Raw genomic sequence first — 288,358 nt, forward strand, 5'->3', positions numbered from 1 at the left:
CGGAAGAAAAGAACCTTGATCCTTACCAACATCATCCACAAAAATTAACTATATCACAGATCTAAATATTAATGTGAACTTCTTAAAGAAAACACAGAGAAAATCTTAACTTTTTTTTTTTTTGAGGAAGATTGGCCCTGAGCTAACATCTGTTGCCAATCTGTTTCCTTTTTTCTCCCCAAAGCCCCAGCAGATAGTTATACGTCATAGCTGTACATCCTTCTAGTTTCTCTACATGGGACGCTGCCTCAGTATGGCTTAATAGTGGTGCATAGGTCCGTGCCCAGGATCCGAACCAGCGAACTCTGGGCTGCTGAAGCAGAGTACTTGAACTTAACTGCTACGCCACAGGGCTGGCTCATAAAAACTTAACTTTTAATTAGGCAAAGATTTCTTAGGTAGAATACCAAAAGTCTGATCTATAAAAGGAAAAGGTTGATAAATTGAACTTCATGTAAATTAAATTCTTGTTTTCTCTGAAAGATGCTATCAAAGAAATGTAACACAAGGTCATAGACTGGGAGAAAATATTCATATTACATATATCTGACAAAGGATTTGTATCCAGAATATATAAAGAATTGTTACATAATTAAAAAAAGGCTAAGAATGCAATTTAAAAATGGGAAAAATCTTATTTATTAAAAAAAGATATGAGTGGCCAAAACGCAAATAATACTTACTTACATACTTACACATTACCAGGCAAATGCAAATTAAAACCATTATACACCCACTAGGGGTGGGGCAGCTGCAAGTCTCATGTATTGTTGGTGAAATGTAAATTCCTTCAATTACTTTGGTAAATATTTTGGCATTTCCTAAAACAGCTAAACATACACTTACCATGTGATTCAGCCATTCCACTCTTAGGTATTTACCCAAGAGAAATTAAACCATACGTCCATACAAAGACCTGTACCTGACTTTTTATTTATAATAGCCCAAACTAGAAAGGTCCATCAACAGATGAATGGATAAACAAATTGTGGAATAGCCATACAATGGGATACCACTCAGCAGTAAAAATAAACAAACGATGGATCTGCAACAATATGGATAGATGTCAGAAACATTACTCTGAAGGAAAGAAGCCAGACATAAAATAACATATCCTGCATAATTCCACTTACAAGAAGTGCTAGAACAGGTAAAAACAAAATCTATAACGACAGAACTTTGATCAGTGCTTGTCTGGAACTGAGAATGGTTTGCAGGTTAAAGGGTTGAGAGAGAATTTGGGGGCTGATGAAAATGTATACTGGTTTATACATTTGTCAAGACTCGTCTAACTATACATTTGACATTTTATTTCATATGTTATACCTCAAATTGATTGAGTTATTTTTTAAAGAGCCTTAAAATATATTGTCAGAAAGTTTGATATTTAAAAAGACAAGTTGGTTCTCTAGAATCTAAGAGGCAACTATGACTGAACAAAAAGCAGTTTGGTGAAAGGCATCTGGGTCAGCCAAAGTGCGCAAACATGGACTAGGTAAAGCGATCATGTGATGCTCTTCACCTATCTCCTTCCCTTTCTTCGTCCTACCCTAATGACCCCCAGATATTATTCTAGCCTGTTTAAAACCTCTCTAATATGAACAAAATGAAATTCATCTCCTTTTTCTACTGACATGAAAATTTACCCATTGTGGGACTCCTAGAACATTTTTCTCTTTCAGTAGAAAATAAGTAAAGGTAAGAATTGAATCAACAATTTCCTGCTGATTTGGCTAATACATTAGCATCACCTAGTAAAAGTATGGAAATATCCTTGGTTTCAGGAGTCCTGACCAGAGAGTGGAAGGATGGGGATGCTTGGGATTCAGTGCTTATCCAAGTCTCTGAGATGGCTGTCTGTGTGGGAGGGAGCTGAGACAGAAGGGTGGGTGAGGGGTGGCATATCAAGCCTTTGTTGCTCTTGTAGGTGCAAGTTAGGCAGTGACTCTAATGAGCCTTATAGCCCCATGTGCCTTGATTACACGTGTACACTTACTGTGACGTTTCTCTTTGATTTTGCCTTCATATTACAAAAACTTTGCATTTTAGGTGACAATTTTAATGATTTGCCAGTGGGTTGATGACTTAGCTTGGGTTCCCCAGAAAACATATCCTGAGGTAAAATTTAAATGCTACCGTTTTACTATGGTGTGTAATTCCAATGAAAACAGGAGGGAAGAAAAAGAGGATTGAGGCATGGAACGAGAGGGAACAGATAGGAACATCTGCTGCATCTCAGAACCTTAGGGGGGCAATAAAGCGAGAACCATTTATCTACTGGCTCTCATCTTCCATTCGTCAAAGGTCCACCCGTGGATGGCTAACTCTGCCGCAATTTCAGATTGCCCATATGTGGGTACCAAGCAGGTCTTGTGGCATCTTGGACCTCGTTGTCACCTGAGAAGCCTGAAGGTGGGAGGTGAGAGACAGCAATGTAGACATGAGGTGAGGGGTGTGGGCTTGCTCCCATGTAAAGTTGATTAGAGCTCTTGTGGAACTGTGTGCTGAGGCACCAAGTAGGATGAAAAATAAGGCCAAGAACCTCAGAAACTGTTGAAGTCAAGATCTGAGGTGGTACACAGTCGGGTAATAATAACATTTGTAATGTGGTTTTGCAAGTTTTAGAACATACAAAATAGTAGGAAGGGGGATAATTCTTGCTATGGTATTAGCTTTACTCAAATGCCTTATTCTCAGTGTTTACTTTCTATAGCCATGATCCCCAGCAGGGCATTTCTCTAAAAGAGGTACATGCAAATAAGAGAAATAGACTGAAACATGAATGTGGAGGGGAAGATATGATAATACAAGATCTCATTTTCCTGATAATTCCATTGCTTATTAACAAGGCACAGAATACAAAGTAGTTGTGAATATCCAGAAAATAATTAGCGAGCTATATTTATCTCTTAACCTATCTTAATATCAACTTTTCAGGTTCTGCAGTCACATCTTCTGTTCCAAAAATAAAACTGCTGACTTTTTAAGGCAATGATATTTAAAATTAACGCACAGAAACATGCCAACCTCAGAATAAGGGTCTAGATTTAGATATTTACCTATATAAAGTCTAGACAATAGATAAGAAAACCTTAAGCTTTACAGAAAAAAAAAAAAAGTCAATACAGAGAAGCAGTTATCTATTATTAACCATTCATTAAGTCCTGGAATGGCCCAAGGAAATCTATTGAGCACAGAAGTGAACCTGATTTGTAGGTTTTGTTGGTTGACCACAAGTGGGATTGTGTAGCCATCATTCTCAATATTAGAAGTCTGAGGCACAGAGAAACTTTATTGAGGATCATTCACTAAAGAAAAATATACACCTATGGCCATGGGTGAGCAGACATCCCTTAGGTACACAGTGGTGACACACAGGGCATGGTGTACTGTGGTGGACATAGGTCTGTTTCTTGGCCAAGGTGCCAGCGGTTTTCTAACGAGAACCAAAGGATGGGGGCTTGTCACAGGTAAAAGGAGGTTCCTTGCCTTATTTTAAGAACCACGGACAGCTCCAGGCTGCTCCAGAAAAAGCACGTTCTTTTCCCATCCAGGAACGACAGTTCAGGGTCTCCTCGTCTGATTCGGACTCCAGCTTACAGATAATAAAGGGCGCATATTCAGTCCTTTCTTTGTAATTCATTATAAATGTATTTATGTGGGCAGAGAGGGTCCCGTGCTCACGTGAAATGTTCAGGGGTGAGGGTGAGAGGAATAGTTTAAGGAACCGATTTTTAAAAATGGTCTTATCTGTATAAATAATTAATCGGGCCGCCATGCAAGGGGCTGGATGATGGGTCAGGCGGGAAAGCCCGTGGGTGGGGGTAGGGGCGGGGATCCCCGTGTAGCTGTTTGAATACTCGGTGACTGTGGGGGAGAGCGGATCCCACCCCGCTTAGGTCGGAGGAGCAGCGCCATGTGCTTCGGGCTCTCAGCTCTCCTGCTGCCCATCTGGCTCTCCTGGACCCTAGGGACTCGAGGTTCTGAGCCCCGCAGGTGAGGTAGGGGTTTCCCCAGGGCCCCGCAGCCTCCTTCCTGACGATGCAGCGCGCAGTCCCGCGGGCAGAGGCACTGAACTGCACCCAGTGGCTCTCGGCCTGCGCCGCAGCTGCGAGGGGGGTCGTAGTGAGAGGTCGGGCCCGGGGAGGGGGCAGGGGGAAGCGAATAGCGTTTCCCTCGCCGCCACTGCCGGTGTCGCGGTAGCTGCCCGTCCTCTCCCTCCCCGGTGGCAGGGAGCCCAGAGAAGCTGGCTTCGCGGCCGACCCCCGGCTCTGCCCTGCGCCACGCAGCCGCGGCTCCTGCCTGGCGTCCCCGGCCGGGCTCCAGGTCCCGCTCCGCAGCCACTGGGGCGGGAGGGAGGGCCGAGGGCCGGGGCCACCGGCCGCGGCAAGCGCGGGGGAGGGCAGGGTGCGCGGCGCAGCCGGCTCCGCCTCCAGCTCGCCCTGCCTCCTCCCGCTCCTCCGCTCCCGCGCCGGCTGCTCCTCCTCTCCCCGCGCCCGCTCCTCCTCCTCCTCTCCTTCCCCTCCCCCTCCGCCCTCCTCCGCTCCGGGCCAGCGCGGCGGCGGCGGCGGCGGCGGCGGCAGCAGCAGGAGCAGCCCCGGCTGCGGGTCGCGACGGCGGCGGGGCGCCCCCTCCCCCGTGCCGGGGCGCGGCGGAGGGATGTGGGGCTTTGCGGGAGGAAGGCTTTTCGGCATCTTCTCGGCCCCAGTGCTGGTGGCGGTGGTGTGCTGCGCCCAGAGGTAGGGTCGCGGATGGGTTGACAGGAAGCGGGCCGGGCGGCGGGCAGGGCGCGCGGGTGTGCGCGCCGGTCGCTGGGGAGTGAGCCGCCGCCTGACCCTGTTCTCTGTGCCCCTCGCCCTCTCCCCCAGCGTAAACGATCCTGGGAACATGTCCTTTGTGAAGGAGACGGTGGACAAGCTGTTGAAAGGCTACGACATTCGCCTAAGACCCGACTTCGGGGGTAAGTGGGGTGTGCGCGGCCGCTGCGGGAAGCGCGACCCACCGCGCTGGCGGCCTGGGTGTTGGAGGGAGGCGGGGGCCGCTTCCGCCGAGCTGCGGTTACTTCACCAGTGCCCCCTCCTTGGATAGCACCCCCATCCTCAGAGCCACCCGCACCCCATGCCCGAGCCTGGCTGATCACTGTGTCGTGCGCTTCCCGCAGGTCCCCCGGTCTGCGTGGGGATGAACATCGACATCGCCAGCATAGACATGGTTTCCGAAGTCAACATGGTGAGTGCCCGCCCTCCCCAGGGCTGTCTCTGAGCCCCTGCCCCGCTGTCTGGGCCCACAGGCGTCCACAGTACTGGGCCAGAGGCCCTCTCTGTCCGGGCCGAGCTTCCCCGGCCCACGGAGGGAGCCGTGCTCCTGGGCGCCGGCCCCCTGCTCTCGCTGCTCCCTCCACCCGTCCGGTGTGCGCAGGGGGCGTCGTTGGCGTCGCAGCCGTGCGGAGGGCGCATCCCTCCTGCGGAAGGAAGGGGTCCTGGGCTGGCCTAGCGCTTGGCTTTCACCGCCGCCCTCGTGCTCGCAGCTCCTCCAGCGGTCTGTCACCTGGTCCCGAGGCTTCCCAAGTGCGATGTCGCCTCCTTAGCAACAGGCGCTGGAAACGGGGCAAAAGAGGCGAGTGTGGGGGTGGCTCATGCTCTAGGTAAGAGGTACTTAAGGTTTCCTTTGTTATCTTTTGGAAAGAGATGCTGGCAGCTGGAGAGAACGAGGGGCGACGGTCTGTGTATTCCGGGGTGTCTCGGGTCGGTTTCCGTGGTCTCAGCGGCTTTTCTAGAGAACAGGCTCCTGGGCAGTGAAACCCGGAACCCCGCTCCACCAGTCGCTGTCTGAGGTGCTGACGGGGCCCGGGCGACTCTGAGAACTGGAGGGCTTGGGCAGCAGGCGGGTTCTGGGAAGGGGCTGCTCCGCCGGGAGAGTCGAAGGCTAGTGAGCCGAGTGTTGCTTAGGGTTGTGTTAATGCTGACGGGATTCAATATTCTGATCGGTGGAAAGCGGAGGTCCGAGGCCCGAGGTGCGAAGTGGGTGTCAAGGGCTTTTGCTCAGGACACTTTAGGACAACAGGGGATAGGGAGAAAAATGACCACTTTCATATGTTAATTGAGCTGAAATACCATGCGATTTGGAAACAGGTTTAATTTTATGTTAAATGATACTTTAGAAATTGTAAGAAGGAGCGTTTGAAAACAGTAATTTTTGGAAGAAATCGTTAGGCAACATTTCCTTCGAATGGATAGCACTGAGAATATAGTGAGGCATGGTTTCAGATAGACTCCATAGGTTTCTCAAGTCTGGCGGACATCAGAATCATGTGGGCAAACTTGTTTTAAATGGAGACTCCCAGTTTCCACAGTCGGTGAGATTCTGATCCAACTAGTGTGGATTGGAATCTTGGGGCATTTGCATTTAAAACTAGTGCTTCATATTATTTTGAAGCAGGTATTTTGTGGGCAGTGTTTTGAGAACTATTACAATGAGTTATAAAAATGCAGACATTTACAAATAAACTAAAACTATTGTTTTAAATAGACTGTTCAGCAAGATATATTTAAATGTACTGTGGATTTTGTAGGAAGAAATGTTTGACCACGCAAAACTATTTCCATCAATTTTTCACTCTTAACCTAAAGATTTTAAAATTATCATGTGTGATTTAAAAAAAAAATATAAACCTTTCTTTCAATGTATATCACTTAGGACGTTTATATACAAGGCATTATAATAATAAAAGTGTTAACAAGAAATACAGAAGGAATATGACTTTACATACATTACATTAAAAATTAACTTTATGTATATTTTACTTTTTTGTAATTTTTGTAAAATCTGTCCAAAAGGTATGCTTTATGACCTTATGGGAACAAGTTCATATATTTAAGATCTACTGTCAGTAATCTGTGATTTTCACGATTGGGAACTTCACATTCTTTAGAGAAGACAATTTTGTACAGAAGTTAATTGAATATTTAGTGGATTATTATGTCAAAAATTATTATAGTGAATGTCAAATGAAAGAGAAAATATATTGTTGTTGCCCTTTAAGAACTCTGTATAATATTGAAACAACCAAGGAAATAAGGAGAATGGGTTGGTGCAGACCACGGCACGTTTTCTTTGAGTTACTTTTTTAATTTAGTCATCTAGTTGTTTTGGCATCATGCTGATACTTGGTACCTTTAAAAACTTCATCAATAGTTGCCTAATTCATGCACTATGAATTGAATTGTCCCAATTCTCTCTGGACTCAATAATAGACAACTTGATGGTGCAAGCCATTATGTTGCATAATCTTTAAGTGCATATCCCAAAGCTAATAATTATGCATAACACAGCCATAGTATACTTGTATGCTTTTTTTTGCATTCTCATGATGGTACTTTTTGTGGCTCTCTAGACATATAATTTATTATAAACAAAAATTAGGGATTGATAGGATTGGAGATTGAAGGCCATTGGACAGATGTGACTGACTGGCATTTGAAATATCTTCCACAAGTGGATTGGTTAACATCATACACTAGAAAAAATCTAATTTCCCTTAACATTTTTGCTCATGATCATAGCTAGGGTATTTGACCTATTATTAAAGGAATGTCTAATATAGCAATGGTTAAGTATCATTTTGGAGGTCATATTTTGCAGGGAAAGAACAGAGAATATGTGAGCATAAGATTAAAGCCATCACTCAATTATGTTTCTTAAAAACAATAAATTCTATTTATGTGCTTCCTTAATCAACTTACTAGTCACACAAAACTAAGCCTTGTTAGGTTATGAAACTAAATAAGAAATAGTCTCCCATTAAGGGTGTTGTAGCTATTAGAAGAGATATGTCAAATGTTTGTAACAGAAAGTAGGATATGTAAGTCCCATTAGAGGAAAAAAAGAAAGGAGCACAGGAAGAGAGAGGGAAGGAAGGAGGGAGGGAAGGAGGAGGGGAGAGAGAGAGAGTGGGGGACAGAAGGAGAGAGATTGAGATTACTTCTGACATGGAAACCTTCCTGAAAGAAATTATATTTAAGTTGGGTGAGTGGGGGGAATAGAACTGTGACTGGCATAGATGGAGCAGGATGTTCTGGGTTAGGGAACAAAATGGCAACGATATGGTTGGATAGATGAGCAGGGTAGGAGATTGGATGAAAGATGAAATTGGAAAAGTAGGACATACCCCTCTTCAGCTAGGTCCTTCTCTGCTGTGTCGAGGATTTCAGATGCTAATTTTCAAGAAATAAGGAGCCCATAAATGTTTTTAAGCAGGTGATGTACATGATTTGAGATGTGGTTTAAGATGAATAGTTTGGCCAAAATGTAAATTTAGATAGAGGAGTGAGGATGTTGAGGAAGAAGAGCGAAATTTACAAGAAGATTAAGGATAGATGATCATGGAATGTCGTTCCTGGAAATTTTATTCTCAGGTTTTCATAGATATATTTATGAAAACATATATTTATTGAAATAAATAAATATTCGCTAAGGTTGGAAATAAGGATGGGTGACACACATGATATATGTGTATCTCAAGATGAGACACACATGTGCTTGTTTGTGAGCTTTTTTGGGGTGACTGAAAAGAATAATACAGATATTGCACAGCAGTAATGCTGTTACTTTTCTCTGTAAACAATTGTGAAGCACAATCTTTATCTACTGATAGTGCATGTAGATGATGCCTCCAAAGAATGCTGCTGACTTCAAATAAACAGATACATTATGCATATACGTGTATACCTCATCATGCATTTTGGTGTTTTTTTAGAAACAATCTAAGAATGAATTTGAGTACTTTAATATTTAATATTATTTTTCTATAACTTGTTTCATGGATAATGGAGATATTCTATGTTTCTATCTTTTCTGATCTTCCAGTTTTTCTTTTCACGCACTTCTTTTTAACTAGCTGACTTGATAGCAGTCAAACAAAGACCATTTTGCTTTACATAACTTCCCTTGTTTCTCTTAGCTCTTGTTTTAAAATTTCAGATGATCTTTTAAAATTATCCATGGTTAAGTAATTATTGAGACAGACTCTGTATTTCTTTAAGTGAGATTGTATATGTGAAAGAAGACTGCCTACTGAAAATTTTTATTTGCATTTGTTATAATTCTGGTGCTTAGCGTTGATTCTGTGTATAATAAACATTTTGAATAGATAGATGGAGAGATGAATAAATGGAGGAAAATTATTGAAAATATAGGAAACCTTAAAAATATAAAACAATCAGAAAATTTTAACTTAAAAGCAGTATTTTTACTGAGAGAGAATGAAGTAATTCTTTAACTGACTAAAAAATAAATAAATAAATATTTTTAAGTAGTCATATGAATTCTTTTTTATTTGAATTATTAGAATAAGCCATTGTTTGATTTGTTAATTTAGAGCAGAAACTACACATACTTAATTTTTGCCTAACTAATTATGACGTATTGAGGATATAAAACTAGATTCAAGCTCTAGTAATATTAATACTAATTACTGTAATTAAACTTGCACTTTGTTATTACTTTATTCTTAAGTAGTCCATTAAAATTAAATCAGTTCTAATGAAAGTGTAACTACAGGATTATTTTTTTCTGATTTCATGCATATAAATCATAAATTATTGTCTTTTTTTAAATTACAATTTCCTTTTAGGTAACATATAATGTGTATTCTTAGTTATTATGAGATGTATATTCCTTTATTATGCTAGTTCTATTGTATTCCTTTCTCATTTGTTGCATTTTCTTCTTATAAAATCCAGTTTTTTGTCTAACATCTAGATGTAAAATAAGTACGGTACGTAAGAACATAGTTTTAGCGTATCTTGAGCAGCAGCTATGGAGCTGCGTCCCTGTAAAATGGATACAGTCTTACTCATGTACAAAACCGTGCACACACACACACACAAACATGTGCCCTGTCACTTTGTCTTTCTTCTTTTCAGAAGAGTCGGAAAGAGGAGAAGGTGTTCTTGGCTAGAGTGAGGTTTGGAGAATTCAGCTTCAGCTTTTAGGCATTTTTTGATCAAACTTATGGTAATGAACACCTTCTCCGCGTTTCAGAGTCTAGAGGTGGCTTTGCCAGTAGTGAATGGTGCAGGAGCCTGGTGTCCAGCACCTTGCTAGATTCTCAGGCCGAGGAGCTGACCTCAGAAGTCCAGGTCGTGCTGAAAAGAGCCTAATGGGATGGGCAATTTGGGGTCCTATTTCCCTGTCTATGGAAACATCTAGCCTTAGGCAAGTCACTTAACACACAGTAATTCAGTTGTGGGCTTCCCAGATGTCTGTGGCATGCCCACAGAATTGATTCCAAAGTGATGGCACGAAGGGTTTAGCGCTGCAGTGAGACACCCACACCAACACAGGCTGGAAAGCTGTCCTTTCCTGATTTCTTCTAGAGAGGCAGGGGCCGTATTCAGAGTTTGCATATGAATTGTTATTAGCATTTTAAAAGTTGGAAGTGTGTTAATGCTCTTATTACAAAGTAAGCTCCAGGATGACTCAGCAGAAAGGAAAAAATGTTTTTCTGACCCAGTTGGGGTTGGAAAACTGCTTACATGGAAGGCACTCCAGGGGTGAGGTCCACAGAGTGTGGGCATTTGGTTCCAGGTTGCTGCGTTTCGGAGGTAAGGCTGTTTATTGAGGACATTACTTTTCACTGGCGTATGTTTCATGCATAAGTTATGATTGTACATCAATGCTGGGGCACTGATAAGAAAGCATATAATGAACTTCAGAGATGGATGGGAATAATACCTTACATAATGTGCTCTCTATGAAGGGAGGTTTGTATTTAATGTTAGAAGGACCGGTATGGAGAGCGCAAAGAGAATACTTTTTGTCTTTGCCCTCAGGGAAGTTGTAAAGCTTATGTTGCTACATCTCTTAAAAGATGGATCTTACACGCATCGCCCTGTTGTGAACGACCTCTTGCTTGAGCCTGTGCGGGGCTCAGGGATCCTGTGGTGTGTTGCACATAGAAGTAAATCTTTGGTTTGAATTGATGATGCAAATCTGCTTATTTACATATAAAAAACTTTCTGAATTTTACAGGTAAAGCGATTTGGGTTGAACATTTGATTTTGCACAGTCTGGTAGCTGTGATCGTTCTTCTTTTCTTCCCCTGGTAGCAGAATCCTTTTTTCTCATATGGGTTCTGTATCCTATCATGCCCATTGTCATTACATTTTGAAACCTGCTGAACATTTAGTGTAAATAAGCAAAGCCTACTGACCATTTGGAATCTGTAACATTACTTTGTGATACACATTGAGGTGTAACTGAGGGATATGATACCCAACAGTGTGCCATTTTTCAGTTTATGACATGCTTCAGGCATTTTGTCATATTTGATCATCAAACCTGATGATCAGTCTGGTGAGGTAGGTAATAAGGTGTTAACCTCATCTCAATTTTTCAGATGAGAAAACAGCCTCAGGAATAGCACTGACTTACTACATGGCAAAGCTGGAACTTGGTCCTGTTTCCTTGTTCTTTCTACTTCATTATGCTACAGAGTAGCAGAAAATGCTCTGTCAGGGGCTCGCAGGATTCTACCTTCTTCCGTGACCTTCACTGCTGTCTATAGTAGATTCTCCCAATCTACTTTTCCATGAAATCTTAGTCTTTCCTTATAATACCTATCACAGTGTAAAATATGATTAGGGTGTGCTTAAAGTCTTTCCTCTCCATTTCTCTCCCCATCAGACTATAAGCTCTACAAGGGAGAACTGTGTCTATGAGCAGTCCTGTGCCTGACACTTGATAGGTATCTAGTAGATATTTGTTGAAAGAAAATATATGAATGAAGAATGAATGAATGAATGAATGAATGAATAAGTATATGAGTAAATAGATATGTAGCTTTCCAATGAAATATTTTTATAAGCCAGATTTTGGGCTTATGACCAAGAAGAATTTTTTACAGGCTAAATGTGATGTATACAGTTTTTACTTTAGGGGACTTAATTTGATCAGAATTTGTATAACTGTGCACAATATAATACCGTCAGCCATCAAGTATTCTATAAATGTTACCCTCTCACTTGAGAGCTCCTCTGATTTCAAAGCAGAAAGGAGAGTAAGGATTGCAAAGTTCAGCCTGTGTGTTAGTGCGGATATTCTAAACACCAATCACTGGTGCCTTTTACACTCAAAGTTTTGTGTCTGCTTGTAAGTTATATGTGCGTTGAGCTTTTCTATATGCTAGGGAAGTTCTGATTACTCTTCTTATACAGGCATTCATTGGGCTCTGCCTTCCTTTTCCCATGGCCACTCAGCAGTGCAGTGAACATGTGGTGGTTCTCATTTGTTTTCCAGCTTTCCAGCACAATTTACTTCTGGGCCATTGATGCCAGCCGTTAAGAAGGTTCTCTAGCTGCAAAGTTTGGAAAACTAGGACTAAGATACGTCTCATCTCTTGGCAACTTGTTCAGTACCATCAATTCAAGACAGAGTGCTAACCTCCCATCTCTGATTGGGGTTGTAGAGTTCCCTTATTCCTCGGTTACCAGGAGACCACATGGAGAAATAGAAGCCGTTGTAAGCATTAACTCATGTATCCCTCTTTGCATTTTTCCATAGAACTTAAGCATCACATGGAAGCGTTAATATAATTAACAAAAACTTTAGCATGCATGGAACTAACATTTCAGATGAATAATAATTAAATTAAGATATGAGAATGTCAGAGCTCTTTAAATGCCCTAATTTGTGTTTCTTCATTCAATCTGAAAGAGGATATGGATTCTATTGATTACATCATCATATTTTACTCATTATACAATGAAAGAATTCCTTTTATGTAAAATGTTTGCTAAATCCGCATGCTATGATTCATGATGTGAAATACTTTTTTGCTTTGTTTTGAACTGACTTTAAAGGATAACAAAATCTATTGGTTTAAAGCTATATAACTCTGATTGTGTTTGATACATATGTATATAACATTTGTTACTTAGTTCAACATCACATCACTATTCTTTTAAAATTTAATTTTGTGAATAAGACTTTAAAATTGGTAACTTTAGTGAGTAAAAGGAACAAGTTTTCTGGGTCACCTGTCATTACATGTTCTGTGTGTGTGTGTGTGTGTGTGTGTGTGTGTGTGTGAATCTATTAAACCAAAAATTGTTTTAAAAGACACAATTAATTTGGGTAATTTATTGTAATATCATTGATTTTTTCCAGTCATTCTGACTCTAAGTATCTATCTGAGAGATGAGTCCATACATCAGGTCGAAAGTAGACTCGAATGGTCACTGAGAGCCGTGCCTGTCGTGTAGAATATGCCTGGTAAATATTTGTTACATGTATCTGGGTAGCAAATGACCTTTGCGGTAAAGCTGTACCTTCGATTTGTTTTATTGTCAAGATTCCCTTATTTGGGTGTTTGTCTAGTGCATAAAATTAACCATAGCTTTACACATGAGGATTCCCGTGAACTTGTCACAGGAAAAACAAATGCATTGTAGAAAACAGTGCCATTCCTATGGTCTAAACCAGTGGTTCCAAAACTATAGACCAAGAACCCTTATGAGGTGTTGGAGTTACTGCAGGGATCAACATAGCTAAGTGCACTCCAGGCAAAATTTCTCACATTGGTGTATTCTGTGCTTTGCCTTTCCAAAGCAGTGTATGTACTAGAGAAAGTTTAGGAGTAACTGAGCGTATGAGGACCAGACTGATTGTGCTATATTCCTTTTTATGCTGTTAAACATTCTGTGGATAACTCATTGTATGAGAGGGTATTTGAATGTGCCATTGAAAGAGTTTTCTTTTCTGAATCTTTCCTTTGTTTTGTCCGTGAGCACCAAAATTCCCTGTGAGAATGTCATTTCTTGTGTATGGGCTAAAACAGTGGTAGCTTAAGAGAACATTGTTCTATAGAATGTACATGTGTGCCCCATAATCAAAGTGTTTGTGCTCAAATAATATTGCAAATTATACTAAACATATAAAATAGGTTTCTTTGCTGCAGGAATTGTCAGGCCTTTTAATATGTTAATGATTTTGTAAATTTCATGAGAGAGGTGAAGAATTCAATATTTAAAAAATATGTTTGGGGATTTTTTTCTTTGTGCGGGGATGGAGGACCTTATTAACACTTGTTCATGAAGTTTTCTATAGAACACAGTTTAGGAAATGTGGGTCTAATCCATTGAATCAGAAGATCTTCAATATGGCCAGTGCCTGTAAATGATGATAACTGAGAAGATTACTGCATTAATAAAGCCTCTTTTCGTGACCGTGTCCACAGCACGGAAGGCACAATTTTGACAAAAAAATCTACCAGTTCATATGGGGTTGGGGAATATTTTCTAGAACTGAAGATTAAGCATCTGTTATAATTAGGTTGATAAAAAAACACAAAGATTTTCTTCTACAGTAATACTCTGTCACGCTGAGGGGAGGTCTGTGTGTTTTAAGCCTCCTTGTTTTCTTGTAAGTATTACAAGAGTAAATTATGCAGAGGCAGAGATATGTGTGTTGAAGAGGAGGGGTTGTAAAGGGCTCCTGGGCCAACTACAGTAGATTAATTTTGAGAACAAAATATGGCTCCTCGAGGCTGTTGGGATTGACCAGTGGTTTCTAGATGGTGGTCCTGGAAGCCTGGAGATTCCTTCTTGGGGCTGTAGCAGGGGGAGAAGGCGGCACTCGGATACTGCATCCCACTAGGGAGGGTTGACGTCTATCTTTGAGTATATTACGTTGCATACGCAGACATTTATTATAATTTGCAGTGTATTTTATGTATGATGAGATTATATATTATGCTATATGTAATATTTAATTTATATGTTATTTATATTTATGTGTAAAAATCAGATTCTCTTAGGATGAAAGTTTTTAGTGATAAACATATTTAACACCCCCTGGAGTAAGTCATCTCTAAAATTCCCCTTATGACTAATTATCATTCTGTGAAGAGTTTATACATGTTCATAAATAGTCAGTGACAATGGCCCAAAGGGCAGATGCATTTTGTGGACTGTCCCATAAACCACAGTAGTATCATAAGAGGGCAATGTTGCTCAAGCGCCACTGCGGAGGCCCCGCTGGGGATCTGTGTTTGGCTGAGGGATTGTAAAAGGCTGGTAATGATGGGCGAGTAAATTAAAGTAGATCCAGCATTGTAAAGAGATTCAAAAGTGTTAATTGATTGTAAGGGTAATGGGTTTTGTTTGTTTGTTTTTGGCATGTAGAAGCACGGAAAGCTGGTCGAGAAAAGGAGAGGTCTTGTTTTGGAAATATTATATATATCTACATATCCTTTTCTCTCACGCCACACTTTATTTGCCATTACACTATATTGCTTCAAAGCTTATCTTTATTTTGCGATTGAAAAACTACTCTCCAAGCTTCAGATTTTACTTTTTCTTGTAAACTCTTTGGAATTTTAATTATCTAGGTAATTTCCTCAATACTGCAGGCTATTTTGCCTTTAGAGACCATAGGGTGTCTAACTTGCAAGATTGCCCTCTGCGTGGAGAGAGCTCGTTGTCGGAATACTTAGATCCCAGGGAAGGGTTTGTGCGAACTTGGGTAAGTCATTCAAACTCAATGGTCCTCAATTTGGTCATCTTTTTAACCAGTGTGTTAAAATGGATTCTCTAAGTTGTCTTCCAGTTCTGATTTCTGTGTTTCTTAGAGCCTGTGAGCAGATAGAAACATAAGGGGCCCTTCTATTTCCCTTACACAAACCACTACTTCTTGTCATTTGATACTGCTTGTGGTTTAATTGGTTATCCATGTGGTGGTCATCTGGCAGCTGCAACCTTATACTCATGGCCAGTGTGAAACCTAGGAACCATTTTTTTCAGGATACCTGTGCTGTGTGCTATGAGCCTCAGACATTTTGTACATAAACAGCTGGGATTTAAAATCTGCATCCATGCGCATTAATTTTCAGGTCTCAAACTTAGTAGTGTTCGCTTTTCTGGTCTGAATTTAGCATGATTAATTTATGAGTGAAAAGTGAGGTGGACTGTTGAAATGCTTCTGTTGTATCCAAAGTGTAACCTTTCCATTATCACTTAAGAAAAATGACTCAGTCTAGAAATGCCAGTTAATGCTATTGGGTACCAAATTGTCCATATTCCGATTTTTAAAAAATTTTACATAAATTTAAGTTGTGCACCATTTTTGCATCTTCTGTGGTATTTCAGTAAAGAATTTTAGAATTGTTTGAGTTCATAATCCAGTTGAAAGGAAGAGGGCAAAGACTTAGTCGAAGTCATCTGCACTGTTGCATTCAGCCAATTTGGGATTATTAGCCAGCATTTAATGAAGATAATTGTAAGCTTAGACCTCAAAGGTAGAATTTGCATAGTGTGGCATCTCTACTTACGTTTTACCATGTTCTCTTTCTTTCTTGATTTCTAGTCTCATTTAAAATGAATTTCTTATACATAAAATTCGAGCAAGTAAACCTGTGTGGATATAGGGATGAAGACTTGGGCTTGCCTGTACTAGAGATTGGAAAATGAGATATGTGAAATTATTCAGTTTTATCCTGGAAGAGGAAAAATGTGGATGTGCAAATTCTTAAGTAATTAGGAAACTGCCTATTTAGGTTTATATAGAGGAAAACATATAGTGTGACTAAAACTTGGATGTAACAATGACTAAAAATAAAATATTAATAATTTTCAGAGTGTTTAGCTCTTCCATTGTAGATGAAATCCTCCTAGTGCACTGCAGTATCTGGTTAGGGGAAATTGTAGCACAGTCTGAAGAGAGTAAATATGTGAATTCCTAATTTAGCTCTTTGAAATAATTTGTCTATAATGGTAGCCCCACATATATGTTCCTCAAAGTTTTTTTTTCCTCTCTCTCTCCCAGAGGCAAGGAAAGTATGGCAGCTTCTAGCAAAATTCAGACGTTAAAAAAGGGAGACACTTTGTTCTAAACGTAACTGAGTTAGTGCGCCTAGAGTGGAGCCAATTCTGAGCATCAGTGGGCGGGCACAGATCCTAGGCATTGGCTGGTTTACTGAGATTAAGGAGAAAAGGTCAAAAAAGGGGTAGATACCCTTCATTGTCTCTCAGCTGCCTACCTGAGTGACATTTATCTCCCCTTACAAGATAAGAAATGAGGGTTTTACCTGCTGGTTTCTCTCTCCATTTATCCTTCTGGGACTTGGAATTCAAAATTTGGACACCTCAGGCGTCAATTTGGCTCAGTAATTTTTCTCCTTTTATCCTATCTCTCAGTTTCTAAAACAATTAGGGAAAATCCTCTTTTCTTCTCCAACATTCTTCAGAGGAAGGCAGAATGAAATTTGTTAAACAAAGGCAGACACAAAAACAAGCATCTATTAATTGTCATCCAATTTCCTGATATGCCAACCTTTGCCCAAGACTGTACTTGATTATGCAATAATGTGCAACAGAAAAATGGGAGTCCGCTCATGCTGCGGTATTAATAGAAACTGTCAGTTAACCAGAGGAAGGACTCACAAATCAGTCTCACATATTGCTGAACTATTTTCTGTGTCTATTAGCAGATAAGTGTGAGTGTTTAAATAGATCACACTTCTGTGGAGATTTTTGTGTGACTACCTACATTATAATGGAAATTGTGAAAAAAAGAATCATAACAAAACTTTGAAATATAAAAGGAAACATGGTAGGGGCCGGCCCCGTGGCTTAGCGGTTAAGTGCACTCGCTCCGCTACTGGCTGCCCTGGTTCAAATTCAGGTGCGCACCGACGCACCGCTTCTCCGGCCATGCTGAGGCCTCGTCCCACATACAGCAACTAGAAGGATGTGCAGCTATGACATAGCTTTGGGGAAGAAAAAGGGGGAAAAAAAAGGAGGAGGATTGGCAATAGATGTTAGCTTAGGGCCAGTCTTCCTCAGCAAAAAGAGGAGGATTAGCATGGATGTTAGCTCAGGGCTGATCTTCCTCACACACACACACAAAAGAAAACATGGTATAAATCCATTACACTGATGTAGAGCCTGTTGAGATGGTCGAGAAGAGGAGTGTAAGGGACTGATTTTGTGAATATGTATGGCAGAACTATTTTTGATGCTTCAGAGTGCTGTACCTACTTCACACTTATTCTAACAGATTTCTCCAGAATAGGCTATATCTATAGACTTTTAAAGTTCCAGCCTTATCAAAGCAACTTGCACTTGTAGATCAATACTGGAACTAGTTGGAAAGAGGCAAAGCAATGAACTTTTCATTTTTTAATTCTCAAAATAACTAATATCACTTAATAATTACTCTTGTATTGTCTTCATGACTTGATTTTGAGTTCATCTGCTCTGTATGGGCTAGCATATTCTTGTTCTGTCGCCTTCATTCTAAATACATTAGGTTTAAGAGGTGGCTTAAATAGTATATAACTGCTCTCATAACCAATTGAAGTGCCCAGCATCATAAATCCAAATGATGGCAGTTTGGGCTTTTCCACATTTCTCCAATTTAGCACACCTGTTCAAACTTTGCCTACATCACTTTAGACTTGAAACACGGCACGCCCTCAGGGCCGTGTAAAGTTATTGCAGAAACTCATAAAGAGAGGGGGCTTGATTTGAGCCCAGGAGTGAGTGAGCAAATGAGTGAGTTATTCAACAAATGTGTGAAGAGTGAAGAATTATCATCTTGTGGCATACGTAGATGGGCTGGTTACAGCGATGGTAGGAACGAAGAAAGGGGAGAAGATGACAGACAGTTGGGCCTCAGAATCTGAGAGATGTACTGTTGGCCGGTACTGATGGTGTTCTGAAAAGCAATTTGGGAGGAAAATGAATAGAACTAGAAGGCCTGGGAAAGTCTTAAGGGAGCTATGGGTGGGATTAAAATAGCAAAAAATTGGTGCAAGAAACAGGATTTTTCATTCTTTAAATACTTGAGTTACTGAGATGTTTTGCCACTTTTAATTTAAAAAGTAGATATATACCAGTTTGTGCTATGCAAATAAATTAAACTGTTTACTTCTGCTCTTCTTATATTTATCCTTGATAAAAGTAGAGCCACTGAGGGTGTCTGACTCACTGAAATGGAGCCCATCATCCCCTGGTGGCACCCACCTCAGACACCTAGTCTCTAAGAGGGTCAACGGCCTGCAAGGAACCTGTGCTGAAATCCCCAGGTGTTTTCAGAGCTACAAAACTTACCGAATGCTTTGATACATGTTCTTTCCAGGTGTGGTGGGAGGGAGGCAAGCGGAAAGGAGAATGGTTAAGTGAAAAGGAAGGCAGAAATTCTCCCGTACCCAGCTGTAGACTCTGTAAATGATCAGCACACCCGTGGATTTTTGTACATAGCACATGTGACTGTAGGTTAGATTTCCGTGTTCGTTAACATTGTGTCAGGTGCAGGATTTTTTTCCCTGTGAGCAGTGTTCTGTGCATTCATACTGTGAAAGGAAGAAAGACCCTTATGGCTGGAGATGAGACCATGACTGTCTGTTGGGAACTTTGGTCCTCATTACACCTTTATTGCTTTCACAAAATAGTGTCTATTATTTTCCAAAATTAAGAAAAATATATTTGCCCACTAAGAAAATTTAGAGTATGTAGAAAAATACATTTGGATATGTTTTTTTTTGTTTTTTGTTATGCACATATACTATGTATGTACTATTTTTTACACACTGTATGCATGTTACTATCATGCTTTTCCATGTAACTTTATGTTATAGACACTTCCATACTATTGAACATATTTTATAGATATTTTAAGAGCTGTATGATATTTCCTCACATGGCTGAATAATATATTTTACTTAATATTTTTATATTGGATATTTAGGTTATTTTCTCTGATTTGCTAGACTAAATAGTGTTTTGATGAATATCTTTGTGCATAAATTATTATGTATTATGTATTATTTCCTTGAGAAATATTTCATTAAGGAGGATTACTGACTCAAATAGTATGAATATTTTTAAGGTATTCGATACATGTAACCAGGTAGCTTTCAAGAAAGGATCTCCTGATTTGGGCTTCCACTGAATTTTTGCCTAAAAACATTCTGTATCTATATTCTAGAATAATTTTCTTTTTTTCTTTGTGAGGAAGTTCGGCCCTGAGCTAACATCTGCCAATCCTCCTCTTTTTGCTGAAGAAGACTGGCCCTAGGCTAACATCCATGCCTATCTTCCTCCACTTTATATGGGAGGCTGCCACAGCATGGCCTGACAAGTGGTGCGTATCCCCGGCATGCCAGTTCGGACTGGCGAACCCCGGGCTGCTGCAGTGGAGCGCACACACTTAACCGCTGGTGCCACTGGGCCGGCCACTAGAATAAATTTCTTTTGGTGAGTGGAAAGAGAACTGTAGCCCACAAAATATTAAGATTTAAAGCTAAAATTGAATTAAACCTCAGAAACTATTCTTTTTTTTTTTTTTTTGTGAGGAAGGTCAGCCCTGAGCTAACATCCATGCTAATCCTCCTGTTTTTTTTTTTTTTTTTTTTTTCGCTGAGGAAGACTGGCTCTGAGCTAATATCTATTGCCAATCCTTCTCCTTTTTTTTCCCCCAAAGCCCCAGTAGATAGTTGTATGTCATAGTTGCACATCCTTCTAGTTGCTGTATGTGGGACGTGGCCTCAGCATGGCCAGAGAAGCAGAGCGTTGGTGTGTACCCGGATCCAAACCCGGGCCGCCAGTAGCGTAGCGCGCGCACTTAACTGCTAAGCCACGGGGCTGGCCCTCAAAAACTATTCTTAACTTTACCATTATTCCAACACAATCTCATCTAACAAAAAAATGAAATAAAATAATTTGGCTTTATATTAAAATTGACTTAATCTTATATTTGGTATTCTGATATACGTAAGAAACAAAACACAAGTTCCAGCCATTTTTTTGAATGAATTAGAATTAATTCTAATTCCACAAATAAATTTTACTCTAGAAAATTGGAATTTTCTGAGATCAGACCTAAGAATGTGGGGAAAAATTGTATTTTTAGGGGTCCTGAGGTCACAGTTGACCATTTTTATCTGGAGGCCCACATTATCAGATTCTACCAAGACATTGTAATCTCAGTTTAATCCCATATTTAGTCTCAATAACTGAGCAAAGCCTTGATCCTTCAGGTGTTTGAGTGTGTGGGACAGCTGGCTGGTGAAGTAATGTAGGGGACTCTCAGGAGCTGGCCTGGCACTGGGAGGAGCTCATCATCACTCTTGGGAGGAGGGGTCTCATGTGTGTCACTGCCTTGACCATTTTCAGGAGTGCAGTGAGGCTGATAAGAAGACGTCCCTGATTCATCTGAGGTACTGTTTAATGAAGTATTAACTTACTTTGTCTGCATGAGTAACATTTTAGGGGACTATTTTACATAGAGTTAATGAGACAATAATCAGATATCGTTTAATACGATCCAAAGTTTGGTCTACTGATGCAGGGAAAAAAAATGTTAAGTGGTCATTAACATTTAATTGAAAAGGGAATTTGGATGAATTTGGATTTTTCCACATTGATTATGAGATGAATGGGTAACCATTTTTCCTCACTACCCTGATTTTTAATCATTCCATCATGCCAGAAATAGCACCTCGGTGAAAGCCATTCAGAAACGACCTCATATTTCCTCAAGTTTTTCAGCGACCCCTGAGCTCTATTTTTTAATCTTTTTTACATCAAGGTCTCACATTTGACCAGAGGTGCCGTTCTGCTTTTGAGAAGACCCTTTTTACTGGTCCACTTGTCTTTCTCTCTCCCATCCTTCTGCCCTGTCAGAAATCTTAGTTTGACTCCTCAAGTACCTAGTTCTGCTTCTCATCTTAGAAACCAAAGAACTCTATTTCAAGTTTCTTTAACCCTTAAACATCATGGTGTATTTAGCTTTTGCTCAGCCTTCAAAAAGATGTTCGTCAAAGTGCCATAAGCAAGCCTACCCCATAGGAGAAAATGGTCTCCTACTACAGAAAGTCTCCCAGAAAATAACTTTATTATCTAATCTTCATTGTCTTCACCACCCAGAACATTCTCTCTCTTTAAGGCCGCCATTCTCACTTCCCATCTTTCCTGATAGTTGTTGAGCTCAAATCTTGTTTCCCTCGAAAGATTAAGAGCATGGGGTTACTTCGCCCTGTGTTGGCAGAATGCAGGGCCCCTGCCCTCATGTCTTTCTCAGAGGAAGATGTTTCTCCTCCTGTCTGAAATTAATCTTGCTAGCTGTGCTCCATATTTTGGCTTTTCTTGTACCCACATTCACTGTCTCCTTTGCAACATATCTTCCTCTCCATTAGGTTCTTTCCTTAGTCTTCCTATGGGAAAAAGAAAGTATTTGCATATAAAAGAGACACAGTAACTGCCCCAGTTATTGAATTCTCTTTTACAACCCTCTTCCTTGACACACATTTCTGGACAGTATTTCTAGGATGACTATCAAACTATAGCCCTTGCCCATACCCCTACTGGAGGGTGCTGGAGTGTGTGTGTGTAAAAAGTTGTGATCAGGGATCACTCTCCTGCATATCATTGTTGGCTGGGCCTCCTGAATTGTGCTTCTCCACCTTGTCATTCAGTCCTGAAGATAATTTTCATCTCTTTCCTTGTTCCCCAATATCTGATTATGCACCAAGTCTTGCCCAATAATTTTGGTGATATGTTGAAGACTCACTCCTTTTTCCCCATGACCCTGGTTTGGAGCTCTCAAATGCAGTGATCTATGATCTATCTTAAATCTATGATTCTCCTGTGTTCTGGTTTCACTTGCACAATATTACCACTCTATTCTTCCTGCCATTTGTGGGATGGGAACCCCTAATGGCTCCAGGGTGCCTGCTGGATGTGTGGTAAAATGGGGTGATTGGAGCTAATGCCCACAGCGACAGGAACGCTAAGATTAAGAAGCAGCTCCAAGATCTTGGGAAAAGTGCCTGTGGGCCAAATCAGTGGGCATCTGGTCAGCCCCGAAAGAAGAGAATGGAGCAGGAAGCTTTGAGGTTCTCAGCAAATATCAGAGTTATCACCATTTGGTTGGTACAAGGGGCAACATTTAGAGTTCTTCCTGAGAAAATGAAAGAACAAAAGAAGTGATGGTGTTGAGGAGGGTGTTGAGTATACACATTGGGTTGGGAGGGAGGACTCAGATGCTGGAGACCTAGCAGAATCTAAGAGCTGGGTTCATAGCAAAGCTTTACCTTGGTATGGCCAACTAGCCCGGTGATTGCCCAACTTCAGTTTATTATAATCCCCAGTACAATGTTAACATATTTGTTTTTCTGTTACTTTTTTATTGGTCTCAAGTTGTTTCACTTGTAATTTCCTCCCTTTGTCATGTTATGTATCCCTTTATTTCCATATATTCCATACTATCAGCAATAGATAGACGCTTTGACAATGAGCATTGATAGTGATTCTGTTTTGATTGTGGAGATCGCCGGAGGCAGAAAAGGACCTGTCCTTCAAGGAAACCATCACCATAATGAATGCAGTGGGGCAAGCATAGAACCATTAAAAACACTCGTTAAAGAGAGCAAATGATGAATGGTGAGGAAGTAATTGTGGAATTGTGAGAGTCGGCAGGTCGGTGCCGTGGATGCCTCTTCCCCATCATGGCCTTTACCCTGGGTAACCACAGAGTTAAAAAGGACAGTCAGAAAGAAGAGATGGAAAGGAAGCAGATGTGAGAAAAGAGGCTCCTGATCTGCTAGTTCAGTAACATTATGTTGTTGAATTTTTAAAAATATTTTAAAGCATTTTTCTTTATATAGAAAGACATATTTCTTGGGAGAGGCAGGGGTGCTGTCTCAGCTAAGGCCTATATTTAATGTGTACCCTCCCTCCTTGCCAGGTACCCACTGGAAGTCAGGTTACATAATGTATCAGAAGATTAAGGATGGGGGTAAGGTTTACTGAGTGTGGTGCAAGAGCATAGCTTTTATTCCTAAAAAAATAAAAATCTGAAATTAGTTAGAAAAGGAACAAACTTGACAAATATGATACCTAGAGAAGTGGTGGTGAGATTAGTGCTCTGACCGAATTCCATTTACTGGGATGCTGAATCAATAGCAACACTGGACACCCAAGAAAAGTGATAATGAGTTAGATATATCATTGATTTTTTTTTTCCAAGGTGCTTTGAGCATATTGGGATATGATGAAAATTAGGAACCAAACATCAAATTCCAAATTAGGAGGAAGAGGTGGACAAGTGGTTAGTCTAAGTTCCTTTATCTCATGACCTATGTCTAGAGAGCTCTTTTCAACTGAAGGAAGTCTCATCACTGCACTGTTATTACTGTTGGGCCGTGTTCCAGGAGCTGGAAATCACAGACTTTGGAACAACGCAGCTTTCCATCTGCAACTGTTCTGGACACGTTCTGGTGCATTTCTGGTTTGGATTTCCGCAGTGAAATTGTTGCCAGTTGAGATTTAAAAGGTTATTATTATATTTTAAGTATTTTATTAACATGAATTGTAAAATGTGCTCTGTTAAGGAAAGAAAGGAAGGAATTCCATGAATTCTACATAGCTTTATCAACAAATGCTGTTTTTTTTTTTTTTTTCAAATTTACTAAAATGAAAACCAGAAATACTTAGATTTTAGAGAACTCTTATAAAAATGCATTATATAAGTTTCAACATTAGTAGCTCATGGATCTTCCATAATCTAGAAAGGTTTTGAAAATCTGGAGATTTCACTATTCCTGGATGCTAATTGCATTTTATAATACATAATTTTAGAGGAAAAAAAGAGCCAAATGCTGTGTTGTTATGTGAGGAACTTAAGAAAAAAAATTGCATCCATCATAATGAAATCTGAAAAGAGATAAACTTTAGAAAACTTTTATAATTCATGATATTTCTGAGTTTCAATAAATTATTAGCAAAAAACATACTTTTTTTATTCACCTAATCTAAACATTACTTTTGACCTCTTCACCTTTCTAGCCTACCTCACAGCCTACCTCATAGGTTGTCATATTGCTGGCAGTTTTCTACCATACATGAGTTAAGCAGTTCGTGAAATTCTATTTCTTCAACCTAATAGAGCCGTTTTACTACAAAACAACTCCTTGTGCTAACTTTTCTCTTCATAATCAACAGTCGCTTATTTAAGTCTAATGTAAATCCCATATTTTAGTCAGTCTTGGTTCACTTGTCTCTGTGTATTCAGCCTGCCTCTTGTTATTTAATTGAGCATGCCGCAAAGAAAGATGCTGTGCTAGCTGGTCCCTTCACTTGGTACAAAGCAAAGCAATTTTTTTTAAAGCATTTTTTTTAACTGATGTCTTAATAGTTTATAACATTGTGAAATTTTGGTTGTACATTATTGTTTGTCAATCACCATATACATGTCTCCCTTCACCCCTTGTGCCCACCCCCCAACCTTCTTCCCCTGTGGTAACCACTAAATTGTTCTCGCTGTCCATGTGTTGGTTTATATTCCACATATGAATGAGATCATGCAGTGTTTGTCTTTCTCTTTCTGGCTTATTTCACTTAACATAATACCCTCCAGGTCCATCCAGGTTGTTGCAAATGGGACGATTTTGTGTTTTTTTATGGCTGAGTAGTATTCCATTGTGTATATATACCACATCTTCTTTATCCAATCATCCGACGAGGGACATTTGAGTTGCTTCCATTTCTTGGCTATAGTGAATAATGCTGCAGTGAACATAGAGGTGCATAAGCCTCTTTGGATTGTTGATTTCAGGTTCGTTGGATAGATTCCCAGTAGTGGGATGGCTGGATCATAGGGCATCTCTATTTTTAATTCTTTGAGGTATCTCCATACCGTTTTCCATAGAGGCTGCACCAGTTTGCATTACCACCAGCTGTGTATGAGGATTCCTGTTTCTCCACATCCTCACCAACATGTGTTGATTTTTTCTTGGTGACTATAGCCATTCTAACAGGTGTGAGGTGATATCTTAGTGTAGTTTTGGTTTGCATTTCCCTGATGATTAGTGACGTTGAACATCTTTTCATATGGCTATTGGCCATCTGTATATCTTCTTTGGAGAAGTGTCTGTTCATTTCCTCTACTCAATTTTTAATCAGGTTGTTTGTTTTTTTGTTGTTCAGTTGTGTGAGTTCTTTATATATTGTGGAAATTAACCCCTTGTCGGATGTATGTTTTGCAAATATTTTCTCCCAGCTGGTGGGTTGTCTGTTCATTTTGATCCTGGTTTCATTTGCCTTGTAGAAGCTCTTTAATCTGATGAAGTGCCACTTAAAGCAAAGCAATTTTTAAAAGCATAATTTGTATTTTCATAACGAAAAAGTTAACATTCCCATTTTGCCATGTAGTTTCCCAGTCTGACTGGAAGTACCTTGTCCTTCTCTGAGCAGTTCCTTCTAGAAAGCATTTGAAGGGCAGTATGTAGGCAGCGAATGGCATCTAAGCCTTAGCATTCCACTACTGCTGATTGAGGGCTTGGGTTGAATGGATAATTAAGACCCTCAGATTATTGAAAACCTCATTTTAGTAAGTAGTTTCACCTTCCTTCACTGAACCTCTTCCAGAGTTGCCAATGAGTAGCAAAGAGGACTGATTTTGAATTCTAGCTCCTTTTATTTCCTGCCTTCTTTCTGACAGAGGTGCTAATAATGATAAGCAAGAATACAATCAAAAGGCGAGAAGATAGAAGGGAAGAATTAAATGAAACTGCTTTTTAAAAACTGCTAAACAGATTTCTGATTCTAGCCAAGATGGAGTAGCCTCATTCCTCCTTGTCTTACCTCTTAGAACTAAACCACCCTGGACATTACATGACATGTAAATAGGAAGATTCTGAAGGATGAAAGAAGAAGGTCGATTGCCTAAGGACCTCAGGACATGAGGAATGACTTGGTGTTGGGTTCCCTAGGTTTTCTTTTGCTTTTTTTATGTTCCAGACAGTGTACTGGAAAGCCTACAGCCTAGAACTGCCAACAAACACAGGCAAAGAAAATAAACTTAAACAGTCCCCCTGCCAGATGATCAGGAAGAGGATGGCCTAACAGAACAGAAACTTTTGATAATACCTACCTTACTTCAGCCGAACACCATTCAAAAACTACATACTCTCCCTCCCTATGGTTTCAGCAGGGCAAATGGGGAGCTAATCTTCCACCCACTGCCCAGTGGAAATGGTGGATGTGTTCAAGACATCAAAGAACTGAACAACACCTCATTCAACAGGATCTGATTGACATTTAAGGAACCCAATAGCAGTAGAGTGCACATTTTTTTCAAGTGCCCACAAAGCATACCCCAAGATAAATCATGTTCTGAGTCATCAGACAAACCTCAACGTACTTAAAATAATTCACATCACGCAGTTTATGTTTTCTAACCATAATGGAGTCAAACTAGAAATCAATGCAGAAAGACAACAGGAAAACCTCCAAATACTTTAAACAATAAACTTTCAAGTAATCCATGAGTCGAAGAGGATGTCTCAAGGGAGATAAAAAGATATGTAACACTGAATGAAAATGAAAATATAGCATATCAAAATTTGTGAGACAGTTAAAGCAGTGCTGAGAGCGAAAATTATAGCACTAAATGCTTAAATTAAAGCAAGGAGAGCTCTCAAATCTAAATCCTTAAAACCAAGAAAAGGAAGATCAAGATAAACCCAGACTACAGGAAACAACAAGTGTTGGAAAGGATGTTGAGAGAAGGGAACTCTCATACACTGCTGGTGGGAGTGCAAGCTGGTGCAGCCACTATGGAAAACAGTATGGAGATTCCTCAAAAAATCAAGGATAGAACTACCACATGATCCAACTATTCCACTCCTGAGTATTAATCCAAAGAACTTGAAAACACCAATGTGTAAAGATACATGCAGCCCTGTGTTCATTGCAGTGTTATTCACAATAGCCAAGACTTGGAAGCAACCTAAGTGCCCATCAAGGGACGAATGGGTAAAGAAGATGTGGTATATATACACAATGGAATACTACTCAGCCATAGGAAATGATGAAATCCAGCCATTTGTGACAACGTGAATGGACATTGAGGGTATTATGCAAAGTGAAATAAGTCAGAGGGAGAAGGTCAAATACCATATGATCTCACTCATTAAGTAGTAGATAATAACAACAACAAACAAACATATAGAGACAGAGATTGGATTGGTGGTTACCAGAGGGGAAGGGGGCAGGGAGGAGGGTGAAAGGGATAATTCGGCACATGTGTGTGGTGATGGGTTGTAATTAGTATTTGGGTGGTGAACATGATGTAATCTATGCAGAAATAGAAGTATAATAATGTACACCTGAAATTTATACAATGTTATAAACCAATGTTACTGCAATAAACAAAAAATTAAAAAAAAAGATTACTAGATGGATAGAGGGATGAATAGTTGGATAGATATGTAATAGAGCAAGTAGAGTAAACAGTTAATTGTAAAAAAAAAAAAAAAAGATAAACCCAGACTAAGCAGATGTTAAGGGCATTATAAAGATAAAAGCAGAAAAAAAATAAAATTGAAAACAAGGAAACAGTAGAGAAAAATCAAGCAAATAAAAAGTTGGATCTTCAAAAAAAAATTGGTAAACCTTGGGCAAAAATGAAAAGAGAAAAGACACAAACCACCAATGTAAGCAATGAAATGGGAACTATGACTACACATCCTGCACTCATTTAAAGGAAAATAAAGGAACAACTTTACACGTATAAATTCAACAACTTAGGGAAAAAAAGACCAATTCTTTAAAACTCATAAATTACTAAAACACACCCCAGATGAATTAGGTAATCTGAATATTCCATTAATGACTAAAGAAATTGAATTTGTAACTAGAAGTTCCCAAACAAGAAAGCTCCAGGCCCACATAATTTCTCCGGAGAATTCTATAGTACATTTAAAGAAGAATTAACACCAGTAGTACACAATCTTCTCTAGAAAATAGAAGAGGAGGGAACAGGTCCTGATTTGTTTTATGAAGCCAGTATTGCCCTGATACCGAACCAGAGAAAGACAGCACATAAAAGGAAACTAAAGAATAAAATCTCTCAAGAAGATTGGCACAAAAATCTTAAACAAAATATTTGCAAATCAAATCTAGCAACATAGGAAGCAGCCCAGTGGCGTAGTGGTTAAGTTTGTGCATTCCGCTTCGGCAGCCCGGGGTCCGCCGGTTCGGATCCTGGGCGCAGACCTATTCACTGCTCATCAAGCCATGCTGAGGCGGCGTCCCACAGAGAAGAGCTACAACTCTACAACTATGATACACAACTATGTGCTGGGGCTTTGGGGAGAAAAAAGAAAAAAAAAAGAGAAAGATTGGAACAGATTTTAGCACAGGGCCAATCTTCCTCAAAAACAAAACAAAGCAAAAAAACAAATCCAGCAATGTATAGAAAGAATTCTACACCATGACCAAGTGTCATTTATTCTAGGAATGCAAGACTGGTTTAGTAATGGAAAATCCATTGGTATCTACCATATCAATAGGCTAAAGAAGAGAAAAGTCATATGATATATCAATAGACATATAAAAGGCATTTGAAAAATACAATACCCATTCATGATAAAAATTCTCAGCAAACTAAGAATAGAGAATTTCCTTAACTCATAAAGAGAGTTCCCAAACAACCTATAGCTTTCATCGTGCTTAAAAGTGAATGACTGAATGATTCCCCCTAAAATTAGGAATGAGGCAAAGATGTCCATTCTCACTTCTTTCCTTCTAGCCACTTCAGTAAAGCAAGAAAGATATAGAAGAGGCATACAGATGGGAAAGGAAGAAATAAAAATTCCCCTATTGCCAGATGACACTGTTATGTATGTAGAAAATCCCAAGGAATCTACATAAAAAGTCCTACATAATAAGTGAATTCAGCAAGGTTGCAGGATATGAGATCAACACAAAAATCAGTCACATATCTATGTACTAACAGCAAACATGTGGAAACTGAGATTAAAATAAAAACTATTGTAATATCATTCACAATGACTCTAGGAAAATGAAATACACAGGCATAAACTTAATAAAACGGTAAAGAACCTGTATGTTGAAAGTTTCAAAATGCTGAAGAAAGAAATAAAAGATCTAAATAAATAGAGAAATCTACTGTTTCATGAATTGGAAAACTTGCCTTAGTAAGATATCAATTAAAATCGATGTATAGGTTTTATGCAATTCCTATCAAAATTCCAGCAAGATTTTTTGTAGACGTAGACAAACTTATTCTAAACCATATATGGAAAGGCACACGTGCAAGGAGAGCTAAAATAGTCTTCAAAAAGAAGAAAACAGTGGTATGAAACACACTAGATGATGTTTATGCTTACAATATAACTACAGTAATCAAGTTATTGGGATACTGGTGGAGGGATAGACATATAGATCACTGGGACAGAATAGTGAATCCAGAAATAGACCCACATGAATATGCCCAATTGACTTTTAACAAAAGTTCAAAAGCGATTCAGTGGAGGAAAGATAGTCTTTTCAACAATAGTGATGGAGCAAATGAACTTTGACTTAAACCTCAGACTTATACAAGAGACTTTAACATAAAATGTAAAACTTCAGAAGAAAACATGGGAGAACATCCTTATGACCTGGAGTTAGGGGAAGAGTTTGTGAACTTGATACCAAAAGCACGATTCATAAAAGGAAAAACTCATAAATTGGACCTCACCAAAATTAAAACATTTGCTCTGCAAAAGACCCTGTGAAGAAGATGAAAAGACAAATTATATATTCATAGAAAATATCTGCAAACCATGTATTTGACAAAGGACTTGGATCTAGAATATATAGAGAATTCTCAAAATTCAACAGTAACAAAATGAACAATCCAATTAGAAAATGGGCAAAAGATATGAGCAGACATTTCACTAAAAGTATATACAGATGGCAAATAAGCACATGAAAAGGTGTTCAGTGTCTAAATACCTGTCAGGATGATTGTAATAAAAACGAAAATAGTGACAACATCCAATACCAGCTAGAATTTGTGGAGAAACTGTACCACTCATACATTGCTGGTGGGACTACATAATGGTACAACCACTCTGGAAAATAAGTGGACATTTTATTATAAAGTTAAATATGCAGTTACTGTACAACCCAGCAATTATACTCTTTGGCCTTTATCCCAGAGGAATGAAAACCTACAGTCACACAAAAACCTGTAAATGAATATTCATAGCAGCTTTATTTTTAGTACTCCAAAACCTAAAGCAAAACAGATGTACTGCAATGGATGAATGGTTAAACCGGCTATGGTACATCCATACCATGGAATACTACTCAGCAATAGAAAGGAATGAACTATTGATACATGCAACAACTTGGATGGATCTCATGGAATTATGCTTTTGAAAAAGCCTAATCTCAAAATGTTACACACTGTATGATTTCACTTACATAATGTTTTTGAAACAATGGAATTATAGAGAAAGAGAACAGATTAGTGGTTGCCTGTGGTTAGAGATGGAGGGGGAAGGGTGGTGGTGGATGTAGTTATAAAAGGGTAGCAGGAGGGAGCCTTGTGATGATAGAACACGTGTATCTTGATTGTGTTTACACAAATCTATATATGTGATAAAACTGCATAGAACTATAACCACCAGGGCCCCTCCCCCCCAATACACACACATGGAAATGAGTGCATGTAAACCTGGTGAAATCTAAATGGGATCTGTGGATTGTACTAATGTCAATTTCCTTTTTTTGATATTGCTTTGTAGTCGTGCCAGATGTTACCATTGGGGGAAGGGTACATGGAACCTTCCTGTACATTTTTTTTTTTCACAATTTCCTATAAATCTAAAATTATTTCAAAATAAAAAGCTTAAAAATTCTGAAGACTTATGTATGTGTCTAAATATAAGTATATATATAAATATACGTACATAAATATATATAATAAATGAAATTTTTCTTGAGAATATAATTTGAGAATTGAAAATATGAGTTTCAATGTCATGAGTTTGATAACTGATTATTCAAGTTTTAATGAAAGTTTCTGTTATTGTTGAATTATGTTGGAAATAATTTCCACTATAGTTGATAACCGTATTTATTTCAGTAAGGAAGCATAGTTTAAATTTAAAAAAAAATTACGAAATGAAAAGAAATGGGAGTTACAAAAGTAGTTAAATGTCCATACAGCCTATCTAATTTTCTAAGTGAAATATCTGAGAATTTTCATGCCTGGTCTTAGTATCAAACGCAATTACTGAATGGTTAGGCACTGATCCGTACTAAATTGCATGGAGAGGGGCACGTAGATTGTGCTATTTTTATATGCCTCATTCAGAAAACCTCATCCTGCGCAGAATCCTTTCTCTTCAGGTGGTCTTGAGCTTTGCTGGTTATTTTGGTGGGAGCCATGGTCTCAAGTACACTGGAAGGGGAATTAAGTACATGGGATTTATTTTTGGTGACTGGCACCATTCTTTTTCCCCAGCTTTCTAATCTATAAATGTAATCTCACTCCTACTTAGTGGGAAGAGTTGAGAAAGGAGTTTGTTACAAAGAAACCTGAAATGTACTTCTTAGAGATGAGCGCTCAATGCATACAAATTGCTGTTGATACTTGTATGCATATTCATTCATCTCTAGTGAGCAATCCCATCGCAACTTTGAATCAGTCGCTTGTTAAGATGGTAGAAATGGAAATGGTACAAGGTAAATGTTCACAAGGAGGAGTGAATTGGCAGATGGGAAAGAGAATCATTATGATGGCAGAAAATTGCCTTTTGCTGTTAAAGCTGTCATATTGCATTTTGCTTAGTAATAAATTAGGAAAACTAATGTGATGTTCACTTTTTCCACAATTTTGGATTTTCTTTGCTCTGGCATAGAATGTCCATTGAACTAATGAAATCTTATGGGAACACTTCATTGTATGCTGCATCATTCTGCATTGAAAAACATTTATAATAATACATACTAATAATTAAGCACCTGCAATTATAACAGGTAAAAGATTATACAGTTAAACATTAACAGCCATCTGCCATAGAAGGAAATGGAAAGAGTTTAATTTCTCTAAGCCACGTAGCTTGCATGGAGCCAGGATTCAGTCTCAACCTGAAGTCTTCCTACTATAGAACTGAATGCCGTTGGGGTTCAGAGCCGTGGGTTAGGGGCTGTGGGAGCACTGAAGATAGGGGGCAAAAGAAAAGATATCATCTATCCTGTGTGTACCATTTTCATGAGGAAGATAAAGTCCAGTGCCAATGTAATGATAGGATGAAAAGGCTTAATGTTGTATAGATGTTAATCATTCCCAAACTAATATGTAGTTAAAATAAAATCCCATTCGTAATCCTATCTTTTGGCAAGAAGTTGATGAATCAATAAAGCTCATATGGCAGAATAAATGGGTGAGAATATCAATAACAGTTTGGGAGAAAAAGATTAATTATGAGAACTTTCCTTACTAGGTATTTAAAAAGCAGTATAAAATGAGAGCAGGTAAATCGCAGCAAGGATGATGTAGTAAATCAATGGAAGTGAAGAGAAAGTCCAATAGCAGATATATTCGTATATGGGACTTTAGACAGTTAACAAAAATGGTGTTTCAAACCAAGGACAAAAGGATAATCTTAAGGTTTTGGGTGAAAATATTAGATCTTGGTTTTCTACTTCATGCTATTAGGTATAATGCCATGTATAAAATATCTTCCTGATAGAGCAAATGCATGCACATTAAAAAAAAAGAGAGAGAGAGAGAAGATAGAAGAATATTTGGACTACATCTTGAATTTAAATTATAATCCTAGGGTAGAAAAGGGTTTTTTTTTAAGCAGTACACCAAGACCAGGCACTGTAAAGAAAACAGAGTTGAAATTAACAACTGGGTAAAGTATGGACAATACCCATGGCAAACTATAAATATCCATTGTAGTAAAAGGACTCCTCGACTTAGAAGACATCAGAGAGCCCAACAGACAAGCTGTAGAAGAAACATGGATGTCAGTAGCGGTAATGGAGAGGCGATCAATATGGGTAACATGCTTAGAGAACCATAAGTGAAACAGTAAGGACAAATCGTTATTTATCCAGCATTAATAAGGCCACAGGGAAGTGTGCTTCTGAAACATGGCTTGAAGGAATGCATGAGCATACAATAGATAAGGGCTGATTTGATACAATATAGTGTATTTTAAAAATCGCATACTTTTAACCCAGAAATTGCATTGTGAGAATTTTCCTTTAGAAACATTTGAGTAATTGTTAGAAAGATAATTACATCTTTGTTTAGATCAGTGAGAAACCGCTAAGTAACTAAATGCTCAAAGTAGTGGAGGTTGGTTAAATAAGGGTGGATACTTCAGACAATTGGATACTGTGAAACCCTGTAAAGAATGAGGTGTGTATATCCACAGGATGTGCTCCATAAGTATTTGCAAAACAGCATGCAGGGTATGAACATGAATTTGGAAAAAATATGTGTACTTTGGACTTGGCTAGGAAAGATATTCACCGTATTTTCTTAACTCTTTTGGAGGGTGTGGGGGAGGTGTGAGTAAAGGGTACTCTCATTTTATCATTTCTTTTAGTTTATGGCTAAGATTAATATTTTTTCTAAGTGGCGATTAGAAGTCCTGGACAGCAGACCCGGTCTCAGTGTTTGGTAATAGCACTCGTGCCCGGGGAACAGCTGCAATATTTCTTCTTCTTCTTCCTTCTCTGTTAAGAACACGTGAAAATCACTGAAAGCAAGTACATATTTATTGTGTTACAGGGAATTCAGTTCAGTTCACCTAAGCCTTATGTACTTTCCACTCTGACCCTGAGCTTGGTGCTACAAGGAATAAAAGAAATAAAAGAAGTAGCAAAAAATGAGGACCATATAGTGCTTGCTCTGTGCCAGATACTCGTATAAAGTACTGGTGCACACACACCCCTCTGTCAGCCCTGTGGGGTAAGTACTGTTGTCATCATGCCATTTTGTGGGTGAAGAAACTGAGACACTCTGTGAGTTTTATGTTGCTTCAGACCTGCAGCCAGCTGGGATTCAGACCTGAAGTCTGTGCTCCTTACCTCGGCTGTTTGCCTCTCCTACTATCTGTACCCTTCAAGGACCTCCAAGAACGTACATATGTGTGTTGGGGAACCTGGGAGCATTCCTTATAGCTTTTCATTCAACTGGGAGATTTTGAGAGTGAAAGAAGGCATTGTTAGTAACCGTTCTGGGACAAGCAGGAGTGAACCAAGGCTGTCCTGGAAAAAGTGGGACCACTTGTCACTGTCATCAAATTAGGTGTGTCTCATATTGTCTAATAGAGTGAAGGAGTTATATAGCACAGATTAGGAAATGTCCTATGAGAGTTCTGAGGAGGGAGTGTGGAGCCCAGTTGTGGGAAAACAAATGGTTTTGTGGGATGCCCCCAGGGCAGCAGCGAGGTTGTCCTGGCAGAGGGCACACAGAGCGGGAGGGGCAGCCCAGGTGCTGCAGAGGAGAGGCGAGAGATGGACCCAGTGAGGGGACATCAGACTCAGGGGGTTCTTCGGCCTTACCTCATGCCCTTTCTCCTGCCAGGAACGTGGTCCCCACTGCTGATCCTCAGGTCCCCACTGCACCGCCTCCGTTATCTGCTTGGAGGTGTTTTGATCCTTGAAGAACCAGCATGCCTTCCCCGTTTATGATAACTCACTCCCCGATTCAGCCAGGGTGAACTGGTCACTTCCGCCCTTGCGGGGCCCCTGAGTCCAGCGTACACTTCAACTGCACTTTCCCCTTTCATGTCAGTGTTGGCTCAGTGGAGTGTGCCTGCGGCTGGAGAACAGAGGCCTTGGTGTAGTGTCTCTGGCCTGCCAGCCTGAGCCCGGGACCTGGCACCCTCGAGGATGGTGAGTGCAAGGGGACACGAGTTATTTGGTTGGTCCCGGGAAGCTCCCAACTGTTGTTTGAGCGAAGGTGTAAAGATACCAAAACTGACCTGTGGGAAGATTATTTTGTTGGTGAGGTGATTAAAAACAGGGGAGCTCTGGAAACAGAGACAAATGAGCAGCCTGTACAAGTGTCGAAGCAGGAGACAGCAAGGTCTGTATTCAGAGCAATACAAGAGCTGGAGGTTAGCTTTTGTGTGTGGCCCCTTCTATTTTCTGAAGATGAAGAATAGATCTTATTTTAACCTCAATTTTCCCCTTTCTAGTTTATAAATTCCTCTCAATCTTTTCCTAATAAATCCCCATATTCCACTTTCCCAAGTTTATGGTCTCAACACACCAAGTATTTATTATTTAGAAATACCTGGTCAGTGAGAAAAGAAACACTCCACCCGGCCTGCTGCCTCGGCTTCTCACTGCCTCCTGACCCTTAGGTCGGTACAGAAAGGTGAATGAACGAGTGCCTTGATGCACTCAGCAAATGGTTATTGAACATCTGCTGGCCCCATCATGGATTTCTGATTTCCCAGCAACAATATCAGACCAACCAAAGTACATGAGTCATTTCTGTTGATAAGGATAAATCTGTCTTAATTTTTCAAAAAGTTAACTCTTCCTTCTGCTTATCATTTCTGACACAGACACACGGGAGAGAATATCATGCACAGAGGTGTACTTATCCAGTCAAGTGCCCTTGTTGTTTGAGAGCAAGCCTGCATGGGTTTCTGTAGGTGCCATTCTTGCTGTGTGACATGCGGTAACTAATGAGATGGCCCAGGTGGGGCACAGACAGTGCTGGGTGAGGCTGGACTGAGGTACCCCTCCGCCTCCCAATGTCGGGTGCACCAGGGCTGATGAAGAAACCAGCGCAGGGCACTGATGAGCTGGGCCACCTGGGGCCACTTTGCCACTTCTCTAAGCCCAAGTTTGAGCTCTTATCTTTGATAATGACCTTTCATGGTTATTGTTAGAATTAAATTAAATAAGACATATCCTTAGGCAAGCCAGCGCTGGTGGTCTAGTAGTTAAGACTCAGTGCTCTCTCTCAGCACTTTCTGGGTTTGTGGTTCCTGTCCCATTCAGGGAACCACACTGCTGTGGTTGTTATACTGTGGTGGCTGTGTATTGCTGTGTTGCTGAAAGCTATGGCACTGGTATTTCAAATACCAGCAGGGTCACCCATGGTGGACAGGCTACAGCAGAGCTTCCAGACTCAGGCAGACTAAGAAGGACCTGGCCACCCACTTCCAATAAAAACTGGCTATGAAAACCCTATGAATAGCAGCAAAGCATTGTCTGATATGGCACCGAAAGGTGAGAGGATGGTGCAGAAAGATCAGGCATGGTTCTGCTCTGTGTACAACAGAGTCACTAGGAATCAAAATTGACTTGATGGCACTAACACAATTATTAGAAAAAAATATTGTGTATGCTCAGTACATCTTAGGTCCTTTTTCCCCCTTCATTCTTCTTCCCCTCACTGTCAAATGTGAAAAGTCACCCCTCTTACTCTATCATTTAATCCTAATCCTTTGTCTTTTATTAAGATATCTGGCTCATCTTTCATGGGTAAACTCATCTAACCCTCAGGATGTGATAACTCAGGGAGTTGGGACACATGGCCAGAGAGAGAATCCTAGGCTCCCTGAAGAGTGAGACTCAGCCTCTTTCTTGATTGGATCTGCACAGTTGCATGTTGTCTGGGAGGGAATTCCAAGGTAAAGATGGGAGCAGAGAGTGTGGAAGGCGTCACAGAGTGAAGATAAATGTGATGAGGGGGGCTAACAGGCCACAGTAGCTGTCAGAGATTCAGTACTCTCTGTTTGTAAACTGAGTGTACATGAGCGTTCACTGCAAGCTTGTTGCTTTTTCCTTACCAATATTGTGTATATGTTTATTGAGGTCCTTTTAAAAAGTTCCAGCCTAAAAAGGAATCATAATTCTCACGAGGATGAGGGGGCAGGGACAAAGGCACAGCTGGTGGAATGACAAATCCATACAATTTGTCAATAAGGATAAGACCCTAAAAAAGTTGATATCTTTGTCTAGTTATTTCTCTTCCAGTGATCTACCACAAAGAAACATTCAGAAACTCAGACTAAGACTCATACTGCATTTCTAGTTTTAACAGCAAAAAAGCAGAAACAACTAAATGTCCAATGAGCAATGGTAAATAAATGATGGTGCAAATTTAAATGGTAGAATGTTATGTAGCAATAAAAATAAATGTTTTCAAAACTATTTCCTGATGGGAGAATGTTCATAAAAAGTTAAGTAAAAAAGTGGGATATGAAATTGTATGAACAGAATGATCCCAATTTTAGGAGATTTTCTGTCTGTCTGTCTATCTATCTATCTATCTATCTATCTATCTATCTATCTATCTATATCTCCTACAATAAATCAAAATAGCAAGTACATGAGAACTGACCAGAAGAATCTCTTCCCATTGGCCTGCAAAAGTCATCTTTGTTTTCAGTTTCCGTCTTGATGAAAATATTTACATTTACCTCGCCAAAGAAATAAAAAATAAAACTTATCTCTGTTTGAAAATATTTAGATGATTGGTTTTGCTATACTCATTTTCTATATCCAGTTCTATAGTGCATAGTGAGTTCTTTTTTTCCTGGGCTATCAAGTCGTCACTACTTTGGAGGTCTCAGCCTTTGGAAGCACACGACAGAGTCACACAGACACGTATTACTTTTATAGTCAAACGTTCTACAAACAAATCAAGAAGGGAGCAAGTGCCACTGGCCTCAGCCGTGTTAGCGGGAGTAAACGCAGAGGGTTTCTCGCCTTGTCTGGGAGTGAGACACTACATTAGAGGGCAGTGATGGCCCCTGGAGGCCTGGTGGTGACACAAGAGGCTAAGTGAGAGAATCAAGAAGGTCAGACCCAAAGGGAAAAGGTGGCATCTTGCCAGTTGTCCTCTGTACTGGAAAATACACTCTCTCCAGACCTAACCTGGAAATGCTGTTTGTGTGTTTAAGGTATTTCCGTGCACCTGGCGGGCGTCTTCAGGCACATTCTCCTGTCTGGGTCAAGACCTGTTGTTATTTTGTTATCCATTCCTTCAGTGAGTATTCACTGAGCACCCGCTACCAGCTAATCCTTACAGGAAGCCCCATTGTGTGATGTTGAAATGGAAACACATACTAACTAGTTAATTACTTTGCATTAGATCACAAAAAGCTGCCCTGTGCTCCTGATCCACAAGCCTGGAGTGTCATCCCCCTACCTCCCCTGAGCCCCGAGAACTCAGCTGTTGGCCTTTCCGTGGAGGAATTGGCCCTCCTCCCTGATGCCTGGGGCTCCCCATGCAGAGGGGTGATCTACAGAGGAAAGCTGGCAACATGTTTTCAACTGACTCTGGATGGAAGATGCCTAATAAGAACATTTAGCTAACAATTTCAGAAGGGGTAGTCCTCAAGATGGAAGTTTCTGTCATGTTTTATTATTTCCTTCCCTATACACTGTTGGTAAAGGAAATTCTATTATACCTCAGTTTAAAACAAAGTGTAAGTTATGCCTTATAATTTTATTGTGTTGCTGAGCAGTATTTTTTTCTTCTGCTTTATACTAATGGGAAAATAACTTTATGTAATTCCACTGAAGATACTGGCTTATGTAAGTAGCTTCTGTTTTTTAAGGATCTTCAAACATGATGGAAGTCTTTGTGCTAATGAATATTTAGATCTATCTATTGACCAATCTATTAGAAGTTGATCTTTCCTTGTAACCTACTAAAATTCCACGTTGACCTTGTTCCCTAGGAAATTAACATCATCAATACACAAATATCATTAATTACCCGTTTTAGCCACATTATCTTTGTAGTGGAGGCAGAAGTTGTTGTCATCTTTCTAAGAACAGTACTAAATGGTGTGCAAGGTCTCCTTTTTCCTGTTGATAGCTCTCCTCATCTTTTCTGTGTTTTTTAGTTTACTGAATTTTGACATAAACTCTTTGCAGTTAATTTTATTGTGTGTGATATTCCATGCAGAAATAGAAATGCAATGTGTCAAGAATACAAGTGTGGGGAGAAAAAGATGTTATGTTATGAGCCCGGTTCTGTTTTAGTTGAATTTCCATAGGAGAGTGCAAAAATAGGGCTCATATTGGCCTGTGTGCCCTTTGCATACAAGTATGGGTTTGTGTTTCACCTGCTTAACGTGTGTGTCCCCAGAAAGAACCCATGAGGTTGAAAGGCCCTGTGTAAACGCCAAAGTGAAGTCTAGGGAGCCAGAAAGCTCAAAAGGGTTTCATTCAACCTGAGAATTCAACCGTGGATATTATTCTGGTAAGAGCTGTATACAATGAAAAATCAATCTCTCACTGGTGGGAAGAAGTCTTGAAGACTTGAGTTGAAATAAAAGGCTTGCTGTAGTAAGCAGTGCTGTTTGTATGTGTCTACTGGTTCATTTTCTTCTTGCTGTTTATTTTTATTTTATTATTGTTGTTTGGTGATTTCCTTCATTATTTTATTTAATAGGTCACATGTCCTACAAATAATTTTATTTTTAAACCAAGTAGAGCTGTGAAATAAGTGTTGATTACAAACATAACTTTTAGGTGAAAATAGTATCATTGATTTGTTAAAAAGATTAAAAAAGAGAGATTGCATCATTCATATTAGTGTTGCTGAAAATGACAGGGATTTTGCAGTCAGAGCTGAAAGGATCCTAGCAATAAGACTAAATGTTGAGCTCACATTTTACTCATGATTGTGTGATGAGTTATTTGCCAGCTTTTATAAGCTATGCATGTATGAATTTATTTCTTGCTTACAGCGGTCGTATGAGGCAAGTATTTTATTATTAACCCTTTTTTATCAGTGAGGATACCAAGTTGCAATTGGATTGAGTAATTTGTGCCATATCATACGGCCAGCAAAAAGTCAATGGAGGATTTAAGCTCAGACATCCTGAGCTCTGAATTTTCGTTCTTACCTTCTGTATCATCCTACTTCTTGTTAAATCGTTCATTAACACACTTACAAAACTCAGAAAAAATTTCAAAAAAATAAAATGTCTTAAAATGTAAAGGAAGAGCAGTGGCCCTAGGTGTCCTATTGATTCTGTGTGAGATAAGGGTGGGCTCAGCCTTGCCCCTGCCCTTTGTGCTCTGGTGGCCTCGGGCCAGTGCTCCAGCCTCTCAGCTCAGTTTCCTTCTCTCTGCAGGGGGATGCGGCCATGTTTGCCCAAGGGCTGTGGCAGAGCTGTGCGCGTGTGTGTGCGTGTGCGTGTGCGTGTGTGTGTGTGTGTGTGTGTGTGTACTGGGAAACTGTAGTTTCATCCTGTAAATCTTACTGTTCTGTATGTTCCTCATCAATGATTAGGTAGGTGTTAGAGTTTCAGAAAATAGGACACAGTCAATAGAAGAAAAATGTATTTTTTCATCTCGGACTGTCAAAGCAGATACTTGCTAGACTTCTCAGGAATTCAGTAGATTTTGAAAGCCAGGCTTTTGCTAAATTCTCTTAGGATATCTTGGTGCTCCTTCTATAACTACAGAGAAGATACTGCTTTTGCTTGATGTAGCCAGGCCACTGATGTGTTCACCATCCATTTTAGAGTATTTAGTGAACACTTCCTCTGCTGCAGACCTTGTTCTAGGGTTACATCAGGGGATAAAGTCAGGTCCCTGCCATACTGGAGCTGACAGCCTGTGGAGAGAGACACACACCAAACAAACAGGCGAGTAAAGACCCACGTGTCAGGTGGTAATGCCCGCTTTGGAGCAGGCAAAGCTGCGCAGATAGGGAGTGCGGGGCCAGCGGCAGCAACAGAGGAGGCCCCGCTTCTTGGGTGAAATTTGAGTGTGCACCTGGAGGAAGTGAGAAACCAAGTCACGCAGATACCCGCAGGAAGGGTGCTTAGGGCATAGGGGACGGAAAGTGTAAAACTTGCCTTGAGAAAGAAAGCTGGAACTGATCCATTTTTGTCACAAGGGGTTGTGGGGAGAAGTGAGACTTTGAGAACATGGAGAGTACCCCATTCATGCACAGGGTACTTTGGGACGTGGAAACTCCCCATTAGCCCGATAGTTTCTTCTGTAGGAACCGTGTGCACAGGCTGCCAGGCTCCAGGACCCCAGCCATTAGCTTAGTGGCTTTGTCCAACATGGCACAAGAAGGAGGTGTAGTGGGGGAAGTTGATGGTGGGTGGATCAATGAGTGCGCCATAGTGCCTCCTGGCCTCCCCAGCTCTGTGTGCCCCAAGGAGGGGATATGGAGGAGGGGGCCTCTGGGCAGAGACTGAGGGCCCCGGGGTTTGTTGCCCACACATCACTCCTGAAGGCCGGTTGGAGGCAGTCATGCTCAGTGGTCTCCAGGCTGGGGAGCAGAGCAATCTGAGCTTTCTGTGCAGTTGAGACTACAGAGAATACAGAGATCCTGTGCTGTCCCGTCACTGCCTCCCTCCCACTGCTGAGTAGACAGCCGCCATCTTGGAGAGGACCTGGAAAGGCAGGTGAGATCTGAAAGACTAGATTTTTAAGAAAAGAATCTAGGTATGTATCTTATAGGTAAATTATTGGATCAGATTTATTTTACTCATGTATATTCACTTTAGGGATGTTTTTGTGATAACCAAAATATGAACCTTCTTGAGGAAAATCACATAGGAAGCTACATTTTCATTGCACATTTCAGTGTTGAGTGAGAAAATTTACATAACCAGATGTATTTAAACTGCTTAGCACAAAACCTGGCCTATATAAAGGGCTAAAATAAAAGTCAGCTGCTGGTGTATGGGCTGATATATCTAGAAAGGATCGGAGATATTTTGAAAAATGGCACACAAATGGAAATATAGCAGTCTTTTGAATTTGAAAGATTGGGAACAGTCCAAAAGCAAATACGTGATGAGATCTGAAATAAATTAATGATGACTCTTCTAGAATACTACTGTCAGAGCCTTTTTGAAAACTTTTGGTAATGTAAACTTATCCCTGCCTCATGAATATCTTGCATGTGTGTGCAGTGTGGCCAGTGTGGTTATCTGCTTACAAAATCCACAATCTCTTCTCCCTCAGACCTGCATTAGACTACATTTCCCAGCCTCTCATGTATTAAGTGCCTGAGTCCCAGTGGAAGTGAGCCCCTTCTAGTGGTGGCTCATAAAGACCTCATGTGCATGCTGGGTTGGAGACAGTCCCCAGGCTAACCTTGGAAGGCATGTGTTGAAGATGACAGAGTCTCCACATACTTGGGAACCCAAATGAATGGAAGGGACCACTTGTCTCTCTATTTGCCCTGTCCATGCTGTTAGGAAGAATTAAGCTTTGATGGTGTTTGGGTTTTTGGTCTCACTGATACAACTAACCTAATTAATTAGCCTAACCTAATATAAGCAGGGTATGATAAGCCTCAGTTTTTCCCCTGTAAGAATGTTTCTCCTTTCTACTTAAATCTTATCTTTAGATATGGGGTTGAGGGGGTAAGAATCAATCTAGGTAACTTTTGAAAACAGCATGTTGACCATAGACTCTAAGGCAATAACAACGCTACTCAAATATTGTACTCTAGTTTCTCACAGGTGTATGGCTTAGAATTTCTGAAACTATGTGTATTATAATTTTGAACAAGTAAGTAAATATGTTGTAGGTAATGGAAGCCAGGTTTCTCATTGTCAGAGAAAATCATCCTCCAACGAGGATGGAGGAAGGCTGTAATGAACCATGTGATGTATGAGCACACTAATTTTTAATATACATGCAGAGAGAGAGAGACAGAAATCGATGTAGATGTGCAGGATGTGGTTGTGTGTGTGTGTGGACATAAATGTTCCAGCTCTGTCCACTGAGAAGCCAAGAAGCAGTGACGCCTCAGTAGCAATGAGCACACTTAGTTTCCAGATCTTGGTTTCTAAATATTCTCCAATGAAATAAACCAGTGTTTCTTGGAGTAATAGCTGATTTCAGGGCTGAGGCAGGGAAAGTACAAGATGAGTCTAGAATATCTTTCTATACTGGAGAGTAAGAAGGTGCTTAAAAGTGATGGGAACCTATTGAAAAAACACAGGAACCAAGTTGAAGGGTCTCCCAATGGCCAAATCTTGGAAAATTTGAGCAACAAAGAATGACAGTAATAGACTATAACTTATAGAATAAAAGTAACCCATAAATTAAGATATCTATGAGTTCACACTGGTACAAATAAATAATTTAGCAAATAAAAATGTAAATAAGTAAATAAATAAGGGAAGAGGGACAGCCTTTTCTTACTGTAGGGGGAGATGGATTTAGAAAACCACCATTTGGCAGGCATCATAGTAATAACTGGTTCAGGCAAGAATTACTAGTGCATGCCAAAATTTGATTCAGAAAGGGACATTAGTGGGGCTATAGATGAAATTTGTGTAAAGTCTGTAAATGAGTTACTAGTATAGTACCATTGTTGATTTCCTGGTTTTGATCATTTTACTGCAGTTTTGTATGATAACATTGGAGGAAGCTGAGCAAATGGTATATGGAAAATTTTTATACTAGTTTTGCAAAGTTCTTGTAAGTCTCAAATTATTCCAAATAAAGAATTTTAAAAAATAAAGAAATTAGAAATAATTCACGGGTAAACATCATTATCAGTTGCTTGCTATGAGTTAAAGGCTTAGCTCTTTTTCCTTTTTAGGCATGAACTTATCTGAACATCTTGCCTGGTACCTGGAAAGACAGCTGAAGTTGTAGTCACTTACAACTTTCCCAGGAAAATATATGATCAGTTGAAACCCCTTACAAGCCTACAAGAATCCAGACTTATTTGTGGGTGCTCTAGGAAATAAGGCACCTCTTCCTAAGAACCAATTCATTCTACAGATATCTGTTGCATGTTTATACCAGGCAGGCACAGTGAGAAACACTGTAAGGGACAGGGATGAATGAGGAATGGCATCTGTCCTCAAGGAGGTCTCACTTTACCAATGGCATTTAGCAGGTCACGGCCAACTTCAACACAGTGCACTGTGGGCTACCTGTGCTGGGATAGTCCAGGGGCAGAGAAGCCATTGAGACTATCAGATTATTTTGCATGAAGAAGAGAAAGCACTGCAGAACAAGTGACATTTCAGGAAGATGGGCAGAATGTTCCCTAGGAGAAGAGTGTTCTGAGTAAAGAGCTCTACATAAGTAAAGAAAAACAGATACGAAAGCTTGGCTTGTTGGAGAATAGCCAGGAGAGCAGAGTGAGGAACATGTGGGCTGTGGCAGCAGATGAAATGTGAAAAAAAAGGAAAAAAATGATGTTTCCAGATTGTGAGATGCCCTGCTAAGGAATTTGCTCATCCTGTGTGGCCCAAAAGTTTGTTTCTGACATTCTTTCTTATTGAAAAGAAATTCAGGGAACACTGGTACGATTGTTTGATATCGGTTTCTTTGCTCTTTGCGAATAATCAGTGGAGCTTTAGGAATCGTGGGCATTGGTTTGCCTAACGGGCAGGCAGAGAGAGATAGGTAAGCAGTGATATCCTCATTCCCCCAGATTTATGGGAAAAATAGCAATGGCTGAGGCCAGGTGTGTGTCCACATTAACCACTTGCACTTCGCACCAGTGCATGTTTAGCTTTGGTCTGCATGCGCAGGCACATTTATCTCCATACGTGTGCAGATGATTATTTGCTTAAATTAAACCTAAGTAGCTCATTCTTTGCAATATTATAGCTGATGAATGCCAAAATGTGGGATTTCTTAGTGTGAAAACAGCTACACTAGGTGGGGGTTATATTCTGAGGTAGTCCATACTCATCAGGATGTGGAATTAGAAAGAATGTCTACAGCAAAGCAGAATACAACATTCAAAAGACTCAAATTATTTTATCATTGGAAAAGGTAAGCAATGTGTATAAGCCTGTTCAAAGCACACATGATTTTATATTGTGACCTTGTAAAGACCCTAATGATAATATTAGTTTGATAAATTTCTTCTGCCAATTAAGTAGAATTTTCCTAGGAGTTTTCTCTGATTTGTGTCGCTTCAAGTCCCCTTCCTCCCTTTATTAATGTGCTTATCATGGGCAGAGAACTTGAAATGTTCTCAGTGGAAGTACAAAGGCCCTTTTGAGTGACATTTTGGAAGCTACTCTAAAAGTCTTAAGGTTGAGAGCTTTTGTATTATTATTAGAAAGAAGTCACTCTCCTGAGAAATGAATGATAAAATCTAAAATAGTGTGAAGCTGATAGGTCCCTGAGGCAAAGAAGTGGGCATAGAAAGGCTGTAATAATTACGGCTGAGCAGAGAAACCAGCGGGTAGGTGAGGCTGATTTGGACACAAGAGTCAGAGTATCAAAGACAAGCCCTTTGGATCTGGGAGTCACATCTGAATGAATAGAAAGAGTCGGAAATCCTAAGTGCTGCGACTTTCTCTCTACTTTGGCCACCATATTCCTGAACCAATAACTTTGCCTTGGGCCCTAATTTCCTCGTCTATGAAATCAGAAGGGTTGTCAAGACGATGTATAAAGACACTGCCAGCCTTGAAACTCTGTCAGGTATGAGGGCTGAATATGAATGTAAAGTTCAGTGAATCCATTGCCTTAGAATTTTCCCCTTCAATCCAAATCAGATAGTGGAAGTGAAGGTGAGAGGACAGTTTAAATTTTCACAGCTCGTCGTGTGGTTTATTTTCCACCTGAGCACCTCTTTCACCAGCACCCTAAGTGGCCCAGAAGGATAACCAACCAGAAAGCCTCAGTGTCCATGAAACCTTTTATTTCTGCATTCTCAAAGTCTGTCCCTTATAAACTAGTAATCCAAATAGCGACCCAGAGATTTCAGTAAAGTGGCGCTCAAGTCTCCATTTTGTCGGCTAATTCTGCAGTTCCCCAAATTGTCTTAGAACTGATCCCAGCAGCACCCCTCACCCCCTGCCTCCCTGCCCAATTGAGTCAAGTCTCTGGGGTGGGAATTTGGTCTGGTGAAAAGCTGGGGAGGTTACTCTAACAAGCCACTTGTGTTGAGGACTCCTTTCCTAGATGGAGCAAACTGAGCAAAGGGAAAATGAGATTAGATGAAGAAAGGTCTGGAAGATTTGGTGCATGGGGCCTGCATACACTGGAGGCTCACTGAAAAAAAAAGATTACATTCCAGTTTAAAGAGGTCAACACTCTTCTCCTAGTAATATTGAGTAGATGGATCTTGGGGTGGAGCTGGAGTTGGAAGGATCACCTGTGATTACGTCAGGAAGCGCTAATTGAACTGCTACTATGGTCTCAGGTCTTCGTGCAGTGTTCTTAGATATTTCTGCAAAATCCTGCAGGAGCACAGAAGGCGCAGCCGAAAGCTGCCAGTTCTGGTTCTTTTTTGGTGTCTCAGCTGCCTCACAGAAGGGCCTGGAGTAACCAGACTGATGACACCCAGGCAGGGGGACCTTGGGTCTTTGGGGTGTAGGCTTTTGCACCCATTTCGGCAGGGTTAGCTTCTCTGGCCCGACCCACTGAATCCCCGCAGTGCTCCAGGTAGGAAGCCCACACGTTTCCAAAGGGTCTCAGGAGAGCTGGTGGACCACCTCCTGGTGCGTGGAAGGAGAACGAAAGCTTTGCAAAATGAAGTGTTTGCTCACATTTGAAATGTTGGCATGGTATTTTTTGTTTCCTGGTGGGATCTGTTTGCATCCCAATTTTGAGTGCTTTATTTGAGTCGATGATGAAATTGAAATTTCTCTGAACACTGTGATAAAAAAAAGCAAATAGAATCTTTGGAACGTCCACGTGACTCGAGTCACTGAATTTATAGTTTCCATATTGCATCCTTAGGCTCCATCTTTACTCCTCAGCTTTTCCTTCAGCTTCTATTTCAATTTCTGATCAAGAATCTTTCTTCTTTTGAAGTAACTGGAAAATTCTCAGGGACTGTGTACTTAGCTGTCTGTATGTGTGTAAAGAAAGTTTAAAAATAAATAATGTAAAATTTCATGAATCAGAGAACTCTCAGTATTACTAAGGAAAAAATATTTGTGGTTTAAGTAAAATCTGATACCTTTTGAGAGAGGAGGAGGGAGGACGAGATTGGATAGTTGCCTATTTTTAAGAATTCTTTTCTCTGGATCCCTCAAGGCTCTGAAATGAATGCTTGGTTGCCATAGTCTGGTCTCCTGAGTCACAGAACCTTTGTATCTTCATCACACTGTCATTTCAGACCCCAGCTCTACCATGCTGATGAGTGAAGTGAAGATCTGAGAGCCAGGAGATAGGTAATGACTGATGGCAGCTGATACGGGTGACAGGTGATACAGAGTCATGGTCAGTCAGGTTTGGCGATGGCCAGTTCTGGTTGTCGTGTCAACGATTGGGTTGGTTTCTGCTTTTCACCCTTTCCCTTCTCATTCTGACCACCCTCATTTCTTGAGCTGGTTGGTAAAAGTTAGTAATCTGGGCTCAGCTTCCTGAGAATAGCCCTGTCCAGACTGATAATCTGACATATTTGGTGACAGAAACAGCTACCAGGATGGGATAATGAGGCTCAATGTAGGAATCAGTGTGTTCACTCCTTGAGGCAATTGAAAACACTGCGTGTGAATGACAGTAAATATTCATTATGTAATGTGGTCAGTCATTCAAGGCAGAATATTTTAAAACTTAGCTTTAACGCACCAAGGTTGCAAAATTGAATACATTAAAGTGTGAGTAAAATGTGAATATTAACAATTTTAGTAATTATTGACAATTGCTGAATCACTGTGCCATGGATTTTCATATAATGATTTCATGCCCCATTAGAAGTGTGAAATTGGTGGGGCTGGCTCAGTGGCGTAGTGGTTGAGTGCGAGTGCTCGCTGCAGCGGCCTGGGGTTCGCAGGTTTGGATCCTGGGTGCGCATGGACGCACTGCTTGTCAAGCCATGCTGTGGTGGCGTCGCATATAAAATAGAGGAAGATGGGCACGGATGTTAGCCCAGGGCTGAACTTCCTCAGCAAAAAGAGGAGGATTGGCGACAGATGTTAGCTCAGGGCTAATCTTCCTCACACACACACACAAAAATTGAAACCAAGCACATTAAGTTTGTGGGGGGTGCCAACCTGAGTTCCTGGAAAGGTAAACACATGCGTCTGTGTGAGTATGGCATTCTAGAATGTTCCACACTAGACAGGGTGGTTCCTTCCCTCTGTGCTGGGTCCTTCATCTGTGTAGCAAACATTCTCTGAGGCCTGCCATGTGCCCAGCTGTATGCTGCATGCCGGGCACGTAGAACAGAGATCATAAGGTGTTGTGGAGGTGGCAAGAATAACTACAGTCCAGACCAAGGTGAGTGCTAGCCAGAGCAGTATGGTCCACACGGGGAGTGCACAGGAAGGTCTGCTGCCACACCTGGGAGGCGGGTCCTTGAGGAGGTGGAAGGAGGGCTCTGGAGGCACCATGGTCCACGAAAGGGCTGAGTTGGGGGTTCTTGGAGCCTGTGGCTCTCTGTATAAATAGGAGCCGTCACCCACTGCATTGTGGTCATTATCTTACTTGCTTATTGAATGTATTTCCTTTTTATTTCTCAGGGCAGTTTCCACCTCCACTCCTAGCATGCACTCTACACACAACCATATTCAGGGGAGGAGGATCAGCCTGTGGCATCCATTGCTGGAAGCTCTTTTGCAGTTTGTATCCTCTGGTCCCTTAGGAGAAAAATCAATCGCAATCTTATATTTTGAAGATGAGACTTTTCTATTTCCTTCCCGCTGGTCGGGATATTGATCAGCTGGTGTAGCGTGGGCTGGGTGGATGTACTTTAGGAGGCATGGGAATTCCTGCACAGCTCCGTTTCCCCTTCTAACTGAAAAGCAGCTCTGTTTTCACAGTGGTTTGCGTTCTTACCGTGGCTTGTTCCCTCTGCATTTTGTTTTTTGTGTCGGGAAGATGTAGCAAGTCTGGACGTTTTAGAGCAATCTCTGGAATGACAATGACAATGACACATTCTATAGATTATTAATGATTTGCAATAAAGCACATCTGCATGCCAGGCCATGGATGTTTTTAATAGTTTAGTGACAAAGAAACCCCTTTTGCACACAAGGCAACAGATGAGAGACTCGGGCAATGAAGACATCAAAGTAATCTAATCACTGTTAGTATATTACACATTATCACAGAAACAGAATGCACCAACCCGAGCACGTTCACAACATTCTCTAGCATTTCCCTATCTATATTTTTATTTCAAGAACATATTCTCTGTGCTCAGGACTGGTAAGAGAATTAAGTTTATAAATGGTTATTGTTTCACAATTTGTTCTACCTAATTACCAATGCTAAGTCATATCCTCCTGACTTGGCACTTAAGGACTTACTGTCAAAATGGGGCATCTTTCTGAGAGTCTTATTACATCGTGTGGGTTTTCTTGCCTCTGTCTTCTGGGATGCAGCACATCCCACACACAGCTGCAGGGAAAATTCTCTGTAACCATCAGATCTGTTGCCCTGTTCCCTGCTCGGTTTGCGAGAGGTGTCTGAGATTTTCTACACTTGAAGTTGACTTTGCTGCCCGAAGTGGTGGATCAAACAACTGTTCCTTCTGCCCTTCCTCAGACCTTTCTGACCTCCTATCTCTTTATTAACCAACCTGGGTCTATGTCCATCGATGGGATGATTGTCACAGCTGGTCCTAGAGAGTGACCTCTCTCTGTAGGCTGCATCTGCCCCATCCTCAGGCTGGCTTGCATCTGAGAAACTCCCTGTTAGCCCTCCACCCGCTCTTCTTGCTCTCTCGTCTGTACACCCTTAGCTCGTCTATATTTAACCAGCACTCTGTTTTGTACCTAACTGCTGAGTGGCTTTGTACTTTTTCGCATGCTGCCTTTTTTGGATGTGTTTTCTTTCCCTTTGAGGCAGGTGATGGTTCCCTTTCTGTGTTCTTGGTTTGTCCTCTAAGACCTCGTGTTCTATGCGGGGCTCAGATTTGTGTTCGACAGATGTTTATTGAACTTCTGCTGTGAACCAGGGACGGTCCCGGGTGGTTTCAAACACACGTGTTGTCATTACTAACAGCAGTGATAATGACAATAACAGTAGGTAGCTATTGGGGGATGATCCTATATCAGACTCTATACTCAGCAGTTTGCCCGTATCATCTCATTTAATCCTCACAACGAGAGGCATCAGGACTACAGGCAGGGACTCTTCTGAAGCCTGTTTCACGAGTGAAGGAACTGAGGCTTGGAGAGGTTACGAAGCCGCCCAAGGTCATGCATCTAGATGTTCCGCACATCTGCGACTGAGTTCCCATGTGTTTGATGGAATGACAAGTACATCCTCGTGGTACTGTTCACGCTGCTGGCATGTGTTGAACTTTCCTTCTGGGTCAGGGGTCCCTGTCAGCATATTAACCTCAGACCTCACACAGCGAGCCAACCTCCAGATGACACTTTAGATCTTGTCATCACGCGGACACTCGGACTTCTCTGCTGTGCTTATTACGTCTTGTGGTTCTCGCCTTTCTTTGACCAACTCACTTGAGGTTTTTTTGGAGGGATCGCATACCTGCAGTAGAGAGAGTGGAGTGGACGCATCAAGTGTGCAGCTTGATAAATGCTCACTTACACATAAGCTCACGTCACCAGTGCCCAGATCAAAACAGGGAGCCCTCTCACCACCACTCCCCCACCTCTGATGGGAACAGCAGGTTGCATCACCTTCTGTGGAGCCTGCACTCTTTCTTGGGTCAGCACCCCCACCCCAGGACTAGTTCTTCCTCCCTCCAGACCCCCAGGCCAGATCCTGCCTGTGGCCTCCTCCTCCATCCACATCGTGAACCCGAGCACTACATGTCAGTGCCAGCAGAGAGGAGTGGTTTCACACAGTGCATTGGTTGCCAGCATTACTGGCCAGCCTTAGTCTCCTCTGTGACCCACATCCACTCACTCCCTTGTCTGCCCTCCACCTCTGCTTCTCGGAACTTGCACCATTTTCTTCACCCCCTGCATTCTCAGCAGAAACCCACATCATGAAAACATAATGAAAAGATTTTCAAGAGGGAATCCACTTGGCTGTCCTCACAGCACTGCCCCCTGTCCTCGACAAACCCATCTTCACCCCGACACTGTTCCTTCTCTGCCTGCTGCACCCCACCCTCGGCTGCTCTCGGGAACCAAGCCTGAACCCGAGTCCTTCTGGCCCTTTCCTCGCTGCTCCTGCTCTCATGGCCAGTCCACCTTGACAAGCAGAGACTGGCTCTCCGGCTTAGTAAAAAGCTGCCCTTTTCTCTACTCCTCCCCCACCCCGTAGCTCACATGGAATTCCCCGGGGTCTCCTGCGTCTGCCATCTGAGTATAGGGCCCTGGTGACTTCCCTTGTTCCCCAGCCAGCACCTGGAGTACAGCCTGCAGGGCCGGCTTCCTCCCCTACCCCCACCCACCTCTGCGCCTTCACTCCAGCCAGAGTGTCTGCTCTGTGCAGAGAGCTCTCTCTGCCGGTCTCCATGCGTGGAGCCTCCTACCTGACCTTCCCGACCTTCCCAGATCAGGGCCCTGATATTTGCCTTCCCACCTCGGCTTTCCAATGTCATCCACGTTCTGATAACACCACTAAGGATAGCAAGCCCTCACTCCTCCCCAGGACCACAGTCTCATCCTAAACAACCACTTGGAGGTCTGAGGATGGCAAATGTCAAATGTCTGAAACAGAGTTCTGGAATCACTGGCTTCTGCCTTCCCCGTTCTCTCTTCCTCGCTCATCTGAAAATCGCGCCCAGTGCTGCTGCCACATCTGTAGAGGTGGGATCCTCTTGTCACCGTTCCTGCCAATCCTGTCCTCACCACAACTTCATTGTCTCCATCTGAACCCCTTCTCACTGGCCTCCTTGCTTCTCTACTTGTTCCCCCTCCTCACATGGTAGCCAGAGTGACCATTTAAAATCAGGCATTATATTCCCTATTGAAAATCTTCTGATCCTTTATGTCCTCCCTTGCCTGCTCTCTGTCTCCCTCCCTCCCCTCCTACTCTGCCCTCCACCTCCTCAGGCCCTGTCCTCTAACCTCCTGGCCTTCCTGATATTTCACCAACGCGTTAAGCTCCTGTCTGCCTCAGTGCCTTGCACCTGTGCTTCTTACTACCCGCACTGGGCAAGCTCCTTCTCAATATTCAAATTTATATTCAAACGCCTCCTCGTCAGAGAACCATCCTGTATCTAAAACAGCTGCTCCGTTCCATCCTAGTCACTCTCTCTCGCCTTACTTCTCTAATTGACAGTGTCAAGATTGCATTATTTAACCCTTTGTTTATTTCTTTATATTCTCTCTCCATTAGACTATAAGATTCACTAGGGCAGGTACTGTATGTTGCTCGCTGCAGCCGTGAGGAGGGAGAGGTCTTTCTCGAAACTAGCTCTAGCCAGAACAATCCCACACACAGTGTGTGTCTATTCCTCACTCTGCCCCACTGCCTGGCACTCTGCCTGGCACCTGGTAGGTGCCCTTTTCCTGGCACTACCTGGTCTGCCCCTGTGTTGAGCAGGAGTTAGGAAGCAAGTGAGCTTACTGGTAGTTGCTAAATGCTGTCTTGGACCCACTGTCTGTTTCTGCATCATTATTTCTTAGGGAGCCAGCTGGGACATGGCACACCCTTGCTAAGGGTGACCATCATGTAGAACAATCAATTTTACTCTGTTTAGTAAAACACTAGAAGAAGAATGTGAACATTTTTTTTTTCATAGAACATCTCTAGGAAAACTGGTAATTAAAGAATTTTCTTGGGAAGTTCTAATTTGGTCGTACATTGTATCATTTTCCAGGGATATTCTTTCCTTCTCTTCCTCTGCAATCCTCCCATTCACCGTTAACTTCTGCCCCCATCATTAAGCCTTCATGCTAAAATTCCATGAACTACCTATTGCCTAAACTCTTCTTGCTAAAATTGCCTAAAACCACTGAATCTAAGGGACAGTATTCACGCTGTATTGCAGCGTTTGACACCTCAGTCCATGGCAATGAACCCTGACTACCTCTGCAGTGAAGAAATGTGTCTTGCTCCATGTGGCTATGTCTGAAACATCTCAAACTCACTGTTTCCAATAATGAGCGTGTCCTCTGGAATGAATGAAATAATGAATAAAACGATGTGCCTGCCCTTTCCATCACCTAAGACAGAAACTCAGGCTCATGCTTGACCCCATGCTCTCCCTCAGCCTGTACCTACAATTAGTCATTCACTCTGATGGACTCAGCATCCTCGATGCTTCAGTTTCTATCCTCTTTTCCATCCTAAATGCCACTGGTTTCAGCAACGTCTTGCCATTTCTTACCTGGATTCTAGTAGTCCTTTCCCAGCTGATTTTCCGGCTTCTGATCTTGTCATCCATCCTCTATGCTGACAGTGGGATACTCCTTTAAGCAAATCTTGTCACACACTTCCTTACAAAATGTTTGCTAGAAACACCCCTGTCCTGCTCTAAGTAAGCGTCTCATCCACAGTTCTCAGTGCAGAGGTCTTTTTCTACATGAAGCCCCTCTGGCTTCCACAGATACTTTCTCCTGTGATCCCACAGCATGTGGTACTTTCTGTTACAATATTTATCATATGTGTGCCATCATGCATTTCTGTGCTTCTTTCTCCTTGATTTTATGAGTGCCTCTAGGATGGAAACCACATTCCCATCCAACATTGTCTGGCACAGAGTTGTAGCCTAAGCACCGCTTCTCAAATGTGAATCTTTATTCCCATCTGAACTCCCACCCCCACTTCCCCACCTCATGGACTCCCTGAGGGTAAAGCGGTGGATAGGAGGCTGAGAAACCCTTTTATTTTCATGCAGGGATCTGTAGACACAGATTTGGTAAACACTGGCTTAAAGAATCTTTCTTGAATGAACGAATGAACACAACACTCTCTTCCCCCCGGAAAACCCTGGTTGAGGACTCCGCCTCACTCATTCCTCTTCCTTTCAGGTCTCTTTGTGCTTGGTATTTATGTTTCTCTATTCCTGCATTTGCTCTGATTTTCTGCTTGTTTTAATTTGAGTTGTTTAAAAAAAATTAGCACAGATGTTACCAGAAAAGGAAGCAAACTATTTTCTTTCCTAACTGCAGTTAGTACATTTCTTTGTGCTCAGTAGGTGCTGATACTGGCTCGACACAAGGTTGACATGAGGGAAGCCATATTGTAGAAAAGAAACTGTATTGTAACTTTGAATGACTTCTGATTAACTAGCCCAGACGTGTTCTGTGGATTTTACGTCTTCTCTCAGCTGCTATAAGTTGATAACTTTGTTCCCTTGAGTTCCTTAGGGATGTGATGACCCCTGAACAGAGAGTCTATGCTGATAGCGGTCATCAAGGACAACTAAAAGATGGGGTATAGGGCATTGCTCTGGGCTCTGATGCATATCCTGTAAAACCAAAGACTTTCAGGAGCTAAGACCAGATGTCCGCCCCCACCCGGAGACCAGATGCCTCCCCCACCTGGAGACCAGCCCCTATATAACTGGCCTGTAATCTTTGTTCTGGGAGATGATTTATTCGGACATTAGTTGGCTATCTTCCCTCTTGCTAGCAAGCTGTAATAAAAAGTCCTTTTTCTCCTGCCACCTTGCCTCTTGACTACTGGCATGTCTTGCAGTGAGCAGAAGACCTCCCTTGGGAGGTAACAGTGCTAAATGAATGCTTGGAACGCTAAACCATACCATATCATAAAATAAATAAAAAGGAACAGAAAAAAAAAAAAAAGCCCTGGACGCATATTATCTGGCTTCTTGAAAATAAAGCTAAGTATGAATTTCCAAAGAAAATTTGCTAGGCTTTTGTAACACGTCTGTATGAAGAACTCTTTTGTAGGAAGATCTAATGAATAAGTAGATTTGTCCTGTCTGAGTTGCTTCTTCCCACACAGTGGATGTTTCTTCAGGGGCGGTGCCGGGCTCAGTTTTTGAGCTGTGACGCCATGAAGTTTGAAGGCGGGTAGAGCCTGAGTAACATCTGAAGCATTTTTGGATTGAAGTGCACTAACACTGAGTAGCGTGGAGCATGTTTTGTTTAATACTTTTTGCTGTGGGGAAACCGAGTACTTTTTTTTTGTTTTGTGTTTTTAACAGCTCTTCTGAGAATATAATTGACCTACATAAACTGCGCATATTTAAATTATACCACAGAATGAGTTCTGACTTGCGTGTACTCCTGGACCCGTTACCATGATCGAGGAAATGGACATATCTGTCCGCCTCCAAGTTTCCTTTGTAATCTCTTCCTCCCTATGCCCTGTTTGCAGTGATCAGCATTTCTTAGAATCACTGTACTCTTGTTTGTCTGGATTTTATTGCTCAGAGTACTTTTTATTATTATGATTATTATTATTTTTTAAATTTTTATTATTATTTTTTTTTGTGAGGAAGATCAGCCCTAATCTAACATCCGTGCTAATCCTCCTCTTTTTGCTGAGGAAGACTGGCTCTGAGCTAACATCTATTGCCAATCCTCCTCCTTTTTTTATTTTTTTGCCCCCAAAGCCCCAGTAGATAGTTGTATGTCATAGTTGCACATCCTTCTAGTTGCTGCATGTGGGATGCGGCCTCAGCATGGCCAGAGAAGCTGTGCGTCGGTGCGCGCCCGGGATCCGAACCTGGGCCGCCAGTAGCGGAGCGCGCGCTCTTAACCGCCAAGCCATGGGGCCGGCCCTCAGTATACTTTTTGAGATTTATCCATGTTAGAGTGTGTATCAATAGTTCTTTCTGTGTTATTGCTGAGTAGTATTTTATTGTATGGGTATACCTGAGTTTGTTTATCCATTCACCTGTTGATGGCCATTTGGGCTGTTTCCAGGTTTGACTTTTAAATAAAAAAGGCTGCAATGAACTCTTATTCACAAGTCTTTGTATGAACATATATTTTCATTTCTCATGGGCAAATATCTAGGAGCATATTGGCTGGAACCTATGGTAGGTATACATTTAACTTTTTCTGAAATAACCACAGTGGTAGTACTGTTTCATATTCCCATCAGCAATATGAGTGTTTTTTGTTCCTTCTTATTCCTGGCAACATTTGGTGTGGTCAATCATTTTAATATTGACCATTCTGATAGATGTGCAGTGATTCTTAATTTGCATGTCCCCAATGACAAATGATGTTGAGCATCTGTTCATGTGATTATTTGCTGGATAGATATCTCTTTTGGTGAAGCATCTGTTCAGATCTTTTGCCCATTATCTCATTGGGTTGTTTGCTTATTGTTGAGTTTTGAGAGTTCCTTGTGTATTTTGGATATAAATTCTGTATCAAATATATGCTTGCAAATATTTTCTCCCAGCCTGTAGCTTTTCTTTCAATATATCTTTTCATCCTCTTAACAGTGTAAGAGTATCTTTCAAAAAAATTTTCACATTGGTGAAGTCCTATTTGTCATTTTTTCTTTTATGGATTGTGGTTTTATTGTTGAATCTTAAGAAATCTTTCCCTAACCTCAGGTCACAAAGATTTTCTCCTATATTTACTTCCAGACATTTATAGTTTTAGGTTTATGATCAGTTTTAACTTAATTTCTGTGGATACTACAGGTGTGGATTGAAGTTCTTTTTTGCATGTGGATTTGTTGGATGTTTGGATATCCTGTTATTCTAGCACCATTTATTGAAAAGTTCCTTCTCCACTGAATTACCTTTGTACTTTTGTCAAAATCAGTTGTTCATATATGTTTGGGTCTATTTCTGGACACTCTATTCAGTTTCATTGATCTGTTTGTCTATCTTTATGCCAACACCAATTATCTCAGTTACTGTAGCTTCATAATAATTCTTGAAATAAGATAGTTTTAGTCCTATGACTTTGACCTTTTTAAAAGCTGTTTTAGCTATGCTAGGACCTTTGCATTTCCATATGAATTTTAGAATATATCCGTTAGTTTCTACAAAAATGCTGAGATTTTGATTGGAATTGCTTTGAATATATAAATCACTTTGGGGAGAATTGACGTCTTAACAATGTTGAGTTTTCCAACCCATGAACGTACTATATCTATCCATTTATTTAGATCTTTTGAAATTTCTCTCAGCAAAGTTTGGTAGTTTCTGTTGTGCAGATCTTTCACATCTTTTGTTATATTCATTTCTATTTCTTATTTTTGGATGCTATTTTTAGTGGAGGTTTTTAAACTGCAATTTCCAAATGATTGTTGCTAGTATATAGAAATAAAATTGGTTTGTGTATGTTGATCTGGCATCCTACAACCTTGTTAAACTCATTTGTTAGTGCTAATAGCTTTTTTGTAGATCCCATTGGGTTTTCTACATAGACAGTCGTGTCATCTGTGAATAAAGACGGTGTTACCTTATCCTTTCCAAACTGGATGCTTTTTATTTATGTTTCATTGCCTTATTACACTGGCTAGAATATGTTGTTCAACATTGAGTAGAAGTGGTGAGAATAATATTCTTGTCTTTTTATTGATTTTAGAAGGAAAACAGTCAGTCTTTTTACCATTAATTATGATGTTCATTGTAGGTGTTCATAGATATTCTTTGTCAAATTGAAGAAGCTGTCTTCTAGGCTAGTTTGGTGAGTTTTTTTTTTTTTTTTTTTTTTTTTTTTCGGTGAGGAAGATCAGCCCTGAGCTAACATCCTGTGCCAATCCTATTCTTTTTGCTGAGGAAGATTGGCCCTGGGCTAACATCCATGCCCATCTTCCTCTACTTTATATGGGACGCCGCCACAGCATGGCTTGACAAGCAGTGCGTTGGTGTGTGCCTGGGATCCAGACCTGCGAACTGTCCGGGCTGCTGAAGCAGAGCATGTGAACTTAACCACTATACCACCGGGCTGGCCCCAGCTGAGTTTTTTGAAGGAAGAATGGATGTTGAATTTTGTCAAAAAATTTCCCCTAGTATCTATTGGGATGATAATATGTTTTTTCTTTTTTTAATAATGTTGAATTACATTTATTAACTTTTTAAAACAAATTTAAATTTACCTTGCATAGCTTGGACAAAGCCAACTTGATCAAGATATGTTATCCTTTCTATATGTAATTGGATTTGATTTGCTAAAAACTTGTTTAAAATTTTTTCATGAATGTTCAAGAATGGATATTGATCTGTAGTTTTCTTTTTTTGTCATTTTTCTGTCAGATTTGGTTATCAGGGTAATTTTGACTTCATAGAATAAGATGGAAAGTGTTCCCTACGGGTCCATTTTCTGAAAGAGTTTGCATAGAATTGATATTAATCTTTCCTTATATATTTGGTAGAATTCACCATTGAACTTTGTGGAAGGGTTTTTAACTAGAAATTCAATTTATTTAATAGGAAAGGGTTATTCCTTTTATCTATTGCTTTTTGTGTCAGCTGTGGTAGTTTGTGTCTTTGAAGAATTTGTCCATTTCATCTGGGTTGTAGAATGTATCAGCATAAAGTTGTTCATAACATTTCCTTATTTTCCTTTTTCCCATATGTAGACCCTGAAATGATGTCACCTCTCACTCCTGATAGTGATAATCTTTGTTTTCTCTGTTGTTTTTTTTTTCCTTATTAATCTGGTAAATGTTTATCAGTCTTCTTAAAGAACCAGCTTTTGGTTTCATTGCTTTTTCTGATTGTTTTTGTTTTCTATTTCAGTGATTGTTAATCTGATCTTTATTATTTTCTTTCTTCTACTTACTTTGGATTTAATTTGATCTTTGTTCCCAGTTAAGGCAGAAGCTAAGGTTATTGATTGAAAACTTCTTCTCTAAAAATAGACATTCAGTGTTATAAATTTTCTTAAGTACTTCATTAATGGCACCTACAATTCTGATACATTTTCATTTTCATTCAGTTCAGAAAGCTTAGTTATATGCTATTTTTTTCCTTTTCTCTCTGTATTTTATTTTGTGTAGTTTCTGTTGCTATGTCTTCAGATTAATTAATTAATTAATCTTTTCTCCTGCAATGTCTAGTCTGTAGTTATTCCCATCTATATATTTTTCATCTCAAATATTGCAGTTTTAATTTCTAGAAGTTCAATTTTTTTAATATCCTTCATGTCTGTGGTCAACTTTTGGAGTATATACAATAGAGTTGTAATAACTTCTAAAATGTCCTTGTCTGCTAATCCTAACATTTTTCTAAGTTCTAGGTCTGTCCCATTTTGATTCATTGATACATTTCCTCATTATGGGTTGTATTTTCGTGCTTCTTTATGTACCTGGTACTCATTGCTTGGGTGCCCAACATTGTGAATTTGACTCGCTGAGTGCTTGATATTTTTGTGTTCTTCTCAATATTCTTGTGCTTTGTTCTGGGACACAGTTGAGTTCCTGGGAAACAGTTTTATCTTTCTGAGTCCTGCTTTTCATGTAGATTAGGCAGGACTGGAGCATGGCTCAGCCTAGCTCTAATCATTCCCGGTTGGGGCGCAAGACCTTATGAGTACCTCACCTCATGCCCCATGATTCCTGTTTTAGTGGCAGTAGGCACTCTTCATTCCTAGCCCTGGAAGTCTCTTTGTAGACCCTGACAAATGTTCCACTGAATATTTGTATTCCTGCTTCTCAATTGGCTTTTGAGTCTGTTTTTCCTTTTTCTGCTATTTTGATATATTAGCTTAATGTCAACTCAAAAACTCATCACAGGGGTGCATGTACCTTTGCAAATTGGTGTTTTCAAGTTCTTTGGATAAATACCCAACAGTGGAATAGCTGGATCATATGGTAGTTCTATCCTTGATTTTTTGAGGAATCTCCATACTGTTTTCCATAGTGGCTGGACCAGTTTGCACTCCCACCAGCAGTGTATGAGAGTTCCCTTCTCTCCACATCATGCAGAAATAGAAGTACAATGATGTACACCTGAAATTTTTACAATGTTATAAACCAATGTTACTGCAATAAACAAAAAATTAAAAAACAACAACAACAAAAAAACTCTTCACACTGTGTAAAGAATGACATTCTTTTTTTTCCTTAGCTTTATTAAAATTTTGGTTATTTAATATAAATTTGGCAATTATGTTACTATTATAGAGGTTCAATACAGCTCACTCAAAAATAAATGTTATGTTTTTTTATTGTGGTGATGATGGTTGTTGAATCAAATTTACTATATCAGCTTTCTTTTTTTCACAGTCCTCAAAACCGACGTTTTAACAGATGAAGTTTCTGACAGCTGAGTGTAGGGAGAATAAACATGCATCTGTTGAACACAAGCTAAGTGAGAGTCTTTTGGGGGAGATAAAGGGGAGAGGCAGCAATGAGCTTGAGAGGGAGGATTGGCCCCACAAATATCTTTCTCCTTCTATTTCACTTCTTCTCTCTTTGAGATATATTTTCTCATCACTTTTTTCATTTTTCTCTACTTTAATCCTTTTTGACAAGACTGTCCTCTCCTTTTTCTTGTTGTGGGTCCCTTGTCACTATGTTTTATATTCAGAGAACAGTCCCCTATAAATGTGTAATCATTGTGATGCCCTGAGTGTGGTCACACAGCCATCAATTGAATTCTAATAGATTCTACTCTGGCATCCACAGCCAGGTTACAAAAGAAATGGAAGAATATGTATAGAGAATAAATACTTCTTTTATCAAGAAACAAGCCAAAATATTCCCAGCTCTTACCTTTGTGAAGCGTGTGGCTAAATACTCTTGTGTTTTCTCCTTGTTTCTAATTCCCAGAGGCAAATAGGCTAATGACATTAGTCACGTCAATCCATCTGTCCCCTTTTCCTTCTGGGGTATAATCAGTTGACATTTCTTTGGCAGTCAGAGAGGCTACCCTGGCAGCCTGCTTTGCGTCTGTCTTTTCTGCAGATTGCACGGGGGCTGTTTCGTCCCCTTTGCTGGGTGTGACTCATAGAGGCTTAGCTGATGAGCTGGGACTCTGTCAGTTCTAAAGTGATGCGGAAGGTGGGGTGAATTGAAATGCCAAATGAGTTCTAAGTCTTTTCCTAGATTTGTTAATTTAGTGTAAAAATAAAAGTATTTGATGGCATCTACCTTGATCAAGGCTGTGATCCTGATGGGAGAGACAGTGGAAACAGAGATACAAACGTGAGGAGAGCATTGCTGCTTGGTCTTCAGGGAGCTTATGTTTAAGATCAACTTTCTTTAGCTAGGGTTCCTGTGATTTACCAGGTCAGTGACTTGAAAAGTGTTTGCACTTGGAGTGGGGCTAGATATTTCAGTCTCTTTGCAACTCACGGGAGCAGACTGGATTTTTTGCTCACCCCCTCGGCATAGGGGGCGGGGGGGAGTGGAAAGTCTGAGGGTGAAAGTGGGTATAGGCTGACATGTATGCTTCCTGTTTCCTGTTTTATCTGAGGTGTTGCTTCCCTGCAGGATTTGAGAAGTGCCTGGGAGAGTGTGCTAGACAGCTACGTCTGAGTGGAAATGTAGAGGGAGACAGGTCGTTCTCAGCAGGGAAGGGAGACTTACCCAGTCGTCAGGGGTTGAGAAGTTAGTTTGTCACTGAGCAGATCATGCTGTGTAGACTTTTCATCTTTCCAAAGATTTTCATTCTCAGCCCGAAGTCCAGTAGTGTGATTTTTTTTTTTAAAGCATGTGTAAGTAGTGTTTATAGCCAGGAATTCAAAGGAAAATCACGTTGTATTAATAATAATAAAGAAATGCTTACATTTTTAGAATAGACCATTATTTATCCTATTTAAGTAGGATAACATATTTCTTCAGAAGCATTTTTCCCAAGTCTGTGCTTAAAAATAATTAAATTTTTAGAATTATACTTCCCATGCATTTAGCACTCTAAAGAATCTATAGGGATCTGAAAACTGCAAGGCCACCTACTTCCAGAAGAGCCTTATATCTTACAAGGATTCTTAAAAATGTGTGTGGGTTTGGATATAAATGTGTTTTAAGCCCATGTTTTCATGTGTCATCTCTTTTTTTAATTCCCCAAATTTGATTTTATCACTTACGTCAACATTCCCTCAACTTCATTCCATGTTGGCCAGTTTCTGGGGTGCAATATTGCACTGTCAGATTTAGTTTAATAAAACTTCAGCAAAGATCTCCACGGTCAGATACTCCATGTGGGTCCTTTTCTTGAGAGCATTTTGACATCTAAGTCTCCTACCCTTAGTGGTGTTCAGGTCCTCTTGCTTATACTGTGAGCTCCTGGGATCCTCTGCAAGGTTCACACTGAGTGTAATGAAGGGGCCGACTCAGCACAAAGCATGTGGGTCTGCTGGTTGCCAGGGAGATGAGAGTCAGATTGCCTAGAGCCTTGCAAGCACAAGTCCCTGTGTAGAGTCAGGTAATTGTTGATCCAGGGTCATGGTGAGAGTGTGTGCACATGTGCAGCTTTGAAAGTCCATTCTGACTGAGTACAGGGGGTCATACCAGGCATGATACACTTCCATCCCTCCACAGAGAGGCATCATCAATATATGGGAGGTAAGATTGCAGGTCTCAGAGGCTAGAGTGGAATCCTGCATCTTTCTAACCCCACACCCTTGAGCCTCAGTTTACTCATGGCTTAAATGATAATAATGATAATAGCACCTACTTTGAAGGGGTGTGTGAAGATTAGATGGGAAAGTGTATGTAAAATTCTAAACAGATTGCCTAGTACAGTCATGCACTGCATAATGTTTTGGCCAACGATGGACCACATATATGACGGTGGTCTCATAAGATTAGTACCATATAGCCTAGGTGTGTAGTAGGCTATACCATCTAGGTTTGTGTAAGTACACTTTATGATGTTTGCACAACGACGAAATTTCCTAACGATGCATTTCTCAGAACATATCCCCATCATGAAGCGATGCATGACTGTACACGGGAAGCACTAAGTCATTGGCTATTATTAAAATAAAAAAATGAACAAAAATACAACATGAATGAACCCATGCAGAGTGGCAATGGAAGCACCATTTGCTTTATCAACAAAATGGTGCATTGCTTGTATGTGTCTGTGGAAAGGAGTTGACGAGTGAGGGAGGGAGTGATGTCCATAACTTAGACTCCTAAAAGTTTGGTGTGGGAAGAGACCTCAAATAGTATAAAATTTCCACTTCAGGGAGAAATAATATAAACTCAAACACTGTTGCTTTTTGTTTTGTTTTGTGGTTCCTCATGTGGAATTTACTTACTACTTTCTTACTGAAACCCACCATGAATGCAAAGACTATTGAGAGTTTTCATAAGCACCATGAAAAGACAAATGGCCTTCAGTGCTTGAAGATAGATTCCTTGGATTGGCTGTCTTAGTATCAAGCTCTGTGCTCTGTTAGGTTTTGAGGATCCGGGAAGAACATCCAGGACATTTTATTTATTTCGCTTGTCTATAAGCTGTAATCCCCAATTCAGTGGCTGCTATTATTTTGAACAAAAAGTTATCTGTTAGATCAATTAAGAATAAGAAAAAGAAAATATTTTATTTTACCATCACTTATTCTTTCTCTAATTCTTTCTTCCTTTCTTTATGTAGGTCTGAGTTTCTGACCTATATCAATTTTCTCTTCTCTGAAGAGCTTCTAATACTCCTTGCAAAGCAGGTCTACTGGCAACAAATTCCCTCCGTTTATGCTGTCTGAGAAAGTCTGTTTCTCCTTTACTTTTGAAGGATAATTTCACTGGATGGCGAATTCTAGGTTAGTGGTTTTCTTCTTTCAACAATTTAAATATTTCGCTCCACTGTAGTCTTGCTTTCATGGCATCTGAAGAGAAGTCTGATGTAATTCTTATTCTTGTTTGTCTGTAAGTAAGGTGTTTTTTTTTCTCCAGCTTCATTCAAGATCTTCTCTTTGTGTTTGGTTTTCTGCAATTTGAATATGATCTGCCTAAGTGTACATTTTTTTTTTTTTTTTTTTTTGCTATTTATTCTGCTTAGTGGTCTCTGAGCTTCTTATATCTGTGATTTGGTGTCTGTTATTAATTTTGGAAAATTCTCAGCCATTATTACTTTATAGATTTCTTATATTCCTTTCTTTCTTCTCCTCGTATTCCCACTATGTGTATGTTGTGCCTTTTATAATTATCTCACAATCCTTGGATATTCTATTCTGTTTCTTTCATTCTTTTTTCTCTTGGCTTTTCAGTTTGGGATGACTCTATTGCCATCTTTAAGCTCACTGATTCTTTCCTCAGCTATGTCTAGTCTACTGATAAACCCATCAAAGGCATTCTTCCTTCTGTTACTGTGTTATTGGTTTCTAGCATGTCCTTTTGGTTCTTGCTTAGAGTTTCCATCCCTTTACTTATGTTACCCATCTGTTCTTGCATGTTGTCTACTTTTCCCATTAGAGCCCATAGCATATTAATCATAGTTATTTTATTTTATTTATTTATTTTTTGGTGAGGAAGATTGGGCCTGAGCTGACATCTGTTGCCAGTCTTCCTCTCTTATGTATGTGGGATGCCACCACAGCATGGCTTGATCAGCAGTGTGTAGGTCTGCGCCCAGGATCCAAACCCATGAACCCTGGGCCACCGAAGCGGAGCGTGCAAACTTAACCATTATGCCACTGGGCCAGCCCCTAATCATGGTTATTTTAAATTCCCTGTCTGATAATTGCAACATCTCTGCTGTATCTGATATAGTTCTCATACTTGCTTTGTCTCTTCAGACTGTGCTTTTTGCCTTTTAGCATGCCTTGTATTTTTGGTTGAAAGCCAGACAAGATGTATTGGATAAAGAGAACTAAAGTAAATTGGCCCGTGGTGTGAGGTTTTGTGTTTATCTGGTTAGGAGTTAAGCTGTGTTTACTGTACCTGTAGCTTTCTGAGGCTAAAATTTCATCTAATGTCCTTGTTTTTGTCCACCATTGTCTTTGGGTTTCCCTAAGGACTCTTTCTTAAATAGAGCCTGAGCCTTTCAGTTGTAATCTCTCGTTAAACAAGAGTCTTTTGTTGTGGTAGCAAGGTGTGAGGGAGAAGAAGCATTCTATAGTCCTATGATTGGGTCTCAGTCTTTTAGTGAGCCTGTGCCCCTGGGCTGTGACCTTCACAAGTGCTTCTCAGCTTTTTTCTCCCCCTTTCAGTGAGACAGGAAGGCTAGAGGGGGCTGCAGTTGGGTATTTTCCTTCCCTCACATTGGTTAGGATCTGGTAAAATAGTTTTCATTGAGGACAGGCCTTTATTAAGGGGAAGAGCTGCTTCTGGACATGTTTCAAAATGGTTTCCTTTCCCCTCCCCTTGCCAGAAGCACAAGGGGATGTTTCTGCAGTCTTCACCCTGAAAACCTGCTGGGGCTCCTGGTGGTAAATACAAAAGTGTGGGAGCCCTTCAAAGACTGGGCCCCCAGGAGTTTTTCATTCTCATGGTGGGCTGTGCTTAATCTTCAGCAATTAGCCAATTATTCAGTGGCTGGCTGCAACAGCAGTTTCTATTACCAGTGAGCTGAGAGTCTCTGTATCCAGCTGTCTGTCTCTCAAGTTTCTGAGGCAGTAGTTTGCCCTGTGACCACAATTCTCAGATGGATCTAAGAAGAGCTGTTGATTTTCAGTGCGATCAGCTTTTTTCTTGTCGTGAGAATAGAAGTGAAGACTTCCCAGCTCTTTACATGTGAGGCTGGAAACCAGAAGCTCCCTGCAGGTTTTAGAGTCTCCTCATCCCAGGGTGCAAAGCACAGACCTCCTGTTGTAGGAATACTGCTCCAGTGAAGCTCCCCTTCCCTGGCCAGCAAGGGCACCAGAAGTGCCTGTGTATTTAGCAGAGGAGAAATTCACTTCTATTTCCTTTTGTGTGTTTTCTGTTCCTATTTCAGTTTTCTGTGGAACATTTAGAGACAGCACTGGGAACACTAGGCCAGCTTGGGGTTCTAGATCTGGGTCTGCTACTATCCGCTGAGTGAATTGAGGCAACTCAGTAATCAATCTGTGCTTAGGTTTCCTCACCTGTGAAAACAGTTCCTGATACTTGTGCTCTTCTCCTGATGGTCATGAGGGTCAAATAAAACAATGTGCTGATGCTCTTTAAAATGAGAAATCCTGGGCCATATATTTCTCTGTGCTAATTTATTTTAGCCGCCTGGAACCATTATGGCATTAGCTCCTCAACATTTAAAATGCATGTGAGCTTGGGTACAAGCGAGGCCTTCTTGCACAGTCCTGGTCTTCTTGGTGTCCCTTTGTAGTGTATATTCTCCCTCAATTTCTTGTGTGACCTAATAGTTCTTCTTAAAGTTAGGATCTAAATCCTTTGCTGCATAGGGAAAATTTTAACCAGTGAAAGAGAAAAGAACTTTTCTCAAAATTGGAAACATTAGAAATGGATTAAGTAAAATGAGATTTCTTACTTAGATCATGCATAGTTGTGATTCACAAAGTGCCTTAGCATATGTACATTTATACTTTACCATTATCAAAGCAGTGTAAATAATATGGAAAAGATCTTCAAATTTCTTTCTCTGCCTTCATTGAAAAAGCTATTGCCATTATTACACGTAAACCTCGTGACTAAAGTAAATATACGTAATGCTCACCAACTACCCCCAGATAACCATCCACCACGTATGATGTAGAACATAAGTCTTCAACTGCTTCAAGTGCAAGGGAATTAATAATCCTAATTTAATGTCATCTTACTCCAAGCTAGAGTCAAACACTTGCTATTCTGAATTGACTACAGCTTTGGATACAAAACAATGTTTGGATTGTAAGGAATTTTTCTTTCACCAGATACGGTCACCTAAGATTTCACAGAAAGATAAAGGAGAGCTTTGTGATGTTCAAGCATGGGACTATTACACCTGAGAAGATTTTTGCTGTTCTCACTATCACTTGACCGTTTGCTCCAGTCCATCACCTTGATGAGTGGATTTGTCATGGTCGCTGGTTCTTTCAGATGAGGCCATGAGCTTCGGTGATGCACAGTATCTGGACCAAGGGACTTGGTGAACAGAGAAGGATGCTGAGGGACCACATCAGTATCTTTTCATCACACCCTATTGACCAAATTGCGATGTTTTGTCATAAATTGAAAGTGGAATTAAAAATGTAAATAAATCAGGCAGTATATACTTACTTAATATATAATTAATAAAATATGCTTCATCTTATGACATGTTTATTTATTCATTTTTCATAAAAAAAATGCTTGCTCAGAAACAAGTTAATGTGCTTAAGTTTCATTTCCTTGTGGTAAACTTTTGATAGGAACAGAGAATCCTTAGAGATTCATAGCTTCTCAGAATAGAAATCAATGGTAACACTAGCCACCAAAAAAAAGGTATTTATATACCCATTATAACCTTCCTGCTGCACTCCATCCACTCAGCCTCTTATTTCTCTATAACGTTACAGTGTGTCTCAGTTGGATACTCTCTCTTGGCAGAAAGGAGATTATCCCTGAGAGGGGAAAGATCACCTCTAGGAGATTAATTCGTGTTTAGAAGGCGAAAGAGATATTAGGGACTTGAGGCCAGTCAATACTGAGTTGGCCAGTGTAGAAGTTATTCAACAGAGGCTGGAGGTTGGAACAGAATGATCTCATGGGTCATTTCAAACTACATTTTTTTAATAATTATATTCTCTTTTACCGAATTTACTATGGACTGATTTGCAATGAACTGCTGGGAAGAATCGTTAAGTTCTTTTTTTTTTTTGTGAGGAAGATCAGCCCTGAGCTAACATCTGCCAATCCTCCTCTTTTTGCTGAGGGAGATTGGCCCTGGGCTAACATCCGTGCCCATCTTCCTCTACTTTATGTGGGACGCCGCCACAGCATGGCCTGCCAAGCAGTGCATCCATGCGCGCCCGGGATCCGAACCTGCCAACCCAGGGCCGCCGCAGCGGAGCGCGCGCACTTAACTGCTTGCGCCACCAGGCCGGCCCCACGAATCGTTATGTTCTAATCGTAGCCACTTGGACCAACACATGACCCTGGGCAGATAAGTAACCTTATTCCTGTAATTCCTTTTTCACTGAGGTTAGGTCATTAAACAGTCTGTGACTAGATTCTCCTTTCTTCATCCCCTCCCCCTGAAGAACCGTGGTCGTTTACTTCTGCTCTGTCTGCTCCGTTCTGTGAGGCCCCACCCAGCTGAGGTGGCCGCCTGTACGCAGAGTGATGTGGTGAATGAAGTGGCACCTGATAGGGCTGCTTGTGGGCTTGTGCTGTGTGAGTTCCCCTAATCCCTTTCTCTCTCTATTGTTGTGGCTTCTTTCTTCCTTCTCCCTCTCGGCCTTCTTCGTGTGCTCTTTTCTTCCCTATTGGGGGCACATAGAACCAAATCATCACTTTGCCCTGTGTGGTCATAAAACTCATATATAAGACAAAGGGGAAAATAGAGAAAAACAAGTGTATGAAAGAGGAACACAAAGTCTGGATGAGAAAATAGAAAGGAGGGAGAAAGCAGGCAGAGTCGGGCCAAAGTCCTGGGGTCTCAGTGTCTGCTGAGAAGGTGCTTGTCACCTGACTAGTGCTAAAAAAATTCTGGAGAAAGAAGGGAGGGGAGGAGGGGGGATGAAGTGTGGAAGGAGAAAGGAAAGATGCCTGGAGCAAAGGAAGAAGGAGAGGGGAGGGGAGAGGGGAGAACGGGGCTGGATGATGCTGGAGTTTGAGAGTGTTTAAAACAAACACGATTGCATTATTACTGACGGGATCGTGTGTATGATAATAAGAGATTTTGTATCATTCCTCACACCAGAGGTCAAAATGCTCATCCCCTTCATCTATCCCCTTTGCTTGTCTCCCCATGAAAGTTTGCCACCTGGTTGACGTTGTGTCCATTGTTGATGCTGACACCAGTGCCAGGGCCAACGGATGGTTTGTACTTGGCTCAAGACAAAACCTGATTGTTCCTCAAGAAACTGTTTCTTTATTTGCCTAGAAAGAAAACGATTCGTTTTTCTTCCAATTGATTGTCCCCAAGTCTTTGTAACTGCCTTTGTACAGGAATTTCAGTTGACTCTCTTATTTTCCACAAGAATGTTGTGAGAACAAATGTGAGTTGAAATCTCTGTGAACTTTTTTAAAGAAAGAGAATTCTAGGAGTGTGATTTCTGCTTTAGAATTTGCATCAGAAAATGGGGCTTAAATAAACCTGAAAATAAAGCAGCAGCCAAATTTTATTACAGGTTTGTGCTTTAAAGTCTTATCAACAGCCTAGCTAGATCCTAAAGAAGTGGGACTTTGTGTACAATGTGCAAACCTTTTTAGAATTCTTTGAGTATTAAAATGTTAAGCATCAGTGGCCAACCATCACTGGCTAGTTTTACATATTGCCAGAATTTCTTAGCTTTGAAGTGACCCGTGTAATTCGTGACCCATTGAACAAATACAGTGAACGTGGTGCACTATAGATTTTAACTGATATGGCTAAAATCTGGACTGAAGTAAGCAATAACTCGGAAGATCAATCACAGAAACTCTATAAATGACATCAATGATATACCTTATGGTACTCGTAATCTGTTGTTTCCTTTAGAAGAGTCTTCCACTTCTCCGATAGCCTCAGGCCCCTCTCCCAGAGAAACTCCACATGAAAACAAAGAGCGACAATAAAACCAGCATTGCCATGGAGTTGTGGAAGCTTTGTCCACAGAAGGATATCTGTGAGATGCTTCTTTAGCACCTAACATCAGACAAACACGCCTACTGAGGCTTGGAGTGGGACAGGCTGGCTTGGGTTCACAGAGCTACCAAGCAGCAGGGTGGGTACGGAACACATTCTGGCCACTATAGTGCATGTGGCTGGCGTTCCTTCTGTCTAGCTGACTGCGTGGCTGATGTTTGCCTTGTGCCCAGCACAATAGTTTGTCTAACAACCAAGGTTTGCGGGGGAAAAAACATGTAGATACATTTATCTTTGCCTTTAAACTATGCCATATGTCTGTTTGAGTTGATAATTGATTACTGATTTTGAGTTTTTCACTCAAATTACCAGTCTTGTGATCATTATGTAAGAGTGAAAATTTCATTTCCAATTTTAGTCTCTTTCATTTTTTGACTGAAGATGATGTATCATAGAGTCAGCATGTCTTCTTCAGTAGTGGATTGTCCATTGGATGTTCTGAAAGATGAAAGTGATTAAGATTCAGTAACATGTAACCTGCTAAAAATTAAAATGTGTTTATTCTAGGTAATTATTTGGTTTAAAACAGGGCTTCTTTTAAATATACATTCTCTAATGATGTGAAAAGAGCATTCATCATGGAAATACCTATTAAAATTCTCAGTCAGCAGGTGTAATTAAACAGGACCAGACATCCTACAGGGCAGCAGAAGCAATCTGTATGAAAAATGCAAGACCTGCCACAGTTTGCTCTTGTCTGTCAGACTTTTATCAATTAAGTGAAAAACAAACAAAAAAAATTAGGATGTGATGGTTGTAAATATTTAATGGTATATAATTTTCCATCATTCTGAGAAACAACTGGGAAGGAAGGATGGAAGGGTGGTACATAGGAAAGCAAGGAAGGGAGAGAGGAAGAAGACACGGAAGAGAGGGAAGCAGGGAGGCAGGCAGGAGGATGGAGGCAGAGCGAAAGAAAAGGATAAAAGGAAAAATGATGCCAGGGTGTGTCAGGTCGCTCCCATTTGGGGCGTGGCACTTAAAATTTCCCTGGTAGCATTCTCTTTTTTCCTTTTGTAAATGGGGATTTGCTTCTATACGCAGGTAGTTATTAGAATAAGTGAGCTTGTTTAATAAAGCGCTTTGAAATTTCACATCTTCACTGAGTTCTGAATCCCTCATACACATCTATAGTCTTGTTCTTTCAAAAGATGGCATTGATAAATTTCTTGTGAAATACCCTCAAGATAAATGATGAAAGTTAGTCTGGAAGAGAAAGCTAAATATCTAAGTGTATCATCTTAGAGCAGAGCGGAGAGTCAGCAGACAGCAGGATGAAGGAGAAAGGCAAGTGCGCCGACATGGCTGGGATGAGACTCCACCCCGTGGAGGAGAGGCTCATCTCCCTGCACTCAGCCCCGGCTCTGTGAGGGGAATGCCTGCAGGGCCGTGAGCCAGCCCCCTCCTGCTGCGCCTCTCAGGCTCTAGCTGTGTGGTGCCCGTGAGCCTCGGACAGCTGCCTGGTCATCAAGTTTATGCCTCTTTTGCTGAGGTAGTCAGTTCTACCTCAGCACTTTCCCAGATGCAGTTACTATTGATACAAGAACTTTCACTTAGTGGGGAAGTCTAACACTCCAGGCTGAGTTTTTATTAAACATATTCTTTTCAAAGTAGACTCTGTGCGAGTTCGTGATTCACAGCAACTCCTTGATGGTACCCAGGCAAAGCCGCTCTGCGGTCCAGTAGCATAAATGTGTTAGCACCCTAATGATGCTGGAGCTTACGCTGTCTCAGCTCTTTTCCTGGGGCATTGCCAGCGCAATATAAAGCAACACTGCTGACATGTTATCTTAACTTTATGAAAATCTTTTGATCTGTGGTATATTGTCATGAGCAATTCAGCCATTATCAAATTAATTGTGAAAGCCAAAGTGTGACCATCTGAATGTTTTGGAGCTGTCAACATCTATTCTTGCCTTCTAACGGAAGTTGTATGTTTTTTAGAGCTTTAGGTATAGTATTGGATTTCATACTTTGTTATTTTATCAACATAAACTGTTATGCTGGAATATTCTCAACAACAGTATAAAGGTGAGAATGCCCTGAAAACTACAATGACATCCCATCCTTGCTTATTGTTGAAAATCTCCTTCTATTTTTACATCCTGTTCTTTTTCAAAATAGCTGATGATCTTTCTTTTCTGTGGCAGTCATTCATATTTTAGGAACATGAAAACTGCCATACTTACTGAGAAATGGTGGCTCTAATCCAATAGTCTAGCCAGTGGTCTTACATTTGTGGGCCTTTCACAGCAATAACCTTGACAAGTTAGAAGTCTATTCCTGTTGTCTCTATCTTCCTTTAATAATTTATTTTGGACAAGTTATTTCATATACTTATTGTAACTGTTCTTGAGCCTACTTATTTTTTCCATCCCGAATTACTTTTTGAGATAATTTCACCTATTCATTACCTAATACTTTCTATCATTTTTTTCTAAATTATATCTTTTAAATTCATAGTCAATTATATCTTTCAAACTCATAGGGTTACACATAGTCAAGTATTTTCAGGAATATAGGAAACCAATGCAAATTCACTTTTCCCTTGCAAATTTTGCTTTTATAGACTTGGATCGTAACTTTCTATCCTCCACCATTCTATTCAATAATCATTTATATATCTGTTCCTTGATGACTGTTGTTATTTCATGGCAAGATCAGTTAACTTCTTGGGATCTCAAGTTTCCATAATATTATGTCTTGGTTTGGCTCCCCTCGAAACAGACCCTGAGATGAGGATCCAAGTGTACCTGGTTTTGTTTAGGAAGGGCCTTGGATGCTGGCAGAGAAGTGGGGCAGTGATTTAGGATGGGGAAGGCAGCCAAAAAGCCTCATTATTAATCCGTATACCATGGAGACTGACTGGAGCTTACTTGGGAAACGGTGGGAAAAGGTGTAAATCACATCTGTCGGCATTACCCCACACAAGAGAAATGGGCGATGCCTAGTATACAGGTGAGCACTGACAGTTGGCCACGATGAGGTGTTATGAGGAATAAATGCATCACGATGTGGGAAATCTTTGGAATAAACAGAGGCTGGCACATGGTAAAGCTCTTGAGATCTGCTAGCTATTATAATTATTTACTATGAAATTATAGTAGTTATTTCTAGGAGCAGTACATATTTATTGAAAGCCAATTGTAGGCTACGCTCCATTAGATCCTAGGGTTGCCCCAATGGATACATGTGGTCCCAATACTCACTAAACTTGCAGTTGAGTGGAGAGACAACTGTGTGAAGAGACCAGTGTGGACAGTGCTAGGACAGAAGCAGGAAGGGAGCACAACACGCTGTTTGAGTGAGGAGTGAGGGCCTTGTTTAGACCTGGGCTGCAGAAGAAGGAGTGTTTAAGGCTCCCCAAAGAAGGCTGACCACTGAGCCTGACAGGGCTGAGGAAGAGCATATTGGGCTGAGAAGACTTCAGAACAAGTATGGAAGCGTGGGCAAGAGCATGTGAAAATGCCCACAAAGCTTTTGTCATAGTCAGAGCAGTGAATTTGGAAGACTGAAGAAAAGAGCCACCTTCAAGGGCAGGCAGCCTGTGCAGTCACCAGAACCCCATGTTTGCAAGGGCTCCACACTTCCTTTAATGCTCTGCTCTCACCGTCTTGAAATTCTTTATAATTTTTGAACAAGAGATCTTACATTTCCGTTTTCACTAGGCCCCTGTGAGTTGTGTAGCTGGTCCTGCAGAAGAGCATTAAGTTTGGGGCAGATTATAAGAGATCTTATAAACCCTGCTGTGATGGTTAATTTTGTGTGTTATCCTGCTTAGGCCACAAAGTGCCCAGATATTTGGTCAAACATTATTCTGAGTATGTCTGTGAAGGTGTTTTTGGATGAGATTAACATTTGAATTTATAAACTGAGTAAAGCAGATTGCCTTCCTCCTGCCTGTGGGCCTGATTCAATCAGGTGAAGACTTGAATAGAGGAAAAAGGCTGATCCTCCCGTGAGTAAGAAGAAATTTCTCCTGCCTGACTGTTGAGCTGGGACATTGGTCTTTTCTTGACTTTGGACTTGAACTGAAACAAGCATTGACTCTTCTTCGGTCTTGATCCTATTGGCCTTCAGACTGGAACTACACTGTCAGCTCTCTTAGGTTGCCAAATGCATAATCACATGAGCCAATTCTTTATAATAAGTCTCTATCTATCTGTCTATCTATCCATCTATGTATCTATGTATCCATGTATCCATGTATCTATGTATCTATGTATCTATTTATCTATCTATCTATCTATCTGTCTATCTATCTATCTATCTTTATATCTTTATATCTATATATCTATATCTATCTCCTGTTGTTTCTCCAGAGAAACCTGAGTAATACCCCTGCAAAGGTGTTTGTAGTTTTCTCTAGGAAATGTAGAACCACTTAAGTTTTTTAATATAGGAAAGTGACGTGTGCCCTGGATAAAAGTCCAAAGCACAGAGAGGATGGATTAAACGGGAGAGGCTTGTGCAGTCGTCCAGAAGGGAGATAATGAGGGTCGGAATTTAAGCAGAGTGGTGGTAAAGGAAAGGAAAGTAGTTGGTAAACCTTTTGGTTTGCAAACTTAATAAAATTGGGTTGGCTAAGAAAGAGGGGAATTGAAGACAACTCTACAATGAAGATTAGGATACCAGCATCCTAGTACTTTTGTCTTCCCACACTTGAAAAGTCCCCTTATGACCCCAATCATTTTTTTTCTCCTCACCTGCACTGCCTTCAGTGACATTTTCCCCTTGCTACCATGTGGCCGCCAGACTTTCACGCAGCATCCAGATGTGGGCGTGTCCAGCTTGTCTGTTGGTCCCATTTTCCATCCTGGTGGATGGATTGAGGCTTGTGTGTCTGTTTCTGACTGCAGAAAAGATTAGGGTGCTCAGAAAGGATCCTGAGATTATTTCTAGCTCCCTTTCCTGGGTTGCAAAATGAAAACTTGGAGCCATTCCTTTAGTAAAAAACTACATTAACTGAAACATGCATACACTGAAGAGTCACCTACTGCATCTTTTTTCCTAAATCTCACTCTCAAAAGTTCTGCTGTGGTTATTCCCACTAATTGGGCATTTTTCTCTCCACAATAACTCAGTAGCATCTGAAAACTTGGAGATGGATTTGTGCCCTCCTCCTTCTAGGTCAGTTATGATAATGTCAGCAACAATCTCCATGCCTCTCTAGAGAGTTCTTCTCATTTACGTGTCTCTATTCAGAGGCATGCGGCATTATTTCTACCTGTCTTTTCTTTTCCATCAGCCAATTCACTACTCCTGAGTGTTTAATTTTATATGGTTTTATAGTGGCTCGCATTTGCTTTCGTCAGGAGCATTTGGTGGAGAAAACTGTAAAGGTTTTTTTTCAAGTCTAAATATATTACATGTTTGGGTTTCCTCCTTTTTTCAGACTCCAGGAGACAAGGGTGGCACAGTGTCTTCTCACATGGATTGGGTTTGCTTAGGGCTTCTCTCCTATGACAATTGCATTTCCATCTAGAGGTCAATGGAAAGTTGTCCATCTCATTCATTTATTCATTCTGCAAACACTATAAAGCATTTACCATATGCCAAGAACTGGGCAAGGGGCTGGTGACAGAAAGGAGCAGGCCGCCGTGAAACCCTGCACCATCCCCTGTGTTCTCCACTGCATCCAGCAATGAGCTATTTCCTACCAGAAAATACAATGACATGGGGGCTCTGAAACTCAAGGTGGGAACTTGATCTTGGATTGAAATTGACCGTCGGCTATCTAGAGGAAGTTCTAGCTCACATACGCTGTTCATGTTTTTATTATTTCGTAATAGAGGGCATCTTGACAGAAGGGGCCTTAGAAACCATGTCCTGCAACCATCCAGTGTTAGTGGCCAGCAGCCACGTTGCCCCAGCAGTGTTTTTTGAGCAGCTCTCACTACCACTGGTCTAAGGAGCCTCTTTTGAAGCTGAGGCAGAAGTCTGGATCCTTGATACCCAAACTTTTCCTGAATTTGTCCCTAGAATCTCGGGAGCCTGCTGCCAGGGGTGGGAAGGGGGTTGGGGCAGGTGAAGGGACAGTACTCTTTGGTGGCTGACCAAGTTGTTCAGGCCACAGTGGTGCATGCTGCTGCCGCCATGAGATGAGCTGCTCACCAGAGCTACGGACTGGCTTGCCATGTCCCTGGCTCTCTGGGGGTTCCCTGGGAAGCTGACCGGCACAGCCACAGGGCGATGATGGGCCTGAACTGAAGGGTGCCACCCCCTTCCAGGGGAATGTCCTCTCAGTGCTTCGTCCTCCTCCGTCATGGTCTAACAGTCTATCATTATGTCACATACACTATGGTACAGGGATGTGACCTGCCCCAAGTTACCCTGCTAGTTGGAGGCAAAGCTGGGACCTAGACCTCACAACCTCCTTGCAGCTTCAGGCTCCCCTGAGCAGAAGACTGAGTTCTCTAGAACAAGGAGTTTACCCTCCTTCATTCAGGTAGGAGTTGGGAGTCATCTGGTGAGGCACTCAGCGTCGGCAGGTCAGCTGTTAGGTTAGGTCAGTCCTAATCTTTTTATAGGCCTTGCCCATATTTTATCTTGCTCCATTATAAGACTTTATCTGCTTTCTGCCAGCAAATGATGGGGAAGCTTATGGAAACCTGCCTAGGCATTTTTCTCCAAAATAACAGGAAATAAGATCAATTGCCCTGGGAGTGAAAAGGGGTAGAAAGGTTTGGAAACACTCATTCCAGGATTTCATACAGACTTCGTCAAGAGCGTTGTGAACATGAAGGTGAAGGTAGGCTTTCATATGCTACAAATGAGTCATTACTGCCCAAGCAACATAGGAGAGAAATACAAGAAACCAAAGATTAAATGTTAGCATCATATATTATAAGGACAAACCTAAAGGTAAAATCTTTGAGTCAATGATTTAGTAAGCCTCCTCAGGAATAGTGCAAGCACTTAAAGTGTTCCGGGAAAACAGAAGCAAGGTAGCAAGTAATTTTGATGTTATTTCTCCAGATGCTGTGATGATTTTATAATAAACATTCTTTTACTTTGCCAGAAATATGTTTCCCAAGTTGCAAAGCCTGGGAATATCTGACGTTAATTAGAACTGACGTAAACTTATGGTCTCTGTTTTGTAATGTGGAACATTATCTGTGTTCTGACACTTAAAAACGTAAACATGGGTAATAATCCATTCTCTGGGAGAGTGGAGGCAAAAGGACTTTCTTAGATGTTCTGACTTCACATATGCTTAGCGTGGACACAGAGTAAAAAGGAATCACAGTGGTCAGACGTAGCAACCCGGATCTGACAGTATGCTTACATTTCCCATACGGGGATCAGATATCAGTTGGGATATTATTTATGTTTTTACTAATCTGATTTTGAGGGGAAATAGGCATTTAGAAACTCATATTGATTTTCTCCCTGAAGAGGGAAATGGAAGGCAAATATATCATCCTTTTACCTTAATCCATTTTTGGTGCATGAATCTTAAAATTCTAAGTTGTGAACAAAGCGAGAATCCAGGGTGATTAGATCAAGTGAGGCTAATGTTAGAAATGCCAGTGGTTGGCTGGTTGGTTCATTTCAGTTGCCTCCAAAAGATTTAAGGTTTTAAGATTTTAAGCTTACAAAAATACATAATGAGCAAAAATACATAACGAGCAAATCTCTTAAAAGTAAGAGATTTGAAATCGGGCCTAAAGGAAAGCAAGGGTAAGAAAAGTCATATGAAGCCATGGGGAAGGTTAATTTAAAAAAATGCATGCATTCATGGCTGCTACAATTGCAAGAGGAGGGAACATATTTGGCTCTATCCTTTCTAGCAAGCAGCACAAAGATGAAGATGGGACAGTTATTCAGTAAGAGTGTGGTGTTCCTGGACCTGTCAGAGGAAAACCCCTCCATGGGGTCCATGAAGAGGACAGTGTGCTGCACTGCCACCAGGGTTCTAGAGCAGTGAATCCCGCCATGGCGATGCTGATGATGGTAATCATCGCCACCACTTCTTGACTATTTTCCTGTCCAATTAGAGGGAAAATTTGAGTCAGTAGCTAACAAAGGTCAGCTGGCTAGTAAATAGTTTGTTCTCAACTCAGTCTAACCACTAAGGCCTTGCTTTTAACCACCATGCTCTAAGTGAGGGAAGGAACAAATTTGGGACATTTTGGTCTGAAAAACAAGCATCCTCTATGCCAGAAGACACGTTGAACAGTGAGGTTAAATTGACCTAGGTGTAACTTTTTGTCTGAAATAGAATTGGACTCTCACATAGAGCAGGTGGATCACATGACAAGGTTGCTATAATGCTGTAAAGCAATCATAGCACGGGTTCTAGGTGTGCATGGGGGTGGCCCTAGGCTGACATTTCTTCCCCAGGGAGGATTCAGCTCCACTGAAGTGTTAAGAAGTAGTCGGAATGATAAAGTGCCTGAAAACCATGTTGCAGAGCTTTCTCCAGAGAAACAGAACCAATAGCATGTATACATATATAGAGAGAGATTTATTTTAAGCAATTGGCTCACGTGATTTTGGAGGCTGGCAAGTCTGAAATCTGCAGGGTGCACTGGCACACTGAAGACCCAGAGAGAGTTGATGTTGCAGCTCAAGTCCAAAGGCAGTCTATAGGCAGAATTCCATCCTCTTCGGAGGACCTCAGTCTTTGCTCTTAAGGCCTTCAACTGATTGGATGAGGCCCACCCACATTATGGAGGGTAATCTGCTTTACTTAGAAGCTACTGATTTAACCGTTCGTCACATTTTAAAAATACCTTCATGGCAACATCTAGACTATTTTACCAAACATCTGGCCTCATAGGTAGCCAAGTTGACACAAAATTAACCACCACACCATGTTATTATGAAAGGAACGTAGGGAAGAGGCTAAGAAAGTTTATCTGTAGACTAAAGACAACCTGGCTATGGATCAGGGCTCGTTTTCTCTACTAGCCCTAAGATGTTTGAGGGGCATCTTAGGGAGCAAGGAGTTCGATTTGTGCTGTGGGGTTCTGCAGTGAAAAACCAGGCCCAGTGGGTGCCAACTACAGGGGGCATATGTTAGTCTGAGGTAGGGAAGGGCTGACTGCCCTGGGCACTGGGACTGGCTACCTTCCTCATCTCTGGAAGCTTTTTGGAAGCAGTGACTGGCTCTGAGCTTTTGTGGGGGGGACTGTGTGTGGCTCTGCATAGTCCTAGATCCAGTTCTACTGTTTGAGAAGATTTAGCTTAAGATTTTATGATCATCAAAAATTCAATTATGGCTTTCCAAAACAAACTTGAGTAAGCATACCAAAAATGCAAATAAGATGAATAGGTCAAACCTGAATTTGAAAATGGCAAGGTGAGGTGAGATGGGGGCAAACAGGGTGACATCATATGGCCATGTGCTTAACCAGATCAGAGTGAGACTCTAATAGGTCTGTGTGAATTCCCCAGAGCAGGTGAGTGCGAGTCTCACTGTTATTTTGAGAGTTCAGAACGGGTATTTTAGAAACGTGATGTCAGCCAGTGCTTATCCTAATGAGGTCAGAAAACAAGATTTCAGTGGACAGTGTAGCCACACTGGTCAATGAGTGAGGGGCTTAGAAACAATGACCAGAAGGCAGGGGAACTTGCCCATGTAAAAGAGTTTATGTTTTCGTTTTTGTTCTTTAAACCAGATAATAAGACCAGCAGTCCACACCCTATGTCCTGTAAGATTGGATCAGAGTGTTGGTTTCATTGCCAAGGATACAGAAGGTTTCATTGCCTGGCAGGGGTGGATGCTGGAAGTCTCCACGCAGATCCCTCAGACCTTCACAGCCTCCGGGGGAGACCCTGTACTCTGGGTAGGGTCCCACTGCAGCGGAGAAAACCTCCTCAGTGGGGCTACCCCATTCTGCTTTCCAAGTTTCCAGGCTGTGTCACTCTTCATAGGAACTCACACTCACTTTCATGAGTCTCCACTTAAGGATATTTTACAAACACTGGGCTTTTCTGGTTCTTGATCTGATCCTGGCCTCAGTGAGGCACAATTCCATTTGCGATGGAGAGTGACATGAGTGCCCAACTGCCCTGGAATTGCCCCTGTGCTTCCAGCAACCAGGGCTCTGGAAGAGCAGTTTCCCCAGAGTGTATGCCCTGGCAGTCCTTCAGGATCTGCCTGCGTGGGGGATTTGAGGGCCATGGTCGCCTCAAGGTGAATATGGTTCATGATATTTCCCTTAGACTCTCTCTCTCTCTCTCCTCCACCTACTACCCTGCTGTCTCTGTCTGTCTGTCTTTCCCTCTCCCTCTCAAAGAAAATAAGGGTCTGGAGAACCAGGGAAGGGCTTGTGTGTTGCCAAGATCTCTCCTCTCTGCAGTCAGGTTCATTGTCAATACACTGAGAGCTTAATTCTGGAAAAATAACATTCCTGGGAGCCTGAAGGAGGTACCAGACTGTGAACCGATTGATTTAAAATAAGAAATTGTCAGCAGGCTAAGCTAGAAGTCCGCATGGCCAGCTCCTTCTCTCCCTGTAATCAACCTCCTGAGAAGCCAGAAGCCAAATCATAATGAGAGTGTTGCTTTGGTGGGAGAAGATACAAAGGAATTGAGTAAGTCTTCTGAAAATGTCTTAAGAGAGTTTGAGGGACAGTCTCATTCTAGGGGTAGCTTTGCCAGCCCCCGCATAACCCCTGCTCTCACTTTTATTTTGGTCTCTCCTTTCATTGGTGCTACACCTCTTTCATTTTTTCTTGAGGTATGTTAATAGCACTCGCTAATCAAATTGCTAGGATGCTCACACAGCCGGATTTTGCATAGAGCTACCCCCTAGTGCTTCACTGGAAAGTAAATTCTTGACCTATCCATTTACAGATGGTAGTTTAGGCTGGTAGGTACTTTCTCTGATGCCCTAGCCACACTCCTGTGGGCTGATATCTGGGTGAAATTCGGAGGACAACATTGTTTCCCTAATTTACAAATTTTTCTGAGAACCTCATTACAGCCCTCAAATACTGACAAAAAAGGAACACAAACTATTAATTATTCAAGCAGTTCCATGAGTCAACTTCAAAGCAAATAAGCAAGGATTTAGAGCAAAGAGCTCAGAAAAAATACGATATTCCATATTAATGTGAAGTTACCATTTTGGTTCACTTTACTGCAAACTGTCTTTCTTTTCCCTTCATTGCGATGAAGAAAGAACACTGTTCTACCTTTTCTTCCTTCTTCTGGGTTCCGAGAAATTGGGTGGGTGTATTCACTTCCAGTTTGAGCCTTCGGATTCAGTTAAGTGCATAAGTGGTCTCTCGAAAGTTCTGGGGAGAAAGCCCCTCTCCCTGGGCTGAGGAATGGTCAGGAGGAGGTCAGAGCACTTGGCACCTGGTCTGGGGTATTTTCTCTTTCCCCAAAGCCACTTTTAGGAAAGGCTCTGATAAACTCACTGTCACTAAGATGTCTGAATGAGAAGACTTAAAATGTCAATTGTAAATAAGTGAGCAATATTTGTGTTGTCTGCTTTATGGATGTTTGCATTTGAATGGTCCATATTTGAAATAAGCTAAAGGAATGAGGTTCTAACCAGGGAATTGAGGCATCTTCTAGCTAGGTAAAGGGATATTTGGGGGACAGAGTGGCCTTTCTATCCCTGAAATCACAACTGTTTCCTACCCAGCCCTTTGAAGAAAAAGACTTCACTTTTAGATGTTTTAGGGGAAGCTGAAGGAAAAAGTAATCTAGAAGTCGAAGAGGCATCTGTGGTAAAGCTAATGAATAATATTCCGTCAGAGCTGACCCAGTTAGGGGAGAGTCCTTCCCTGCACTGGGCCCGGACCTGTAACACCAAGTGTGCTCAAGGAGGCAAGCCTGAAATTAATGGGCAAGAGCCAGCTCTTTAATTAATGTTATTTACTAAAATATATCTTTAACCAAAGTTATTATATAAATTAAAAAATATTTCTAAGAGAGAAAAACAATCCATTAAAAGAAAAATATTTAAATATAATATTTGGAAAAATGTAGAAATTTTAATCATTTATTTCATCTTGAAATTATTATTATTTGATTAATACTAGTCATGCCTACGTCTATTAGTAGATGATGTGAAATGTAAATGATAGTATTAACAAGTTTTATTTACTTTAAGTTGGTTGGAGATGTTCAACCATGGAGAATTTGGGAGAGTATGCCTAAGAAGTTGAAACTTAAGATACCAAGATAGAATAGTTCACCAAGTCTAAGTTCTTTTATTTTAATTTTAATAGATTGAGTTTAAGACCCATTTCTGGTAATGCGTTGAGCACTTCCAAAGGAATGGCAGGTGTGTGTGTGTGTGCATGTGTGTGCATGTGTGTGAATGCATGTGCACACAAACGCCGTGCCTTGAGTCTCTTGGGTCTTCCAAATAGTAGTTTGAGTTCACCAGGTTCTGCTTGGTTGCAGGGCCACCTCTGCCAGTTCTAGGCAGGTGAGCTCTGCAGGGAGGCTGTCCACTCTGATCTCATCAGATAGACGGACAATGGCCATGAGTCAGCCATCACTACGGGCTTGCCAGGACCCGAGTCAGAAATGAGAGAACAGTAAAACCTGAGGGTATCTTTAGAAATTGGATTTCGTGTAACTCAGTCAGGTACTAGTCATAAATAGAACTAAAGGTTTGTTTAAACAGAAGAGTTGGGAGAAGATGCTAAAGAATTCATTGCTTACCAGTTAGGATGCTTTGAAAGATGTACTCTGTGTTTATGTAAGCAAAGCTATAAGGTCTAACAGTGACTCCATAAGTGGTGTAATTAATTGTCTTGATTCTTTTCTTAAAGATTCTTTCAATACCATCTCTGCTTACGCTGACCCCTCTTAAAACATGCAAACACACACACAGGCACACGCACGCACAGGGGGAAGGGGTATTCAGAATCTTCTGATCTTTCAGCTGCTTCCTGACTGAGTTACGTCGTTTTGGAAGGGGCCCAAGGATGAAGGTGAAATGAAGAGAACGTGGTACAGCTTGCTCTTTTGAACCAATGTTCTACTCTTGCATAGGGCAGGGCACGGTCAGAAACAAAGCTTTGGTTTTATAAGCTGCAAAGGATCTTTAACGTTTTGTTGGTTGTCGTCGTTCAGAAAATTGGGAAAAAGAAATCAACTCCATAATCTCAACTGGACCCAGGACTCTCGAGTGTAATTTAATATTCAGTGCCTCATTAAGAGACCCAGGGACTCCTGAGATTTCTGAAACCACAAGTAATTATTTCGCAGGAAGTCTTGCTGGCTTGATAAGTCTGATCCTACCTATCCCAGTGAGAAGGATAGCAGAAGCTTCGATTACACTTAACTCTTTGTGGCAACTTGGTCCCTTTTTGTTGGTTTAAGGAGAAACTATTGCATGGTCTAAAAGTGAGCCCTTGCTTCCTCTTGTGCAGTACTGTAATATTGGTCTGTAAGGCTTGCCCTTCTCAAATCTGGTGATCTTCTGGTGAAATCTTTGCCATAATTTTGCAGCTATGCTCTGGCTCTAATTTTACTATTTTAGGTCCTTGCTTGAGCACATTTCGTCAGTTCTGTGCTCAAAGTCATCTCCCCGGAGAGGCCTTGCCACATCACTCTGTGTCCCTTCCTGGGTTCCCGTTTTCGTCACCACACTTACCAGTCTCCATCATCACATTTTATGTGTATGTATTTATTAATTCTTTATCTTTTTCTAGAATTTCAGTGCCACAAGAGCAGGAGCTTATTATTTCCTCTCTGCCATGCCCACAGGGTCTCACACAGTATCTCAGGAAATATTAAGAAACAAAAAATACTAAACTGAATGAGTGATTGAGTGAATCAGTATATTAATGTATCCACTCCTGGAACTTGATTTGTCTTTTTCTGCCAGATAACATATTTTATAGATTAACAGTATTATGAATATGTATCTTTAAGAGAGGACTTACATAAAACTACTGTAAGGTGAAAGATAAAAATAGAAAAAGAAATCTGCTTTAATGTGGAGTTTTCCTTTTAATGAGTCATTAATTAACTTGTCACATTCTAACTGTCTTCTATTCCAAGAAGTAAAGCTTTGGACAAAGTTTTTAACACTATGGTGCATTTCTAGATTTATTTGTATGTGCTGGGCATCTGTTAGGAGGAGTGACTGCGTGGGGCTAACCCCTCTCTGCTGCCTGGAACCGTAGTCTTGGTGTGATGCACAAAGCTGCCTGATTTGCTCTGAATGAGGATGCTTTCCATGACTTTCATAGTCATTGCTGGCGTGGGCATCCTGAGTGGGGTTTTTGCTGCTGCTTTCCTTAAGGATCGAAGAGTAATTCCCTTCTCTACTGATGTGTAAGACCGATGGTGGCCCTGGACACCGTTCAGATCAGATCAGTGTTTGAAGGCACTGTTAAATCTCACAACTCCAAGTGCCTTAGGGGACAAAGCTGAATTTTAGATGAACAGGTAAGACTGTAGGTAATAGAGATAGATGAGGTAGCTACAAGAACTCACTTCCCTAAGAGAGAATCTGCAGAGAATAAATACACTGATGACTGAACTCGGCTGCTCACTCCTCTAATGGTTTAAAAGAAACTTGTCACCAATTTGCCTGCACCCACCCTACAAAAAAGAAAAGAAAAGAAACAGTTATAATTTGAACTTTTTCCTGGTAATATTATGGATGTTGGCTTTCAGAAGTTACTTGAATGTAAATGCCCCAATTCTGTGCCTAGCTTGTTTTTTTCAAAATGAGTCGGAATGAGTCTCAGGGAGAGCTGCCCCAGGAAAACACCATAGGAGGTCAATTTGCAGCGCAATTATAACATACCCTGGGTTTTGCTTAAAATGCAAATTCTACCATTTTGTATATTTTTAGACATGTAAGTATGACAAGCACTTCTTATGTTTTTTGTAGAACAGAGGTTAAGACACCATGAAATAATTGCTTATTGAATCCTAAGAGGACCTACTTTTCTTTCTCCCTCTGTTTTCCTTGAATATTCTCTTCTCTTCTTTAATCCCATTTTATCATTTCTCCTCCCATCATATATTTTTCATCTATCTTTGTAAACATTACATCTCCATTCCGATCTAGGGATTTTTTCCCACTGTGAAAACTTCGCATGTGTAAAATGGAGAGTTACGCCAAGAAAAAAATTAAATGGTATTGGACAGCCTATAAGGTCCTCAGCATCCAAAGAAAAGGAGGGAGCAAAAAGAAAACTACAGAGAAGGGGAAAAAAAAGTTAGTTATAAGCAGGATGCAGGGTAATTATTCCAAATTTTTCTTGGTATTGACCCTCCTTCCCACAATGAAACCATTTGTTGATATGTATCAATGTGAATTAACCAATTCATACGTGTGAAAATGAAAAATAACATGTTCCCTTAGATGAGTCAAGATCAAACTCTTCTAGAAAGTGGCTGTGAAAGAAAACAGTTTCTGGCGAGTGATCTGCTCAGCATCTTCTCCACCTGTCTCTGTGGCATTAAGGAGGGGAGGCAAGAACTGAGCATCTCCTTCCAAAAACTCATTTCAATTTTTTAATAGTAAAAAGTAAATTGAAAATATGTCAACCATAAAATTGATGAAACACAATAAAGACATTCTGAGATTCTAGCTGTAAAACCAACCCAAATTAATCAAATAAGAAATTTATAATTCTTTAATACAAGTCATCCATAAAGCACCCCCAGCATGTATAAAGCACACAACTCTATTGCAAATTCTGTTGTTCTCTTGATGAATGTCTAAAGCACTCTAAAGACAGCCAAGAAAAGGTTCAGCCCTCACCGAGAGATTCTTTTTTAGCAGTATTGTTTCAGTCTCTGAACTTGGAGGAATGTGTCCCTGACTCAACGTTAATCCACCTTCTTCCTGCCCTCCCAGATACATCACAAAGATGGCCTCTGGAGCATCTTGATGTGGCACTTTTTCTTAGATTTATTTGAAAAATGAATTTGGGGGCCGGCCGGGTGGCGCAAGCGGTTAGGTGTGCGTGCTCCGCTGCGGCTGCCCGGGGTTCGCCGGTTCGGATACTGGGCGCGCACCGACGCACTGCTTGGCAAGCCAGGCTGTGGCGACGTCCCATATAAAGTGGAGGAAGATGGGCACAGATGTTAGCCCAGGGCCAGTCTTACTCAGCAAAAAAGAGGAGTATTGGCAGATGTTAGCATAGGGCTGATTTCCTCACAAAAAAAAAAAAAAGAAAAATGAATTTGGATTTTAGCATGACTTTGTGAGATACTTGTATAGCATAATGAAATTTGTTTATTTCAAACCACTAAGTGATGGAATTTTTTTCTAATTTATTTTGTTATGGGAAAAATTTAAGAGATATCAAGAACCTGAAAGGAAAATGATTGGTTGTTTGCATTTTGTTCTGGGGACGTTTTTGGAAATAAGGGCCCTTATTTTCTTGATGGACATGATGTTGGGGAGTTTTTACTGTCTTTTCTTCATACATCATGCCATTTCTTCCTTCATGATGTGGCCCTGGCATCATCACTCAGTAGTCAGATTTCTCAGAGTAACTGCCTGATGAGGGATCTTAGTAATGAATGGTCTTTGGAGAAAAAAGCAAAGGCTTAAAAGTGAGAATGGAAGCAACATAGGAAAAGCAAGTATAAAACAAAAATTTTGAACTTATGTTGTGTCTTGAGTATACATGGATTGATTTCATCAGATTTCTGAAAATATAGTTACTCTTCATAATTTTTCAGTATCAATATTATCATCCTTTTAAATCTCAGAATTTTACTTTTCTCATGTTAATATTTATTGGAAAAGCGAGAGCTGGGAATGTAGTCACACAGCCAGAGACTCAGTCCTTATTGCTGCACAGTTTGGGGAGCTGGTGTATTTGCTGGAGTTCCTGCTATTACCATGAGCACAGGGCTTTCCTCAGCCCTCTGCCCTCTGCCCTTCTCACTTCCTACCAGTGACATCTTCCGAACCCGCTCCACCTGAGCATCTTGGAGGGGGACTCGCGGTATGGGGCAAGATGCCCCCAACCAGTTCATCCTCCTCACCCTGACCTGCCCCTTCTGCTGCGGGCTCGGTCCAGGGCGGCCTCACCTCTCTCCAGCCTGCCTACCTCTCCCTCACCTCCACTTCCAACTGCAGATTCTGTCATTCACCTCCTGGACATCTCTGCCTCGTCTCCTTCCTACTGTCCCCACCCCACTCCCCTCCCAGCTGGGCTTCTGCCCTCTGCTTGCTCTGGGTCTAATCTCCACTCTCAGCCAAGTGGGTGCCGCTTCATCTGAACGCTTCATGTGCGGCTTACCAGATGTGGCCATGTCCCTCCGCGGGGACCCCGAGCCCCTGAGCTTTCCTTTCCTGCTGGTGCCAGACACACTGAGGGAATGACTGGAGTTCAGTAGTCTCTTCGTCATGAAAAAAACAAAAGTGGGGAAAAAATGATCGTTCTTGACTGAGACTTTTTCGAATATTTCTTCGTGCAAGTGTTGCCCATATTTACTGAGCACTGGCTGTGTGTAAGGCACATGCTAAATAATATGAAATGAGGCTAAAGAGATTTTCACTTCCCTCCTCAGGGTGCTTAGAATCAGCCGAGATCTTCCTCAATATGTCCCAAAACATACGGGAAAGTTTTACTTGAGTTTTTCTTTTATTTGTTATTATCAGTAAAGACTCCAAACCATGTACGTTCAGGGATTCATTGGCAGATGACAATTGTTGGAGTATCATTTGTTTGTATTTGTATAATTAACTTACTTTGCTTTTTCTATGCTTTGTAATAAGTTTTCACAGTCAACCTAGAAGTTGAGGTAGGTTATCTCAAATCTTTGTTTGGAAAATCAACACAAATTTGATCTTTCTGTCCCAAGTAAAATCTTTTCAGAAAGATTAAGTATTTAAGAATAAGCTTATTTAGGTTGGAAGTTTTTAAAATGAGGTTTATGGTTAACTTGCAGAAGTCTACTTAAGTAGACTCACTTTAGATGGCATTCTGAAGTATTTCCCACTAATGCCATCTCACCTCGGGCCTCCCTGATGAGGGGAGCATTGGGCTGTAGTAATACGGTTTAGGAGAGTCTAACCTTTACCTTGCTTCCAAATGAAACCTAAAAACTCTAATAACATTGATTTGATACTAAACATAAACTTGCTCAGTCCCATGTGTCTTCCTTTGAAGAAAAGACCAGTGCTCTTTCTGTGCCCTGATTAGCCTCCCACTGGCTGTCCTTACGTGAGCGTGGGCAGACCTTTCCTTTGCTCTGTGCTGGTTTCCTCCAGCACAGAAAGAAGAGATAAGCAGAGGCTGGGCAAGACCTCTCCAGAAGCGCCCCTCAAGGATTCAGACATTCATGTGAATGTGCGTTGCGTGGCATCAAGACAGTCTAAGGAGAATGGCACTGGGATCTGAGGAGGGCAGTCACAAGAAAGGTACTTGACCCCAAGGAGAGAGGATCGGGGGGAGGACAGGAAATCTCGGGACAGTCAGAACTCATAGGGACCCAGCAAGGGGTGGTTTTAAGAAAGACGGCGAAGATGGTGTAAAAACAGAAAGGGAGTCTTGGATGAGGATAAGAAGGTAAAAAAATGTCAAAGAGGGAAATTTTCATGTCAGAATGGAAATACTGAGGGAATACAGGTTTGAAGTGAGAGAGAGAGAGAGAGAGATCTAGAAAGAGTCTTGGAAAGAAGCTGTGGTCATGAGAATACCATGGACCACCACCTTCTCCGGGGAGAAACAGTTTTGTGGCACTGACTATCAATAACTAAGGAAGTAATGTGATAATAATTGTTTATTCGACATTTGCCCCATGGCAGACATTTTGCTTTGGATGGTTTATGTGATTTAATGCACATAGCAAATCAACAAGAAGAGGCGATGAGCCCAGTAAACAAATGAGGGAATTGAAGCTTGGGGAGGCCACCCCACTAGCGAACGCGCAGCCAGGGCTTGAACTCATGTTGAGAATCACTGACTTAGACCATAGCACCAAGAATTAAAATAAGACTGCTTCAACTAATGATTAGTGGCGGTTGCATTTTTAATACCAAAGAGAAAATACTGTGAATTTAAGAATTTCGAACAAGCATACTGAAATCATGCCTTTTGTAGAGGAATGATGCAGCTTAAAATAGCCGGTGCTAACACCCTGTCTTGGGAGTTTACACATTCCAAGGGTAGCTATGTCATGCTTCAGGAATTTACCATCCTGAACAGGTCCCTCACCTGGGACTCTGCCCTCCACCCAGTCAAGGCATTAGAGCAGTTATGACAAAAGGAAGCAGGTGAAATGTCCTGGAGTGTGTCACGCCCCAGATCCTCGTAGAGATAGGAGAACCCGGCTGCAGACACTCACGGGTCTCCTGAAGTCTTGGGAGGCTGTCGTGCTTAGCCGTTCACTCCTTGGGCACTAGCATTTGAGACTTTGCCTTGAATCCTGCCTCTGCTGTGACTTGGTGTGAAACCTACAACACTGACAGACCCTCTGTTTTCCTTCATTCTAAAAATTTTCCTTCATTATAAAGTAGGAATAGTAATAGATGATGCTTTAGAGGCTGAAGTAAGGGAATGTTCATAAAACATACAGTGGTGTGCGTTCGGTAAATAATTGTCCTGTTATTTTCACACCAAAAGCATCTAACACCCACATACGGTGTGCATTGGGGAGGGGGACAGAAGCATGCGTTCTTCTCCTGCTAAGGTCATTTTCAAGGAAAAGGATTCTCCCTTTGTGTCTTTGGGAGAGGGCAGAGATGAGTGTTCAAACCTAGAGGTGGTTGTACTGGAAACAGGGAGCCCTGGTCCTCTTGCTCACCGCTTTCTGGGCCGTGAACTGACTGACCCTGCATGTCTTCTTCCTGACAGGTCTTCCCTTTGAGGGCAGCTTCCTCCGCTATCTAAATCTTTCCTGGGACCATGGAATGCAACCTCTGCACAAACGCTTCCTCCTTCAGGGCAGAGGGCACCCTCGTTCTGGAGTCCTGTAGATGTCTCAACCCTGTCGGACTCCAATCCCATAGATATTTTGGGTCATGTAGGTGGTTTTAGGAATCCCAGAGAGGCACTGGATTGCCTTCCTAGTTTACTGCTTCCTGGTACTACCGTTGACATGTAATAATGACCAGTGATATAAACAACACCTGTCAGGCTCTCTATGGCTCACAGATCATTTCACATCCCTTCACTTCACCTGTTGCTTCTGAACTCATGTAGAACAGCACATGGCCTGTGACAAGCCTGTAAGGGTTACTGCATCGCTCAGCCTCCCCCTACTTTGCACATACAAGGGGACCCGGGTGCTGCTGGTGAGTAGAAAAGGCATTACTGCTAACAAATTACTTTTCAGAAAGTCACAGTGAAAATATTCAGTTTTCGCTTCCCATCTGCCAAGTAATAGAAATAAACTACTCGGTGCCTTAAAAATTGTTATTTGACTATAAGTAATATGGTGCTTGGGTAGAGTGGAGGAGTCGTGCTTTTGTCTGAAAAATTCATTTTCTCTTGAAACCTAAAAATAGCATCACATTTGGATAGATTATTGAGGAGTTTCACGGAGGCCATTTTTCAGTACTATTGTCCTTATGTAAGCATGCTTTCTGTTAGGTAGTGGCTTCAGGCTGAAAAGCAGCACTGTGTGTGTGTGCATGCGTGCGTGCTTGATAAAATAAGTCTAAAGTCAGAGAGTTTCAACTTTGAATTATCTGAAATAGAGAGACATTTTATACTTGTAACACACTGTCTCAGGGGTTTAATGTACATGAGATGCTATGCCATTTTAACATACCTTTGTTATCATCCATTGAAAATAGCCAAGTTTATGTTCTTTGTGGTGTACAACTTTATTATTTGTCCTAATGCTATCCATATAAAGTAGCTCATTGGCACTTTCAAAAAAAAAAACCCATATGTCATCAGATGGGGTGTTATCATCTCCATTTTGAAGACAAGGAAACTATGGCGCAGAAAAATAAAGGACCGCCAGGAGGCCCTGGCCCATCCAGCATGGAAGTTGGCATGAGGGTGGGGGGTCCTCTTTGATCTGACGCCCCCACTTGCAACCTCTCATTTCCTAGTCTTCCTCTTGTCATGTGTGGGCGATGGAGGGTCACTTTAGATGAAACATAGGGTAAATATCAAAAAGAAAACATTCATTTACTACTGCCACTACCACTAGTTAAAAGATGCTTTTAGTCCTCTAATGCTGGTTCTTTAATTTTGTATGTACATCCGACCTTCCACTAGCACCTTGACCAACCTATACCGCCTTTACAATTTTGCATTATATTTCTGTTTTACATTTATGAAATGAGAGGACTTGATTCTATGGTCTTTAAGGTTTCCTCCCACACTGAGAAGTACACTACCCAGATTGAAGGAATTCATAAATGAAGACTAGATTTCCAATTCTGGCCAAGATGGAGGACCCATTCCTCCCAGGTCCTCTCTCTAACAATGACACAGCCTGGACATAGCACGAGAAAGCATGGAGAGACTTGAATGGCATAAAAAGAAGGCAGACTGCCTTGGACCTCGTGACTGGTGAACAACGTGTGGTGAGGTCCCTGGGTTTTTCTACTGTCTCTTATAGCTGCAACCTGGAAGCACTGACAGACAAAGGGGTCCAATCAAAGGCTGTTCCCCAGGCAGAGGACCAGAAAAGGGTGGCCTAACAGGACAGAAAATGTTTTTGACAATACTTGCCCTTGCCCAGTCAAGCACCAATGGAGAAACTGCCCTGCCCTCTCACGTTCGTGATTACCCTGGGGCCAAATTGGAAGCTAATAATCCACTCGCCCCAGCGGAGCTGAAGCAGGCAGCACTAGTTAGATTCCCCACCAAGTGGTGTCAATGGGCTGATCAGTGAGCTGACCTTCCATCCCTCCCCTGGCAGAGCGGACCGTAGTGCTCATCATTCCCAGCCAGGGTGGTATTGCTGGGGCTCAGCAGAGATTCGATCTTCCCTCAGATTCCCCCAGTAGGGTAGTGTCAGCAAGGTCCAACAGGGAGCTGAACCTGCACCCTGAGCCGGTAGCAATAAGGTTGAGTGAGGCAGGGTGAGGGGGCTAATCAGCACTCTGCTGCTCCTGGTGACAACCAGCCCCAGTGGGGAGCTGAGCATCCCTCCCCACATAGTAGCAACAAGACTGAATGAGGCGTGGAAAATGGGACTAATTGGCACTCTGCTTTCTCACTCTCGGGTGTTAGCTGAGCCTCCATCCCCACCCGACAACAGTGAGAATGAGTGAGGTGGTATGAGGCAGGACTAGTCAGCATTTCATTTTTTCCACCCCATCCCGGGTGTCAGTGGGGCCCTGCAGGAAGCTGAGCCTCCACCCCTCCCTGCACCAGCAGGGGAACATGGCGGTAGAAGATGGGGCTAGTCTTTCTGCCTCCCTCCCCTTGATCAGTGGGGATTGGCCGGAGGGGATTTTCCACCCCTACCTTCCAGCAATGAAGTGACTCAAGTCAGCCCTCTGTTTCCCCCTCTCTGGAGTCAGTGTGCCGGGCAAGGAGTGGGTGCACTGGTTTTTCTAGGAAGGCATTGGTAGGGTTGAAGAGGAAGCTGAATTGATACTCTACACATCTGCAATGAAGTGTCATGAGTCAGATAATGAGGCTGAGTGGAAACTTTTGTAGGATAGGGTCAGTGGGGCTCACTGCAGAGCTGAACATCCATTTCCACCTGGATATGCATGCTGCCCCTGAACAGGGTGACTGCCTGCTGAAAACGAAGGTAGAATGGAACCCAGAGTTTCACAACATAATATCCGAAATGTCCAGTATATGACTGAAAATCATTTTTCATGCCAAGAACCAGGAAAATCACAGCTTGAAGGAGAAGAGACAGTTAACAGATGCCAATACTAAGAAGAATCAAATGTTGGAATTTTCTGACAATGATTTTAGAGCATCAGTCATAAAAATGCTTCAATGAGCAATTACGAAGAGTCTTGACACAAGAGAAAAAAATAGAGAATCTCAGCAATTAAATAGAAGATAAAAATATTCAAAGGAAAATTATAGAACTAAAAATACAATAAATGAAATTAAAAAAATAAACGTGGAGCCAGCCGGGTGGTGTAGTAGTGGTTAAGTTAGCGTGCTCCGCTTATGGCAGCCCAGCGTTCGCAGGTTTGGGTCCCGGGAGCGGACCTACACACCGCTTGTCAAGCCACGCTGTGGCAGGCATCCCACATAAAGTAGAGGAAGATAGGCACGGATGTTAGCCCAGGGCCAATCTTCCTCAGCAAAAAAGAGGAGGATTGGCAACAGGTGTTAGCTCAGGGCTAATCTTCCTCACAAAAAAACAAAAAAACAACTCACTAGATGGGAGAGTGGAGAAGGCAGAGAGAGGAACTGATGAACTCAAGGACAGATCAATAGATATTGCCCCATCTGATAATAGAAAAAAAATAGACTGGAAAAAAAAAGAATAGAATCATGTGGGTAATCGCGAAAGATCTAACATTTGCCTCACCAGAGTCCCAGAGGAAATGAGAAAGAGTTTGGGGCTGAAAAAAAATTCAAATACAGTAGCTGAAAAATTTTCCAAATTTGGCAAAAGGCATAAACCTATGGATTCAAGAAGCTTAGTGAATCAAAAATAGGATAGACCAAAAGAGATCCATACCTAAAAACATCATAATCAAACTTCTGGAAAGAAAAAAAATTCTTGAAAGCAGCCGGAGAGAAATAAAACTTTACCTACAGGAAAACGACAGTTTGAATGACAATGAATTTCTCATGTGAAACCATGGAAGACCAAGGACATGGCACAACGTTTTTCTGGTGCTGAAAGAAAAGAAATGTCAACTGTGAATTCTACATCCAGCAGAAATATCCTTCAGGAATGAAGAAGAGATAAAGACATTCTAAGACAAAGAAAAATAAGAGAATTTGTCCCCAGGAGACCTACCGGTAAAGAATGCCTAAAAGAAGTTCACTAGACAAAAAGGAATGATAACAGAAGGAGACCGATGCATCATGAAGTAAGATAGAACAATGGAATGAGCAAATTAGCTGTAAATATAATAGACTATCCTTCTCTTCATGAGGTTTTAAAAACTGTGTTTCAAGGTTGAAGCAAAAATTATAACATCATCTGATGTGGTGCTCAATGAATGTAGAGGAAATTCTGAAGATATTTCTGTTTAAAAAGATAGAAGAGTAAAGTGACCTAAATAGGTTCAAAGTGGTAAAATACTGATGCCAGCAGACTGTCATGTTACTTATATATACGATGAAACCTAAAGTAAACACTAAATTACTGTACTGAGAGAAATAATCAAAAGCATGGTAGATAAATCAAAATAGACTTCTAAGAGATGTTCAAACAACTCATGAGAAGGAAGAAAAGGGAAATGGGAATAAAAAATAGAACAAGCAAATAGGAAACAAGAAATAAATTGGCAGATTTTAGCCCCAACCTGTCAATATTTACTAGAAATATGAAAGGTCTAAATATACCAATTAAAAGACAAGGGTTGTCAGAGTGGATAAGAAACATAACCCAAATATGCTACATGCTTTCTACGAGAAGCTCGCTTCAAATATAGCAGCATAGGTAGTTTGAAAGTAAAATGATGGAAAAAATACATCACACAAGCATTAATTTTTAAAAAGCAGGCTTGAGTATATTTATATCAGATAAAGTAGATGAAAGAACAAAGAAAAGAAGAACATTACATAACAATTAAAAGATCACTCTACCAAGGCGACATAGCAATCCCAAATGTGCATGCACCAAGGAACATGAAATATATGAAGCCAAACTAATAGAGCTGGAAGGAGAAATATGCAAATCCACAATTATAGTTGGGAACTTCACACCCTACTCTCAACATGTTGTGGAACTCCTAAACAGAAACTCATATAATGTTCCTAAAAATAACAAAATTACAAAATTGGAGAATGCATTAGTGGTTGCCAGGGGTTATGAATGGAGGAAAGGGAAGTTGGTATAGCTATAAAGTGGTTATGAGGGAGTGCTATGTGTGGATTGTCATGGGGTTACACAAATGTACATTTGTGATCAGATTGTTGGAAATACATGCGCATGTGAGTACGTGAGCACACACACAAACACACACACACTGATGATTACATGTAAAGCTGGTGAAATCTGAAATAAGGTCTGTGGATTGTACCAAGGCCAATTTCCTGGTTTTGATATGGTACTTGAATTATGCAAGATGGTAGCATTTGGGAGAAATGGGTGTAGGGTATGGGGTACCTTTGTGTATTTTTTTTTCAATTTCCTGTGAATCTATAATTATTTTAAAATAACTTTAAAATAAATGAAGAAAACTAACAACATAGTGTGCCAGTGGGTTTGTTGGAGTTGCATCTATACTTGTGGTCATGTCTTTGCCGTCATCACATAAATGTATCCCTCTTTCTTGACCTGATTTGGATTGGGTTGTAATGACTCTGCCCTTGAAATGCACTCATCTGTGCTGTGGATTGAAGGTGAAGGCCCTTCTCTTGTTATTGCAGAGGCAAAGCCGCACGAGTAGGGACCAGGGCTGCGGGGTGTCTGGGTTCTGAGGCTCAGGCTCTGCCTATTCATCTGTGAGAGACACCATGGCAATGGTGCTTGCACGTAGTAATTAGGCCTAATTGTGGTGAGATTTTACTCAAAGCATCAGAAGCTAAAAATAGGGCCATTTATTTCCTGATACAGGTGAAACATCTGGAAATGTGCCTGGCTGTGAACGGGGCAGCACAACCAAGTGACAAAGAACTCGTGGTTGGACACATCTGCTGATGGAAGTGACTATGGCTGAACATCTCCACTTGGATACAGATTCTCATGTGTCCAACCAAATAGAAAGTTAGCCATTTATGTCTGATTAGCTCTCTTTTAGAGCCGTCTTTGAAAGCAGAGAATCTTTGAAAATTGTAGTCTTAGTGCTTTTCTTTGGTAATAGAAATGTCTATTTTCTTTGCTGTGGAATGTAGATGAAAAGTAAACAACATAAGTACATCACCTGGGGAGACATATTTCTGGTAAATATATGTCCTTTTTATGTACTTCACAAGTTCTAAAGCCTCTGCTCATTCAAATGGATTATGTGGTGATGATTATTAAAGATAGCATCTGATTAAAGAAACACCATGGAGATAAGTCCCTACATAGGTTATTGATTTAAAATATCAGTCTTGTCATAAAGGAGACGTGATTTGTGGATATATATATTAGTCAATTTAACCATCTTGGCTGAGTTTTCTTGAATACTCAGCGTCTATTATATAATCAAATGTTTTTCATGTAGTTTGTCGCAGTCAGTGCTACATGTCAGTGTGACAACTATTTTAAGAGCTTAGCAGCAATGTGGCCAAATACTTTCCTAGGCAATACTTTAACATGAGAACCTGGAGGACAGTTTCCAGGCTGCTCTGTGCAGGTCCAGGTTCACACCTCAGCTTCCCTGGCACTCTGCCTGACGAGCAGCACCTTTGCCTTTTGTATTTGCCATCTCTTCCTGGAGTGGCCCTCTCCCATCCCCACCCTCATCTTCTCTGCATCCTGCGTGTATTTCCCTCACCACACCTGAAATGCCTTATCGCTCTTGGGCGTACGAGCGTTTCCTCTTTACTGCTGTGCCTTTCCTGAGAGCACAGACGTGCTCGTTCTTTCTTCCCTGTCCAAGTGCCTTGCAGCGTGCCTGGTCCAGAATGAGTGCTCGATAAACGTTTGCTGACTGACCAGTGAACAGGATGATTGAAAGGGATGCTGTGTGTAGACATCTGGCAAGGCTCTTGCATACAGGTCCTCAGAATTAAAAAGAAACCTGAATTTGGCTTGGATCTTAGGTACCATTTTACTTAGTGCCTTACTTAAAAAAGAATTTACAAATGTGTCAGGGTGATGCAAAGAATGATGTGTGTTTGTGTGTGCCTGTGTATGCGTGTGTGTGTGTGTGTGATAGTTTTCTCCTGAGCATATCACTGCTTGAGAATTCAGCTGATAATCAGGAACCACGAGTTTCCTTAGTTGTGATAATCTCATACTACTCAATTTACCTGCTTGTACCTGCACTAATTGTCAGTGAAGTAATATTCCTTTAAATATTTTCATACTTCCTTTTCATGTCCAAAGTGTGGTCACGCCGCTATTTCATTTTAACATCTAGCACATGTGTGCGGTGGGCGTAGCAGGTTTTATCTCACTTTGCAGGTTATGAAGCTGAGGCCCACGAGAGTGGTGACTTATGTGTTTAGAAAAGGCAGAACTAAATATAGAACCCAAGTGGTCTCAGTCCTGGGTGCTCTCCCCAAAATATCCCACAGAATTTGACTGCTGCCTGGAATTTTGCCAGATTTTAGGAATAGTCCTTACTGTCAAAGCATGTTGGGCAGTTGCCAGTTGATTTTCATTCTAAGTTAGGCAATTATTGAGTCTGATGTATTTATCCTCTGTATAGAAAGAAGTTCAGAGAAGAGAGATGAGGAGATTGACTTGGAATTTCAGAACTCCCTCACCATTGAGATTGGGTGGTTTTAACTACAGTGTAACAAGACTGTTTATTACACATGTTCAGTTGCTATGGACATAATCATATGTCTCATAATCAACTTGATTTTGGGAGGGTCCTGGCTTCGTTCACTTATTCATATGGCCATTTCCCCTAGTGAGAGTCAAGTCTTCTGTCGTTGCTGCTCCCTGAAGTGTACATTTTAAAGGGATTTCTCCATCTTTCCTGACAAGTCTGATTACACGCACTTTCTGTGACCCTATGTGCTGTCTTCCCTGTGGGCCTCCCGAGTGCAGGCTGATGCCCATGGTCGTGGTGCTTTCCTTCAGGGAGTGCCGGGTTATCTTTAGAAGCCTATGGTTCTTTCTTTGATGATGAACTCTTCTTGACAAAGAGGATTTATTCCTTCCTTATTTCCACCTTCCTCTTTCCACTCTTTCTCTATTCAAACTACCAGGTGAACATGTTTTGGAAGATGTGACACTTGAATCCGCTTTGTTAAAAATTAGGTTTATAGATGATCAGCTTTTCATTTTGCCATCATCATGATACTTCGATTGTTTTTAATAAGTTGTCGACATCATTTTTCAAACAGAGATGAACCTTAAACAAGAAGAATAGCTTGTGATTTGAAACATGCAACAGTGGATCCATCACTTTATCTAGCTCCTCTCAGAACTATATCCTCCCAAATTTCAGGCTTTTGAAAGCATAATAACTCCCCCACCCTAAGTCTTAAGAGCAAAGTACAGTGGACATAGACTCTGTGTTCATGTGGCTAAATGGGAAAGTGAAAATATATTTGAGGGGCAGAAATGGAATTGCTTGTAGGAAGAATTTGATCAGTTTATTTTAGCATAGTTATTCTCATCTACCTATTGTCCAAATGAGTATCCTATGACTTTCTCTATTGTTGAATTCTAGTTCTGAGTGTTCCATTTCAGGTGGCAACATAGCAGTCTGGGGATGTTTGAGATCAAAACAGCCAATTTCCATTCAAATGCCAATCAGTATGGGGAGAAAAGTCTTGGCATTGGGTCAAAGATGTGTGAGTACCTACACAGGCAGCATCATGCACTGCAAAGTATATGGGCTTTGGAATGCACAGACATATATTGGTTTGAGCATTTATGATTGCTGTCTTGTAAGTTAATAAAGCCCTTTGAAACTCAGATGTCTATGACCCAGAGTTGATAGCCTCTGTTCCTCCTATGTTTGCTGTGAAAATTTAATGAGATCACTCATATAAAGTAACGTGGTATCTGGGACATATCATATTCTCATTAATATTCCCTTTTCTGGTCATTAGCTCACTATCTTCATTTTTGGGGATTTTACTCACACTTGGATATAGACGTGGCTAGCTTGTTACCTAACATTCATCCCCAGTTTTGTCCAGAAAGGCCTCTATTACTGAACTAGGGCAAGTGGTTAAAAGATTAACATTTCATTGTCAAAATTACTTTGGATTGCATTCAGCAATTGGGATTCAAGTCAGGGAATTATAAACCACTGACTACAAGTTTTCTTTGAAAATTAGTGAGGAAAGAGAGACCACTCACCATTAGATACCAAAACATCAGAGGAGGAGGAATGTTTGGTAAAATAAGGCACTAGATGAGATATGCCTCTCCACACGAAGGAGATGAAAGGTCAACCAGAAGTGAAGTTCCAGCTGCTTGTTTTAAGCCCACCTCCTGCCCACAGCAAGCTCACCATCTCTGGTGTGAGTTAAGATCAAGAAAGAAGAAGTAATTGCTTCCCAAAGACCACAGTGAAAAAGCTTAAGAAAATACTAATGACTATAAATCCCCCAAATAGTGGATTGTGTTTCCCTTCCACCAAAATAGAAAAGGGAGGGTGTTGTTTTCTACTCTGAGATCAGAGGTCCTAGGTAAGGGCATAATTATGGATGTTTGTAATATCACATCATGTGCTGGGACCCAGATCACAAGGATCTCAAAACCTAGACAAGAATTCTTTCTAGAAATGCTGTGCTCTAGGATATTCCAAGTAAAATTAACAAAGGTTAACCATGCTTAAGGTACTTAAAGAAAAATCTGAAATTTACAGCAAACATATATCATGCTTCTGAGGTTTTCTGAGGGATCCGATTCTGAATCATTTAATTCTTGACAGCATTTATTATTTAAATTTGGAAAGATGAACTGAGTTTTGCTTCTTATACTAAAGTCACGACACAATTCATACTTTTGGAAGTGATAGGAGAGGTGGACAGCTTGCTCCCTAGTTTTACAGATGAGGAAGCTGAAGCCCAGGCAGGTGAGGCACTTAGTGCTGGCAGAGCAGAAGCTTCGCCTGATCGAGGCTGTCCCCTGTGCCCTGTTGCCTCAGAGAAGAGGCAAGCATCAACAGGCTGCTGTGTTTGATGTGTTAAAACATGAATGTCAAAAAGTCACAGAGAGAGAAAAGGAAGACACCACAAATGGAAAACTGACTTGCCAAAATATGTCAGTCATTATGTCAATAACTGTAATAGACAAAGAGTGCCGTGGTGAGAATAACCCCAAATCTGAAGAGAAATCTAAGCAAAGGGCACATTTCCTCTACTCACAGAAGAAGAAATACAGGTGATGCAACTTATGTATAATTGATAATCCAGAAAATGCAAATGAAAACAATAATGAGCTTTCTTTTTGGTCTGTCTAATAAACCAACTAAAAATGCAGGTGCGTGAGTGGTGAGGCCAAGCTTTGCAGCACGTCCCTGACAGATACACAGGCACCCATGCCTAGAGGGTTTCTCCATGTAAGCTTAGCTGGAGAACGTACATTCACTTCCAGTGTGCATCCTACAAAACAGTCAATAGTGTGGAAACCTATCTTTATGTGTATGTATTATTTATAACACATAAAAAAGGGGGGCAGGTTAAGTAAATTATGGTACATCCGTATAATAGATTATGCATGTAATAAAGTGATCTTCAGAGAATTTTGAATGTGGAAAGATGTTCAAAATGCAATTTTACATGAAATGAAGCACACAGCACAAAATTCAATATAAGCATAATCCCAGTTATATTAAATTAATCCAAGTGTACAACATAAAAATGTAAGGCAGCTCACCCAAATATTAATAGTTATCTCAAGATAGCAGGGGTTTTATTTTCTTTATTTTTTCAAACATTCTACAATAAACAGGAATTATTTTTATAACTAGAAAAAGGAATACACTTATCTTAAAATAATTTACAAAGTTAAATTAAAATTAAACACATTTTTTAGAGTACCTTGATTTGCCATAAATTAAAACATTTTGGAGTCATCAAGCCCCATGTGTTCACAGTGCGTCTTTTGTAGATCACGTGAACTGGCCCTTACCTCATAAGGATGTTAGTACCCGGTGTTCTCTGCATTCAGGATTTATTGTTTTAACATTCAAGCAGTTTATTAGTCCTAATAAATGTTATAGTCATGATCTGAGTACTTTTCCAAGCTGCTTCCCAAATTTTCCATGAGCCTTGAAAAGAGGAACTTATCTAAATATTCAGATACTGCAGTTTATTCCTTCCAGCTTCTACATACTTCTTATTAAAAAAAAAAAAAGCTAATGACTAACGTTTATTCAATGTACCAATAGCCTTACGCGTGTGGTTTCATCTAGGCCTCTTATTATCCTGTTTTAAAGATGAGGAAAGGCAGGCGTAAGAGGTTTACTTTTCAGGCTGTCTCTTCCTACCTTTCATGCCCTATGCCATTCATTTCCAAGTTTCGGTATCCTGGACGCAGAATAAACAAGTGTAAATAAATATTTTAATTGTTGCTATACAAAGATTGGATTTACTCTCCATTTAGGATCCATCTCAGTGGTCTGGGAAATTGCTAAGTGCATGCCTTGGTTTTTCAACCCATCTATTGGAGATGATTAAGAGTTTTCATCTAAGCTAATGTTCACCTTTCTGTTGACTGTTTCCAAAAATGGCTTATGGCTTCTATTTATAGTTTCATAAATACATTTATATTTTAATTTGGTTATTAGATAGAAATTTATATTTTTATGGGATTATAGAGACATCTATTTCTATGGTGTCACACAGTTAAAATTCTGGTGACTTTCTTTTGGTTGTATGTGTCATTTTATTTGTCTCTGGGAAGTTACCAGTCTTGAAAGCGGTAACCATGTGTAAGAATTATTTCCACTTAATAATCTATTTACCATTATATCCCTCAGCACTTAAGAATTGGTTCTAATCTCTGATATTTCTTCAGCTGGAAACCACCAGTAAGGGGGATTTTTAAGTAAAATTTTGTACAGTTCTGAATATATTTAAATGTTTTCACAAGTCAGTATACCCTCTGATTTTTATCAACAAGCAGCTGAATGCAGAGGGTGTAATGCTAACACTGGTACTAAAGGAACTATTTCCATTTGCTTCTGAAGACAGAGGGACCCTCTGACAATTTGCTTCACCTTCCCTCACATCATCATACAATAGCATTATATTATGTTAGTAAAATTAGATGAAGTTCCAAGTCTTATGTTTTTAATTAAATGCACTGACTGTAGAAAAATATGTTCACGTGACTCCCATGGTTTGGGGCGTGGTGGGGGAGCAATTACCCATAGAACAGCTTCTGGATTCCAAGTCCTGAATCTGCATCTTTATCTTTTCTTTTGTGGCTGCAGCTTCCTTGTCAAATGTCCTAAAAATTGACACGCACCTCCTCACAGAACTGACTTATACGTGTAGATAGAGTTGATGGCTGTAGTGCTAAGAAATGTACTTACTTTCCTTATGCAGGTTAATTGCTTGACCTCTCACTCCTTTGAAATTCACTCCTTTGTGATAAGATCTGGTGCAGTCATTTAAAATGCAAATTCTCATTGCAGGGTAACAGAAAAATGCACTTACAAGGTAAAGCTTCAGAGTGTCCAGGTTGGATGTGGGAAGATCTTCTAGGGCTGGGAGTTGGGAGGGGAAAACTCCTAGAAGACAAGAGGTAGGCGGTGCCTCAGGAAGCAAGCCTAGGTGGGTAGGTCCTGGCCTGTGAACCTAGTGCCTGATCAGGATAAGGACTTCACCAGGGCTGACCACTGCAGGGGAGGAAGGAGGGGGCTGGCTAACACCCTGGCCCTGCAGGTGGGTTTGCTTAGGGCTACACTCGGAATCTGTAGCCTTGGGGGAAGGGCACCTAGGGAGCGCTTGACTGAAACTGATGCTTGACTGAAACTGATACCGAACCTCTTAATCTCAAATTCATGTGCCCGATGCCCAGCAAGCCAAACACTGAGCCATCAGTGCGTGGGGACAGAGATTTATTTGAATTGGCCAAAACGAGTAGGTGGGAGCCTGGGTTCGTTCAAATCCACCTCCCCAAGAACAGAAAGCAGGGTTTTTTTGTTTGTTTGTTTTTTTGTGAGGAAGACTAGCCCTGAGCTAACGTCTATTGCCAATACTCCTCTTTTTGCTGAGGAAGATTGGCCCTGGGCTAACATCCGTGCCCGTCTTCCTCTACTTTATATGGGACGCCGCCACAGCATGGCTGGATAGGCCGTGAGTCAGTGTGCGCCCAGGATCTGAATCTGCGAACCCCGGGCTGCTGAAGCGGAGTGCGTGAACTTAACCGCTACACCACTGGGCTGGCGCCTAGGAGGGGTTATAGGGCTTGGCAGGAGGGGCTTCAGGGAAACAAAGGGGTCACTCCCCATAAGCCTCTGGGCAATCTGACTTCTGGGCTTCAACAGCTGCTGAGGGCCGGCCATCCCGTGATCGCAACCTCCCCGAAGGCATTCTCTTCCTCCTGCAAAACAAGCTCACAAATCCTCTGAAAAATAAGCTCACAAATCCTTGTGACCCATGGGTCACCCCTCAAGTTAAACAGGAAAAACAGCAAATTGATTTAATATCTACAGTACCCCGTCAGGTACCCGGCTTCAAAAGCTGCAGGTTAACAGATGCCTCTAGGATGAGGTGGTGAGGCAATGAGAATGGTGAGGTGATGAAAAAGAAAATAAAAATGACTCTAGAGAAAAGCATGTATGAGGAGCAAGTGACAGTTTTCACACTTGGGTCTGATTTATCAGCTAGAATATATTTGGCTTGTCTCAAGCCCTCTCGGTCTCCGCTGGGATTTTGAAACTCCTTTGCTGGATATCAAGTTGTAAGCAGGTTTGCCTGGCTTTGCTGACAGATTTCTGCATGCTCATTATGATCACCTAAGAAAGGCTTCCTCTGGAATGAATGCCGGTCCTCCAGGAAGGCAGCACGGCTTTTTGGGAGGACCCAGGACTGGAGCCGGAACTGGAGTCTACACAGAAGGTGTTGCCTGGGCCTCAGTTTCCCCAACCTGCAAAATGAGAGCATGGAACCAGATACAGTTCTAATAGTTCTAATGCTGTGGTTGTTGTTACTGAGAAGTAATCAAATCATTTCAAATATTCTGATTTTTGTTGCATGAAGAGTTGTTTGGAAAATACCAGTGTTCACTATGTAGAACAAAGGAAAATGGTTCTCATGCTCTGTTTGTTTGTTTGTTTTTCTTTTAGCCTCTGCAAAGTCCTTTTAAGATTTTGATGTAGGAGCTAGTGCTGGGGAAAGATCCGTCAGGGTATTTTAGAGCCATTTTGCTAAGTTATACTTGCCTGGAGAATGTTAGTTTTTAAGGATATAATTGTTATTTGCTTTTCACCTACATGTTCTAATTGGGCATTCTGAATATGGTTCCTCACTGAGAACTCTGATTCTCAAAGGATTTTGAATGACTCAGTAATTCTCCTATAAGTTGCTGAAGCAAAAGATCCTTTTGTTCTGAAGGTCTTCATCTTTGATAAATATAAAATGTTTACCCATTAAACAGTTGCTCCGTTGAATAAAACTTTGAGAAGGTGTAGTATTGCCTCCCATTGTTGAAGTTGATAAAATTACTATCCCTTGGGGATCAGAAAGACGGGGATAAAATGATTCCTTGCTCTGGTTGGTCTTTGTTACAAGAATACATTAGAAAATACTGTTATGATGACAACACCTCCATATTTTCTTGGTAGGTGAATTTCAAAAGTATTTGGTCCCCCCAACATGGGCTTTTTCACAATATCCCAGGCTCTGGTAAGGAAAATGATATGACCAAGTAATGCTGGAGCGAGAATCTCACGTGTTTGGGAGTTGGAGGCTGCTGGAATGAGGTTACAGTACCCAGTGTGGGGGAGGAAGAAAATTCTTTTTTCTCTACCCGTCTTAGAGTCATTGGCTGGGGCTCTGCAAATTAGATGACAAAAGACAGATTATTTAGAGAAAAAAGAACGGAAGTATGTTAACTCTTGCATGGATCATACCCACGGGAATACTCAGTGATGAGTCAGTCACTTAACGGGTGGTTGGAACTTGGGCTGAGAGAGCATCTAAGGAAAGAAAATGACTTTGTAGAAAAGGGATGAGATAAGGGAAAGGGCTGTAGGGGTGGCCAGTTGTGGGCAAATACATGGGGAAATAAAGTAGATGAGGGCTGGTTAGTAAGGTTTGTTGGGTAGACTCTTGGTCCCCTCTCATCTCTGGTGATAAGGTTGTTATTCCCATCCTGGTACAGAATGAGGGCTGGGGCATCTTCACAGGGGACTTTATATTCTGCTTTCAGGTAAATAGGGGAAGGGCAGGCAGCTCTTGCTGTGTCTGCCTGCTTTGACTTAGTAGCCTTCAGCTCAAAAGAATTCTTATGCCAGAGTGGCACATTTTGGAGTGGCATACCCTGAACCCCTTCACTAGCGCAGTGTGGGTCAGTATAAGGGCAGGACTACCCACACATCCAGGAAGGGCAGCAAGAGCATGCCAAGGGCGCACAGCAGGCAGACAGTGCCCTGGGAAGAAGACTGAAGTTTCATCTCAGCCATGTCCCCTTACTGGGCCTTGGTTTCCTGCAGGAAGGAGGTTGCTCACAAATACTGAGGACGTCCATGCATGGCCTGTGATGAGTCTGCCCTGTCCAGAGTTGTGGGAGAAAATCCGTGGGCAGCATGCACAAGCCTCCAGGCACTGACAGCTCTTGGCAGCGCTGAAGGCATGGCTGTCACTGGATTTTGTGTCTTTGGGGATTTCCCTTACTTCTACTTTTTCTTTGGTTTCTCCTGGCAGCTTTCCTGCCTCGTGTGGAAATTCTGCCTTCAGTCATGCCCTGTACCTTAAGGTTTCAGATCCAGATCCATGAGCCTCTTCTCTCAGTCCTATTGTCCCCCAGCCCTTTACTAGATCTTTACTCTGTTCCTTTGGGATTCCTGTCTCACTCAGAGTAAAATCCAGTATCCTTGCTATGGCTTTCAAAGCTTACGTGATTGGCCCTGGCCTCTGGTGTCTGCCACCCTCTTGCTCTCTCTCCAGCCCCATTGACTCTTGTCTCTTTAATTCATCTGATGCACATAAGTATGTTCCTACCCCAGGGCTTACACCTGTCCTCTCTCCCCACAGAACATTCCCCTCTAGCACCAGCCTGGGAGCCCATCATTACCTCACTCTGTTCTGTGCTTAACTGTCTCCTTTTCAGAGAGTTTTTCTGTCCACTCCGTCAAAAATAGCGTTGTTCTGCACCATTCCTCTCCATTCTTTCAGTCTACTTTGTTTTTCTTTAAAGCACCTGGCACATCTTCTAGTCCTTTATTTGTTTTTAGTTGTCTGTGTGCCCCAGAAGAGGGTCTTCACTGTGTTTGATCTGTTTGTGCAACTCCTACAGCAATGCCTGCTCAAGGGGACTCTGAATAAGCTAGTAGTTGAATGAATTATGATCAGTCTCCTCTACATTATGTGTCATCACTTTTCTTCAAAAACTGCATTTATACCTTGTCCTTAACTCATTTCTATCTGGTTCTCCTGGATGTAAGAAACAAAGTGGTTACTTTTTTGCCATTTTGTTGCCTTTTCCCTGATACTCAGGCTTCACAGAGGTCAGGCAAGTGGCTTGCAGACATGCATTTGGCTCAGCGCCTTCTGTTTCTTTCAAGTTTACACTATCCAGCTGGACCATCTCCCCATTCTTGTTTCTGTTACTGCCAAGCTCTAGAGCACTTTTCCGTGATTCCTCACTGATGCAGGGCCAGTCTCAGTTGTCTACCTCCTTCCTTTCCATCTTGTTAGTAGCTCCCCTCTGGGGCTTCTAAGTGTGCCTGCAATGCCGCTTCACCAGGATTCCTGCTGCACTACAAAACTGTGCAGATATATCTCCATGTTAACCCCTTGGCAGTACTTGTTCCTGTATTCATTCATCAGGAAACAGAGGCCAACCTTGGGCTGGAAGCTGGGGATCAGTCACTGATTGACAGTCATTGTCCTAAGGAGCTCCTAGTCCAGCCGAGAGGAACACAGAAGGATGGGATCATTTGAGATCGAGCTCCGTGGAAGATGCTATCAGAGGAGAAGGAGGGGCCCTGGCTGCGTCTGGGATCTGAGGAGAGTCAAGGAGCTCGGCTAGTCCTAAGGGCATGGGCACAGGGTGTATACTTAGGGACCCCCACAGATCATGTCAAAGTATGGTTTTAGAGACCCCACTCCACAGGTCCTGGTCTGGTGGGTTTATGTCAAGGCACAGGCATTGCGTTTTTATGGTGGAAAAGGACATTGGGCATTACATAGACGTGTGACCCACCAGTAACAGCACCTGGCCCCAGGGACCATGTTAACTCTTCATTCACAAAAGAAAAAATACCCTGAGTCATTTTAGGAGGAAACCCGTTGGGTAGGCTGCTCACCCACAGACTTTTGAACTAGATTTATCAAATCTTGCTTAAAGCAAAGGCAATTTTATAATGTAGGGTCAGAGAGTATAGTCTGCTTTTTGAGAATAGAAGTAGAGAATTATATATGGAATGTATGCTTTCTACGTACAAATAGAGTCATAGCTCTCTATGTATCTAGCCTTGATGAAAAAGCAATTATAGGCCGATTTCAGTATGGGCTAGGTACTTTCCAACGAGTGGCAGTAAAACACCTAATATGGAGGAAACTATAAAATATTTATAGTAACCATGGAGTAACCCCTTGGGCCACCATGAAGTCCCCAGTGCGTTGGGTCTGATGCCGCTGTGTCTGTTCACTCCTATGGGCAGCGCATCTGTGCTTCTTGATGTCGTGGGCGGGGAATCAGGTCCTTCTGGGATGCCGTGGTGTTTGACTGCAAGGCTTCTGTCATTTGTAATGCAGTTCCTTACCCCAAGTCTTATATTAACATAAGTGGTTATAAAACATTTTTTAGAAAATTGCATGAAGTCATAAAACGTGAAGCTTTGGAAAAAATGTTCATATAATAGGGCTTTTATTAGTCACTAAGATTTTAAATGAAAGATTAATGAAAATATTCAGTTTTTCTTTCTGTTCCATCATTCCTTTGTCATACATATGCAAAACCTATTTTATATACGTTATATCTTGCGTACATTACGTAATGTATATATGCTCACTATTTCACACACACTGTGATACGTGTGTGTGTGAGATGGGGAAAAAGCAGTTCCTCTGCTCTCTGCAGCTGCTTATATTAAAGTCGTCTATGGCAGTTCTGATCCAAACACAAATATGTGTTTCTTCCACATAGACTATGTAAAATACAAAATTCATGAAAGTGACATTTTCTCTCCAGATATGCTGATCATACTCTTCTGAGTGCACATCACCAAGTGATGTTGGGCCCACGAGAGAACGTGGTGAGACGGGCACAACTTCGCCTCCCAGTTCACTGATCACAGCAAGTCATTGAGTCCCATGGCGGCCACACCTCACCATCTTAGGGCCGGAAGGGGAAGAGCTAAGAGATCTGGTGGCTGCACAAATGACGCCTGACAAGAGGAGAGTGTTGGACCTTATTTTTGGTTGGAGGGATTTGAGTGTATTTGTAAGTAGAGGGAAAGAAGTCAGCAGAAAGAATACATGAATGCTGCAAGAGGAGAGTGGAGGAAGAGGGTCAAGAGTAGAGGGGAGTGGTTTTCCTGTCTCTGATTCTTCCCTTTCAGTAGGTTCCTACTGCTCACTTGCACTTCGCCTTCATACTAAATGTGAAAGTAGATCGCTTGTGGATTACCCAGTATTTTCTATATTTTTGGTCTCTATGTTTTGTTTACTTTCCTCCTCAGTCTTCATCTGCTGTCCTTCAGGGCTCAGTCTAAATCCCACCTTCAGAAGGCTTCTGATGCATCCCCTTCTAGCTCCCATCATCTACCCATGTTCCTCTCTCTTAGAGCACCTTGCCCTTCCTGCCTTGTTGTATAATTATGTGTGTCCTCCACACAAGGGTGACTTGATGATGGAGCCACTAAATTGGTGTTTACTTCAAAATTCAGCTTGATTTCTGCCTCCTCTCTGGAGCATTCTGAACTACTCATGCCCAGACTGTTATTGTCTTTTCCTGATCTTTCAAAACTCATTAAGAAAATTTTTTTTATCCTCATGACTTGTTTATTTTATAGCTGAAAGTTTATGCCTTTTGACTCCCTTCGCTCATTTCACCCACTCACCACCCCCACCCCTGGCAAGATTTCATTCTTTTTTATGGCTGAAATTATCCGTTCATCTGTTGATGGACATCTAGGTTGTTTCCACGTCCTGGCTATTATGAATAATGCTGCAGTGAACATGGGGGTGCAGATATTTTTTTGAGTTAGGTTTTTCATTTTCTTTGGATAGATACCCACAAGCCATTTCAGCTTGATTCCTGCCTCCTCTCTGGAGCATTCTGAATTACCCATGCCCACATTGTTTTTGTATTTTCCTGACCTTTCAAAACTCGTTTTTTAAAGACATAATGAATTACTCCTCTCTTCAGGCACTAATCCTGGTCTGTCTTAAATATTTCAGAAATTTAAGACTGTCACTCCACAAACTTGTGAGCTCGTGGCTGGGTGGTCAGTAAATGGCGGCTTTCAATACATGCTTATTCAAAGAATATCTTCAAGGATCATTTTGTTCATGGGTGTATGTCTATTGTTCCGGAAAAGAAATTAAGCAACCTCCAGAACCAGATATTTTAGTTCTTAAATATCATTTCAAGAATCCACTATAATGCTAGATTAGTTGGTTAAAAAGTAATCGACTATGGTAGAAACCTTGGAAATGTTAGTTTGTGTGTCTGTTTGTGTTTGTATTACCAATGATATGTATGATGAAAAAGGAAATAGTATGTAAAATGATTTTATATGAAGCAATGCTCTTGTATTTAAGAGAGGCGGGGACACACGTTTGAAGAGGTAAAGGTCTATATGTTTCTGCTCAAATAAGTAGCTATGAGATTTCATAAGGAAGCTAAGAAAACAAATAGTACTGTCCTCTGAGATTTACACAGCCTAAGGGATTCCACAGAGCTCCTGAGTATTGTTTCATTGCCAGACAGAACAATAAGGATTCTATTTGGAACTTTCACTTATAAAGGGAACATGCTTTGGAACAACCATTGCTTGATGAAACACATGTGCCTCTCTTTCCTGATTCTTCCTGTTTTGAAGGGTTTAGACAGGTTGTGTCTATATTGTAGATACTTGCTTTGTTCATTCAGCCCTGTGTCTTAAGTGGCAGAAGACTTGACTTTAAAATCAATGTTTTTATACATTAGCAAGCTCTTTAATCTCCTCTTAGATTCCTCTTAGTAATATCTGAATATCTATTTTAGACTGAAAGCAATGATCTTGAGTCTTCTGAAACATTGTAGTACTGCCTTTATAGTACAAAGATTTTTAAATATCCACAAAAATATTTAATTTATAAAGAGTAGAAGAACAAGATTATATGAAAATCTCTTGAAATATTATGTGCATTGTGACTCAGTTATCTTATTTTGTGCATACAGAAGGAGGGAAACCTATTCCTTAGTATTAAAAAAAACCAAATGATCTTTCATTTGTGTAGAATCAAAAAAATGTATTTGTCATTTCATAAATTCTCTTCTCCTCTCAAAAAAATTTCACCTCTGGGGCTTTGTGTGGCAGATAAGGTATTTAGGGTTCTGACTGATATGGCACTGTGGTTGCCTGTGTTCCAGAAAGCTTGGATGAGAAGCTGACAGAACCTCAAGCTCAGTGGAGCCAAGGCCAAATATTACGTTTTCTCATGAAAAGACATGGCTACAGTTACACAAATGAACAGTTTTACACTTGGCAAAAGCCATGTAATAGAGTCACAGGCAAGGAGCTTGGTGCCTTTATGATGGAAACAGGAGAGACAGATGTTCGCACATGGGAACCACTCACTTGGCGAGATGCCTTCCCTATTCTCCTGAGGAGATACAGGGGCAAAGAAAAGAAGCTAGGGCCCAGCACATTTCTGACCTGGCAGCCTTGCTTACCCAGGCTCTGGGGAGTGAGCATTCTAGGGCCCTGGGACACGGACATCATGGTGTCTTTCTGGTGTTTGCCAGTGGTGTTCTTTCTGCCCAGGTGCTGGGCAGGCTTTACCATTCTCCTGGAGGAGCCTGTGTCTAACTATTAAAATAATTTTCCACAAAAATTCCCTGCTAATTCCATTCACAGTAGTTAAGTGACATTCTATACCCAAACCAGAGAAAGATGTGTCCTGTTGTGTGTGTGGCTGCTCTACCTCAAAAACCTGCACCCCTGGGATATCCCAGCCTATGACGGCGGCTATGGGACGCAGAACAGGCCTGCGGTGGTCTGAGGGCATGAGGCAACTGATGAAGGCCCTGAAGCACCTGGGAGGTGATGAACTGGAAAGGAGGAATTACCGCTGAGCCACGGCTGAGCCCAGATGATATCAGCTGACATGCAGGACCCGAGACCAGCCACTGGAGAAGGTTATGCTCAGCAAGGAACCGCCCAGTGCTCATGAGGCTTCCGAGGTGCCTCCAGGAGCCACTGGAACCCAAATGAGTGAAACCAAGTGGGAGGCATAGGTTTCCAAGGCCCCTCCCTGCCAACTCCAAACACACACTCCTACATATTCACAAGGAAAACAAATACCAGACACATGTGCTTTGCTGATTGACTTTCTAGCTGGGCCCAGCTAAGTGGTTGAGCACAATGTTGCACCAGTCCTTCCGTGACCACTTCAGGCTCACGTCTTTCTCTGGTCCTCAGAGCACTCCTGAGGCCTTCTCGGTGTTTGATTGGTCACTTGCTATCTAGTTGTTCATTGTGTCAATTGTAAAAATATTGATGATGTGAGTCTAGAATACATGGGATACATGCTCCAGGCTGGAGCTACATACAGTGAGATCATGAGAGACGCATCTCCACTGATGTGGTCCCATCACCGAGATACTGAAGGCACCAGGATCTCTACATTCTGCTGCTTCTTACTCTCTCCAGTGTAGTGAGGGAAGAAAATCTCCCAATTGTATGGCGGCAGTTCCAAGTTGGGAAGACTGGAAGAAGATGAGCTTTAAATCTTTTTTGGGACAGGAGACCTCTAACTGAGAATTCCTTCATAAGTTTGTATAGGAAAGTTAAAGAACTAGAAAGATATTTGCCAACATACATAATTCCTGTATGTTGAGGGTGATTGCAAATAAATACAGGTATGTAGTTCCATGGATTGTTTTTATTCACTTCTTTAGGAAGATTATGTAAGAAAGAGAATTTCAATGTAAATATTTTCACGTTAATTATTTTTTATATCAGAATATTTAAAGATTAAAAACAATTATTTCAAAAAGAAGAAAAAGCTGAGAATGCTTGTGTTTACTCAACAACCTAATAAATTGAGTAGTGATTTTCAAAAATTTATGGCCTGGGATGAATATCATATAATTTGAAATTCAGGGGATAATGTAAATATTAGATTAGGCCTTCTATAAATGGGCAGGTAATAAATGTTATGAGTAAATAGGCCAGATGACTTCAGATCATTGATACTGAGCAGAAAATTAAACACTGTGTTCAACTAAGTAAAATAGATGTTTATGGAAATGTGATTATCGCCTTGTCTGTTTATGTGGAGTGTCTGGGAATGGGGTAGACCGGGCAGCCCTCTCCTGACTCTTCTCTTCTAGTGAGGCTTACTTCTCTAGTTTCCTCTAGACAGGGTAATTTCCATACTAGAAATTGAGGACTTTACTGTATAAAGTGCCTTTTTATTGTTCATCTATAGGATATACTTGAAAGATAAAATTAATGTAACGAGTGGTCAGTGTGCCTAGGAGGATAAATTAACGAGTGAGTCATCCAGTGGGAAACTTGGAAATATTAAGAGCCAGGCAGAGGATAGAGGAAAAGCGTAGAACTGTGCCCCTAGTGACTTACATTTTATATACAGTGATCAAACAGTACAGAGACAGCTTTGATGATGACTCTGGTCTGCACAGGAATGTGAAGGCTACCCCCTTAGGACTGTGAGACTGGGGCAAGACACTTCCTCTAACTGTGTGAAGGGTTCGTTTGTAAAACGCTTGCTTAATCAACCTCACAGGCTGATCATGAGAATCACATTGGATGGAAAATATAGGAGTATTTAGAAAAAACACAGAATCTGCTAAAAATAGGAAAAACATAATTATAATGATTCTGATTATAGATAAGATGGAGTAACGAGGTTAGGATTTACTGTTCCACCTGAAACAACCAAATATATTTTTGTGTTTTTTTTTAATGACAAAAAAACGCCAAAAATAAGATACATGAGATGATAGTTTTCAAGACACTGGACTTCAGACCTTAAAAGACCGTGATCCCAGAGAGATGGGAAACAAGTGAGTGACCCTTCGATTGCTCCAGCTCACTGCCTTGAAAGAGTCTCCAGGATGTGGTGCAGGGAGGGAACCCTGGCAGAGCCTGGTGGTCTCTCTGAGTAGATGAGGCAGAGCCAAGATTCTGGGGAGACCAACGTGGCAAGAGTTCACAAGGTGTAGAACCAATGAGGAGAGAGCTGTACGGAGAGAACCCAGAGCTCTGCAGAGGGCCCCCATCAAACATACAACAGAGTATTCATATCAGTGCATGCGTGTAAGGGAACTACCTGAAGCTGGGGGAGGAACAACCCACAAGCAGCCTCCCAGCTCACTCGGGGCTGGGGGCTGCCTGTTCCCACCTGCCAGACGGGAAACCTCATGACTTATGGGGCCTCGGGAACAATACCATCGGATAGGCAAGGGTTTTACTTCAACAGTGGGGAATAATTAGCCACAGACTGAACCCATCTCTGCTCCCACCTAGTAAGTCTTAAAAGCAAGATCCAAAAGGATCAAACTATTTCCAAATAACTAAACAGCATCCCAAAATAAGCTCAAGAATATTTATAGGAAAGCAAAAATTCCCAGTGTCTAGCCAGGTAAAATTCATAATGTCTGGAATCGAATCAGAATTTAGTAGGCAGGCACCAAAGCTTGAAAATAGGAACCATAATAAGGAGAGAAACTCATCCATCAAATTTGACCCAGGATTCACACAAATGTTAGAATTAGCAAACAAAAGTGCGTTAAAAGAGTTATTATGGGACTTCTCATTCTGACCAAGATGGAGCAGCCCTGTTCCTCCCAGGTTTTCCCCCCTCACAACTAAAAATCCCTGGATGTAGTACAACAAACACACATAAGGAAGGCTTTGAAAGGAAGAAGCTAGGCAACCCCAAGACCATCAATGAGGCAGAATTGTATAGTGGAAGTAAAGGCTGGTGGCCACTCTGCTTCTCATTCTTCCTCCCACTGTGTCAGTGGGGCCCCGTGGTGAGCTGAGCTTCTACTCCCACCCTATAGCAGTAAAGTGGAGTGAGTAGCCCTCTGCTTTCCCCCCACCTGGTGTCATTGGGTCCTAGCAGGACTCTGATCTCACACTCCAATGCAGAGGCGATGAGGTCGTGTGAGTCCACCCCCAACTTGGGACCAAGGAGGTGGCTGAACTGCCACCCTGATCTACCCTCAATGAGGCAGTGTAACTCAATGCCTCACTTTTGCTGGGATGCTGTAGTTGGGACCAGTGGGAACCTGAAAATTTGCACCCACCTAGATCTAAAGCTAGACCTGTACATGGGGATTGCCTGCTAAGAAAAAAGATTAAATGGGATCCAGAGTTTCCCAACATAATGCCCCAAATATCCAGGATATAAGAGAAAAATCACTCATCATTCCAAGAACCAGGACAATCACAACTTAAATGAGAAAAGACAATCAACGGATGCCAATACTGAGACGAATTGGATGGTGCAATTATCTGACAGGGATTTTAAAGCAGCTATCATAAAAGTGCCTCGGTGAGCAATGGCAGATACTCTTAAAACAAGTGAGAATAGAAAATCTAACCAAAGAAACAGAAATTATTAAAATATAGAAATTATAGAAATGACAAATATGATAACTGAAATTTTAAAAACTTGCTGGATGGGCTCAATAGTGTAGGGTGGGAATGACAAAGATAGACTCAGTGAACCTGAGGATAATTCAACAGAATTTACCTAGTTTGAGCAACAAAGAGAAACTATACTGGGAAAAAAATGAACAGTCTTTCATGGACCTGTGGGACAACAACAAAGGAATTAACATTCCTGTCATTGGAATCCCAGAAGAGGAGAGGAGAGAGGGCAAGGGGCTGAAGTGTATTTGAAGACATAATGGCTGAAACTTCCCAAATTTGGCAAAAGGTATAAATGTACAGATTCAAGAAGCTAAGCCAACTCCAAATAGAATAATCCATGCCAAGACACATCATAATTAAACTTCTGAAAACTAGAGATAAAGAATAAATCTTGAAGCAGCCAGAGAGAAAAGTCTTCTTATTTACAGGGGAGCACCAATAAGCAATAAATTTGAATGACAGCAAATTTCTCTTGTGAAACCATAGGAAGTGGTACAACAGTTTTTAGGTCCTGAAAGGAAAAAACTGTCATCTGTGAATTTTATGCTCAGTGCAAATATCTTTTAGTAATGAAGGAGAAATAAATACATTCTCAGACAAAGAAAAACTAAGAAAATTTGTTACTAGTGAACCTGACCTTTGAGAATGATTAAATAAAAATAAATAAAAAGGAAATGCTAACAGAGTTCTCGGAAATTCAGAAGGAAAAGAACATAGACTATTCCACTGTCATTACTATCTTAAATCATATTAGATGGCTGAAGCAAAAAATTATAGCATCATTTGATCTGATGCTTAGTGTATATAGAGGAAATGCTTAAGAAAATTATATTTTAAAAGTGGGAGAATAAACGCACCTAAATGAAAGTAAGGTTTCTACACTCCACCTGAGGTGGTAAAATGTTGATACCCGTACACTGTGATAAGTTACGTTTGTATATTGTAATATATAGAACAACTACTAACAAAACAATACAAAGTAATATTTTCAGAAATGCTATAAATAAATCAATATGGAATCCTAAAAAAATTCAAATAACTCACAGAAAAGCAAAAAAAAAAAAAAAGAGAGAAACAGAAAACAAATAATAAAATGGCAGACTTAAGTTCCAACATATCAATAATATCTTTAAATGTAAATTGTCTGAATAAACCAACTAAAAGACAGAAACTGGCAGAATGGGTTTTATAAATACATGGTCCAATAATGTGCTGTATACAGGAAAATCACTTCAAATACAGTTACATAGGTTGAAAGTTAAAGGATGGAAAAAGATATACCATGCAAATATTAATTAAGAAAGAAAGCAGGATTGGCTATACTAATATCACATAAAGTATACTTTAGAGCAAAGAAAACTATTTGAGACAAAGAAGTCTATTACATAATCAATCTACCAGGAAGATGTAACCCTCCTAAATGTGTATGCCTCAAAATACATGAAGCAAAAACTGGCAGAGCTGAAAGGAGAAATAGACAAAGCCACACTTATAGTTGGGGACTTCAACACTCCACTCTTACCAATTGATAGAACTACTAGACAGGAAATCAGCAAGGATATAGAAAAACTGAGTAACACAATCATAGTTGTTGACATATATACAACATTCCACTCAATAAAAGTAGACTGCACACTGTTTTACAAATGCCCACAGAACATTCACCAGGTTAGACCATATTCTGGGCCATAAAACAAACCTCAGCAAAGTTAAAAGATTTGAAATCATACAGAGTAGGTTCTCTGATCGCAGTGGAATCAAACTAGAAACCAATAACAGAATAACAATGGGAAAACCTCCAAATACTTGTAATTTATCAACAGACTTCTAAATAATTCGTGGGTCAAAAATGAAGTCTCGAAGGAAATACAAAATGTATAGAAGTGAATAAAAAATGAAAAATACAACATATCAACATTCGTGGGATGCAGCTAAGGCAGTGCTAAGAATGAAATTTACAGCACTAAACCTTGTATCACAAACGAGGAAGTATCTCCAATCAATAAGTTAAGTTCCTTCTTCAGGAAACTAAAAACAGAGCGAAGTAAACCCAAAACAAGCAGAAGGAGGAACATAATAAAGGTAAGAGCAAAAATCATTGAAATAGAGAACAGGAAATAAATAGAGAAAATCAATGAACTAAAAAGCTATTTCTTTGGAAAAATCTATTAAATTGATAAACATTTAGCACGACTGATCAAGATACAAGGAGAGAAGGCACACATCATCAATGTCATAAATAAAACAGGACGTATCATTGCAGATCCTGCTGCCATTAAAAGAATGATAGGGAATAATACAAGCAACTTTATATTCCGTGAAAACCAGAAACTACCAAAACTCAGCTGAAGTGAAGTGTACAAACTAGTAATCCTGTAACTATGAATAAAATTGAATATGTAGTAAAGAGCACCCTCCCCGCCACATTGTCGGGTCCAGATGCTTTCATTGGAGGATTCTACAAAACTTTAAAGAAAAATTAACATCAATTCTACATAATTTCTTCCAGAAAATAGAAGAGGAGGGAATATATCTAACATGTTGCCAACTCATTTTATGAGACTAGTATTGCCTGGATACCAAAACCAGAAAAGGACAGTACCAGAGAGAGAGAGAGAGAGAGAGAGAGAGAGAGAGAGAAGAAAGAAATTAGAGACCAATATCTCTTATGAACTTACCTGTAAAATCCTCAAGAAAATATTAGCCAACTGAATCTAGCAATATATAAAAAGGATTATATACCATCATGAAGTGGGATTTATTCCTGCTATGTGAGGCTGGTTTAACATTTGAAAATAAATCAGTGTAATCTGCCGTATCAACAGAGTATAGAAGAAAAATCATAACATCATATTATTTGATGTAAAAAATAATTTGACAAAATCCAACACTCATTCATGATAAAATCTCTCAGCAAACTAGGAATTAAGGGGAACTTTCTTTTTTTGTTATTTTTGGGCAGAGGACCAGCCCTGAGCTAACATCCAATGCCAATCCTCTTCTTTTTTGCTGAGGAAGACTGGCCCTGGGCCAACATCCATGCCCATCTTCCTCCACTTTATATGGGACGCCGCCACAGCATGGCTGAACAAGCGGTGCATCGGTGCATGCCTGGGATCCGAACCGGCGAACCCTGGGCCGCCGCAGCAGAGCGCACGCACTTAACTGCTTGCACCACCGGGCCGGCCAAGGGGAACTTTCTTAACTTGATAAAGAACATCTACAAAATACCAACAGCTACCATCGGTAAAAGACTGAATGCTTTCCTGTTAAGAATGGGAACAAGTCAAACATACCTAGTCCCACTATTTTACAACTTACTATTGAGAGTTCTAGCCACTGCAATAAGACAACAAAAGGAAAGAAAAGTCATAGCTATTGGAAAGGAAGAAATAAAACTGTCCCTATTTGAAAATGACATGATAGTTTAGAAAATCCCAAGGAATATATAAAAAAATTCTGCTACAACTAGTAAGTGAGTTTGGCAAGTCACAGGATACAACATCCAAAATCAATCCCATTTCTGTACATTAACAAACATATGGAAACTGAAAACAAAATGAAAATACCATTTGGACTTCATCACTCCAAAAAAAGTGAAATACTTTTGGATAACTTAGTAAAACATGTACGGGATCTCTATGCTGAAAATTCCAAAATGCTGATGAAAGAAATCAAAGACCTAGATAAATGGGAAGGCATACTGTCTTTATGAACTAGATAACTCAACATAGTGAAGATGTAAACTCCATTCAAACTATTCTATGCTGTAATGCAGTTCCTATCAAAATCACAGCAAGGTGTTTTGTGGGCATGGATAAACTTATTATAAAATTTATATGGAAAGGCATAGGCCTGGAATAAGTAAAACAATCTTGCAATAGAGAATAATGTGATACAATTACTTAAACCAATGTTAAGGCATACCATACAGCTACAGTAAATGTGACTGTGTGGTATTGGCAGAGGAACTGACACATAGATCAATGGAACAGAATAGAGAACCCAGAAGTAGACTCATACAAATGTGCTCAACTTTCTTCACAAAGGTACAAAAGCAATTCAATGGAAGACAAATAGCCTTTTCAACAAATGGTGCTGAAGCGATTGAACATCCATAAGCTAAAAACCAAAAATCTCTCCTTAAATATCATACCTTATACAAATATTACTTCACATTTCACATTCACAGACTTAAATGTGAAACTGTACAAATTTTAGAAAAAAAGCATCGGAGAAAATCTTCAGATACAGGGCTAGACAAAAAGTTCTTATACTTGAAACCAAAGTGCAGTCTATAAAAGGAAAAAAATGATAAATTGGACCTCACCAAAATTCAAAATGTTTGCTCTATGAAAGACCTTGTGAAGAGGGTGAAATTACGAATTACAGATCTAGAGAAAAATGTTTGCAATCCAAATATTAACAAAGAATTAGTATGTATGAATGTGTATGTGTTTGTGTTTGCATAAAACAAACAAACAAACAAATAATCCCATTAGAAAATGGGTAAAAGACATGAACAGACATTTCACTGAAGAGGATATACAGGTAGCAAAAAGCACATGAAAAGATGTTCAACATCATTATCCATTAGAGAAAGGCAAATTAAAACCAAAATGAGATATTGTTACGTACCTATCAGAATGGCTAAAATGAAAAACAGTGATAGGGAGAATGCTTGGGAGGATGTGGAGAAACTAAATCACTCATACTTTGCTGGTGGAAATGTAAAATGATATAGCCACTCTGTAAAATAATCTTGAAGTTTCTCATGATAAAAACTAAACATACACTTACCATATGACCCAGCAACTGCATATTTGGGCATTATCCCAGAGAAGTGAAAGCATATGTTCACAAAGAAACCTGTTTATAGCAGCTTTATACATAATAGCTAAAAAAAAAATAGCCATGACCTAAATGTACTTCACTGAGTGTATGGTTAAATGAAGTCTGACATATCCGTACTTTGGAATGCTACTTAGCAATAAAAAGGAGGAAGCTATTGATATATATACAACTTGGGTAGATCTCATGGGAATCATCCTGAGTGAAAAAAATTTATCTCAAAAGATTGTATACTGCATGTTTCTGTTTATATAACTTTCTCAATATGACAAAATTATAGATCTGGAGAACAGATTAGTCATTTCTAGGAGTCATAGACAGGAGGCAGGGGAATTGAGGCGGGGAAATCTATCCTTGTGTGATGAAAGTAAGGTATACTGGAAGTAAAGATAGTAAAGTGTCTTGACTATATAAATGTCACAATTCTGATTGTGAAATTGTGTTATAGTTTTGCCAAATGTAAGCAGAGGAAACTAGATACAGCGTGCAGGGTATCTCTATATTATTTTTTACAATCACATATGAATTTAGAAGTATCTCAAAATAAAAAATTTGATTAGGGGCTGGCCTGGTGGTGCAGTGGTTAAGTGTGTGCACTCTGCTTCCGCGTCCCGGGGTTCACAGGTTCGGATCCCAGGTGCGCACTGACACACCACGTTGTCAAGCCATGCTTTGCCGGCGTCCCATATAAAGTAGAGGAAGATGGGCACGGATATTAGCCCAGGGCCAATCTTCCTCAGCAAAAAAGAGGAGGATTGGCATCGGATGTTAGCTCAGGCTGATCTTCCTCACAAAAGAAAAAAAAATTTAATTAAAAAATAACAATTATCACTGTATTCCATATGTTCAAAAAGTTCAGTAGGGACATGTAAGATACAAAAAAAGACCCAATATCCAATATCTAAGATGAAAAATGCACTGGATGGGATGAATGGGAAATTAGTGCAGAAAAAAAGAAGCCATAACAATAGGATCTATCCAAAATGAAATACAGAAAAGAAAAAGGGCCAGAAGTGTTATAAAGAGTATTGGAAAGGTCAAAAAGGAGAGAGGGAAAGGCAAAGAAAACAAAAAAGAAGGTAAGATATAATGACCCCAAATTTTCCAAATTTGAGGAAAACTATAATCCCAAATATTCAAGAACCTCAACAAACCTCAAATGAAAGAAGCTTGAAGACAACTACACCATAATCAAATTGATCAAAATCAGTAATAAGAAAAAAATCTTAAAAGAAGCCAGAGGATAAAGATAAGTTATGTACAGTGGCACAAGCATAATGATGTCAGTAGATTTCTTGTTAGAAATAACACAAGTGAGAAAACAGCGGATCAATGTTATTAAAGTACTGAAAGAGAAAAAGCAACTATCAATCTAGAATTTATATCCTCTGAACATATCTTTCAAAATCAAAGGCAAAATAAATAATTTTTTGGACATACAAGATTTGAAAGAATGCATTGCTAGCAGAACTGCAGTATAAGAAATGTTAGAAGTAGTCCTCAGACAGAAAAAAATGACAAGAGATGGAAATATGGATCTCCAAGAAAAGGAATAAAGAGCACCAGAAATGGTAACTACATGGGTCAATATGTAAGATCCTTTTCTTTTTTTTTTTTTATTTTAATTTTTTGTTTATTGCAGTAACATTGGTTTATAACATTGTAAAAATTTCAGGTGTACACCATTATACTTCTATTTCTGCATAGATTACATCATGTTCACCACCAAAATACTAATTACAGCCCATCACCACACACATGTGCCGAATTATCCCTTTCACCCTCCTCCCTCCCCCCTTCCCCTCTGGTAACCACCAATCCAATCTCTGTCCCTATGTGTTTGTTTATTGTTGTTATTATCTACTACTTAATGAAGGAAATCATACGGTATTTGACCTTCTCCCTCTGACTTATTTAAGATCCTTTTCTTATTATTTAAATAATTTTAATAGCTAATTTAATTTAAACAAAAGCAACAATAGTGTATATTGGGGTTTATTAAAATATAATAAGTAAAATGTACCATAAAGTACCACTATACCAATGTATCAAATAGTACCATAAAGGCTGACACTGGAGAAATAGAAGTATACAGCTGTAAGATTCTTATACTGGGTGTGAAGTGGTACACTATCACTTAATGTTAGGCTGTGATAAATTAAATAAATATACTATTAATCCTAAAGTAACCACTAAAGTAACACAACAAAGAATTCTGGAAACAAGTGCGAAAGGGTGCTTGAATGAAAAAGGGACTCTATACCATTTCCATCTCCATTTCAACTCTCTTCTACCTGCTTATAATTTCTGCGATGTCCTATAACCCTCTTCCTTGGAGCTACAAGCACTACCTACTCATCATTAGTTCAGATTATCAGTCTCTGGGATTGCTGACTTGATTGAAGCAATCCTTTCATAGCCTTCACACCTTGGGGGCTGTATTGTAACATAGAACTGGGGTGTATCCCCCTGACCTGATCCTTATCTGATGTGACCCCACCTGGGAGGCCTTCGTTCTGGAGAGTATGATGTACCTGCTGCCCTGCCCTTTTTGTTGGGCAGGATGAGTTGTTATTTAGTAGAGGTGAAACTTGTGTGTCAGACAAATTGTGTGCCAGACATCAAGATGACATCTGTGACTTGAAGGCCAAACCTGGAGCTTTTCTGGGGGTATCTGAGGATGTGGGATTCTTTCTGGTTCACTCTGTGACCAGTGACATGCCTGGACTAGAGAGGGGGAACCACCACCAAAATATGACGTGAAACTGAGAAGACTGCTGTCCCTGTACTGTTTATTATAGCTCCCTTTATTATCTGTCTAATCCTTACTTGCCCTTCCTATCTCATATTTCATTATTAGAATTAACATATGGAATACAAATGGCTTATAGTATGAACTTACTTTGTGTGAGCCACTTTTTTAAGCACTTTGCATGTATTATGCTCACAACATCCGTATGAAGATGTCAGCATCCTCCTCTCCTTCTAATTTGCTCATAGAATCCCAATTGTGTTCATTTATTCCCCTCAGACGAAGAAACTCTCTTCCCATCACATATAAATTCTGAAGGTGTGATGCCCCATTGCCCTTGCTGGTGATTTGCTTCGATGGTGACCATGTAATCCAGGTTTGGCCACAGATGTGAGTAGTCTGATGGGCTGTCTGGGAAGTTTGTTTGTCTTTTTTTTTGCTGAGGAAGATTCACCCTGAGCTAACATCTGTTGCCAATCTTCCTCTTTTTTGCTTGAGGAAGTTTCACCCTGAGCTAACATCTGTGTGAATCTTCCTCTATTTTGTATGTGGGTCACCGCCACAGCGTGGCCACTGACAGACAGGTGGTGTAGGTCTGCTCCCGGGCACCAAAACCAGGCCACCAAAGCGGAGGGCGCCTAACTTAATCACTAGGCCATGGGCTGGCCACTTGTCTGTCTTTTTAACCCAAGTCACGTGGAAGACATGGTACTGTGCCAGAAGTTGTGCTGTGTCATATGTGAGGTGATATCTGTTCTCCATGGCCATGTTACAGCCAGGGGATGCTAGCCAGAGGAATAAGACAACTTTTGAGAAAGAAGAAGAAAAAATGATGCCAGGTCTTTGATGACGTCATTGAGCCACTAAATGAAATAACTCTGAACCCATCCTACCTTCAAGACTTTTTATGAAGATGTACCAGTTAGCTATTGCCACAACTGTGCTAAAATAACAATCTGCCTAAAAGGCAGTGGTTTAAAACCGCAGTTATTTTTTCAATTTCACATGTTTGCAGGTTGGCTGGGGTTGACTGATTTAGACTGCGCTCAGGGGGGTTTGGCTTCAAGCTGCAAACTAGGTCCAGATTTGTTGCATCTTTCATCCTCTGGGTGAGTGTACTCACTGGGGCACGTGAAGACAGAAGTGCCAGAGAGTAAGCCCAACCTTGCAAGCACATTGCAAGTCTTTGCTTATGCTACATCTTCTGATGTCACACTGGCCAAAGCAAGCCATGACCAAGACTACCATCAATTGGGAGGTGAGCATCCCTGTTGACAGTCTCGGCAGAGTCCTGTGACAAAGGATATGGATGCAGGGAGGGGTGAAAAATTGGGAACAATAGTGCAATAGCAAAAAAAACCAAATGATATCATTTTCCTTATTATTTAAGCCAGTGGAGACAGGCTCTAATGTGGCTTGCAGCTGGAAGCATCCAGATAGAGGTAGGTGTTTCAAGTTTCCCGACTTACTGTGACATGTAATCTAACCCCAGAGCCTGTGCACTTGGGAGTATGTTGAGTAAATACAGGATTATCATTTCTAGGACAGCTGCCAAGTGGTCTTTAGGATTATGTATTGAGTCCATTTGCATTTGCATAGATTTGCTCCCCAAACTGACTTATTAAATATCACTTTGGGCAATAAGGAGAAACACATATTTTAAGGAAGAGAGGAAATGGAGAAGAGAAAGTAACAGGATAAAAGAAATACACACACACACATTGGGTAATGATGTAAGAAAATGTATGAGCCATGCTAAATTGGTGGTTAGGATATTACTGTGGGATTTAGAGGTCAATAAAACACCCCCTTTTTCCCTCTTGAAACCAATTGAGAAAGAGATAAAGTCAACTGAGTAGAAATAAAAATACCAGGTTTATTACTGGTGAGATCTGGAGTGGAGAATATGTCTTTGCTGTGCAAGGATGCATCATGGTCTCCTCACGCTCCTCCTCCCAGTCACAGCAGCACTGGGAAGCTGCAGGCTTCAAAAGCCACTCAAAGGAGAGAGGGCAAGGGGCCATGCCCAGAGCATCCACCTTTCTTCTGCTTTGATGGACAGATGAGTTACCCCAGTTCCCAAGGAGAAGAGCGATAGCCTAGCATCAGTCTCTCTCCGTGATGGAGAAGCTCTGTCCAGGGCGAGTCCCAAGCAAGAAAAGTCTTGTATAGAAATGCATGAAGAACTGAAGACTCAACTTAAACTTGAGTGTGTCTTAAATAAAAAATGATTTGGGGGGCCGGCCCGGTGGTGTAACAGTTAAGTGAACGCGCTCTGCTTTGGCAGCCTGGGATTCACAGGTTTGGATCCCGGGCGCGCACCAACGCACTGCTTGTCAAGCCATGCTGTGGTGGCATCCCATATAAAGTGGAGGAAGATGGGCACGGATGTTAGCCCAGGGCCAGTCTTTCTCAGCAAAAAGAGAAGAATTGGTACCGGATGTTAGCACAGGGCTGATCTTTCTCACAAAAAAAAAAAAAAAAAATGATTTGCACTTGGTAAACAGTAGAGGTGATTTTAGGAAGTCTTGTAAAAAAAAAGATAGCATTTTAAGAAAACTAAATATAAATATATTACTTAGGCTTGAAATATAGTGTATAGGCTGTATACACTTCGTTTTGCACCATGATAACAATAAAATATGCCAGAAACACATGACCCTGCTCTGAAGTCTTTAATTGGGGATTCCAGCTTCCCTGACTGTGTTCCTTATTCCCTTTCCTCATTCCCTAGATCCCACTGTATCTTCAGGCCTGACCTCTCCCTCCAGTCAGGTTCACCCCTCCCTCCACGTCACTCACACCATCTGGTTTCTGGGACATGAGAACCCCTCCTTCCCTCCTCTGTCTAGTAGGGCTTAAGGGCATGGCCTTGGGGTTGAACCTGCTTGGCTCCACCTTTTAATGGCTGTGGAATCCTAAGCAAGTTCATTAACCCAGACCTCAGTTTCTTGCCTGAGAGTTGGCGTGACAGCAGTGTGAGCCTTGGAAAGTGGCAGAGATGATGCATGTCTGAGAAATGTGAGGTCTTGATGTTGTTATCATTCCAAGTCCATCGTTGTTGGGCTGCTGAGGGAAGCTGAAAAGAGCTGCAGAAACCTGCTGACTGGCTCCACTACACATATACAGTTTTGGTCTCTGTTGGATCCTCCAAACAGCTCAGCATTTTGTTTTGGTTTTGTGCCCAATTATCTCTAAACATAGAATTGGACTGTTTTGTCTGGCTAATAAAATACCCCATTTGTAGAAAATTTGGAAATTATAAAACATTATTAAAAAATCATGATCCCACCCCCCAGAGATAGCTATACTCCAATATTTCCACATTTTAGTACATTTTTAGTGTATTGGCTATCTAACTTCTCTATCCATCCTTTCTATCTATCTATCTATCTATCTATCTATCTATCTATCTATCTATCAATTTTATACATACTCACAGCCTTGTATCTGTCTTTTTTCTTCTAGGTACTCAGCAAATTTTCCTTTCTCCTCATAAGCTCACTTTCCCTATAGTGGCTGTTGGAGAACCTGACTTATTTCTTTCAGCCAACTCCATTCATGCTCCTCGTCTTATCAAGTGGCCATCAAGAAGATACAGAGAGAAGCCAACAGTTCTGCCACTCCGTTGCCCACCAGACCCCTGTGTCTTCTCCTGCCTTTTAGCTCTTTTGCTGTGCTCTGTTTCCATGGCTGATCTCTACTTACTTTCTCCAGGACTCGGCTCCTCTGCCACCCTCTTCCCAGGCTCACTAGCTCCGGTCTCTCCCTGGTCCCCCCCCCATCAATCTTCTTCATTCCACAGCTCCCCTCTTTTCTCCTCCTACCAGCCACTGCCTTTCCCTTCCCCACTGCGAGGAATCATGGCCTCTCTCCTCCTCAGTCTGCCAGTGTCCCTTGTACTTCTGCCTAATGGTTCTGCAGAGCTTGCTTTTTCTAAGGTTGCCCATGTCCTCCAGGCTCCCGTGCCCATGGCCTCTTTCCAGAAGGCCTTGCCTTGCGTTCTTGGCCACTACACAAGCTCTTGACTACTTGCAATTTCCACTCCCTGGTTCTTCTGCTGTTTTCTTACTGCTCCCCCTCAGTATATTTTAATTGACTGATTGTCTTCTGCCCCTTTCTTAGGGATCATAAGATTCTCACTCCTCACCCTCTCCTTGATTATTTCATCCACCTCAAAAATCTCCACCTATTGTAATCTTTAAGTCTTAGACCCTTTGTTCCTCATCACACTAACTGCTTCTCATGGCCTTGCCCCCAGGCACCTCCAGATTTCTGCGAGCAAAACAAATGTCTTTACAATGGATTATTATTCAGCCTTAAAAGGGAAGAAATTCCGACACATACTGAAACATGGATGAGCCTAGAGGGCATTATGCTAAGTGAAATAAGCCAGTCACAAAAGACAAATACTGTATAATTCCACTCATATGAGGTACCTAGAGTAGTCACATTCACAGAGACAGAAAGTAGAGTGGTGGATACCAGGGGCTGGGGGTAGCAGGGAATGAAGAGTTAGTGTTTAATGGGTACAGAGTTCTAGTTTTGCAAGATGAGAAGAGTGATGGAGACGGATGGTGGTGTTGGTTGCACAAGAGTGTCAGTGTACTTAATGCCATTGAACCGTACACTTAAAAATGGTTCAGCTGGTAAAATTTTTTCCCACTTTATTGAGATATCATTGACATATAACATCGTGTAAGTTTAAGGTGTACGATGTGATGGTTTGATACACATCTATATTGTGAAATTAAGCTGGTAAATTTTAATGTGTATTTTACCATAATTGAAAAAAAAACCAACCCAGAACATCTTTTGCTCCACTTTTTTTTTCTACCTCCTGACCAATGTAGCTTCCCTCCATTCTGAATAAGCAGTTGCTTGCTCTCCCTAACCAGGCACGCAGGAGGCAGGTGTGCTCTTGAGTTCCTTCACATCCCCCCAGTGCTGACCTGACAAACACAGCTCTGCAATCCTGCCTTCCTTACAGCCTCACTGCTCCTGCCTTGGTCTGGGTTTCATTTCTTGAGGACGACTGCTTCCTCAGTGTACCCTATAGATTGCATCCCCAAAATTCAAATTGTACTGCTTCTGTAGAATGCCTAGCCTTTGCACCTGCACTTCTTTTTGCCAGGAGTGAGTGCCTTTTCTCCTTTCTTTGACAAATTTATACAAACATGATCTGCCCACAAAAATGGACTCAAAATGGATCCTAGACTCAATGTAAGAGTTAAAACTATAAAACATTTAAACAAACAAACATAGGACTAAATATTCCAGATCTTAGATGCAGTAGAGATTTCTTATATATGCCATCAAAAGTCCAAGTGATAAAAGAAAACATTAAGGCAGCCTACTGAGTGGGAGAAAATATTTGCAAATCGTGTATCTGGTAAGGGGTTAATATCCAAAATAAGGAACTCATACAACTCAACAAAAAATAACAAACAATCCAATTTGAAAATGGGCAGAGGATCTGAGTAGACATTTTTCCACAGAAGACATGCTGTTGGCCAACAGGTATGTGAAAAGATGTTCAGCTTCACTAATCATCAGGGAAATGCAAATCAAAACCACCATGAAATATCACCTCACACCTGTCAGAATGGCTATTATCAAAAAGACAAGAAATAACAAGCGTTGGCGAGGATGTGGACAAAAGGGAACCCTTGTGCACTGTTGGTGGGAATGTAAATCGGTTCAGCCACTATGCAAAACAGTATGGAGGTTCCTCAAAAAATTAAAAATACAGCTACCATATGATCCAGCAATTCCACTTCTGGGTATTTATCTGAAGAAAACGAAAACACTAACTTGGAAAGATATCCGCTCCCCCATGTTCATTGCAGCATTATTTACAACAGCTAAGACATGAAAGTAACTAAGGTCCATCCACAGATGAATGGACAAAGAATATGTGTTACAAATATACAATGGGAGATTATTCAGTCGTAAAAAAGAAGGAAATCTTGCCATTTGCAATAACATGGATGGACCTTGAGGGTGTTAAGCTAAGTGAAATAAGTCAGACAGAGAAAGACAAATACCTTATGGTTTCACTTATATGTATAATCGAAAAAAACAAGAAAACCCCAAAAACCTGCACCTCAAACTCATAGATACAGAGAACAGATTGGTAGTTGCCAGAGGTGAGGGGTAGGGGGGCGGTGGGTGAAATGGGTGAAGGCAGTCAAAAAGTACAAACTTCCAGTTATAAAATAAGTCTTGGGGATGTAATGTACAGCATGGTGACTATAGTTAATAATACTGTATTGTATATTTGACAGTTGCTAAGAGAATATATCTTAAAAGTTATCATCACAAGACAAAAAATTTGTAACTACATGTGGTTATGGGTGTTAACTAGACTTTTTGTGGTGTTTTCATTTCACAATATATACGAATATCGGATCATTATGTTGTACACCTGAAGCTAATACGATGTTATATGTCAATTATATCTCAATAAGAAAAAGAAAAGAAAACATCGATAATTTGGACTTCATCAAAATTTAAAACTTTAGTTCTTTGAAGTAGTGTTAAGAAAAGGAAAGCCCACAGGCAAGGAGAAAATATTTGTAAAGCGTATAACTGACAAAGGACTTTTATCTAGACAAGATAAAGAATTCTTACAACTTAATAATAAGAAGAAAAACAAATTTAAAAAATATTGGCAAGGATTCTGAATAGGACCTTTCTCGAAAGAAGTTATATGATCTATGAAGGGCCAATAAGCAAAAGAGAAGGCAGTCAACATCATTAGGCATTAGGGAAATGAAAATTAAAACCACAATGAGATATCATTTCATACCTAGTAGGATGGCTATAATAAAAAAAGAAAGAAAATAGCAGGCGTTTGCAAGGATGTGGAGGAATTGGAACCCTCATCCCTTGCTGGAGTGACTGTGAACTGATGCAGCTACCTTGGAAAAACAGCTTGGCAGTTTCTTATGTTAGTTGCCATATGACCCAGCAATTCCACTCCTAGGTGTATACCCGAGAGAAATGAAAATGTTTTTGTCCGCAAAAGACTTGTCCATGAATGTTCGTAGCAGCACTACTCATAATATCCCAAAAGTGGAAATAACCCACATGTTCACTAACTGGTAAATGCATGGACAAACTGGTTTATCCATACAAGGTAATAAATATTTGGCACTAAAAAGAAATGAAGCACTGACACATGCTACAGCATAGATGCACCTCAAAAATACTGTGCTAATTAAAAGAAGCCTGGCACAAAATAGTACACATTGTATGGTTTCATTTGTGTGAAATGTCTAAAATAGGCAAATCTATAGAGACAGAAAGTAGATTAGTGGTTGCCTAGGGTGATAGAATGTGAACAGAGAATCACTACAAGTGGGAACATGGTTTATTTGGGGGATAATGCATATATTTTAAAATTAGACTGTGGTGAGCTTTGTAAATTTTACTAAAAAATTGTTTTTGTATCCTTAAAACAAGTGGATTTTTTCGTATATAATTTGTACCTTTACACTAAAGCTGTTAAAACATGGATCTCCTTGTTTGGCAGGGTAATATTGAAACGTGGAAATAAATTTTAAATATATTCTTAACTTAAACATCAGATATGTAAAGGTGGCTCAGTTTCTGTTAACAAGTATTTATCTTTGGCTACATACACGTGGGTGTGTACACACACGCACATCCCCACTCACCCTAGAATAGACGAGCACCTGAAAGGCTATGCATCAGATCAGAAACAAGGGTGACTTTTGATTGATTTTAATTTTCATCTTTTAGCTCATTTTCTAATTTTTTGAGACTCTGTTATATGCTAATGAGGTAGAATTGCTCTCATTATTGGCCTATCTTCTGCCTAGTGTTTCCTTTCCTCCTCCCATGTACAAACCATCATGATGACCCTATCATTTATGTTCACAGCCGTTCTCCCTATGTGGTGTCTGTGTCCAAATTTCCTCTTTTTGTAAGGACACTAATCATATTAGACACTACAGTGTCTTATTTCTCTTTGAATCCCTTCTCCTGTGTATAGGCAATGGCATTTCATAGATCATCAGTAACGTTTGTTGGATAAATATGTGAAAAAGTAACAAAAGATGGGAAAGTTTGCACCTTGCAGTCCAGATTGAGGTCACCCATAGGGCTACTCCCACGTAAGAACCTGTGGGGTGAACCTCCACAACACACGCACACACACACACACACACACACACACACTCAGCCATCACTAAACCTAGGGAATGCGTGTTGAGTTGCATGTTGGTTCTTGCTTCACGTGCCATGCTCAGAGGGAATACAGATGATAACAGCATTGACCTCACTGTACATGAGGGAATCAGAAGACACCACAGGGAGAAAAGTGCTCCTGCTCCAGCTGAAGACCGCCCCTTGGCTGGTGCCCACAGCTTCTGTTTCCAGAGTTGCTCTAATAAGGTACTCTGTTCTTGAGGATTTAGGTGGCTTGGTGCATGTGCTCCGAATGGGCAGTCCATCTCTGATTGCTCCTTGTCCATTTGCATTATTTGCTCTTCTGTTTTCCAGCACCCATGACCCTGTGGCTATATTTCAGCAATTATATATTGACTATCTCCTGTAACCCAGGATGAGTGCATGGGGCGTTCATGAACAAGTAGATCCCAGTTACTTGGTAAACTGTTATATATGGCCTGCAATGTTTCAGAGAATCCTGAAATCTTAGTAGTATTGCTGGTCATCAAGGACAACCTCCTCATTCTAGGTGAGGACCTGACTGCTTCCACAGTGGAGGAGAGAGTTCAAGAAGGCTCATGGTGGACGTGTCACTTGAGGGTTCTTTATAGAGTGTCAGGACAGAGTGGGAAAGCCTTGTAAGATGGAGAAAACATAAGGAGGGCTAACTGTGGAGAGGAGCAGGGCGAGATAGAGGGAATCCGACAGACTGGCCATGTCGGTGCCGTAGAGAAATCAACCAACTACAAAGCTAGCATGAGCCAGCCAGTGTTTATAGTTCATCTGATGGGCAAGGAAAACCCTTTCTTGAGAATAGCCAGTTTTCCACTCAGAAAATGATGTGCCCAGTGTCAGATTATTTGCAGGTATAGAACAGGTCACCCTGGCCGGATCCACCTGTCACAGCCCTGGAATCATAGAGTGAGGGGTGCGGGGAAGTGAGGGCATGAAGGACTGGAGCTGCGGGGTCTGGCTGGGACCAGGGGCACATCGAGGACTCCTCAGGAGAGGGGAGCCTGCGGCTAAGCTCAGACACGCTGAGCTTGTGCTGCCTCGGATGCAAACCCAGAGTGAGGCGGGGCTGACTGGCAAGGACCAGAGATTGTTCTAAGAAGTGGGCGAGGTGAGCTGGCCTGAGGCAGGGGGAGGCGCTATGCTGCACTGCCTGGGGCTGGGGAGACCAGGGCACAGGCAAAGCCGGGGTAGAGGAAACAAAGGAAAACATGGACCTTTGAAAGATTTTGATGGGAGGAAAGATGGGCCTTGGACAGAGGGTCTAAATGAAAGTGTCACATGTCTTATGAACTGAATCCATAACATATGTTTCCTTTATCAGCTTAGTGAGGCAAATATAATAAATAAACGAATAGAAAATGATGAATAAATGAATACAAGGACTGAATGACTGAGTCCATGAATAAATGAATTTGCTTAATAAACGCCTGTCCATTGACTAACTGCTGATCATTCTTGCAAATATTTAAAAATTACATACTGTTACAGCTACATATTACTGTTCTGGTGTGTGTGTGTCGGGGGGGTGGGTGTATACACATATATGCAGATAGATAGGTAGGTAGGTAAATAGATACAGATATAGGATAGATAGCAGCTAGACTATTTTGTAGTGTGAGACAATAATTCCAAGTGTCCTTCATGTTTCTTACTCCTTTGCAGGCTCTCTCAGGAACCACACAGCTAGGATTCAGCCACTGTGCAGTTGATAGATACATTTTCAAATGATAGACATAGCTTATAGACACGTTTTTCCTTCCCATGAGTTTGGAATTGTATATGTGTATGTACACATATACGTGTGTGTGCATGTGTATATTCCCCGTTCTTTATTCTTGATGCCATTTCATTACTGCAGGACACTCTGCAGCTGTGTGCGCGTCTTGCTGTCAGCTGTCCCCTATCAGCCAGGGAAGCTGTATTGCACCTGGCAGTGGCCCAGCCATGAACTAGTTTGGTAGGCTGGTGTGACTGGGAAATGATCGCCCGCCCCTTGTCACGTCGAGTGTGGTTCACAGGCTGTGCTGATGAAACTGACCAGAAGCAGATGTGAGCTTCCTCACCGGTCCAGGGGCTTCAGTCATGGACGGTTGAGAGGCAAAATGTAATTCTCGGAACCTTAGTTCTGACCACGAGTTTGTATTTCACAGGACATGCTGACCCTGTACTCCAGTGTCCTTGTCTTTTGGTGTAATCTTTGAACCTCAGCAGTGCCAGGCACTTCCCTTTCCTCCTTCCTTACTCTTTTACCCTCTCCTGGCCAGTGTCAGAGGGAAGACATCCCTGAGAAGCAAGGTCGCTGGAGTGGCTCTGTCAAGCCTGATCCACAGAACCTCCCAACTTTTGCTTCAGCTCTGGGAAGTCACTGTGTGCACAGACCAAGTTCCAGACATTGTTTCTCTGGCTCCTGTCTTGCACTGGAAGGCCATCAGATTGCCACAAGTAGTTATTCATAAAGGCAAATTCGATAACAGGCTATAGGGGCTGAGAAGTAAGTCTAAGGATCTTTTGTAGATGTCTATGGCTCACAGTACCGTTCTGTTTAACTTTGTGCAAATGGCCTCTTTAGGACATGGGGTTGAATTTTGAGTCAGAGTGTAGCAAGAGACAACCAAAGCAGGATTGTAGCTTCTGTAACATCACACCCTATACATTTTAAGTGATAACAGTTTCACAGTTTTAGAGGTGAGTGTAAAGCAAGTGAATCGTGACTGATTAAATTGCCAGCTGTTAATTATATTGCCGTTTATAAATTATAAACTCTAATTTTGATTAACACAGCAGCTAATTAATTGACATCTTTGGTTATGTCACAACTGAATCTGGCATGCACAATTCCAAACTCATGAGAAGGGAAAAATATATCTATAAGCTATGTAATCGGGGCACAGTGGCCAAATCCTAGCTGTGCGGTTCCTGAGAGAGCCTGCAAAGGAGTGAGAAACATAAAGGACACAGAATTATTCTCACACTAAAAACAGTCTCTGCTTTCCAGCATTAGACAAGTCACATATGGAAAAACTGTATTTTAATATCCAACATTACTCACAAAATCAGGAAGATGTACAATTAACATGATAGTTGATGTTCTAACCAGCGTCTTGGTGAATAGGGACCTTTGCTACTTTAAATCACTTTCTGGATGCTACATAAAAGTTTGCTTTCAGTGGTGAGGGCTGGCTTGGCGGGTCCACAGCTCTGCGTCATGACTGCTTTGAACTCATTTGAATATGAATAGTGTCAGGTATTATGTTAAAGGTTAACAGGACTACAACTGTCAGCCAAGGGAGTGCACTTGCTTTCTTAAAACAATGCTCATCCTTTTGAATACTTCAGTATTTCTTGTTTATTTATCAACTTCCAAAGAAAAATCTGGGCATTTTAACAATCACAATCATCCTTTCACGACTCCTGTTGGCACCATAGTCATTTCACCTTCTCTTCATGAGTCCTAAATCTTCCGTGTGCGTATATGATATTCATGCAGAAGCACTGAAAGGGAATAATTAGAAACATCTGTTTACATTTACCAGAAACAGATATTAGAGGAATTAAAATAAGCGTAACCATCATGCAGTAGCTTAAAGAAACTGAATATATGAGAATATCTGAATACCATGAGAGGGCTGAATTTCTATATAAATACACCAGTATATGAATACACTTTATGATATAAAAAGATCCTTCATGAGATGTTATAAATAGCAAAGCACAGTTAACATATACTGAATAAGTATTCTGAAATATTCATTTCTATTCTTAATTTACTGAACAGCTCGTCAGTTTGGCGTTTGAAGGTAACAGCACATGCTGGGTTGATTGCCACAGTTATTTATAGCATCAGGACCTGGAAGGAGGCAGGACATCCGTGCTCTGAGGCAGTCCGCAGACACCTGTGCTGCAGCGCCCTCTGAAATCTGTGGTACCAGAGCCCTGACCCGTATCTTCCTGTTGTCATGTCAGCTGTTGCTATGGAGTTGATGGCTTTTGTTCAGATCTGCTTGAAGTGGTTTGCAGCAAGACTGTATTGGCATCCATTAGAATCTGAGAAGTGAGCGGGAAGTTTGTGTTCTTGGAACTCGCCCAGCATATACTCTCCTCTCCATAGCAGCGCATGGTGGGAGCTGTCTACATGCCTGGGTTTTGGTACATACATGCATGCTCTCTAAATATAGACCATTGATGCTAGGAAATAGAGCTTCCTGATTTTAACGAAGTTAAAAGGTTCTGTATAATTTCAAGTCAAACTAGTGATCAGAATATGAGCTCCTCGTGTCAAGACTAATTACATGCAAAAATAAGAATCGCAAACGGAGCTTTTAAAAAATACCAGTGCTGGGCCTTACCTCTGGCAATTCCGATCCAGGGCAGCTGGGGTGGGCCCTGGAATTGGACTGGGGAATAAGGAAAGAGAGAATAAAGATGACAAAGGCACTATCAAGCAGAGCTGATAAGAGAGCAGGTGGGCACAGACTGAGTGCTCCAAGGGACACATGGCCTGCAGATAAAAATGGGAAGGCATTGGCTAAGATTCTGTTACACATGTTAAGAATGAATGAGATCACCTGGAAGAGAGGAAGAAGGAGGAAGGGAGCAGAGGCAAGCCTGAAGCAATGGATCATTGAGAAGAGATGGGAGGAGCTAGGAGCCCTGAGCGGAACAGCCAGTGGAGTAGAAAGGCCAGAAGAGTGAGTGTCTCCAGAATGAGCTTTCAGCCGTGCTGCAAGCTGCCTAGATATTGAGCCAGATGAGGACAAAAGAGTGTCCTTTAGAGGTCATCGGGTGACCTTGCTGGGACCAGGCTGGAGATGGAAGCAAGCCTCGGGTGGATTGATGAGGGGATGGGGACTTGTGGCCAGCAATATGGTTGAGTAGAAATTCTAAAGTGCTCTCAGTATAAAACCATTAAAAATGGTGAACAAATCATAATAAGCATCATTTAAATGTATCACTTAATATACAGGAAAATAAGAGAAAACCCCAGGAGCCACAAAGGGTCATTTGCCTGGTGTAACCAAGTGTCTTGGTGTTAATGGCCAGGCAGAAGTCAGAGACTAGACTAAGGAACTCCACAACGCAGAGAGTTAAAATTGAGTCTTCACAGAGTTGGCACACTCAGGGGCTACACAGCCATTGAAAGGATGTTCTAGAAAAAAATCCCCCAGCCATCAAAGGGAGATGATAAGGAAATGTGTCTGTCTTACCTGGGCTTTAGGGGACATGGAAAACTTCTGCCCTGAGAATTTGTATCACGTGCCTGTACTAATCTGGATTTGTGGTTTGACTTTAAACTGCAGAGAAATTTTCATTGGCAATGATCCAAGATTATCAAGGAACCTAGAACACTGGGTGAAAGCACGTGCACAACTTTTATGAAGGGACATGCCGGCAACCCAGGTTACATACAACTTTTGCTCACAGTTCAGCAAATGTTTATAAAACTCCTATTGTGTGCTAGGCACTGTCCTAGCACTGTGCTGGGAAGACATGAGTACAGGCGAAAGTTCCTGTACTCATGCAGCTTGCATTCTAGCATGGGAGAAGGGAATAAACAGAAGAGACAAAGGCAATAAATAAATATATCATCTAGAATATGATCAGGGTTAACAGGATGGAAGGGGGCAGGGGATGAAGGTTGCCATTATTGAGAAAGGCTCATTGAAAAGGTGAATTTGAGTAAAGACGTGACTAAGTTGAGAAAGTCAGCCAGAAGGTTATTTAGGGAAGGAGAGTTCCAGGCAGAAGGAACAGCTAATGCAAAGGGCCCAAGGTAGGAGAATGTCTGGGTTATTTGAGGAACAACAAAGAAGGTGTAATTGCTGAAATGAAGTTAGCAAAGGGGACAGTAGCAGGAGATGAGGTCAGACAGGTGGTAAGTGGGCCGAGCATGTCTACTTGGGCTTTACTTTTTCAATAAAATGAGCCATTGTATGGTTTTGAACACAGGAGCAAATAATCTGACATAAATTGTTAAAATTCTCTCTGGATGCTGTGTTGAGAACAGGACCGTGGGAGAAGACAAGTGCAAGCAATCAGTTAGGAGGCTGCTACAGTACAGAGGGGGAGAAAGGTGGTGTTTGACCGGGTGGTAACCATAGCAGTGATGAGAAGTGGCCGAACCACAGTCTGTTTTTAATGTGGAGTCAACAGAATTTCATATGGATTGACATAGAATGTGAGAGAAGAGAGGAGCAAAAAATGATTGGAGAGTTTGAGTTGAGTAACTGTAAGGATGGCATACCATCAAGTGAATTGGGAAGACTCTAAGTGGATTTGTTTTAAGGGTAAGATTAGCAGTTCAATCTGCATGTGTTTGAGTTGATTCTGGAGTTTGATTTAAAAATTGGGTTGGAGATAAAATTTGGGAATTCTCAGCATATAGATATAATATAAAGCCATGAAGCTAGAAGCGATCACTAAGAAAGTGAGTGCAGATAGAGAAGAGAAGGGACCGAGGTTGGGTTGAGTGAAAGAATAGATGGTGGGACGGAATGAGTCCTGGGGTGCTCTAGCATTAAGAAGAAAAGGAAGAATTGGAGGGAGCAAAGAAGATGGGCCAGTTGGGTAGGAGAAAAAGCAAAAAAATGTGTGTCAAGAACAGTGATGAGTCTGAGATTTTACCCACAGTTTCATGGATGCTGGAAGAAAACACAAATCTCATGGTGGATCAGATACAAAAGATGGTATACTACTCACAGCTAGGGCCAGCTACATAATTTGTGGGCCCCAGTGCATAATGAAAGTACAGGGTCCTTTGTTCAGAAAGCAAGAATGAAGTGTCATTCTTCTCCTATCTAAAGGTTAGCACTTGTGTTTCTCCCTTCTTGGGCACTGTGCTTGATCAAATGTGTGAAAACCTGCATCGTGATTTCTTTCTGGCTACTTAGACTTTGATTACAGTATCCCAGAGGATAGGACTGTTTCATGTAATTCCATACAGAGATTTCCATCCAAATATTTCTGCTGAAAGTTATAACAATTCAGAAAAAAAAACAACTATCAAACCAATATTTTTCGGTTGTATGAGGTGTAATATCGTTAATATTGTGATTTGTCTAATATCAATAACCTAACCAGTTCTGGGTAGAGAGTAGAAATAGACATAATCTCAGAAATGAATGGGCTTGTGTCTAAAAATAGCTTATCTTCTTAGAAACTGAAAATACTTTAAAATGTGTGGCATCACTAATCCACATGATTTGTCTTTGAAAAGAGGAAATCCACTGTTAAATCCTGATATAGAAGCACATGTATAAAATCAAAGAGCATTTGAATTCTCACAGTATAAGTGTATAGGAGGGGTTCTTGGTTTAAAATGGAAATATTCATCCTTTATTTTATGATAAATAAATGTCCTTCTTTCTGTTGAAGCATTTTTTTTGCCTTGTCTGCTCTCTTGAAGGTATACAGAGAGAAGTAATTTTAAGTGATATTCAGGTCAGCATATCTAATAATGTGAACTCTCTGGTAACCCAAGAGATGACCATCACTATTTAAGGACGTAGAATTCTAAATCTCATGGTTGTCTGCAGGCACGATGCTCAAGCAAGGGGAAAGCACAGAGGCTTGATAAATGCCATATGATCAGAATGTGGACAAATCACTCACAAGTATCCAAGTATAACATTCTCCCAGTTGTTCATGTAGTTTTCAAATATAGAGGAATTGAGGGCGCCTTGCACAAGCAATATGGCTGTTTTTCACAGCCAGTTCTTGGAGCATCTTTGGATGGATAACATATTTAGGAGTCTTTGCATCCCATTTTGGAAGCCTATTAATCAACGATAGTTGCTGGAAAATAAAGCTATGTATCTGATTATACATATACACGGAAACACACACATATGTTGCAGATTGTATATACATACATATATATATATATATATATATAAATAATTTCCAGAACAGTCTGGTGTCTTTAGTGAGTGTTATTCAGATAAATAGTCATTAAAAATAAAGGAGAATATACAATGACTCCCCAGTTTACAAGTACATTCCAAAAGCTCATTCATACCGTGATTATGCTGAGTTGGAACATCTGTTCCCATATAAAGTGTGAGACATCTGATCATCTTGTATATTCTTCTATTTAGCTCATAATATATCTGAAGTCTGGTGCTGGATCAGCCTACTCTAGACACCATTGGTAAGTGTTCTTCTAGGATGCAATTTGGGAGTCCAGGAGTTCATCTCTAATCCGTTGTCAGCGGGACATTAGTGGAAACACTCCTAGCCCTCATGCTGGTGCTGCTGACTCATGCTCCAGTTCTAGATATGGAAAGTATATAGGAAACTGGATCAATGGAACCCAGTGACTGGGTTGGATGAATGGATGTTAGATGCAGGATAATAGAGAAGGAAGAGGTTGGTATATAGCCTCTGTTTTTGGTTTGGTTGAGTGAGTGAGTAGATGATGGTACAGAAGGGGGAACAGATTTTGGGTAGAAATGAGTTAATTTTAGACATATTGAGCTTTGGTTGCATGTAGGGCATCTGGATGGAAAGTTTCAGAGGCAGTTGGATCCATCCATGGAAATATCAGGAAAGTACAATGGTCCAGAGACACTGATGGAGGAACAAAGACCTGGAGGCTGGAGTCAGGAATGGGAAAGGAGGGGATACTCCTCTCTCCTGGCTCCTTGGTGCCAGTTTGGGAGCATAAGTGACTTCCGCTAAAAAAAGACTATAGTAGGTCCACCAATTTACAAATAAAGGAGACTGTGGAGGGGACGCTTAGTGAAAATGTTCTTTGTACAGAGAGGTCAATATACTATAAAATGGAGTCTTCCCCATTTTAAAATGGGGAGACATGGGTGAGAGGCAAGCCCTGGAGCACCTGAAGGTCAGGTTAGCCACAGCATGTCATGCCTAGCAGGATGGCTGGTTTTTGTTTTATTTTTCTTATTGCTATCACCATTTTACAAATTTGTATTTAATTTTTTTGTGTGTGTGAGGAAGATCAGCCCTGAGCTAACATCCATGCTAATCCTCCTCTTTTTGCTGAGGAAGACTGGCACTGAGCTAACATCTATTGCCAATCCTCCTCCTTTTTTTCCCTTTTTCTCCCCAAGGCCCCAGTAGATAGTTGTACATCATAGTTGCACATCCTTCTAGTTGCTGTATGTGGGACGCTGCCTCAGCATGGCCAGACAAGCGGTGCATCGGTGCATGCCCGGGATCTGAACCCGGGCCGCCAGCAGTGGAGCGCGCACATTTACCCACTAAGCCACGGGGCCGGCCCCTGTATTTAATTTTAATTTGTAATTTCAAAATATTTCACAGCAGAGGGGCTGGCTGGTGACGTAGTGGTTAAGTTTGCGCGCTCTGCTTTGGCAGCCCAGGGTTCACAGATCCAGATCCCTGGTGTGGACCTATGCACCACTTATCAAGCTATGCTGTGGTGGTGTCCCAGATAAAGTAGAGGAAGATGGGCATGGATGTTAGCCTAGGGTCACTCTTCCTCAGCAAAAAAGAGGAGGGTTGGCAATGGATGTTAGCTCAGGGCTAATCTTCCTCAAAAAAAAAAAATTTCACAGCAAAAAAAATGTTTTACGAAAAATCTAGTGACCTTGTACATTTTAGGGAAAAGGTTGTGCCTGTTGCATTTGGACACTGAGTAGGAGACAGAACTTGGGATTTTAGAGGCAAAGAGTGAAGCCGGGTTCAGAGGGTGCTGAGAATTCTACACTCAAGTATTCGGCTGAGTCTTTTTTACCGGCATCTTAGGATAATAGAGCACACTTTCCTTGCAGTTTGGTGTGTACTTGAGCAATGGTGTGGGGGTCCAACTGTTAACGAGGATCATTTTTTATCGGGTGCTGGGGGGCTTCTTTCAAGGGTGACTGGCCCTGCTCTAGGATGAGAGAAGAGAAGGCAGAGTTTTCTGAATGTTGGTTATGAGTCAAGCACTATGTTAAGTATCGTTACCCCAATTAATTGTTAGAGAACTTTTGTAAAATGGGCATTTTTAGTTTCATTTTTCCACAAGAGCTTGCTGAGTCTTTGAGTGATTAGATAACTTTCTCAGGTAAGGTACAGGGCAAGGAAGCCAACCTGGTGGTCTGAGGCATGCTGCTCCACCACCACGTGCGAACCAGCCTCTGCGGGAGAGTTGACTTAGCCAAGGGCATCTCTCTTACATTTTCCTGGTTCTTGTTGGCTTAGGTTGAAGTCTCCATTTCTTCTGAGACTACATTTTTTTTTTTGTCCTTTGAATGTAGGTCAGTACAATCATTTTGCTTTTCAAACTTATTGGACTCCAGAAAAGTATCTATGGTATCTTTTCATACATGACAAGAAAAACATATTTTCAAAATAATGTATATCTCGTGACAATTTTTTAGATGGCTTTAGAGGACTGAGGAACTTGTAACTATTTTCGTCAGCCCTTCCAGATTTCAGAGGTGACTGGTTCATCTTCTGAATACATTTAGCATTTAGGTGGATGAATAAAAATGCAGACTTCGAGCCTTTCGGCAAGTATAATGGCACTAAGCAGACCAGAAAATCTCAGCAAGCTTCCTCCCCATTCACACACAGCTTCCTCTCCTGCCAGCCCCAGACTTAGCAGATATTCCTTAAGTATACACTTCGTTTTCATTATTGTACACTTCTTGACTCCTCTTGTATGCCCTTCGCCATGCTAAGTACTTCTGAGTCTGTGGCAGGCAGTCTTTCCAGATAGGGTCAGTGGGCTTAGGACTGTGAAATGGCTCACCCACATTTGTCCAGCCAACAGGAGGCAGACCTGAGACTTGGGCATGTTTGATTCCAAAGCTCCTTCTCTTATTCATTGTAATTTTTTTTGGTTCAATTTTATGTTTGCCCCCAAGATTGTCAGCTACTTAAAGGTACAAATGATATCTTCCTTATCTCTGTGTCCCCAGCATCCAGCACGGTTCTTGGCCTATGGTAGACACACAGTGAATGCAAGAAGCAAGAGAGAGGGAGGAAGAGAGGGGAAAAGAGAGAGGTGGGTTGTGCTTTCTTGTGAAAGATCACCATATGGATTCAACAAATGGAAACCTAGATATCTTCGAAGTCTGTTGTGGGAAGAGAGATGGAAGCAATGTTGGATACTCATTTTTAGGCCATTAAAAGGAATGGATTAGAGATGCTAAGATTCTCCCAGCCTAATCTCAGTTGCAGAAACACCTGCAAAGGAAGCCTCCACCACCTAGGGCTTATGTAAGCTCCTCAGAACAATTTTCCATCTTCCCTGACCTGAGAACAACTTACCTATGAGGTTTTGTATCATAAACTTGCTGAACCAGATGCAAATGCAGGTGTCCTGTGGCTTTCACAGCTGCGGTTAAATATTGAAATTTAGTTTGGAGATTGCATGTCTTTCTCAGGGTTAGTAGATTGTTTCTTCATTTCCTGTGCTGAGGAAATACAGTCAATTACTGAATTGCAGAATAATGAGCAGTATTTCCACTTGCAAATATGTATTCCTGTCATTTTAATGTGATAAATGCTGGAGATTTCCACAAGCAGGAAGAAACTTTGTTGTTTATTTCTTATTGCAATTCATTTGAGCTGCTTGACTTATACACCTAACAGATGGGCTGAGGTTTTATTTTGTTATTACTGCTGCTGTTTGTATATTCTCAGGAGATTTTGAAAGGATAGTCACCTATGTATAAATGCTTGCCTGGTGAATGGCTCCTATTCAAGAATGCTTGCTCCCTGGCCCCTGCAGCTGGGGTTTGTCCTAGAGCTGTGAGTGCTGGCAACCTTTCCTAGGCCCCCAGACCACCCAACCACCATTGCATCTTCCTGCCCACCCACTGCTGCCTCAGCCCACTGGCTCCAAACCACGGGACCCTGGACTGGGCTGGTGTCTTAGGAACTCTGGCTTCTGACCTTTGCATGAAATGGAGTTTTGTAATCTGGGGTAAAACCTAACAATCCTGGTGTCATATTTTTTTCAATCAAAAAAATTATTCAAATTCTAAACAGATGACTTTCCACCTTGTGAAACGCCAGCCAATAATATCTGCCCTCATTTTGTGAAGGCAATGTGAAGCATGTGGGAATATGCATCTCAGTGGACTTTAGTGTTTCGTGCTGATTGGTCTAATACACACATAACACAGAGAGAGAGAGTGGAGAGGGCCCATGACTTCATTAGATTATCAGAGGGCTTTGTGATCTCTAAAAGAAACCCAGAGGGCTAAATAGCCTTTTAATTAAGTGGTTTTGTTTGTAAGATTCTTTTTAAGAGAAACTCTTTGCTTTGAATACAATTCTTACTTCAATATTTCTTCATGCCAATCCTAAATTTGTCACAAACCTTTTATAAGACAGAGAGACAGAGAGTCAAGACAATTCAAAATCTAATGATTTTGATAAGCTACCATAGCTCAAACCAACTACAATTAAATAACTTACATTTATGTATTACACCTCAGAGAGTTCCAGTTCTCAGTGGACTGGATAATTCTGGATGAGGATATACTTGGGTTTTCCTCCTCACTGCCTGTCCTCTCTCTACTGAATCCTGTATCCCGGGGCTACAGTGTCCACCAGAATCTGTCACAGTATAACCCAGAGATGCTGGAGGTTTTCCTTGTATGGACAACCATCTCAGATACAGATGATCCTGGGAGAGCAGAGGCCCAGAGAGTCTCAGCAGGTGTCCTGGGTCCAGGTCCGCACACATACCTCAGGCCATTTGTGACTGGAGATGGAACAGCACTGAGTCTCCACTACTGGAAACGTGGCCGGGCTAACCCAGGGGCCCAAGGATAATTGCTCTCCATAGGCTTCCAGCCTCCTTCCCTGGGGAGCACTTAGAGGCGGACTCCTGAGTGAAAGGAGCAGCTGAGGTGGTAGTGGGTGCTGGCAGCTGAGAGGGCTGAGGGCCGGGAAATCAATGCCTTTACTTAGGATCTCTGAAGTACCTAGTGCCAGCCCCATTCCAGGGTTGGATCTGCACCTAAACCAGAAGCCAAACATTCTCCAGGCGCCCAGGGCTGTCGAGATGCCTGCTGACACAATGGATGTGAGTCAGTACTTGTGCACATGCACCCAATGTGTGAATTAATTAATTTGTAGGAGGGATATTTTATAAATCCCCTAAGTACTGCAAACTCTCACTCAAAGCAGTCTTCCACAATCAAGTGATAATGAAATTAGCACCAGAAGGAGCTTTCTGAAGAATTTGGGGCAGTGTTAGGAGTGGAGCTTCTCTCTCTCAATCTGTGGGGGCCCCACCCACAGCAGAGGAGATTCTGCTTTCCTGGACACAGGGGCTGTCACTGCAGCCCCACTGGCGGCTTATTTCTATAGCCCTTGATGTCTAGGCGGGTACCCTCTCCTCCTCCTGCCGACACGTTCTGTCTAGATGTGCTGATAGAGATGGTTGTGCCACAGCCTGGAATCAGTGCCAGGGAGAGCCTGCCTCTGCCTAGTGTGTGCTCATCTGATTAAGCCCACCCTCCAGGGCCAGGTTCCTGCTCCTCCCAGACTCCCGCTCCTCTCCACACTTGATCCTCTCTGAGCCCGGCTACTCCACGATGCCTGGCTGCTCCGTAGGCCTCGCTGCTCCCTGATGTCTGCTTCTCCTTGCACTCAGCTCCTCCCTAGTTCTTGCCCCACCCGCCTCAGCCCCTGTCCTGCCAAATATCTCTCCAGGAGCTTTAGTCTCCCCTGCAAAGGGCAGAGATGGGAAGGGAGGCGACTATCACGACTTTCTCTCACCCTCGTGGAGGCCCTTGGTGTCTTAGAGAATTGTGTGCCTGGTGTATCTGAAAATTCCTCCCTGTACCTAGGTGGATCATGCCCCTGGAGCAGAAAAGATGAAAGTCAGGGTCACAGTGAGCTCAGCAAAGGCCCAAGGAGTGGAGACGCTATTGCTCGCCGTCGCCATCAAACGACTTGCCACTACCGCCGGGTTCTAATCCCCATGACCCTCAGAGCCCCCGAAAGTCCTTCATTTGAGAAGTGCCATTTCAGGGCCTCTGCCATGTCCCCTTTCCCTCCCTCAGATGCACCAGGTTTGGGGGTGACTGCCCCAGGAAGCAGGCAAGGAAGGCCTCTGACAGTCCTGTGGAGCCACCCCCTTCTCTACCTCTTCCTTCCGTGTGCAGTCTGGGGGCTGGCAAAAGAGTGGGGTTCACCAACCACATTGGTGGAGGAGTGGGCTGGTTCTGTGAACAGTATCTGCTATCTGTCTCATTTTGGTGTCTGCTGCCTCCTACCCAGCTCCTTAGCCACCAGCAGGAGCTCCAGCAGCACAGGGAGGCCTGCTGGGCTGTTCTTTGAGAGGCTCCACCCCTCTCAGCCATGTCTTATCTCCCTGCTCTTTTTCATACCGACAAGTTTCCACGCAGACATCACCTGAGCCCACCTGGAGCCTTACTATTAAAGACCAAAAGCTTAATTCTCCTTGTCCAACTCATGTTCCAAGAGGAGTCCAGGGTCCCCTGCTCTCCACTCCTAGTCCACTACTACCAAGATCTCTGTGAATTCCTGGAGCTTTACAGCCTCAGAGGCTCTTCGTTTTCTGAGAACGGGCTCAAAATTCCAACTCCAGCAGACTCTCCATCCCACACAAATTGCCTCTCCTCGTGGCTGTGGTCTTTGGCCACATCATTCCAAATGTGAAAACCAGCAACTTGTCTAGGATCCCCTAAGAAAACAAACTTTCACAAGGCATCTGTCGACACAGTAGCTGTGCTAAATGTCTGCAAGGAGGGGGGTCTTTGGTGGTGCCAGAGTTCTTATTACTTCTCCTCAAAAATTACCTTACCTTACATAACCTGATTCTCCACTCTTCAAGGTGGCTTTGCAGATCATCCCCCCCTTAAGCTCATTTCACTGTGGTATTCAGAACCTCTAGCTCCCTGTCCCTCAGAGCTTGAGGTTGAGAGCCCCGCCCTGGAGGGAGGCAGCTCCAGCTTCAAATCCCACTTCCCACGGTTACTGGTGTTTAATGGAGCGTGTATGTGTGTGTGGGGGGAGGCAAATTACATGAGCTCTCTAAGCTTTTCTTCATGGTTTGGGGATAATAATGAGAATACTAATAATCCCTGCTTTATATTTAAATGAGACGATACTAGCATGAGGCCTGGCACATGCTGAGGGATCAGAACATGCAAACCGCTGCTGCTGTTATTGTGCACGGTGCTCGCCACTGCACATCCCCAGAGTCAGCACCATTGGCTCCCTGAGCAGTGAAATCTTCCATTAGCTGCCCCCCAGCTGCACAAGAGAGCAGAAGAAGGCTCGGGCCTGTCTTCCATCCCCTTCCTTTGTCTGCTGGTCTCTGCAGGGGAAAGAAGTAGATACTGACTAGTGGCCCATTGATGTCATGAAGCTGTTGCTGTAGAAGGCACAGCTGATGCGGCAGGTTTGGATTTAAATTGTACTATTTTTTCTCCCTCTGTTACCTAAGCTCTCTCCCCACCCCAATCTACTTAAGTCACCTCAGCAAACACCCAAGACCAAAATGGAGAGATGCTGATAATAATGTAGAGAGTAGCACAACCCACAACGAGACCCCGTCCAAGCTTTCAGACTGAGTGACAGCTGGGTTCCCAGGGAGAACTGACACATTCCCCCCATTCTCATGGCAACCCATGTGAGTGCCAGTTGGAGGGGAGATGGGAGAAGAGTGCTAGACTTCACGACTCAGGCATGGGATGCGGGCTTGGAAACCAAAGAAAGAAACAAATGAAACTCTGCTATTTCAATAGGAATGTAATTTGGAGGGTGATATTCAAATTGAAAATCCTTAGCTGCTACCGCTGATTTATTTCCATCTTATTATGCCACCAGAACTTTACATGTTTCAGTTAAAATTCATCACCTACATTAACCAAAGTTAATGATAATGCAGGGGGTGTGATTATGGACTTTGCGGAACCATTCACATCCTGAGGTTCTACAACAAACCTAATATCTGTGAACTTTTCAGGACTTCCCTAACCAACACCCCCTTTTCTCCTCTTCTCCCTTATCACCCAGCAGCAAGCACTCTCCACTCATCATCCCTCTTACCCATTGAACTCACCATTGCAAAACTGATCTTCACACACGGCTCTGTGTTTACAGTATAGGTTTTATCATTATTGCGATATGGCAAGGCTAACAAATCAGGACACAGCTGCCATTGAAAAGATGGTTTGTTACTCACAGATCCCAAGAGGAGGGGGCGTGCCATGCCACGTGGAGGGGCGCAAACGCGGAAGCACCAGGGTCTGTCACAGGAAGAGAAAGGACCAACTGTGGGCATGAGATTTTAATGTGGTTTCCATGGGAAGGAATGGTGAGACAGGATAAGCAGACTTAGGATCAGCTGTTTTGAATTATTAGAGTGGACCCTGGGGCCTAGACTGTCCCTAGCTGCTTGGTGCCTGGACATGGGGTGAGGTACTAGCCTGAAGTGTGAGAGCCCAACAAAGAAGGCCACTGGGGTGTGGGCTCTGGATTGGTTGGTTTGCATTTGAAAACCACGATCTAGAACTTGGCAGAGTTGTTTGCTATTTTTAAGAATTGGCTACTCCTGGAGGGAGAGAGGGCAGTCCCTCCAGGGTCAGCCAGGGCCCAGGTGTTAAAGCATGAGAAAACAGAAGATAGAAGACATGGTTGATACATTTGGTTATGTCACTCAATACTTGGAAACCTTCAGTGGCTTTCCTTGGCTGTACAGCTGCCATTCAAGTTTCTCCACCTCTGGTCACTGCACGGGGTCTAATCTTGCCCACCACTCTGTAGTTTTGCCCACTTGCACCCTCAGTTCCAGCAAAACTGCACTCCTCAGGGTTTCCCATCAACATAGTAAAAGCAGCATCCTCCTGTGATGTTTCATGCCCCCGACCTGATATCTAGCTAACCAAGGCCTTTCTTCAATGCCGCCAGCTCTGTGAGAATCTTTAGTGGGTGGTGGTAGGAGGGTGGGTTACACAGGTAATACTAGGCACAGAGCTCTACCCCTGGAAGTACCTGGAAAAAAATTCCTGTGTTTCTTCTCTTCCACTCAAATGCTACCTTTCCTTCAAGTTGCAGATAAAACTTCTGTAAGACTCCCCAGCCCATTTGAATTTTCTTGCTTCCTCCTTTCTTCTGACTTTTTATGGGCTTTACAGCTCAAAACTTATATTGTTTATAGTTGTGTAGTGTGTATTGGTTTTGTCAACTCCTTGCCTGTGAGCAACTGGAAACAAGCATCCAGGTGTGCTGTTTGTCATTGCAGAGGCCTCTGCACCTCAGTGCTCTTGAGAGCAGTAATAAACAGGCATTGTTGGATTAGCAAGCACTGAGAACCGCCCTGTGAGGCAGCAAAGTGAACATCAGTTGGGATGTCAGAAGACCTGTATCTAGGATGGATTCTTCAACTGCTTTGCCGTCCTGCCTCTACTGCCCACAAAGCAAGGGGGTTTGCAGACAGGATCTGCAAGTGTGTGAACTCAGAAGCCCTAGTGTGTAACAGCAGTGAATTTTCCTTCCCTGGTTGGAGAGTTTACCTGCTTGTCTTTGCATTTTCAGCTTGGATCCTTCCATGGTGGGGTTCAGGATGTGCCACGAGTGTTACCACATTTTTAGACTTGATCATTCTAGACTTGAACAGTGATTGCCAAAAAGAATAAAAATTAAAAAAATGGAATTTCCATGCTTAGCCTCTGATTTGTCTTTTTTCCACTTTCTTAGGGTGCTAACTACTTTGCAAACAAAAACAAAATGAAAACCATAGGGTCATCTGCCTAGATATTTGCTTATTTTGTTGGCAAGCCTTTGGGAGCTGCACTATGGCCCATCTCCCTGCTCCCACGTCTGGCTTTAGCTCCAGGCTCCCATTTTCCCCAGAGGAATATGTCATCTCAAGGTGATGATATGGCACTGTTAGTGTAGAAATGGCTGTGGCCATCTGGAAGACAAAGAAGATGTGACAGAGAAGGCATAGAGACTGCATATAGGTCGTTGGGTCTCCAGTGGATGTTTCTGGAAGGTTTGTATTTACAGCCTCATGGAGGGCAGTAGGAGAGGAAAGTGGCTTATGTTGCAGAGAGAAAGTTTGTAGAGAGAGCTCTTCTGTCGTGGGTGGTTAAGGCACATGTCTGCTTGGTGGGTGATGGAGGACCCAGGGGAGAACTCAGGTACCATGCCAGCACCTGATTTTTTAATGATATTTTCTTTTTGCCTTTATTTCTATGTGGTTATATCTTAAATGCTAATTTGTCTAGTCTGGTTCTTACCTAAATAAAACAGGATTTATATACCTGACATACACCTATTAAACCTGGTATTTGCACTTATGAGAAAGCAACCACTACTTCCTACTCTCCCTGAAAATGATATCCATTTCCTGGATTCCAGCCTGAATTTGGCCAGTTGTAGAGGAAATATGCCTGTGGCTGAGCACAAACTAATTTTTTTCTTTTCTTTTTTTCCCTCAGGATTACACCTTAACCATGTATTTTCAACAATATTGGAGAGATAAAAGGCTCGCCTATTCTGGGATCCCTCTCAACCTTACTCTTGACAATCGAGTCGCTGACCAGCTATGGGTGCCTGACACATATTTCTTAAATGACAAAAAGTCATTTGTGCATGGAGTGACAGTGAAAAACCGCATGATCCGCCTTCACCCTGATGGGACAGTGCTGTACGGGCTCAGGTCTGTCTGCCTCTTCAGGACCAATTTTGCAGTTGCATGGCGCATTGGCATTGAATTTCTCACTTGAGATGATTATAGGAAGTGAGGCTATGTCCTTAGATTAATTAGGAGACGTTCATGAAACGCTTTGAGCTTTGCAGGAAAAAAAAATCTAATAAATACAAGATTTGGGGCATTACTGTTGCTATAAATAGTTCTCGAGCAAGTGAAAAACAGCCTCCTTGGATTGATTTTATATAATTGGGTTGCCGTATCTGAGAACACAGATTGCCTAAGAATGGATCTCCCATACCATAGCCACAAAGGCCTGTAATTAATATTGCCCTGATGCTGCAGAGGCTTTCAATGAAGTTTTCCCAAAGCTGTTTGCAGAGTCAGAGGAAACGTCTGTTATGCCAATATAGAGTGTAGTCTCCCTGGAGCTTTATGAGGTGGTGCCACCAATATTTATGGGAATGACTAAATGTGAGGCTTCCTGATGAGACTCATCTGTCATCAGGTCTCATAATGAAATCACTTGAATCAGCAAACCAGGCTGCCGTCTCGAATCCTGGGGAAGCCTTGGGCTTCCCTGGTGCCCCGCAAACCGCCAGAACTTCCCATGATGCTCCACCGCTACTGGTGGTTAATTGTTGTGAATATTACCCTTGCTACATGGTACTCTCAAAAATCTTCTGTCTCTTGCATTGATTTTGCACTGATTTTTGTTTTGTTTTAGAGTGTGTGTGTGTGTTGTGTGTGTGCATCTTTCTTTATCTCCAGTGCCCTTGAGGCCTTCTAGGGTGGGCCCCAGTTTTGAGTGGGACATAGGTGGTTATCTTGGAGAAAAGATTTATCTCAAAATGTTGAGAGCTCATAGCCTTTTAACTAAGACTCCAAAAGATCTAAGTGAAATCATAACAATATATATTGAAATCCACACCACTGTGACTTTTAGTGCTCTAAGATGAGTAAAGGGAGTTATTTAACGTTGACTTAAATAGAAAATGTTGAGTAACTTTCTCTAAACAAGGGTGTATACAATCAGAGTCAGAATTTTAGCAAAATCAGACTTTTTTTAACTATAAGAGAACAAAGGTGGCACGTCTTAACCAAGCCATGATGTTACTAGAAAATGAGTCTAGATTGAAGTTTTAGGGGGGTGTTTTCAGTATTTTATATTTTTGCTGGAAATGAGAGGTGTGGTTGTAAAGTTCTGGAGGTTCTGATGAGTACATATCAGTTGTACAAAAGATTATCTAGAAATCTTGTGAGCTTATAATGAGGAGTCATGTCCTTCATTTACCTGCTCCCCCCTAAAAAAACTGGATAGAAGAAACTGTGTGTGTGTGTGTGTGTGTGTGTGTGTGTGTGTATGTGTGTGTATGTGTGTGTGTGTAGTGGGGAGAGAGCAAAAAGAAGCAAATATCAATAAAAATTAAGCTAGGCATTCTTGGCTTTTTAAACAAAAGTTGCTCTTTGAATTCTATTTTTATTTTTGCATTCTTTATTTTCTTACCAGAGGCAGAGAAGGTTAGTATGTTTCTGTTAAATGCAAAGAGCTTTAACTCTGTTATAATAGTGTCATAGTCTTTTTGGGCTACTATAACAAAATACCACAGCCTGGGTGGTTTATGAACAATAGACATTTATTTGTCACAGTTCTGGAGGCTAGAAGTGCAGGATCAAGGTGCTGGCAGATTCAGTGTCTGATGGGGGCCCACTTCTTGGTTCATAATAGATGCCTTCTTGCTGTGTCCCTACATGGTGAAGGGTGAGGGAGCTCTGTGGGGTCTTTTTTTTTTTTCTTGCTGAGGAAGATTTTCCCTGAGCTAACATTTGTCACCAGTCTTCCTCTTTTTGCTTGAGGAAGATTCACGCTGAGCCAACGTCTGTTGACAGTCTTCCTCTATTTTGTATGTGGGTTGCAGCCACAGCATGGCTGCTGACAACTGGTATAGGTCCATGCCTGGGAACTGAACCTGGGCTGCCAAAGCAGAGCGCACTGAACTTAACCACTAGCCCACTGAGCTGGCCCCCAGTGTGGGGTCTTTTTTATAAGAACACTAATCCCATTCATGAGTGCTCCACCCTCCTGACCTGAGCACCCCCACCTCCTAATACCACCACCTTTGAGGATTAGGATTTTAACATTTGCGTTCTGAGGGGACATAAACATTTAGACTATAGCAGACAGAATGATAGAATATGAATGAAAGAACTATAATAAATTTCCAAACCCCATTTGAAAGTGTTGGATTTAGCACCATAAAACAGGTGAGAGCAAGAAAAACCAAGAAAATCAAACTATATCTTTAGCTAATGCTCTGCCTGTAAATTTATATGTAAAAGTTAAATAATAATGGAATAAAAAGCTACGGGAAACTTTCAATAATAAACTTTTTACAATAGCCTAACAAGAAAATCTCTCTAGCCAGATTTACATCCATTACACATCTCAAACAGCCTCTTAAATCAGTAAATGGATTTCTAAATAAGTAGCTGTTTTTATTCAAATGTAGTCTCAATATACTGCTTAGATCTTTATTTAGAACCTCATATTTTCCAAACAGTTTTTCAGATCTATGTGAACCTGAACAAGCTGTCAAAAGGAAAATCTCCAAAAACAGACCACCACATTCTGCACATGCTTAGCGGCTACACTGTGCCATCTGATTCCTTTCGAAATTGGCTAATCTAGAAATTTCTGTCTTGAGATTTAAAAAACACACATAGCTGTAGAGATTAATCTGAATCTGAATTTGAATTAACTTGAATTTTTGGACAGAAAGCATATTAGTATTTCAAAATACTGATAATTTTATTAAATTCATGCATATACATATTCTGTGCTATTTTATGTGAAGTGTTAATTATATATATTCTACATGATATATATACACACACATATATACACATGTGCACACTTTATGTTTTGTGATTTTTGATAAAAAACAAAGTGTTAGTGCTCACATTGGTGGGCCAGCCACCCTCTATCCTCCCCTGGGCCCCAAGCCCCACCTTTCCTCCCCTCTCTTTTTACTGTTGTGCTCACTGGATCATGTTGGTGACATGGCAAGCCAGGGATGGGCCAATATATGTCACCCCAATGATCCATTGTATCCTTTTGGTAAATATGTACCATGGCATGGACCTGGAGGAGGTATGGTGCAGCTGAGGACTTTAGTGGGTTAAATTCCCCGTGAAGGTTCATGGAGCACTGGGTTTGTTGCTGCGCTCCTGCTTGTAAGGTGCTTCTGATAAAGGTCTAACCCAACAGATTACTTTCCTACTGGCTTTATCCCTGAGATACTAGTTGGCCTGGCTGTATCTCTGAGACCTTAAGATTGGATTTTTCTCACCACTGGGTACTGGGTTTGGCCTTCAACCCACCTGTGCAGCAGTAGCCCACTCTGAGTAGGTCAGTCACCATTTACCTTCTCTGGGCTTCTTTTCCTATTTGTGTCCAGCCATTGAAGTACAGGAGCAATGAGAGCTTTTGCTTTATCAAGGGTAGAGGAAGATCTCTGGCTATGGATGAGCTGTCCATGACGTAGGTTTGTACGTCCTCTCAGTCTTATTCTGGGAAATCGTTACTCCATTACTCTGATGACTTTGCAAAAGTAGTCGACTGCTCACACAGATGCTTGAGAGTGATCATGTTCTCGTAGTGGTAAAAGGTCATTTTAAATCATGAACTATTTTTTCAATGATTCTTATAGCCCCTTGAGCTTGCAGCTTGGGCTAACACTAGCTTGAACTCTACTGAATAAGACAAGGAACTGAGCCTCTTGCACAGGTCCAAGTCACCATGTGACGTGAGAGAATGCTCCGGATAGGGCATGCGTACCATCCTAAAATAAAACTTGGGCTCTCTGAAATTTCCTTTGGGCAGTCAAATCTTTTCAGGATCTAGGAAGATCTTGGCTGACTAAGGGGCTCGCAGGTCTTATTCCTGTCACAGCTTTTCTTTGATGGTGGGCTGAAGTTTTCTGCTGTCTGTGAGAAGGCAGAGTCATTATCCTTCTCCTGTCTTCTCATCTTTCTTTTTCAGGCAACTGGTCACCTGATGTCATTGAAAGTCTCACCTTGCACCCTTGACGATACTTGGTAACATGAGCTTTTCTTCAGGCCATGCATTTTATGTCTTTGGACCTTATCTCTGATGCTAGGAATTGGTAATGGGGTCACAAAATAGTATTTGATTTGCTCCAAAAAGCACCTGGGAGTCTGAGGTTGAGGCATCTTCATCAAAACAACGTAGCCATGTTCTGCCTGAGAAGCTTGTTGGAAAATGTATTGTAAAGTTCCCACTTGCTGTTCAAAATTGCTTAAAATTGTTAAAGTTGCCATTCCTATATTTAAAAGGTTGAATATAATGTTAAAATGAAGCTAGAACTTATTTTAGAAGATTTAAGTCATCTTGAATCTAAGTTGTCTCATTGGTTTGGCTGCCATCTTATTCCAGAGCTGTATTTCATACACTGGGTCAAACACCTTTTTTCCCCAGAAAAGCCATAAGCTCATGGAATTAATGAGACCCACATGATTCAAGTGCAGATATGCTTAACTCCCAAATTCTTATTTTGTTACTATCTCCCCATTAATTTTGTGTAAGTAAATAACATAACTGATAAGTTGCTTTCCAAAAGGGATCTTGCCAATTTTCACTCCTGCCAGCAATAAGTTACATGTTAATTTCAGTGTTGTGACACTTGCTTTGGGCTTTATCATTTTTTAGGCTACTGTAAATAATCTGTCTATTTGCTTCATCTTTCAAGGCTGGAGAAAATCACCTGTGTCACTTTAAATTCAGGCTTGTAAAATTCTCTATCCTTCCCAAGCACATCCATTCTTCCTCTACTTATAAGGAGCTTTTCACACCTTCTCTTTGAACTTCCTTCCTCACTCTCATTTGATGACATTACCTCATACTTTAGTTGAAAACACAGAAACTTCTTCATCTTCCCGTTTACAAAGAGACCATCTGACATGCCTGCTGCTCACTCTTTGTCTCCTCTCTCAAAATGGAGAGGGGGTCCTTGACCATTTCAAGAGTCAGCTTCCCTTTGGCATCCTCTTTCTATTCAAGGATCTGGCTCCTGCCATTCTGACCCCTCTCCTTTTACCACTATTCTCCTCTCTTGTTATGCTTTCACTGTGCAGACCTTCTTTCTGCTCTTCAGAAATATCAAGGACGTCCTTGCCCTAGGGCCTTTACACATGCTCTTTCCTGGATGTAATACTTCGTTTCTAGATATTCATGTTTTCAGCATCATTATGTAATTATATAATTGAGGGCAGTTCAACTGTCACCTGCACAAGGAAAGTCTTGCTCTGATCTTCTACTCCTTTTCTATTACATCATCTTGTTTTATTTTTATCATAGCACTTATCCAGATCTGACATTATCTTTTCATTTTATTGAATTTCTTATTTATTAACTCTTTGCTTCCATCCATGATCGTGGGGAAGTTACCGTGAGAATGTAAATTCTCTGAGAAGAGAACTGTTTCTGTCTTGTGTATTGTTCCACCGGGAAAATCTAGAGTAGTGCTTGATGGAAAAAAGTATTGTATGGAGATTAAGCTTAAATTCTAGTTCTTCTTTCTGTAGTACTTGTATTTTCATATTTTCCATTTAGATTCTCAATCCATCAGAATTTAAATGGGCGTAGAATGTGAGGTAGTTATCCAATTTTTTCTTCTCAAATGATTAGCTATTTGTTCCAATACCTACTAGTTTATTCTTCCACATGAACTCTAGAACCATTTGTTTTATCAAATTCATAAAGATATTGCTTGAGATATTGGTTGGAATTATTCTCATTAAATATTACTTTGAAAGAACAAACGCTATACCCTATTGAGTCTTTCCTACATGGCCATGGCATGTCTGCATTCATGCATGTCTTCATTCATGGCTTTTAGTAGATGTTTGTCTTTTTCTTCATAGACAGCTCACTGATTCCTTGATAAAAGTATTCCTATTTTTTAAAAGTGTGGTACTGTTAGAAATGGGATCATTTCTACATTATTTTTTTAACTGACTTTCTTTGGTATGTAGGAAAGCTATTGATCTATTTGTTTATAGCAATCTGTGTCTATCCATCTATCCAATATCATATTCAGCCAGGCTAATCTCTTATTATTTCCAAGGGTTTAGTTAATAATCTTGAGGGTTTTAGTCTTACAATCAAATTGCTTATAATGATTTTTTAATCTTCACTTTCAATGGTTTTATTGTTATTTCTGTTTCTAGTTTTACTGCATTGATTTCAACTTCCAGAAAATGAAAAACAAGAGGGATAACAGTGTACAATATGTCCTAGTTTTTCCTTATAATAGGAGTGCTTCTTGTGCCCCACTGTGAAAGATGATTTACACTTTTATTTTAATGTAGTTATGACTCATTCTTTTACATTAAATACGTATATATACACACACACACTTTTTTTGGACTGTCAATTAGTTTCTAGAAACTGTGTCATGAGTTGAATAACACAGGTATCACCAATTTATGGAGTTTATATTCAACAACTAATTATAAATCAGACGACTTACCCCAAATTACCTTTTTTTACATATCAGAAATAGAAATAGATTTTATTAATTTAGTATCTTTATATAATCATTTTTTAAATTTAACCTGTAACTGTGATGTGTTAATTTCCTACCTTGATCCATCCTTGAATTCCTGAGGTAAATCCTATTTTATCCTGGTGGGCAGTACTCTTAAAAAATTATTAATTTGTTTTGCCCATGGCTAATTTACAATTGTTCTTTTAAAAATCCTTAGACAACCAGTTTATTGGTAATAAACATACCTTGTGACCTAGTCATAATACAGTTTTGATTGTCGCCCACCATCCTCCTAAACATTGTTCAGTGAGATATGAAATTTCTTTGCCTTGGGTAAAAATTTGGGCAAAGCCCATGGTTTTCTGCCAATATTTTAGTAATAGTCCTTTTCCGTCTTTATGTTATATGGGAATTCTCAGTTCAATGTTTAATATTAAATTCAGATTTAGCTTTAATATTTTCTCTTTCCACAACCCAACCTTATTTCAGGCTGGAAGCCTGTAGTGGCAAAGGGAGAGTAGTTGACTTCTCAGCCTCTCTGCCTCTACTTTTCCTGTATGCCGACAATAATCCAGCTTGGTAGCCTACATATGACTCCTACAGTTTTCAAGTTTATTTTGGGGGGCGGGTGGAGGGAAAATAAGTAAGAAAAGTTTTATTTGAACTGGTACCGTTTTCTGGTGGCTTCCCTGGGCCTAGAAGATATTGAAAATTGACTCTTCTCAGGGCTTCCCACCACTGGGCATGTCTGTCTAGCTGGTCCCTTGACCAGCACTGGGGGTTGGGGAAGTGGGTGCTGGATATGTTTCTATTCCATGGAGTCCTTTGGAACTCTTTCTGAAACTCTAGGAATACATTCTTTGTGGTCATCTTCCATCTCTCTACCCATCTAGGCAGCCCTGTTATAGAGGATCCAAGATAACTCCAGATCCTCCATTTTTTCCACGTAGCTCATGTGTGATCCACAGGAAATATGTCTGCATTCCTAGACTAACGATCCAGTTCCTATTTAGTCTCCCCTACCCTGCCACCTCAAGACTGCTTTAATTTTTACAAGTGTGAAGCAAGCACCATTCCTCCTAGAGTCCCGACTGGAAGGAGTTACTATCCCTTAGGGATGGCTGGAAACTCGCCCAAGAAATCTATTCCCAAGTTAGTTCCCTCTGTCTCATTACTCTGACCTCTATTAACATCCATGACTTGACTGAAGTTTCCAAGAACAATGAGCCAATTCACTGAAATTTCCTAGTAAAATATCCAATAGTGAGGTAATAATGTGAGGCCCTTTCACAGATTTGTGATATATACCACATTGATGTGTCAAATATATTAATAAATTGTATCTATCTTTAGATTTCTTTGTGTGTTTTGACATAATATAAATCAAGAAGATTTCTCTGTTTTTGTATGATCTGTAATAGATTATAATATATCGTAAATATCTATTTCTAAAAGGGTTGATGTATTCAAAGAATTTACCCATAAGTACATATTTTGCATGAAATGTTTTTTATTGATGCGTTGTACTTTGAATAGGTAATTGAATGACATTTTCCACCCTAGCGTACACAGCTTCAGTTTCTGCTGTACTTATAGGTCTCTTTAGGTTTTCTTCTTGTATAAATCTTGAAAGTTTATGTTTTTCAGGAAAATGTCCTTTTTATCTGGATTTTCTAATTCATTAGCAGGCGCATATGCATTACCCTCTTAAACATATTGTTATATTCCCTTCTTCATTATACTTTTATTCAGTCGCATCAAGAAATATTTATCTATTTTATTTATATTTTTAAAGACCTAGGCTTTGATTTTATATCATAATTCTGTTCATTAATTTCTGCTCTATCTCTGTAAACATCCTCCTCCTCTTGCTTTTAAAGATCTCTTTATTGGGAAATGACATCAACAAAATGTCAGACTAAGAAGTTCCAAGCTCTTGTTTCTCTATAGAAACATCACAAAACAAGCAGAAGCTGTCTGAACCAACTTCTTAGGAGCTCTGGAAAATATTCTAAAGTTGATGGCAACCAACCAAATGCCAAATAAAGAAAAATCTATATTCAAACAGTAGGAAAGTCTCATGGCATTTTTACCTGCCATTTCTCCCCTCCCCTCCCTGCTGCACAGTGGTCTTGAGCAGGCGGCAACCCCATTACCAGTCTCCCTGTTGCACTGAGGGAGCAGAGCAGAACTTGTTTATGAATTATTGTGTCACATATGTTCTAAACTGTCTGGAGGATACCTGAAGGACTGAAGCAAGATGCTCATCTCTATTTTGCATAACTCAGAATGCAGGCAGGAAAAGAGGCAGGTACTTCTGATAAAGGCTACAACATGTCTACAAATCCATAGATGTCTAGGGCAAGAGATTCTGGGTGGAAATGTAAAATAGATCATCCAAGGCCTAAAGGAGAATCTGGGGTGAGACTCTGTGGGAAATTTGGTCATTCAAAAGGAGCCACATATACAGGAGAATTTAGAAAGCCATGCATATGGCCAGGCAAGACATATGCTCAGAAAAGTCCTGAGAAGACCTAAGTTTTCACTCTGACTGAACCCTAGGCTCAAAGCCATCCTAACTAAGTGGTAAAGGAATGAGCCAGCACAGAGCCAATCTGCAAAAACTTGAAGAGGTGGATCTTCTCTCGTTTTTGTTTGTTTTTATGGGATTCTTTTGTGTGCTTTAGCTCCTGACATTCAAAGAAATCTCTGTTAAAACATTAGCTGAACATGAACTAATGGGACAGAGACTGCTGATTACACTTGACAAGGAGTAGTCTTTTCAAAAAAAGTTGAGAAATCTCTCAAAACAAATGGACTATGAAATCCTTTCCTCCCCCATGCAAAACAAACCAACAGACAAAAACAGCAAACCCTGGGGAAAGGGGAAACATCTGATTTCTAGAGTAACAACATTATAATAGTCAAATGCCCAATTTTCAAGGAAAAAAAATCACAAGACATACAAAGAAACAGGAAAACATGATCCATTCGAAGGAACAAAATAAGTTGACAGGAAGCGTCCCTGAGTAAACCCAGACATTGGATTTACTAGATGAAGACTTTAAGTCATTTGTCTCAACTATATTCAAAGAGCTAAGGGAAAACATGGACAAAGAACTAACGGAAATAGGGAAAGTGATATATGAATAAAATGAACAAAATAAAGAGAGAGAAATTATAAAAGGGAACCAAACAAATTCTGAAGTTGAAAAATATAATAATTAAAGTAAAGAATTCACTAGAGGTGTTCACCAGCAGATGTGAGCAAGCAGAAGAAAGAATCAGCATAATTGAAGATAGGACATTTAAAATGATTGAGTCTGAGGAACAGAAAGAAAAAAGATTGAAGAAAAGTGAATGAAGCCTAAGGGACTTGTGAGAAACCATCAAGTGCACCAATATATGTATTATGGAAGTCCCAAGAGATGAGAGTGAGAAAGGGGCAGAGAGATTATTTGAAGAAATATTGGCCAGAAACTTCCCAAAGTTGATGAAAACATGAATCTACAAATCCAAGAAGCTCAATGAACTCCAAGTTGGATAAAACTAAAGAGACCCACGCTAGGAAACGTTTAATCAAACTGCGAAAAGCCACAAACACAGAGAATCTTGAAATCATTAAGAGAGAAGGGACTCATCACACATAAGGGAGCCTCAAAAAAAGATTATCAACCAATTTTTCATCAGAACCTTGGAGGCCAGAAGGCAGTGGGATGATTAAATATATAAAATAATGAAAGACAAAATCTATCAAGAGAGAATTCTATATCTGGCAAAATTGTCCTTCAAAAATGAGGATTAAGTAATAAATCTCGGATAAACAAAAGCTGAGGAACTTTATTACTACTGCAACTTCCCCACAAGAAAGGGTAAAGGTAGTCTTTCAGATTGAAATGAAAGGATGCTAGACAGTAACTTGAAAGTGTATGAAGTTGTAAAGATCTCCAGTAAACATAAATAAAGCCAGTATTATTTTAATTTTTGTTTGTCATTCCACTTTTTATTTTCTACATGATTTAAAAGTCTAGTGTATAAAAATAATTATAAATATATGTTATTAAGTACACAATGTATGAAGATGGACTTTGTAACATTAATAACATAGGGATGTGCAAAGCAAATTGAGTAGAGATTTTATATGTGGTTAATGCTGGTATCCATTCAAATTAATTATTATAATTTTAGGATGTTGTATAATCCCCATGGTAACCAAAAAAAAATCTATGGAATATACACAAAGGAAATGAGAAGGGAATCAAAACATGTCACACACACACAAAATAAATTAAACAGAAAAGAAAACTAAGATGGAGAAAATGAAGGAACAAAAGGCTATAGGACATACAGAAAATGAATGGCAAAATGGCAGATTAAGTCTTTCCTTATCAGTAATTACTTTAAATATAAATGGATTAAACTCCTCAAACAAGAGCTAGAGATTGGCAGAATGGATAAAAAATAAGACAGGATTTATCTATATGCTGTCTACAAGAGACTCACTTTAGATCTAAAGACACAAATAAATTTAACGTGAAAGGATGAAAAGATGTATTCCATACAAATAGTAATGAACAGACAGCTGAAGTGGCTATACTAAAATGAGATGAAACAGACTTTAAGCCAGAGACTGTAACAAGAGACAAAGAAGAACACCATTTATTGATAAGAGTAAATTCACCAAGGTGATATGATAGTTATAAACATATATGCACCAAACATCAGAACTACAAAATATATGAAGCAAACATTCGCAGAATTGAAAGGAGAAATAGACAGTTCTACAATAATACTAAAACTTAGGAGATGCTGGCAAACAGTGCTAAGAGGGAAATTTATACCTGTAGACACTTACATTTAAATGAACCCGACTTTACACCTTAAGGAACCAAAAAAAGAAGAGTAAATTAAACCAAAGCTAGCAGAAAGAATAAAATAACAAAGAGTAGAGCAAAGGCAAATAAAATAAAGTGTACTAAAACTATGTAGAAAAGGCAATGAAACCAAAATTTGGTCCTTTGAAAAGATCAACTAAATGGACAAACCTTTAGTTAGAGTGACTGAGAAAACAGAGAGAAGACTCAAATAAGTAAAATCAGAAATGAAAAGGGGAACATCACTACAGTTTTACAGAAATAAAAAAGTCTATAAAAGAATACTATGAAAAATTGTATGCCAGGGGCTGGCCTGGTGGTGTAGTGGTTAAGTTCGCATGCTCCACTTTTGCATGGTAAATGAACTAAGCTAGGTACAAAAGGACAAATATTATACGATTCCACTTATATGAGGTACCTAGAATAAGTGAATTCATATAGAGAGAAAGTAGAATACAGAAGTCCCGGGAGAAGGAGAGAGTGGGGAGTTATTGTTTAATGGGGACAGAGTTTCTGTTTGGGAAGATGAGAAAGTTCTGCATATGGATGGTGGTGATAGTTGCACAGTAATGTGAATGTACTTAATGAAATTGACCTGTACACTTAAAAATGATTAGAGTGGTAAATTTTATGTTACGTATATTTTACTCCAATTTTTAAAAAAATAGTTCTTTATTGTTTCATGTTTAATTCTAATTTATTAACTTGTGTTCTGTTTAATTTTGCTCTGTTTCTCTAGTAAAGCTCAGTTTCATACTCGTTTTCTGTCCTATCCCTATCATATTCTCTCTATTTTCAAAGCTTTGTCTTCTTCCTCTGCCATTAGGAAGGTGTTACAAGTTTGCCCTCTCCTTTCCACTCTAAGAATGGTCCCCAGACCAGCAACAGCAGCAACATCCTCTGGGAAATTCAGAATTATAGACCCACCCCAGGCCTTCTGCTCAGAATCTACCTGCATTTTAACAAGATCCCTCAGTGACTTGTGTGCCCATTGAAGTTTAAGAAGTCATCCACGTCAGTAAATGACCGTGTCAATTCTTTCAGTTTCTGTCTTCAGTCTCTGTCTTCAGTACAAATTTCGATTCAGCACTTGCTGTGGGGAGTCCTTGCATTCTTCTCTCAGTTTTACAGCGTCTGTCCGTCTATGCCTTCATCTCAGCCTATTCTTTCCTTATGTCTCCCTGTTCTTGTTTATTTAAAGAGAGGATATGCATTCATGCCTTTTGACACCAGACACATATCTTCCAAATTTTTCAACTTTCATTTTCTATGCTTCCATACTTTTCATTGAACACCTCTTTGTTTTATTGAGAATGTTTATCCTTCGGTGGGACAGATTTGTGGAGACAGTGATTTTCTAGTGAGACTGTGGATATGGTGACTTTGGCTCCTTTCAGTCTCACTCTCACCTTGGAAGCTTTAGTCCCTAAGGTATAAATCTGAAGATCAGGTTAATTGCTCCATTCGTGATACCTAATTACCATTCATTGAGGGTAGGTCCACCCCTCTGACTGCTGGGTTAACTGATTAGGTCATGAGGGCAGGTGCGATGTATGGTACTTGGAATAGAGTCTTGAATGATGTCTTCCACTCTGGCACCACGGCTTCCCTGCCCTGTGCATATCTGCCTCTAGCGGCGTTGGCTTTTCTTTGAGGTGGTGGGCTGTGGGCATTTGACTAGGTCTCCCCCACTACTTTCAAGCAGGAAGTTGTATACTCTAAAGCTATAGAGGGGGAGAGAGAGAGGAGCTGGGGGTGGGGCAGTTAGAGGGCAGGCCAGGTCGCTCATTCCATCTGGCTCAACAATGTTTTTCTAGCCCTTTCCAGTGGAGCTTACTGTGGTGATGAAGATGTTCTATAATCTGTACTGTCCAATACAGTAGCCACCAGCCATATGTGGCTATTGAGCACTTGAAATGTGGCTAGTGCAACAGAGGAACTGAATTTGTAAATTTATTTAATTTTAATTAACTTAACATTTAAATGTAAATAGTCACATGTGGCTAGTGGCTATCAGTTTGGACAACAGAGTTCTAGAAGTGAAGCCCCGCAAGTGCCATGATTAGATCCAGATGGTTGGGGAGACTCAAAGGACTTTTCTGATTCCTTCAAACTGTTTCCTCCCTTTCTTTTCAGAGGGTTGAGCCTGTGGTGTTATCCTGAGAAATTCCTCGGTCCCCCACCCAACAGTGCTGTTCCTGGCAGGTGCTTGAGGGTCTGGCACACACTTCTCTCTTGGCTTGGGTTCTTAGCAGTGTTGCCAGTTTGGGGCTTTGTGTGGCTTTATCACCATATTCTTTGAAAATCAGGAGGAGGCACATCAGGGCCGGTCTCATTTGCCTGATGTGACTACTCTGTTCACCAAGATTGACATTCCTGAAATTATAGTGGGTATATGCTGAAATAGAGAAACAGATGCTCCTGCTTTAGAAAAATACTAAGGGCTTTGCTGTCTTATGACACTCCTGAATAGAATCTATATCTGTAAGATAATTTATGCTTTTCCATGTATGCAGTTACTTGTGCTGATTGTTGTATCTGTCATCTATTGCCACAACGTTGCTGCATAACAAACAGCTAGAAAGCCTCCACGTCAGATGATGATAAGTGCTCATTGCTAGTGTGTCTGGGTGATTGTTGAGCATCTCTGCTGATCCTGGCCAGCTCACTCACAAGCCCAGGGGTGGGTGATCTCTGCAGAACGAGTGGGCACCCATATCTTTCTCCTATGTCCATTCTCCTCCTACGACCAACAGACTCATCTGGGCATGGTTTTCTCACAGCAAAGGCAGAAGCACAAGAGGAGACCAGAAACACAGGATGCCTCTTGGGGGCTAAGCTTGGGACTGGCACCCTGTCACTTCTACACATTCTGTCAGACAAAGCAAGTCACAAAGTTGGCCCTCATTCAAGAGGTGGGCAGACAGCTCCTCTTTAGTGAGAAAAATTGCAAATGACATGGCAAAGAGAGTAGATACTGGGAAGGAGGGAAGGAGTGGGGCTGCCAACACAGTCAGCTTACCACAACAATTTTCTCAGCAACATCCTCAAAGAGTCTGCATAGCAAAGGACTTTGGACAGTTCTGTGAACATATTTTCTTATGCTTTTTGTAAAACAAAACAAAAATTGGGATAACTTAAATGTTGGCTTATGCCCTGTGCCCTCTTCACATTGAATAAGTACTTGCTTTAGAAGAATACTTGGTTGATCTGAATTATTTGACTTGGTCCTTAATCCCAGCATCTGAGTTCCTGTTCCTGGAAAAATGATAGACACCTCTGCTGCCTGATGCACCTGGCATGTGGGGAACCAGGAATGAAGATGAGTAAGAGTTACTATAGAGTGGGTGCAAAGAGCTAAATGGTTACCAGTAAAGCAATACTCTAGGTGTGCTGCCTATCCCATGGCCACAGATAACAACTGTTGCTCAGAGTTCTCGGATGCTTGGGCACCCCCAGTGCAAGTCACACAGAAAGTGATGCTAACTTGCTCCCGGGTCCAGTTAGTTTAACAAGATTGCGGTCAGAGAGCCAGGATTCCTGCATTGATGGCTGCATTTTCCTGTGATGCTCACTGCAGTGGAAGTAATAAATCTCATAGGCGTGAACATCAGCCTGTTAAGAATTCATTCTGCAGCAGAAGGATTGAGAGACTACTCAGCTATTAATGCAGAGGGTGTCATCCAAGCATCTTGAGCAGTGAGCCCATGGAGGCTCTCAGAGGGTCAGTAATCATGCAAGGTCAGAGCTCCTCCTGGGAGTGCTTGAGAGAGGGCAGGTGTCCACTCGGGCTCTTAAATTTGGGGGATTAAAGCCAAGAAGGGCCAAGCTACCTCTTTCTCTTTCCACATTTTGCTTGAATCCCATGGTGTTGCTTACATCTTGCCTCTGTATCTTCAAAGTCATTTTTTGTTCAGTGAGTATTTATGTGTGCGTATGGGCACTGTTCTAGGCATTGGGGAGATGGCTGTAGACAGGAGAGACAAAGCCCTGCTCTCAGGCTCACCTGAGGAAGGGCGAGGGGCCTGCAAGTCAGCAAATAGATGGACGCTTCCATTGTAGATAGTTCTAAGTGTAATGAGAGATTAAAATGGAAGTAATGAGAGGAGAGAGAGCTGAGGTTGAAATACTTCAGTTCTGGAAGGCCTCCGAGAGAGCTGGTTAAGGATATTTTAATCTCTGCCCTCCCTGGTATTTACCATGAATCTAAAGATTCGTACAAGTGGAGAAAGAGATTGTGTGCCTTGCCCTAATGATTCACTTTAAACATGGATCCCAGAGTCTGCCCGTAGTCCACCTTTCCCAGAAACATTGACAAGGAGTACTTCCGTACCTCAACTGACAAATGGACGTTTCAGGCAAATGTTTGTGCTAGTAAATGTGTTCCTGACCAGCCAACAGTGACATTTGCACAGCAGCCTTTCCAGGTGGTCTGTGGAGAAATCTGTATTTGTGCAATGACATGAAGGATTTGCATCTGCTTTTATTCTTTTTAATTGGTGGAAATTTAAAACTGGAAGTGCTGACACCAAAGTACACCTCATAAGGTTAATAAAATTGAGACAAAGTGAAAACCCTTCAACATGCCGAAAGCCGTAGGTCTCCTTGACTCAGGCTCCTTTACTCAGCTGTGCAGGCAAAGGACACACACGGATTGTTCATAGACAGTGTCCAGAGATGGCAGGTATCTCATAATAGGATTTTAACCTTGCTCCTTAGCATATAATGCTCCCCTTATAAACTTCAAGTTTATTCCTTGAATTTTCATACTTTTGACTGTTAAACATATATTTAGGATTGTTTCACTTATAACAGCAGGACTATCTACTAAACCCTATTCCACAATGGGTTAAATATCACTACTGTTTCTGCAGGTGTACTGTGTAGAATATTTATTTTCTCCCTTTGTATATTTCCAACTTGTCACATATATAATGAGAATATTATGTAGATATATCATCTCTGTGTGTGTATATATGTGTGTGTGAGATATATATGTATATAGCCAATTTCTCTACCCTTTTTGCTCCTCTTTCAAAACAAGAACCTCATTCCCTGAGTAGGCTTTTAAAAGTTGAATATATTTCATACTGTAAGGCAGAAGAGGTGTCAGGGAGGTAGTAGAGTGTAGCATTCAGGTGGCCTAGATCTGAATGCTGCATCAGTCTTCCAGTAGCATTGGAAACGTGGTCAACCTACTTATTCTTTGCAAGCCTGGGTTTGCTCATCTGCAAAATGGAAGTAATAATAAGACCTCTGTGGTGTGGTTGTTGTGAGATTAAATATACAAGTATTCAAGTGCTGAGCACAGAGCTGGGCATAAAGCAAACCCAACCAACGTTATGTGAAGTAAAGGTAGGATTTCATGCTGTCCTGGGCACCGAGGTAGTAAGTCAGCCACCTTTCCTATAGCCTTGTCCTGTCCTCTGTCCCTTGCTTCTCTACTTCTCTATCAATTTTTTTTTTTTTTTTTTTTTTTTTTGCTGAGGAAGATTCACCCTGAGTTAACATCTGCCACCAATCTTCCTCCATTTTTGCTTGTGGAAGATTAGCCCTGAGCTAACATCTGTGCCAATCTTCCTCTATTTTATATGTGGGCTGCCACCATAGTATGGCTGACGAGTAGTGTAGGTCCACACCCGGGATCCGAACCCTCGAACCCAGGCCTCCAAAGTGGAGCATGCCAAACTTAACCACTACGCCATGGTGCTGGCCCCTCCATCATTTTTTTTTTTTTTTTTACTTTCTACTGTAAGCACCCTCAAAGTGTGACTATTTGTAAAGAAAGGACATATTGAATGCAGACATCTTTTCTGTCACTTCGCCACCATCTTTCTCTGCTTTTCTATCAGAAGCATATGTTGCAGCCATAGAGACTCTAAGTATTGCTCTCTCTCAATCAAAAAACAAAAAAGAGTGGCCGGGCCAGTGGCATAGCAGTTAAAATCCTGCATTCCGCTTCAGCGGCCCATGGTTCACAGGTTTGGATCCTGGGTGTGGACTGACACACCACTCGTCAAGACTTGCTGTGGCAGCGTCCCATACAAAGTGGAGGAAGATGGGCATGGGTGTTAGCCCAGGGCCAATCTTCCTCAGCAAAAAAAAAGGAGGATTGGCAATGGATGTTAGCTCAGGGCTGATGTTCCTCACAAAAAAAAAAAAAAAAAAAGAAACAACGACCAAAAAAAGTAAGGAATCTGCTGAAGAGTAATACTGCAGAAACCCTCACCCAGTCATATTTCTCATTGACTTCACCACTATTCCTTAGAAATAGGAGTGGAATTCTCAGATTACAGAGGGCTGTTTAAGTGGAGCTAAATGTTGGTTAAATTCTTCTCTCAGGACAAATAAAATTTATTAGGGAAAAATATGAAAAAGGGTGTATGAGTGTTGGGGATTCTGCAAACGGAGCTCAGATGTCATTGTGGCTTCCCTGCCCTTGGTTGATCTCCATTAACTAGGCTTGTGCTCTCAGTTCTACAGACCGTGAAATTCCCTTGTATGGTTTCTGCAAAGTCCCAGGGCTGCAAAATTTGGTCAATTCACTCAGTCCACTCCCTAAGCCTGTCATAAGTTCAGCCAACTTGATTGAAGGTTTTGTGGCTCAGGCAGGGGTTCTGGCAGGCTGCCCCTTTCTTGATCTCTCTGACCCCCTTCCGTTTTCTTGCTTTTCTGTCCCAAAAGCACGCAGACCCTTTCCTTCTTCCGTTGTGTCATCCCTGTGCTGACCTTTCACAGCAAGAGTAGCCTCTCGTGTCTTACTTTCCACCATGAAAGAGTTTTCCATGCATTTCTTCCATAGGAAGAAGAGTAATGAATACATGTTTTTACCTTCTTCCTCAAGTAAATGGGAAAAGGGCTCCATTTTATGGACAGTATTATACCAGAATGAGAAGACAGGACAACAGCTGTACTGGGGATGCTCTCACCAATTCTTCTAGCTTCATGTTCCCCTTCCAATAATCCCCATATAACACTCTACATAATGTGACAATAAGTGTGAGTCCCCAAACAGTTTGGATATGTTTGTGTTTGTGTGCATGTGTTTCAGGGATGATACTGGGCAATAAATAAGGAAAACAAACAACAAATAGTACCCTCAATTATTGACTCTGTTCAAGTGAATAGGTACCAAATGTGTGGGAAAATTTAAAAATTTGAACATTTCCAGAAGAGATCTTTTCTCTTCCTCATAAAAATTCATAATTTTAGCAGAACTTTTTTCTAATTTTGCCTTGTAGGCATCTTGTATGGATGTTGGGTTGTCAATCTGCCGTAAAACATGCCAGAGTTTAAAAGTGTGAGGCTGGGTCTTCAGTTGGCTAGAAAGTCAGATGCTGTAGAAAAATATAGCAAAGAGCTATGTGTTCACTTTGGATTACAGAATGTAATTCACTCCTTGGAATGATAATCGCAAGTATTATGACATTTGGAAAGAACACACTTTCAGCATTGGTATGGGTCTTATAGCATTTGTCTGTATGACACTTGCATGCTATTTATAGAGAAAAATTCAGCATTGACCCACGATTGCCAAAAATGTTGACATTTTCGCTCTCTGCTCTTCTCAGCCATTGAAATGTAGACCTTTCCTTAATCTGCTGCTTAACCCGATGCTATAGAAGGACATACTTTACTCCATTATTCCCTTAGCCCCTGCATTTAGGTTAAATGAGACAAGCCCAACAGAACTGGCACATGCTTGGTGTTTTAGTGGTGTTTTGTTTAGGATCTGCTGATAGGAGCAGAACTTGCTTATGTTGCCTGAAGTAGTAGAAGGTTTGTTGTGAATATTCAGACAGAAGGCTATCCAGAGAAAGCTGAATACTGGGCTTCAAGAAAGGTGGAACCAGGAGGCCGGCCTGGTGGCTCAGCGGTTAAGTGCGCGTGCTCCGCTTCGAGGGTCCAGGGTTCGCAGGTTCGGATCCCGGGCGCGCACCAATGCACCGCCTATCAAGCCATGCTGTGGCGGCGTCCCATATAAAGTAGAGGAAGGTGGGCACGGATGTTAGCCCAGGGCCAGTCTTCCTCAGCAAAAAGAGGAAGATCAGCATTGGATGTTAGCTCAGGGCTGATCTTCCTCACAAAAAAAAAAAAAAAATTGTGGAACCTGGAAAGTGGTTGGGAATTAAAGTTAACTCCAGGGATCTCAGGAGAAGGCATTCTTACTTCTTCATTCTTATGATCCACCATTGAATGGGCTTGGCCAGGGCTGCCAGTTGCACAACTTCCACATCAGCCATGAGAATGCTGCTCCCTGAGGTGTGTAGTACACAGCCTGCAAGGCCATGTGCTGTGGCCCAGCCACAGCGACCACTGTCTCTTCATCCATCTTCTCTTTGCATTTCTCTACCTCTCTTATGCTTTCTCGTGCCTTACTCTCCAATTTGAAAATGGCATCACATGCCACTATTCATGAACTTGCAAGTTCAGCTCCATTCTTGTCTTTTCTTTAACTAACTTCTATGGAAGAGAATCCCTTCAGCTCCATTCTGCCTTTTAACTTAGGCCACGTCCTAGATTCTTGATCAACTGATGGTTGACTGTCCATGAATTAGGGACCCACCCCAGTGGTGGGGAAGTGGTGGGATTCTAGAAGAAGAGAAAATGTAAAACATAGTGGCCTAATTGTTGCATTTTCAACAGAGGCTTTGGGTAGATTGATTCCCCTAAAATGAGGCTATAGACAGAGTAGGAAATGAACTTGACATTTCTGGAAGTGTTGTCTCTCAATGTACAGTTGGTTTAATCACTGTCTGACAGAGGCTTAACTGTCCTTGGGTCATGATATCAATTCTTTCCATGGCTATGGTTGACGTGAAGGGAAGCTGACCCACTCATTTTGATTCATAATCAATAACATAAAAGCCAAATATTCTCTTTGAAAAGATAGATGATCTCATGGTGAAAAGCTCTGGAGTGTTAGGATGCAGGCCAGTGGATGACTATAATAAAATAAAATCAAGCAGAAGCTTAGCTCAGAGTTCCAGAGTGTAGCCTGTGGATCTGTAGCTACTTGAACACTTCACATGGAAAGTCAGAGAATTCAATCTTAATCTAACCAGTGCTGTCACCACACATAAATTTTCTCTGTGCTCTAAAGGTTAGAGAGCCACTAGACAATGACCCAGAACAAAAATGAAAGATAAGAGCTTCCCGAGAAACCCCTTTCTCTGCCCTTGATTATCCAAAGTGAATGAGACTCCATGAAGAATTTTATAGGATTAAAAGTTTTTGTGTTGCTTTTCTTGATAAAGCCAGCCTACAGTATACTAAAAACCTATTCATTCAGTGTATATCGTGAAATACGTTTAGTCAGGTGTACTTTGGGGAGAGGGTCCTCCGTGACGGTTACTCATCCTCTATCTAGAAGTGGTTTTCCTGCTGCATGTCTCATCCTGTCTTTAATATCTGCCCTCACTCTGTGTGTTTCAGAATCACCACGACCGCAGCGTGCATGATGGACCTGAGGAGGTATCCCTTGGACGAGCAGAACTGCACTCTGGAAATTGAAAGCTGTGTGTATCTGTATTTCTTTTTCATCCACTTTGTGTTTTAGGTCTTCTTGTCATTATTTGGCATCTTTTCCAAGGCATATGTAATTTTCTTAACATACTTTTTAACTATCTTAAAGATTAGAGGTCTAATCCTCCACTCTCCAAATTTCACTGTCATGACAGAGAGAGAGAAAGAAACAGAGAGAGAGAGTGACAGAGATTGAGACTCAGTATAGAGGAATTCTCCATTCTAATCTGATTAAGAGAGTCTGTTTGCTGTGCTGAAATATAAGAAAACAAACGCTCCCATCTCAGTCCATTTGATGAAAAGAGAGCAAACCCTGAGATGCAATTTTCTCACAATGTGCTTCATCATGCGTGAGTGGCTGTACTCCTGGGACCCTGCAGTTGGAGTAAAACTCATTTCCCATCAGGAACTCAGCTTTACAAGCAAGCTATTTCTGCATCTTGGCAATTTTCTTCAATTTGAAGAGTATTCAGATGCCTTATTGATAATTCAGTGTTGAGTACCTCTGTGTGAGGGACGAGAGCTGCATCTATATCATCTAACAAACTAATGTCCCGCCTGCTACCTGAACTACATCTGCTCATGTATCCAGTGCTGTTGTTATTGTTACTTATCCTGGCCTATCATAGACTGGTTTATAATTAGTCTTAATTGGATTTAGGCTTTTCAGTATTTATATTGAAAATTTTTTTGGATGCAAATGACTGACTTTGCAGTGTCCCTTGATGCATTTGTGGTGAGAAGTGAATGTCTTTATGAATAAACATCTTGGAAAGTTGCAATGGTGGTAGGTCAGTGTCCAGGTCCCAGACGGAGCGGGCCCCGCTGTGCCTCTCACTTCCGCACTACATCGCTGTCATGTTTTCTGAGAGCTAAGCTTTCAGAAGGTGAGGGATGTGAGTTCACGTCAAGTGCTACATAATGGAACCCTCTGGGGATATTTAGCATGGAAAACAAAAGGCTCAGGGGAAAGATGATGATTTCCCAGTAGTTGAAGGCCTATCCTAGGAAGTTAAGTGGATTCTGTGTAGCTGGAGGGTGCAACTCCCACTGGGTTGATGAAAGTTTCAGGAAGGCAAATTTGGGATCTAAGTAAGGAAGCAGCTCCTATTCCAACGGTCTGAACACATAGTGAGTGCCTTGGAGAGTGTAGATTCTGTTACCGTGATGTTTGAACCAAAGTGGGGGATGGGCAGGAAGATCTGTTTTAAGATTTCCTCAGAGTGTGTGAGGCCCCTCCCCCTTGGAGAATCTGTAGTTAAAACATTTGCGTGGAAGAAGGGATTCTCCCAATTTTTTGTGCAAAAGGTTTTATTTAAGTCAAGATGCAAACGTGGGGGAAGAGTGAGCCGTGCAAAGTTCTGAAAGTGTATTCCCTCAGAGGGCACACAAGCCCTGGGCACAGCATGCTGGTCTGAGCCACAGTCAGAAGGCCAGTGGGTCTGGGCTGGGTGAGCGAAGGAGAAGGAGTGTACATACTTACAATGTACACAGGGGCCAGTCCTGTAGATTCTTAGGGTCCTTGTAAGGAGTTTGGACTTGTTTTGCTAATTGCGTTGGGAAACATTTGAGGGTTTTAAGCAGAGAAGTGGCGGTGGTAAGATGTGTGTTTTATTAATGATCATCATAGCTGCCAGGTGAAAATGGAATGTAAGGAAGTCAGAGGGAAGGGAGGAGACAGAAGGTGTGACCACCATGATCCAGGGAGGGAGGATAGCAGATGGGACTGGGGAGGTGGCATTAGTCTTGAGGAGCAGTCATCCCCATAGCTTTGGTCTATTTGTCTAATGTCAAATATTGAGTGTCTGCCTTTGGTTGTATTATATGTTCAAATCAAAAAGTCCGTTATATTGATAGGGTATTTTTCTCTAGGTGTGAGTTTTAATTGGCCTTCCTGATAAAGTTGACCTAATCCTTTAGAAGACTCCTTGGTGCTACGAGTAACATCAGACTTGATTGTCCTATTTACTCGTTGTCAAGAAGCATGGAGTGATTACCAAGTGAACATGAACACTGTGCTAAGAGCTGGGCTTGGAGTTAAAATCCAGCTGATGACCATTCCTCTTTCTAATGAGACCACTGCACAAATCTCTAAGGGTCAAGGATGTCCCAGCAAAAGGCATTTCTAAGGATAGCAAACCTCATGGCCAGGAACACCTAATGAAACCATCCAAAAAAGCCGAGAACACTACTTTGCTCTGAGAGTTTCTGATGTTATTAAACATCATTTGGTTAGATTCACCCCCAGTGTTTTAACTTTTCAGTAGCTTTTGAGAGGTGTTGCCATTCTAGAATTCTTCATACTTGAGTACTCATTTTTTCTTACAACCGTCTTATTCAGTGCTATTAATATATGTTTTAAATTCATTTCTGTGCAATGTCCAGGCCAGCTCTACAGTTCGGCTTTGCAAACAGCTCTGGTCAAAGCCCTCAGCCTCCCCAGTTTCCCTACTTTTCAACAGCAGCCTCATTCAAATCAAACAGCAGAGGTAACACAAGAATATTCAAAAGATGGTTCTTTGATGACACTTCTCTCATAGACATGTACATGAAACAAATCTGCAGTTGTGCGTCCCTTAACAACAGGGAAATGTTCTCAGAAATGCGTCATTAGGCGATTTCATCATTGTGCAAACATCACAGGATATACTTACACAAGATGGTATAGCCTACTACACATCTAGGCTATATGATACTAATGCTATGAGACCACCGTCCGTCGTTGACCAAAACGTTGTTATGTGGTGCAAAACTGTGTTTCAAATATGGGCAAGCTGTTACTTATGTTTTATTAGTGACAGTTTCTTTAGCCTTGCATGTAGACAAAATGATAATGTTTCATTTCCACAATGTCCCTGCTTCTCTCTCCTGGCAGATGGCTACACCACAGATGACATTGAATTTTACTGGCGCGGTGGTGATAAGGCTGTCACCGGAGTGGAGAGGATTGAGCTCCCACAATTCTCCATCGTGGAGCATCGTCTGGTCTCGAGGAATGTCGTCTTTGCCACAGGTGGGTCCTGCATCCACTCATGCTCCCTGGAGGGACACTGGCTGCCTGGGCTGTGATGTTCTACTTATGAAATACCCTGCAACTGACTCACAGTGCTGGGTCATTCAAAGAAGTACTGTCATCAATAATTCATAGTCTTAGGTACCCCTTTTCTCTGTATCTAAAGGGGATCAATAAGCTTTGATGGGTAGGAAGGATCACCTGACGAGGAGATGCTTTCTGGGGCTGGTTACTGGGAAGTTAAAAGACTGAGGGTGAATTTAACTAACTGATGTTTGATAACGTAAGCAACTCTCATCGGGGCAGATAAGAGACCACTGATGGCCTTGAGGCAGGAAGGAAGGGGAGAGGAGAAGACCCGAGGAGTAGATGCTGTTCTCTCAGAAGTAAGAGACCGTCTGTCCACTTCTGGGCCAGCAGTCAGCCTTGGTGGTCCAGGAACTTGGGCCACCTACAGTTAGTGATGCCTCTTCAGACACAGTCATCTGTTCCTAACATTATCTGGTTAAGATTGCCCTGGCCTAGGTTTCATTGTCATCTTTGTTTCAACAGTCCAAAGACTGAGATGGTATCTTTTGCTCTCCTGTCTGTCCTTGCTGAGCTTTTATTAAATTACAACCATGTGTATTTTACAATGTGTAGTGCTTTCTCAGTATACTTATTGACTGCTGCATATTGTAATTGAGATAATAAATGAAAGTGCTTTGTAACCTGTAAGGTATGATAAAGTCCACAAACTCTGGGTAGAAAATGCTAAATGAAGGGACCTCCCACCTCAGCTTTTTCCTGATAATAGAGCTGAAACATCAACGAGTGGGTGGGAAATAGCCCCCGTCTTGTGATGGCACTCATGAATCGGGAAGGCCTCCTCTCTCTGCCTGTTGCCTCTGGCTTAAATGCCTGTGACCCACAGCCACCTGCGTCCCTTTACCTGGCGACCTCCTACTCTTCCTTTAACTTAATCTAGATGCTGCTTCCTCTGGGAAGGCTCTTTGACCCTGCTCTGCTCACACGCTGTCTCCCCAGGCTGGGTTAAGTGGCTGTTCTGTGTTCCCACAGCACTGCACTGATTGCCATCTAGCTCTGCTGTGCCTGCATCCTCAAGAATACATCTCCCTTAGGAGGGACCTGTCTCACTCATGGCTTACCCCTCTCCGTCCCCACCTTGTGGACTGCCTAACACATCCCAGGCATGCAGCAGTAGTCACTGAGCAAGTGAACAATGAGTCAAGCACCATATTCCCTCCTCTCCACCCTGGCCTCTAAGAGCCAATGGACAAAAGCCCAAATGTTTAAGGTCCATTTTCATGCAGTGCCACTTTATCCGCTCTTGCAAGGTGCCCTGCAAATGCCCCTGCGGTCTCTAGAGAGGTTGCAGGGTGCTCACCTTGGGTGGGCAGTGAGATCCAGCAGGAACATGGGCTTCTCATTAAGGAATAACTTCCACAACCAAGAAAATTGCCCCGTGAGGCACTAAATAAAATGATTTATTGCTTTTAAAACCGAGATCAAGCTGTTCCACGCTCCAAGTGTTATGAGCAAAAGGTCTGCTCGGAACACAGGGGTAGCATTCCCTCAGTGGAATAATCCTGCCCATGCCTGCCTTTGTCTAGAAAATTGGTTATGGCCAGTGGGGTGCTGCCATGAGGATCTCTTATTGCATTTTCATTCAGCCTCATCAGAAAGCCTAATGAGGTGTTTGTGGAGGGTGCAGTGCTTCCACGGCAAACTGCAACCACTTAGAATGGTCTTCCTGAATCCTCTAGCTCAAAACCACTCAGGGGCACTTTTTTTTTCAGATGTCGTCTTTGTCTTTATTTTAAGTATGTGTATGGTAGAACATATCCTAATCACATCTGGAGAAAATATACACTACAGGTATGGGGGAGAATATTTAAACTATGAGTAGAGCCATCAGGCCATCAGAATGCAATTCATGTCTTCTTTCCAGTGCTACCAAGTTTCTGCATTTGCAGGGGGTAGCCAGGGCTCCATATCCGTCAGTTATGAACCTCCCATCCTTCAAAGATCTTGCACTTTAAAATTATTCTAGTTTACCTATTTATGTAGAAACGTCATAAGCCACATTGTTTAAAATTATTTTAAAATTAAATATTATACTAATTTATTTTTTTTTTCCACAAGTATTCTGAATTAATGAGATTTCAATCAGTAAACTGGGTTGGGGGACTCTCTAGCCTGGGAAAGAATTCTCAGAAAAGAGATTAGGAAAGAACAAACACGCCAGAGGTTTATTTGGACCAGGCAGACAGAATACATGTTGAATATTCCATGTGGTTCCATCCAGCGGGGTGTGAACACAGAGCTGCCACACCGGAGTCTGCAGGACAGTGGGTGGAGGCAGGTCGGGACCCTGGGGAGGTGAACAAAGCATTTAGGATGTAAAAAGGCCCTGGGGTCAGAGGGAAACAGAGAGTGTCTTGTCCCATGAGATTTCTCACTGGGCTTTCACGGTTTCAGCAGTGTTCCCCAGATGACGTCTTGGAGTCTCGTACTTAGAGGGGTGTTTAGCAGGAATTAAGCCACAGTAAGAGACCTCGCTTAGATATGTTCAAGAAACAGTATGTACAGGCTTTAAAAACACAGACTCTGGAGCCAGATCACCAGAACTTAAGTCTTAACTGAAACGTGCTAGTAGTGTGACTCAGGGCAAGTTATTTAACCTCTCTGAAAAACAGGGATATTAATACTATCTATTTGATAGGGTTGTTGAGAGCATTATGTGAGTTAGTGTAAATAAAGAGCCTAGAATAGTGCCTGGCCCATGGTAAGCCCTGATAGCTCTCATTAGTTAAAATGTGTGGGACCAGGAATGAGGCATGTTTTAAGGAGTCTGAGACTAGATACTCTGGTGGTTCACCAGAGCTTTGCATATTAGAAAATCTATGACATTATTCTCCTGGACTGTTGGTCATGACGTGACTGACTCGTCATTGCTTGTCTGAGTGTTTCGTAAGAGTAGGGATTGTTTGGGTTCGTATTTGTCTCCCTAATACATATCCCAGAGCTTAGTTCACCCAATAGTTTGAAAAGCAAATGGTTATTAAATTGAGAGGTGAAATCTGACCATCATTACTACATATGTATTCACCCCTAATCAAATGGATCATTTCTGCAAAAGAGACACTTTATAAATTAATGACATTATATATTCAAATATTTAATGTACTAAAATATTATGTGTTAAAAGAAAAATCCACATAAAACCTCTTTGTACCTGGGGAGGAAATTAGGTATAACTTTGCCCAGAAAGAAGAGCTGTGTCCGTAAGTGTGCTTTAAAGACAACAAAGAAGGACTGTCTTAGTTTAACAAATAATTATTCAGTTCCTACCATGATTCAGCAAATAGATTTTAGAAAAAATATTCAACCTCTTTAAACTCAAAAGAAAATGAAGCAAGATCACATTACTCTAACTTAACTTCCAACCATAATGACATGCTATATTATAGTTTATAGCACCAGGTTTTAAACATTTTTTTTTTTTGTGAGGAAGATCAGCCCTGAGCTAACATCCATGCCAATCCTCCTCCTTTTTTGCTGAGGAAGACCGGCCCTGAGCTAACATCTAATGCCAATCCTCCGCCTTTTTTTCCCTTTTTCTCCCCAAAGCCCCAGTAGATAGTTGTATGTCATAGTTGCACATCCTTCTAGTTGCTGTATGTGGGATGCTGCCTCAGCATGGCCTGACAAGCGGTGCGTCGGTGCACGCCCGGATCCAAATCCTGGGCCGGCCAGTAGTGGAGAGCATGCACTTAACCGCTAAGCCATGGCGCTGTCCCCTAAATATTTTTTACTAATGTTCCTTGGAGACTAGTAGTTGACAAATACATTAGCCCAAGTTACAGTATAGGAAAACTGAAGCTCAAGGATGATAATGATTTGACCAAATTTACATAGTAAAGCTAGAAAGGACAAAGATTAATCCCCAAGGTTCCTGACAAATAGGAACCCCTGATATATTTTTTGACAAAGATTTAAAAGACTAGTTTTTTTAAGCTTTATTTTAGATGATCATTTTCCATGCTTGTGCATGTTAATGTTATAAGGGTTCTTAGAAAATATGTCAATAGTTGGGATGGCAAACAATGTCTCCTGTGCCTGCCTGTTCACTCCCACCTTTACATTCCTCTATTAATGAGTGTTCTTGATGAGCAATGGTTTTATGCAAGTTTCTAAAAACTGACATTGGGATTGGAGGCCTCCAAAAGCCTAATCCAGGGACCTAGAATTGCTTAATCCAACACCCGGAAATCCTCAGTGGCAAGAAATGCGCCTCAGCCTTGCAATCCATGCTGCATTTTGCTGCCAGATTAGTAGCCGTGCAACACTGTTTTCGCTGAGCCGTTACCAGCTCCAAACCCTGTGATGACTTCCCTTTGCCCGCAGCATGGACTTCAGGCTCCTTCAGCTCGCATCCAAATCTAGCTCCTACCTCTCCTCTTCAGTTTAACCCACAAGTGTCCCCAACACAAAGCCTTTGTTTTAGTTGCTGCGTTTAACTCTTTTTCTCTCCTCCAATCTTGCATTCCTGCATTTTGCCTAAAGACTTTTGCTCCTGTTATAGCCTCCGTTTGATATGTTTTTTTCCTCTTTTTTCTATCCAAATCCAGTACATTCATCAACGGACAGTTGAAACACCAGTACCTCTGTTTGGCCTTCCTTGAGCATCTCTGCCAATTATCTTTTCCTTTAGAAAGCTTTGAATCACACAGTGACTCTGTCGTCTTTATCAGCTGTCATATATTATTACTCTCACTCTCATATGTATCGGGCATTCAATAAATATCTTTTGAATTAATTTATTTGTTCATAAGCGTGTGCTCAGGATTCCCACAAAATGCCGAAACCGCAAATACAGATTCTCCTTGAAAGTCAAACAGAGAAGAGAAAAAAGAAAATTTTCATTAGGCTCCTTGTATATCATTCACTATTTAAATCTCTGGATTTCTTGGAAAGTCCTGGATCTATTACCAATACTCCTTCTTGATCCAGAACTATATTTTTTAATGAAAGAGTTTATAAAGTGAATACTCAGATTATTCTTTGACACCTACGATCTATAGGATTAAGCCAAACCTGAAAACATGTGTGAATAAGGCTTTCTCAGAAAAAGACAGGAGGTCAGATTAAAACAGAAACAATGCAACAGGGATTCTCTCCCTCCTCAGCTTGCTGTTACCTATATGTGAGACTACGTGGTCTTTCATTTATGCTTTAACCGTTTAAATAAAGTATATTTTTACTATAGTCAATAGGTTTGCTTAACGGGTGATCTAGTCCTCTAGAATTCACTAGGGATCTATGGTTGAGTTTCAGGAAATACTGAAAATGTATTTTTAAAATAAGTGCAAACTTAGATTAGTCTTTGAAATTCTTTAGATTGAAACCTGAAAAGATATTGGCCATCTGTATAAGCTTTGGGAATAGTGTAAGAAATTTTTACTGAATTTAACTTTTAAACCTGTTTTAGATAGACAATCTGTAATCACTTAAAAGTTGGGGTCTAAAAATTTCTCTCAAAAATATTTAATAAAGCTAATATATCGTTTTCTAATTATTCAAATTAAACCAGTGATTCAAGCAGGAATCTCAGTAAAGATTTTCCTTCTTTTATCTAATTTCTGTTTAATTAAACATAATAAATATACACGCATTACTAAAGTATTTGGAATGTGCCAAAAATACCTAGTTGAATGTCCTTAAAGTGAACAGTTCACAATTCATCAAAAAATATGTGACAATTTTAAGTAAATTGTCAAACCTTAGTTGGTGGACCTTCTAATAGGCTGTAATTAATTAAAGAAGACACTCCTAGGAAAGTTTAGAATTTTTCTCATGCATTATTTCTTTATACAGAGACTTACAGATTTTATGACTTTAATGGTAATTTTATAATGTTTCTGGATGTACACATACAGAAAAATGTTAAAAATATAAATGTAGAGCTAAGTGAATTACCATAAAGTGAATAATCATCTAACTGCCATCAGATTGAAAAGTAGAATGTCTGTGGCACCCCAAAATCCCTGCTATGACCCCTCCTAGTTTCCTCACCTCCCTCCTTCCCAAAGGAAACCACTATCCTATCACACTAAAGTTAATTTTTGCCTATTTTTGAACCTTATTTAATGGGATAATAGAGAATTGTTTTGTTTGTTTGATTGTTTTTAATTGGATTATTTTGCAACTGCCTTCTTTTAACTCAATATTATCTTTATGAAATCTGTGTCATTGTGGTTCATTTCTTTTCATTGTTATACCACTGTGTAAATACATCACAATTTATTTATTCCCTCTACTGCAGGTGGACATTTATGAGTAATGCTACTATGAACATTCTTTTACTTGTTTTTTGTGAATATCTGCACACACAAATGTTGAGTATATATCTAGAAGTGGAATTGTCAATGTTCAAGCTTTATTGATTATGACAGACTTTTCCAAAGAGGTTATACCAATTTGCACTCATACCAATAATGCATGAGGGTTCCTTTTGCCCCACATCCTTGCTAACATTTCACGTGGATGTCACCTGCTGGGTGTTGGATGATATCTCATGGTTTTAACTTCCATTTCTCTGAGTAGTAGTGAGATTGAGCACCTTTCCGTACTAGCTATTTGGAGATCCTCTTTTGTGAATTATCTGTGCAAATCTCTTTTATGAATTGTCTGTCGTTTATTTATTGGAATTTTGTATACATTGTGGATGCAAGCTTATTACAGGTTATAATGTGTTACAAAAATGTCCTTTTTACATTGAGACCTACAATGCCACGTGAAATTGATTTTTTGTGAATGGTGTGAAGTATGGGTCAGGTTTCATTATTTTCCTCAGCACCATTGCTCTGCAGCAACACCTTGTCATAAACTGTTTGTATGTGCACGGGTCTGCTTTTGGACTTTCTATTCTGTGCCTTGGGTTTACTTATTCATCTTTGTACCTTTACCTCATTGGTTAGTTACTGTAGCTTTAAGTAGAGCAGATCCTTCCTCTATTTCTTTTTATTTACTGTTGGCTTGATTATTTTTGGTCTTTTACATTTATATATAAATTTTATATCATTATAGTCATCTCCTGGTCACAAATTTCTTACAGTTTTTTTTTAATCTGTATATAACTTTATATCAAATTTGTTCTTATAGGATATTTTGCTTATTATGGAAATTTAGATTGGCATTTTTTTCCTTTTCTGTTTGAAGATATTATTTCATTGTCTCTGACTTCCATTGTTTCTATTTATTTGTTGGTCTAATTGGTGCTATTTTCAAATTAATCTATTTTTCCTCCCTGTCTGGATGCTTATATGATTTTCCCCTTTGTTTTTGGTTTCACTGGCATTTATGATGTACCAAGATGAAGTTTTCTCTGTAATTATTCTCTTCAAAAAGATCTTCTTGAATCTTTGGCTTGAGATCTTTCAGCCATTTCGAACCGTTGTCAGGCATCATTGCTTTTGCTCCATTCTCTCTCCCCTCTTCCTCTTCTAGGATTCCAATTCCAATTCTAACAATTCCAATATTAGGTCTTCTAACCATATCTTCTATATATCACACCGTCCTTTCTGTATTTTTCATTTTATTTTCTCTTCGTGCTTCACTCTGGAAATTTTCTTCTGCTTTATCTTTCAGTTCAACTGTTCTCTCTTTATCTGTGTCTAATCTGCTATTATTATCCATGGAAATATTGTAGATATTTTCTTTCTTCAAAGAGGATATGTGCTTGCCTCTGGTGGGCAGCTAGAGGCATTAGTAATCCAGGACAAACTTCATCTAATTTCTGGGATTTGGGTAATTCTGGGTTCGGATTCAGATCTTGTTCGTGCTAGAGGCCTTCTGGTTTATCTTTGCATTTTTGGCAGAGCTCTTTAGAATCCTAGCCCTCAGCTATGAGTTTAATAAAGCTTCCCTACTCCGTCTCTGTCTCCAGTTTTTGGCCCCTTAGTCCCATGAGTCTGTCAAATGTTCTGCTTAGCTTCTCTTTCTCTTCTAGAAACTGCAGCTACCTGAAACATGGGGCTCACTTCTCTCAATTTCTTTTTCTCCCAGATCTTGGCCCAGATTTTTACTAGCTTCAGTGCCTTTAAGGAGATGTATTCAAATTTTGTCTGTCTTTCTCTAGTTGTTTCCAGTGGGATGATTACCTATTCCGTAATACCCCCCTCCTGTTTATTTTTCAGAAAAGTTTATGGTTGTTTAAATATTTAATTCTTAGTTAGTTTGGACTACTAATACATGAGAGTAAAAAAGAAGAAAATTTGGAATATATTTTTTTATAATCACATTTTGGAAAATGTAAATCATTTAACTCTGTATTTTTCTGATAATATTATATAGAGGAAGCACTTGTCCAGAATAGTATGCTATTGAGGAGAGTGCTGTAAAGCTTAAGGTCTGGAGATTTAAGTCCTTGGTTGTAACAATAGCAAGCTGTGAAAATGTGAACAAAGCAATTGACTAGCAGATGGGTAAGGAGATAAGGTTAAAAGAAATGCTGAATTAAATTTATTTCAACGAATATATCCAGCTAACATTCAAAGAGTCCCTTAAATATCACCCTGGACAGAAGATCGCCAGATTGGGACTTCAGCTTTTGTATTGGTCTTGAATGTAAATTCTGCTGACCAGCAAAATTTGAGATGTATAGTTTTTGCCAAATCTGAAATTTACTCCTAACTTTTTAGTTTTATTTGAGCTAAAAAACTGAGATTTTTGCTAGCTCCATGGAGAACAGATTATTTAATATGCTGCTTTAATTATATTATGTTTTTATTTCTCTTCCTTTTTTTCTGGAGTACACTTGGACTGATATATTCTAACTTTATTTCAAAATACTTCCACCAAGATTAGATGAAAGAAAGAGAAGGATCCAAAAATGAATGAGGATGAAAGATTTCCATTAAGAAATGTGAATTTTCTGTTGTTCAAAATCACTTTTCAAAATACCATTTTGCTTTTCATTAATGATTACGACAAATTGCAAGTTTTTCAAGTCTGCATGTCTCATTTTTAATACATGACTTAATTTTTTCTAGAGTCTATTTGTGAACTCCAAGCTTTAGTTTTTTCCTACACTAAAGCCCTATGATCAAATTATTGCCCAGTGGGTCTATAAATAACACCTACTATAGGTCTAAAGAAGATATTAAGTGAAATGTTAAAAGAAGGAATTACCATCTGCATCTCATTTATAATTTAACTTAATCTTAAATTCCAGAGACAAATTCCCATTCTTTTTTCCCCCATTGACTCTCTTAGAAGGATTCTTAGAGACAATTAACCTGTGCTTCCTAGCCAAATACAACCCCTAATCCCTCAGTCCAAAATGGCAGGACCAGAGCAAGATTATTCTCAGTGCCAAAGGAGAGCTTAACTAACATAGCTGTTGCTATGAAATCATTTTCCTTTAAGGTCTTCTGATCTATGAAACGTGTCTCACTACAGAAGTCATACTTCTTCAGAAATTCATTGCCCCACAAGTCCTTTGCAAAAATAATTCTTGTCTACCTTCATTTTTGGTAATTGCTTTTAAGACTTCCAATATGATTTTTAAAATATGCAAAATGGTAAAAACTCTTAGATTACAGAATCCTGAGCACAGAGGGCACCACAGAGAAAGAAAATGGAAAGGAATTTATTGAGCATGCCTTTGGGACCATCAGATAGTATGTTTGGTACTTGATATGAATTAAGCCATCTAATTTCCAGTAAAATGTATGTAGTAGGTATTCTTTTTCTTTATAACAGATTTATTGAGATATAATTCACATACCATACAATTCACTCATTTAAAGTGTACAATTCAATGATTTTTAGTATATTTACAGAGTTGTATACTCATGACCACAATCAATTTCAGAATATTTTCATCACCCCATAAAGAAACCCTATACCCATCAGCAGTCATTCCACGTTTCCCCCAACGTGCCTCCCCTAACCCTAGGCAACTACTACTCTAATTTCTGTTTCTATGGATTTGCCTCTTCTGTACGTTTCATATAAATGGAATCATATAATATATGGTTATTTGTGACTGGCTTCTTTCACTTAGCATGATGTTTTTAAGGTTCATCCAAGTTGTGACATGTATCAATACTTTGTTCCTTTTTATTGCTGAATAATATTCCATTGTATGACTATATCACATTTTGTTTATCCATTCATTAGTTGATGGTCATTGGGTTGTTTCCACCTTCTGGCTATTAGGAATAAGGCTAATATGAATATTTGTGTACAAGTTTTCCTGTGGACATATGTTCTCATTTCTCTAAGGTATGTACTTAGGAGTGGAATTGCTGGGTCATATGGTAACTATGTTCAACCTTTTGAGGAACTGCCAAACGGTTTTCCAAAGTGGGGGCACCATTTAACATTCTCACAAGCAGTACATAGTACATGAGTGTTCTAATTTTCCACATCCTCATCAATGCTTGTTATTGTCTGTCTTTTTGATTGTAGCCTTTCTAGTGGGTATGAGGGTAGGAAGGGGTATCTCATTGTGGTTTTGATTTACATTCCCCTATTGAGTACTGATGTTGAGTATCTTTTCATGTGCTCATTATTTGACACTTCTCCTGTCTTCTTTGAAGGAATGCCTATTCAAAGCCTTTGCCAATTTTTAAATTAGGTGGTTTTTGTTTTTTGTAAATGTTCTTTTTATATTCTAAATACAAGTCCCTTATCAGATATATGATTTGCAAACATTTTCTCCCATTCTGTGGGTTGTCTTTTCATTTTCTTAATGGTTTCCTTTGTGGCATAATAATTTTTAATTTTGATGAAGTAGAATTTATCTATTTTTTCTTTTGTCACTTGTGATATTCTTGCCCTGGTAACTGATGGTCTGAGAGGATAGTTTCCCAAAAGAATATCTGAAATAAATGATGAGGCTAAACCTGGATCGTTCAAACACCCCTGCTCTTTGCTCCAGAGTCACGTAATACAACCTTCTGGTTTTACTGTGGAGGATCAGAAAGAGAACAATTGCCTGGTTGAGACAGTCTTTGAAAAAGATTTTTTGAGCTCCAGTCCTGTTTTTCTTCTTCACTCTCCTATTTCTTATATCTCCTTTCTTTCATGGATTTTTTGAACATATAATAATTAAGATGACAAGTAATGGGAGTGAGAAAATTAATAATGCTATTTTGAATTTTAGGTTGTATTATAAAGTAAAAAGTTAGATTATAAATGAATGAAACAGCATGATAAAGACCCCGAAGAGCAGCACTGAGCTCACAGAGCTTCTTAGGCAACGGTGGGAGAGCCCCCCATAGTGGCCATCTTGAAGGGAGAGAGGCACATGTACATAGGTCAGCCCTGCTGTGGTTGCTAAAATTTCAGCTTGTTACTTGATAGATACATTTGAGTGGCTCTTATCACTCCACGAAGGTGACGTGATACTCTCTGTCCACATTTTTTACGAGGTCTCCAACAATATTAATGCCTTAGGGAGCAATATTAATTTAGGCTGGATGAGAGATCCGGAGCCTTGTTTCTGGCCATAACTTTTAGTGCATCTGAGGAGAAAGAGTTGAGATCAGCGTCTTCAATAGATAGTTTTGCCAAGAAAGCCCTGAATTGGAATGAAGCGCTTGTGTTCAGGGACTGTACCTTTGACTCTTGGCTCAGTGTATACTTGGGAACCTGGCCACATCTTCATTGGCACACAGGCTTTAGGGCTTCTGTGCCTTTCTGTTGTAATTTTTAAGCTTCTATTGCTGTTTTGAAGGGTATGTCTTGGTGCAGCTGACTCACTACTTCTCAACTTTAAATTATTAGTCACTAGTTATGATCATTTGTGGAGTTTTCCCCATAGATACAGCATACATCATGGCATTTGTCATGCCAGTGTAAGGACTTTGTCTAACAGAGCTACAAAAAGACTTTTATGCACTCTTTAAGATGCACATCAAATGGCAGAAGCCTTTACCTAGAAGAGCAGTCTTGACATCTCTGAGGATTCTTGTGTTTATTGACATTCTGAGGTCTCTCTCTCACGGCCTCTTGAAAGGCTTTTCTTCATTTGGCCCTGCTGGGTCCTTTACCTTGAAGGCTCTCCTGCTTCCCTGCCTGGAAAGAATCTTATTCAACCAGGAGTATCTCAGTTCAGATACCGTGAAACCTCTCGGGCGTCACTAAATCTCATGTCCTAGAATATTTTTGTATTTCCAGAGTAGCCTTTATTTCTGTTTTACCAAGGCCAGTTCTGTATGCGTCTCTCTGACATGGATTAGGAGCTTGTTGAGAGCATAGACTATCCTCCTATTCATCTTTGTTGTCTGCTCCACTCACCATTCCCACCTCTGGGATTATGAGACTGGGATGGGTGGGACATATGGTGAATGCCTAAAAAATTTGTTGATTTGAGGTGGTATTTCACTTTTAAGAAATAGAATGTGTTTACTAAACAAATACATAAGAAAATGGTATATTTTCTCAATTCTGTATTAATGAGTATCTTGGCAAATTTCCAGAGACTAAGGTAGTTTTAAAATCAGATTAGTCTCCTCTTCCTCAAGGTCTCTAATGATCTTCCAAATGTTTGACTATGCAGTCATGTCATTGGCCCCCACGTTGCAGGGGGCAAGGATTCCCAAGAGAGTGTTAGTTATACTTCATTGCCTGGGTATCAATATTTGCCTCTGTTGGGAACAGTTTTCCTGAAGAAGAGGTACTTTGGAAAATGTTCAGAAAGTTGACTTGGAAAATGGAAAGTTGGAGAATATGGTAGATTGTGTTATCATTCAAAATATATTTGCTGCTCTTCCCTGGGCGAGAACTAACTTTCCTACTCCAGTGACATTAAGATTGACGATAAGACTTGCTCTGGGCAATGAAATGTGAGGGGAAGTGTGTGTCACTTCTACCACAATGTCCAGCAGTGTCTCAGATAGAGGAAGCTAAGTGGCTATGTAGTACAAGAAAGAAAAAAAATCTTTGTTGTAAGCTACTGCGATTTGGAGGGCCTTTTGTTGCCGCAGCATAAGCCAATCTCTCCTAATGGATAGAAACAACATTCCAAGTACAATAGATATAGTGGCAAACATCTGAAGCAAGGAGCAGCAAATGATAAGTGATGAGAAAAGCATAAGATTGTCATTAAATTGCAAACTAAGATCCAATACTGAAGTTACCTCTGTAAAGTTGCCATGGGATTTCAAACTAAGATTCAATAAAGATGTTGAATATTTTGAGTATTTAACTTACTAAAGAGTCACATAAATAGATCAAATATACCTATTTTTATTCTTTCAACATACAGATGTATTTATTGATAACCAAAGATGATTTAGACATTTAGCAGGGCATTACAGTATATGAAAAATACATTACTCCACGAACTCTGCCTTGGGATTTGTACAACTTACTAAGGAAGATCTCACCTTGGTAAATATTAACAATTATAATTTTAATGAGAAAGAAAATAACTCAAGAGGGTAATTATGTACATTTGGAGAGAAGAAGAGGAAAAGATTCCTGGAAGGTGTGGCATTTGACCAAGGCCTTGGGGTATGGATAAGGGAAGACATTTCTTGAGGAAGGAACAGTGGGTGTGAATCAGCAGAGGCAGGAAATATGGACAATTATTTTGAGGCAGTGAGGACACTCTTTGGCTAGAAAATATTAAGCTTAATTCAGGGACATGGTGGAAAATAAAACTGAAGTTAATTTGGGAAAACATTTTTTTTTTCCCAAAATAAAATAAAATTCCCAGATGAGTGTTCTGACCTTTATGGGAAGCAATGAGCCATAGAAGATTTTGAATATAGGATGAGAGTGTAAGTCCATGCTGTGCTTCCGGAATGTGTGGATGGAGCATAGGGCCAGGGACCTGGAGATGTCACGGCCCACAATGAGCCTCTGACCCAGCTCAATGGTGCATCACACTGAATGATCCACATATACATGGAGTGTAAAAAAAACAACAGCGTGTATCAAATCTATGTCCAGGGAAGATTTATTCCATTGATGGTGTTGGGAAAATTGGTTAGCTGTTTGTGGAACAAAAATCAACGTACACATTCATTTCAGATCAAACATTGAAATAATCGCCAACCTTCAATATAGGTTTGTGGTTAGATCTCTCTTGTAAACTTTTCTAAGCCTATAAGCAAGTTTTAAAAATAACAAGGAGAAAATGAGACAGATTCAACTACATACAAAAATTTAAGTATTTTATATGTCCCCACTCAAACCCATAACAAGTTTTAAAACAAACAACTGAGGAAATGTTTGCAGAGAATTCAAGCAAGGATTAGTATCAAAAGAACTTAAATGAATAAGTAAAAATAGCAAAAGGAACAAAAAATGAGAAAAATGAATAAGTAGTGTAATCAGATCATTTATGAGATTAAATACAGAGGAAAAACAGACATTTAGGAAATAATCCATTAAAGAAAGTGATTAAAAGGACAATTTTTTCCCAAGGAAATTAGCAAAAGTTACTGTTAAGAAATATTATGTAATATTGTCATATTTACAAAGTGAGATAGGCACTTCTATAAAGTGCTCATAGTGGCATGTAGGCTGGTATGATTTTTTTGCAAAGTAGTTTGGCAATATGTATCAAAAGCCTTAAACATTGGCCTAGCAATTACTCTTTTGCCATAGTCCTTCTAAGGAAATAAGTCTAAATATAGCAAAAAGACTCTACTCAAAGATATTCTTAAGAATATTATTTATAGTTTTGCATAAATGGAAATAACCTAAATTTGCAGCGTTCAGGAAAATGTATTTATAAACTGTAGAGTACATGTGTATATTTGATAGAAAATGAGGAAAAATTTAAAATTGTGTTTACAAATAATTTGTAATGAGTATGAAAATGTTTATGCTGTGCTGACAGTATGATATATATGCATTTGATCAGAGCCGTGTAAAGGAAACTATACACACACACACACACACACCCGTACACACCCACAAAAACAATGGGAGGAATTTCCCAGATTATCAACCTTTAAGCGTCGGGTCTCCTAGGTCATTTCTTTTCTCATTTATATAATTCTGGCTGAAAATGTGGGTGATGCTAAAGTAGGAGCCTGGAGATAAGTCTTTCGTCTTCTACATAGCAGTAATTGTCATGAGTGAATCGATTGCTAAAGGAAAGAATATGGGGACAAAAACAGAAAGAGACATGGAATAAAGTCTGGAAAATGCACGTTTTGGGGGCAGGAGGAGAATAGGAGCCTGTCAGGCTTGGAATAGAAGGAGATCAAGATAGGCAAGGTCTCCTGAAGCTTAGAGTGCAGCAGTCTCAGGAAGAGAGCACAGTCCATCAGTGAGGGTGGGAGGGGAGGAGGCAAGGAAGCTGATGATTAGAGACGGCCACTCGGTTTTCACTGGTTGACCTTCTATCAGCTTCAATAGAATCCAGAAGATCAGAGGCCGAGAGGTTTGAAACCGATGAAGTGGCCTGTTGAAGTGGATGGGAGAAAATGGTGCATACACTTGCCTGGCTCCAAGAAAAACAAAATAGAACAGAAAAGGCAAATATATAACGAAATGTGGCATAATCAGTGGGCCATTTTCTCACTCTGCAATGGTAGTGGTGGTGGGGTTTCCAGGCTGTGGTGCACGTCAGAAGATTAGCACTGGAATTCACTCGCATACAAGAAACCAGACGAGGTGCTTCTCCGAGGCTCTCCTTAATGCCTTTTCTGTGGTTGGAGCAGAGCATCTCACGGTACACCACTGCCTTCTGTGAGACTGGACCTGCTTCTGTGCCTCTCCAGCTCTCAGGGCACCCTGAGCTATCCCAGTTGCTCGAGGGTCAATGCCTTAAACATCTGTGCTCAGTGTCACTCTAGATGGGCTGATAGGGGACAGCTGGTAAAAAACATTTTGCTCAGTAAAGCCTTGAGCCAAATCTTTCCTATCTATTGTGGAGAAGAAAGAGACGATTAACTGAAAAATAAGATATTTGGCGTTATTCTGTTTTCTAAGCTAAAATCTTTCCCGAAGTTTTCCCAAGGCTAGTTCTCAGCTGAACACTTAGCCTTAAAAGAGTACCTCGTCATTACCGTATAAGTAGACGGAACATCATTTCTTTCCCAGTTCCTCTGTAAATACTATCAGGCAGACAGACGCAAATTGCACCGTTGTGGACCACCTCTCAGTTCATGGGCTTTTCAAGAGCATGCTGTTGATCCCTGGAAGTCAAAGCCAACTCTTTTGCCTGCCGTGTCTTTTCTCCAGTGTAACCCTTGTCTGTTTACCGTAGGTGCCTACCCTCGGCTCTCACTGAGCTTTCGGTTGAAGAGAAACATTGGATACTTCATTCTCCAGACTTACATGCCCTCTATACTAATTACGATTCTCTCCTGGGTGTCCTTCTGGATCAATTATGATGCATCTGCGGCTAGAGTTGCCCTTGGTATGTGCTACTTTAAAATGATATCTAAAATGTAAAGTAACCGTATCATTACAGTATTAAGAGTTCAAAGACTACAGTTCAACTGCAATTTTTTGACATCATGACACCAGTCTTGCCCGTATAGTCACTTTTTATCCTGAAACACTAATTTCATGCACGATTCTCTTGATGTGTTAATTTAATTATAAGGCTCAAATGTGAATTTTCATGCCCATGAAAGGGAAAATATGCTTGCCGAATATTTGCGTGATAAAACTATTTTTGACACTAATTTTAAAGCAAGGATTAACATCTCCTGTTCAAAATTATTCTGTGGCCCAGGAAGAAGACTTGATTAATTGTGCATTCTTCTTTTTTAAGTCAGAAAAATAGTCAAATATTATAGCATATAATTGGAATTACACAATTTAATGAGCATTAAAACATGTGATTAGATTCTGAATGATTCCCAAGAGCTCTATTGATCTTTTCTGGACATTAGTCATTTGACAGCTATATTATTAGCTGATGTACAATATATATTATAGGTTCAAATAATATTTCTAATATTGTTTTATTACTAAGGGAAGGCTTATATTTTCAGAAACATTATTCTCTACTAGGCTAATTATTATAAAACTGCATGGACAAAATAATCATTTAAATACGTTTTAGGTAAGTACAGAGCTGAAGAGCAACTATGCGGTCCATCCCTTCTTTGGGTAGGGTTGAATTTTATTCCTAAAAGTGAAATTATCAATAATACTTTTTAAAATTGATGGAAAAGAATTATTAACACATTTGCTGGTAAATCAGCTTAGAGATAAGCATAAGAATTCAGGGTTAAGATTATCCCTCTTTCTTCCTTTTTCTGTTTACCGTCTTTTCCCAGAACTTGAAATTGATTAACGTTTTTTTCTAGGAGAAGGTGTGTACATGTGTGTATGTGGATGTCTGGTTTAGACCCACAGGTACGTGACTTGCAGAGCTACAGTTAAGATTAGATTTTTTCCCCCAGGAAATAACATATAACAATGGTTTAAGAAAATCAGATGGCTGTTCCTAAAGGTGTTAGGTGAATAAAAAAGCACTTGGAGAGAAGAAAGTATCAAAAAACTAAAAGTGCTGTATTAATTGTCATGTATTTCTAATGAGTATGGTAAGAAAAGAGTCTCTCAAAAATATCTCCGGGATTTGTCTGCAGCCTGCAGAGGTTACCCTATAATGTCAGTCCTTTCTGTAGGTTTTTTTTTTTTTTTTTAATGTTTCTAGATTACTCTTTGTTAAGCTATTTTATCTGCTTCTCACCCGGAAAAGTCAGAGCTAAAACGAATTTGCGGGGGCAGATCCAAATTTTGCAGAGCTGTTAACTTGCACAATTTCAGGAGCTCTCTTTAAGAAAAAGAATATAAAATATGCAAATACAAAATTTCTGGGACCCTCTCCCCAAGGCTGGAAGAGGCCTATGCAAGTGGAGACCTGAGGCTTCAGCTTCGTGAGCTTTCCAGTGAATCGGCCCCAGAGAATTTGTCGTTATTCGGATCATTAGAGAAATATGAATACCAAAGAACTATAATTATCTGGCATCCATAGGAGTGAGCTGTACTGAAAATGTGAATTTCTAAATTTTCTGGATATACAAATTCCATAACTCCTTAATTGTAAGACTGTGTTCCACAATATTAAATAGATAATCTAACTGAAGTGGGTTGTAGTCAACGCAACCTCATTACAGTATATGAAATTAGATTTCACTTTTTCTTAATATTATTACTATAAACCTAAATCATCCTGCTGTGGCTTCTCTGGGACAAACGAGTGGTCTGCTCAGAGTTACTAAGGCTTTGCCACTGGAGAACTGCCAGGTTCTATTGATGTCAGAAGGCTGGGAGGCAGGTGTGAGTGCAGAGGCAGAAGTGAATGGGCATTGATCAGTGTTAGGGTCAACCTGAGGCCTGGAGGTCTACAAGGCAGCTGTGATCTTAGGGCCATAGTGGCTAAGCAGACAGCAGTCCAACAGGTCCAGCTTTCAGAGTGAGACACCAGCACGCTCCTTCCCTCTGTCCCACCTTCTGCCTATGTAAAACATGGTCTCTGAGCCTGGGTCTGCAGAGTTTGGGAAATGTCAGTTGGTTACCTCCAATTGGTTAAGGAAAGTATATCATAGGGTCACCAATGCTCAATAACAACAACACTCATTAAGGCTGAGACTTACCAAATACTCAGGTGGCAGGTTCTCTGTGAGGCCATTAATGCAGTTACCTTATCTATTAGCACAATAGGCGGTGCCCAGTTTATTGTTATTATTCCCATTTTACGGAGCAGAAAAATGAGGTACAGAGAAGCTATGTAACTAGTACAAAGTCATATAATATTAAGTGTCAGAAGAACGATTTTAACCTAGTTAGCTGACCCCAGGGCATGCCCCACTAACCGCTATAGGTGATTTCTATGGTGTCAATAGGGACTTCAAAGAAGAGTTATTTGGTCTATTACATTGTAAAAACCATGGATTAAAAAAAAAGCTAAGCAAGAATTATTTTTAATTATTATTATTGAAGGAGGGATCCCTCAGAACCTTTAAGGTGCTAATGTGCTCTGTGCTCCTTAAGAGGATATGGCCATGGTTTGGAGGGCTTTGATTGGAGAGAACTCCCCCCCGCCCCCGACACGCTTCCATGTCTTGTCCTGTACCACACCCTTTGAAATGCTTAGAGTGCTGTTTGCATTCATCCTGAATGACTGCACCACAATTAATGCACCTGGTTTCTAAATGAGGTCTTAAAGGTGCAGGCCTGCATAGAGGGGTGCTCAGCAAAGACCTCCATGGAGCACTCTCTCTCTGGCTCAGGGCACCGTTGGACCTAGAGTTATCTGAGGTTGCTTCCCAATTGAGAAGAGAAATGTGGTTCTTCACCCAGTGTGCTGCACAGATACTCTGTACACTTCAGGATTTTATGCTTCTGCTGCCCGGGATCTGACCCCTAGGTCCATTGAACTGTTGGTGTTAGAAGCCACTAAACTGCAAAGTTGGGAGTCGTAATTAGACGGTCTTCCTCAAAACCCTGAAGTCCACTTCTCGGTGAATAATATAATTGGTCCTTCTAAAAGTGAAAATTTATACTAAAATAATTTAGGTCACATTATTTTGATCACAAAGAAGAGGAATAAAATACCTTTTGATTAAATGATGCAAGTTATATTTTTATTTCATAGTCATCTTTATAAATGCAGTTTTTAAATTATATTTCATTAACATAATCTACAGGAGAAATAATTTGAGGCTAACAATTAGAAAGCCTTGATAGCTTGGTAAAGGTACAAAGAACACAGAAGGCACCACTCAGCCATCTCCCATACTGCAGTTGGACGGTGTCCCGTTTAAGATTGGAAGTTCAAGGCAAGACTGTCAGGATCTCCTGACAAGAAACTAGAGGCTACTGAAGAATTTGTTTTTCTGTAATGATGACGATAATACAATTATTTGTTGTTAGTGTTAACAATGCCAGTTACCATTTATTAGCTTTCACTATTGCTTTTCAGGCATTGCATTTAGACTTCACAACAGCTTAGACAATGGTTGTGGACCCATCAAGGCTCACGCAGGTCATGCTGCAGGGAAGTGGCAGAGCTGGGCTTTTGGTTTGGGCCGTGTGGTTCTACCACGCAGGCTGCGAACCACTACAGTCCACCACTGTCCACAGTATCTAGATAGGATTTAAAATGTCACAAGGAATTAGTGAATACCTTGGCCTTAATTTTAAGCTAAGAGCTCATGTGAGCCCAAACTAGAAACACCGGAGCACTCACCACAAAATCTTACTGTGAAGGGAGTGCTGATGGGCCTGAAGCCAGGGTCCATGCCCATTTTCCTCGCTGCTGCAGTTACCAGGCTGAGTGCCTGTGACACGTGCTGCTGTCCCTACCCCTGTGTTCTTTTAGCCCGTTTCCTGGGGACATCTACCTGCGTTGTCCATGTCCACCCAAAAAGTCAACTGGAGAGCCAAAGCAATGACTAAAGCAGAGCACTCAAACCCATTTGGAAGGAAAAAAAATAAGTTGTGGAAACAACGTTAGAAAATTTTTGAATGATGGTGAGAACACCTAATTTTGTAGCATCTGCATGGTGATTTCACATTTATTTGTAAACTGTAATTATCCCATTGCCATTTTCAAATTTAAAAAGTCCCCAGGTGCACATGAATTTTACGTTAAAGGGGAAGCTTAAAATATTCTGACATCTTTGATTTCCGTATATTCCATAAGCAGTCGTGGTTTGCAGTTATACCTAAAAATAGTTTCCCCATTCTTCAGTTCCCTCCTCTACTTTTAACAGCAATTCAGAGCTGGGTGGAGGGAGAGCATGTGTTAGTGACAGAAGACTGGGCTCTCTTCCCTGCTCTCCAGGTGATCGTGAGCGGGTGGAGCTCTGTGCTCTGGAGGTCTCTCTGTGGGACACAGTGGATGAGGATGTGTGCCTCCAAGGATGGGGTGGGAATCTGGAGGGCATCAAACTGAGATGCTTGCCAAATCCACACTCTCCACTGGAGAGTTGGGTGGGGGGTCTAGGGGGATCAGAGAAGCGCCTCTGGTGGGATCATGTGTAGGGGTGGTCTAGGCTCTGTCCTATATCCTAGGAGGGCTGACCTCTGGGGCCTGCACCGCTTCCTGCCCTCAGTGACATCATTTGTTTTTCAGGTTACTGTGGCTGAAGGACTATGACTAAGGCTCTCCCCTCCAAAAGTCTCCATTTTCAGGGAAGGCCTGATGTAGCAATGAGGAGGAAACATTTCTCTCCTTTGGGTCCTGGAAGACACAGGAATGATCGCATTCAGAGGCACCAGTTGCATGGGTAGAAAAGAGCTGACCCTTTGGAGTTGCCTTGCTTTCTTGAGACTTCTTAATATTTCATAAGTACTGTCTCCAAGAGAGCAAGTCAGCTGCAGTAGTTACTATCCCACCAAGAAGTGAGCAATCCATGCCTTTCCTGCACGTGTGGCTTCACTCACTTCAACAAGCTCTGGTCATGTCACTAGCCAACGTGTACCCTGCTCTCTATGGCTTCAAATCATCCAATACAGAATCTTTGTACAGCAAGAACCAGGCCCATTGCTATGGGATAATTGCAAAATATGGTCCTTACATGTTTTTAGAGACTAAATTAGCTCCATTAGGGGAAAAAAATGAGATTATTCACACAATACTATCTAAAGAGTTCAACAGAATGACATCAAAAAAAAAAAAAAAAAAAAAGAGGATCTGGTCAGTTGCCCCAGAGTATGGTGAGATTCTATACTTTGAATAAAATCATTAGCCCTTGACTTTAGCAAACATATCCTGAGCAGCTCATGTAGACTCTCTTAGTTGAGGAGGGAAATCACTCTGTGAGATAATCTCCCCTCAGGAGCTTCACTCAACTGTTCCTTCTCTTTGAGCTCAGGACTGGATCACATCCTTAATAGTTTTAAAATTCATTGCCTCGTTCCCCTTGCTTCGTAAAGTACTGTAGTAAGAATTGTGTGCTTCTGACAGGTAGGCTCAGTGAGCCCTCACTAATGGCCTTGCCTCTACAGCCATAGATGACCTTCCTCTTAGATTCTTAGGTTCTTCATAGATTCATTCTTCTTCCCGGAAGCTTCTCATTCAGACACTTAGTGTTTTATGATAAATTCTGGGTTTATTTTCCTTTCTTTCAACTTTCATAAAGAGCACATTCTCCTTTGCCGCCCTTCACATCCCTCCATCCGCTCTCAATTCCGTTCTCTCTGTGGGCCATGGGCAGCAGGGTGGTGTCTGCCCAGGAGTAGAGATGTCAGCTTCCTGACCTGAGGCATGACCTGCTGCCCAAATGACACATTTTATGCTCTATTACATTCCAAATGCTCAATAATATTCTATCTACTGTCTCCAACTATTTCAAGCTGTCTGAGGAAGTGCAAAAGGAAAGTGACAAGTAGGGAGCAGAGCAGCAGAGCTCACCCTTCCGTTTCTTTTGTAGGGATCACGACCGTGCTGACGATGACGACTATCAACACGCACCTTCGGGAGACGTTGCCCAAAATCCCCTACGTCAAAGCCATTGACATGTACCTCATGGGCTGCTTTGTCTTTGTGTTTCTGGCCCTTCTGGAGTATGCCTTTGTCAACTACATTTTCTTTGGAAGAGGCCCTCAAAGGCAGAAGAAGCTTGCGGAAAAGACAGCCAAGGCCAAGAATGACCGTTCAAAGAGCGAAAGTAACCGGGTAGGCCCTCCACCATCTTGACGACCTACTCATGCTTTTCATGGACTCCATCTTGTCCCCTGCAGCTCATCAGTCACTACAGTTACTTGCATGACCTTTGAGTAGGAGTTTTTTGGGCTGGTTGATCAGAACCTGAAACGTTTCCTCGTGCAAGTCACGGAGTTTTATGTGATACCAAAATCAGTGCAGAAGCTGGAGAAGCCAAAAGCTTCCCAGTTTCCTATGGAAAAAGCAGAACACGTAGATACCAGAATGAATGAAACTCTGGGGTGTGGGGCCCAAACTTCACAGGTGAAAGTATTTTTCCAAAATGTTGCAATATTCATTTATTGGTAAAATTACAAATTTGATCATCCAGCATGACGTTGTTCTTTGCAGTGTGGGCACATGCCTCTCTCCTTCACCCTCCAGCCGGTGTAGTCTCCTGGATCAAGGTCCTTAGTGCAAGGCAGGAGCACTGCTCTGGCTTGGGGCTCTTGTAGATTTTCCATGACTCTGGCCCCTGCCAGGTGTGTTCCGCAAAAAGCCAGGGCTGGGCAGACCTGAATAACAGTGGCCAAGGAGGGTGCTGCTTTAAGAAGCCCCCGGGCTGCACACTGGGGGAGAGAGCATAAATTAGGTCCATCCCCTCTAGCCCAACTCGGCATGCTCTTACATACTTCCAATTACAAGGTAACTTTGCAATTAGATGTTATTTCAGCTTATTTTTTAATACAAGCAATATGTTATTGCGATTATAAACAATATTTTGATGAAAGCACATTAGAGTTTCTATATAATTTTTTGTCTTTATCTTTCCACCTCTTGTATCCCATCAGGTTCTCCAAAATATATTTCCACCTGTTTACATGCTGGACTTCTTCCTCCATTTTTTAATTTCTTAATTCTTCTTGCTAAACTTACTTATTTCTCAAGCCCGTGAAATTGTGTTGCTCTTTCCCATGCACCGCGAATCTGTTCCTCACACAGGAATGCAGCAGCTCCTGGGAATATTGTTGTGTCCGTGGCCCACCGGTGGCCCAGAATAGATCTATAAGCGTTCATGAATGAATGGAGGCAGTTAAATGACTGTAAATGGCTCCCATCCTTTCAGCAAAACATAAATAGGTTTGGTCAAAGAAACCCAGGATCTATGAATAAAATCAGGCTTTCATGGGCAAAATTATCCTGAATTTCTTACTTGAAAATATACTTAGTACCATACTGTTATGTTTCCAAATAGGTCTGCATCCTGCTATGAATACACAATGTGCTTTGATCATGCTGTTTCCAAGGAAACTAGAATTCATCACATCATTATTGTTTCCATCACATAGACATACCCAAACACACATACACATACAATGCTGTTTTTCCAAATTCCCTCATAATTTTAAGCCGGTTAGAAATTTGTTTCCTTTCTTCTAAATGAGACTCCTTAGAACAGTCAAATTGTACTACAAAAATACCTAAAAACAAAACCTCAAACCTGTAACAACCACAGAGAAAATCAGCAGAATGTAGAAATAATATATTATAAATAAGATGCAAAGGAATATTCACGTGTTCGTTTTTATTGTTTGTTTTTCTGAAAGTTTGTTTCTGCATTCCCAGCAGTTTTGTTAAAGCCGTTATGTTTGTATTTTTAAAAATCTGTAATTGTAGGTCAGCTCTTTCCGTTTGAAGTCAACATACAAATGCATGTATACTAGTTTTAAATGCATATTTGATGCGCTTAAAGATAGCATTAAAAATTGTTGCTGACTATACCTAAGAATGTAGTGATAATTTTAAAGTTGAAATGAACCTCTCAAAAAGTTCACATCAGGTGATACGGATGAATTAAAGGACAGTGAGGAAAGAATCACAAATTTTATGCAAAACAGTGGCACTATGAACTGGCCAACAGCTTCAAGAGTGCTTTGTAATTATAATTGTTCATTCATTCATTTTCAGTGATATCTCTTGGGATTGTTTAGCAGTGCCGCCAATAATGGCCTCGGGGAGCCCCCTCTTTGTTATAGATGAGCCCTGAGGCTGGAGGGCTGCATGCAGCTTTCCCTGGACTGAGAGACTCTGGGCTGACAGCAAGGAGTGTGCTGTCATTGTCTTTCCTGAGACCACCTTCCTGAGTCCTGTAAGGGATGTCAGGGTGGTGCCCTCAGGGACTCTGCAGGCCACCAAAGAGGGATCTGTGCCACCAGCAACTGCCTTTGGGACTCTGACGTTATTGACCCTACTGCAAAACCATGAGTAGATTTTCCTTATGTTTAGTGATTGTACAGTATTTTAACTTAGTGGTTGATTCATGAGGCTTGAAATGTTCACATAGTCACTTAGTTTTTTGCCAGACAAGTGGTACAGTGCAAAGCTTGACCTTAATTTATTTGTGCTTAACCTCTGTTTGTTCCTGAGTTGTTTCTATACCCAAGAGTTAGTCTTTGGTTGCCATGCAAGGTTTGTATTATGGTTACAAGCCTTGTGATATTTTGCAAGTTTACCAGTTGGTATTTGAATTTGGTGAAATGGCAGAAAGTCATAATTCTTGCCAAGGAATCAGAGCTGCAGGCTTGACATCATTCCTCTTACTAAAGAGCAAGATTTCCTTCCTCACATGACAAATACTTTCTTATTTTTCTAAAGTTAGAATATTTTACTTATTTAGAAGTTTGAAGTTAAGCAGAGAATGAGATATCAACAACGTGCCAATCGGATGACAGATTCTTGGAAAAAACGAAAATCCCTTTGTGATATATTCTGCATAAAATGTTTTTTATCCTTGAATGTTTGTGCCTGTCCAGGTTATAGAGCAGGAAGAAAAACTACTTTGAAATCAGTGATTCTAATTATAGTAGATATGAGACAAACTCCTCAAAATAAGGAGTATTCATGAAACGCTTTAAAAATTGCAAGTCATCATCTGTCATTCTATACAGGGCATTTCAGCCTTGTGTTTCACCCACAGTCACTTCCATCTGTTTTAAGATTTAAATTCTAGATGATAGGAAAAGATAAGCATCTCTTCTGGAAATATTTATTTAAAATATTTGGTTTCTAAGATTTAACACATTTTAATAACCCTTTAATTCTTTTAGGAAAAAATATCTCCTAGTAATTTTGGTGTAAATTTTCTACACATTGTTTCACGTTTAACTGAAAACTACGCAAATGTAAAACTATAAGTCAAAAGCAGCCAAACTAATTTACACTAAGGTCTTACTAATTCAATATATATTCAAGCTGCTTTCAACATCATTCTTTCCATAACAACTGTTACTCAGTCTGAAATAGGAATAGTGGAACATTGTATTTGTCCTGAGACCTATGTCACATGAGCTGTGTTCTAAAACAGCTGCAAGGTAGCCGTAGTGTCCAAAGCACCCAAGAGCACTCCAATTTTGTAAATCTTTGACAATATTGGATTCAGCTTCCCTCAGGGTAGGTTTCCTTCACTAGAGTTCAAGGGACAAACTTAGATCCCCATCCTCCTGAAGTCCTTTCCCAAAAGCACAAAACTGGGCACAAGGGACTGGGGAAGACAAGATATTGATTCATACAAATTTGACATTAAATCTTGAAAAATCAACTCAGTATTCAGTTGACCTTATTTCTTGTGTTTTCTTCACCCTCCCTGGGGGCTTCCCGAAATCACCGTTATACTTTATTATCTCTGCCTTCGATTCTCTCTTCCCAGAATCTCTTTCTTCTTCATCCACATCTTCCCCTCCTTCAAGACCTAAGCCAGATGCTCTTCTCCATGACATTGTTCCTGATTTTTTCTACTACTTGTTTTTGTCCTGCCTCTGTCACTCCCCACTTCAAGCGGTTGGTCTTGTCCCTGTTCTTCCAACTTCCATGGCACATTCTCTGTGCTTGTGAGATGGCATGTCACATTTCAGTGGTCACTGTGCCTTCTTTACTAGACAGCATCTGATTCTTTGCATCTACCAAAATATGCACACCATGGCTCGGACGTGGTAAATGCTCAAGGAATGTGTGTCCGTGAATGAGTGGTATTTGTCATCAGTTTGGTTCCACTGATGTGGTGTGTTTTTTCACTTTCCTAGTGGGAAGAGATTCAAAAATAAATCTTTTTAAAGCCAAGTGAAACTCAGAGTCATTAGAACCATTGAAGATCATCTGAATAAACATGTCACAAAACCCTCCCTTCCTTTAACAAAAGACATTTCTTTATTTGGTATTTTGTTCTACAAAGTTGTTCATCATAATCCCCTAGATTTTGATAAAAGGAGCTTTTCCTATGACATTTTTGATAACTAGAAAAGAAATGGTATTGTCAGCATGTATTTAAAAATGTGTTTTTAAGGGCAGTATGAAGTATTTTTAAAAATTTGCTGATTATTTGAAGCTCTGACCTGCTAGACCCCTTGAGGGCAAGGACCTTCTCTTATTCATCTGTGCGGTCCCGCACCTTGCACAGGGCACGGTGTGGAGCAGGTGTACAGTAGTATTTTGCATGAACAATCCTGGGGAAGGATCCAGATCCTTCGTGTGCATGTTTCCACTGAGGCATCCCACCTTCCTAAGTGGACGACTGGGCTTTTCATATCATGGTTTTGTTGTGTTTGAAACATTACATAGAGTGTAGAGAAAATTTTTTTTGGAGCTAAATGATGTTTTCTGTTTTTTCTACCTTCAGGAAAACAATTTCAGTCTTTTGAGTTTCTAATTAATGTGTAATAAATCACTTATTATTGAAAAGATAAAATCGACATTACTACTTAAAAAAAAAACAAGCGTCTTCCACCTTTGGTTATTTCTCTGACTCAACTTTAAATAAATTTTGTTTTAAACACATTAGCTTACCATTTAAGTAGATCTGTTTAAAATGTTAGACATTTAAATAAAATCTAATTGAGCTAATTTGATAAAGGATCTAATTTATAAAATCTCTTTAAGTGATAACGTAATATGTTTTGTGTCATGATTCAAAATCAGATGTTTGGTGGGGTATCACACATATACATTGCAGTGCTAAAATAAACTGAATTAATGTGATCACCCTGGTTGACTCCCTCCCCAGGGAAGGATGCCTCGTGTGAGCTTTTATGCTTTCCCTGCAGTCCCGTCTATTGGTCGCTCACCAGTCGCTTCACTCCTGTGTGGCATAAAGCATGATGGAAGGTACTGCAGAGAGATAAAGACTAGTAAGAGGGTTCTCTCCTCTATAATCTTACTTTCTTTTTTCCCTTGTGTAAAGGCCAGCTCAGCTGACCCCATCACACTCGCCTCCTTGCTGCCTTAGGAGCTAGCTGCCCACAGCTTCTGAAGTAGGTTCAGATCACCCCCTTTTTAGGGAAAGTGACTACTTCCGGTGGCCCCAGCACTCCCACAGCTACTGGGTCGGCTGCACAGAAGCCATGCTACTGCCCGCTCCTTTGCTGGTCTTTACTTTGCTGTCTCCTCCTGTTTCAGCCACACCTTAATTTAGCTATCGGGCTTCTCCTCTCACATCTTCTTCCTACAGTGAGAGACTCAGTCTCCCAAACCGCTGGCTGCTTCGCTGATCCTGAAGACAGGCAACAGACCTTTTTGTTGTAAGAGTTTTGCTGCTAATCATTGCTGCCAATCATTTCAGGGAAAGATAACAAAAAGAACACCTATAGAACACAAGTTCCAAACTCTTACAAAGGTCTAACATTCCTGGTACTTTCAAGATACAAGCCTCATTAGAATTTTTCCCTCCACTGGATAAAAAAATAACAAAACTCTAATGTTCTTCTGTCAGTGCCCTGCCCCTTTCCCCAAGAACGGGTCTCCATGAAAAGCCTTCTCCCCATTACATATGGTGTTATCTTGGTCCATTTGCATCTCCCTGCACCCCTAAGCTGGCTGTCTTCCATGCTAAGGAGACATAGACCTTCATGGTCTGTCTCCACTGTGGCATTCCTCACTCATCATTTAGGAAAACGGAGCACAACTCAGTGCAGGGCATGCTAGCTGCTGCCGCACACCGTGTCGGCAGTGTATTTCTGCAGGGAGCACAGGAAGGGCCAGGAGGCCAGGTAGGAGCAGGGTGATGAGTAACTCTCTCCACTCCTTTCTCGCCCTCTTAATTGCGGGGATGCAGAGATGATGGGGAGATGGCAAACATCGCTGCTGCAGAAACACACGTCTGGGGAGACCTGGAGGAAATATTGGCACTTGCAACAGTGGCTGGAGGGGAGCAGTTGCTCATAACCTCCTGGCATTTCTCTTCTAGACTGCTCTAAAGGAAACAGAAACCAGTGCAGTGCACTCCCACTAGGGTCCCTCTCTTCACTTTCTCCTCTCAAGTCCATCTTTACTCCTTATCCTGCAGGTTGAGGATACTTCAGAAATATGTCACTTTGCTTCCTAGAAATCACTTTTACTTTTCACTACCTAAAGGGTAAAGTTGAAATTCCTTCACGTGACATACAGAAACTCTTAATGGCTTGACTCTAATCTGCTTTCCCATTCATCACCAGGTATACTTTCTCATAATGATAAGATGATAGGAAGATGATAATGACAGTGATATGAATGAAAGTTGTCTCATCTATCTTGAACTTAGCATGTGCCAAGAACTGTGTGTATGAATCCATTCTCTCCGGGACTTAAGTCGCACTCAACCAGTTTGCCTCTCTCAAAACACCTCAGGACTCTTCAAGGCTTTGCCTGTCATGTTTTTCCTGCTTTTTGCCTGATAAATTTCTACTCTTTCTTTGAGGCCCAACTCAAATACATTTCCTCTCTGAAATCTTTCCTCTTCCCTCCTGTAGTAGTTTTGATTGCTGCCATAACAAATTACCACAATTGCAGCCACTTCAAATAACACCTGATTATTATCTCACAATTGTGTTGGACAGAAGTCTGGGCACAGTGGGGCTCGGCTGGGTTTTCTGCTGGGAGTCTCAGGAGGCTGAAATCCAGGTGTTGCTAGGGCTGTGTTCCCTTCTGGAGGCCTGCCCCCAGACTCATTCAGGTTGTTGAACAAACGTAGTTCCTTGTGGTTGTAGGACTGAGATTCCCCGTTGCCTTGCTGACTGTCAGCCAGACCAGTCTTTGCTCCTTGAGGCTGCCCCATTTCTTCTTATGCTTTCCCTGTGGTCCCCTCTATCAATGGTAAATCCAGTCTTCTCACACTTCAAATCCCTCTGCTTTCACCTTCTGCCAAATCTCTCTGACTTTCTCTTCTGCTTCCAGCTGGAGAAAATTCTCTACTTTTAAGGGCTCATGTGATTAGATTGGGCCCACCCAGATAATCCAGGATAATCTCCCTATTTTAAGGTCCATAACCTTAATTACATTTACAAAGTCCCTTTTGCATGTAAGGTAACATACTCATAGGTCCCGGGAATGAGGGTTGACATCCTAATGACTATACCTGTCCTTCCCCAAGCATAATTGAATGGCATTCCCAAACCAGGGGGTAGGCACCTCAGAATCTTTTTTGGTGCCTTTGTGCAAGAGCCTGAGTAGCCCTTGGTTGTGTGTAGCCCTGGGCCATCCCACCTGTGGTCCTGGCACTGCTCAGAGATTGGCACAGGCCCCTCCTCATAGACAGGAGTCCTCTCTCCCCACCTCCGCTCCTTCACATCTAGCTTAATACCTTTAATGAAATTAAGGAGTATACAGAAGATGGGAAGATGCAAATTAATATATTGATAAATTATTCCTCCACAAAATAACTAATTTTGTGAAAGCCTCATGGAAGAAGCCATAGACAATCTACTTCTGGAAAAGGTGTAGTCTTTCACAGGCAAAAATAGGACAAGGAAGATGGCCCTGCAGGCAAAGGAAAGGAGATAGATGGGGGAATGTAGGGCATGCTGGAGAAAAGTGAGTGCCCAGGGGTCTGTGGAATGGACCCTGAGGCCCTGAGAGGGACTGGTACTGCTCATGGAGGAGAGATTACAGACACATTAGGAAGGACTCCACTGGGGCCCCCTAGCCTCAGGTATGCTCCATCAAAGTTGCGTGGCTGACCAACAAATACACAAATAGACCATTGTCAGCATCATGACAGGTCCAAACATGTATTTAGCACAGAATAAAATGTCATTTTAAAGTTTGGCTCCAATGTGGGAGGGGACTTTAGTCTATCTTAAACACGGCTCTTGAGAAGGAGGCCTCCTGCCGGGACCAGCATCAGGCAAGGAGATCGTACTTAGGCAGGGGTCTGAATCTGCCCCACCAAAGCCATCAGCAGTGTCCATCACAGGAGTATTCGCTTTTTTCTCCATGGTAATTTGGATATTTTGTACCATCAGAAAAAGGGACAAGCTGACTTCCAGAAAAGAATGGGAGGGTATAGTTTCTATCCAGTGCCTAGTTGTGAAAAATGGGTATAATACCTAGTTATTTTACATCTTGAAAGGTATTTGTACTTTAATTTTGTCTTCAGTAAGGACTTGTATCCATAATGTGAAATTTCAATTTGAAAAAGCCCCCCTTATTTTACCTAATCTCCTATGTGAGAATTTTTAAATCAAGGAAATAAAATTTCTAAAGTACGGTTAAGTCTCCAAAATAACATTTTCTGCTAAAACAGAGTGCTGGGTTTGACAGATGTGCAATTTCTCATATGTGATGTGATTGCATGACATAAGTCTGTGCTAGGTTTGCATATGGAAATTAGATTTATTAGTATGCTAGCTGTCTAACGATGTCCATTTTCTTCCGATTAGGTGGATGCTCATGGAAATATTCTGTTAACATCGCTGGAGGTTCACAATGAAATGAATGAGGTCGCAGGCAGTGTTGGTGACACCAGGAATTCAGCAATATCCTTTGACAACTCAGGAATCCAGTACAGGAAACAGAGCATGCCTAGGGAAGGGCATGGGCGACACATGGGGGACAGAAGCATCCCGCACAAGAAGACCCATCTACGGAGGAGGTCTTCGCAGCTCAAAATTAAAATCCCTGATCTAACCGATGTGAATGCCATAGACAGATGGTCCAGGATCGTGTTTCCATTCACTTTTTCTCTTTTCAACTTAGTTTACTGGCTGTATTATGTTAACTGAGTGACTGTACTTGATTTTTCAAAGACTTCATTTAACACTGAGTGAAATATTACTCTGCCTGTCAAGTTTTTATACCTGTACACACACAGACACACACACACAGACACACACATATATACATACGCAATTGTATATATATGTGAACTTTCTCAGCATATATATAAAATACACGTGTATATGAGGATGTATGTGTATATGTTTATACACACAGGTGTAAGGGCCCATGTGTATGTAAAACAAATACACATACATATATACATTTTGCAGCTATGGACAATTTAACACAGGATGCGTATTAAAGAAAGTCATAGTTTTTTCTTTTTAATTGAAAGGGACAAGCATCGTCTAAATATTATGCCTTGAGAATGAGGGTGTGAAACACAATATCATCCCCAAAATGTGTCTTTTATTATCATGAGTTAGATATTTTAGTTTAAAAATCAGAAAGAAACTCTTAGTTAATCTTCAAAAACTCATACAATGGTATTGCTAGTTTAAAACAAGTCATACACTTCATATCCTCTCTTTCAGTTTATTAAGCGAAGGCTTTTCGGCTTTGTGGCGATGGGGTTTGCTTTCATCGAGCATACTTTTTCTGTACTGGTTTAGTGGATGACGTGAGCCACTGGTGCGTGCTCACCTGTTGTCTTAAAAAAAGATAGATCCCACGTTGATGTCTGAACGTCCATCTTTTGAAAACCCATCGGGAATGGATGGCATCTCATTGTAAGTACTCTGATGTACAGTGTATTTTTTGTTCATTTGGAGTGGATCCAGCTTACCTGTCATGTGGGAACACAGTGGCACGTTCTGGCAATGTTTAGTTGACATTTCAATCTCTGAAAATGTGCTCCACATTTCTTATGGATTTCTGGGCCTGATATCTAACAGAAAGCATAGACGTCTCAGGTTATTTGTTACTCTAAGGTAAAACCATCTAAGATGATTTTCCCCCTTGTCTTTATGTTATTAATCACTCTTATAACATTGTATGTTAATATAAAATATATTTGCATAATATGCATATATATGTATATTTACCAAGATTTTGTTTCTTATGCTTGCTCTCATAGCAGCATGCAATGTCATATTTTTCTTTCTGTGATGTGACTACTTTCTGTTATCTAGAATTAAGATTGAAGCTAAAACACTTCTGTTCAATTTCAGAAACCAAGAAACATCCTCATGCCTTTATTTCTGTATCTGACATATTTCATAAGCACATCCAACTACTCCTAGTCTAACTAGGACGCTGCAGGAACATGACCAGTACACACCACGCATCACCCAGTGACCCATGACCGTTCTCTTGTGGCAAAGGAGAGCAACCTGACAACAAACACAGTCACTTTTGGTTCCTTCTGATCCACAGCTTCATCAGTATTTGGACTTTTTAAAGCTCGTAGAAACAAGACAAGGTGCACCGGTTTCATAGACGCAACCTTAACTTACTATTTAGATGAGATCTTTCTAAAGAAAAAAAAAAAGAGATGATATATTTTTTGTAAACAATATTTCTATCACAGGCATCCATAAACTGAAATGACTACAGTTGTGCAAACAGAGTCACAGTGAAGTTAAGCATTTGGAGAAAAAAAGCAAACTATTCAGGAAAGAACTGCTAAATTAATACTTTATCACAAAATGCCACATATGCCTCACCCTCTCTGTTCTATCTGAAACCAATGACCAGAGTCTCATCCAGTACTCTAATGGCTGGCACCAGTTTTCTCCACGTAGACAGAGGCACCACCTTCCCTGAGGATGTGTGTGGTGTGGGCTGTCACCATGAGCTGACCACTACTTGATTTTTCTTTGGCAGCCATAACAACTTTTAATTTGTGGGACTCTGTAACAGTTCAAACCCATCCAAAAAGTCTCACTTTAGAAGCAATGACCAATTTATATGCCCTTTCCGCTCCTTCATTCCTATCTTTTTTCAGTGTCTTCTCCCAACTGCTGCTCTCTGGTTTTATTTTTACCTGGAGACTTGCCAGTGATTTCTTGGCCTTTGGCTTTTCTCTGACAGTTTTCTTCATGGGTAACAATGGGGGATCCTAAAAGTTAAACAGATTGGGAAAAACCTTGTAAGTGGCCTTATCATTGTTAACGTGTTAAAGAAAAAAAGACAATTGTGAAAACCTTATCCCTTTCAATACTTCAGGTATCTTTTTCTGTATCCAGTGATTCAAGGAGTGAGCTCCACATGCAGAAGAGGGACCCCAAAATGCAAATTAACGTGGACAAAAGCAGTCAGTGGTCAATTTAAGTGTACAATTTATACTGTTCAGAAGTGTGACATTAATTCTTTCTGGGAGAAAAGTGATTCGAAAAGTTTTTGAAGCATAGTTGAGGTACCCACCTATCAAAGGCAGAGACCCCATGGGGCTCAGAAGAGCTGCAGTCTACTTCCCAAGGTTTTCTGGATATAAATTTGCATGGTATAGTCATAATAGCTTTTGAGCTTTTTATATGCATTTGGCACCAAGACTGGGATCCACAACTTTGTAGACACTGCGATGAAGTTAACATAATAGCTATACTATAAATAGTGTTTGTAACTACACACACATACACACACACACAAATACATACATATATTGTGTAAAAAAAAAAAAACAAAACTTTTTAAGATCCTTGGGTATGTGTTTGCTTTACACCATTTCAGAAGAAAATTACTTTTCTTCTAATAAAGTTATTTTATAGCTTCTCCATTTTTAAAAGTTGTGAGAAATATTGAGAAGCAGAGCTCTGTGCTGACAGAAGAGAGTTGCATTTGGTTCTCTGTTCCATTACAATAACCTCTCTTACTCCACAGTAGTTACTGGAGCCTGTGAGCGAGCCATATTGATGAATTCCCAACCTGGACCTCTGACATTAAAGTGAGGTGGCTGTTACCACGTCCAGACCTCTTGAGTAAGGAGAGAAAAGTTGAATTTGGAATATAATGATATTTCTTTCACAACAACTGAACATAATAAAAAGTTAATTTTCTATGTAGTCCTGTCTTTGCAAAATGCTTCACAGGGGCTCAAAATGTACAAAAGACTCTTGTTATGACAGTTTGTTATTGCCCATATTCAGATATACTTGAGACAATTCAAGAGCCCTACTACATAAATCCCTACAGAGAGAGACTGATAAGACTTGAGTAATCTTTACAAGTGTTATTCTTGTTCACCAACCTCAGGACTGTAGAGGGGTTTCAGTGTCTATACCACGAAACATTCATTTCCCCCTGAATCTTAAATAAACTCAAAAGTACATCATGATAATATTCCTGTTAGGTTTGAAAACTACGTGTACATCTGCAGTATCACATGTTTTCAATGCCAGCACCCAGAACTTTTGACATGTTACGTCATTCACATCAAAGTTACTTCTACTCTATCCAGCTAGGGAATTAACGTTTTCACCAAGGAGATCGTCTCAGAGGTGATGCCAGGCACGTTTGGGACTGGTTTTAAGGGGACAGGCACATTACAGCTGTAGGTGTTCATTTTCAGCATCTAGTAGGTAATCCCATTGGTGTTTGTCCCACAATGGTGTGTTCTAAAAAAAGAGAAATGTGTCCAACTTTGAATCTCCTGGCGTGGAATTATAAACCATCCCATAACTCTTACTTTAACTCTCCACCTGAAAACCAGTTCATATTTCTGGCCATTTTTATGTAAGCAAAACTGATCAATTGGTGAAATATTTTGTTACTCATGGAGTTGACTCTGGCTCTCATCTTATCTGAAGCATGTGTCAGGGTAACATTGAACCGTGGGGCAAAGAGTTGCTCAGGTGGATTAAATTTTCCCAGGACACTAGCTAGTGTGCCTTGGATCGATTACCTCTTCTACTGCATTGAAAGGTGCCATGTTTTCCTGAAATACTCAATTCCCAGCACCTGGGTAAACAGCGACCTCCCAGAGAGTGGCTCCCATACCATGCCTCTCCCTAGGGTGAGCCCCATAAACATGTTTTGTCATTCTTGTCTCATATTTCTACTTCACAAGTCACTGAGTGTGTTCAAGGTAAGTACAGGATTATTCTAGTAGGAATAGGCGACTGCTATCATGATCAAATCCCATGTTGATTTCATTTCATTGTAAAGATAAATTAAAACCCAATTTTGCTTAAGCACATTGATGTAATTTTTTGGTATTATTTGACATGAAAACAACAGCAAAATTGAGTGATAGATACAATATGAAACTTGTTGATGAATGAATTCAAATTTATTAAAAAAGGACTAACTGACTGAAATGTGAAGGCTGATTTTTTTCTTCCTTGGTTATCTATTGTCGAAATGGTGTGGTTATTTTAATTCCAGGTATTTTTAGTCGCACATGCCCATTTAGGTTGTGCTGAAAGTAAAAAGAAATGAGCTCAAAACTGACTGCGTGTGAGACCAATGGAACCATGACTTTTTTTTTTCTAATAAATTTTTATTCTGAACTTCAAAGGACAACTAGACACACAGAGATCTAACTGTCCCTGTCTTCAAATAAGTGTTTTAAGAGAGAAATATTTTTATATTAAAGGCCTGGGAACCAACCTACCAATAACCTCTGGCACAGGTGGCGTGGTCTTACTCTTCAGTTCTTTAGTACCAAAAGGCAATTTCTCTTGTTTCCTCCCCAGTGAGAGAGGAATGAGAGATGTCTCTTAAGTGAATGAATGAACGGACGAATTCAGATCCTCAGACACCTCAAACTAGATGGAACTTTTATGGAGGAATACATCTCTGGGCTCCCAGAAAGGCTGCTGGCTCACCCATAAACACCTTAAAAGGAAAGTTCCCTGCTATGCTTAGTCTTAGACAAGGCCCTCAGTCAGTTAGTATTTAAGGGAGGTTTACCTTTAGATTTATCTGCTCTAAGCAAATAACACAAATTCTTTACAAGTCCTGTTTTCATTCTTTCTTTTTTTATTTCATCATGTGTTTTTTACATCCTTGGTCTACTTTGGGGCCCTGAGTTGGACATATTTCACACTAATTCTTTGTCTAAGACTAGAACACCACTATGAGGACGTTTCTCACCTACTTCAGTATGCTTTAACACTATTCATTCGGCTGACAAGTTTAAATTACCAATAGCTGCAGAAAAAACAATTTTCAAATTTTGACCAAATTTCTTAAAGTTTCTTTTAAAAGCACCCCACTTTTGATTGACAGAGAAAGCCTCATTGAAGGCAGGTCCAATTACACCCAGAGAGCCTCTGCCCAGAATCGCCTCACTCCCGTGTCCCCATGGCTGCCATGCCCACATACACATTTGGCACCATTTTACAATTTGACCCACCTCCTTTTCACCAGCTTCTAAAGGACAGGGATCGTCAACTGTCCTTTGAGTGGTAAAATTATTCTTCAGAGAAGATCGACTCTTTGGAACCCATGGTAACACTGTTAAGTCCCTTGTAGGACTAAAGGAACAATGGTTATTGATTGAGGCACTCCTGGCATCAGAGGGACTCACACTCTGTGGCCCTTGCTTTTTATAGGTAGGTTCATTTATAGTAGGTTCATGTATAGTAGGTTCATTTAGAATCCACAGGCAAGCATCGCAGAGGGAACTGGTACGCAAAATGCATTTCACTGAAATGACCGACTGTGAAGCACGTCTGGTATGGGTGTGGGTGTGGGTGTGGATGGATGTGTGTGCATCTTGAAACCCAATAGCAGACTAGTTAGTGGCCCTGGTAGCCAGATGATTGTAAGAAAACATCTTCACAATTTAAATCTCCGGTTCTTATTTCACTAGGTTTAGGCAATTGTCTCTTAACTCTCTATTTTTTAGATGAAGATATTAACACCCCTATCTTTCCATGTGTTTCTCTTTCCCTTTCTTACCTCTCATCTGCTGTTACCTGTAACTATACTTCTACATTATCAAGGTCAAAAAATTTATATTCTGCCTACAATCATAAAATTATATTTTAATAGTTAATATTATGTTTTAATGAACAACCCATGATATTGAGCTATACAATGTAAGTATAATTCAAGGTTTAGTATTTCATTTAAATGTATAAAGATAAATGTTAGAAGAAGGAAAAAACAGAAATACTGCAGTCGAGTTTTTCTGCCTGAAAGTGGGCTAAGTTGATGGAGTGTGAGAAAAGAGAGGTCCTGTCAGCTGTCACTGCATTGTCAAAGTTGAGAACTTGTACAGTCAGCACTGTAACTGTACTTCAGCCTTCAGGATTTTACTTATAAATTAATTCTAAAAGTTGGAAATCAATAAACAACTTTGATATCATTAAGAGTATTTGAAATTATTCAAAGCAGAGCTAAGCTATTTGCTCAGACTTCTTTCCCACCTTTAAAAGTCTAGTGTTTCAACCTTGGGCTATTTGGAGAATATTCCTAAGGTCCAGATCAAATGAATTCCTTTTTCTTACACTCCTTCAGTTATGCAAACCACACAACATGTATGTTTGCATTAAGACTTTCCTAGGTTTATTCCCTCCCCATTACCCACATATGCCCATTCGGGGGTTTCTAATTTGCATTCTTTTTCTTTAATGAAGAAAGAATAGTATGCTTTCTTTCTTTTTTTTTTATGTTAAAGTATTTTATTTATTTATTTATTTTAATGAGATATAATTGACATATACCATTACTTTAGTTTTAGGTGTACAACATAATGATTCGATTTTTGTGTATTTTGTGAAATGATCACCACGATAAGTCTAGTTAACATCCATCACCACACATAGTTATAAAATTTTTTTCTTGTGATGAGAACTTCTCAGATCTACTCTCTTAGTAACTTTCAAATATGCAATACAGTATTATTAACTTTAGTCGATATGCTGTACATTACATCCCCAGAACTTGTTTATTTTATACCTGGAAGTTTGTGTCTTTTGACCGTTTTCACCCATTTGGTCCACCTCCCACCTCCACCCCTGGCAACCACCAATCTGTTCTCTATATCTATGAGCTTGGATTTTTTTTTCTTTGTTTAGATTCCACTTATAAGTGAAATCATGCAGTGTTTTTCTTTCTCTGACTTATCTCATTTAGCATAATGCCCTCAAGGTCCATCCATGTTGTTACAAATGGCAAAATTTCCTTCTTTTTAATGGCTGAATAATATTCCACTATATATATGTATATATATATATATATATATTTATCACATTTTCTTTATCCATCTATGGACACTTAGGTTGCTTCCATATCTTGGCTATTATGAATAATTCTGCATTGAACATGGGGATGCAGATATCTTTTTGAGTTAGTGTTTTCATTTCCTGTAGATAAATACCCAGAATTGGAATTGCTGGATCAAGAACGATATGCTTTCTTGGCCATGTACCTAAAATTATCCACTGCCTTAGTTATTAAATTTATTGTTTGTACTGCTTTCCATTTTTCTTCATGAAAATATTCTTGTTGGCATTGAATTACCTCCTGTACAAATTTGGACTGATTGCTTTTTGGACCTGCTGCAAAACTCTATAAATTTCTTTCCATTGGAATCTAGATTAGTGTCACCATTTTTAAAAAATAGCCCAAGTCTTCTCTTTTCCTGATTTTAGTCTTCATTTTGCCGAAGTTCATCCTCAGTTAATGTCTGAGGAAGGGTGTATGGGACAGAAGGTTTCAGAGGCTTTTTGTATCTCACTTCTTTCCTTGGTCCTTTATGTTTCATTGGTAATTAGCTAGGTGTTGATGTGGATTGAAAGTAGCTTCCCTAGAACTTTGAACTCATTATATCGCTGTATTTTGTCATCCAGTGATACTGATAACAAGTTCAATGTCAGCTGATTCTTATTTACTTAAAGGGACTCACCTCCAACTTCTCAAAACCCCCATCCACCCAACCACCCCTGGATTAAGGGAGCTTTCATGACATCTTTCTAGTATTTCATAAAGGTTATTTAATGTGAGTCTTTTTCGTTTATTGTGTTGGATCCTGGGTAAAACTCTCAATCTAAAGATATGTATCTCTTAGCGCTAAACACCTTTCTTATATTATTTTTTAAAAACCTCTCCTCTACCTATTTTCATGTGCTCCTATTAGTCAAATTTTGCATTTAATGGTTTGATTCTTAATATATCATCTTTCTCTCCTGTTCTAGTTTTTTGTCTGCTAACTATGTGTTCTGGGAAATTGACTTTATATTTTAACAATTCTATTTCATTTCATTTTCTAAATATCTTTTTTGAAGTATAAAGGACATACTAATACTGCACATATTTAAAATGTGTAATTTGATAAATTTTGACATATGTGAAACCATCATCACAATCTAAATAGTGAACACATTCATTGCCCCTAAAAAGTTTACTCATGCCACTTTGTAATATCTCCACCCTGCTCTAAGACATCCATTGCTATCCCCAAGCAACAACCAACGTGCTTTCAGCAATTGATACACTAGAGATTAGTTTGTATTTTGTAAAATTTTAATAAATGAAATCAAACAGTATGCACTCTTTTTTCTTTCACTCAGCATAATTATTTTGAGATTCACTCATGTTGTTGCATTGTTGTACTTTTTATTGCTGAGTAGTATTCCATTGTGTGGATATCCGCAATTTGTTTATCCATTCACTTGTTGACAGACATTTGGATTGTTCTTACTTTTGGCTCTTACACATACAGCTGCCATGAACATCCATAGACATGTGCTTTCATTTTTCTTCAGTAAATAACTAACAGTGAAATAGCTGGATCTTATGTAAGTGTATGTTTGACTTTTTAAGAAACTGCCAAACTATTCTCCAAAGTGGTTTTACCATTTTACATTTCACCAGTTGTGTTTGAGAGTTTTGGTTCCTGCACATATTTTCCAACACTTGATATGGTCGGTCTTTTTAATTTTAGCCATTCTAAGAGTTATATAGGGGTCTCTCCTTTTGGCTTTAATTTGCATTTCCCTATTGGCTAATGATGTTGAACATCTTTCCATGTGTTTACTTGCCATCTGTTTGTCTTCATTAATAAAGGGTTTATTTAAATCTTCTGTCCAGTTTTAATTGGTTTGTTTGCTTTTCTTATTGTGTTTTGAGAGTTCTTTATATAGTTATATATTTTGGATATAAAACATATATTGTTTGTAACTTTTACTCCTTGTCCATGACTTGTCTTTTCCTTCCCTTAACAGTTTTACAGAAAGCATGTTTTTAATTTTGATGAAGTCCAATTTATCTATTTTTTTTCTTTTATAGTCATGTATTTGGTATTGTTTCTAAGAAATCTTTGCCTAATCATAGGTCACAAAAATGTTTCCTTATGTTTTCTTCTAGAAGTATCATAGTTTTAGGTGTTACATTTAGACTTATGATACATTTTGAGTTGACTTGTGCATTTGTTGTGAAATATAAATCAAAGCTCATTTTCTACATATGCATATCCAGTTGTTCTACCACTATTTGTTAAAAAGACTATCCTTTTCCCTACTGAATTGCCTTTGCATCCTTGTTGAAATCCACGGTCTGTATATCTGTGGGTCCATGTCTGAACTCTATTTTCTGTTCCTTTGATCTATTTGGCTATGTTGAGTTCAATACCACACTATCTTGACCACTGTGGTTTTATAATAAGGCTCAAAATCAAAAGTGTTCACCAAATTTGTTATTCTTTTTCAAAGTTGTTTTGGCTACTTTAGAACTTTTCCATATGAATTTTAGAATTGGCTTGTTAATATATATCTTTTGGGAATTCAACTGGGACAACGTCGAATCTATACACCAATTTGTGGAGAACTGGAATCAAAGCACCACATACGTTTCTCAACCTTGGCACATTGACATTTTGGACCATGTAATTCTTTGTTGTGGGGAGCTGTTCTAGGAATTTTAGGATGTTCAGCAGTATCCTTGGCCTCTACCCACTAGATTCCAATAGCACAACCTGCCTCCTCAGTTGTGACAACCAAACAAGTCTCTAGACAGTGCCAAATGTCCCCAGGGGTAGAAAATTGGTTGAGAGCCACTGCTTTAAGTCTCTCAGCAATAGTTTTTGGTTTTAAATGTAGAGACTTTGCACATCTTTTGTTGGGCTTATCCCTACCATTTCTTATTTTGGGATGATATTGGAAATGGTATTTTTTATTTCAATTTCTGATTGTTGCTAGTATGTGCAAATACACTTGATTTTTGTGTATGGATCTTTGTTGTCAGTTTGGGCTGCTCTATTTTCTTAAATCTCTCTGAGAATAGTACAGATTTTCCTGGATTCCCAAAGTATTCATTTTTGACGCCAATTTTTCTGTTTTGTTTATTGTGGTTTTTTTTTTTTCATGCCGGTGGTTTTTCTTTCTAAGACTGATGGCCTTTTTTGAGGTCTTTTGTGAGATAGCTTTCTCAGGTTTCCTTTGTTATCACATATCTTGTGTGTGTGTGTGGTTCTCTTTTACAACCACGTTTTTCTATAAATATTAAGACTGAATAAGAAGTCTGGGTATGTTTCTGGGAATTTAACAGGAATGTTTTATTTTAGGGTGAGCAAACAGAGAGCTGACCTAAATGCTGGGGGCCCCCAATGCCAGAATAAAAAGGGCCTGTCTTTTCTGGGCTACTTGTGCCCTCTCTAGGAGGCTAGTTTTTCATAGGTAATTATTCTTCAGTTTTTCTATTAAAGATGTCTGTGGAGACTTTTCTTTGTTGTTGCTCATTTGCTTATTTGTTTTATCCTGGTGATAAAATAGACAGAACATGGGGTTGGAGGGAAGAGGATGGAGTGATGGTGAGTGTGGAGATCCAAATAGACATTTCCCTCAGCTTTTTGGACACTTCTTTCTCATTCTGCGAACATCCTTTATGTTCACTGTATGGCCTATAAAACCAAACTATTTACTTTCTGGCTTTTACAGAAAAAATTGCAGAACCCTGCCATAGATGCTTTAGATGAATCAGAAGCAAAAGTTTTAGAACCTAGCTTTTTAGTTAAAATCACATTCTGGCCTTAGGTTTCAAAAGGCTTTTTTCCCTCAAATAATTATTCTTATCTTCACTGTTATGGACTGAATATAGTAAAATTTTCCGGTACACTTCATTAAATTATCAATGGATTTCATTTTCCATCAAACCTATATCTGTTCATAGCTTTTGCCAACTACTTCACTTATGACTCTTTAGCTTGTTTTTTGGGCAAAGTTTCCTTTAGAAGATAAGTTTAACAGTAAGATTTAGAATAAAAATTCAGATTTTATATTTTTAAATAAACCAAGTAAAATTTATTTAGCATTACTGTTTCAGAATTAAAATGATCTCCCTGACCTAAATTAGCATAAATAATTGCTGGACTCACCAGATTGATAATTCTTCATTCTCAAAAGTATAAACTTCTCAATGGAAGGAGAAGAAAACTATTTCTGTAGGCTCTACTATGTTGGGTTATTTACAAGCTTAATGTACATTATCTTCACAGAAAAATAGTATTATTTCTTCAAATAACAAACAATGTGAGCTAAAGAGAAACAAATTTCAGAGACTTGAGTCTTTGATAGACAATGTCCTTTTTCCATGCCAATCCGTTAAGGACAAAAATGATTAATTGTGGAGATTTATCACAAGACATCAACTTTTACTCTGAATATGTCTCTGGACATTACAAATAATTTAAGTAAAACTGATTATATCTAATAGTAAAAATTAAGTTTGAATACAGAAAAATCAAAGAAATCAAAAGCTGGTTCTTTCATAAGATTGACAAAATTGACAAAGTTTTAGGCAAATTTACCAAGAAAAAAAGAGAGACTAGTTAAATTACTATAATTAAAATTAAATAGAGGACTTTACTATCAACCTTACAGAAGTAAAAAGGATTATAAAGAAAAACTATGAATAATTGTATACCAAAAAAAAAATAGATAACTTAGATGAAATGGACAAATTCATAGAAAGACATAAACTACCAAGACTGACTCAAGAAAAAATAGACATTCTGAATAGACCTATAACAAACGAAGAGATTGAATGAGTAATTTAAAAAATTACCCACAAAGAAAATCGCAGACCCAAATGGCTTCATTGTTGAATTCTACCAAACATTTTTAAACGTACTAAATCTTCACAAACTCTTCCAAAAAGTAGAATAGGAGAGAACACTTCCCAAATCATTTTATGATTCTGGTGTTACCCTTATACCAAAACCAGGCAAACATATAAAGAGAAAAGAAAACTACAGACCAATCTCATGAATATGAATGCAAAAATCCTCAACAAAATTCTAGCAAACTAAACCCAACAACATATAAAAAGAATTATATACCATGGTCAAGTGGAATTTATCCCAGAAATCCAAGGTTGGTTTAGCATCCAAAAATAAATTAATGCAATACATCATATCAATAGAAAAAAAAATAATAATCACATAATCATTTCAATAGATGCAGAAAAAGCATTTGACAAAAACCCAACACCTATTTATGACAAAAGTACTCAAACTGAAAATAGAAGAGAACTGCCTCAACCTGATAAAGGGTATCTACAAAACCCCACAGCTAACATCATATTTAATGGTGAACAGCAGATGTTTTCCCTCTGAGATCAGAAGCAACAATAGGATGTTATGCCACTTCTATCCACAATTGTAATGGAAATTTCAGCCAGGGAAATTAGACAAGAAAAAGAAATAAAAGGCATCCAGATTGGAAAGGAAGAAGTAACACTAACTGTATTTGTAGGTGACATGGTTATATATAGAGAAAATCCTAAGGAGTTCACTAAAACCTTGTTAGAATAAATGAGTTTAGCAAGGTTGCAGGATACAAGATCAAAATACAAAAATCAGTTGCATTTCTATACATGTGCAATGAACAATCCAAAAATGAAATTGAGAAAACAATTCTGTTCCTAATATCATAAAGGATAAAATACTTAGAAATGAATTTAACAAAGAGGGGCAAAATTATATTCTGAAAACTATAAAACATTGTTGAAAGAAATTAAAGAAGTTCTAAATAAATGGAAAAACATCCCATGTTCACAGATCAGAAGACTTTTAATGTTAAGATGGCAATACTCCCCAAACTGATCTACAAATTCAACATAATCCCTATCAGAATCCTAGATGACTACAGAAACTGACAAGATGATTCTAAAATTCGTATGGGATTGCAAGAGACCTAGATGGCCAAATAATCCTGGAAAAGAAAAACAAATCATGAGGATTCATACTTCTTGATTTCAAAATTTACTACAAAACAATGGTAATCAAGACAGTGCAGTATTTGCACAAAGGTAGACATATAGCTCAATGGAATAGAACTGAGAGTCTAGAAATAAATCTGTACATAAATAGTCAACTGATTTTGACAAGGGTACCAAGAGCATTCAATGGGGAAGAGCAGTCTTTTCAACAAATGGTGCTGGGACAATTGGATAGTCACATGCAAAAGAATGAAGTTGGACCCTTACCTTGTACCATATACCAAAATTAACTCAAAAGGGATCAAATATCTAAATGTAGAAGCTAAAACTGTAAAACTCTTAGAACAAAACATAGGGTTAAATCTTCATAACCCTGGATTTGTAAAAGGATTTTTAGATTTGACATCAAAAGCACAAACAACAAAAGAAAAAATAGATAAATTGGACTTTATCAAAATTAAAAACTTTTGTGTCTCAAAGAACATCATCAAGAAAGTGAGTAGACAACCCACAGAATGCAAGAAAATATTTGCAAATCATACATCTAAAAGGACTTGTATCTAAAATATATAAAAAACTCTCACAACTCAGTAATAAAAAGACAAATACCTCAATTTAAAAATAGACAAAGGATCTGAAAAGACATTTCTCCAAGTGGCCAAGAAGCACATTAGTCATCAGGAAAATGCAAACAAAACCACTATGACATACCATTTCCTAACCACTAGGATGACTAGAATCAAAAAGTCAGATAAGTCTTCTGATCCAAGGACATGTGTTGGCAAGGATGTGGAGATATTGGAACCCCCATGCTCTGTTGGTGAGAATGTAAAATGGTGCTTCCACTTTGGAAAACAGTCTGGGCATTCCTCAAATGAATAAACATAGAGTTAAACAATTTGACACAGCAATTCCACTCTAGGTATATGCTCCAGAGAAATGAAAACATGTCCACACAAAACTTCTACATTAATATTTATAGCAGCATTATTCGTAATAGCCAAAAGGTGGAAATAACCTGAATGTCCAACAATGGATGAATGGATAAACAAAATGTAGTATACACATACAGTGGAATATTATTTGGCCGTAAAAGGGAATGAAATACTGATACGTGCTACAACATGGATGAACCTTGAAAACATTATGGTAAGTCAAAGAAGCCAGTGGCAAAAGAGCACATAATACATGATTCCATTCATATGGAGGTCCAGAATAGGAAAATCTACATACAGAGAAAGGAGATTATTGGTTCCTCAGGGCCGGTGTGGGGTGGAGTGGGTGCATAGCAGGGTAATAGCTAAAGGGTATGGAATTTCTTTTTGAGGTCATGAAAATGTTCTAAATTTGACTGTGGTGACTGTTGCACACATCTGTGAATACACTAAAACCCGTTGAATTATACACTTTAAATGCGTGCATTATATGTTAATTATATCTCAATAAAGCTGCTAAAAATTGAGTTTGGTTGGTAGCAAAAAAAATAAAATAGCCACGGTTTGGATAAGATATGTTTAATTTTTGTCATATTCAAAAGATCTGGAAGTAGCCAGGCCAGGCAAATATGTCAGTCCAAAGATTCAGGGACCTAGGCTTCTTCTGTCTTATTGTTCCCAAGGTTATCTCACAGTCCACTGGCTGCTGAGATGCCAGCTATAATATCTGACCTAAACAACAGGAAGGAGGAAAGGGGAAAAAAGGTCAAGCCCCTCCCCTTTCAATAACACTTCTCCATGTTGTACATAGCACAGTTGGCCACAGTCTAGTTAAATGGCCACACCAGTATGAAAGTGGGGCTGGGGAACGTGGTCTTTATTCCAGCAGTAGTATTGTTATCAAAGGGAGGAAGAACAGCTGTAAGTGGACCTCAGCAGTCTCTGTCATGTTAACAAATAAATCTTTGATCAGGGGGGTCATAAAAACTGTAATACTCTACTAAAGTCTAACATGACTTTCTTGCTGAGGTGTGAGGTGGGGAGAAAGAGAGAGAGATTTTCTAATTAAAAATACAAAAATAGCAAAATTCTATATCAGAGACCTGGGTAGCACATATTCATTATAATTAACTATCAAAATAGTTTTATAAGCTACAGAGAACCAAGCGTAAGCTTCAAGAAAGCCGCTGATTGAAGGCAGCTCTGAAGTAATAGGAGGATAGATGATGTTTGGTGTCTCCAAAAAAGACAAGGCAATTAAGATGCTGGAGTATAAACATCAAAAAAATCAAGTGAAAGAAAGCTCATTTAGATTGATTAAAAGTTCACAAAAGATCTGTTCCTTTTTATACCCTGTCTCTGCTGTCATGAAATAGAAATATATCCTAGAGAAAGCGTTTCATGAGTGATGACATTTGGGAATAAAATCTCTTTATTTTATTACAAGATCTTGAGAGCCAAAATAAAGCATGTATTGGCATAGTTAGGAAGGTAATTTTATCTACAGTTCTTATGTTTGCCTGATTTTGAATATTAGCACAGTCAGTGTGTGGGGAAAGTTTAGCATCCAAGAATTCAAGCATACCTTAGCTTGAATTCATACATCACATTGTGGGGTTGATATCGGCATCACTTCTGCCAACTAATGAAAATAAACCATGAAGAATCATTTAATAAGCAGAAAAGGTGTTGATATTTAATATGGTATCATTTTTAGTTGCATACTAAACTAAGTAAAACAATACATATGTATCCTCACCCATAAATTTAAAAATAACTATCATAATGAAAATAATCATAAACATTGTAAATGATAGCTTACAATAATAGAATTCTTGGAAATAGAAGCAACTCATTCATAGAACTTATTTGCAAGTGTGTTGGAAAAGAAGATAAATAATGCATGGATATTAAAAGAAACAATCAAATTTCCCTAGCATTTCTTTAGCTCGAGAAAGATGTTACTAGAATTATATGTCAGAAACTTTGATGTACTCAAAGAGACCTGGACTTGATATCACTTTCTATCTATGTGACTTTGGAGACATTAATTAGCCTCTCTGAGCTTCAGTTGTCTCTGGTACAGAATGGTAATAATCCTCATCTCATAATGAGAGGAGACCATTGAAGTGCTTGCTGTATAGCAGGTACTAGCTTTCCCCACTCCTCCCTCCCTCTTTGTTCCTGTATTGAAATGTATCCAGATCATCAGTAGAATATAAGACTCAAGGCAGAGGAAAAATCAGACAGCCCAATCACGTAGGCCGCAGACATTTATTTTTCCCTGTATTGGTTCCCAAATTGGTATTTGGTTTGACATTTGCTTGAGGACAACAGTTGACGGAAGATGCAGTGATTGAAAGGCTCTCAGCTGACATTGGTCCTATAGTGTCAGCCACACCTAACACAGGATATGTTTGTTTCACAGCTTTTTGTCCCAAGCCTGGGTGTACACAGGTCTCCTAATCGGCTCCAGGAAGCCTTGGAGTTGAGCAGACTGGGTTAGGAGAAGCCAGATTTTCTTCTTCTCCTGCTGGCTGGCTGGGGGCAGCTTCTCCAGGGCCTTTCCAGCCTTTTCTCTACATGGTGCTAACTGCTGCTATGGGACTAATAAGCACATTCAGATGAATGACGAATAATTTCTCTACCATCAGCTCTCATTTATCACAGCCAGATTATTTGAATTTCAAATTATCTCCAGAAAGCCTCCCTTTTGAATATTTATTGACGTTTCAACAACTCTTCTTAATTAAATACTTTATTGGAATGAACAAGATCTTTGTTTACTCTACTCTGGGCAGAAGCTTGGGAAGAGTCAAAACGACACCATTCCTCACTGTAGAAGACATCAAGAAGAACTTTGCCAAGAAATCTTTGTTCTGCTTTAGTTGGTTATTCATTTGTCCAGCTGGCATGAGTGATGTGCAGGACCGCACACTGCTGCTGGATTCTGGGCACACATAAATGAAAAAATACATTTGCTGACCTTAGGAATCTAAGAATCTTCTGGGGAGACAGACGTGAAAACAATGATAATACAGAAAGAAATGTATCTCAGGAAGGTGCAGTGGGGAATAGGAGAAGACGTCCAAATCAGCCTCACAGAATCAAAGATGGGACCGAGTAGATGGTATCTGAGCCCGGCCTTGAGGCAAGGGTGCAAGTTTGGGTGGCTGTGAAATTGGGAGGATGCCTTGTGTAATGGCACAGCAATGTGACAGACAGAGGAAAGATCAGTCCTTTGTTTCTGATGTCAGTTTCCTGAGTGGTAATGTCATCCTTTTCCAACAGAGGATGGGTTACAGAAGCCCTACAGCCATGGTGGTTTCACTCTTTCATGTAACCTGTGAATCCTCAGAATACCAGAGGCTCCTGCTTTCACACTTTGACATTAAATAAGTCAAAATAATTGAATTGTATTCGTATACTTATTATTTCAGGTATTTCATGCTGCTAACAACGGGTGGACTGCATTCACATTGTATCTCATTAGTCTCCATTTGATTGTTATGTTGTGCAATTCTTATTCCAGGGTTAAAGCATATACATTGCTTCTTCACTTGTCATCTGAGCAACCACGAAAATGGATAATGAAGGGCTCCATGTGTTGAATTCTTACATACATTATCTCATTAAACAATATACACTAATAATTTTTGTTATGATTATTTTCAAATCTCTGTAAATCCCATTGCCAGCAAAAGAAAAATATTTAAAATGTAGCTGTTTTTCCTAATGCAAACTTTCATTTTTAAACAAACAGATTTCCTTCTATTCAGGCTTTGTATGATCTATAAATATCATTAACAAAAAATTATTTCCTTGGCATTCATTGACCATCGTATGACGTACCTTATGTGTTTGTTTCGTGTTTTCAATGATTAATGAATGAAATTTTTATTTTTAAAAATCATGTAATGATTAATGAAAACAATTGAAGAATAAATGTGTGTAGAGAGTAAATCATTTCCTGAGGCATGGACATCGTCTAGATACAACCCTGGGAGTCAGAGCTGCTTTGCGTGGTAAGATAATTAATTCCCTGCAACTTTTCAGGGCAAGCCATATATATATATATTTTTTTGTGAGGAAGATCAGCCCTGAGCTAACATCCATGCTAATCCTCCTCTTTTTTGCTGAGGAAGACGAGCTCTGAGCTAACATCTATTGCCAATCCTCCTCCTTTTTTCCCCCAAAGCCCCAGTAGATAGTTGTATGTCATAGTTGCACATCCTTCTAGTTGCTGTATGTGGGACGCGGCCTCAATATGGCCGGAGAAACGGTGCGTCTGTGCACGCCCGGGATCCGAACCCAGGCCGCCAGTGGCGGAGCACACACACTTAACTGCTAAGCCATGGGGCCGGCCCCAAGCTGCATTTTTAAAGCTGTTTTGAACAAAAAGGCAGAGAAAAGCACCTCCCTGGGAAGGAAAAGATGGCAAGGTGGACAGTGTTGTATGGAGTCTATGAATCAGATGGCATCATATGTTGCATATGGATGTTTTCCCTTGACTTTTTCTGATCTCTCTCCTAGTTTCTTCTGTAAACATGGATTATAAATGGGAAGAGGCTGGGTGTGTACCACCATGGCCTGGATATGCAAATGGCTATGCATTCTCATTCCCTTCTTACTAATTGGTGTCAGATTGTTCTCATTGATCTCCCTAACTGGATGGGTGAATTACTTAACACACTTCCTCAGGACAAATATTAACATTGGGACCTTCCACAACAACATGAAATCTTTTAAACCAGAAAACAAAGGCCAAACAATACCGTTTGATTTTGCTGACAATGAATAGCTTGAGGCAGAATTTTTCCCTGGATTTAAATTTTTTAAATGTTATTGCTCTGTAATTATAATGTGATACCTGGATTTCATTTTAATATATCTTGCACATGATTATCTACTGTGGATTCTTTTCTTCAAACAGAAATTCATTAGGTCAGCTCCACATTAACAAGAAGTATTTTAGCTTCTGTTTGTTATCAACGATTGGGAATATAATTTTGAAAAAACGGCACAGCTTTGCTAAAAATCATAGGCTTTATTTTCCAGTTGCCTAAATTTCCGAATTAGTTGATATGAATTAAAATTATGGCCATAGAACAAAATCTCATAACTAATTGGGATTGTTTTCCTTTAAAGATATTCTTGATTTTGTCTAAAGCTGGGTGTTCCTAGAAGCAGAGCCTGAGACAGGCATTCAGATTCAACTGATTTATTGGGGGTGTTCTAAGGTGAAGGGACATGAGGGTGGTATCAGCTCAGACTAGCTTCTGTTTTATCCTACCAGGAGCTGCTTGCAGGACCCCACCAGGGAAGGGGCTGGCTTCTGCACCTGAGTCAGTCACTGGCCCAGGTCTGGGAAGACATGGTTCCTCTTTGGAGGAACCAGAGAATGGACAGTTGTGAGAGATCGTCACCCCTGGTGTGCACCACTACAACCAGCCTTCCAGCAATAGATCAGGCAGGCACTCTGGAGGTAGGGAGCAAACGGAATTCACTTGGAGCTGTGCAGAGCAGTTGTCTTCAAAGATGGCACAGTGTCAGTACTGGGGTATTAGTTGCCCTCCCAGAGGTGACCTCCAGCTGGCCCTGTGGCCTCTATAAATTGTGCTATTGATGCCTTGGGAAGCGGTGACCTCATTGGCATGACACTCTCATAGAAGCTCTGCCTAGAATGCTACCGTTTGGCGGCATTTGGTAAACCATCAACAGTGCCAGAAGTTTTCCATGGCTGAAGTGCACAGGGATTTCAAGCCTTCCAGCTTTTGGTATGACACAGGTGAAAATAGATTAACACTGCTTAGCAAAAGAAGAATGACAAAAAAAGGAGAATTGTTTAACAACAAAAGAGAGAGTAACACTTTGGGTCCCCTGGGTCATAGAAAACTTGCCTTATTTGCTGAGCAAATGTCCCCCAGCCCCTGTGCTGTGACACATCCTGATGCTTAACTGTCTGGAGTGGGGAGGAGGCAGAGGCCCACTGACCGAGAGCCTGTGGTCTGGAGGTCTGGGGGTCGCCTTGGCCTGGAGGTCGCATCATCCCCGGGTGTAGTGACTATTGCATCAGTATCCCCGAGGGCAGGCATTCCACTCTTGCCTCCAATATTTTCAGGATTGAAATGTTTCAATAGGAACTTTACAAAAACATGCTTTACAAATTTGACAAAGTTTTAAACTGGTTAGCTTACACACCAAGCCTCTCTACCCTTCGGAATGTGTGTGCAGTCAAGTATGATTTCCATCAAGTCTTTCCTGGTGACTGACTAGGCCCAGCACCATGCTGCTTTCAGGAGGCATAAACAGGCGAAACTGATTTGAATCCTGGGGACCTCCTTGGTGCAGCAAATGAGTTTCCTACGTGATGGGGAAATACTAAACGGAGGATGTTTCTGTGCACTGTGCAGCTTGGAGCATGAAAGTGCAGTGCGGGAGGCCAGTTAGGAAGTTATTGCAATGGAGCCCTTGAGATGCTTATAGTATGCAGTGGTAGCAGAGAGCAGGAGAAGCCAGATGGACCCCTCCATCTGATGCTGACTTCATTTAGCAGGATTTGGGTCCTTTCCTCCCTGTATCATGTGAGAGGAGCCAACAAGAAGTTCCCAGTCCTTTGATTGGCCACCAGTGCTCCAAGGGAGAACTGGGGTAAGTGCCCCAGCATTCTGAGAACAGCAGGCATTAAATAAAGCTTCGTGTCCTACCATGTAATGCAGCATTGAACATCTTCATGGGATAAATCAGCACTGAAAAGATTAAACATGAGCAGCCCAAGGAGATCCTCTCCTGTTTCCCAGCAATTGGAAAAGAAAAGGAATGTCTTTACAAAGGAGCTACTGTCGGCACTGACCCAGGCAGTCTGGGCCCTTTCCTGGCAATCCCCAACAACGTGAGAAGAGCCAAAAAGCAAAGACCAGATGCTGCCTCTCCAAGAGGTTCCTCCGCTGCCTTCCACCTCCCATTGCCTTACAAACCACAAGAGGGATCCCAGAGCAGGATTTGAGTAACTGCTTCCCAGTGGCTCCTTCTTTATTCTCACTTCCCAATACAGTGGTCCCCACTTGTCCCAGGGGGATACTTGCCAAGACCCTCAGTGGATGCCTGAGAAACCGCGAATAGTACCAACCCTACATATACTATGTTTTTTCCTATACCAAGCACTTATCATGCATTGTGGCCATAACTTTTGCAGTTTGAAGTGTGACAGGAAAACTAGCATGAATTCTTTTTCCTTTTTCTCAATTTCACAGATGGAAGATTCGTCCTTACCGTAGATCTTAGGAATCTCAGCGTACGATATTTTTTCCTAATTAATTCGAAAATTTTCAACTTTTCACTTAAAGGAAGCGTGTTACAGCTTCTCTTTGGCATATCTGAATGGCCAGCATCACTACTCTCACACGTTGGGGCCATTATTAAGTAAAATCAGAGTTACTTGAGCACAAGCACTGAGATACTGACAGTTGATCTGATAACCGAGATGGCTACTAAGTGACTAACAGGCAGGTAGCATCCATAGTGTGGAGACACTGGACAAAGGGATGATTCACATCCTTGGTGGGACAGAGTGGGACTGTGCAAGATTTCATCACACTACTTAGAATGGTATGCAGTTTAAAACTTATGAATTGTTTACCTCTGGAATTTTCCATTTAATATTTTCAGACCATGGTTGACCGGGGGTAACTGAAACCATGGATAGCGAAACTGTGAGTAAGGGGGGACTACTGTACAGCAGAGAACCACTGCTGGGCATCAAATGCAATTCCTGATTCAGTTGCAAAGAAGTCAAAAAGCAATTTAAAAAATAATCTTTGGAGATTCTTCTATCAGCTGGATGCTAGGCCTGGCACTTTCATATGCATTTTTATTGTTTTGTTAAATATTTAAAACAATTATAGGAGAGTAGCATTATTAACTCCACTTGATAAATTAAAAAACTTCAGCCGCTTCACCAAAGTTATATAGTAAGTTGCAGAGCTGAGAGAACTGCTGGTCTAAATTGAGTTAGATGATGCTGGTAGGTTCAAGATGATTGATTTACTAGTTAACTTCACATGTAGTTAGAAAATCAGAGATATCTACTTAGAATGTCAGAGACTATGGGAGCAGAGAAGATGGGGACCTAAACCAGTCTAAAGGAGAGAGGAAGACTTCCTTGTTTGTATTTCTTTATGTATCACTAAAGCCGTATGGAAAGGTTTCTGTTACCTGATGTTTAATGTCTGAATGGGTACCCCTGCCCAACAGTGCCTCATAGTTAAAGGAGTATGATCTGAATTTCATAACAGCATTCAGTTCACAGTTGGTAGTGCCTTGGCTTCAAAGCATCAATGACCCATGTGTCCATCAGTTCCCCTTGCCCCTAAGTCTTGAGGAGTAATGCAGGCAGTCCAGGAGCTTGCTGCAAACACAGTGGATCTGTGTCACAGCTGAGCAACCTTGATCGTAGGAAAGCACAGTCTTATAAGGGGCCCCAAGGAAATCTACTTCATCTTATTACCCTGGTCAGGAGACAAATATGCCCTCTGTCCTGAGAGAGACACCATCTCTGTCTTCCAAGGCTGCCACAAGACATGTAGAAACAAAGCGAAAACTTGCCTCCAACAGGCATTATCCGGATCCTGTTAGACACGTAAACCCCAGCACCCCCCACCCCCTTCTGCCGACCTACTGAATGGGACTGTCTGGGGAGGGTTTAACAAGGCATCAAGTGATTATTTGAGAAGCATGACTCTCCCTCAGCACTCCTTTGTTTCTGATTGATTAAGTCATGTGAAGTTGTGTAGGAGGCCAAGGGCTTTCAGGCCAAGGATTTGGATCCTATATCTGCAAATTGGAGCCATCCTCCAGTTTACTCACATACACTGGATTGCAAGGCCTTTTTCTTCACTACATAGTTTTCGAGATAATTTTATAATGGTGCTCTCATTGATGTGCAATTTCTCCTTTTCTTTTAATCTCACGCAATTATAACATTAAAAATGCAGATGACAGTTTTGACATTCACAAAAATGTAGTTTTAATTAGTATGTTGATTAGTTGGTCTAAAAAGCCAGATGCCTAAATATCATGAAAGGTCACATAGAACAAATCCTCAGTTTTCATCTTTCAATATTCTAATTTTATTGAATTAGAAGTGATTTTATTTAGTTGCATTAGAAGGTGATTTTATTTAGCTCCCCACTCTCCTTTTTTAATTCTTTAAGATAATTACAGAAATTCAAATCACATAAAAAGAAGGTAAAAAGATTACCCAAGCCCTATCTCTATCAGTTTTCTTTCTTTTTTCTTTTCTATTAGCAAACATTTATAATAAAAGCCCAATGACTTCTCTTTTTGAACAGAAAATTTGTAACAATATCAATATAAGACTTCTTTGCTTGATACAAATGATCAAGAAGACAAATTTTAATAAAGCATTATTTAGAAAGTGATTTTAACAAAACTATCACTCTATCTCTACTTTGTTCTCAGTGATTCATAGATTCCAGGTTAGATTTCTAACTAGCTAAGAGCACCACGTCCAGGTAGGTGAACTTTTCACAATCTAACTTGAAATTAAAATATTGACACTCTTTGTACTTCCAATCAAGTAGTTTGGCAATAGAATTAAATTAGATGTGTATTTACCCTTGGGTAAATCTAATCTGAACTATACCAAAACTGGGTTCACTAAACACTTCCTCCCAGTCCTTATCTCTATCATACAGGAAAAAATAAAAACTAGTGGGGAAATTAATTGAGATTCAACTTAAATTCCTACTATAACAATATCCGATTGTGTTGTGTAATGTGACCCTGGTTGTGTTATTAATTAAAGAATGTTTCTTCTCTCTGAATCCTAACAGTTTGGGCATCCTGTACCCTTCTCTTCTACTTACCTATCACTTGCAATGCTTCAGTAGCAAATTATCTTCCTTTCTGTTCCATCTTGAATTAACAAGTGAAATTTAAGTTTCTCTGATTGGATCTTATCTCCTTAGCATAGTATAAGAACACCCAATTGCAAAGAAACTTGGATTTTAGTTATTTAAAGAATTATTATAGCCTTATGTAATGCAAATAATCACCCACATTTTAAAAGTGTCATTGTATACATGTTGATTAATAAGCACAATTATTCCCACCTGCCTTAGTATTCCCACCTCATAGGCTGTGCTCTGCCAAAGCACAAGTGCTTGATGTTATTTGTCCAGAAGCCCACGTTAGCATAGGCAGTGACTGAGCCATAACGTCTCATTCTCAAGCTAGCATTCAATGATGTAGACCATCCTGGGACTTCCAGTTTCATGTAAAGAGCTTGGAAGTTGTCACTCGTATACTTGCAACAAGAAAAAAGCTGACAAAGGGAAAATCAGTGACGTTTCTTGGACCTGTCAGAAAACTGAAGTCACAAGGTAAACCCCAAATCCAAAATCAGGAGAGACATGTGAATATAGAGAGTCACAGTCATGATCTGCTTACCTGAAGCAGAAGCTGGTGGAGCCATAAACTGGTATGGTCACTTAATTGGCAATTTTGAGGAATCGATGAAGGCTGAGTGTGCACTAGCATGAGAGTGAAAAACTCCTTGGGGCTACTGTCTTAGGGGAATCATCACAGGAAACTTGCCAGGTTCTTATTGTGAGGATTTGAGAAAAACCCTGTTATGGCTCTGGCAGGGAAGGGGAAGGAGAATCATTGGGCTATATGACCAGATCCTTCTCCACAACAAACCCCTGCTCGTTTTCAGGGGAAACGATATTGTGAGCCTTATCTCACCTGGGGAAGGACATTTCTCTCCAGCTCCCTCTAGCTTTCCTATTTCCCTGTTAGGGGAGTGGAGAAAGCAGAAAAGTGGAAACATAGTTAACACTTCAAGAACATAGATGCGGAACACTGCAGATAGGAAAGGGAGTAAGGGGTTGGGGGTGGGGGAGCTATAGCACTTGAGAAATACTTGTGATGGTCACAACCCAGAGACACAGATCCACCAAAGTCTGAAATTTAGTCATAAGATTATTCTCTCCCTCCACCAACAACATTTTACCACTATGCCAAATAGGCTCCACTATAATAACAATGGGTTAGAGCAGAAAGAACAGCAAGACACAGACTATGTCTAAGGAGGAGGACTTAAGGAAAAAGGAAATTCAAAGCCAAGAGGACAGACAAAAACAAGGACATTTGAGGAACCTGAAGCTTCTGGAACCTATAGGTGCTGCAAACATTGAACATAGCCCAATTTCTAGCCAGATTAACATAAGTACACTAAAAGCCTATTAACCTCAGTGTCTCGTACCTAATACAACATGTCTGGCTTTCTACAAAAAAATTATAAGGCATGAAAACGGGTAAGAAAACATGTAGTCTGAAGAGACAAAGCAATCATCAGAACTAGACTCAGGTGTGACACCAATGTTGGAATTATCAGGTAGGGATTTAAAATAACTATGATTAATATGTTAAAGGATCTAATGGTAAAGGAAGACACTGTGCAAGAACAGATGGGTAATGTAAACTGAGATAGAAACCCTAAGAAAGAATCAAAAGGAAATGCTGGACAGAATCAGTGAACTTGAAGATAGGTCAATACAAACTTTACAAACTGAAATACAGACAGAAAAAAAAGAATGAAAAAAAAAACAGGCCATCCAAGAACGGTGTGACAATTTCAATAGGTATAACACATATATGATTGGAATCCATACAGAGAACAAGAGAGAATAAAGTAGAAGAAATATTTGAAGTAATAATGACTGAAAACTTTCCAAAATTAATGAAAGAAATGAAATTACAGAACCAAGAAGCTGAGAGGACAACAAGCAGGAAAAAATACCTTTAAAAAAAAAAACACATCAAGGAATATCATCATATTAAAACTGCAGAAAAATATACAAAGAGAAAATCTCAAAAGAAGCCAGAGGGGGGAAATCACTTTACCAATAGAAAAACAAGGATAAGAGTTACAACAGACATATCATCAGAAACCAAGCAAGCAAGAAGATAGTGGAGTGAAATATTTGGTGTTGAAAGAAAAAAAAGACCAACTTGGAATTCTATATCCAGAGAAATAATTCTTCAAATGTGAAGGATAAATAAAGACTTTTTCACACACACAAAAACAGAGAATTCATCACCAGCAACTTCCTCTCAATTAATATTAAAATTTCTTCAAGCAGAAGGAAAATGATATAGGTCAGAAATCTACATCCACATAAATAAAGAAGAATGTCAAAGATGGAATAAATGAAGGATAAATAATCTTTTACTTTTCATACTCTTAATTGATCTAAAGCATAACTGTTTAGTAACAATGCATTGGGAGAGTATAACACATGGATAAGTGAAATGAATGACCTCAATGTCATGAGGGATAGGAGGGAAGAATGGGGACACTCTGTTATAAGGTACTTGCACTACACATGAAGTCACATAGTGTTATTTGAAAGTGGACTTAGATTAGTTAAAATGTATATTGTGAATTCTACAGCAACAACTATTTTTTAAAAGAAGTATAACTAATAGGTTTAAAGAAAATTGAATCATATTAAGTTCTCAGTTAAAACCAGAGAAGGCAGAAAAAGAGGGTAAAAAAGAAACAAAAAAATGGAATGAGTAGAAAACAGTTAGAAATTGGTAGATTTTTAACCCTTCTATATCTATTTAAAACAGAGATTATCAGACTGGATAAAAAAGCCCAGGGCATGGCCCAGTGGTGTAGTGGTTCAGTTCGCACGCTCTGCTTTGGCAGCCTGGGGGTCGTGGGTTCAGATCCTGGGCACAGACCTACACACTGCTCATCAAACCATGCTGTGGTGGAGTGACGTCAGCATCATGGCGGAGTGAGCTTTCCCGTGAATTCTTCCCCCACAAGATACAATAAAAGCAACAGCCACAGACCAACAACGGAATCCTAGACAGTGAAAAGCTAGAGCAGAGGGATCCACACTGCCGCACATCTGAGAGCAGAACGTGCTGGGCCCCCAGAGGAAGTGGGGAGAGGTAAGGAGAACTCCGCTCCCTCCCCATCAGATCAGCGATCCGGTCCACGCGGCTCCCAGAGAGGGGGGAGGGGCGGCCCTCGGCGGGAAACTGTAGCTCTTCGGGCTCTCTCAGCCAGTGGGAAACTCCCGCACAGAGGGCTCAGAGGAGCCACAGGGCTACCATCAACATCTGAGCAACCCAGAGAGCGGATAAAGAGGGGCAAACGAGAAGCCTCCCACGTCAGGGACCCAGAGGGCAAAAGAGAGAGCTCCCCCCTCCCCGCAACCCGGAGTCTGCAGCTCGACCAGATCTAGCGATCCGAGGCAGACCTGATCAAACTGGACTGGACCCGTGGATCGCAGTGGGGAAAAAAAACAAAACAAAACAAAACAAAACTGCGGATCGCAGCAGAAAAACTGGGGCAGAGAGCAGGGGGCTTAGACTACACAGCCCTTTACCACCAGACAGTGGCGGCAGGTGGAAATTGCAACCAGAGACTTCCAAGATGAGGAAAATCAAAACCAACACAGGAACCACAATGCAAAAATATATGAAATCACCAGACCAGAAACAAAATGACAAGCACCCAGAAATCAACCCCGAAGACACAGAAATCCATAAACTAAATGACAGAGATTTAAAAATAGCTATCATAAAAACACTCAACGAAATACGAGACAACACAGACAAACAATTAAATGAGATTAGGAGTTTCTTCACAAAAGAGATTGAAATCATAAAGAAAAACCTATCAGTGCTGATGGAGATGAAGAACACAATGGAGGAGATAAAGGAGAATCTGGAATCTTTAAAGAACAGAGCTGACAATATGGAGGAAAGAATTAGTACTTTAGAGGATAGGAATACAGATATACTCCAGATGGAAGAAGAGAGAGAACTAAGACTAAAAAGAAATGAAGAAAGACTCCGAGAAATATCGGACTCTATTAGAAAATGTAACATAAGAATTATAGGTATTCCTGAGGGAGAGGAGAGGGAAAGAGGAACAGAGAGCCTATTCAAGGAAATAATAGCTGAAAATTTCCCAAATCTGGGGAAGGAGCAGGAAATACCAGTAAGCGAAGCCAACAGGACGCCTATATATATTAACAGACAAAGGCCTTCACCACGACACCTAGTGGTAAGGCTAGCCAGGGTCAACGACAAAGAAACAATATTAAGGGCAGCTAGACAAAAACAAAAAATAACGTACAAAGGAACTCCCATCAGGCTCTCAGCGGATTTCTCAACAGAAACTTTTCAGGCTAGAAGAGACTGGAATGATATATTCAAAATGCTAAAAGACAAAAACTTTCAGCCAAGAATACTCTATCCAGCAAAAATATCCTTCAAATATGATGGAGAAATAGTAACTCTCCCAGATAAACAAAAGCTAAGGGAGTTCATGGCCATGAGACCCCCACTACAAGAAATACTCAAGAAGGCCCTCAGGCCTGAAAACAAGAAGAGAAAGGGAACACAAAGCTTGGAGTAAGGAGAAAAGTAGGTAGACAAAATCAGAGAAATAGCAGATCTTTACCGGAATAGGTTAGCAACCACTTAAAGACTAAACTCAAAGATCAAAGGAAGAAATTCACCAAAAATAAATTTAACCTCATCACTGTAAACACACAGCCACAACACAAGATACAGTAAGGTATAACAAGAGCAACTTAGAAGGGGAAGAGGAAAGTGACTGAATTGACTTAGTATAAGGAAATAGGAGGCTATCAGATAATGGACTATCTTCATACAGAAGATTTTTTGCCCAAACCTCAAGGTAACCACTAAACAAATAATCAAATTAAAACCACATATGATAAACAAAGAGAAAACTAGAAGAATCATAAGACAGAACAACCAAACTGAATTGGCAGTCCAAAACAAATGGGACAAGAAACAAAGGAAATGCAAAAGAACCAGAAAATAAGTGACAAAACAGCAAAATTCAACCCTCATATTTCAATAATTACCCTAAATGTAAATGGATTGAACTCTCCAATCAAAAGATATAGAGTGGCAGGATGGATTAAAAAGCAAGACCCAACAATATGCTGCCTTCAGGAAACACATCTTAGCACTAAAGACAAGCACAGGCTCAGAGTGAAAGGATGGAAGACAATACTCCAAGCTAATGGCAAACAAAAGAAAGCAGGTGTTGCCATACTCATATCAGACAAAGTAGACTTCAAGATAAAACAGGTTAAGAAAGACAAAGAAGGGAAATATATAATGATAAAAGGGACACTCCATCAAGAAGACATATCACTTATAAATATATATGCACCCAACATAGGAGCACCAATGTACATAAAACAACTATTAACAAACCTAAAAGGAGAAATCAACAACAACACAATAATAGTAGGGGATCTTAACACCCCACTTACAGCAATGGATAGATCATCCAGACAAAAAGTTAATAAAGAAATATTAGACTTAAATGAAAAACTGGACGAGATGGACCTAGTAGACATATACAGAGCACTCCACCCAAAAACAGCTGACTACACATTCTTCTCAAGCGCGCATGGAACATTCTCTAGGATAGACCATATGTTGGGAAACAAAGCAAGCCTCAATAAATTTAAGAAGATTGAAATCATAACAAGCATCTTTTCAGACCATAAGGCTATGAAACTGGAAATGAACCAGGAAAAAAAAACTGGGAAAGTGACAAAAATGTGGAGATTAAACAACATGCTACTGAACAACCAATGGATCATTGATGAAATTAAAGGAGAAATCAAAAACTATCTGGAAACAAACGAAAATGATAACATGCCATATCAAACCATATGGGATGCAGCAAAAGCGGTCCTGAGAGGGAAACTCATAGCGATACAAGCCCACCTTAACAAACAAGAAAAAGCCCTAATAGGCAACCTTAAATTACACCTAACAGAACTAGAAAAAGAAGAACAAACAAAGCCCAAAGCCAGCAGAAGGAGAGAAATAATAAAAGTCAGAGCAGAAATAAATGATATTGAAACCAAAAAAACAGTAGAAAGGATTAATGAAACAAAGAGTTGGTTCTTCGAGAAGATAAACAAAATAGACAAACCCTTAGCCAGGCTAACTAAGAAAAAAAGAGAAAAGGCTCAAGTAAATAAAATTAGAAATGAAAGAGGAGAAATTACAACGGACACCATGGAAATACAGAGGATTATAAGAGAATACTATGAGAAATTATATGCCAACAAATTGGACAATCTAGAAGAAATGGATAAATTCTTAGACTTATACAACCTCCCAAAATTGAACCAAGAAGAAATGGAGAATCTGAATAGACCAATCACAAGTAAAGAGATTGAAATAGTAATCAAAAACCTCCCAAAAAATAAAAGTCCAGGACCAGATGGCTTCTCCAGTGAATTTTACCAAACATTCAAAGAAGATTTAATACCCATCCTCCTCAAACTATTCCAAAAAATAGAGGAAGATGGAACACTTCCTGAATCATTCTATGAGGCCAACATCACCCTGATACCAAAACCAGACAAAGACAATACAAAGAAAGAAAATTACAGGCCAATATCGCTGATGAACATTGATGCAAAAATCCTCAACAAAATATTGGCAAACCGAATATAGCAATACATTAAAAAGATCATACACCATGATCAAGTGGGATTTATACCAGAGACGCAGGCATGGTTCAACATCCGCAAATCAATCAACGTGATACATCACATCAACAAAACAAAGAATAAAAACCACATGATCGTCTCAATAGACGCAGAGAAGGCATTTGACAAGATACAACATCCATTTATGATAAAAACTCTCAATAAAATGGGAATAGAAGGAAAGTACCTCAACATAATAAAGGCCATATATGACAAACCCACAGCTAACATCATACTCAACGGGGAAAGACTGAAAGCCATTCCTCTGAGAACAGGAACGAGGCAGGGCTGCCCACTCTCACCACTCCTGTTCAACATAGTACTGGAGGTTTTGGCCAGAGCAATTAGGCAAGAAAAAGGAATAAAAGGAATCCAAATAGGTAACGAAGAAGTGAAACTCTCACTATTTGCAGATGACATGATTGTATATATAGAAAACCCTAAAGAATCTGTTGGAAAACTGTTAGAAACAATCAACAACTACAGCAAAGTTGCAGGGTACAAAATCAATCTACAAAAATCAGTTGCATTTCTATATGCTAATAATGAACTAACAGAAAGAGAGCTCAAAAAGATAATACCATTTACAATTGCATCAAAAAGAATAAAATACCTAGGAATAAATCTTACCAAGGAGGTGAAGGACCTATACAATGAGAACTACAAGACATTATTGAGGGAAATCTACGATGACATAAAGAAATGGAAAGATATCCCATGCACGTGGATTGGAAGAATAAACATAGTTAAAATGTCTATATTACCTAAAGCAATCTACAGATTCAATGCAATCCCAATCAGAATCCCAATGACGTTCTTCACAGAAATAGAAAAAAGAATACTAAAATTTATATGGGGCAACAAAAGACCCCGAATAGCTAAAGAAATCCTAAAGAAAAAGAACAAAGCAGGAGGCATCACAATTCCTGACTTCAAAACATACTACAAAGCAATAGTAATCAAAACAGCATGGTACTGGTACAAAAACAGACACACAGATCAATGGAACAGAATTGAAAGCCCAGAAATAAAACCACACATATACGGACAGCTAATTTTCGACAAAGGTGCTAAGGACATGCAATGGAGAAAGGAAAGTCTCTTCAATAAATGGTGTTGGGAAAACTGGACATCCACATGCAAAAGAATGAAAGTGAACCATGTGCTATCGCCATTCACAAAAATTAGCTCAAAATGGATCAAAGACCTGAAGGTGAGACCTGAAACTATAAAACTCATAGAAGAAAATATAGGCAACACACTATTTGACATTGGGTTTAAAGGAATCTTTTCGGATGACATGCCTACCCAGACTAGGGAAACTAAAGAAAAAATAAACAAGTGGGACTTTATCAGACTAAAGAGCTTTTATAAGACAAATGAAACCAGAATCAAGATGAACAAACAACCAACCAGCTGGGAGAGAATATTTGCAAAACATACATCTGACAAGGGGTTGATCTCCATAATATATAAAGAACTCACACAATTGAACAACAAAAAAACAAACAACCCGATCAAAAAATGGGCAGAGGAAATGAACAGACACTTCTCCAAGGAAGATATACAGATGGCCAATAGGCACATGAAAAGATGCTCAACATCACTAATCATCAGGGAAATGCAAATCAAAACAACACTAAGATACCACCTCACGCCCGTTAGAATGGCTATAATCACCAAGACAAAAAACAACAAATGTTGGAGAGGATGTGGAGAAACAGGAACCCTCATACACAGCTGGTGGGAATGCAAATTGGTGCAGCCTCTATGGAAAACGGTATGGAGATTCCTCAAAGAATTAAAAATAGAGATGCCCTATGATCCAGCCATCCCATTACTGGGAATCTATCCAACGCACCTGAAATCAACAATCCAAAGAGGCTTATGCATCCCTATGTTCATTGCAGCATTATTCACCATAGCCAAGAAGTGGAAGCAACCTAAGTGTCCCTCGACTGACGATTGGATTAAGAAAATGTGGTATATATATACAATGGAATACTACTCAGCCATAAAAAAAGACAAAATCGTCCCATTTGCAACAACGTGGATGGGCCTGGAGCGTATTATGTTAAGTGAAATAAGCCAGAAAGAGAAAGACAAACACTGTATGATCTCACTCATATGTGGAATATAAACCAACACATGGACAGAGAAAACTGGACTGTGGTTACATGGGAAGTGGGGGTGGGGGGTGGGCACAAGGGGTGAAGGGAGTCATATATGGGGTGATGGACAAACAAAAATGTACAACCCAAAATTTCACAATGTTAGAAACCATTAAAACATCAATAAAAAAGCAAAACAAAACAAAAAAAAAACAAAACCATGCTGTGGTGGCATCTCACATACAAAATAGAGGAAGATTGGCAACAGATGTTAGCTCAGGGCCAACCACCTCATCGAAAAAAAAAGAAAGTCCAAGACCCTACTATATATTGTCTACAAGAAACCCACTTCCAATATAACAACTCAGATAGGTTAAAAATAAAAGGATGAGGAAAGTCATACCATATTAATACTAATCAGAAGAAAGTTGGAGTATCTTTATTAATTTCATAAAAGCAGACTTTAGAAAAAGGAAAATTATCAGTAATAAAGAGAGGTATTACAAAACAATTCTAAACGAATATGGATCTGACAACAGAGCATCAAAATACATTAGGCAAAAACTGATAGAACCTAAAGAGGAAACAAATCAACTATTATAGTTGGAGACTTCAACATCACTATGTCAATAATTGATAGACCAGGCAGGAAGAAAATCGGTAAAGATATAGATGACCCGAAAAGCACCATCAAGTTGATCTCATTAACATTTATAGATTATTCCACCCAACAAAAACAGATTACTCATTCTTCTTAAGATCATTCTTTAGCATGAAGCTATCCAATTGTCACAGAAACAGTTGTCAAAAAGACTATTTTCTCCCCTTTGAATTCCTTGGGCCCCTTGTTGAAAATCAATTGTCCATAAATGAAAAAGATTATTTCTGGACTCTCACTTCTGTTCTATTGATCTATTTGACTGTCTATTCTTATGATAATAACACACTGTCTTGATTACCACATTTTTTAGTACATTTTGAAATTGCAAAGTATGAGTCCATAAACTTTATTCTTCTTTTTGAAGACTGTTTTGGCTTTTCTGAAACTCTTGTATTTCTCTCTGAATGTCAGGATCAACTTGTGTATTCATATGGATTTTCTCTGTACAAGATCATTTCATCTGTGAACAAAGATAGATTTACTTCTTCCTTTCCAATCTGAATCCCTTGTAGTTATTTTTCTTATCCAACTGACCTGGTTAGAACCTCCACTACAATGATGAGCAGAAGTGGCAAGAGCTATCCTTGTCATGTTTCCTACATTAAGCAGAAAGTGTTTATTTATGACGTTAGCAGTAGCCTTTTCCTCTTTATCGGGTTTAGATTTCCTTTTATTCCTAGTTTGTGGGGTTTGATGTTGTCAAATACTTTTTATGCATCTATTTAAATAAACATGTATTTTGTCCTTTATTCTATTAATATGGCATAGCACATTGGATATTAAACCAATTTTGCATTGCTGGGATAAATGTCACTTGGCCAAGGTATAGAATTCTTTTTATATATTGCTGGATTTGATTTGCTAGTACTTTATTGAGGATTTTCACCTCCATATTTATATGAGATATTGGTCTATAGATTTTTTTTTTCTTTTCTTGTGATGTCTTTGGTTTTGTTATCAGGGTAATATTGATCTTTTTATTTTCTAGAAGAGTTCATGAAAAAGTTGGTGTTATTTCTTCTTTATGTGTTTAGTAGAATTCACCACTGAAGCCATCTGAGCCAGGGCTTTTTTTGTAAGAAGTTTTTAAGTTACTAATTCTCTCTCTTTACTTGTTCATGGTCTATTTATATTTTATATTTCTTCTTGAGTCAATTTCAGTAATTGTCTAGTAATGTGTCTTTCTCAGATTTTTAAAATTTTATCTCTGTTATCTAATTTACCAGCACACAGTAGTTCATACTATTCCCTTATACTCCTTTATATTTCTGTAAGTTCAGTAGTGATGTCTGCTGTTGACTCAAGCCTCCCGTTGAACCCCTCTAGAGAATTTCTCATTTTGGTTATACTTTTCAACTCCAGAATTTACATTTGTTTATCTTTATAATTTCTGTCTCTTTATTGGCATTCATTATTTGTTCAGTTATTGTTATCATACCTGTATGTAATTCTATAAACATAGTTTTCTTTAGTTCCTTGAACATTTTATAATAGTTTTTCAGTCTTCATTTAAGTCCAACATCCCGGGCCACTTGATGGCAGTTTCTAGGGCCTCTTTTACGACCTGTGTATGGCCCACACTTGCTTATTTCTTTACATGTCTCACCACAATTTTTTGTTGAAAACTGGAAGTTATAGACAACATATTGCAGCAACTCTGGATAACGACACATGTCTCCTTCTTCTGGGATTTGTAATTTTTGGTCATTTTGTAGTTTGGTCATCTTGTTTAGTGATTTGTTGGACCAATTCTGTGAAGTCTATTTTGCCCACACTGTGTGGTTTCTGATGTCTTTTCTCGGAATTTTCCCCTTCTTTTTATCTTTTAGCCTAGCTTTCTAGGTGTCACACCCTCAGACTGCATTAACTATTTTTCTGTCAAAGGTTGTGCGTAAGTCCTCTTAACCAGTTACACTTTCACCCTTTACTATTGGCTGTACTTGTGGCTTGGAGACTCCTTTTACTGTTTGGGGAATCTACAGTCTTGTGCCTTCCCCTTCCCTCGTGTCCCTCCAGAGACTAGTAAAGTAGTTCCAAGTGTATACCTCCAGGTGCTTCTGAGAGAGCTCGGCCTTGGCATGTGCATGGTCTTCCCGATCGCCAGGGATGAGTGCGATTTTATTTTTAAGCCTGGCTTCCTATGAGCTGCCCCAGATCCAAATAGCTTGTTTTTCTGCCAGCGTTTGGTCACAGGTTGTTTTTAAGCCCTGGAGCCTTTAAGGACCAACGCCCTTTACTGATGGATGTGTGTGTGGCTTGGGGAATTTTTTCAAGACTGCATCACATCCTACTTTGATTTTCCTGAGTGGGTGCAGCCTAGTGCCTGTGCACATTCTTAAGTTCCCTCATGAGGATGACCCCAGGATGGCTCTTCTTGGCTATTTCTTTGATTCCTTTTGTTAAACCTCAAACTCAGTGTTTTCCAACAAGGATTTTTGGATTTCCTTAAAACGCTCTTCTTTGTCTGCACTTGTGTACCGGTCAACTCCACTTCAGATTTACCAGGAGTAGGACAAATTAAACAACATCTAGCCTGATTCCCAGAGTTTAGCAAGATTTCTTTTGCTACAGCTATTTTGGACTGCATTATATTGTTCTTAGATATTTTGAATAGAAGGATACCCACATTTGTCTCACCTTCACAACATCTGTAGCCATCATATTTGTGAAGACTATATTTTCCAGGCTATAATGTACTCTCACCTCTCCCCAGTCCTCTGAATAATGAAGGTGGAAGGATGAGACTCTCTGACTATAAAAAAAAAAGAGAGAGAGAGATTTTATGATTAGATGGACTGCCACCTACTTCTCTTACTAATATATGTGTCTTAGACTTATGAGTTGAGTTTTTGGTAGCACATCCAGGAGAATATTTTCTAAATACTTTCAGTTGGGCTTGCAGACAGCATCTTAACAAAAATGGTCTATTTTGCATATTTTTCAATGCCTCCTTCAATATAGTTTGAGTGTTAATTTCTTGGAGACTCTGACACTATGTTGTGAATACTGTTTTTTAATATTGTACTCAGTTTACGCATGTTTCTGAGCATTCATATGGATGTTAGTGATAAGTTAGAAGAGGCTGCGGTCAGAAATTATCAGCCTTATGGCATTCTACCTTGGAATCGCAATACATGCGCTTTGGCATTAAGCATGATGTGTAAACATAGACTGAGGATAAATTAACTAGTTAGATTACTGGTTCTCATAGCAAGTTCTATGTCTGGCAAAAACAGAAATGTTACAGAAGTCTATGACTGTGCCCCCATCATTGATGATAAGCGAAGCACATTATCATATGAAGGCTCTGGGAAGCCCTGCGGCAAGCAGAACTTCCTGAAGTTCATGTCTTTGGCATAACACTTTGGTTGTCACTTAAGTTGACCCACATAAAAAGGGATTGAGAAGACAGAAAAGGCAGTATCACAGAAAACCAAATTTTCCACGCAAGGCTAGAACTGGAAAGTAAAGAACCAAAGCTATTCCCTCCATCCCCGGTGGAGCTGTCTGCTCCTCATTGTAGGTCTGTAATGTTCTCCTGTTTCTCTGTACAGACAGGCTTTTTCTATTAACTCTGCTCATCCCTACTGTGCCTATTATTTTGTTTTGGAAAGGGGTAACTCCATCCCAGGATATATGCTGTTTTTCAGTTCTAACTCCCATCACAGTTTAACTGGCCTAGCCTCTCACTGGCAAAGGCTCAAAGGTCCACTCCTTGTCTGGCCGCAGTTGGCTGATAGGACAGGTGATACATGAGGCTTTTGGGGTTATGAGCAGAACCAGTTTTCAAAGATGAGGGTGTGAGTATCAAGGAGATAATTGTCATATGTGTCTGCTCTATTTCTCATCTTATCATAGCCCAAGCTTATTTGAAAGTAAACATTTCTTTCACATGAATCACACCTATTAACATCCATTACGGACGGCAAACATTTGGAAACACTAGTGCAAACAAGACGGTGGAAGAATATGGAGGAAAATGATCTGTGAAGGTAAAAAAGAGGACAAAACTATTGGAAGTTCTAATGAGAGAGGGTTCTCCTGGACTGGGTTTGTACATGTGTCTTTGTATTTGCCTTTCATTTCATTTTGAGAAAATTGGAAAATGCATCCATGCAGCAGGTATGTTGTATATGTAACGAAAAATCTGTGGTGGGAAATGGTGTGGCTTAAAAGATAGAAATTTGTTTGAGTATAATTTTCCCCTCCTCCTACTGAAAGAGTTTATGTAAAAAGGATGAAAAACTAGATGGAAATCAGGGATTAATTTTATTAAAAACTGGGAAAGTGCTTGATATTCTAATTTGAAATTCTCTAGTAAAAGCTGAATTTGTGTTTATGGTCTTAGTTGGGAGGCCTCAGTGAGATCTCTTGCTTCCTTTTTCTCTGATCACTTGTGCCCCACTCCCCAAGCATATATCATATGATTTCCTAAACATTGCAATTTGAGAAAAGTCAACCACAAGTGTCAGAGAAGGAGTAATGGGCAGACATCAAGGAACTCAGAGTTTCCTCTTGTTCCTCAATGCTTAACACCAGGCTAGCCTAGACCCCTTGGCCTGTGTCCAAGCCTGCACCTGACTGTCATGCGGAAAGAGAGAGATTAGCACTGCAAAGCATTCATTTCAACAGCAGAAGGCAGGGCAAGAGGACACACTCCATGTGAGCATCAAACTTTAATACATAAAGATGTGACCCACCATGACACATGATGCATAACATCTGGCCCAATGACTATCAGATTATAACCAAGCAAATTAACTCCTCCTTCTGTGTGGCAATGTTTTAGTAAAAGATAGAAAGGAGAGCTGGGATTGTTTCCTCCATCCGCTTCCCATTATGGGAGAAGCTTGGGTAGAAGTTCCATCATGCCTATAGCAGAGGCAGATAAATGACTATGGAAGAACTGCTCCCCCTTCCTGAACAGCCTACTCTTCAGGGTAGATATTATGAAAACAGTCAGACATGCTTATTAAGGTCATGGTCTTGTTCAAGTCATGTGACCTCAATGAATTTCAGATTCTTCATCTGTAAAATAAACATGCTTAACACCACCCCCCTAGAATTGCAAGTGAAAGCTCTAAGTGACATAATGCATGTCATGTGTCCCCTGCAGTGCTTGAAGCAATAAAAGAGCTCAATAAATATGCTAATAATTTTTTATTACTTTTACATTATAGTTTACAAAGATTAAGTGCCTTACTGTATGTCAATGTTTATACATTCAATAAAGTGTATATCTTTGTTTCTTCTACCCATAAAATAACTTCAATAGAAAGAAGAATAGAGAATTAAATTATTCAATTATTTTGCAAGATGTGTGAAAATGTTTTAACATCATGTCCAGAAGGATGACTTACATTATCAAAGATAGAAGTAATAAAAATTAACAAGATTAACTGGAGTCTAAGGGAGTCAACAGATATTTTGTCAAGTATTCAGTTTTGGCTGCGTCTATAAAGTATTGCTAAAAATAACTATTGCATCTATCTGTTCTGGGCAAATACTTTTAACTTGATTTACCATATCAGAGAAAACAGTCATTACAATTTACCACTTGGACCCAATGGACCTTTTTGATTTTTAATTTCAATGAAGGTTTTAAGCCAATTTATGAATTATTTACTTCAGAATAAAGTGATAATGAAAAACAACTTTGTTTAAAATTTTAATAAGTTAAATATTGCAAAAAGAAGATTTTTGTTTCATTTTTACTGGTTTGGAAATTATATATACACCAAATGGACAAGGTACGTTGAATGTAACTACCTCCTTATCAACTGTCATGCATGAACCTGTAAATACTGATTACAGATTTTAAATTCATCTCTAACAGTTTCTAGATTATCATTACTTTTGGTCTTTTGTGCTTGTATCATCAAAATGAAATACCTTTAAAACTTTGATGGTTCATAATTTTGTTAAGAAAAAGTAGTTATCTTCTTTACTTTGTAGTGGCAAACTTTTTCACTTTTAGATTCACAGCACCAGTTACAATGATCAACCCAAAAACTCTTTCCATTCCTACATTATTTATTTCCTCCAATCACCTTTGCGCACACAATTGCCTTCAGAATTTTTCCACTTAAGACGCTTGCTAAGTAAATAATGATGCACAACATCATAAAATGTGAAAGGATACTGTCACATATCCTTTAGCAGAATAGGATGGTCCAAGTTATTGTCAAAAAATATTGTGAAGTCCTTCCAATAGAGTAACTAAATGGATGAGAATGCTTATTTCCTTTTTGTCTCGCTCTCTTTTTTTTGTTTTTGGCTGAGGAAGATACACCCTGAGCTAAAATCTGTTGCCTATGTTCCTCTTTTTGCTTGAGGAAGATTTAGTCCTGAGCTAACTTCTGTGCCAGTCTTCCTCTATTTGTATGTGAGACACCACCACAGCATGGCCAACAACGAGTGGCGTAGGTCCACACCCAGGAACTGAATCCAGGCCACCAAAGTGGAGTGTGCCAAACTCAACCACTAGGCCATGGGGCTGGCCCCTCATTTTTGTCTTGATAACATTGTTCACGCATTTATTTGAGAAAATTCATCTAAGATATTGTCATCTAAAGACACTTGGTTTGAGATTTTGTTTATATGGTCAATTTCATCGTTATCAGCAGAATCTAGAGTGTTGCTCTCTGTCTCCTTGCATTCATCTTCTAATCCACCCAATAAATGCAAAATGTTTTCCCCATAACCAATTTCAGTGAAACTCTTTTAAAAAAGTGATTATAGGGGCTGGCTCCCATGGTGTAGCGGTTAAGTGCGCATGCTTCGCTGCTGGAGGCCTGGGCTTGAATCCGAGGCGTGCACCGAGGCACTGCTTATCAGGCCATGCTGTGGCAGCATCCCATACAAAGTAGAGGAAGATGAGCACGGAAGTTAGCCCAGGGCCAGTCTTCCTCAGCAAAAAGAGGAGGATTGGCATGGATGTTAGCTCAGGGCTGGTCTTCCTCACACGCATACAAAAAAAGTGATTACAATGATAATGTCTCCATATTTGTTTTATACCTTCTTAAAAGATGATGTGATACTTTGGGAACCACAATAAGAAAATTAAAAGATCATAATGTAATAGAGATTGTTTATTTCCCCATTGCATCATCCTTAAAGGCAATGATATCTGTATTAGTTTTATATTGCTGCCATAACAAATTACTACAGACATAGAATTTTATTTTATTTTATTTTATTATTTTTTTTTCGGTGAGGAAGATTAGCCCTGAGCTAACATCTGTCGCCAATACTCCTCTCTTTGCTGAGGAAGATAGGCTCTGGGCTAACATTCATGTCCATCTTCCTCTACTTTATATGTTGAATGCTTGCCACAGCATGGCTTGATAAGTGGTATGGAGGTCCATGCCCGGGATCCGAACCTGCAAACCCTGGGCTGCTGAAGCGGATTGCATGAACTTAACCACTACACCACTGGGCTGGCTCCCAGACACAGCATTTTAAAGCAATACACTTATTATCTCACAATTTAGTAGGTCAGAAGTCTGGGTACAGGGGAGCTCACCTAGGTCCTCTGCTTAGAATTTCATGAGACTGAAATCAGACTGTTGACAGGACTACATTCCTTTCTGGAGGCTCTGGGGTGAGTCTACTTCCAAGCTTATTCAAGTAGTTGGCCCAATTCAATTCCTTGTGGTTGTAGGACTGAGGTTGTTGTTTCCCTGTTGGCTGTCAGCCAGGAGCTAATCTTATTCCTAGAGGCTGCTGAATTCCTTCTCATGCTTTCCACGTGGCCCTGTCCAACAGTGTTGGGTTAAGACCCTCTCACACTTCAAATCTTCCAACTTTCCCATCTGCTATATCTCTCTGACTCTAGCCAAAGAAGGTTCTCTGCTTTTAAGGGCTCATGTGATTAGATGGGCCCACCTGGATAATCCAGAATTATCTCCATATGTTAAGGTTCATAACCACTTTAGTTATGCAATGTAACATATTCACAAGATCCAGGGTTTAAGGTATGAATATCTTTGGGGGCCTATTCTACCTGCCACACCATCATTCTTTCACTTTTGTATTATTCTATAAGTTTTGTATCATAGATGAGAATAATTAACAGGCAATGATGAAATAATTCCTAGGGTGATAAAATATAAAAAATGTTTCAAGGTCCAGGAAAAGTAAAATCACTAAGATCCCATATTATATCTTAAGTTTATTAAAGGGTCCAATGGACCCATATGGTAATTATAAAATAGAATACATTTTATTTTATTAAAAATAAGTAGAATTGCTTTTTTTTGAGGAAAGAACTCTAAGAAAGAACAAAAGACTTGTAAACATAAATCCTTATAAATAGTGTGACTTGCTGGGAAAAAAAACTCAAAAACTAAAACTAAGTCCAACGGAACCTGGTTTTCTAAGGGTTAAAACTCAGTGTTGTTCAATACAGGCATCTATACTATGGATTGAATGAAGAGAAAATATTTAAATTTAGCAGTTTTGTTTTAGGTCTACTACAAAAAAGTTTATTAAAATTTTAAAAATACTGAAATAGACTATCAAATAAGGTAATAGTCTTTCTTTTGCTTTGATATCCTTAAGACCACAACTGAAAAGTGGAAAGCATATATTATAATCTGTTAAGGGTCTTTCTGATTCCATCACTTTGGAATTTTGTTTTATTTTTTATTAATGCCCCTTAGCATCCTCCACCACACACATTTACTCATACACGTGTGCACACACACACACACACACACTTTGATTTGTTTGTTTGCTTTTTTATTGAGATTGAGACATGAATGCTGGCAGTAGGGTTGCCTGGTATTATGAAAAGTATCCATAAAAATGAGAAAATTGGCTCCCATTCAGTTTCTCTACTTACTAGCTGTATAATCTTATTAATCATTAAAGTCATGCATATTTCACAAAGTCCTTACGGATCCTAATAAAATAATGGGGCTATCCATGCTTTGTAATGTGGAGTAGTTATTAGATAGTAATATGGCACTGAGAAGTGCTGCCCCACTTATATTCTTGCCCACTGAGACAACATATATATGAAGTCACTTTACTTTCCCTCTTTTGCTACTTGTCAGATATCCTGGCATATAAAATCAGTAAAATCAGTCAAATGCAAGTGCTTTTCACTCAGAATCACAAGGATTGTTATATGTTACCCTGATAGGACAGAATTATGTAACCAAGTCAGAATCTCTGATATAAATACATAGATGGGCATTGTTTTTCTAGTTAATGATTCAAGCTCATATCAAGAAAAACATGAGAAATATGCATACTTTGATGGTTAATTTTGTGTGTCAACTTGACTGGGTCATGAGGTGACCAGATATTTGGCTAATCATTGTTTCTGGGTGTGTCTGTGAGGATATTTCTGGATGACAGTAGCATTTGAATCAGAGGACTCACAGAGGCAAATTGCCCTCCCCATTGTGGGTGGGCATCACCCAATATGTTGAGGGCCTGACTAGAACAAAAGGTGGAGAAAGAGAGAATTTGCCCCTTCTGCCTGATTAGTGAGTTGGATATTTCATCTCATCTTCTCCTGCCTTTGACTGAGACTTATACCATCGGCTCCCCTGGCTCACAGACATTCAGACTTGGACTGAACTATACCACTGGCTTTCCTGGGTCTCCAGCTTACAGACAGCAGATGTTCTCAGCCTTTGTAATTGCATGAGCCAATTCCTCATAATAAATCTCTAGATCTAGATATCTCTCTTCTCTCTCTCTGTCTCATGTATATATGGTTTCTGACTAATACATTACCCGTCTCTTTAACTTCACATCACTATTTTAAAGGAAATACATGTATTATCATATTCCCTTTTACTTTTATTTTCTATGTTCTTACCCTATACTTGTATGATATTTGTGGCAATGATAATGATTTATAAGCCTGGTCTTAGAATTAGTTTACCTCAGTTTGAATGTGAGTTTGCCATGTAGGAGCTGTGCCTCCTTGAGCAGGATACTAAACCTCTCGAACTTCAATTTCCTTATCTGAATGCTGTGAAGATTAAATAGATTGATGCATGTAGAAGATATAGCTCTGTGCAGATAAGTAGTAGATTAAACTATTTTAGAATTATTAATATCGTATGGACCTGCTTGTTAAGTGAAGCCGCAAAACTTGTATTCGTAAAATGAAAAAAAAAGAGTTATATTTAGTTTTATATTGTGAAACATTGTGTGCATTTGTCAAGATTACCTGTTTCAACATTATATAGCCCGAGACGTAAAATTTCAAAAGAATTATTCTTCTTTACTAACTTTAATCACTTGAATGAGGAAGTTCATCTTAAGTTAAACATTGTGGGTAAAGAATAGTCAAGAATTTGAGGATTCAGATGGACTGTGTACAGCCATAGAGGATTTTTGCTGAGGCATCTTAAAGTTATCATTTGGTCTCTCATAACACATTTCTCCATAACTTACTAAGTTTGTGTCTACCAGGTTATAAATCCTAACAAGTGTAAAGTGTTATCCAAATGGAAAGGCCTACCTACAGTGAGTGTGCTAGAGTTTTGTGGAAATTCCAATTAGCAAACATTCTAAGAAACAGTCAAATAGAAATGGGGATTTTAAAGGTTTTAATATTTTAAGTTTAAAAAGGAAACATTTTTAACTTAATGAGATGTTCAACACCACAGCAAAAACAAAAAGTGAAAATTTAGCAGATGTGTTACTGGTAATCTGCAGTATTAAAAAATGCTTGAAGTTTGTCAGAACCAAATGAACCCATATGGTGCCTTCTTCCCAGGCTGGCTCTTGCTGTGTCTGTAAAATGTGGAAGGAACTCTCTTCTCATCCACATCATAATTCAAGTCCAAATCACTGTAACTTGTAGAAGAATACATCCCTTCTTTCCTCTTTCTAACTATATCTAGACCAACTGCAGTCTTTGCAGAGGGAAAACTACGCGTGGCTTTTGTACGATATTTTCTTAAGCAATTAAATATTTCCAGAGCCGTCAAACTGTACAAAGTTTCTAGCTCACGATGATGATATTATTTTCGGCAGGTTCTTATATTCATAATGTATTTTCTCTATTTATCCAAGCATTTATGTAGCTAATCCTTTGGTTAGCCACTGATTTATTCCATTTATTCATCTATTTAGTACCAAAGTATCCGTTCTTCTCAGTCTAATCAATCGGAAATGCTGTCCACTACATAAAATTATTCTGATAAGCTGTCAATTACGGACACTGGTTTAGAGTGACGGTGTTAACAAATTTGCCCCAGGTTTATTCTGCTAAAATTCTTTTGATAAAATAATATATCATCATTTTTTCATTGATTTATTAAAAACTTGAGAGGGATCTGAAATTTAATTAATTTCAACTTCTTAATTTTATACATGAGAAAATTCATTCATTTAACAAATATTTTTTATGCATCTATTTTTAAAACTTATTTTTTTGAAATAATTTTAGACTTTATAGAAAGTTGTGGAGATAGAACAGTGAGTTCCCATATAGATATATACCCTTCACTAGAAGCTTCCCCAGATCTTATTATGACCATGATAAATTTATCAAAACTAAGATAGTATGTCAATAATTTACTAAACTCTATAATTTATTCATATTTCACCAGTTTTTGCACTAATGTCCTTTTTCTGTTCTAGAATCCAGTCTGGGCCTCACATCTGATCTGATTTAGTTGTTCAGTCTGGGACAGTCCTCAGTCTTTCCCCGTCTTGCAAGACCTTGGCAGTTTTAAAGAACACTTGTCCCAGTTGGGGTTTGTTTGATGTTTTCTCATGGTTCGATTGAGGTTGCCCTTTTCTGTTCAGTGCATCATATCAGGTAATATATAATGTTTTATTACATCTTGATCACTTGGTTAAGGTGCTGTCTTCTGAGTTTCTCCACTATAAAATTACCCCCCCAAGCAAGACTGCTATCCTGTCCTTAAAAGTCTTGAAACCTGGCATTAACTTAGCCTCCTTAAGGATGAAAGTCCTTTCAGGCATCCATTTTCAGGTTTTATCTATACTGAATATTTGCTCTGGCAAGTAATTTTCCTCCACAATCAGCTTATCTAGAGTGTCCAAAATTTCTTCAGCGACCTTCACAGCAGCACTCCCAGACTTACCACTCACTTTCACATTATATAATGAATTATGATTCTTGAATCATTTAAACCACCCAGAGCCAGCAGTAAATTCAACATCATAGTTGGTTTCAGCCTTTTCTTTTGACATCGCAAATAAACTTTTTCTTTGGTTGTGATTGTCCTGGTGCTGTGAGGGATATGCTTCTGTATCTGGTCTTCAATCCAAGTCATTAGAAGTTTCTCCATGTCTGATACAGACCCTTCTCAAATTTTTGTTAGTCTTGTAGGCTTCAATAATGCAGATCCTTTAACAGCTTCCATCAATTCATTCTTGTTCTTCAGGATCACAGCTATGGTGGAATGGAACAGGCCTGACTGGTGAGCAATAGTCATGCACTGATTTCCACCTTTGTGGTCCTTAATCAATTTTAATTTCATTTCCATGTCAATAACTCAACATGGCCTCTTATGGCAACATTAGCAGTGATTTTGTATGCTTAGGGGCCATTCTGAACAAAATAACACAAGATTAAATCAAGCATAAGAAAAAATGATGCAATCAAGAGATGCAGTAAACATAAGATGTATAAGGCTACTGCCAGCATAACATGGCATACTGTTTTGCAGTAAACTTTTTTTATAAGTAAGTAGAAAGAATACACTCTAAAATAACAATAAAAAGTATATTATAGTAAATACATAAACCAATAACACATTTGTTTATTATCATTATCAAGTATTATGTACTGTGCTTAATTGTATTGCTATACTTTTATACGATTGGCAGCACAGTAGGTTTGTTTACATTAGCCCACAAACATGTGAGTAATGTGTTATCCTGTGATGTTACAACTGCTGTGAAGTCACTAGGCAATAGAAATTTTTCAACTCCGTTATAATCTTATGGGACCACCCCTGTATATGTGGTCCATCATTGACCAAAATGTCACTATGCAGTGCATAAATTTATATCAGTATTAACTTAAGCATATTTATTTTATTTATTTTATCTTATGGTTTACTACTAGTATTCATCTTCTTGATCAAATTTTTTCAGCTTTGGCTATTGAATATTCCTTCAAGTTGGCTCCTGTATCCTTTCAACATGCTACCATCATTTTTTCGAGCTCTTCCTTACTTTCTGACACTACAAGGTCCTCCAGGCTCATCTTGATTTTTTGCTGCCCCAGCCGTGGAGTCAACCATGCCTTCATGGAGCCTTGGTTCCTTCTATTGGAGAACAGTATTAGAAACCAAGTTATAGATGCTAAGGTTGAGCACCTATTAAGTGCTAGGCTCTGTTCTAGAAACTTGATGTATAATAGTGAACAAACAGATCAGAATCCCTGCCCATCTGAAGCTTACATTCTAGAATGAGGACAGAAGCAGTAATCTTCTGAAAGAAGGTGCTAAGTGCTAGGGGTAAAATTCAGCAGGAAGAAAGGAAACAGAAGTGCTGGAGACAGTGGGGATGTTGGTGGAGATCAGAATGCAATATTAAAGAGAGAGACTAGAATGGGCCTTATCGAAAAGGTGGCATTTGAGCAAAGACTTGAGGAGGTAAGTAAGTTGTCTTAGTCAGTCCGGGCTGCTATAACAAAATACCATAGACTGGATGGCTTAAACAACAGACATTTATTTCTCACAATTCTAGAGGCTAGGAAGTCCAAGATCAAGGTGCAGGTAGATTCACTTCTTGGTGTGGGCCCTCTTCCTGGCTTAGAGACAGTTGCTATCTCACTGTTTGCTCACATGGCCTTTTTTCAATGCATGTGATTGGAGAAAGATCTCTATCTTCTTCTTCTTGTAAGGGCACTGATCCCATCATGAGGGTTCCACCCTTACAATCTATCTAAACCTAGTTACCACCCAAAAGCCTTACCTCCAAATACCATCATATTAGGGGTTGGAGCTTCAATATAGGAATTTTGGGAGGACACTTTCAGTCCACAACAGAAATTGACTGCCAAATATCTGGATAAAGTGCATTTAAGGAAGGGAAAGTCAGTGGAAAGCTTTTTGGCATGAGAAAGACTGTGTGGTCCAAAAACACCAGGAAGTCCAACATGATTGGAGGGAAAGGAGCAGGAGATGAGGCCCAAGAGGTAAGCAAAGAGAAAGGATCACATAGAGCCAAGGAACTTAGGGCCCTATAGGTCCCTGTAACCTCAGAAGTTTTGAGCACAAGAGTGGCCAGATCAGATGTAGGTTTTTTAGGTATCACATTAGTTGCTGCATAGAGAATGGACTGTGTAGTGGTGAGAGTAGAGGTAGGTAAACCAAGGGACTACAGTAATCTAGGTGTAAGACAAGGGCAGCTCAGGTCAAGGCTGTAGCAAAGGAGGTAATCAGAAGTAGCTGGATATTTTTTATATTTTTGGTTTCCTGTTAGGTTAGATGTGGGATATGTGAAAAGCAAGTTGAGATTTTGGTAACTAGAAAGCAACTAGAAAGAAGGAATTGTCATCAACTGAAATGGGGAAGACTTTATGTAGAGCAGGTTTTAGGAAAGGATCATAGTTCTTTACTTCTTAAAAGTATTCACCTCATAATATTGTTCTCATGATTAAATGGCAAAATGTGTCCAAGTGTACACCACAGTGTCTGGCATATAGTAAGAGCTAAATAGATTATTAAAGTTATTTGCATATTTGTTGGTGACATGTTTATCATCACCATCAATATCATCACCTTTGAGATGTCCCAGAGTCTATGAGAGAAGAAGAGAGGTTGATGGAAAGGGCTGAGTGTGTTTGGAAGCCAGTAACTAGTTTAATCTCCTAATTTTGCAAAAGAGAAAATTTTGAACTAAAGTACTGAAAAACTCTTCCATGACTCTCCAGTTTCTCTGTTTCCTTAGAGTAGACTTTGAGAGAAAATTAGATGTTTACGTGTAAAGCCACTGAAATTGTGGGATAATTACCACAGAGTAAACCTAGTCCATCCTAACAAACAAACATAATAAGCCATTGTAGAAGGTGGTGTTCTCCTGATTTCTGGCTCAGAACACTTTCCACTAGTTCATGATATATGATTATACAGTCTAAAATACTCCTTAATAAATCATGGTGAAAATGAATAAGATGATGTATATGAAGGGAGGCAGAAGCTTGGGAAAATGATGATTGGGTCCGTTATGGGGTACATAATTTGTCTGCGACAGACATCAATTCATTAACCATGCAGTGGGTATCCACCCGGGAGTTAGGTTTGGGATGGTGTGAAAGGTAGGGAGGAAAGCACTCACCTAGACTCCAGATGGACTGCTTCTGGGAAAAGCAACTTTATCTTTGCTTTGGACAACTGTGCAATTCCAGAGTGAGGTGACCTTAAACAGGAGCATTATCTAAGAAATGTTGCAAACATATTAGAAGTCTCTCTTTTTATTTTAATTTTTACTTTCATCAGTGTTATGCATCCATATAGTTTAAAAGGACTAATTTTATAAGGCTTATTTTTGAAAAAATATTGTCTAATATACCCCCAATATGCTATTCCACAGAGCCCTTAACATTTTTAAGTATTTCTTTTGGTTTTTATTTTTATAACTCAATATAGCATGCTTATATTGCCACTTCTTAATGTTTCAGTTTTTGACATTGTCTACAAGAAGACAAAGATTTAACTCTTACTTCTGCTGCTGTCAACACACACACACACACACACACACACACGCACACACCATTTCCTCAACTCCAATGCTGTCAATATAATTATAATATATTTTAGTTTAAATCAATATTTGTTGTTTATAACATTACTGCTATGTAAATGCTGTTCATGGATAAACCATCTGGCATAGTACAATTACTTCTTTTTTCATTTATTGTAGTCTCCAAACTTAATTGTCTTGTTTTCATTTGCTTAGTTTTCTATGAACTTACCATTCCATCCCCAAACTCTCTGTCAAATGTCAAAATCTCATTATAATGCATTAATTCCATATTCTTGAAGAAAGCTCTCCAGGAGATTTCAAGCCCCCTCCAGTGCCCTGGGGCCTTCACAGCTGAGCCTGCAGTCCCCCCTCATCGATATTCTGGGGGTGCTCTTTGCCTCTTTCTTGACATGGCTTCACCACGTCCTCGTGACTGGGGCATGCTTCATTGAATTACTCTTTCATTTGGGTACAGCTCCTTTTCAGGTAGCTTCCTGAGAAAAGAGAGGTATGTTTATTCAACTCTCATGCTTAATAGATCATTTTTATGGGTTTAAGGTTGTAAATAATTTTCCTTCTGAATTTTAAAGTTTTGCTGCATTGTTTCCAGCTTTCAGTTTTGCTATTGAGAAATGCAAAGCCATTTTTATTATTAAAATCCTTTGTATCTAAAATATTTTTTTTTCTTTCTCTTAAAACTTAGGATATTTCCCAGAATTGTGATATTTCACATTAGGCTTGATTTTTTTTCCCTAATCTATTGTGTTGGGTACTTTATCAGCCTTTTCAATTTGAAATTCATGTCCTTTAATTTTGGGAAATTTCCTTGAAGATTTTAAAAATAATATTCTACTCTCTTTTGATGCTTTTTGCTCCTTTTATCTGAGTGTTGGACCTCCTCAGCTGATCCTCTAATTTTCTTATCTTTTCTCTCCTATTATCCACGTATTTGACTTTTTGTTCTCCATTCAGGGAAATTTCCTCATCTTATCTCCCAATACATTTATTGAGTTTTCCATATATCTTAATTTTAATTTACAAGAGCTTGTTCTTGCCTTTTAAAAAAATTATATATTTTTAATCAGTATCCTATTTTTGTTCCATGGATGCAATCTCCTCCCTTTTCTTTCTAGGGATACTGTAACAGTATAGTATACGGATACTATGGTAGTAATTTTATTAGTATTAAGGTTTTATTTCCCTGCATGGTTTTTGTTTTCTTCAAGTAGCCTTTTCCCTACTGGTAGGTTTTAATTGTTTTCTTTGATATAAGAGGCTTCATCAGATATCTAGTCATTCTTGCTGTCTGTTTATATTTAAGGATGGGCTACCAAGATAATAATTCGGTTATCTGTGCATGGAATGGCCAACACAGGGCTTTACAAAGTGCAAACGGTTTGGACAACTTCACTGGTGCGTCACTGCTCTCATTGTAAGTTTTTCTTCTCAGGCTGTTCAGAATTTCTGCAGAAGTCTTTCCATCTCCTGCCTGGAGTTAATAGCCTATCTTGCAGATTTCTGAGCATCAAGTGGGGAAGAGTGCTGAAGAAATCAGCATTCAGTATATAAATGTTCACTTAATGTGCCTTTTTTTTAGAACTATAACCCTCTCCGCCTGCTTCAACTGCTCCAGGTGCCCTCTGGCAAGCAACACTTCATGTTACTCTCTTGAGAGGATAAACAGCTGGACTTTTGCTGGAATCATCTAGCTGTGTGGAGTGTGTGTGTGTGTGTGTGTGTATGTGTGTTGTTATAAGAGGGAAAAGGGATATCTATAATATAACATTTTCTTAAACTGGCTTTTTACCAATCCTATTTATTATCTGCCTTTGTTTCCATAGCCATCTGGTTGCTTCTAATTCCTGAGTCTTTACAAAATCCTGAGCTGAAACAAGGTTTACTTCTTGGCTTTTATGACTTCAGGCTTAGGATTTGGTTATCTCAGTTCTCTAAATCAGTTTCCATTTTTTCTTTTGCAGTTTTATTAATATTATTTCCCTTCCTATACCTTTTTTTTTAATTTTATTTATTTCTTTATTTATTTTTCCCCCAAAGCCCCATAGATAGTTGTATGTCATAGCTGCACATCCTTCTGGTTGCTGTATGTGGGACGCGGCCTCAGCATGGCCAGAGAAGCGGTGCATCCGTGTGCGCCCAGGATCCGAACCCGGGCCGCCAGTAGCGGAGCATGCGCACTTAACCGCTAAGCCAGGGGGCCGGCCCCTCCCTTCCTATACCTTTTGTCTTTAAAATATTTCACTCTCTTGTTTCAGTGAGGTTTCTGTGAAGAAATGAAGGTAAATAGATGTATCTAGTCAGTTTGCCAAAAGGAAGTAATATCTTAAAATTTTGTATGGATGTGTTAAAGTTGAGTAATGTGGTGGATCTCCATTGAAAATATTTTTCTTATTTCCAATTACCTATTATAGCATTTTCAAGATAATTTCAGAGTTTGCAATAAAAACTAAAGTAAATTATCTTTTTCTTTCCCAGAATGTCATGCAGTATACTACGTTACTACATTATATTTAGTAATCATATCTCTTTAGCCTGTTGTGGACTTTGACAAACTTTCCTTGTGTTCAGTGACTTTGAAAGTTTTAAGCAGTACGGGGCAGCATTTTGTAGAATGTCCCTCAGTTTGGGGTGTTTGTCCGAAGATTTTCTCATGGGTAGACGGCATTATGTGTTTCGAGATGGAAAACCAAAACGGTGTTAAGAGTTTTATAGTTCTATCTCTGACATTTATATCTTTGACCCATTTTGAGTTAATTTTGGTATATGGTGTGAAGTAAGGATCTAAATTCATTTTTTTCATGTGTGGCTATCCAGTTGTCCCAGCACCATTTGTTGTAAAGACTGCTTTTCCCTGTTGGATGGTCTTGTCACTTTTGTCACAATCAGTTGACTATAGATATGTGGATTTAATTCTGGACTCTCAGTCCTATTACATTGATCTATATGTCTAACCTTGTGCCAGTACCACACTCTCTTGATTGTCATTGCTTTACAGTAAGTTTGGAAAATGGAAAGGGTTAGTCTTCCCACTTTGTTCTCCTTTTCCAAGATTGTTTTAGCTGTTCTGGGTCTCCTGTAGTTCTATATGAATTTTAGAGTTGGTATGTCATTTCTACAAAGAAGTCAGCTGGGATTCTGATAGGGATTGCATTGAATCTGTAGATCAGTTTAAAGAATATTGCCATCTTAATATGAAGTCATTCAATCCATGACCATGAGGTATTTTTTCAATTAATTAGATCTTCCTCAATAAAATTCTGTAGTTTTCAGAGTGTAAGTTTTGCACTTTTTAAATTAAATTTATTCCTAAATATTTAATTCTTTTTAATTCTATTGTAAATGGGATTATTTTTCTCAAATTCATTTTCAGATTGTTCATTTCTTTTGTGTGTGTGAGGAAGATTGGCCCTGAACTAACATCTGCCAATTCTCCTCTTTTTGCTGAGGAAGACTGCCCTGGGGTAACATCTGTGCCCATCTTCCTCTACTTTATATGGGACACCACCACAGCATGGCTTGACAAGTGGTGCGTTGGTGCGTGCCTGGGATCTGAACCGGCAAACCCCGGGCCACCGCAGTGGAGCGCATGCACTTAATCGCTTGTGCCACTGGGCCAGCCCCTCAGGTTGTTCATTTTAGTGTAAAGAAATATAATTGATATTTGTATATTGCTTTTGTATCCTGTAGCCTTGCCGAACTCACTTTTTAGTTCTAATATTTTTTTTGGTGGATTCTTTACAATTTTCCATATAGAAGATCATGTCTTCTGCAAATGGAGATAGTTTTACTTCTTTCTTTCTAATCTGTATAGCTTTTATTTTTTTCCTTGTCTAATTGCCCTGGCTAGAACTACCAGTACAATGTTGAATAGAAGTGGTGAGAGCAGACATCTTTGTCTTCTTCCTGATTTTAAGGAGAAAATATCCAGCTTTTTATGATGTTAGCTGTAAGTATTTCCTAGAACTTCTTTATTAGGTTGAGGAAGTTCCTTTCTGTTCCCAATTTGGAGTGCATTTTTATCATAAAAGGGTATTGGATTTTGTCAAATGCTTTTTCTGCATCTATTGGGATGATCATGTGACTTTCGATTTTCATTCTTTTGATATGGTATATTATATTTACTTACAGATGTTAAACCAACCTTGCATTCCTGAGATAAATTCATCTTGGTCATGGTATAGAATTATTTTTATATACTGCTGGATTCAGTTTGCTATTTTGTTGTAGTTTTTGTTGAGGATTTTATATCCATATTCATAAGAGATATTGGTCTGTAGTTTTCTTTTCTTGTGATGTCTTTGTCTGGTTATGGTATCAGGGTGATACTAGTATCAGAAATTGAGTTGGGAAGAGTTCCATTCTCTTCCTTTATTTGTAAGCATTTGTGAAGAATTGGCATTCTTTAAATACATGGTAGAATTCAGGTTGAAGCCATCTGGACCTGGACTTCTCATTGTGGGTAGTTCTTTCATTTTACTAGTAATACAATCTCTTCAATTGTATATTTCTTCTTGAGTCAATTTTGGCTGTTTATGTCTGTACTAAATTGAATAGTATTCCCCCAAATTTCATGTCCTCCCAGAATCTCAGACTGTGACTTTATTTATAAACAGGGTCTCTGAAGATGTAATTCAGTGTGGTGTTATCTTTGATTAGAAATGGCCTTAATTCAACGTCTGGTGTCCCTCACAAGAAGTGAAAATACAGACACAGACAGCTACACAGGGAGAACACCATGTGACAACAAAGGCACAGATTGGAGTGATGTGTCTATAAGCCAAAGAACTCCAAATATTGCTAACAACCATCAGAAGCTAGAGAAAGGCAGGAAGGATCCTCCTAGGGACTTCAGAGAGAACATGGCCCTGCTGACACCTTTTTTTCTCAATGGCAGTATAGAAGAAAGCACAAAGAAGACCTGCTGTTTGATTGCATCTCCAGGTCATCTGAACTGCACTGCCCTCCTACTCACATACTCTGCTGCAGTCACTCAGAGGATCCATGCCCTCCCCACCCCATGATGGCCCTGCTGCCAGGGACTCTCTTTCTCATTACTCCTACTTGTCATATGTTTCAGCTTAAATGTCATTTCCTCAAAGAGGCTTTCCCCAATTTCAAGTCTAAATTAGGACCTAACAGTTGATCTCTTTTCAAGTAGGCTTCACTTTTTTCTTCAAATCTTCTATAATGATTTTTAACTATATCCCCCACTCAATGTGTGGTCCCTAAAATTAAAAGCAAACTATTCTATTTATCATTATATACCCAGTGCCTGGCACAAGTGCCTGACTCAAAATAAATACCAGATAAATGTATTTTGAACAATGGTTGTGATAATGGATCCTAATTTCTCCACTGTTAGCTGGGTAATTTATTAGTTGGGTGATTCTGAACATACTTCTTTAAGCCTGAGATTCGTTTATTATAAAATGGGCATAATATTTCTAATTTTGTATAAAAGCATCTAGCACAGAGTAAACACATAGTAAATATGCAATAAATGTTGGTTAATTTGGATGTTAGCTTAATACAACATGGTATTCACTGAAATTGCATCCTAATAACCACAAAAATCTATACTAGAGAATATGTATTTTAATTTTCTTTTTTCTTTTGCTAGGGCCTGGATGTCAATAGATTCTCCCTGAGCTTATTAGAGTAGAGAAAAGTGACCTACTCTAGGTATGTTTACATGGAGACTTTCAAGAATGTCCACATTTGAGAAGTGTTCCAATTGTGCAGTGAAGGTTACTGACTGGCCCACCCACCCGTCTCATTGGCACCTACAAGGCAAACTGTTCTAAATGTATTGTTTTCCTTCCTTCATGCCAAGCTTACAAAGATCCTTTGGGGTAGTTATAACACTCCATTGCAATTAGTGCTTAAAAGTAACCTAATCCTGGAATATTTACTCTTCCAATGCCAGTAAATTACTGTGCTCCGAAAGTTACACATAGTTGATGGTTTTTCCCTCATAATCATTAGAATAAATATGGTTATGTGATGAGCATTAAGTAGATGACAAGAATGAGCTTTGAAAAAAGTTGGGGCAAAGGCATTCTTGAGGGGTAGGTAGGAAATGCTGGTGTAATATATCTTAAGTTAATCCCCTGGAAAGTCTCCATACTTTATCTGCAGACTCATTTAACAGTATTTCAACAAACCTACATTGATGGCCTTTCATGTGCCAAACATGGAGTAGTTTGCTGATCTAAAGCAGAAGGTCAGATAAAGATTGTAAAAGTGATTCTAGGCTGTTCAACTTCCCACCATGGCTTGTCCAGTGATAATTCCTAGGGAAGGCAAGCAAATGGACTAAACCACACCCAACCCTCTGCTCCACCTACAAATTTCCCTAAAATTCCACTTCCTAGAAATTGTATAAACCTGCATAAAGAAAGACCATTTAGTCTGTTCTGAAGTTATTACCTGAATCAAAATGGTCCATCCATTGCATTGAGAACTTATTATGTACAGTATAACCCTGATGCGCTGAAGCCCTAAGATGGGGCTCGGGCAGCTTCCCCATTGTGATTCGTGATCCTTTCTTCTAGGGCCCACATGCCCTTCAGGGCCATGCTCATGTCATGCTCAGTCAAACCTTCCCTATAGACACTGTGCACTCCAGCCTCTCCCATTCCTGAATTCTCGCTAGATTTGACTATTTGAATTGCTGTAGATGTAGCATCTATAACTTGTTGGTTTGGCTGGCCTGTGGTCTCAGTGGCACCCTAAATGAGAGGACTGAGAGGGCATCTGCTGTGTGAGATGTCTGAAAGATGATTAACTGACTGATTCACCAAATGAATGAATGACACCATCGGCAAGGACTGTTCTATGTATCTATTTTATATTACCTGGCACAGAATGTACTTTAAAAATTCTTGGCAATGATAATGATGGTCATTGATGTTAGTTTGACCCAAGCCCTAGAGAGATGATTTTACAAGGACTTGGGAGGAAGAAAGTTTCCTTTCCACGAAATGTAGTGGAGAAAAAGCCATTTTCCTTGGGAAGAAATTGTCCTACTGTTTTAATGTCAAATTCTTTATTATTTTATTTTAGCATGTGACTTACCCAAACATAAGACTAAAAAAATGTGTGCCACCCAGAGAAATAAAAAAGAGACTGTACTGGAGGACAGAACTTATTATATGTTTGTATGGACCGCCTTTACTTTCCATGGAAGGACCATGCTTCCTTCCTAGGATCATGAGGCTTGAAGGGGCACTCAGCTCTCTCTGAGTCTATTTTTCTCCTTTCCTAATGGGGACCACAGCATTCACCTACATTATGAACATGTTACTTCTTTTTTCTTTAGAGATCCAAACATTCACCATTATCATTAGTACAAATCAGAGAAGAAGTGATTCTCTTATTGTTTTAGTCCTAAGAAATGATTCTCTTATTGTAGTAGTCCTCAATCTTAGATGAAACTACAAACCAAACATTCCAAGACACATAACCTTCCATGCTATGTGCTGTAGTGGATTTTCAGAAATCTAACTGCAGATTTGAGCAATCAATGACCAAATTTTTCAGACGCATTTAAAAAATGTAAATTGCATATTATGTCAAAATTATATTAACATGCTATTTTTTATTATTTATGATTAATTTAGGGATTTTTTTTCTATTTTGGAGAGTTCCAATAGTTAAGAAAATGAAAGAAAAATTAGTCATCATACATAGATGAAAACAATTAAAGCCATGTTGCTGATCAAAACCTTAAGTCCATGATGAGCATGGCAGTGGGTTTAAACCTCTTGTCAGTGTAGAACATTGCTGGGCAGAGAGGGGCAGGAGGAATGTTGAAAATGTACCTTTCATCTTCTTTCCCACCCCATCTTTAATATGCTCAACCTGCTTCCTTGCAGGACCTCTCTGTCATCAGCACCTTATTCATTTTCAACCTGTTTCTCTTTATAAACTAATTCCTCACTACTTCTTCACAAGGGATAAACTCATGTTCAAGTGAGAAGTACATCAGTCTTGAGCAAGGAGAAACAAAGGAATATGTCCTTGTAATTCTCTCAAGAGCTAAGAAATCAGCCAACTCTATTCAATTGTGTCCAAGGCGAGAGAACAGATCAATGAATGAAAAGTTTAGAAAGATCTCTATTGTAGGTAGGCAAAAACTTTCTCCTTTTAGTCAAATGGCATTAAGCTCCACAAAGTGTGGGCTTGTGGGGACACTGGGGTGTGTGATTCTTGCCAATGCAAATGCAATAGATTAAGAAAAACTTTCACAGGTTTGGAGATTTTCAAAACATCTATCTGAAATTCTGTCGTCAACAATCTTTTTCCATAAGATCACGAATAAAGACAAATGTACAAAGTAGGTCAAATTAGACCAGCAGTAGCGCGTTAGTTCTATATTTCACTTCAGTTTAGCAGCTGGCTCCTTGTTCAGCATCTGTCAAGTCTAGTTACTACCAGTTCCAAGAGGCATCTCTAATTCACTGTCTGTTTTCACATAAGAACAAGAGGTTAGGTAACATAGCTAATTGGAGTGAGATAAAAACATATGTAAAATACTAAGCGGTGAATGTGGTTATACTTCAGTTCAAATCTAGTTCTCTTGTTCACACAGTAAAAATAGCACCTAGTAAATCTCTCTCACTGGAGCTTAGAGGGCTTATAGTTTGGCAGGCCTTGGTGTCTGTATTACCTTTTCAATTTAAAAATATCCTAGTGCGGTTTAGCACATTTTAACAAAAATGCATATTCTTTAACATTTTCCTTTCTTTCCTTCTGCCTCAAAAAAGAGAAAATTGAAGCAATTTTGGCCTTGTCAGTGTCAGAAAATGGAAATCAGGAGCCTAGACAGTTACCATACATTAGTCTCCCTAGAAAATTTATTGGAAATCTCATCATGTCCCTAAATAAGACTTAAGTGCCGAGGCCCAGAAAAATCTCCAAATATTGAGGCTTATTTCAGAACATCATTAGGGATGATTCTCTCACCACTCCCAAGCAGATGAGTGTAACTTTACAGCTGCTTCCATGGAAAAAGAATGGGCAGACAGTGTGCAGGGTGAGAGGTTAGGGCGGTGAGCCACCAGGAGTGTGGTAATACTGACCTCCCTTATATACTGTGGACAAGACAGGCCCCCTTGTCACTGGAGAGCTTCCTTTCTGTCTGCGGAAAAGGGAAGGGAACAAGACGCATATTTACAAGAGCTGAGTTGTGTTGTGCTGGTCTCAGCCTATTGACAATGATGTTATCAATTAGAAATGCCTTGGGGCACTCATTGGGCCCAGCTTCAACTTTCAGAAACAATGTTGTGGCTGGATCAGCCCTTGCAGTTCTTATTATGATTGCAAGAGATCTTCAGCAAAAACCATCAGGAAATTTTAAAAGTGACAAGGTTTATTACTCACAGGTCCTGGAGGGTACATGGCACACCCAGGGCCACACAGCGAGGTTGTGGGTAGAGAGAGAGAGTGCAAGTCGGGGGTTCTGCTGTTATTGGGGTCGAGGATGGGGGACTAGAGTTTCGCAGGTTCACTCTTTATTGTTGAATTTAAAACAGAGGAGCGGGAATTAAAGTGTGGAAAGAAAAGAAAAAAAAAAAGTGGCAAAATGCTCAGTTATCTAAATCAACCAAAGATCTCTAAAACAAAGGAGCCAGGTGTGGGAGAAGAGGGTTGGTTGGGGGAGGTGCTGGGTCTTTATCTTGTCGTGTAGCTGGCAATGTGTTTATTGAGAAAGCAGTCTTCGGAAGTGAATGCCTCAGCAATCCCAGCTTAAGTCAGCCACTTGCATTACACAAAAGAAAAGCCAACTGTCAGGGCTTATACTATATGTGTAGAAAAAAAAGGTAGGGCATTTCATACATATTATCCACCGGCTCTGACATGCTTGGAAAATGAAAGCAACAGAAACAAGTTGTTATGGACTGAATGTTTATGTCCCCTCCAAATTCATATGTTGAAATCTAATCCCCAGTGTGACTGTATTTCAAGGTGGGGAATTTGAAGGTGATTAAACCATGCGGGTAGAGCCCTCATGGACGGGATTAGTGCCCTTATAAAAGAGACCCCAGAAAGCTCTCTTGCCCCTTCCACCATGTGAGGATATATGAGAAGTCAGCAGTCTGCAACCAGAGGAGAGACCTCACCAGAACTCAACCATGCTGGCATTCTGTTCTCAGACTTCCAATATCCAGAACTGGGATAAATAAATTGTTGTTTAAGCCACCCAGTCTATGGTAATATGTTTTACCAACCCAAATGGACTAAGATACAAGTCCAGTGAGAACTTTACTTCCAGGGTAGAATATATTATGCTATTTTTCAAACTTTCTTATACAACCTGGACTTCTAGTTTACAGTTTGGGAGACCTTTTATCTGGGCAGGAAGAGAACAATGTGCATAATGTGAAAAGAGTTTCTAGGAAAAAATTACCTCTTGAAGAGCATCATCTTTGAGGAGAGATGACTAATTTTTCCAGAGAAATATTGAAAGGCATTAAGCTATGGGGACAAAGCAAAATTTCCTCCTGCAGTCTGCCCTTTCTTCACTGCCCAACTGGCCCACGGTATCCCCCGGGCCTTGGGTACTCTGCAGGTCCCCTCAGCCTTCAGTTTTGTCTTTCATTCTAAATATCTATAGGTCAGTGCTCAGGTTGACCAATAAAAACTGGATTTTTAAAGACTTAGGCCTCTTCTCCAATCCCTTCTTGCAGACTTTAAACCCCAGTCTTGGAATTTATTGAAAATAATTCTTCCTCATTGATTTTGGAATCAGGTGATGTAGTGTTCTGCATACTTGAAGGAAGGATAATCCTTCCAGCCTTTTCTCAGCAGTAAGTAGATCCTGTGCCTTTCTTCAACACAAAATGCTAACATGGCCTAAGGAAATTCTAAAACTTCCAAAGCCACCCAAGAAATTTCTATATACAAAAAAGATAAATGAGGCACTAAAACATGTGATCAGAAACTTCTGTAATTCATTTCTTAACACATCTTTACGTGAAGAGATATTTATCAGTTTGTATGTTATTAGATACATTCAATTCAGGAACTGTCACAGTTTGAGTCTTCTCTGTCCAAGATATAAGACAAACATTACCCCTCATGTTTCCTAACACTGAGCCTGGGGCAGTGAAAATGGGTGATATCTAGGCCTCCTCCTGACTCATCTATAAAGATCAGGGTTCACTGCAGAAAACAGAAGTCACTCCAGAGATTTGAATTAGGAAATGGTTTAATACATAAAAGTAGATCCTTTTACAATAGGTAGAATGGTTAAAGGAATGGGGTATAAGCTGGCCCTCTAGGAAAGACTCCATGAATAGCACAGATCTCTTACAGGGAAGTTGCTACCTGTGACACCATTAGAAACTGCCTCTGAGTTGCCTCTACAATTGCAAACTGGTTATCACAAAGCTACATCACCACTGCTGTCTTCTTTCACTCAGGAATCGGGAGAAAGATGCTGGAAGCCAGCTACTGCAGAAAGCCTCCTATTCTCATGACTTTGCTTGCCAACAGGACAGGAGTCCAGCCTCTTTCAAGTCTCTTTTTCAAATCTTATGCAAGTTCATCTAATTGGCTGAGACTAATTAACACTCTGAATCCTAGCTGCAAGGGAGTCTAGGAAACAGAGTTTTTAATTTTCCAACTTTTCCAAATAGAAGTCAGGTGGAGTACAAACTAGTCCATAGCATCTTCTATCAATTTCTCTTCCTGCTTGAGGAATGAAGAAGCAGCAGCAGAAAGGAGTGACATGCATGAAATGCTCACAAGCAAACTGCACGGCTCAAGATGGGCAGGGAGTTGGTCAAAGTGTGGCTATAACAACAAAGCCAAAGGGAAGCCCTTGGGCGCCTTGGTCCAGCACTGCCCTGAAGGTCAGAACTGTGGCCTGAGCACAGCCCTGTGTCAGGGAAGTACAGAGCTGGGACCATTGCCGAGACTCTGCCAAGATGCAAATTGCCGCCCACAGAGCCTCACTGATGAGTCCTCATGCTGAGTGGAGACCCCATCCCACTCAGTGCCTTAGGAAATGTGGGACAGGGAAATTAGAGATGGTAGATTATAGACGAAAAGTACTGCCTGGGGTTTAATTGCTCTTTTAAGGGCTCGAAGACTGATTGACTAAGACATAACTTCATATTTACTAGTAAACAAAGAAAACAGCAACGTTAGCAAATATCTAAAATAACTGAAAGGCAATGTTTTTCTTTCATATACATTTAAACACGTTTTTGCTTTAATATTTGACATTAAATTGTTTTGTCATACCAATTATATCATTTCTTATAGCTAAATATTTTATTTCATATGGTATATTTTAATTGATGGGTGACATGAGAAAGGTTAATTCTATTACCCAAAAATAGAGACGATGGGTGAATAACAAAAATGAGATTTCAACATCTTTGACTAATAGGTTACTGCTTTGCAACTCTTCTTTAAGATGAATGATGCCATTTTCAAAAGAGAAATAAATACACAGAGAACGATTTTCCAAATAGTGTAATTAAATAGGAGCCTTGAAATTCCTGTCGAGCTGAGTTAGAACTAGAAAATTGTTTGATCTCTGTTCTTCCAAAGAATACAGAATGTTACCTTGACAGCCAACAGGTTCATGGGGCAAATATGAGCCTGCATGATGAGGACCCTAAGTTCCAGCAGAGGCTCACCTACATTGGGGATCTATTGCTTTAGTGACAAAGTATGACAGAGTCCTTTCTGAAAGGTTTGCTTCAGAGCTCAGAGTTCCTCCAGACTGAGAACTAAATGTTTCCCCAGAGCCTCGTTTCATTTTGGGAAAGGCAGCATCATTTGTGACCTATGACCTGTATGTGTCTGTCTGCCCATCAATCCCAGGTTATGTGGACTTCTTTCCTTAGTAGTCACAGCTTTCCTTGTTCTGGAGGGAATGTTAGGACTTGGGAAAATGGGGCCCATTTATCAAAATGACTTTTATTCCAATTTGGTCTCCTCCTGCAAACGAGGAGCACAGTGCCTCGCGCCTGTGCAGGAACTCCAATCTGGCCAGATTAGAGGAAATTCAGCAAACAATTGGCTGTGTTCTTCACACACGATGTTTTCCATTCTTTCTTAAAATCCCTCCACTTCCACACGTTCATTACCCCTCTGATTTCCATTGCTTTTATCCACCCCCTCACCCACTGCCTTATTTTTAAACTTGCTTTCTGGAACCAGCCAGCTTACACTGATTGCCTAGCATCTGCACATCCTTCGTATGCATGGGAATTCCCCATATGCAGGTAGGTGGGAAGCAGCACCTGCTCCCATACATTCTGCACAAGTTAGATACGCCTGGTGGTCCATTTCAGCGTTCTTTGCAGCAAGATGCAGGCTCTGGCCATCTCAGACACCCAGACTCTGAATTAGGAGCAGGGAAGCAGGGAAGCAGGGCAAGCAGGAACATCGGTGGTTGGCAAAGGACACAGAAAGATCAAGTTTCTGGGAATATAAGTTGGTTTGGGCTGCCATAACAGAATGCACAGACTGGGTGGCTTAAACAACCTACATTCACTCTCACAGTTCTGGGGGACTTGGAAATTCAAGATCAAGGTGCCAGTAGGGATGGTTCCTTCTGAGATCTCTCTCCTTGACTTGCAGATACCCAGTTTCTCTTGGTGTCGTCACATGGCCTTTCTGAGTGTGCACATATCTGGGTTTCTCCCTCTTCTTACAAGGCCACAGTCCTATTGGATTAGGGACCCACCCTATGACCTCATTTAAACTTTACCTCTCTCCAAATACAGTCACATTGGGGGTCAGAGCTATAACATATGAATTTTGGGGGGACACAATTCAGTCCATAACACTGGGCAACAATGCTGCTGTCCACATCCAGCTCCCAGGCCAACTGGCCACGGGTCAGCACAGCACAGTGTCCACTGGATGGCCAGGTGAGTGGTGTTTCCATCGGGCCAGCTCTGCCCTATGTGGTTTGGGATATAGTCCTGACCAAGCAGCTCCAGATCCAGCTCTCTGGCCCTCCTGGAGAAAATTCTTTTCCCCCCAAGGGTGTCAAAAGGGAGAGTGACCTCTTAACTTCACCCCATTCCAAATTGTATAACTGCAGCCTCACTTTGGAGATCATCTTAACCTTCTCAGTTCCTGGACTTCAACTTAGCCATATATCCTTGTCGCCGAAGTAAAAAACACTAACTGGTTGGAAATCATGATTCTGGACCAAAATACACTTGTTAGAAGTAAAATTCCCAGAATGGACCCCTGGGCAAACAGCAAGACTGTCACATTGGTACCCTTTAGAAATGCAAGTTCTTAGTCCACTCCAGACCCCAGGAACTCTGGGGTGGAGCCCAGTGAACTGCTTCAACAATCTTATAGGTGATGCTGACACACAGGAAAGTTTGAGAACCACTGGTTAAGAGAAACCTTAACTCAGGTATAAAACGCTAGGGTAAATAGAAAACATCAGCATTACAACCATTACCATGAACCTATTTGTCCCATATTCCCCCACCCCCTATGCATGGCATCATAGTGCTATTTATCTCTCTAAAAACCAGGATTATCATACATTCATGTGATTGGAAGTTTGTTCTCTACACATGCAAGACTATGCTGTTGGTCAAAAGTGTGTCTATTAATCACTTTATCACGCCAACTATTATTTAGCTGTATGGAAGTGCCACTCTGGGACCACATTTCTGCACAAACCGTAAAGCATTTATCCTACAGTGGGGCGAGGGTTTCGGTGTTCATCAAAGGAAGTGGAGCTCTTGTTGCCATCTCCATAGTCTCTATTCCTGAAACTCCACACATCCTTCTGGTGCCCCTAATTAGTAGAAAATGTTTTCTATGTGAACAAGAATAAGATGCCAATGAGTTTCTTCAGCAGAAATATCTTTCCAGTTTGAAAATGTGTCCTTCTCTGTGCTTGATTTGGAGACCAGATGTTAAGAAAAGCAAGGATTTCACACTTACTGGTGTGATTCACTGCAGGGCATTGTCTCTGGGGCCTAAGAGAATTATTAGGATACACTAAGAATATTTTCTCCCAATATCATATAATGCCACATAGCTACGTATATCAGTCAATGCTTGTTAATTCTGACTCTGTGAAATCGTCATGCAGTGGTTGAGGAGGCTCCAGGATCAGATGCTCATTCTACTGCTTTGAGAAGTCAGCTTTGGGCTGTGAATCTCTCTAGGCCTCTCTGTCCCCATCTGTAAAATGGAGATAATCATTGTTCTTATCTCATGGGGCTAGTTTAAGAGTCAATAGAAGTAACATATTTAAACTCTGACATTTCCTAAGTAGCAGCCACCATCTCCCATAAAGGAGCCTCCTAGGGTGACACCTGGTTAGAAGGCCAAGGGGAGGATGTCTTCTGGAGCTGTCTTCGCCAAGCGTTCTATATCGGTTTTAAAAGGGTGAAGGTGTAAATATCTCCATCAGAGAGTGGGGCATCGGGTGCTGGAGCCTCTGCTTCTCCAGCTCTGCCTTCACACCCTTACACGCAGCTCAGCAAGTTTTATCTGTTTTAAAGAAAATAGTTAACAGAAATAAAGACATATGGGCAAAGAGGATTTGCATTGGAGACTGGACCAGGTAGGTGGTGACCCGGAGGAAAAAAATGCTGAGTGAGGAGAACAACTCGTTGCAATATGGAACACATGGGTTTCTCTCACTGTGGGGCCAAAATAAGCCAGTTAAACTCCCTGTGGGCCTCTTTTCATTGATACACAAAATAGGAAAATAAGGTGATTTCTAAGATTATTTTCATGATATGATTCTAATAATTTGTTTTAAGTTTCCTAAAGGTTTTCTTCTTTTGGGGGGGTGGGGGGTGTGTGTGTGTGTCTGTGACGGTAATTTTTTAAAAAATTTTATTGAGGTCATAATAGTTTATAACATTGTGAAATTTCAGTTGTCCATTATTATTTGTCAGTCATCATATAGATGTGACCCTTCACCCCTTGTGCCCACCTCCCAACCCCCTTCCCCTGTGGTAACCACTAATTAGTTCTCTTTGTCCATGTGTTAGTTTGTCTTCCACATATGAGTGAAATCATATGATGTTTGTCTTTCAATGTCTGACTTATTTTGCTTATCATAATACCCTCAAGGTTCATCCATGTTGTTGTGAATGGGACGATTTTGTCTTTTTTATGGCTGCGTAGTATTCCATTGTATATCTACACCACATCTTCTTTATCAACTCATCAGTCGATGGGCATTTGCATTGCTTCCACACCTTGGCTACTGTGAATAATGCTGCAATAATCATAGGGGTGCGTAAGTCTCTTTGGATTGTTGATTTCAAGCTCTTTGGATAAATACCCAGTAGTGGGATAGATGGGTCATATGGTCTTTCTATTTTTAATTTTTTGAGAAATCTCCATGCTGTTTTCCATAGTGGCTGCACCAGTTTGCATTCCCACCAGCAGTGTATGAAGGTTCCCGTTTCTCCATGTCCTCTCCAATGTTTGCTACTTTTTGTCTTGGTAATTATAGCCATTCTAGCGGGTTTGAGGTGATATCTCAGTGTAGTTTTGATTTGCATTTCCCTGATGATTAGTGATGTCGAACATCTTTTCATGTGCCTATAGGCCATCTGTATATCTTTGGAAAAATGTCTGTTCATATCCTCTGCCCATTTTTTGATCGAGTTGTTTGTTTTTTTGTTGTTGAGTTCTGTGAGTTCTTTATATATTTTGGAGATTAACCCCTTGTCGGATATATGATCTGCAAATATTATCTCCCAGGTGGTGGGTTGTCTTTTAACTTTGTTCCTGGTTTCCCTTGCCTTGCAAAATCTCTTTAGTCTGATGAAGTCCCATTTGTTTATTTTTTCTTTTGTTTCCCTTGCCCAAGAAGACATGGTATTTGAAAAGATCCTTCTAAGACCAATGTCAAAGAGTGTACTGCCTATATTTTCTTCTAGTAGTTTTATGGTTTCACATCTTACCTTCAAGTCTTTCATCTATTTAGGGTTAACTTTTGCGTATGCTAAAAGATAACGGTCTACTTTCATTCTTTTGCATGTGGCTGTCCAATTTTCCCAACACCATTTATTGAAGAGACTTTCCTTTCTCCATTGTATGTTCTTAGCTCCTTTGTTGAAGATTAGCTGTCCATAGTTGTGTGGTTTCATTTCTGGGATTTCAATTCTGTTCCATTGATATGTGTGTCTGTTTTGGTACCAGTACCATGCTGTTTTGATTACTATAGCTTTGCAGTATATTTTGAAGTCAGGGATTGTGATGCCTCCAGCTTTGCTCTTTTTCTCAGGATTGCTTTAGCTATTCAGGGTCTTTTGTTGCTCCATACAAATTTTAGGATTCTTTGTTCTATTTCTGTGAAGAGTATCAGTGGGATTATGATTAGGATTGCTCTGAATCTGTAGATTGCCTTAGGTAGTATGGACATTTTAACTACGTTTATTCTTCTAATCCATGTGCATGGAATATCTCTCCATTTCTTTATGTCATTATCCATTTCTTTCAAAAACGTCTTATAGTTTTTATTGCATAGGTCTTTCACCTCCTTGGTTAAATTTATTCCTGGATATTTTATTCTTTTTGTTGGGATTGTAAATGGGATTGTATTCTTGAGTTTTCTTTCTGTTAGTTCATTATTAGAGTATAGAAATGCCACTGATTTTGTAAGTTGATTTTGACTCTGCAACTTTGTTGTAGTTGTTGATTATTTCTAATTGTTTTCTGGTGGATTCTTTCGGGATTTCTATATATAGAATCATTTCATCCACAAATGGTGAGAGTTTTACTTCTTCCTTTCCAATTTGGATACTCTTTATTTCTTTTTCTTGCCTAATTGCTCTGGCCAACCCTCCAGTACTATGTTGAATAAGAGTGCTGAGAGTGGGTACCCTTATCTTGTTCCTGTTCTCAGAGGGATGGCTTTCAGATTTTCCCTGTTGAGTATGATGTTGGCTGTGGGTTTTTCATATATGGCCTTTATCATGTTGAGGTACTTTCCTTCTATACACATTTTATTGAGAGTTTTTACCATAAATGGATGTTGGATCTTGTCAAATGCCTTCTCTGTGTCTATTGAGATGTTCATGTGGTTTTTATTCCTCATTTTGTTAATGTGCTGTATCACATTGATTGATTTGTGGATGTTGAACCACCCCTGCATCCTTGGTATATATGCCACTTGATCACAGTGTATGATCCTTTTAATGTATTGCAGTATTCAGTTTGCCCATATTTTATTGAGGATTTTTGTATCTATGTTTATCAGTGATATGGCCTGTAATTTTCCTTCTTTGTGTTTTCCTTGTCTGGCTTTGTGATCAGGGTGATGTTGGCCTTGTAAAATGTGATAGGAAGTGTTCTGTCTTCTTCAATGTTTTGGAATAGTTTGAGAAGGATAAGTATTAAATCCTCTTTGAATGTTTGGTAGAATTCTCCAGAGAAGCCGTCTAGTCCTGGACTTTTATTTTTGGGGAAGTTTTTGATTACTCTTTCAATCTCTTTACTTGTTATTGGTCTATTCAGTTTCTCTATTTCTTCTTGATTCAGTTTTGGGAGGTTTTACGAGTCTAAGAATTTATCCATTTCTTCTAGATTGTCCAATTTGTTGGCATAAAGTTTTTCATAGTATTCTCTTATATTCCTTTATATTTCTGTGGTATTCATTGTAATTTCTCCTCTGGAATTTCTGATTTTATTTATTTGAGCCTTCTCTCTTTTTTCCTCAGTGAGTCTGGCTAAGGTTTGTCAATTTTCTTTATCTTCTCAAAGAATCAGCTCTTAGTTTTATTGATCCTTTCTACTGTATTTTGGTTTCAATTTCATTTATTTCTGCTCTAATTTTTATTATTTCTCTCCTTCTGCTGACTTTGGGCTTTGTTATTCTTTTTCTAATTCTGGCAGGTGTAGTTTAAGATTGCTTATTCGAGATTTTTCTTGTTTGTTAAGGTGGGCCTGTATTGCTATAAGTTTCCTTTTTAGGACCACTTCTGCTGTATCCCCTATGAGTTGACATGGCATATTTTCATTTTCATTTGTCTCAAGGTATTTTTTTATTTCTCCTTTAATTTCTTCAATGATCCATTGGTTGTTCAGTAGCATGTTGTTTAGTCTCTACATCTTTGTCACATTCCCAGCTTTTTTCTTGTAGTTGATTTCTAGTTTCATAGCATTATGGTCAGGAAAGATGCTTGATATGATTTCAATCTTCTTAAATTTATTGAGACTTGTCTTGTTTCCCAACATACAGTCTATCTTTGAGAATGTTCCGTGTGCACTTGAGAAGAATGTGTATTCTGCTGTTATTGGATGAAGAATTCTATATATATCTATTAAGATATCCAATAGATATCCAACATATATCTATTAAGATATCTATATCCATCTTGTCTAGTTTTTCATTTAATTCCAATATGTCCTTGTTGACTTTCTGCCTGGATGATCTATCCATTGATGCAAGTGGGGTGTTGAGGTCCCCTGCTATTATTGTGTTAATATCTCCTTTTAAGTTTGTTAATAGTTGCTTTATGTACTTTGGTGCTTCTGTGTTGGGTGCATATATATTTATAAGTGTTATGCCCTCTTGGTGGAGTGTCCCTTTTATCATTATATACTGCCCTTGTTTGTCTCTCATTACCTGTTTTATCATGAAGTCTACTTTGTCTGATATAAGTATGGCAACACCTGCTTTCTTTTGTTTGCCATTAGCTTGAAGAATCATCTTCCATCCCTTCACTTAGCCTGTATTTGTCTTTAGAGCTGAGATGTGTTTTCTGGAGGCAGCATAATGTTGGGTCTTGTTTTTTAATCCATCCAGCTACTCTGTGTCTTTTGATTGTGGAATTCAGTCTATTTACATTTAAAGTGATTATTGATATGTGAGGGCTTAATGGCAGGATATGTGAGGGCTTAATGCTGCCATTTTATCACTTGTTTTATGGTTGTTCTGTATTTCCCTTGTTTCTCGTCTCATGTATTTCAGACTGCCAATTCAGTTTGTTAGTTCTCTGTGATGGTTTTATCATTTTTCTCTTCATTTATCATTTGTGTCTCTGATTATTTGTTTAGTGGTTACCATGAGGTTTGTATAAAAAATCTCATAAATGAGATAGTCCTTTTCTGACAGTCTCTTATTTCCTTAGTATAAGCAGTTTCCATCCCTTTCCTTTTTCCCTTCTAAGTTATTGTTGTCACACCTTATTCTGTTTTGTGTTGTGAGTTTGTGGTTAAAATGACAAGACTATAGTTATTTTTGATGTTTTCCTTCCCTTTATCTTTAGTGTTATAATTAAGTGTTTGCTAACCCATTCTGATATAGAGCTGCAATTTTGTCTGCCTATTTAGCTCCTTGCTCAAGGCTTTGTAAACCGTTTTGTTTTGTTTTTTTTTTTTTTGAAGTATGAGGGCTTTCTTGATCTTTTCTTGTAGGAGGAGTCTTGTGGCAATGAACTCCCTCATCTTTTGTTTATCTGGGAAAGTTTTTATTTATCCATTGTATCTGAAGGATAGTTTTGCTGGATAGAGTATTCTTGGCTGAAAGTTTTTGTCTTTCATAATTTTGAATATATTATTCCACTCTCTCCTAGCCTATAAGGTTTCTGCTGAGAAATCTGCTGAAAGCCTGATAGGGGTTCCTTTGTAAGTTATTTTCTTCTGCCTTGCTGCCAGTAATATTTTTTCTTTGTCATTGACTTTTGCCGGTTTTACTAATATATGCCTTGGAGAAGGTCATTTTACATTGATGTAATTAGGAGTTCTATTAGCTTCTTTTACTTGTAATTCCAGCTCCTTCCCCAGGTATGGGATATTCTCAGCTATTATTTCTTTGAACAAGATTTATCATCCTTTCTCTCTCTCTTCTCCCTCTGGTATACCTACAATCCTTATGTTGTATTTCCTAACTGAGTCAAATATTTCTTGGAGAATTTCTTCATTTCTTTTTAGTCTTAATTCTCTCTCCTCCTCCATCTGAAGCATTTCTATATTTCTGTCCTCAAAATTGCTAATTCTATCCTCCACAATATCAGCTCTGTTTTTTCAAGAACTCCAGATTTTTCTTTGTCTCATTCATTGTGTTTTTTATCTCCAACATTTCTGATTGGTTTTCTTTATAGTTTTGTGAAGAATTCTCTCTGTTCATTAATTTTGTTCCTGATTTTATTGAACTGTCTTTCTGAATTTTCTTGTAACACTTTAAGTTTTTTTTTTTTTGGTGAGGAAAATCAGCCCTGAGCTAACATCCATGCCAATCCTCCTCTTTTTGCTGAGGAAGACTGGCTCTTAGCTAACATCTATTGCCAATCCTCCTCCTTTTTTCCCCAAAGCCTCACTAGATAGTTGTATGTCATAGTTGCACATCCCTCTAGTTGCTGTATGTGGGATGCCACCTCAGCATGGCCAGAGAAGCAGTACGTCAGTGTGCGCCTGGGATCTGAACCTGGGCCACCAGTAGTGGAGTGCACGCACTTAACCGCTAAGCCACAGGTCTGGCACCTGTAAGTTTTTTATGATAGCTATTTTGAATTCTCTGTCATTTAGATTGTAAATTTCTGTGCCTGCAGGATTGACTTCTGGGTGCTTGTCATTTTCCTTCTGGTCTGGAGTATTAATGTATCTCTTCATTCTAGTTGATGGGGTGGATTTGTGTCTTCACATAGGGGAAGTATCTGGTTGCAGATTCCACCTATGCTACTGGGGGGGGGGGGTTAGGAGCTGTGTATTCTGAGCCTACCATGATCCCTGGCATCTGTGCCTGTCCTTTGGAATCTATGAAGACAGGGCCTGTTGGTGATTGCCTGTTTGCTGCTGCTGCTTTACAAATTTGTGCACATGTGCTTTAGCAGGGGTCCCTTGCTCTGTCCAACTGGCCAAGCTGGTGGGCCAGGCAGGGGGAGGGCACTTTCTTTTGTGTGCATGATTCCAGGGGCATTTTTGCTCTCTCCTCACTATCTGCCCTCCTGGAGTGCTGGCTTGATGAAGACACTCCTGTAACTGCCTGGCCTCCTCTGTGTGGAGCTTTCCCATGGCTGGGAGGCAACTCGGAGAGCAAAGGCATTCCTGTGAAAAGCTGCCCTTCCCCCATCTCCTCTCAGAGCCACACATGGTCCCATGCCTTAGGCTGCTGCTGGGGAGGGAGAAGAGATCCCTTTATCTCCTTCCACTTCCTCCCAGGGGGTCCAGCACCTCCACCTTCAGACGTATGACTATGTGGGTCTCTCAGACATCTATTGGGTTGCCTGAATGTCCTCAGTTGGCTTATGAATGTCCTTTTCATTGTATATTAGGAGGGACAGTCTAAGAGAAGAGCTCACTCTGCCATGATGCTGACGTCATTCTGTCTCAATTATTTTTAATGCAGGTCTTTATTTTTCTGCTCTTCCTACCCTGAAGCTTGCTTAGCCTCCTGTGTATCTCCAGAAGAGCAGCAGTTTGCTGCTCTGTCTCTGAACTGCTTGTTCATCTTCTTTTTTATTTAGAGGAAATCTGTGCTAATTTAAAACATTTTTGCTTAAAAACAAAGGGGCACAAAGAAACTCTTGGAGGGTGATGATATATTTATTACCGTGATTGTGGTGATGGCTTCACAGGTATATGTATGTCCACACTCATCAAATTGTATACATGAAATATGTGAAGTTTTTATATGTCACAGGTACCTCAATAAAACTGTTAAGAATATTTTTGTTGTTGTATGCATTGGAAAGGAAAGTATAACTATAAAATTTTAAATAACATGTTAATTTAGAGCCTCTTGTCCTCACACTTTAATCCTAATCAATATGGTTTTACAGCATTAGTTGTAGCCACGACACTTTTTCAACAGAAAGTTTCAATCATTTTGTTATTTTTAGGAGAATCAATTCTGTACCAGCATAGTCATTAATTGTTTCAGTTTTGTTTAATGAAAGCCATAGCTCTGCAAAAGAACAGAAACTTAAATTCTCTTGTGAGTTGTTAAGGAAAGTAATCATTTCAAAGTTCTTGGCAGAAGCAAAATTTTTCACTATGTGAGATATAAAGTATGGTACATGTTTTATATTTAAGTAAATAGAACATGACTTTTTTTCTGTAGAAGAAGATGCTATGGAAACCAGACATTTCTTAATATTAGACCTCTATTTTAGTAATGTGGCTTATAAGTGATAAACTTTTATAGTGCTTCATTTCTTAAACAGTTTTGTGAAACATAGGGGAATGCTATATATGTGGTTACGGAAGTTGATGCCACTGACTGATGTGATGCTCTCATCATGGAAGACAGTGGCATTATAAAAATGTTGACATTCTCAAAATGAACAGCTTCCACTCAGGAAACATCAGCAAGGGTTTTCTCAGTCAATTATTCTCCAGTCTTAGAGAGAAAGATACGGACATGGTCAAACAAATCAGTGATGGTAGGGAATTAGTGTTATAGATATTAGAAAAAAGGCATGTGGTCTTCTGTAAGTACTCTTTAGAATTTGATTTATTTGCCTTAGTTATTAGCCAAAGCATTGGAAAGGCTGACTTTCCAACTTTGATAAGGGAATGGACAAAATCATGTACTACATCTAAGGTAAGGAAATCAGCATGGTCTGCTTTCTTCATTAGAATAGCCTCAAGAAGAGGCAACAGGAAGAACTTTCTTTCTTTGCTAAAGTTTGTGGGAGCCTTCGAATTCCACCCTTGTTTGCTATCCACCCACTCACTCGTGCATTCACTTACTCATTCCTTTCATGAAATGCTATTGGGCACCTCCTATGTTCTAGACTCTGGGCACTGGGAACAAGCACTGTACAAAACAGAATCATGGGGCTCGCATTCTAGTCATCGAAAGGCAGTTAGTTGATAAACAAACAAGCAAGGCGTCAGAGAGTGGTAAGTACTATCCCTGCTAGCTCTGCTTCATGGTTCATCTGATGTTGCCCAGCTATATACCAGCCACCTACTGTTCTGCAAAGCTGAGCAACCTGGTGCCAAGATGGCCTATTTGCTTCTGGAAAGTGAAATACCAAGACTCTTTGACAGGCAGTCAAGGAGAGTGTATATTGTATCTTTGACTCAAACGAAAAAAATTAGAACTGTCAGAGGCCTTAGAGAGCTAGTCTAAACTCCTCACTTGCAGAGAAGATTTTTACAGGCCATTCAACATTCCTAAGGACTATTGGAGCTTCACAAGCTCATAAAACCCAAGGGACAGCTGGGTAATTTTATACAGACATATTTAGATCCATGGTGCCTACTGGAGCTTATCCAACCCTTCTAATGCAAAGTCTGGACCCATCTGGAAGCTCTGTCTGCACATTTCTGTTGGCATTTGAGGAATGGCACCCCTGCACTGCTGCTCCCATCTCCTCGAAGACCATCTTCTGCTGGCACTCCAGTGGCTCTCTACACAGAACTCTCTAGTTCTCACAGTGCCAGCTTTTGTTCTCCCATGGAGTAGGCTTTTTATGTCCAGTGTTCTCTAGAAACTCTGCCAGATTGGGTGTGTCCAAAAAATACTGACCTCCTTAACATCTCTTTATAAAAACAGCTCTCATTTCTCTGTTTTAAATATTTAAAAGATATAAAAGCAATCCCAATAGACGAAAAGTACTTGAGTGAGATCTTTGTGATTACTGGGTGCTCTCCTGAATTAAATTAAGCATGCATGGGTCCATTTCTCCTCTGCAGAAATGAAGCCACAACTAAATTTTCTATGCCCAAGACACATTTGTACAACTAGGTATGCATGAATGGTTCATTTATCTTGCTTCACCCATGGGTTCTCTTCAGGTACAGCTGGGAGAATCAGACTCAAAAGCAGGAGAAAGGGGTTATAGGATCACAGCAGGAATTTTTAGGATCTTAGGTACAATAGATGAGAAGATGCAATGATATATCAAAATCTAGTAAAGTCAGGTTATGGGACTGCATAAATATATACATGATCAGCACATACTTCAAACCTTTGAGTAAGTAATTGCTTAAGAATAGGTTAATCATTGCAACAACATGGATGGACCTTGAAAGCATTATGCTAAGTGAAACCAATCAGACAGAGAAAGACAAATACTGTCTGATCTCACTTATATGTGAAATCTAAAAAAAAAAAAAAAGCCAAACTCATAGAAAAAGAGATCAGATTAGCGGTTACCAGAGGTGCGAATGGGGGAATTGGATGAAGGTGGCCAAAACGTACAAACTTCCAGTTATAAGATAAACAAGTATTGGGGATATAACACACAGCATGGTGACTATAGTTAACACTGCTATACGGTATACTTGAAAGTAGTTAAGAGAGTAGATCCTAAAAGTTCTCATGACAAGGAAAAAAAAATTTTTCTTTTTTGTATCTGTATGAGATGATAGATGTTAACTAAACATTGTGGTAATCATTTTGCAATATATGTAGGTCAAGTCATTATGCTGTACGCCTTAAACTTATACAGTCCTGTATGTCAAGTATATCTCGGGAAAACTGAAAGAAAAATAAAAGATCACTTAGGAAGTTCTGAGGATCTAATGTATAGCATAGTGGCTATAGTTGATACACTGTATTATATAATTAAAACTTGTTAAGGGATTAGCTCTTAAGCATTCACACACACACAAGAAAAGGTAACTATTTGAGGTGATGGATGTTTTGATTAACTTGATTGTGGGAATCCTTTCACAATGTATGCATATATCAAATCATCACATTGTACACTTTACATATATTACAATTTTGCTTGTCAAGTATACCTCAATAAAGCTGGGGGAAAAAGAATAGGTTAATCGTTGTGCTTGGTATTCCATCATTTGATTTCCCAAGCAAATTATAAGTTCCCTCAAGGGGATCTGACCTCAGGGCAGCTGGGCTCCGTTGTGGGTTCTCTCTTCAGCACTAGAAAGGAGGGGAATGGAAGAAGTATAGACTTCCAATCCAATAAAATGAAGTTTTCTTTAATTCTGATCTCAAATTTAGACGGTGGGGTTGGAAGGTATTGCATGTGACGTCCTTTAAGATTTGAATTTTGAGGGGCCGGCCCAGTGGCACAAGCGGCTAAGTGCGCGCCCTCCGCTGCACTGCCCTGCGTTCGCCGGTTCGGATCCCGGGCATGCATGGATGCACTGCTTGGCAGGCCATGCTGTGGCGGTGTCCCATATAAAGTGGAGGAAGATGGGCACGAATGTTAGCCCAGGGCCAGTCTTCCTCAGCAAAAAAAAAAAAAAAAAAAGATTTGAATTTTGAGACCAGCAATGTTCATACCAGTGTTCCTCAGAGTGGTCCAAGGAGCATCCGAATCAGTGTGCCGGGGCAGTCATTAGAAACATAGATTCCCGAGTTGTATGTGTAGCTGCTGCACCAGAAGGTGCAGTCAGGCCTTGGGAAACTCCCTGTTTTCAAGGACACCAGGTGACTTTTACGTACACTAAAGTCTGAGAACCCCATTCTGAAAATCATTCTGATGGTAGCTGCCATCAGATAAATGGATCAAGAAGCAGGTGGCTGGGTTTTCTCCCAGCTATGAGATTTGAAAAATACCACAACTATGCATGTGTCAGCAATCTGGGATACAAAATGATTGCCCAAGGAGTAGGCTGGATCCAGCCAGGAGATACTCTTTGACCTATACAACGTCTAAAATAATTTGCATTTGTAAGGCTTTAGGTGAATCATGTTCTCTAGTTTGCCACAGTCCCCAGCACTCTCTGTTGTCTCACACTCAATCCATTTCATCTGGTTGACTCTTGTGAGCATTTAAAGCTACGATCCTTGAAGTGTGAATATTTGAAAAAGCACTTTGACCTACAGACTCAGAGTAAAAAGTTCAAAAGAAATTGATATGTAAATCAGAATGTCAACTTATTCAATTGTAGTGAGAAATAGTTGAAAAAAGGATGGACATTCATGCAGCCTGACCCTGGACTTCTTGCCCTGTAAGTAAGCCATCTATGAAGTAATATTATCAAAGATTGCCCAACAAGAAATCAGCACAAGAGGAATGGGTTCTATAATTTAACTATTGAATGGCTGTAGGATAAAAGCCTGCTGCATCCATTTCCACAATGTCTACCATAGAAACAAGAGAATTGGACTGGCCAGGGCACTCTTGTGTAAAAGATTCTTCGTTCAATCACGGTGTTCTTTGCAAATTTAGGTATCCCTGCTTTGGTTTATTGTATGTTGATTCCATAGTTTAGCTCTCATAGACAATTCTTACTCCAAATTCTGAGCTGACATTTGAAAATCTCCCTTCTATGTCTCCTATAGAAAGAAAAAGTAAAGGTGACACTCATTGAGGGTCTGATGTGTTTTGTACATGATTGCATTAATGTTCACGTTAGCTTCATGATGTGGGCATGATTATTCACTGTACCGTGTGAGGTCATTGACCCTCAGGGTGGTTAAATCAACTGTCCCCGGTCACATAGTAAGTGGCTGAACTGGAATTCAAAGCTACACATATCAACTCCAAAGTCTAGATATGTCCCTGACTCACAGGGCCTCAGGATGCAGCCAACTGCTTTTCCAACATAACAAAACAGGAGTACAAATGCTCAAGGGCCTATATCTAATATTCACATGCCTTATGAGAGAAAGGACTATTTAGAACAATATTTATTGCAGCACCTAGGTATAGATTAGTCTATTTATAAACATCTATTGAGCAATGACTATATAAAATGAGCTAAGTGCCATAGGGGATATGGGAACTTACAATCTGATGTCCCAGAGTTAAACAACTGTTCACTGTAAGAATCCTAGAAATTCCATAAGGCAGAGCATGATTAAATAGTGTGTAAGATGCAGGAATTCAAGACAGTGTCCATCTGAAATGATGAGGACAGCCTTCAAGGTCGCAGGGGATGTGCCCTGTGTCTTGCAGGATTTAGGAGGTAGAGGAAGGGTGGTGGTGGTATTCCAGTGTCTCCGGCTGAAATTCAGAGACCTTGGGTTGTGGAATAAGGCCACAGTAGAGACAATAAGCAGCTCTTCTCCTTTTAAAGCCCACTGTCATAGATCAACAGCTTTTTGAATTTCCACGGGTAGGGTTCAGTGTTTTCAAGGAGGCCTCCAAATGTTCTGCCTCTAACTCTAGCAGAACTTTTGATTGAAATGCAAATACCCCCAGCCCTGCTTGAGGCCACACGGTTTCCATAAGAAAACAAGCTGTTTGTAATCTGCTTTAGACCTCTGATCTCAACTGATTTTTTTCTCCTCTGTACCTTAAAAATAATTTGTAAAATTAGTTTTAGATCTTTAAACTGAGATACAGTGGTAGTAGTTATCTCACAATGAAAAATGTGTGTTATATTTCATCTTTGTAAAGCTACTTCCGATTTTGCCTTCTTTGTTCCATGCACATCTTCGTGTGGATCCATTTTCATTCTGAAAGCTCCCATAGGAAATCCGTAGAAATCTTGCTTTTGGCTCACACAGGCAAGCATAGTCCCAGTAATCAAATGTTTAAAAAAAAAGCATATTGATGGAATTCAAGACACACCACCCAAAAATATGGCACCTTGGTAAATTGGATATTTTAAGCTGAAGGAGTTTGAGAACTTCCCCCACTCTTTTTCCCTGAAGCAGGTCATAAAATCTCCATATACCTGGAGGAAAGGAGCATGGGCATCCTTATCTCCAAGAAGGGGGGACACTGAGAAGAATCTGAATGAAGAGGCCTTGCTAAATGTCCCCCAATTCACTACCCTTAGCTTATACTCTTTGTCCTATCATATCTCTCCACCACTTTTCACTCTTCATCAAACCCAGATTAAAAACACTCGGGTTTAGCCATTTATCCAGGTCTCCATTTCTTTATGAAGACTCCAGTGTCACGTAAAACTTACACTAAATAAGTTTATATGCTTTTCTCCTGTTAAAAAATAAAAATTAACTAAGTAGATTTTAAAGATCTTATTGGTTGCAGGGAAGGAGGACTATCCTCTACCCACTCTGGGTCCTTTCTGGCTGGGGTATGAATTAAATTGGCATGAGACAGAATAACAGGAGAAAATTAAAGCTTTATAACATGTATACATGGGAGAGACCCAGAAAAACTGGGTAACTCAACAAAGTGGCAGAGGTTTTCATCTTAAATAGCATATTCTGGTAAAGACAAAGGAGGATGTTGGGGGTGGGTGGAGTCAGCTATGGGAGATTACCAGAAAAGCACAGTAAACAACAGTATGCAGATTTAAGTCCTCACCTTCCACATTGATAAGAATTTCTAGAGATAAGGTCATCCTCCCTTCTTCCCAGTCCAGAGAGGGAGATGCCTTTACAAATGGAGATTTCCCTTACGAATGTAAACATGTCTTACAAAGGGTAACTTCTACTTTTACTTGGTTTTCAGAGCTTTGATAAGAATGGACTTAGCAAGGACCCTCCCAGTCTATCCATACCTAGAGTTATCTATGGTGATGGCCTGTCCTGGGGACAGCCATTATATCTTAAATTCTTTTAGGAAGTTAGTTGGGGGTGGGAGGTCAAAGTTTCTCTCTGAGTCTTCTGAGCCTTTATTGTCTTCAGCTCAAAATAATCTGCATACCAGGGTGGCACATCTTGGGGCAACCTGCCCTGAACCCCATCAGGCTTTATTCAATGATTCATGAATCAAGCAGCATCCAATCTAGCAGATAGAAAGGAGATCCGAGGAGCTCTACAAGATGAAGGGAGCAGGAATAAGGAAGTCATACTAGACAGAAAAGCAGCTTGGTTATTGCAAGTTTACTTTCCTTTAGGGGGTGGCAGGGCTCTATTAGGCAGATGACCTAACTAGTGCTGATTAGGCATTTCCTGATTGACTGCTTTAAGATTCCATTTCTGGGAGAGCCAAAACTGTAATTAAGTCTCAGTTTAGTGACAGAGTATAAGCGACTTCATTTTGGCCTTGTTGTCTTGTTCTTTACGCAGGGTTGATAGAAGGTGGATTTTTATTTTTCTCACTTTAAAGGAACCCAGGGGTGGTTCCCCCAGCTCATGGCTCTGTCCACCCTTAACTGTGGTTCCAAATCTTGTGTTCCAAGGTTGCTGCCAGGACTCCAGCTATCACATTCCTTTCCCAAGCAGGTGGATGGAGAAAGGAACAGAGAAGGTCATCTAGTCTCTCTTTAAGGAGACTTCTTAGAAGACGAGGTAAGATTTCCACTTACATAAATGTAGACACAAGATCACACCAGCTTCAAGTCAGGCTGGGAAATGGAGGTTCTTTCTGGAGGGGTAATGTCCCAGCCAAGCCCCACATTTGTTCCTGACTTAGAATGGGAGACTGAATGTTGGTTGACAGCCAGCAGTGTGTGCCTCCTATGCAAACACATTGGGCTAGGACAGAGATGTGTGCTTCCTTATAAAAAGGAAAACTTTCCTTTTAATGAAGATCTTTGGTCTTAATCTCAGTGTTAGACTGTTGCAGGTTGTAAGGATCAGAGATATTTTCAGGTGAGCACTTTTTTTTTTGTAGGGGGACACAGAAAATAAAGGCAGTCCTCTAAACAGCCATATCATTTGTCATATTCATTTACTGAGTAATTATTTATTAAGTGCCTACCACTATGCCAGATATTATGCTAGGAATTGCATAAATTAATTCAAGGTGATCACAGTCATCTCAGAGCTTGCAGAGTTGAGGGATGTGTATGTACTGTATATAAACAGCAAATAAAACACGATGGCATATGAGTGACGATAGGGGAAGTCTGGGGGACCCAGGAGGGCAGTTATATTAGACTTCACAGGGAAGATATATTGTTTCTTCTAGCTGCAATTTATGGAGAAGTATTACAGGAAGAGAAGGTGATGGGGTTCAGGACACACCTTCCCCAAATGTGGCACCTTGGCATATTGAATGTCTCAAACTGAAGGAATTTGGGAAAATGGCAGAAGCAAGCAGTTCACTCTGACCTGCCCCTGCTTGCTTTCCTTCCCTGAAACTGGTCCATGTGAAAGGTGCCCTCCCTGTACCAGGAGCAGGGAAGACATTCTTCTCACTAGAAACAGGGAATTTGGGGCCAAGAAATCTGTACAGGTAAACTTTGTTAAACTAACACTTATCTTCCTAGTTACTTCTTCACCATTTACTCTCCAAGCCCAAACCCCTTTGTCTCATCATTTCTTCACAAATTTATTGTTTCTTTGTCTAAAAGGTATAAAAGCTTCCTGCTGTGGTCCCTTCTTTGGGTCTTCATTCTCTTGTGAAGGCTCCCACGTACATGTAAAAATTCAATAAAATTTTTAGGCTTTTCTACTGTTCATCTGTCTTGTCAGTTTAATTTTCAGACCTAGCCAGGGACCCTAAGAGGGTCGAGGAAAACTTTTTTCTCCCCTACAAAGGCAACAGCTATGCAAGTGCAGAGAAGGGCTGTGACGGTGTATCTGAAACTTCTGCAGACACACAGTATGGACGTAGCTGGCGTGGACGCTGGTCTTCCACGTTCCATAAGCCAGGCCCTCGTAGGTCTGTGCCCTCTCTCACCGCATCAGACTCCTTGTTTCTTTGTGCTCAACTCACTGCTTCTGGTTAGGGTGCTGGTTCTGATCCAGCTGTTTAGGATGTGTGTAACTTAGCTCATGGTAACCCAGAAGGAGCATTCTTCCCAAATCTATACTTCCTCTCCTGTTTTCTCAAACACCTTCCAGGCAGGCTTCGTCCTCACCAATCCACCAAAACTGGTCTTGTCAAGGCCAACAATGACCTCCATGGTGTCAAACCCAGCGGCCTTCATCCTACGGGATCTGTCAGCAGCACTTGGCCAAGCTTACCCCATGGCCCCCCTCCGATATCCATATGGGAGTGGTTGTTTCCCTCATTGCCTTCAGGTCTCTGCTTGAATGTCACTGGACCTGATCTCCTCTGACCACTCTCTCCCCCTCGGCACTGTCAGGGAGAGGGCAATTCCCCCGTTCTGTCCTTCTTGTGTTCTTTTGGCTAGATTAATAAAATTGACATAAAACCAGATTAACAAAATTAAAATCCAGTTTAATACATAGGGATTGGAGATCATAGAGAAATGACGCTCGGAGAGTGAACAAAGCAGGCAGTATATATATCTTTTACACAAAGAAACATTACATTTGTGAGGAATTACAGAACAAAGAAACAGGTTTGAGGTATGTAATTAGTGAAGAATTTAAGCGGAGTTTAGGCTTGAGGTAGTAAATTAGTGAAAGTAACCGAGATTATTTATGCGGGCTTTTTGGCCCTGAATTCCCTAGTTCTGGTGATAAGGATGTAGGGAGATCCCACCTTCCACGTGGGAAATTTATTTCCTGCTTTCAGATGGAACAGAGAGAGAAGGGCCAAAGTATTTTTTTTTGCATTGGCTGCCTCTCAAGTAACCTTAATTCAAAATAATCAACATGCCATTGTAGAATATTTTGGGGCAGGCTGCCTTGGGCCCCAACAGCACTGCCCACTTTCTTCCATTGATTACCCTCTGTGGCTGTTATTGCAGGAGCATATTATTTGTTTATTGTGGGGAAGAAAGACTTTCCCTCTACTCTCTTAGGATCCATAGCTGGGTCTATAAAATAAACCGACAATAGGCAAATTAACAGGAGAAAAGGAGTATTATTAATTTTTAATATTATGTTCACGGGGGCATCACATGAAAAAAAGTGTTGATATTTGAGAGTCTGTATACCATCTTAATAGGAGAAGGGGAGAAGGGATGTAGGCCACAGAGGGGACAGTAAATGATTTTTGGGAAAGATGAATGGGCCCTTAGAAGAATAGACAGGAGAAATGATAGTTTGTGACAAAGTTTGTGCGTGGTGTTGACTTCTGGTCTCCTCTCCTGTGATGAGCCAATCTTCCCTGGTTGATGAAACTACCAGAAGGGGATCTATAACAGTTGAGTCCTTTTCGGAGGATCTGTCTTTAGGCAGAAAAAGCAAGTTCAGAGAAACCCTTTCCCTACATTTGCTGTTTTTCAAGTGCCCATAGCTCAAAATAATCAAAATACCAAAGCGACATATTTTGGGGTGGTGCGTTCTGAACTCCTTCAACTGTCTCTCTTTCCCACCAGAATGAGATCCTCAGAAGAGCAGAGGCTTTGTTACTGCCGTACCCCTGAACTCAGAATGATGCCAGCACCCAGCAAGCGTCTGAGCCATATTTACTGGCTGGCTGGAAGCTGTGGGTTGCCATCAAGGGGACTGCGGGTGTGTCAGGGACTTCCAGGCTCTTGGATTCCCCTCTCCAGTGCAACCACGGCATAGCAGTTGTAACTGCCAACTTGTTTTAGAGGCTGCTTTTTAAACACCTTAAAAATAAACACAGTCATCCAAATGAACATTATTCTTCCCGAGGAATCAACTTGCTGAGACTCGTGCCTCACCCCACTCAGGCAGCCATCATCATAATGTTTGAAATCCCTTCTCAAAGATTGTTTTAGAACCATGAACACATTTCGTGGTGGCAAATATCTAAACTTCTAAGAGCATATTACACATTTAGAGACAGGAAAATGAGGTTTGAAATTATGTTGTTCAATCTGAATAATTTCTTTCTCTTTTTTTCGTTTCTTGGTCAAAACAAGATCTGAAAATAAAATACTGAGACCTATCAGTAAAGGGTAAAAGGTAGCTCTTGCGCAAAGGGTATACATTGGATCAGAAGGTAATTACACAAAAGTTACTCTGCAAATGTTGTAAATGAGGCAGCAACCTCACAACAGGCACATGACCTACCTGAAGACCACCTTACAGGATTTTCAATTTTGCTTATATCTAAAATTAGATTGTGAAATTACAAAGAAGTCAATTGCTTAATAGCTGAATCTAATGTACGTTTTACTATGACCTCTAAATCCTGTATGTTATGATATTCTCAATTTTTACCTAACATTGTTACAGAACTTTATGTGATGCAAGTTATTAGAGGAAAATGTTTTCTCCAAGCTCCTAGTGTAGAACTGAGGGGTGGCCTTGCTGTGAAAGAACAAGGTAATGTGTGTGTTAGTGTGAGCAAACAGATTTGGGAAGATAAAAAAATCAACAATTATACAACAAGATTCATTGTCTTATGTACTTGATCTTTGTCTCTGTACTCTACTCTCATCTACCTTCAATGTTGTTCAGGGTCAATTACAATTTTTTAAACATTACATTAAAAAAAAACACCTCTTTCTATAGGTAATAAAACTATTCAGCTCCATTTTAAATGTCACATGTAAAATGCCTTTAAAAAGAAATCTTATTAACAACAAAAACGTCTTCAATTAACCTGGGATTCAAAATTAGGTTCTTTATCAGTCTTGATTTAGAAAATTAATGAAATTATGTCAGAGGAAATTTCTCATCACTTACTCTTTCTCAAGTATAATGATCAATTTTAAAAATTCTTCTGTTTATAAGTATAGTGAGAGTTGTCCACTAAAGCAAAATCATCTTTACAAAATGGGAAATCCTGGCTAATTTTTCTTTAGGTAAATCCATAAACCAGATGATTCTCTCAGTAATCCCACTTTGGGTCTCAGATTCTTGTTCTAGAGATTACGTGGAAAGGAGTTGTTGTGACATCTTGAGTTATTAAAGCATGCTTACCTGTC

The 288,358-nt window shown here is 40.1% G+C and overlaps 1 protein-coding gene across 2 annotated transcripts; it reads left to right on the forward strand.

Moving 5' to 3' along the window:
• The first annotated feature begins 4,592 nt into the window (after nt 1-4,592).
• On the forward strand, nt 4,593-205,813 carry GABRB3 (gamma-aminobutyric acid type A receptor subunit beta3). 2 transcript variants are annotated; one of them, XM_058542249.1, is made up of 9 exons: nt 4,593-4,739; nt 4,869-4,960; nt 5,162-5,229; nt 148,970-149,190; nt 170,060-170,142; nt 173,025-173,162; nt 189,406-189,558; nt 195,536-195,780; nt 204,432-205,813. In XM_058542249.1, exons 1-9 carry the CDS (start codon nt 4,660-4,662, stop codon nt 204,771-204,773), a joined length of 1,422 nt encoding a protein of 473 aa, XP_058398232.1. In that variant the 5' UTR covers nt 4,593-4,659; the 3' UTR covers nt 204,774-205,813. The 2 variants fall into 2 exon arrangements, with proteins under 2 accessions (XP_058398232.1, XP_058398231.1); XM_058542248.1 differs by lacking the exons at nt 4,593-4,739; nt 4,869-4,960; nt 5,162-5,229 and adding an exon at nt 10,571-10,604.
• Nucleotides 205,814-288,358: the final 82,545 nt, after the last annotated feature.

Source organism: Diceros bicornis, chromosome 5 (genome assembly GCF_020826845.1).
Source record: "Diceros bicornis minor isolate mBicDic1 chromosome 5, mDicBic1.mat.cur, whole genome shotgun sequence".
NCBI lineage: Eukaryota > Metazoa > Chordata > Mammalia > Perissodactyla > Rhinocerotidae > Diceros > Diceros bicornis.

Excerpts from the sequence above, each read along its gene's own strand:
- GABRB3 (XM_058542249.1), top strand. The coding sequence starts at position 4,660 with ATGTGGGGCTTTGCGGGAGGAAGGCTTTTCGGCATCTTCTCGGCCCCA. Across the intron at positions 4,961-5,161 it reads CCTAAGACCCGACTTCGGGG|GTCCCCCGGTCTGCGTGGGG; the intron begins GTAAGTGGGGTG and ends CGCTTCCCGCAG. Across the intron at positions 173,163-189,405 it reads GAATGTCGTCTTTGCCACAG|GTGCCTACCCTCGGCTCTCA; the intron begins GTGGGTCCTGCA and ends TGTTTACCGTAG.